Genomic DNA, 226466 nt, shown 5'->3' with positions numbered 1-226466 from the left:
TAGGGTGGAGGCTTGAGAGCAGTGCCTTTGCTGGAAGGATGCAGAACGAGCTGTAAATTACATACCTAAATGGTTTGCTTTAGAAGATCAAATGCTTCAGAGAAAGTGTCTCTCTGAACAGACGTGACAACCTGCCCTCAAGACTCCTGGTTTACAGTAAAGAATAGCTTCCTGGAATAGTTCAGCCTGTCTACATGGTGCTGGTCATGTTGTTTAGTGTGGCATAGGTAATTTTAAAAAGAGCTAAATAGCTGGTGTGGGATTGGTGCTGTTGCATGGGGCAGAAAGGAAGAGGACTTTAAGTTTGCCCGTGCCATCAGAATTGGGCTCCCCACATACTGCAGACTCTCCAAGCGCCCCCATGTTCCAGGGACAGTCCCGGATTTACAGAAGCCATCCCAGCTTCTGACTGGATCCCGGAATGTCCTGCTTTTCCTTAGGATGACCCTATTTTTTCATTGGATAAATGTTGAGTGGGGGTATGGAGTTATGTGACTCCCGAGCCAAGGAGATAAGTGACTATAACAACCTTTAGAAGACATCTGAAGGCAGTCCTGTATGGGGATGTTTTTTAAAAAATGTTTAATGTTTTATTATGTGTGTGTGTGTGATATATATATATATATATATATATATATATATATATGCTGGAAAGTGCTCAGAGTAGCTGCAGCAAGCCAGTCAGATGGGTGGGGTGTGAATAATAAAATTATCATTATTAATAATATTATGGAATGTTGTTGTTTAGTCGTGTCCAACTCTTCGTGACCACTACCGAGGCCGTCATCCGGGTGCTGCGAGGTCTGTTTGCGACGCATGGGTATCCTGATGTCCTTGTCTCCGACAACGGACCGCAGTTCACGTCAGGCACTTTTGAGCGGTATCTTTTGGGACTGGGCATCCGCCATGCCCTAACGGCACCTTTTCATCCATCCAGCAACGGGCAAGCGGAGAGAATGGTGCGCTCGGCAAAAGAGGCACTGGCGCGACTGGACCGGGGAGACTGGCACGAGCGGGTTGCCGAATACTTGTTCGTGCAACACATCACCCCTCATGCGGCCACAGGGCGGAGTCCTCCTGAACTGCTTATGGGCCGCCGCCTCAGGTCACCGCTCGACCAGCTGCACCCGGACTTTGCCATGGCCGAACCCCCAGGCTGTGCCAACGCCAGGAAACCAGGTCTTTGCCCGAAACTATGTGGGGGACATTCCTTGGGTGCCAGCCACAGTAGTGAGAGTCACCGGACCTCGCTCGTACCAGGTGGCATTCGAAGACGGACACTTGTGGCGCCGGCACATAGACCAGCTCAGGCGCAGGGTTGGGGACTTGGACACTACCGTGGTGCCCCCAACTGCGCTTGTGGCTCCAGAAGAGACACTTACAACTCCCTCGCAAACTGCCAGCGTGGAGCCGAACCAAGCCGCTTCAGAGGGTCTGCCAGACTTACCACAGACTCAGACCACTCCACTTGCGGAGGCTCCACCCACAGCAGCGGATCCAGGGGATTTGGTTTCAACGCCACCTAGGGTCGCACCACAGCCTCAGCAAGAATTGTGTGGCCCCCCGGACTTGGCTACCAGTCCCCGGCGGTCTGGCAGAATTTCCAAGCGCCCAACTTATTTAAAGGACTATGTTGTTGGACATGTATCACTGTTGGTCTAAGTATGGGAAATGTAACCGATATGCTTTTGTGCCTAATTGAACCATTACGTGTAGTGCTGTATATAAGGAAACCATTACGATTGTAACTAACGCCTTATCTCGGTGGGGAGGGGTGTTATGTACAGAAGTTCTCACCCTGGGCCAGCAGGGGGATACTGTAGATAGTTTTCACTCAGGTCCACGTCAGTTATTTTAGGCGGGAAACCCTGGGTTGTTGTTGCTACAATGTTGACAGCTAGCTGCCTATAAAAGCAGGCCAGCTGAGCTGTTTGCTGTTCAGTTTCTGTTCCAGCTTACAAAATAAAGAGCTGCTTTGGAGAAATCGCTGTGTCGTCTGCCATGTCTACCCACTATTCAACACTAGGCTCTGCAGTTTAACCCACAGCGCCACCCCTGTAGTTGGCCATAATCCATAGACTTCTTGAGAAATACTCCTTTTTGATGGGTTTTCTCTCAAATCAGCTTCCATCCCATTTGAAAACAGAAGGCCACAGTTAAAGTGAGGTGTGAACAGTTCAGGCGGCCAATGTGCATGCACAAATGGTGGGCACACATTGGAGTTTGGGGCTGGAGATTCAAGTCCAGGGAAACAAATAGATACGGCTTAAACATCATTAATAAAATATACATTCGTGCACGGAAGAAAATTGCTTATCAGGTGCTGGCAGTACTGCAAATAGCAAGCTTTATTCTTTACAGGGAACCGATTAGGTTCACTTTTGTCCTTTGCAATCTGTGCTTCTCCCAGCCTGTCTACTTTTGCTAATGCTGTTACTCACATATGTTGAGTAACAGTGGCTGGATTCCAACAAGCTGCTCAGAGAAGATCCCCATGGAGCCTTTTTCTTCTTCTTTTTTGCGGGGAGGGGAATCTGGGACACTTTGACATGCTGTGAGATTTTACTTTAGGAGTGGAGCATAAAATGTTGAATGAACATCCTCCTCAGCCTTCAATGAAATCTCACTAGCTTTATCAAAGTCTCTCACTCCCCCCCCCCATTGAAATTCTTCGGATATTTCCTGCAAATGTCACTTTTGCTTAATTGCAGAGGGACATCCTAGGCACCTCCAGATCCTTGCTGTTCAAGCACATATCAAATTTTAGTGACTTGCCCACATTAATCTGCATTTTTGTGATTTGGCTTAAACCAGAAGAGTCCATACCCGCACATAATTGTATTTGTATGTGAGGAGCATCTTTGGTCTTTCTCATTCATACCAGTGGACTTTACTTTTGGTGTTATTCCCTTCCTTCTAATTTTCTAATTTTATTAAGCCTATATAGTACTGACAGGGCATTGCTGTGCACGTACCTTTAAAATAAAAAATCCCCACACAGGAAACTGGCAAAAATACACAGTCAGGCAATACTAATTACAGTGGTACCTTGGTTTATGAACTTAATCCGCTCCGGAAGTCCATTCTTAAACCAAAGCATTCTCAAACCAAGGCGTGCTTTCCCATAGCAGCGGGGGAAACTCAATTTACAAAAGGAACACACACGACAGGAAGTGGAACATGTTCTGCTTCCAAGGCAAAGTTCACAAGCCAAAACACCTACTTCCGGGTTTGCAGCGTTCTTAATCCAAGTTGTTCATAAACTAAGCTATTCTGAAACCAAGGTACCATTGTACTCAGCACAGGATTTTTTTTAATGTGGTTTGCTTGTGCAGTTTTCAGATTTTGTGCAAATCTGAAGGATCAGAAGAAACATACAGTGGCACCTCAGTTTTTGAACATAATCCATTCTGGAAGACCGTTTGAGTTCTGAAACATTCGAAAACTGAGACGCAAAAGGCGGTCTGCAAATTTAATAGAGAAAATTGAGAAAAATGCAGTGGTACCTCAGTGGAAGCCATTTGACTTCCGAGGTGCATTAAAAAATGGAAGCATTTACCAGTGGCGTAGCGTGGGGGGTGCCAGGGGTGCCGGCCGCACCGGGCGCAACATCTGGGGGGGCGCAAGTCCAGAGGGAAGGGACAAGTTCCTTCCTCCCTGCTCCTTCCCGGCGCAGCGCAGGTGGGGACTGGTAGGCAAGGACTCGAAGTGGCTCCCCGGCGCTGCCTGCCTAGCCTATATAGGCGGCGGCCAATCAGTGGAGACCGCCGTCACGCCGCCCCTCCGGGCGCGCCTCGGCGTGCGCGCTGCTTACTTTCAAGCCGCCCGCGACTGTTGGGAGCAGCGGCCAGTTGGTGCTGGCACCGCGCTCGCCCGCAGGCGGCAGGCTGCTCCCGTGGCAACCGGAGATCTGGCGGGCGAGAGGAGGAAGCCGGATCTCTCTCTCCCCGTCCGTTTTCCTGCCTTTGCCTTGGTGCGCCGCGGAGGTCAATGCCGGATTTATGTATAAGCTTAACAAGCTATAGCTTAGGGCCCCATTCTCTTGAGGCCCCCCCCCCAAAAAAAATTAAAGGGGAAAAAAACTGGATGTACATTTCCAAAAATACCTATTTTGTTATGTGTAAATGGCTTCAGATACCTGTTAGGTCCATAGATTAGCATATATTCAACACAAAAAAAGCAACAATTTGTTGTTGACAAAAGCTGGACATATAAAGGGCCCCATTACTTTCAGTAGCTTAGGGCCTCATCAAACCTAAATCTGGCCCTGGTCAGGCCAGGTACACAGTCTTGCGCTTTAAAATGAAAAGCACTGTTGCTTTTCAGCACCTCTCGGGTTGTGTGGTTAATACCCAATCATTCCTATATAATGTGCAAGGCGAAACATTTTAGAGATTCTACCCATCCATGATAAAGGACTGCAACTTGACAGGGTTGCATGCTACTTGTAGCTGTTCTGTTGCTGATAGAAGGCACCTTATTTAAGAAGATCCCAGCAATGTGAGCATTTCCCTGTAACTCCCTGTAATTCTGAGGTCAGGTATTGAGTGCCAACAGAAACGGGAAGCAGCCCAACTGGAAAGCTTGGGTAACCCCGGGGGGTTTGCAAAACCACCAAATAAATAAATAAAAATGCACACACAGACTGCAAAACAACAGAATGTTTGTAAATATTAACTTGCTCATTCCTCTCTTCCTATCACTCTTATAAGAAAACTGCTAAAGATCCTCAAGAGGCTTTGTAGCAAATATTTCAAACTGTGACTTGATGCCAGATGTAAATCTGAGAGCAGTACTGCTTTGCCATTTATCTGTTAGTTAAAGGAAAAAACGAATAAAGCCAAGTCTTGAGGATCTAATTATTCTCCTTCCTTGGTTTCCCTCTGTGTGTTTGAGAGGCTGTTCAAGACTCCCTGCTTGAGATCATCAGGGCTGCTCTTCGTAATTAATGTTTTGTGCCAGTCTTTTGTGGTTTGAAGGATGGAGAGCTGCAATAACAGCAGATGTGTAGTGCCAAACTCAGTCTATGAGATTCCTTCGAAAAACTGGGGGAGGGAGGGATACTTTTTAGAGTAAAAGAAATCCAGGTATCTCATCTGAGCTACAGATACTTATGTTTCTCTTCCTGTTCAGGATTTTTCTGAGTTGTTTCCATTTTAGGGAAGCACATAATGCAACCTCAGGAGATGCTTTGTACCATTGACACTCCTATCTCCAGAGACCTTGGTATAAGCACCTGTGTTTGTTTGCTTCTGCAGTAATAATACTGCTAAGCTTTCATTTGATTCTATGTTTAAAATGATTTCTACTTTGCCTTTTGGCTGCCAAGGAGGACTTGCAAGTGCTTTATGTGTTCAAAACGCTTTGCAGTCATTATCTCAGAAATTGCTACAACAAGCCTGAAAGGTAGGACTGTTGTATTATCCCTATGCTATTGGTATCACTTTCATATTTCACTCCCTCCGAGGAGCTGGGGGGGGGAGGGACGATAACACACTGTGACTTACAGCACAACCTTGTGCATGCCTACTTAGAAGTAAGCCTCATTGAATTCACTGGGACTTGCTCCCAAGTAAGTGTGTAGTGGAAATGCAACCCCAGAGAGGGGAGTTTCTGAGTGAGGCAGGATTTTAGCTGGGATTTCTTCACTCATCTGCCAAATAGATTTCACACAAGCTTCAGCAAGATTGATATTTGTATCATACAGAGTTCTACTGTCCTTAATGAGGCTTACTCCCATGTAAGTATGCATAAGATTGCAGCCATACTGCCCAATTCTATAGGTTTACTCAGGTGCCAGTCTTATTTATATTCAGCGGGATGTGTTCTCAGGCAGGTTCAGTCATGCTTCTTCACGTAGGATTTTGGCATTGGTGTGATCCTGGCTTTCTGCCATTTCCCATTGCTGGTGGCTGTTGGGAGTACGGTACAGTGGCACTCGGGTTAAGAACTTAATTTGTTCTGGAAGTCCGTTCTTAACCTGAAACTGCTTTTAACCTGAGGTACCACTTTAGCTAATGGGGCCTCCTGCCACTGCTGCACGATTTCTGTTCTCATCCTGAAGCAAAGTTCTTAACCCGAGGTACTATTTCTGGGTTAGTGGAGTCTGTAACCTGAAGCATCTGTAATTCGAGGTACCACTGTACATGTGGATGTGGAAGCAGAATAGAGAGAGAAACAGTGACACATCTCAGTAGATGTAAACAGAGTGGAAGTGCTCCTTCAAACACAACTTGGCCCAAGAGCCATTTCTCCAAAGACCCACCTGGGTGGAATCTATACACATTTTTTTACAAAAAGTTCTGAAAATGCTTTTTTAAAAAAGTGTTTTTTAAAATACATTGAATTTCCCATAAGGCCAGTGGCGTAGCATGGGGGGTGCAGGGGGGGCCGGCCGCACCAGGTGCAACATCTGGGGGTTAGGGTTAGGGGGCGCAAATCCACGGGTTAGGGGGCGCAAATTACTTGCCTTGCCCCGGGTGCTGACAACCCACGCTACGCCACTGGCATTTACTTCTGGGTTTACGGCGTTCGAGTTCTGAAATGTTTGTCAACAGAGACGTTTGAAAACTGAGGTATCACCGTATATGGAAATGGATGCTAGATTTCCATTTCTCAGTCTCGGATATGCTTCCAGAAGTATACAGATGGTAGAATGCTCTGATGAAGAGCTGCCACATAAAAATCATGCCCCGCAATCCCAGATGGGAGGCTAGTCCTCAAGCAATGAGTGTCTGAATTTGGGCCTCTGCATTTCTACACTTCTAATTGCTATTGGGATTATGTCAATGTAAATTTCATGGCTCTTACTCCAAAGAATCCTGGAAACTGTAGTTTAGTAAGAATGCTGGCAATTCTCTGTTAGAAATCCTCGTCCTTCCCCTCAGTACCTACAGGAAAATACTATTTTTTTAATAATAATTTTTATTAGTTTTCAATTACAGTCCAATAATAGCCTCATTATAACAATACCAATTTATAATACAATTATTAATACCAATCGTTCAAATACCGAATTACATAATTTAGATAAAGTGCCCCCCCCCGCATGCTAGATTTGGTGATTTGATTATTTTCTTTATTTCTGCGTTCCAAAATCTTATTAATTTCCATTACATTCAGATCATAAAAATAATCCCTTATACAACAATTGCAATATGAATAACTTATATTCATGTTGACACATTAAATGATTTATAAAACTACAAGTGAGGAACTCAAACTATATCCTTGTTCTTCCTGTGTGTGGCAATTATTCTGTCCGTGGTGGAAATTACTATTAAACCAGTGTAAGTTTTTGGTCCTCTGTCAACCAATTCGGAGTAAGTCTTATTGAACTTAATGGGAAATATTTCTGAGCAGACATGTTAGGGCTGTACTATAATTGCTTGGAAGATTTTTTTTTTTAAGTCGTTATCTCTCTATCTATATCATGAAATAAATAAATCTGTTGCACAGATAAATTGTAGAGTACCCTTCCAAACTTACGTTTACTGTCTGAACACATCCTGAACCATCAAAAGGCTTGAATACATATGGAACACTGCTTTGAGATCTTTGAGAAACAGCACATTTTTGAAGGTTTTTTTGAAACCCAGCAACTTAGATGCTCAGAATTTGGTTGTAGTTTCTAAATGCAAGTGTGGGAAGGACACTCTGCATCTCTCTTGGAGTGTTCTCTGCTTTATTACTACTGATGTTTCTTGTCTGAGAACTTGCATTAAGGTTGACAGCCCTTCTTCAGATTGAGACCTAGCTGTATGCTTCAGAAGTTCTCCACTTTCCATTATTGGATAAATAACCAACAGACAGATAGCTGGAAGTCCCTTTTTATCTACAGGTATTTCCTTCTTTTCTATCTCTCCTTCTTTTGGTAGTCTATTATTATTACTTTTATCATTCTCTCTTATTGTATTTGGGTAAGAACTGCATGCAGGTGAAGGTGAATGATACTTTGAAGGGCCCTTTGTGAGAGGAGGGGGAGAGGGGATTTCACAGGCTATGAGAAGAGAGGGATGCTTACAGGTGAGAGCCGGGAAGGCTCACCTTTTTCTGTATGGGATAAAAGTTAAGATATAGCGGGGGGAGAGGATTTTGTAGTTTTCTATTTCTTTTCATCACTTCTAGTTTCTCTCTTGTTAGTATTCTCTGTAGATTAGCTCTTTCTTCCTGTTGTATCATTAAAAAATTCAATAAAACTTTTCGGGGGAAAGAAGTTCTCCATCTTGCAAAACAATGTACAATTAACAGCATGATATTGTCGCCCGTGTATTGCCTCAAATCTGACAAGGTCATCTTTTTCTCCCAGGAGATGTGAGAACCTGCTTATCTCACATGCCAATCTCTGCAGACAATCAGCTGTCTGATAGGATGCCAGGATTGAATTGATTCCTGGGATAACGTAGGAAAACGCTGATTCCGGCAGACGAGGAACAAGAAGATCCTTATTTGTGGTAGCCTTTTCCCATAGTTTGACAACGGCAATTAAATTAAAACATTTTACTGCTCTCAAACCAGCCTCCTGTCTGGGGCAGTTGGTTTTGATGTGGGTATGATTTTTCACAAGGTAGCACATTCCAGCTAGCGCCTCCTTATCTGCAGAGTGAAGTGCTACAGTCCCATGAGAGGACTCTACCACCTAAAACAGTGGCCATCTCCCAACAGCTCGTAATCAGGGAATTATGCCCTCTGTACACTTGTGAAAAGTGCATTATTTTTCTCGATTTGTAAGCCACCCTCAGAGCTTTTGCAGCTGATTAGCAGAGTATAAACACTTCAAATGACTGTTCATATTGCTGAAGGTTCAGTATAACCTTAGCATTATGCCAGCTCCTTCGGATATATAACAACCAGGAACCAGGTGCAAAGTAAGACTGAAGATGACAGTATCTCTGTGTCTGTTAAGAATGCTCTTCTCTCACCACAGGCCCACACATTTGGGTTTAAAGCGAAGGGCTTTCAGGACTCATAATTTGTCAAAGTGACCTCCCCAACATAGTAATCTCCCCAACATAGTAAACATGGATTCTGAATCCATGTTTAAAATAACTACCTAGACTTCTGCATGGGGGCATGCGCTAATCCAGTGGAATCTTCATGGGGGGGGTGGTGGAAAATGGCACGATCAAGTTTTTCAGAAGATAAGAGCCAAAGCAGTAAAAAAACTTAAGATTTAGAAGCAAAGGGCTTGCTCCTGAATGGTGGGAGTTTGTGGGGACTTTCTGCATTGGTGCAATAAGAGTGTATTAGTGGTGCATTTACACAGGACTGCCCACACAAGAATCCACTTCATTAGTTGTCCTCCAATGCCTCCCCTGTTGCACTATTTCCACTTAGGGAAGTTTTTAATGTTTGATGTTTTATTGTGTTTTTAATATTCTATTGGGAGCCGCCCAGAGTGGCTGGGGAAACCCAGCCAGATGGGCGGGGTATGTATAAATAAATAAATTATTATTGTTATTAGAAAGGGTCTTTTGCACTACAGTGTAACAAAAAGTAGGCAAAAAAACAAACTGGAGCATTTGTGGTATCAAAAAGAATAGGATTTGAGCAAGAAATTATGGGCAATGTCTTCTCCGCTGAAATAAGAGAGGCCCCATCAGTGTTGGCATTCCGCCGGCTCCTAAAGACACACCTGTTTCTCTGACCAGTTTCATCTGATTTTATTGTCTCAGCTCTTTTTAAACTGATTTAATTGTCGTGCTTTTTAAATTGCTCATTAAATTGTATTTTTTAATTAAGGATGTTTTAAGGTCACAATGGAACGGTTATTGTGTATTTTATTTACATTATGCATTGACTGTAAACTGCTTCAAAGCAATTTTGGCATTAAAAAGCGGTATATAAGCAAATAAATAAACAATTCTCTCCAGGCTCCCAGGGAGAGGCCTTTTCCCATAGTCTGTTACCTGGTCCTTTCAGTGGGAGATTCCAGGAACTGAACTTGGGACGTTTTGTGTGTGAAACACATTTTCTGCCGTTCAGCTGTGGTCTCTCCCCAAATTTATCTACTTTGCTGGCACAATGCATTTCTGAAATGGTGAATAATAAGATCTAGGCAATGAGCTAATTTAATACAGTAATCCCAGTTTCCTGGAAAACAGGTGTGCCTCTCCATGATGCGTAGGAGGTAAACACCAATGATTTTATTTTGCTAGTTGGAATTACGCTATTGAAACCTACCGATCTTTTTTGAACAATGGAAAGAGCCTATCTAACACAGAGAACATTATTGTTTCTTTTGCGTTCGTAAGTAGAGGTACCACTGTACACAGAATGCAATTGCTTTCTATCTTTCTATTTCTTTATGCTGCACTCCCATCATGCATGTAGAGCTAATGACTCCCCCTTCCTCCTCCCCCCCCCCGCCCAAATCCTGGGAACTGTAGTTTGTTAAGGGGGCTTGGAATTGTACCTCTGTGTAGGGCATGGGTAGGCAAACTAAGGCCCTGGGGCTGGATCCGGCCCAATTGCCTTCTAGACTGGTGACTGGGGGCGGCCGCCGAGACCACATAACACCGGTCTTGAAAGACCTACATTGGCTCCCAGTACGTTTCCGAGCACAATTCAAAGTGTTGGTGCTGACCTTTAAAGCCCTAAACGGCTTCGGTCCAGTATACCTGAAGGAGCGTCTCCACCCCCATCGTTCTGCCTGGACACTGAGGTCCAGCGCCGAGGGCCTTCTGGCGGTTCCCTCATTGCGAGAAGCAAAGCTACAGGGAACCAGGCAGAGGGCCTTCTCGGTAGTGGCGCCCGCCCTGTGGAACGCCCTCCCAACAGATGTCAAAGTGATAAACAACTACCTGACATTCAGAAGACATCTTAAGGCAGCCCTGTTCAGGGAAGTTTTTGTGTCATATTTTAGTGTATTTTGGTTTCTGTGGAAGCCGCCAGAATGGCTGGGGAAACCCAGCCAGATGGGCAGGGTACAAATAATAAATTATTATTATTATTATTATTATTATTATTATTATTATTATTATTAAATCCAGCTCGTGGACGGTCCGGGAATCAGCATGTTTTTACATGAGTAGAATGTGTCCTTTTATTTAAAATGCATCTCTGGGTTATTTGTGGGGCATAGGAATTCGTTCATTCCCCCCCAAAAAAATATAGTCCAGCCCCCCACAAGGTCTGAGGGACAGTGGACCGGCCCCTGCTGAAAAGGTTTGCTGACCCCTGGTGTAGGGCTTCTCTGCCTTTGCTGCATGACAAACAGAAATTGAAAGTTACAGGTAGGTAGCCGTGTTGGTCTGCCGTAGTCAAAACAAAATAAAAAATATCCTTCCAGTATGTTATGTACTGAGTTGAACTAAGTTTGTTATTGGTATGAGCTTTCGTGTGCATGCACACTTCTTCAGATTGAAGGGTTATGTGATGGTGGAAGCTGGGCCCTGAGGATGAGTTGCTGTGTGAGGCAGCTCTTAAAGGCACAGGAACCTTCCAGAATAAAGGAGGCACCCACACCCTTTGTTGAATGCGTAACAGGGCAAATGTGCTCGCGCAAAGTAGGCACCTATAGTCCACTGAGATCTTAGCCAACTTTGCAAGAAATGGTTGGGTCTCTTTTGAGGAAGCCAACATTTTCTCTGTCTCACTTCCTCTAAGCATGGAAACACCCATACCCATGTTACGTGAGGACAAATAAAAAGCTGGCGGTGATACACTTTGCATATTAAAAGACATTATGGAACTGGTTATTGCTATTTAACATCCATATTGTGCCAGCTGTGGGTACAGGCACAGGGAAGTGAGGAAGTCCTTGCTCAATGGGTTGCAACCTACATTAGTGCCAAGAGGCAAATTCCTCAATGATTGCCCAAGGTTATTCACCAGAAGCAGTCAAAAAAGAAGAAGAGTTTGAACTTGATATCCTGCTGTATCACTACCCTGAGGAGTCTCAAAGCGGCTAACAATCTCCTTTCCCTTCCTCCCCCACAACAAACACTCTATGAGGTGAGTGAGACTGAGAGACTTCAAAGAAGTGTGACTAGCCCAAGGTCACCCAGCAGCTGCATGTGGAGGAGCAGGGAATCGAACCCGGTTCACCAGATTACAAGTCCACCGCTCTTAACCACTACACCACGCTGGCTGCCTTTTACTGAGTCAGATCATGGGGTGTCTCCAGCTCAGTATTCCATACTCTGATGGGCAGTGACTCTCAAGGATCTCAGACAGGAGTTTCTCCCAGGTCTACCAAGTGACACGAGGGATTGGACCTGGGATTTTCTGCATGAAAAGGATGCAGTCAACAACAGAGATGAGGTCTATCCTAAAGACTGCTTGTGGATGCCGTGCTGAAATTTTAAGTATGGGGGCTTTGACGACTTCCTGAGGGTGCCAGGAAGTGGTTCCTCAACTGGCCTCTGAATAAGAGCCAGTTCACACCGGTTCACACTGGAACAATTCTGAACTAGGAGGGACATTAATTACATATCAGTACACTAAGGTAAGGGACGCGGGTGGCACTGTGGTCTAAACCACAGAGCCTAGGGCTTGCCGATCAGAAGGTTGGCGGTTCGAATCCCCGTGACGAGGTGAGCTCCTGTTGCTCGGTCCCTTCTCCTCCCAACCTAGCAGTTCGAAAGCACGTCAAAGTGCAAGTAGATAAATAAGTACCACTGCAGCGGGAAGGTAAATGGTGTTTCCGTGCGCCGCTCTGGTTCGCCAGAAGCGGCTTAGTCATGCTGGCCACATGACCCGGAAGCTGTACGCCAGTTTCCTCAGCCAATAAAGTGAGATGAGCGCCGCAACGCCAGAGTCGTTCGCAACTGGACCAAACGGTCAGGGGTCCCTTTACCTTTACACTAAGGTGAGGTAAAAGGTAAAGGACCCCGGGTAGTTAAGTCCAGTCAAAGGCAACTATGGGGTTGCAGCACTCATCTCGCTTTCAGGCTGAGGGAGCTGGCGCTTGTCCACAGACAGCTTTCTGGGTCATGTGGCCAGCATGACTAAACCGCTTCTGGGGCAACAGAACACCATGACGGAATCCAGAGCGCAAGGAATTGCTGTTTACCTTCCCGTCGCAGCAGTACCTATTTATCTACTTGCACTGGTGTGCTTTTGAACTGCTGCGTTGGCAGGAGCTGGGACGGAGCAACGGGAGCTCACCCTGTTGCGGGGGTACGAACCACCTACTTTCTGATGGGCAAGCCCAAGAGGGACTTAGATCTAAGTGACTTAGATCACAGCGCCACCCACATTCCTATATCAGTACACTAGCCACATTTGGATAGTTGTTCTGCCTAATAACCATCAGTAGATCTTTCTGTCCAGTTAATGCTGGGAATTTGTTCTTGGAATGCTTCTTCATTCTCTGTAGGAAACCACCTCTGCAGTGTTCCTTCATTAAATATCTGCACATTCTCAGTCTGAGGGATTCCTCATTGCTTGATTTGGAGATCAGAAACACTCAAACCCTCTCAGCAATAAGAGTTATCCAATGTTCCTTGTGTACTGCATATACCTTGGGTAGTCTGTGACCTTAGTTTACTTATAAGTAAGGGATGTCCCTTAGTTTAGACACCGCACTTGCCATGACTTTTGATGCCAACGCCTTCCTGTTGAAACAACTCCCCTTGGTTAATTCACCTGCAACCACAATGCCATAGGTTTTGTTGCTTCTCAGTTGATGGGAAGTTACCACACAGGGAAAAATGAGGCTTATGCGTAGGGCTACCACCCAGCCTTAATTTTACCAGCCTGTGCAGAATTGGATCGTCTTGGCCAGGTGCCCAAATTGGAAGATGCAATGCAAGCCAGGGGGAAAAAGTATCAGCTGAATCATTTTTGCAATTTCCCCCCAGGAAAACCAGCTCTTTGCCACTGAATCGGAGCAAACATCAATCAGTTTTTCAGCAGATGTTGGCTCTGATTCAGTGCTAGCAAGTAGGTTTACTAGGGGACAGCGGCATGGCGAACAGAAAACCACACAGACATCTGCCTAAAATGCACAGGACAAGTGGAAATCTGCTCGGATCTGTGCTTTCAAGGCTTGGGGCAAGCAGAAGAGTTAATGCCCATAGTCTAACCACCCTGTAAGATTTCTACAAGCAAATCAGGATGAGGGCCAAAGAAACAGGTCTTCTGGGGGAGCCTGGAAACTGGAAGCAAAGAAGCCAAGGACTAGAGGAGGAGCTCCAATGGGCTGGATCTTTCTGAGCTTAGGAGAACTCTAAAGCAAAACCCAGAATCATGCAAGTTTCTTCCAATAACACTTGCAAAGACTGAACCTTTTGCAGGGGGTTCCAGTCATGGCCGCTCATCGATAACCTATAGAAAGGCGAGGAAGTATTACCTTTGCAAAGAAAAGTCATTTTATGTATTTTTGCTTAGGATTTTTTTTAAAAAAAGCAATAAGTGGCTTAAATATCAGATGCGGCTGTCACCTAACTCTTCAACATTTTCATTGGAAGTAACTCCTATTCATTTTGTGGCGGGGAGGTTAATGTGCTTAGGGTTGGTTTGTATGTCAGTGGTTCCACTAAAAATATCCATTAGGGGACATGTGACTTAACTCTGAACTTCCCTTTGATTTAATTATTGTCCCCCAGCAGTACCCATAGACATTGTTTCCAACACCCATTACTGTTTATCTGCAAAGCACTTTCCAGACACAGTGCTCTGTTTGCAAATTACCAAGTTAGTCTAGATGTCATCTGAGGAGGTCTCTTACAGCACTGCGATTCTTAGTTGCAAGACAGAGATTTGGAGAAGGTTAAATGGAACCAACGACTGCCTTGGTTTTCTTAAGGCATGTCATTTGATTGATGGACTGTATGGGAAGTAGAGAGCCATTTGGGAATCAGGGTCTGATTCCCAGCCTCCACTGGGTGGAGATGACATCACAGGCTGCGTACAGACTATCCCAGACCTTCCAAGTGTGCCAATTTTCCAGGGACAGTCCTGGATTTACAAAAGCCATCCTGGTTTCTGATTTGATCCCACAATGTCCCACTTTTCCTAAGACATCCCTATTTTCATCGGGAATCTGCTGAAGGGTATGCTTTCCCTTTAAAGCACACCCTTCCCCCAAGAATCCTAGGAACTGCAGATTGTTAAGAGTGCTGAGAATTATTGCTTGTGAGTTGTAAACTACAGTTCCCAGGAATCTTTGGGGGTTTTTTTGGAGGGGGTGTGTTTTAAATGTATCATTTGTACACAGACATGTCTCTGTGTGAAACCGATCACATATCCACGTCATACATTTAAAGTGCATTTAACACACTTAAATCCTGGGAACTGTACTCTGTCAAGGATGCTGAGAATCGTATCTCTGTGAGGGGTCAACTACAGCTCCCAGCATCCTTTGGGGGAAGTCTTGTGCTTTAAATGTATGGTGTAGATGCTCTATCTGAAAGAGACCCAGAAGCCTGACTTGCTCTCTGTTAAGAAAGCTCCCCTAGAAATGTGACATGGAGCAATATCTGCTGGAGTTGATTCTGAGAACCCCCATCTTACGTTCAGCTGGTATATATGCATAAATAAAACTGTACATCACACAAATGCCGCAAGTCTCAAGTGACCCTATTCAAAAGAAACCAAGCCTGGGATACGTGCAGGAACCCCTGCAAGTTCTCTTACAGATTTGGGTGTGTGTAACATTATTATGCTAAATTATAATTGAATGTGCTCTTTGGAGATCAAAATGTGTGTGTGTTTTCATCCAACGGGCGTTTAGCTTTATATTAACAGCAACAATCACCTTAGCCAGCACATTTAGCCTGGCATAAACAATCTGCCATAAAAAAATTGTTTCAAGTACAATACTGCAAGACACTTTGTTGTTTTTGCTGCAACATGGCTCTTTCTCAGGGAATTTTTTTATATTGGCAAACTCGCTGGTTTTGGCAGCACTGATTCCCACAGCTTCATAGAGGGGAACCCCGGTCACCACCACGGAGCTCTCCCAAGTCCTTACAGTATAGGACAAGCCTCGTGCCTAAGACCTGCTTCTCGGTATCCTGTAATAGACAAACAATGAGTTTCATTATTATGAAAACAAGTGTTGTCTAATAGGGGTAATTAGAGACTTCAAGCCAGGACTCCAAAAGCTGCTAGTTCTCTGTGTGGCCATAGGCAATGCGCTTACGTCCCAGTGCCTCAGTAGGCTCACCTGTAAAATGGGGATATTAACACTGTGCACCTTGTAAATAACATGAGATCATCACGATCAAAGGCTTTTAACGAGCGCAAAGTATCGTTATTAATACTGAAGCTGCCCTGCCTACTTGGACTCACAGACATGCTCTGCATATTAATTTAGCTTTACAATATTTAGAGTGTGCTGCCTGAAAGAGTCCACAGGACCTATTCAAATGCCGCTTAGATTAGAAGGAAGTTCTTTGAATATGCAAAGCGGCCACTCCAGAAACATTCCCCAGTACGTGCTCAACATTTTTTAATTTTTTTATTGTTAGCTTCTTACAAAGCATCTTGCCCTGCCTGCAGGTTTTTAAAGAGATTTGTTTTAATGCATCAGAGTCATGTAACCTCTCCTGCGTGATTGAAATAATTTACATCTTGTCTCGCAAGGCTTCTTCCTCCATGAATAAACATATGAGAAATTTACAATTTTTTTTAAAAAAGTTCATATTTTATATTGTAACTTTGGTTGCTTCTGGAAGGGTAGAGTGCCTGGCTCTATCCAATCATTGATCTTCCATGGCAAGATTATTGCAGCAGACCTTCACTGTGAATTTTATGGCTGTGTACACACTATAGCTTTAAACCACATCTGAAGCATATTTCCCCCCTCAAAGAATTATGGGCACTGTAGTTTGTGAAGGGCTGCTAGGAATTGTAACTCTGAGGGGTAAACTACAGTGCCCAGGATTCTCTGAGGAAAACGAATGTGCTCTGAATGTGCTTTCAAGGTGTGGTTTGCTTTCAAGGTGTCCTGTTCGCTGGGAGGCCGCTGTAGAAGCAAGAGGGAGGTCTGGCCTCCAAGAAGTGTGCACTGCAGCCATTGCTGTCACCATGGCAGTAGCAGCAGCAGACGATGCATTTATTGGAGGCCAGATCTGCTGCCCTTGTGGATGCTGCCACCCGAGGCAATTGCCTCAGCTTACCTCATGGGTGGGCCGGCCCTTAATGAAATCGAATCTCACTGAAGCCTGTTGGGACTGATGGACATACAGCTACCAAGAGCACAATCTACCCTGTCCCACAGATGTGCAAGAGTTTCAGTACGACTCACTTGCCAACTGCTAAACCCTAAACCTAACTGCATTATGTGAAGCGGGAGGTTGGGGCAAGGGTTTGGGACAATAAACTTACTATGTACCTTTCTGATTCCATTGCCTTTCCCGTCGCTTTTCTCTCTCTTAGAGATGCTAAGGGTTGAATCTCAAGACTTCTGCGTACATGCATTGAGCTGTGATATCTGCCTTCTTCACAAGTAGGCCTTTGCTTGTGACCAGATTTGTATGTATAACTAAAGTGTTATGTATGATGGAAGATAGAACATGGAAGATGGAGCAAACTTGTTTTCTCTTGCTCAGGAAGGTAGGACTCAAACCAATGGCTTCAAGTTACAATAAAGGACATTCCGATTGAACATCAGGAAGAAATTTCTGTTAGTAGGAGCTGTTCGACAGAGGAATGGACTCCCTCTGTAGGTTGTGGACTCTTCTTCCTTGGAGGTTTTTAAGCAGAGCTTGGATGGCCATCTGCCAGGGATGCTTTAGCCAAGATTCCTGCATTGCAGGAGGTTGGACTAGATGACTCTTGAGGTCCCTTCCAACTCTACAATTCTATATCAGGTTTGGGACAGGTGGGCATGGTTTGAGGGAAATGGCTTCATGGGGTGAAATGAAATCCATTTGGCCTGAGGACCAAATGCGTATCTCCGCGCCCCCCCTCGATATAGAAGAACACATCTTTTGCATAGAAGAGCTTCTTCAACCATAGTTGTACTTGGCCAGAAGTGGCTAAAAACATTTTGGCACCTGATGGAGAAAATTTCAGCCTCTGGCAAAAGAAAAAACCACCTGGCCTTTCAGAACAGTAGTAATGCCTACAAATCCATGTTTCATAACCCAATATTAATATATCACACACACAATATTATTTATCACACGATCAACCCATTCCTTTTTTCCAAGACAGGCATCTGTAAGAACATTGACACCTGTCAGGTTTCTCACTCCTAACTCTGCATAGAATAGGGCTGGTACATTTTAAAAAAAGAAAAAGAAAACCTTCATAAATTAATAAAAAATAATTTGCTTCCCCAAATCTACCTTCAGGGAACTGCTCACATAATAGGGCCAGCCCTGCACGTAGCATTTTTATTTGCAAAGCATGTCAGCACTAATTGTTTTAAATTTTCTCTAGTAGTGGGTGGGTGTGATCCAAATGTAACAAGCAGATCCTGGGAAGATTAAGAACCAGGCCCAGGGGAGGAAATCCAGCCCAAATCCACCCATCTTTTCTGGCATGAAGTTCATGCATATAGGAAAGGCACAAAACATTCAGCTCAAAGAAGCAGACAATGAACAGTGAGATCGTCACCTTAGGAACCATCGCCATAAGCATCTGAGAGAGATGATTTAGTGTTGTAGTTGCAAATGACAACATCCTTATATAAAGAGGTGGTATGAAATCACTGAATCTTGCATATTTAAGTAATTTTCCTTTTCTTTTGCAAAGGCCATAAAAGGGAACCCTCAACACTAGCTGAGAAAGGGTTCTGCACAGAATAACCCTTTGTGTATTTTCAGTTATTTGCACTTGCCCTAAATGACTAGAAACTTTAAATTATCTCAGCTAATTTGCCTGCATAAACTGGACCAGTTAGCAATCATATCTGAGCTCCAGATGCTGCAACCGTTCCTCACAGGGTGCTGCCCCATCCCCTTGATCATTTTTGTTGCCTTTTTCTGAACCTTTTCCAACTCTATACTATCCTTTTCGAGGTAAGGCTGCCAGAACCCTCCAACATTTATCCGATGAAAAGTGGGACATCCCGGAATCAAATCAGAAGCTTCTGTAAATCTAGGATTGTCCCTGGAACACAGGGATGCTTGGAGGGTCTGCATTTTCAGTCCCTCTCCTCTTCTTCCATAGAATTCACCTTTTTCACAGCTGCCACAAATGAGGTGGACATCTTCATTTACCCATCCACTATGACCCCAAAGTCTCATTTCTGGCCAGTCACCAGGGACACTTGGTGTGTGTGCAAGAATGCTATTTTTGTGAGTATAGTAGACTTTTAAAAAAATTCCCCTTTGTATTATTTTCTCTTCAAAAATGTGCTTATGCTCTAAAGTCACTTCTAAATGTGCTAGAAGCTTCATGCTGCCAGACCCTTTCTGCATTTACTCAGGAATCCCACTGAAATCTCCGTCAAAGAGGATCGCAGTCAAAATCTACGCACGGCACTTTTTGAATGTAACTTTTGCTTAGTAAACAACCAGATGCAGATTTGGGGCATTGCATCTGTAAAGCCTTTTTAGTATAAGTTGCTATTTGCATGCTTGGTGCATACAGTGTGTGTGTATATACATATATATATATATATATATATATATATATATATATATATAAATAAAAATAAAATCAGTACAACATCCTGAAGGAGACATCCTGTCTCTATTAAGAAATACTCTATGCTTCCCACAGTTTGAGTTATGATTTAATTCAGTAGTTATGCCTTTTTATTAAAGTGTTATTTAAATCACAACTTCATTCATGATTGTATCACATTCTTTTCAGGTCAATGAGTCTATTTTTCCTGTGTTTACAATGCATTTCACTTGTCACTCCTTGGCTCCAGGAAGTTTTGTGTGTGTGTGTGTGTGTGTGTGTGTGTGTGTGTGTGTGTGTACATGTGTTTGTATTCCCTAGATTTTCTTGGAAATAAGCCTAGGGAAAACAGTAGCAGTTCACCTGGGGGATAAAGACAATCAATCTGTCATAGTGGCAATGTGAATTTCAACAGTATAAGTATTATAAGCCAATATTTCAGGTAATGCAGGTTCAAAGAATAGGAACAAGGAGAACAATGATGTGATTACATGTGTGTGAATGTGATGTAGCAAGAGCAGACCCTCCAAGTTTCCCTATTTTCCAGGGACAGTCCTGGATTTACAGAAGCCGTCCTAGTTTCCGATTCGATATCAGAATGTCCTGCTTTTCCTTAGGACGCCATTTTCACCGGAGAAATGTTGGAGGATGTGCAAGTGATCCCTCACTGCTAGCTCCAGATTTGAGCAAGCCTTGGGCAAAATGACCAGTGCTGCCACAGGAGGATAAGGGGCAGGCAAGACGTATGCTGCTGGACTGGTGCAAATTTAGTCAGAGGATTTTGCTGTTGTTTAGTCATCGGGGCCACGTTTTCCTGGCTGCAGCAAAAAATAATGTGCCGTTTCTCCTCATTCCATGTAGTACGGATTGGTGATGGGCTGTTGTGCTACACATGATGTAGCAAGCCAGGTTGTGAGGCCCAGGAAAGGCTGTGTGCCCATTACAAAAGGGGTGTGTGTGCGTTGAGGAGCTCAGGAGGGAAAGGTACCTCCTGTGGTAGTTAATTCATTCTTTAGCATTTGTTTTTATTTATTCAGACAACTTATGTATATACCACTTACATTTTTATCAGTTTTGAATTTTGCAATCTGGAATTTTGAATTTTGAAATCTGTTGCTTTAAATTGCGCAAGTTTTATGTGTAATTCTTATAAATATTAGTATGTGTGAGAGAGCTGCTTTACATACACAGAAGGAAATGTAGACACCTCAAGGAATTGACCATTTAATATTTTTAATTAAATACTTAGCACGAATTTAGAACCTATCATGTCTACATGATACGTAGACACCTGCCCTGATACGTAGACACCTGTAGGTGTCTACATAATACGTAGACACCTGCCTTGGTGCTAAGTAGCACCAGTAGCACTTTTAAGATTCAGGCAGTGTGACGGTGCTGTATGGCAAATAAAAAACAGGTCTTGCACTCCTACTTGCCCGAATCTATGCTCAGGTTTTTCAAGTTCATCAACTTTTGTAATCCACCAAAATGCAAAACTACCGTGAGGAAAGAACTTTACAACTACATAAGTATAAAAGGAAAATAACTGAAAATGAAAATATTATACATTTCCTCTTTTATGAAGATACTTCCAGTAAAACAAGCAGTAAATTCAACTGCAGCAGCAGATCACAGGAAAGGACACTGATCATTTGTTGCCTGAAATTACTGACTCTTCTGTCTATTCGCTGTAAGTACACTTTTCCAGACAGCCCAGTAACTTTTAATTAAAGGTAAGGTAACTCAAGTGTCCTTGTAGTTTGCTGGGACCCTAGACAGACCAATTGTTCCCCTGCTTTTATAGATTTGGGTGGGGGGGATGTGTCTCCATGCTTTGCGTATCCACTGAACTAAACATGTCTATAATTACTGGTAAATGCCGGCTGAGTTCTGGCAGTGTAGATTTAGCTCTAAACACTCCTTTACTTCCAGTCTCAAGAGCCAATGCAAAAGTGTAGTAAGGAACACTTTTAGTCCTACAGTCCAGTGTTCTGTCTAAACACTGCCAAAAAAGAGGAAATGCTTCCCCCCCCACACAAAAAAAGGACACTTAGCATGTGCTAATTTATATGTGTAGAGGCAAATTCAGAAACCCATTACTGTCATTTAAACAGAAACACAACACAGCTCACTTCATTGGGGAAGTATGCGACCACATAACTGGCTCAATCCGCTATTCTGGTTCTGTTTATGGAAAACATCAAGCCCCCAGCTCTTCTTTCTTATGATTCCTTGTCATTGTCCCCGGCTTCGGCTGGGGAGGGCGGGATATAAATAAAAATAATTATTATTATTATTATTATTATTATTATTATTATTATTATTATTATTATTAAATTGGACTAGGGCTGGACAGCTCTTCAAATCGATAGCACTTTCAAATAAAGGGCTGTCTTCTGTAAAGTTCAGAGCACATATTCTGGTGTTGATCTCTGTTCAGCCTGTGTCACATCACTAACCCAAAATTGCTTGAAGTTTGTTGAGGGGTACTTGTATCAGGTAACAATACTAATTAATTACTGAATTGTTAAATAATGTGTATTATATGGCACCCTAGGAGTGTATTTTTTATTTATTTCTTAAGTGCACATTATTGCAAGTTTAATGAGGTGGGGTGGGCCAGATAGCAACTTGACGGGCCCCTGGCGGACTCAGAGATGAATGGGTAGAAAACTGTGGTCTTCATTGATTTTAATGAGACTTGAATGTGTGGAACTGTGCACACACATTAGAGTTGATGCCCGCTTCTAAATATATTATCATCAATTGTTGGGTAAAATGTCCCCATGCTAGGATTTTGTCCCAACAGGAATAATGGAATTTCACCCTAATTGCCACTTTAACAACATATTTTAAATGTTGTGAGGGGTTTTTTTTTGGAGGGGGGATAGGTTGTTTGCCTGAGTCCCTTCTAACTCCCAGATCCAGCAAGGATTTCAATTATTGAAGGCTTCCTCAACTTCGGCCCTCCAGATGTTTAGAGACTACAATTACCATCATCCCCGACTACTGGTCCTGCTAGCTAGGGATCATGGTAGTTGTAGGCCAAAAACATCTGGAGGGCCAAGGTTGAGGAAGCCTGAATTATTGGAATAACCAGACCAGCTTCTTGGTAACAGCATAAGCTTGGGTCCTTAAGGGAACAAAAGGTAGTGGCTCCATGCCAAAGGGCTCCCTCAACTGGTTGGTAGCTAGAAGGACAAAAATCAGAGTGAGTTGTGTAAGTGAGCAGAGGGCTGAAGCCTCTGATGGACATAGAATCATAGAATTGTTGAGTTGGAAGGGACACCAAGGGTCATCTAGCCGAACGCAGAATGCAGAAATTTCAACTTAAAACATCCATGATTTCTGCTGGAATCTAAGGCTGTGCCTATGAAAGAAGCAAGACCTTCTTGGGGTGTTCATGGTGTGAGGCTCTCCCATTGTAAGCTCAGGTTACATAAATGTGAAAATAAACCATACATCCCCAAGATACGTTCTGCATCTTTTCTATCTCTAAGGATTCCCCTCGGCGTCATTTTGCGCATGCGCAAAGTGTCTTCCACGCCTAACTCGTCGGCAGACGGGCGAGGCTTGACGGCTCTGAGCATGCGCTTAGTGACCTCGACCCTCCTCTTACTTCCTCACAGCCCTGAAAGTTTTAAATGTAACGATTTCGGAACGTTGAGGTAAAGCACACACAGTCCTCCTGATAATCTCCCATTTTAGTCACGCTCCCTCACGAAAAAACAACTTTGCCTCAGCCTTCGCGTAATGCGCAGGCGCAGAATTCGCCCCCGCCTCGCTCTCCTGTTATAGCCGAGATGAGGGCGTCCCGAGGGGGCGGGAGTCGCGCGCGTAGAACGCCGTGCCTCAGGTACGTTAAAAATTCGAAAATAGATGCGGCGGTTGCCCGCTTGCGCACGCGCACTCACGCGAGCCTGTCGCGGGGTGAGCCCGGAAGAGGAAGTGGAAGAGCGGGGTGAAAGGTCAGTGGCTGCGGGAGACAGCATGGCCGGCATCCCGGGGAAAGGAAAGAAGCGGCAGAAGGAGCAGCACGATGCTGAGAGAACGAGCGAAGGGCTTGGCCCTGAGGGGGGACAAGGCAGCGCCCCCGAGCAGGGCCAGGTCCTGTTCCCGCCGTCTTTCAGCGTCTCGGAAATCAAGAACAAGCAGCGGCGCCATTTCATGTTTCTGCGCTGGAAGCAGCAGCAAAGGAAGGTGCGAGTTGTGAGAGGGAGGGAGGTTGGGAAGAGTGGCCGCTGGCAGATGATACGTCGCAGCTGTCCGGAACTTGGGGAGCCTGAAATGAGGAGGAGGGAGAGGGATGGTTGGAAGCTGTTGGGGCGTTTAAAGGCGCACACGTGGGGGTGTGTGTGAAGTATTAACAAAATAGCGAGACTGGGACAGGGAGATGCTTCGTCTTTCGGATCGTAAGAGGGGCCACGAGGTACTGTAGGCATTTTCGTTTGATTCCGGCTGGTCAGACCCTATTTCATGTGCCCACTCAGAGGCAAAAACTGAAATTGATGGGCTGGACAAGTCAGTTCCCTCAGATTGAGCCACAGGGTGACTGGGGGGAAGAAAATGGGGTAACACTACTGTGCACATCTTGGAAGAGAGGTAGGGAAGAAATGTGGCACGTTCTTCTGCCTTTAAAACTTAATGTTGAGAGCAGTGTATTGAGTTTTTATCTCATCTATGTGATCAGTACCTGAATTTCTATATATACTAGCTTTGCTATCCGTGAGAAGGCTGTGCCTGTTCGTTCGTTCATTCTTAGTGGCCAAGTTTATCAAAACGTTTTGTTTTCTTTCCTTCCTCCCTGCATGGTCCAGGAGAAATTAGCCATTAAGAAAAAGAGAAAAAAGGAGCGAGAAGCACTTGGAGACAAGGTAAAGGGGAAGAAGTAGGAATTTAATATGTCCTAATATGTAAAGGGACCCCTGATCATTAGGTCCAGTCGTGACCAACTCTGGGGTTGCGGTGCTCATCTGCCTTTATTGGCCGAGGGAGCCGGCGTACAGCTTCCGGGTCATGTGGCCAGCATGATTAAGCCACTTCTGGCGAACCAGAGCAGCGCACAGTGCAAGCACCCACAATTTGACCACAAAGCCCTGGCATAGTGTTGCTCCTGGGTGTTGTGGGGAATTGAAAATGGTTGACAGCAGTTGTCTCCTGCTAGATAAAAACTGAATTGGGAAATGTGGGTGTGGGTCGAAGACCAAAAGCATGAGAGCCTTCAACCCTGGTAGACCCATGGCAACTGAAAGTAAAAGACACTGACAGTGGGTTTGAATACTGATCTGCAACTGCAGGACTTTGAAAAGATGCAATGTGATAACCAAATACTAATGGTGTTGCCATTTTGGTAGCCTTTTCATTCATTACAGAAGTATTAGTGAATTTTATTCTATTGTAAGAAAAACAGTTTTGGAGTACAACCACTGCTTGCTTGTATGCAAATGTAATACATTTTAGTAACTGCAGAATTTTGATAATTTCTGTAGTTATAATTCTGTTTAGAACCTTTAAACATTCAGAAGTTATTAAAATTGATTACACTTGATGCGAGCACATTGTTTTGAGTAGTTAATAGAAACTTAGCTACTTTACGGTACAGTTTTAGAAGACAGTTACTTTTTGGTGTAAGTACATTTTGGCTAGAGGAGGTCCTAGTAACTTTCTTTCTACCGCCAGACTTAATCAACACACTTAACACAGCCTGTGTAATGCTCTTCCCAGGGAGCTTCATTATACATCTTTAGGAGCCATGCACGAAGTTCCTTTTTAACCAGGCCTTTGGTTGATTTGATTGACATCCTATGTCCTTTTAAAATGTGGGGGGTTTTGGGGGGGAGGGGTTATTGGGGTTTTTTTATTATATATTTTTTTGTTTTATATTTTGATTTTGTTCTATTAACCGCCCTGAGACCTCCGGGTATAGGGCAGTATATACATTCAATAAATAATTTTATTTTTTAAAAGTACTGGAACAGTTGTTGGAAAAAGAGATGACATGAATATTTATTATTTTATATTTTATTTCTTACAGGCACCACCAAAGCCGGTACCAAAGACAATTGAAAACCAGCGTGTATATGATGAAACCACAGTTGATCCAAACGATGAAGAGGTAGCACTATTTGAGAAAACAAGTTTCCCTTAAAATGTGCCAATGTTGAATAACATTTCTCTTTTGTATATTCTGAATAGTTTTTGCATGGTTACATTTAATAACCAAAGTAGACTGATGTGGATAAAAGTATTTAATTCCTGTTTTCTTTTTTGTAATAGGCCATTAATAGCCTTAGGTTACTGATCAAATGTTAAATTTTCAAGCTGGTAGAGCCTGTTTCTCAATAAAATATTAAACATAGGGTTTTTATTTTGCAAGATAAAGCAAGTTTCCCTAAGATTTTTCTCAGAAGGTCCCAGGTTCAATCCCTGAAATCTAAAGTGATCAGATAGCAGAAGGTGTGAAAGATTGGAGAGCTGCTGCAAGTTAGATAAGATAATACTGATTTAGATGGGCACACACAGTCTGACCTGGCTTAAGGCAGCCTTTTATGGTCCTGTCTTGAAAAATATACCTGAAGTATCTGCCTGATGGTAGATAAAAAGAAGTGCCTCTGATCCTTATGTTACAATCTTATTTTAAAGGGCCTCATATGTGTTGCTTACTATTTAAAGATTGTTATCCAAATGTCTACAAGAATATGTATGGTTCTGGTATGAAGTGATTACTGGCTGTTAACTCTCCCAAAATGAAGGTTTTGATTTTTAGCATGATCATCAACAACAAAAATACTCTTGTGTGATTTCATGCAATATTTATCATTTTATATTTTCAGGTTACTTTGGATGAAGCTACAGATGAATTTGCACCCTATTTCAACAGGCAGACGGTTCCAAAGATTCTTATCACGACATCTGACAGACCCCGTGGGGTAAAAAAAATACTTTTAAATAAAATAAAAAGAAAGATGGTAAAAGCTTGTTACACCTAGCTTATATGTAAGGTCAGGAGGCATAACATTGCGGGATTGTTTATTTGCTCCAGATTTCTTATCTGTTTGTAAATTATAATGTGTATGATCTACTGCCAGTTTCTTCTTTTTTTAAAAGAATGACGCACAATACTCTACAGCATCCGATCACTGTTTTCTTGAACATTTATTCACGCTAGCCACATTCAGTTCAAATGTTTGGTCAGACATGCAGAGAAAATGGAGTGGCATTCTTCTGGCACATCAGAATTCCCCAGTTGGCTCCAAGAGCCTTCCTTCATATTTTGTAGAGAGTGCATGCTGGAATTTAATGTGGCCACAGTGCATAAATTTAAGAATTGATTCAGGACAACCATGATTTTTAATGTTTAATTATACAGATTTTCATATAACCTTAAAAATTGAAGTGCAATGACCCATTCACAAAAATCATGTTTGAAGAAAAACTCTTAAAATATTTGGTGGCTATAATGGAAGAATAACTTGATACATATATTTTTTTAGCCAATATATCAGAATTAATTGGTTATCTGCTATATTTTCCCCAGAATAATCTCACCCAACCAAGTCTTTTTCTTAAACTTCTTTTTTTTTTTTTGCAGAGAACTGTGAGATTCTGTGAACAGTTATCAACTTGTATTCCGAATTCACATGTTTACTATCGAAGAGGACTGGCTCTAAAAAGAATTATTCCACAGTGTATCTCAAGGGACTTCACAGATCTGATTGTTATTAATGAAGATCGTAAAGTACCAAGTATCCTTCACATATGAGACTCTCTTTTATACAGTAGTTATTAATGTTACTGTAGATAATTGCTGTCCTTGGCTCTTGGGGGGGGGGGCAAGATAGACAATTAATAAATAATGATAGCACAATTAGATTATCAGCAAAAACAGCATTTTGGTGGTACTTAAGGATGTGCGTGTATGATATGTAATGTGGAAACTGCAGTTTTGCATAAAGTATAGAATGGTAAGTGCAATAATTATTACTCTTGCACTGGATAGTCTGTCACTATTTTAAGTTTCTACAGAAGCTGCCTTTGCACCGAGTGCTTTTATGTGAAAATTGTTTAATTGTGTTTGTCTTAACTCTGTTGGAATAGATGGGCTTGTGTTAAGTCACTTGCCTGAAGGTCCAACTGCTCATTTTAGGATGAGTAGTGTTCATCTACGTAAAGAAATAAAGGTGAGTTTATTTTCACAAGCAGAGCCTTCCAACTTGTGTGACTGTGTGCTCAGTGTAATACTCTGTTATTTGTTCTAGCGAAAAGGAAAAGCTCCCTCAGAACATCAGCCTGAAATAATCCTGAACAACTTTACAACACGATTGGGCCATTCCATTGGGCGGATGCTTGCTTCTTTATTCCCTCACGATCCTCAGTTTGTCGGTAGACAAGTAGCTACATTTCACAATCAGCGTGACTATATATTTTTCAGATTCCATAGGTGAGTGGAAACTTCTGTTGCAAGGTATGAGAACTCGCTGCGCCTGACATTTTTGCTAATGTTTCCTATCATCTTTTAAAGATACATCTTCAAAAATGAGAAAAGGGTGGCAATTCAAGAACTGGGCCCACGTTTTACCCTGAAACTAAGGTCTCTTCAAAAGGGAACGTTTGATTCTAAATTTGGCGAATATGAATGGATTCACAAGGTATTATATTTCAACCATCTCTTAGCAATGAAGAATTCTGTATATGTAAGAAATGTCAAGAGGCTAGACAACATTTACAGGGTGCAAGTAGTAGTGCACTTAATTGGGTATGCGACATCTTTCTTCTACAAAATATTTAAAAATTGCCTTGAAATTGCAATTCCCATATTGGTTTTCCTGAATATGGAGTGACAGAGTTTTATATATTTAGCTTGGACAGCAGCCAGAATGCAAAGAGCCATACATCTAGTTCATGTGTACTCTTTGTTCCATGGGAAAACCATATTTTTGGGTAGTTTCAAGGTTGCTGTTTTTTAAGGCATTGGATCAGCTGTTGAGATAACTCCATCTTCCTCTGTGCAGTTCCTAAAGTCAAGCATCTAAAGATTTGGGCTGGCTTTCATTACCAAGCCAGAAGTTTGCCTGTGAGGGCCTTATCCCCATCATTCACTGTACTTGCCAGCACCTTGTCCATTTGAGGCAATCCTGTTTTCAGTTATGCTTGTTCCTAGGTACATCTATTTATTTTAATGTATTAATGGGCTTGTCTACAACAAAGCTACCAGGGCAATTTGCCACGCAAAAATAAATTTACCTGGGAGTAAGGTCCATTGAACACGGCAAGCATGCACAGGTTCAGGCTGTTGGTCCCTAGTCCTGTGCCTTTTCTATTACTGTGGTTGTGGACAATCCCAGCTTTCTTTCTGTAGTTCCATGTTTAGAGCTGAAGGGGCAAGCAGGCAGTTCCTGCAGTTGCATTTCATATTAGGTGGTCACAGAAGCCCAGTACAATTGTAGGGATTGTCCCTTCCACTTTCCAGTGCCAAACCAGGAGCAGGGACTCATTTGGGCATGTGCCAAAACGAGTCCCTTTTTTGCCTACCAGTGTCAAAGTATGATTTAGCTGCCAGCCCAAGTGGCATCATCTTGCCATCTGCCTCAGGCAGCGAAAGTCTTGGGCTAGCCCAGCCAGGAAGCACAAGCCAAATTATTTGATGACCTAAAGTGAGGCTGACTTTTTTAACTTTTGAAGTGCTTATCCCCTACCTAAACCCCTTGTGTGAAACCATGCCTGGTATTTAGCATTCCTAACATGCAAAAAAACCCTATTAAAATTGTTTAATATTTAATAATTTGTCTCTTACTCATGACTGCTTTATCTTTTAGCGCCGTGAAATGGACACAAGTCGAAGAAAATTCCACCTATAACACACTAAAAATGCGAAACTGCTGTTTCATTTGCCACTGAGCTTTCAGGAACACAGGGATTGCTAAGGAGTTGCTTCAAGTCTATTCTTGGTCTACACGGAAAACCCCCAAATGACTATTTACACCAGACTTTACATAAGCATCAGTCAAACTACCCATCTTCTTCAGTGCCTTGAGTACGTTCCTCACATCACTGCTACTTTGAAGTGGAAGATTTCATGTTACAATAGCATGAAAATGAATCATCTGCCGATCACTTGTATTTAAGATATGAACTCTCTTAATCCTGTTCTTTGCAGAGGGTGTTTTGTTTCTAAAGTCGGCTCTGTTTTAGGAGTAGAATCCTGATACTCGGATAATAGCACACATGCTAATTCAGTTGTTTATCAAGATTAGTTGTCAAAAGTAAAGATTGTCAAACACCATTTTCAATAATTTGCAAGGGTTGTCTTGTATCTTAAATTACTGCGGCTGTTAACTTGTATGGTCACATATTCAGTGATGATTAAGGTATGGAAATACAAGTCAAGTATTGCATAAATCTGTAAGACTGAAGGGGGGTGGGAATCCAAGTCTATTTAACTCTGAAAATACAAGAGACAGTGACTAGCACTGCATTCTGGCTTCATGGAAGGCAGTTTACCCCAAATTTCTCCCTTCTTCACACAGAAAAATCTTCAGTAAGGGTTAAATTCATATAAAAAAGGTTTCATTAAAAACCCAGTCTTCATATATTGATTTAAATAAAAATACAAGAAAAAAACCTTGCTAATGTTAAATCTGAGTATTACCTTGCAGTTATTATTGTTTATATGCAAAGCAGCTCATTTAAGTCCTGGTTTAATGGTTGTTAAATGTATGGCCTACCTCCCATGCACAGCCACAAGGACAAAGGAATTTGTTGTTTTCAATTAGCTGTGGCTTGTTTGTCTTAACTGCCAGAAACTGGTGAGTTTAAACTGTTTGGTCAACATAAACTTTAAAACGGAGGTAATAACCCTGAGCAGCTTCCGTCTCAGAATAATGCCCAACTGGTTGCTGTCCTCAGTTGTAGAATCCTTTAACCCCAAGGTACTTGATGCGGTCCCCTCTAAATATTGAGTACAACTCACATCAGCCTGATAATTAACTGTACCAGCAGGGGCTGATGGGAAGTTGGGAGCCCAACATCTGTGGGGCAACAAGTTGACAACCCTTGCTCTAGCCATTGTAATAAGAAAAAGAAGTGGCAGGCTGCTGCTGCAAGCAGTTTGATGGTGTCTTGCTTGTGCCATTTTAGAAAGCTATGTTTTGACAATGCCCTGTGTTTATCTAATGTGTAAAGCATTATACCAGCAAAGTTATTAAATCAACTCTTTATTGCTTGAATATAAAATTGATTCCATCATGATAACAGAAGTTATTGCAACTAGCATACAAGTTTAGAGAGGTAGATTGTAAGAAGTTTGACAACAGTAGCAGTATTACTAGTTCTAAGTTGGCACATTTAACACAAAGTTTCTGTACAGGTTCCAGGTCACTCTCTTGCACTTCCATATTCACCAGACTAGATCTAGATTAGATCTGAAAAACACAAAAGAAAAACTCATTGCAGGAAAACTATTTGCTGATATGTGTGAATTCTGAAAACTACTAACTCCTTCAACTCAGCTCTTCTGTCTGCAATTCCAAATACATAGAGCTAAACAAAATTGCTAAGATGCAAAAAACAACAAAAAAAGCAGTTTTCCTCCCATGTGGCCACTAAATGTTTTTTAAGTTACAAAGTAAGTTTCCTAAAGGTAAAGGTACCCCTGCCCGTACGGGCCAGTCTTGACAGACTCGGGGGTTGTGTGCCCATCTCACTTAAGAGGCCAGGGGCCAGCGCTGTCCGGAGACACTTCCGGGTCACATGGCCAGCGTGACGAAGCTGCATCTGGCGAGCCAGTGCAGCACACGGAAACGCCGTTTACCTTCCCGCCAGTAAGCGGCCCCTATTTATCTACTTGCACCTGGGGGTGCTTTCGAACTGCTAGGTTGGCAGGCGCTGGGACTGAGCAACGGGAGCACACCCCGCCGCGGGGATTCGAACCGCCGACCTTTCGATCGGCAAGCCCTAGGCGCTGAGGCTTTTACCCACAGCGCCACCCGCGTCCCATAAGTTTCCTAGTCAGGCTTATTTTACTTAGGAGTTGCAGGGAGATGGGTGCTCTAGGAAGGCTGAAGGCTAGCTAGCCCTCATATGTCTATCAGTGGCTGAGAGAACATGCAACATGTTTTTCCCCAAAGATCATATGGCACATGGGATTATCTGCTCATTCATATATCCTACATAGACCAGCTTCTCCAACTGGTGCCTTCCAGCTGTTTTGGCCTACATTTCCCATCACGTTGGCTGAGGTCAATAGGCGTTGGACTGCAGCACACGGTTAGGAAAGGATGACTGCCCCAGCCCACAGGCAGCCAAGAGATTTAACATTAGTTCTATCAAAAGTCAGAAGTTTTTAATGTGAAACGGTAAACAGAGCCCTGTATCTCCACAAAATTTAATTATTTTAAAATTACAGTATGTTAGTAGATATGCACAATCAGTTCTCATTTATGATTCACAATAACAAGTTCTTAGCCTAGAAACTGGTGAAACTTAAGCTGCACTACTATACACTTGCCTAGGAGAAAGTCCTATAGAACACAGTGGGACTTGCTTTCTAGAAAGCATATCTAGCATTCAACTCAAGTGGGTAAGTGTTACGTTTAACTCTATGTAGCGTAAGGAATGGAACCATAATTTGGGTAGAGTGAGGAATATGTTCCTGGGCTACAACTTCCAGCATCCCTAACCCTTGGGACATGCTAGCTGGAGATGATGGGAGCTGAAGTCCAACAGCATCTAGAGGGCTATAGACTCCCCATTCTTTTTATAAAGACACCAAAGCCATACAATTCACTTAAAAACTTACCACTAAAAGAGTCCACGTAGGTCACACAAGTTAGAGAAATGAACACACTTTCTGCGGCCTAAATGGATTTGTACTTGAAGAAACTCCTGTTAGTAGGGGGTCATGATGTGCATTCTGCAGGCAAAACTGCTTCAAGTCAGCTGCAGCTTGTGAAACCTAGAACAAATCCACATGATTCAGTAATATACTTAATAGGATGTTAGTATGCATATACTAATCAGAAATCAAAATGGATTCCTCACCCCACCCCCCAAGGTACCAGTTGGACTGATCTGGCCCAAGCCTAATTGTTTTCCTTCACTGGCAGCAGATCTCCAAGAAGCAGCACAGCTAGGTAATTTTTGATCCTAGACCTCATGGACGAACGTTCTGACAGCTGCGTGTATCATTTGAGTCATCAAGTACACAGTATTTCTTCACCCACTCTACATGCTTTAGAAGAAAAGCTAACAAAGAACATCAAATCAGAGCCCCCCATCATGCAATCTTGGGAGTAAGCATAATTTGGTATACAAATACTGTACATTTAGGGACGCGGGTGGCACTGTGGGTTAAACCACAGAGCCTAGGACTTGCCGATCAGAAGGTCCGCGGTTCAAATCCCCGTGACGGGGTGAGCTCCCATTGCTCGGTCCCTGCTCCTGCCAACCTATCAGTTCGAAAGCACGTCAAAATGCAAGTAGATAAATAGGTACCGCTCTGGCGGGAAGGTAAACAGTGTTTCCGTGCACTGCTCTGGCTTACCAGAAGCGGCTTAGTCATGCTGGCCACATGACCCGGAAGCTGTACGCAGGCTCCCTCGGCCAGTAAAGCGAGATGAGCGCCGCAACCCCAGAGTCGGCCGCGACTGGACCTAATGGTCAAGGGTCCCTTTACCTTACTATACATTTGGTAAAGCAAAATTAATAAAGTGAGCACCTGTATTTGTGTACACACTCAGTTTACTATACTACTTTTTAAAACCAGGAAGGATGCAATGATCTGCATCAGCCCCCCATGAGGCCACACATCAGTCCTACTTAGCCCCACTGCCTTTAAGACCAGCCATCTGAACTCTTATTAATGGGAAATGTTACAGAATGAATCTGGCACATCTGGCACTAAACCTCTAACTTGGGGGGGGGGAGATCTGTGGCTCCCCATGATGCCCTCCACCTCTCATCAATCCCAGCCAGTACAACCAATTGGCAACCGTGGTGGGAGCTGAAAAGTCCAACAAGATCTGGAAGGCCACAGGTTGCCCCCCCTCCACTGCAGAACTGTAAGGTAATATAAGCTGTCTAGATGTGGATATCCTGGGGGCTGAGTCTCTTGCTCTGAAAGAGCCACGTTTCCCTAAGGAGACATGGTGACACCAGAGGAATAATATTTGTGGGATCCTTGCTTTCACAACAGATTGCCCCTGCTGGAACGGAAGGCGAAAACGCAACAAGTGTATTAACAGTTAACGAATCAGTCACCAAACGAAGCGACAACATAAGGTTGCCAGGTCCTCACTTCAAGAAGCAAGCATTCTCAAAAGATCTTACTCGTGGGTCCTGTATGCTTTGAGCGCGTGAGCATACTAAGTTTGAGCGACCAAACTTCGCCATTCTTAAGTTGGCCTGGATTGCTCGGAACGCCCGAGGCCAAAGGCTCAAAAGTGCTTGTTTTTAAAGCCGGGGATTCCCCCGCCCCGCCGCGATCTTCCTTCCTCCGCCTGCCCGGGGCCTCGCACACTTCCCCATTTTGCGGCTTGGGCGGACTCGGGCTCAGCTCGCCAGATCGCTCGTTGCGCCTCCCCTTCCTTCCTTCCCTCCCTCCGAGGAACAAAAAGGCTTCCAAGGGAGAGAAAGCCGAGATGACAAAGCACCCGCTTCACGATTTCTGAAGCGCTCCCAAGCCAACTCCTCCTCCTCCAACTGATCCCAGGAAAGACAACAGATCCCAGGGAAAAATGGGGGAATAACGAGATCCAAGTATGGGTGGGGACTGGGCGGCGGAGACCAGCCGCTTTTCCGGGAACAAGCGCTTAACGGGCCAAGCTAGAGAGAGATCAAGCCAGTTTTAACCTGGGAAGGTCGGGTTGGGGTGTCTCCCGCGCCCCGCTTTTGGCGAGTGCGTTGGATTTTACGCACAGGCTTTTTACGCGCGCTCTGCCATTGCTGAGGCGCTGCGCACCAACCTTTCTTATGCCTAGCGAAGGGAAGTGCAAACGAAATATTGGAAGCAGTTGTGTGAGCGGGAGTAATAGCTCCCCTGTCTCAGATTAACGCCCCGGGGAGCAGCCATGAGTAGGCGCTCCCCCGAGGCGCAGTAATGGCGGCAGTGGTAATGGCACCCTCTCCACCCGCAGCTTCCCCCCGGCTCTCACCTTCACGCGGCTCACGCTGGCCTCGAGGCGCAGCTGCTGCACGACCTTCTTCATGGCCGCCACGTTGGAGGAGCCGGACATGGTCCCCTCGCTCGAGGATCCCGCTCGTTTTATGGGGCAAGCCGAGCCGAAGAGGCACCTTCGCAACTTTCCCAACTAAGTTTCCGGCGCTCGGCAAACTCTCCCGCCCGCAGACTCGCGGCGGCTTGCAGACTCACGCGCAGCGCTCGCTGCCGGGCTCCTTTTTGGAAGGAGAAAAAAAGACTGCCTCCCGGATCTCACCCCACCCCACCGCCCCAAGGGGCGGAAGAGGGAGCTGCCCAGAGGGAAATGAAGGGAAGCGTCTTAAAAGGGAAGAAACGAGATTTTAAAGTTCTTCCCAACCTCGTGTGGTGGCGTGGCGAGGTTTAGAAACACTTAAGAAACGCGGTGCATTGTATTGCAAGGGGTTTTGGCTACACGACCCTGGGAAATCCCTTCCAACTCTACTGTTCTACGCTGGTGACACCCACATTTTGCATCGTAAATGTTAGGAAGACTCTGACAGTAAGACCTGTTCCACTCCCATGAGAGAGTCCTTCCTTGGAGTTTTTTAAGCAAAGATTGGATGGCCGTCTGTCACTCTTACCTGGGGATAGTTCTGAGTAAAGGTGGGATAGCCGTGTCACAGTTTTAGCCGTGGAAGGTTCGTAATCAGCCTCCACCCATCATCCACTTGCAATATGTAGTGGGAATAAATAAGGATGGGTAGGTTATCTACATCTGCAGGGTAATTTTTTAAGGATTAGGGGTAATGCTTGGATTTGCTTCTGGGCACTTGATTACAGTTACATGCAGTTCCTATTATTATTATTATTATTATTATTATTATTATTATTATTATTAGCAGCAGCAGCAGCAGCAGCAGCAGCAGCATCCATGTGTTAATACCCTGCCTTTCTCCCTGACAGGGACTCAAGGCGGCTTACAGATAAAAACAAAGCTGGGTGGGGAGGCAATAATTTAACAAACACATTTAAACATTAGCATAATTAAAAATGTATAAACTTCTACAATATGTTATGTTATTGTAGAATTGTTGAGTTGGAAGGGACAGCAAGGGTCATCGAGCCCAACCTGGAATGAAGGAATCTTTTGCCCAACGTGGGGCTCGAACCCATGATTCTCCCTGGAGGGGGGTCCAGAAAAAGCCTCAGCCACCGAAAGGGAGAATGGCCATTGGGCAGAACTCCAACCCTGACAAGCCTTTGGTGATTGTGGATGCCACCCTGACCAATTCCATTGATGGGAAGAAAATGCCTCACCCGTTGCTGTGTCAGCAGACACACTTGCTTCCTGTGTGACTTCCACAGCTAGTGGAGCAGAACTGACATCTGTCCCCCAAGGCATCCAAACGTGCTAAAGTTAAATCAACAGCACCCTGGTTAGACTTTTTCTTTTTGTTGCTGCTGCCAGGCACTTCCCACTGCAGTTGCTGAACTGGAAGACGCAGCTGAGGCAGGGGCTGATTTCTGCCCCTCCAAGGCCTCAAGGCTTGTCAATCCTCTGGGGTGCAGGTGGCACCGTTCCTTTACCCATAGGGCCTCCCCTGCCTCCCCTTGCCTTCACCTGGAGCCAACCACTAAATGAGACTCGGCATGAACTTGCAGTTGAAGGGGGATTTTTAAACCTGATCTCTCTCAGCTCCTTGGGCTTAGTGCGCTAACCACTATACAGCACTACCTACCGAGAAAATAACAAGGCCACAGCAAATGAGTACCAAGCTCTGGAAGAAACTCCCTTCACCCTTCCCTATACGACTGCTCAAGCCCAGGCCTCACAACAGCAAGGGCAATATTCTAACCCCAGCCGCTGCTAACTGCCTAAATCCCCCTGGGGGGATTTTCCCACAAAGGAGGCTCCCCACCCCCCAAAAAAGGGCTGGCTGTAATGCTGTCCCCCTGCTCTCACCCCCCAGGTTTATTTTATTATTATTTTTCAAAAAAAATTTTATTGGTTTTCCAAATTTATAACAAACAAATAAAACAAGAACATCACAAACAAACAAACAAACAAACAAAAACCTTTATCTTAACTATAATAATTCCACTTTTGTTAACATTGTTAAGTGACTTCCTTGAATCCCCCTGGCTGAGTTTCCATATCAATCATTGTAGCAGTTTTCCAAAAGTAATTTCACATAAAATTTACATAGTCCTATTAACATCTTTCTTTCTTTTCATATTGACTTTTATCCATGATGTTCTACAACATCACATGTTTAGATCCCAGGCCTATATGGTACTCGCAAATAATTCCATTTATCTTAACATATTTAACTAAATATTCTTTTAAATTTCACCCATTCTTTTTGGTGCTCCCCCACCTTCTGGTCGCGGACTCTTCCGGGCAGGTCGGCTAGCTCACCCCCCAGGTTTAGTAGGTCTCCTTGGAGGGCCCTCCTGCAACCAGTACTGCAGTCCATGTTTTGCTCAGCCGGCAAGGCCTTCAGCAACTGCCAAGTCCTCTGCAGCCAGCAGGCTCCAGCCTATAGGTTGCTCAGGATCCTCCTCCAGAAGCCACTGGGTCCGGCCTCGCCAACTGGCCTTCCTGTGAGTAAGGGAGCGGGTAAGGAGAACCAACTCTCCTCTCTAGGCTCACGCCTACCCTTCCCCGTTCCACTGTGTTCAGGCCGAGGTGCCGGCCTGAGCCCAGATTGGGGCCTCCGCCTGGCGCTGCTGCTGCAAATGGAGAGGCTGGAAGGGAAGTCAGCTCATTTCCCTTAGATTGGCATCAAGCCCTGCACCACCCCCTCCTATGGGTGCCAAGGATTTCTTCCACTCTGCCTCTCTTTGACAATGCGCCCAGCCTTCAGGGCACCATCTAGGCCAGGGGTCAGCAAACCTTTTCAGCAGGGGGCCGGTCCCCTGTCCCTCAAACCTTGTGGTGGGCCAGACTATATTTTTGGAGGGGAAATGAACAAATTCCTATGCCCCACAAATAACCTAGAGATGCATTTTAAATAAAAGCACACATTCTACTCATGTAAAAATACCAGGCAGGGCCCACAAATAACCCAGAGATTAGCACACATTCTACTCAATGCTGATTCGCGGGCCGGATTTAGAAGGCGATTGGGCTGGATCCGGCCTTAGTTTGCCTACCCATGGTCTAGGTCTTTTGGCTGAACGTTCTCTGTTTCGCCCTGGGGAAACCGAGGGAGCGGGACCGCTTCTAAACACTCCCGTCCAGCCTTGTATATAAGTTTGGGGGTAGAGTTTAGTCCCTACAGAGAAGGCTGATGCCATGCGCAGGCCTCTCTCCTCCTTAGACCTTCATGCCTAGCTGCCATTTCTCCCCTCTGCTGCCAGTAAGGGGGCGAGGGGGACACAGCAGAAATGAGAATTTTGCCCTATTTGTGCACCGACTAACCAGAGGAGCAAACAGGACTCTGCCCTAGCAAGTGAAATGGCCTGCAGTTTTATTTATATTTATATATATAAAGTAAAACACACCCAACCACCCTTTCCTTGCCTAGTGAGCTCTCTCCTTTGTTTTTGTTATTCTTCAAGGGTTTAACTTCTGAACTCATTTTATAGCTACACCAGGAGAAAAGTAACAAATGCGAGATGATTGCCCGGGCCAGGCTTTTTTTTAAAAATAAAAATAAATAAATCAATCACAGTTAATTTCATTTTGGTTTTGTTTGTTTAACTCTGTGTGCTTATTTGGAAGTAAATTCCACTTATTTCAGTGGGGTTTGCTCTCCAGCTCAGTGTGCATTCTTCATCTTGCATTTTCCTTACATACAGGGTTGCTGTCTTTCGTAGGTTTGCCCTCCACCCTTAAAATAAAAACAACAAACAACAACAGGTTGAATCAAGACTGAATCATTAATTTCTGAATCAATACAGGGATCAAGCAATCCAAATCATTTACCCCTGCCAGGTAAAACTATAGTCTTCTATATTTTCAAGTGAGAAGGCTGTTAAAACGCACAGGAGCATGTCCAGGAAAACACAACCGGTGGCAAATGGCCTACATCTGGAAAGTATTGGCATGATTTTTCTCAACAGAACTTCATGTCATTAGATAATATCCTTTGATGTAGTATGCTGAGTAAATGCGTGGAGAGGGAGGGACGGGTGCGGCAGGATGATAAAAATGCCCGGTTCAGAAATTAGTGAGTGTTGCTAGGCGTACAATTGCAACAGTGGAAATTCCCCAATCTGTTTACTTGTTTGTCTTTTGAGGGAAGATGCCCACAAGGGCAGCAGGGCAGCAACCAGGAGGAAGACATCATAAAATACCTGTTTTATGACCTAACCACAACTCGCAAGTTTTGTGATCTAACCGAGGTAGCAAAGGTTCATCTTTAATGAAATACAGACTCACTCTCACAAGATAGGATCGGGAAACCAAACTTAATAAAGGCAACTCAGAAACTTCAACTGGTCCAAAAAGCAGCAGCCAGATGACAGGTTGTGGTTCCTTTTAGAGCTCATGTAACCCCTGTTTTCAGTTTGTTTCCAGGCCTGATTCAAAGGCGCTCACACTAGTGTTTAAAGCCCTAGACAACTTAGTTGCCAAGTATTCCCTACAAACTTTCTTCTTCCCTATAGAGCCTCTTGGGTGTTAAGATTGACCAGAGTAGTAGTGGGTAGTTTCATCACCCTCAGAGGTTCTGGAGATGGTAGCCTGGGCAATTATATTCTCTGGCAGCTCCTAGGTTGTAGAATTCCCACAGAGTTGCATCGGACACCTTCATTACATAGTTTTTGGTGTATTCTGAAGACTCACATCTTTACTCTAACCTTTACCCTAACACCTGAGATAAATGTTTTCAGAACCCATCCTGTTCCCGCGACGCTCATTTGCTTTAATTGTTTTTAATATGGGATTTTAAATTATTATAAGCTGCCTTGGGACTTGCTGGTGAAGGGCGGGTAATAAATTGAATAATAATAAAATAATTATAATAATAATATAGGGGTTGTCCCTTGCAAGGCTGGCCTTCATTTACTGGGTTGCCTGCAGGACATGCACTGAGCACCACGACAATGTCTTTCTTATGATCCTCATGCTCTGTTTGACATGCATAATCCTTCAACTCCCAAAAGGGGTCTGAATATCACAGATCAACCGGCTTCGAGTGCTCATCATTTGTATGATCCTCAGGCTCAGCCCTAGTTCCCCAAAGATCATAAAACTACACATCTTGACAATATGATCTACAAAACACCTAAGCCAATATCAGTGGTGCATACTGTGTTTCCCAAGCTCTGTTTATGTGTGAGTGTTGCTCATTCCTTCTAGTTATGCATGTTTTTAGACATAAGTTCCATTTTGGTTACTGCCAAGTATAGGATAATTGTGTTGTTGTTATGAGTGAAAGGAGCAAGCAGATTCCGGTACTAATTCTTCATATTTCTGAGTGTAGAGTTACAGTTAGGATTATCTGGCCAGTGCCTTTTTACAGCATAAACTGCATTGTCCAACCAATGGCATTCATGTTATTGTTTTTATTCTACATGGCAATTATCCCCATGTAAGCAATGTGCGTAGAGCAGACCTTTGATTACTGAAATAAATCTCAGTTACATGGCCCTGGTTGTGCAATTCACTGGGTTACTAAGGTGATATTTACTTGTATAGAAGGAGTGTTCACATCAAAGCGTGATGTTAGCCAACGTTTGAATCCTTTCATTTTGTTTTCAGATTAGCTAGAAACAAAATCTTCTGTCCTCCCAAGTAGTCTCATTTTTAAACGCAGCAATGTTTTTGACATGGAAATGCATATGAAATGAGTTGAATGTTACCTCCGAGAGACCAATATCCTCTGTTAAATTATATTTGTGCGATTTTTTAAAAAAAATGATCCGGAATTCGCTGTGAACGAGGCTAAACAGGAACTATGCCATCCAGCCATATCAGACCTCCCACATCAGAGGTGAGAAATAATGGATCTTAGAAAGCGTGTCTATCCGATCTTAAATGTACATAATCTTGCAACATTTTCTGCTGTAGATTGATGAGGTAAGAGCAACGTATATAAATTGCTTTTTCCTATAAACAAAGCACATTATTATCTTCATTTTTTGTGCGACCAAATCTCACCGCCTGTGAAAGGTGTTTACAAGTAGGCTGGTTTTAAACATTACCCAAATAATGTTTTAAATTTGCTTTATGGGGATTAAATACATATAGGCATTGGGTGTGATTTAGTAAAGGTTTTCCTTTGTTGCCAGTGGGAGTTCATCTCCGGTGGTAACTGAAGTCTCCTCAGCATTCTCTCTTGTCTGTTACACTTTTTATCTTTAAGTTCGGGGTCATATTACCCTATGTGGTGCTTCAGTTTAGAAGGTTGCGACAGCTGCTAGTTACGCACATGAGTGCTCAGTGTTCATGTTCTGTGACTAATAGACCTGAAATGCTATTAGCAACAGTTGATACTTTTTTTAAATAAGAAGTTCAAAGCAAAGGAGTGTTAGGCTACCTTAATACAGCGAAGGGAGCACCTCCTCCCTGCTATCATGTCGCTAATAGCTTAACTGTACAGATCTAATGGAGGGAGGAGCAGGGGTAACAAAGCCCTGTTTCGCTAATTACTCTGTTTTCCTAATTTCTAATTAAAACCAACCTCCCCGCAAATCCACCTAGTTGTGAAAATAAAATCTAGACTGACCAGATCGAAAGCCGGTTCTGGCTTAATCAGTTTAACCTAGAAAAGAAATGACACATTTTGAAAGGATTGCATGAATGGAGATATAGGGTTTTCGTCAACGCCCCCCCCCCCCGCCATGTCATCTTTTGAGCATCTGCAAAAGCTTTTAATTTATTGTCTCTGCGCCATCCTTATTCCTTTAATTTCTTGATTACATCTTTTTATTTGCACCAAAACTTCTAAAACTGTTATAAACAATAAATTTGACAGTGGGCAGCCTTGTCTGGTTCCTTTAGTTATTTTACAATTCTCAGTCAGTATTTACTTGCAATTTTGCTGATTGATCAATATATAATGCCTTAACTCCTTTTATAAAAATGTCTCCACAACCCATATATTCCAGAATGCTCAAACAGTATTTTAAACTGGTAATGTAGTTATCCCATGGCACTTTTAGATTATATCAGACACAGCTCTCCATTCAGCTTCCATAAATTTAAATGGCTGTGTTGCCATTTTTACCCAATGATCTGCCACAGTTCTTTTATGTTCCGAGCAGTGTTAGAAACTGAGATATGAAAGCTGGGAGCTAAACAACACATTAAACCTAGGTTATGGGTGCAACATCTGAATGTCTCTAGGCACACTTTTTTATAACAAGAATACAAAGCTGAAAATAAATGAACTGTGGCTAAAATATTATATTCATTTTTCACATGGTCTAGTCCTTCCCCTGCTCACCCCCCCTAATATTCTTAAGAGGATCTCTTCTCCAGTCTTTGAAGAGTAGCTTGAAGTGGGGAGGCAGAGAAAGGTCCTCCTTCTACTCCACAGTTTTAATCTGAAATCTTAGGCTGCACCCAGAGCTCAGAAACTGCTCGCACTAATGAAATTCCCTGTCGCAAAATGTGCCTAGAACAACGGGAGTTTCCAACACTGGTTCCAAGGTGACATTACTTTTCTTTTTTGAGTGCTGTTACTTAGTAGGCAAGGGACGCGGGTGGCGCTGTGGGTTAAACCACAGAGCCTAGTGCTTGCCAATCAGAAGGTCGGCGGTTCGAATCCCCACGACAGGGTGAGCTCCCGTTGCTCGGTCCCTGCTCCTGCCAACCTAGCAGTTTGAAAGCACAAAGTGCAAGTAGATAAATAGGTACCGCTCCAGCGGGAAGGTAAACAGCATTTCTATGTGCTTCTCTGGTTTGCCAGAAGCAGCTTAGTCATGCTGGCCACATGACCCGGAAGCTGTACGCTGGCTCCCTCAGCCAATAAAGCAAGATGAACGCCGTAGCCCCAGAGTCGTCTGCAACTGGACCTAATGGTCAGGGGTCCCTTTACCTTTACTTAGTAGTCAGTCAAACATGGATAACAGTGCTAGATATTGGGGAAGGGGAAGCTCTTGTCTCAGTTCAAGAGCGAAACTAGCACATCCTACCAGAAACTGCTTCATCCTACCAGAAGGCACTTTTGATCACCACAATGTGTTAAGCTTGCCGCATTTCCCTGAGCAGTGTGGAAGCGTACAGCATACATGTGGAAGCATGCAGCTTAAACATACCAACAGCACATTCCACTGCCGCAACAACCTTAGTTAAGCATTAAGTGCCAAGCAGGCCAGTTACAGAAATCTGATAGCCAAACCTTTAACAATAGTATTCAGTTTCATTGTGTCTTGCTACCATGTCAGAGTTTCTATCATCCCAGCAGATATAGTGTTTGACTAAACAAACAAACAAACAAACAAACACCATTAATAGTTCCCTCCTGTTACAGGACTTGTGTGTATAAGAAATCAAAGATATCTCATTTGACATCAATCCAAACCTCCACCCCATCTAAAGCCCCTCCAGAATTGTGGATTGTGGGTTTGGGTTGCTCCTTTGCATATTTATTTTATCCATACTAATTGCTTATAAGATTTTTAAAAAATAAATATTTATTTTAATGCATTTAGCTTTTAGAGCTTCACGTTTTTTACGTTCCGGAAGATGTGTGGAATTTCAAGTTGAATACAGTTCCTGTAGATGTTGCCAGCAAATTTTTTTCGGCAGGATTTATAAGGTGAGTTGGAATAATAAACGTCGGGTCTGCCTTTGAGTGTAGCAGTTCTAGTAGCAATTTATCCATTATATAAGCTGTATAGTTTTCTAAAAGCTAAATGTCGTATGTTGGGAAGCTTCCATGATTCTGCCATCAATTCTTTCGTAAAATGGAAAGCAGCCAAATTACTCAAGGGGAGGGGAGGGGTTTTCAATCAGTTGTCCTCTCAAAACCACCCTCAAGCTGCTTTTCACTCTGAAGGGAAAAGATTCGGGTTTTTTGTATCTTATCTCTCATCAATGAGAAATGAGCTTCTGGGAAGACGGGGTTTGGACTGGACAAGTAACAGGAAGGGACAGAGTCCCTTCAGCCTGGTCCTTTGCTCCTGATTTCAGCATGCCACATAGGATATTATGATAAAATGTGTGTTATATTCCTTGTATTGGAAAGGTTTTAGAAACTAGAGTTCAGGTTCAAACAAGAGGAGCAACTTGCCCCAACCATTTAAGTCAGACAGTATTTTAAAATAAATGCATTTGCTTATAGATAGATAAACTATATTTGCATTAGCCAACAGCCATAGCAACATAAAACAAGCAATATGTACAATTAAAAAACAAGAACAATGGATAAAAAGGACCATCAAACGACCAAGACCATCGTTCAAATAGTGGCCCTTAATCTCATTGACACCTGTTTATAGCACACATGTCAATTTATATCATGTTAATTCTCAGGCTCCTGCCGCCAAGAATCCTGAGAATTTCAGTTTATGAGGTTCTGCTTATTTTCTGTTAGTGATCGCTACTTTCCCTTTTCTCAGCAACCTACAATCAGGGATGCAAAGATCTCAGTTTTGGTTCTCTCGGTTTCTCATTTTCCCAGTCTGAAATTCAGTTCTCCACATTTTTCAGCAATTTGTTATTGTTTTTTAAAAGTCCTCATGAAAATTCACCAGCATTTTAGTGTTAATTTCTCCTAATAAACACCTTTTTACATGCAGTTTATACACATTTTTGCAAGTATTTCCCTAAATAGAATGCGTTTCTGAATGCTATTTTCACTAATTACATTTTTATGCACACTTTCCCTATATATATATACATTTTTGTAAACACTGATTGAAGAACTGGATTGCAATATTCAGATAAGTATGAATTTTGAAGGACAGTTGTGTTTTGGTTTGCATTGTTTCAGAAAGAGCCAATTTGATAGATTTGGCTTTAAATGAGTACCGAGTCAGATTTCTCTTCCATCCCTGATTACAATTCCTAGATTTTACTGGACATAAGTAATGGTTGTTCAGGTCTATTGTTCAGAAGTGTTTAGTGTTCTTCTGTGTAAAGTGCACTCCTTCAATACCAGACATATTGGTGGGAAAGGATGTTGGCAATCACTGTAGAAAATGTTAACAACTCTAAATTAGGCAAGAGTCTTATTATCTTCAGGTTAATCACCTTACTAAGTTCAGAAACTTGTACCCACCTAGTTACATTTCCAAGATCATAGGGAATTTTAATAGTTACTTATCTATAGATCACAGAAACTATTAATGTCCTATTAGTGTTATTCATTCCTAGCATTATGAATTACAATACAATGCTATCTTATAATGAAGAAAATTCCTGCCTTAATTATCTGAGAAACTGCTTAGAACATCGGTCTTGCTAACTAAGATCTTACGCATGAAATTAGAAGTTTCGGCTACGGTGTTAAGAGCTTGACATGGATGAATCACGCGAATAAAGAGATTTCTGGCACCTTGGAGATTCTATTTGTTATCACAAAATAAATGTTTCATTGTTTGTGCACAAGAAAACCCACCTTGGCACCAGAGGGCTCTAAAAGTTCATGTTCAAGGATTAAGCCATCAGTGTGAGCTTTCGGAGGTAAAATTAGATCTTTGTGGCATGTAATTAATGTACATTGCCTTTATACACCCACTTCCAAAACAAATATATCAATCATGTCACTGCAGTAATGTAATCTGGTATTCTAGGGTATCACCTTATATGACATTGAGAACATTAAGAGAGCAGCTTGGAGACTACCTGGGTGAAGATGCAGTTGTGGATAAGTATATCTTCCTAAAATGTATAGGGAAGAAACTTGCAGTGGTAAGTTCCTTCTGTGTTTCTGTGAGTGGGTTATCGAGAAGAGCTGTATGCTTATTTTCAAATGTTCCCATTTAACATTTCATGTTCATGTAGTGGCGGTCGGGGGGAAAATGTGATTTTTTTTCCTCCCTGGCAGCTACCGTTTCAAAATAAATAGTTATAAAACCAAGATTATTTTTTTAAAATTATGCATTTTTTGGTCACAGTCCAGTAGGCTTCTTTGCTCATGGGCTGTAGATGCCAAAAGGAGTTTTGGCTTTATCTTTCTGCATGGCTGCCCTTACACTATACACCACAAGTTGAATCTGAAGTCATGAGGAGGTGAATATTTGGGGAAATCCACATTATATGGGTCTCTCCTGTCACATGCAATTTTGATCATGGCTTGCATTTCTAAAATTCTGTAACTGCCATAACTGCCATAACTGCCATAACTCACGAGCAGGGAGCTTGGAAGAATATGAACCATTGAGTTGGATGGGACCATAAGGAACATCTAGTCCAGGGATCGGCAACCTAAGGCCCATGGGCTGGTAGTGGCCCACGAGACTTGTCTAACCGGCCCATGGTGACCCCTGTCGCCCCTCGCTGCCCGCTCTTACCGGCGCGGCACAGGGACCGACTGGGTTGATGGCACCTGTGCACATGCGCACGGGTGCTCCTCCGAACCAGATGTGCACTGGAAATAGCATGTGTGCATGCATGCGGGGCGGAGAAGCGCCCATGCGCATGCACACACACTATTTCTGGTACACTTCCGGGTTGAAGGAGCGCCGGAAATAGCGTGTGCTCATGTGCACAGGTGCTCCTCCAACCCGGAAGAGCACCTGTCTGCACACACTCCGGCCCATCCTCCAACAGACAGAGTGTCGACCGGCCCATCCTCGGATAAGGTTGCCTACCTCTGATTCTAGTCCAACCAATGCAGAAATATTTTGCTGAACATGGAGCTTGAACCCACAACCTTAAATATAACAGTAGTGGGGTTGTTGTTGTTGTTGTTGTTTAGTCGTGTCTGACTCTTCGTGACCCCATGGACCAGAGCACGCCAGGCACTCCTGTCTTCCAGTGCCTCCCGCAGTTTGGTCAAACTCATGCTGGTAGCTTCGAGAACACTATCCAACCATCTCGTCCTCTGTCATCCCCTTCTCCTTGTGCCCTCCATCTTTCCCAACACCAGGGTCTTTTCCAGGGAGTCTTCTCTTCTCATGAGGTGGCCAAAGTATTGGAGCCTCAGCTTCAGGATCTGTCCTTCCAGTGAGCACTCAGGGCTGATTTCCTTCAGAATGGATAGGTTTGATCTAGTGGGGTAGGAGAGCTTAAAAAAAAAATCAATCTGGCAACCAATGCGCCCCTTTGGTTTCAGATAATACATGGGTAGATGGATCCAAAAAGCCTGGGACACAAATTTTCATGGCCTTCTAGCAGCGATAGTGGCTCATTTACCAGAAGTAATGTATTTAGCGTTAACCCTGAAAGTGAGTACTCGATTCTGACCAAACTAAGCCCCCTAGACATCAGGTTATGCAGTTAGAGCCAATTTGGAGCTCTTGCAAAGCAAACCTGCTTCCCCAAAACTTTATTTCTTTTTGTGATAAAGAAATAATAGGAAAATGCACCGGAAAGTGTGAGATAACGCTTGGTTGATGCAACACCTGTGTAATCTCCCCAAGAGCAAATCAAGACGAACACTCATAAAGTAGCTGGTGACATCTGCAATCAAATCCAAATGACTGCTTATTAAATAGGTTGTATTGCAGCACCCTGAGTGTAACTTAGTTGAGTGGAACCTTACGGGTGTTAGGTTCTTTAAGAGAGTCCTGCTGTTAACTGGCCTGCAAAGCAAACTTTGAACCAATGTTGTTCACCATGTTTGTTCTCTGCAAAAATGCCTCTCGCTTTCACTTTCATTTCACCTTTAACAACGTAAATTCCCACGAATGCAATGAGATAGACCTCCCATGTAAAAACACTCGGCAATTTTAAAAGCACTCTTAATGTTTTGATCTTAATAGCTGACATAGCGGAGAGTAGTAATTCCGAGGAAAATTAATGGTCTAATTGCAAGTTTTAATCATTTATTTCCCTTTGAGCTGCTGGAAGCCTTTCTGACAAAGAGGTTTGGAATTTGTTTTGCTTTCCCTTTTTTTTTTACTGCCCCAATTCTTTTCCGAGCCAAGACTCATAAAAGACGCAACCATGAAGAAAATGAGATGGTTCTTTCAAGTGCACTATCTGCCTGTGTGCAGAGTGCGTAGCTTGGAAAGCTACTCTAGATAGTTGTCACAGACTCCCTGGGAAGAGCTGACAAGCTCTTCTCTTATCCAAACATATTTCTCTCTACTGCAAATCTCTCAGTTGTATTTACAGAATCAAATCAAGTTTTAACTGCTCTGCTAAGGACAAAGAAAAGCTTAGTGCCATAATATTTAAACAACTACAGAAGTTACCCACACAGTCATTGGTACAGTGGTACCTCGGGTTAACTACTTAATTCATTCCGGAGGTCCGTTCTTAACCTGAAACTGTTCTTAACCTGAAGCACCACTTTAGCTAATGGGGCCTCCTGCTGCCGCCGCGCCGCCGGAGCCCGATTTCTGTTCTTATCCTGAAGCAAAGTTCTTAACCTGAAGCACTATTTCTGGGTTAGCGGAGTGTGTAACCTGAAGCGTATGTAACCTGAAGCGTATGTAACCCGAGGCAGCACTGTATTCCCAACAAACGTGATGAAGGCACTAGGTTTTATCAAGAGAAAGCGATTCATACGGTGTCCAAGTGAAATAGCTGGAATATAAGCTAGTCATGACCTACTTGTCCCATTGATTTCCGTAAGAAATGTGACCCATTTTCTTTGGATACGGGTCACTGTATTCCTGAAAACTATGGTTTGCTGACTGGGAGCCAGCCTCAGGAACATGTACTTCCTTCCCTTCCTCCTGACCCCTTCAGTGCAGGTCCTCCTTCACTTGCCAGCTGTCTTTTCATATTGTAGTGCCACATCTGCTGTGATGTTAACCAAGGCTAACACTATTCTGGTTCCATCTTAACCAAGATTTCCAAAGCTGCTTCAACCCTTGCTTTCAAATCCAGATCAGTATCGGAATTGGTTAGTTTCACTGCAGGTAGTATAATCAAACCATGATTAAGACCAACCAGAACATGCAGTGGGGGATTCTGGCAAGGTGTGGGGAGGAATAAGGGAGCAGGGAGTGCATATTCTCAAGCCCTGCTCCCAATTTACAAACTATAGTTTATAAGGAGCCCATGCTATATCTTTAGCAAATCACTATGTATATGGTTTTGGTCTTTCCCCACTTTTTTGTACGTTTCAAAAAGCCCTTGTACAAATGATATAAAACACCCTTTTGATTTACTTGATAGGAAAGGCTGAAGTTGTTTTATAATATTTGAGCGGTCAGAGCAATTATATGTAATTATACGCATGTGAACAAACATTTGCTGAATTTCCCAGTTCTACCGTTGCCCAACAGCGCCTTAATCTCTTCCCAGAGATACTTCTTTCTAATAAGAGAAGAGATACTTGAACTCTGTAAAGACATGTTGCTTTTATTTTAGGGGAATCAGCAGCCTTATTTTTTTGTAGCCATTAAAGTTAAGTGACATTCAAATTAAGCAACATGCTTTTATTTTAATGAACTGCAACCCTTCACAGTAAAAATCTGGTGTGGTTTTAAACAAGCATCTTTTTATATTGTTATGTACTTCCAACTCCCCTGTGAGAAGTCCAGAGGTAGCACAAGAATGAGAGATTTTATAACAGTTTATTATTTATAAGGAGAAAGTAATAAAGACAGACTTCTAAAGCAAAACCACCAATTAGCTCTCAAAAGAAAAATTGCACCCCAAATATACTTCTGTTTTAGTCAGCTTATCTATAAACTCCAAGTGCTCTTGGCGCTCTTTCCCTTTTTCTATCCAGATTCAAAACTGCCAAAACTTGCTTCTAAAACTCTTTTTGTGCCTCCGCATTAACACTGATGAGTGTGACTTTCTGAAGGCTGGAATCATTATGGACCATTTAGTACTTTTGATAAACCTCTGATCATATAAATTCAGAATAATAATAAGGGCAGCCAGATTTATAGCAGCATTTTCTATGTTACTTCTAAGGCTTTCACACAACTGAAGAAACCTTAGGTGATTAATGAGATTTAATTAATTGATTTATCGGTTGATTAATGGAGCAATCCTAAGGGAGCAGTGATCTAAGATGGTTCAGACACCTCTGCTGAATCGCATTCCCTGCCAGAAATGGAACGAGCCGTTTGCAGAAGGGCATCTCTGAATCTAACACTTAAAAAAAATAATTAGAAATTAGCTAAAAACAGACAGATGCAATAAAACAATAAAAATAAAACTGCCGAAGTGAAAAAGAATTTATAAGCCTTTGTAAATAAAAAATGGCATAACTATAGCAGAATTCCCAAGATAAATATTCTGTGTTTTCCATTATTCACAAAAGTATAGCATTTTAGAAAATGTTATATTCTGGTTTTCAGGAATGTAAGATGCTATACAAATTGAGTGGTATGGCACTATCCTGTTTTGATAACTTTGTTTCTGTTGTTACCTTCCAAGGTGAAAGCAAAGCAAGAAACAGAACTGAAGCTCAAATCGTTTGCTCCTCCCTATGTACGTATATTGTTACATCCATTTTTGTGTAAAAGCAAAGCTATGTTATTTAAAAATTTATTATTTATTTCAGATTAACTTGCTGTACATTTCAGGCATTTCATCCAGAACTTTATTTGTTGCCTGGAGTAGAAAGTATTTATTCATCTTCATCGTCAACTCCAGAAAGACATCACAGTAATGCAGACTATATACGTGCATATACATCATATCATAGACCACCTGACGTATCAGCTCCAGATCATGAAGCTGGTCAGAACCCCAATGTTTTGGAGAGTTCCTTGAAACATCATCTCAGCCCAACTCAGGATAAAAATAATTTAATAGGATGGGACGAAACTGAAAAAGGAAGTGCTCAAGATCGCCCGGCAGCACAGATCTCTAAGCAAGAACAGAACGAAAGGATTAAAGAGAAATATAATTCACAAAGAAGGGAAGGTGAGATATATCAAAGCTGCTTAATTGCTATAACAACCAAGTGCAGGTCAAATTGCAAGGACAGCACAAATATTTCTTTTCCTCTGATTTTTAAAAAAATAGTTTTCAGTTATTTCTCCTCCAGCAAGAGCTGCACTTCATATTAAGATCAGACAAGTTATACCTTGTTTGAAACCATGAGGAGTTTTTGACATGAGGAGGAAAGCATAGTTTTAATTTCTTTCTCCACAATCGAGGCTTGGGGCCTGTTGTGTCAGGAGAGGGCAAATGATCTCTCCCCCTGCCCCACCATACCTTATTTGAGAGGGAGATTAAGCATCTTTAACCTGGCCATTATTTCATTGTCTGTATTGATGATGCTAGCAGTAGGATTCCCATCTACTAATCTGGTTTTGTGCCTTTTTGGTGTTAACAGTTTTGCTAGAGTTTGGGTCCCATCAGGTTTTTCTTCCCTGAAACTTCATTTGCCACATTGCCATTCCCTTGTTCAAGTAATCATATGTCCGGACTGGTTTCGTTCAAAATTAAGGTTTCAGGGATGGGGAGGAAATCAAATCAGAATGACTTGTTTGCAATACGAGTTCCTGATCTTTAATTGTATTTTGGTCCTACCTAGACTGTGGCATATGTAACATTTGCTTTTTTTAATTTAACAAAGGTTCCAACAATATCACTTGTTACCAAAAAAAAACCCTTAACTTTTATTTACTTGGGTATATATTTCTTTAAAAATTTATACCCAGCCTTCTTAGAAATAAAATAAACTTAAAGTGGCTTACCAAAAAAAAGTTCAAAATGTGCATAAAGCAGTTCATGTTACTTGCGTTAACATGACTATTAAATATGATTATTTATAATAATATATGATAAATCTACAACTTAACACAACTCTCATAAGTATATATAGCCTAATATATAATTATGTACTGCCTCCAGGAGAAATTAGTTGTAACAGAGAGCTAAATGAATCCATTAAATCTCCCTATACATTCCAAGATAAAATTTCTGCGAGACAAAACCCCGTAAGGAAATCCACATCAGTGAAAATTCCTCAGCGAAAGTCTTTCAGCCAAGCTCAAGAACGACAGCAAAATACTCCTAGAAAGGTCAAGAAACACAAAGATTCTGTTGCACCTTTGCGTATGAATCAGAACCGCGAGCAAGAGGGAAACAACCAGATTCAAGTCAATCACATCACACAGAAGATAAAAGGTATGCATTGCTCCACTAAGCACTCCATTTAAAGTTTATTTGTATTTTGCATTAGCATTGTAAAAAAAAAAATCTATCTGAAAAAGCTGCTCTGGAGATTCGGGGAGCTACCTGGAAAAGTATGAGCAGCACCTTGCAGGATTCCAGGGGGCAGAGGAATAAGCAAAGATTGCCTCCCACCTTCCTCTACTTGGGGAACTACCACAGGATCTGAGAGCTTTCCATCAACAGAAGGAGGCCTTCCATTTACAGAATAGCCAATCTGAATCCCAACCCTTTGGTTTGCATGAAAGCATTTAAGAAATAATGCACTTAACCATATTTTTACGTGTATAAAACGAGGTTTTTTAATTAGAAAATAATGTCGAACATTTGGGGTCATCTTATCCACGGATAGTGCAGAGGGGGGAGGGGCAATTGGTAGCAGCTGCGAGCAGGCGATTGTCAGCGGCAGTTGGGTGTAAGATTGGTGGCTGCAGCAAGGGCTGTTATTGATTGGCTGCTGCTATGGCAATTGGGCGGGTGATAAGTGGCAAGCAGGCAGACGATTGGTGGCTCTGGCAATGTGTGGGACTGGCAGTGTCAATCAGGCAGCTGAGCAATATTTGGCACACACACCCCAAAGTAAACCTTAACAACTCTTGGCAATCTCCCCCCATTTTCTGAATTTGGAGTCCCAAAAACAGGGGCGTCTTATACACGGGGGGGGTGTTATACACGGAAAAATACAGTATTTTGCATTAAACTATTTAATAAAGCTCAGTGATCTGTGGAACTGGTCCAGAAGCCACACAAGGACAGCTTTTTGGTAGTAAACATTGGTGGTTCTTTAGGTGATAAGATCCGCTTGCTTGCATCAGGCCTAATTAGAAGCCAGGAGTGACACCAATCCTAACCTAGATGAAAAAAATAGAAACTTGAAATGGTTGGACATTGCAAACTACAGCAGTTTAAGAAAGGGGAAATGTATTCTGCCTGTCGGTTGATACGCACTTTTGTCCAGATTGCCTCCCATTTTCTACATTTTACAATCTCCTGTGTGATAGGGCTGGACACGTTTTTATTAAAAAACACTGGCAGTTGCCCTTAGATTTTTCTTTCATCTCAGGGTCTTCCTTCTACATCCTGCCTGTGAGCCAACTGGCATTCTTGACTTTGCGTTGATAATTTCCATTTTTGCTTCAGGCGGATATGCCCATTTTTTCGCCAAGCCATTGCTTCTGGCGGTGGATGGCAGAAGTAAAAACATGTATATAGAAACAGAAATATTATTTAATATTAGGTATTATTTATTATCCGCCCTACACCCTAACATCCCAGGGCAGGTTACAGCATTAAAACACACCATTGAAAACAGCTAAACATTATTATTTTTTTGGCCTCTGATGTAGAAGAAGCTCCTATTGCGCTGGATGCAAATACAGAAAACGAAGGTAACCTGACAGGAATTGGAATGGGAAGACACACCACAGGGGATTCTGGAATCCCAGAATCTTTGGAGGAGAGAGACATGGACTATTCACACAGAATGAGGAGGTAACGAAACGGAGAAATTTCTTTATATATCTTTGTGATAAAGGCTAAAAACACTTGAAATAAACAAGCCGTCATGCTGACAGTATTAGCTGCCCTTCATTAAAGTTGCATTAAGGGCTCCCAACATGTTGGATAATGGGGAAAAAAGCAAACACTTTAATTAGTTTTCAGACAAATATAATTAAACCTGTGAACCTGTTCTCTTCAGCTCATTTCCTGTGTGTGAGGTTAGCGCTTCCATGGAATGTTTGCTACCGGTCCAGTTGGCTACCAGCAAGCTGCCGCACCCTAATTTCAGCACCCCGTTTTCAGATTGGTAATCTGCCACCCCAGCACTCTATATTTGTTAGATCCCACCAGCCTTTTAAACAAATTTAATTAAGGTGGTTTGTTTCTAATGTAATTACTACACTGCACTTGGATTTCATCTTTAGCCAACAGCATCCTAGAATTATTTATTGTTTCTAATGTAATTGCACTGTGCTTTAATTTCATTTTTAGCCAGCAGCACCCTGGAATTGCCAAGTCTGTTGCTGACACTGGTAGCGTGCAAGATAGCCAGGTATGTTTCCAAACGTCTAGCAAAATAAATAAATTAGGTAGTTGAAATTGGTTGCAATCGTTTCAGTAACTTGAGCTCGTTTTTCTTTTCTTTTGGATTGTTGCTTGCAATAAGATTTCGTTGTTGAAGCAGAATAACTTTTACCCACTCTTGGACAAATGCTCATGAAACAAGTGCTTCTGCCATACATTTGAAGTAGCACATATGCTACAAGCAATTGGAGATGCACGTGGGTTTATAATGCTTGCGTATGTATGTATATGTACACATACACAGAGATATATTCAGTACCAAAGTACCATGGAGTAGACCAAGTCTATGCATATTTAGTTGGAAACAGGAACGAAAGGCTATGTAAATTTTGGTTCTCTCAGTTTTTCATTTTTTAAAATATTAAATTCAGTTTTCCACGTTTCTGCAGCAATTCACATTTTTTGAGACATAAATCCTCATGAAAATCCTTAAACATATCCTGTTTTGGCTAATGTACATATTTTTGCATATAATCTACCCCAATATAATGCATTTTTGGGTTGCATTTTAAAAAATAATCCCAGGAGGTTTAGTTTGGTTAGTATACACTTCCAGGTAAAGGTAACACTAAATGTATTAGTCCTGGTAACTGAGCCACCATAGCTGCTAGAGGGCCGTGAAACTTTGTGGCCCTGGCTTTTAGACTTGTGTACGCATGTGCTATCTGAAACCAAAGCAGCTCATGGATTGGCAGATGTGAAATATATTGGCATTATTTTCGGCTCTCCTACCCCACTATCTGGGGCCATGCTGAAGTTCAGCTTGCTTGTCCATCAGAACACATGGGCCAGATGTGTGCCATGAAATATGCCCTTGATACTCTGCAATGTTCAGAGGTCTGTGGCAGAGGCATATAGATTCCTAGCCAGACAGGTTGCGGACAGGGTTCCCTGAAGGTAACTATTGTTTTCCACTAAAAGGGCACTTGAGTTAGCCTTCCCTTTAAGACTGATATAAATAGAATCTCCAGTTTCATGTACTGTAGGGAAAGCAGCAAACGCTGACATGCTTTTTCATTTGGTCCCTAGACTGATGAAAATAACCTAAATGACTTTGCACATCTGAGCCAGTATATTTCGCCTCCTACTCCACCTCTTCTGGCTCTGTCTGTAAACAGAGCTGAAGTTCCCAGCAGAATCTTTCCAACAGACGGTGAGCAAATCGTTCTAAGAGATCTTATGGGGTTAAAGTCTTCCCCCACAATGCCTGACTGTGAAAGGGAACAAAGATTGACAGCAAGAGACATCCACACCGTACATTGAAAGCACACCTTTCCCCGAAGGTTCCTGGGCACCATAGTTAATGGTAGGGATGTCAAAGAATTTTGCTGGAAATGTAAACAACAGCAGAAGTCACTCCTAATTCACAGGTTCATCTGAGATCAGGCACAGAAATCTCACCAGCGAATGCGAGCAGTTTTCGCTGCTGCTTTTCAGTCTATAAACATCACATAAATAATTACACTGTTTTCCGCATTGTTTTTGCTGTTTCTCTTGCACTGAAATGTACTGGAATTGATTTTGTAATTAGTTTCAGTCATAGTGGATAGCGAGATGAACAAATGTTGGTTTTAGCAGAAGCCAAACTGCAGCAGAATGGAAACAGATTGCGACAAAGCTAGGTCAGGACTGAAATCACTGTCTTACATTCATAGTTAAGAGTGCTGGGAACTAAAGCTCTGTGAGGGGTAAACTATGTTTCCCAGCATTCTTTGGGGGGAAGCCATGTTCAGGTGTGAATATGACTTGACAGAAATCAAAGCCTCTGGAAACCTAATGGGAAAAGCAGGAAAAGCCTTGAATCTCATGCTCTGCTTGTACGTGTGTAGATAAACCTTATAACATACACACAAAAACGACAATTCTCTAGGGACCTTCATTCCAAGGAAACCAAGTACAAAGTATGTGCTAGAACCCCTCTCACCACTCTCATTTTTTGAGGGTGTGCAACAACTTGGTACAGTAGTTAAAAATGGTATAACTTAACAGCAGCAGGCTTTTCCTGGCTCTCTTACGAAGTAGGAGGCAGAGTTTGCTTAAACGTTAAGTGACCCCAGTGCATGCATTGTCTAAGCAAACACCATTGTCGGGGAGCCTCTAAGGAGTCACTTGTCATGTTCCAAAAGACACTAATCCCAACCTCAGTGCTTGCCTTTCCTTTGACCGAGTGCCCCTGAGGGAGGATAATTTGGCTTAATTCAGTTTTTACATCATTAAAATTAATCCAGCTGTCTGTGTCACATCACAGACTAAGTGTTTTGTTATACAATTAGCACAATCCCCATAGAACTTATATTTGTTATTTCACATACGGTATATATACTGTACTTTTCCATGTATAAGACTAGGGTTTTTTATTTTAAAATTATGTTCAGAATTGTGGGTCGTCTTATACACAGATACAATCTCCCCGCTCCCCCATTTTCTCAAGTTGGAGTCCCCAAAAACAAGGGGTGTCTTATACATGGGGGTATGTTATAAACGGAAAAATATGGTATATAGAGCACCATTTGTCCAAGGAGCTCAACCATGTCAATACATGGTTCTCCCCTTCCTCATTTCAACCTCCCAACAATCCTCTGAGGTAGGTAGGTTACCCTGAGAGGTCATGATTGGCCCAAGGCCACCTAGTAAACTTTGTGGCTGAGAGGTGATTTGAACCCAGGTCTCCCTGGTCCTAGTCCAACTCTAGCCACAGCACCTCTCTGGAGTAGTGCAGACTTTTTGTAATTGCTCATATGTTGCACGGTTTCTGCTTTTGATAGGAGCTATGCAGTGGCAGGTTCCCAGTAGACATGCCTGGTCTCATTAATCTCTAGGCGTTTAGGCATCGTTTTGTTTATTTAAAAGCATTTCTAAAATGCTGAATATTCAAAATCTCTATGCAAAACTACAAGCATTAAAACATTACCGTCCTGGCGGAAATGTATTGATCGGGGAAAGCCTGGGCAACACAATATGTGTTTGCAAGTTTTAAAATTCCCTTCCCACCCCTCAAGAGGAATTGTTGCAGTGACACCTTCAGATGGTATGTCTGAGGTACGTGAAGGGAAAAGTCACAGAGAAAGATTTGTTTCATACGGTGTGGAGTTTTGTGCACTAGCATCTCGTACAGGACAGATACAGGCAGAATGTTAGTGTGGGCTGTGTGCCTGGATCTTGGGAGGCAGGCGGGGGGATCTGATGCTCCAAATTGCCACACCAAAGACCCCTAAAATACTGCAGATCTTTCTGTAGACCCGGGCTTCTTTTCTTCTCGGAGGCACTCCTGTCTCAGATTTATTTATCCTGGGCTTTCCGCATTTTTTAACCAGCACAAGTATACTAATCTTGAGGTTTCTTTTCCTCAGGTAGTGAGTTGATCAGACAGCTGCAACACATCAAGGCAGAACGAAAGCACCTGGAGAGGGCTAGAGAAGAGCTGGTTAAAAAAGTGAGGAGCTTACTGGAACAGAACAAACTCAGGAGATACCAGGGTATGTGTTATTAGGCTGAGATATCTGGTGAGGTGGTTATCGACACACCCACACCCACCTCCTTAGTTTTAGTTTTAGTTTTTGTTTTGTTTTAGGCCAGTTGCCAGAAAAAAACCGAACGGCGAAGTCTCCCCCCTCCACCCCACCTTCTGCTTTTTAAAAGTTGTACTTAGGTGAACAGGCAGCTTTTGCATTGGCCTCTATTGTCTCAGGAGTCACCAAAGCAATGTCTTGGAAAAAGGGAAGTCCAAGCGATACATTGACAAAGCATAGCTGCTTTATGTATATAAAAACCAAGGTAGCTTTTGGCTGGTCGCGGGTGTGGTTTAGTGGGTTTTGACAGGTCAAGGGACAGAGCCCAGGGAATAAAGAAGGTGAAGGAAGAATAACTTTATTTCTGCTTGAGTGGAGGTGGTGGAGGACTGAGGAGCTAGCAAAGCTAGAAGATAGCATCATTGTTGGAGGTGGGTTTGCTTTTGCTTCCCCCTCCATGGTAGTGTGTCATCTAGCACCCTGGTTTCCATCAGAATTGGACCATTTCTTAGATGTCTCTCAGTTTATACCCCTTCTTTACCTTTGTTAAAGCGAAGCCTCATACCTGCCTGCAAACCACACATTCGAGAGTTTGGGTTTCCACATGCTAGAGTCCAGCTATTCTTTTTTAAGTACTGTATGAAAGCCGTGGCACTTGACCTAGCATGTTAAAATTTATACAATGTTTTCAGCTCTTAATATTTTTGGTTTATGTTTGAACAGAGCAATATTGCTTACTATTCTGATTCTTAAGTTACAATCCTGTATTTTCCTAGGACGAAGCCTCACTGAACTGAACAGGGTCTGAAAACCTGAATAGACTTGCGCCATTGAGAATATCATTTTGATCTGTGCTCTGGTTTCCCCGTACAGCTCGTGATTCCTGGAAAAAGAAATATTTTGAGGCTAAAAAAGTCACAGCTTCCTTGGAGGAAGTTTCAAATAAACTGCGGGAAGATTTAGAACTTCACTACCAGAAATTGTTGATGCAGCTAGAAGCTAGGGATATAAGGAAAAAACGAAATAATTTGACACAAGTTGCTAATTCAAAGGTAATGCTGTTTGTTCAGTCTTTAGCTCCCCTTTCCATAAAATCTAAGCTCCTTCATACCATTTAGACAGATAAGTATTCTTCAGATTTTATAATAACCCTAGAAGAGAGTTTAATAATTTCCTTCACTAATCTGACATAATCCCTGCCTGTATAATTTAAATTGAGCTACTTTTTATATCTCAAAGGCTCAATTCCGTAACTGAACATGCTCATCAGGAATATTTGTATCAGACTGTTTTTCTTTTGCACAGGAAAATGATATCCATGCAGATTAACTTTCAAGCCATGATCCTAAACATACACTTACCTGGGTAGTCAGTTCCTTTACTTCAGGGATGGGCAAGCTGTGGATTTTCAGATGTTGTCGTACTACAGCTCTCTGCCTTCATCCTTGACCATTGACCATGCCAGCTGGGGTTGATGGAAGTCCAACAACTTCAGAAGGACCACAGGTTGCCCATGCAAGCTCTTCTGTAGCAAGGCATTGTGTTTAGAATGTGAAAATAATGGAAATTGATAGTGACCTGCACTAGAAGACAAATACTATAATGGCAATAGAGAAAGAGAGAGAAAATTCCCCCAAACTAAATGAAATGTAAATTAATACATAGCATTGTAACAACGTGGCCTTGCCAAAAACCATAGCTTTACAAACAGGAAAGATGGAAATTTCTCTGCAGGCTCTTTCCCCCTCAATTTGAATTGGCATAACACACTGCTTGCCTGATTCAACTCCGATATGTAATTAAATTGTTTTGTGTGTGTAAAATAGCTTTCTCACTGGCTCGACAATGAAACTCGTGAGAATACAGTTTTAAGTTAATTAAATCCTTCCCATATGAATCATGCCCTTGAGATATCAACACAGTTCTGCTAATTACTCTGAGAACCAAAGGATTTGCTTGTGTCTCAGCCTTTTCTCATGTAGCAAACTTCCTCCTGTTTACATCTTTCAAGTTATCTTCCTGTTAAACCAATATTTATCCCAGTTATATATCCCAGTTATAAGGCATGAATGATTCCGCCCCCCATTCAGATTACCTTCTGTTTACAGCAGTGACAGGGTGCCTTTGGTCCTACCAGCCTCGGCCATCATTGCCAGTAGTCAGGGATGATGGGAATCGGAATACAACATCTGGAATGCCACAGGTTCTCCATTCCTGGTTCGATCATGCGTTAAGACAACATCTTTGTCAGCTCTGTTCATTCCCACAACTGAGTTCTGCATTTGCACGGAGCAACTCTGGAACTTTCTAGAATGTTAATCGTGGAGCTGGTGTTCTTTCCTGCTCGTTCTGGTAGAGAAAGATGTGATTATTTGAGCATACTCTGAGTGGGTAAAGGAAAGACATTCTTGACCATTTTCGCTACTGCACGGATGGTAGCACCAGGAACTTCCTCATTTAGTTTCTCACAGCTTTCTGTCTTCATTTTCAACCATTTCAGCGACCACTTGTTGTGTTAGTTTTCCTTTGTGGCAATGGCGCTGCCATTTTCTTTTACAAAGTGCAGTAGCTGTGAGCCCAGGTGACATCTATGACTGTTGTCCCTTCTATTTGGGTGAAGGAAAGCCATCCAATAGATAGATAGATGCAATCATTGCCCGAAATAATAGCTGTAAGGAGAAATTAATACTCAATTTCATTATATAGTCACACATTCAAACTCAAAACTATGTGATATCAAAAGGGGAGATGAGAGAGTCTAAAACTGGCAGTACAATCAAAATACAAACCACAAGATTCCTTGCCCATTTTCCTTCATTTGCCGGAGAAATATTAGACAAAACTGGATCCCTTGACTCCAGAAAATAGCCTCTTGTCTACCCCAATCCCCAAAATGGAGTCCAGCACATGCCCTCTCACAACAAAGAGGTGTGGAGAGACAGGAAGATAACTCACGTTGAAAGCACCCATATCTGCACATGAACTCTCTCTCTCTCTGAAATTCACTTGTGCCTTTTAATAGATAGAAGTCTCATGGGGAGAAGGGAAGGACAAATTTACAGTATTTTGGGCATGGGTCAGTCTAGGGTAGCTATAGCAAGGTCTACCAGGTGTGTACCAACTAAGCATGGAAGTAAATTCACATGCAGAACTGCATTATTTTATGTTAATACAGTGAGGCCATGGCCTCATCTGCCATGTGACCAATCAGTCCACCATTTGAGTAACTGTATGAGACATAGCCCTGATGTTCTGCACTATGTATGTTTCTGGGAGGAAGGTGATACAACAGGAGCTGAGGGACTAAATCATAAAATTTTAAGGAGAGATACAGATTTGGACGATTTGCACAGACAGTGATATTAATAAGTGCAGGATGTATGTTAACTCTGATCTATATGATGTTTCTTCTAGAATAATACAATAATCCAGATCACCACTCTGCAGCATGAAATTGAACAACTAAGGAGAAAGGTTGATAATGCAAAAATGAAGCTTGTCATAGAAATTAAGGTATTACACACTAACTTGCCTAATTTGTTTTATATCCAAGTGAAGAATGTAAACATTATATTTAGATTTTTATCTCAAGCATACCTTTTAGTGTTTTTCTTTTTTTTAAAAAAAAACATTTAAGTCACACTTTTGCTTCCAGGAGTTTAAAGTGGCATACATCCCAATCCCCCATTTTATCCTCAGAATAACTCTAACAAAGCTTAGGCTGAGAAAAAGTAACAATGGGATAGCTTCATAGCTTCTTGAGAGCTTCATAGCTAAGTGAGGAATCAAACCTGGACCTCCCCAGTCATAGTCAAACACATCACCCACTACACCACACTTGGCTGTTCAGTAGCTTAAGACTGGAGAGCTGGAGGTCAAGGGAAATAACTTATCTTGCTTTTCAATTGCTTTTGTTCTGTAGGCATATTCTGAGTTCATTGCACTATGGAGCTGAGGACTAAAGGGTGTTCACCCTGGAGTTAAGCACATGGTCATATTTGAGATCTGGTTCACCAAAACATTGAACTTTAACTTTGCTTCCATAGCAGCGGTGTTTCTGTAAGCAGCCACTACTCCACTAAGGAGGAAGGAGAGGCTATTTTTCAAAAAGCAAATACGCAACCCTTGTTCTTTGAATAGGAACCTGAAAGTTTGTGATGCTGTACCAGGGAATGTCCTACACCACATAGAAAAGCAATATAGCTTTTTACTTGTTCGTCCCATGTCTGGAACCAGCAAATACAACTGGGGTCCACTGTGGTGGTTGCTGTTTTCAGTTGGCAAAGGGCACATAACTGATTAGCAAACCACTCATCTTGCCTTTCATTTGCACTGAAATGATGGGTGGAATAGCATATCGGCAGCGTAATTGCATAGGATACACAAATAATTTTGCCACAGCGGACATCAAGACGAACAGCGTAGATTTCAGCAGAAGATGAATTGCAGTGGAACAGAAAACAGTGCTGCATGCAAATGACACAGGGTGGGAGAGAACATGATGTTTTCTCACATCCACTGTGCCTGTACCACTTTTTCAAAATTCAAAATGTGCCTGGGATCCAAACATGTTTAGTATCTCTGCTTTAAACATTGTACCTGCCAACATGGAGTACCAAGATGGTGTGTGCTTTTCAGTAGTCTAAATGTAGCTCAGGGACCTCTTTTGCTAATACTACCCTCTAAAATGTGTTGTACATTTATGGTATTGTACTAATAATACTACAACAACAATTGGCAATTTGTGGTCAGAAAAATCACAGGAACAGAAACATACCACTTTGAGATCTGCAGTACAATCTGTGGTATTTCTTCACCTCATTTCCCACTCTCATTAATGGGAATATGATGTAATTTGTACACTAGGGTTTGCCATTACTAGTGACCTTAATATGCCAGAAACAAACCAAAATGGTTCATCCTTTAACTCATTGGGCTTGAAAGATGAAAGAACAAGGAAATGGTTATTAATCCACATAAAGGTTGAACTGTATCTATAAAATAATACGAAGGTTCTAATTTCATTCTTCCTTTTGCAACCTTGGAATCTTTTCTTCTAGATGAGGAAGCAGGCAGCTTCTGATTTGCGAGCACTGAAGGCAGAACTGGCACACAAGAAAGTTCAGTCTTCTTTAAGACTCCACCCTGAAGGACAAGTCTATTAGCTGGCTCCCGTTCATGAGATTCTTATTTGCATATTTGTATAGCTACTCCCAGAACCTATTTCTTCCAGCTTTAAATTTGTTCAGCTATAGGAGAGATGTTGTATGTGTTGAAAATGAATGTTGAACAACAGTAATTCATCACGACACCGATATGTAATAATTCTACTGCTGGCGTTAAATGGCATTATCACCTCATTCCAGTAACGGATATCCATGTGCAGGGGGAAAATGTCAGTTGGAAGGGGCAACATAGGAAGAGCCTGCTGGATCAGGGCTATGACCCATCTTCACAGCAGAAAGACCACACACCTGTTTTCCAGGTGGTGGTAGCAATAGCAGCCTGGTCGCTAGATAGCTGGGGTAGGTGGGTGAGGTGGACCTGCCCTCACAACCAGCTGATGCCACAGCCAGCCTCAGCCAGCCGCAGGAGCTAGTGAGATTGCCTGCCGGAAATGGAAATTTAAAACAGGTCAGTCATGGCTCTAGTTGGCCAGCGGTTGCTTCAGCAAAGGACCTGACAGAGCCAGTGTTCAGTCGGGTCCACCACCAGAGATAAAAGCTGGCTGCATTGCAAGCAGGAAGTTCAGTCAGGAATTGGCCCATAGCCATCATGGCTAGTAGCTGTTGATTTGTTGAACCATGAATTTATCTCGTCCTCTTTTAAAGCCATCTGAGAGCAAGCTCCATAGTTCAAACATGCAGTTGCTTGAAGAAGTACCTCCATATCACCTCAGTCTTCCCACATCCAGCTTCATTGATGTCCATGAATTCTTGTGTTATGAGAAAGTGGGGGGAAGCTTTCCTCTATCCATTTTCTCCATTCCACGCATAATTTTATAAACGTCTGTCATTTCACCTCTTACTTGCTTTTACTCTAAACTGAAAAGTCCCCAATGCTGGAACCTTTCCTCATAGGGGGAGGTGGAAAATCCTTCTGGTGTGTATTGCAATGGCACCCTTCAGAGACAGAGGAAGCCTGACTCCAAAACCATTGCAGCTCCGGTAGTTGCCTTCTTCTTAATGGCGAAGAGCCACCTGGGTTGACTCCCGAGTTCTTCCCACCATCCTCTGGTGATTAGGATGCTGTCTGAAGCTTCGCCCGGACGCTGCACGTTGCCTGTTAAGCAGGGCTGGTTCTGCATGTGCCACCATGTGTGTGGACAGTTATCTGCTACAGAATGAGGGAAACCAACATTTATAAGAAATCTAAATACAAAAGACAAAAAAAACCCTATGAGTAAGCTTCTCCACTTTTTGTATTTATTTCAGATCTAAGTGTTTTGAAAATCAAAAACTGGTTATAAACTTAAACACAACCTTAAACACACTTGTAAGTTGCATCTAAATAGGGCTGTAGACACGCTACACTTTAAGCCACATCCTTTTTTTCAAAGAATTCTGAGTACTGTAGTTTGTTAATGGGTTTTTTTGGGGGGGGGGTTGAAACTGTGAAGGGTAAAACTACAGTATCCAGAATTCTTTGAAGGAAGGAACGGGCTTCAAATATATAGCAATTACACAGCCCTAGTCTTGTTTCCATGTAGAGTGAGATAGGAGGAAGTAACCAGCATCTAGTATTATTGCTATATTCATTCTCATTTATGGAAGCCACATTTGACTCCTTTTTCCTCTTCTGCAGTTGCAATTCTGGTGTAAAAGAAAGACATCTGCTTCTGAGTAAGCTGCTACGTTCCTTCTTGCTTTCCACTCTCAAGCCCCAAGGTTTTAATTGTTAGCAAGATCGACAATGTAGTAGAGGAAGACTGCTATTGGGTTTACATTTGCTTGTGGCTAGTTGAAGTCCCTTGGCAGCTTAGTGGGGAGCTGAGATGGGTGAACGATGCAAAAAGCAGATAATGGAGATCTATCTAAACCTTACGCCTTAGGCCCCACATTGGTGTTGGTTCATCTTGTAAACAAGCTTCCGTTCTTTCTGTAGAAGTTGAGAAACAACTTGCCCTTCACAAGATCACAATGCATCTAAATAATGGCAGCTGATGGATTTACTTTTAACAAAAATTGATTTGGTTAAAAAAGGTAAACGCATCGAAGTAAATCCATCAGCCACCATATTCCGATCAGATCTTAGACCTGTTATCATCCTCAGAGAATGAGTTTCTGGAACGTAAATGCCTCATCTGTGGTAAATTTCGGCAAGCCCAGCCCGCGAGCTCTTCCTGTCTGAAAACCATGTCATACGTCTAGTCAAGGAGCCAAATAGGAGGCATTAACATGGTAACAGCTGGAAAGCTGACAAGGAAGTGCTAATTACTATGAGTAATAGATGATATGAAATATGAAAGAGGATATTAAAATCCTGCAATGCTTTTGGGAAGAGGAACTCTGCATACATTGAGCAATCCCTAGTGCTAGTATTATTCAGAAAAACCTTTATCAGGGTGCCCAAACCTTTATCAAAGAGGGCCAGATTTGATGAAGTGAACATGTGTGAGTACCAACCAAAATTGTTGCTTTTTTGGGGATTGAAGTTGCTGAGCTTTTCTGGACCTTTTACCCAAGGACATGAAACGGACTTTAGACATGCCTGCTTTAAATCCTTTTTAGGATGGATAGGGACTCACTCTATTTCGCTTCGTGTTTATGTTTGCTTTTAATTAAGAAAACAGAAGTTGCCAATTCATTAAGTCATTGTGAAAGACTTAAAATTAAGGGCTGGTTCAAATCAGTGCTATTTTTCTAGAAAAAAAGGTGCCGGAACTCACCACGAACCTCTCCCTTGTTCTCTTAGAATGGCAATGGCGCCCACCTGAGAGGTGCCACAACAGAGTTCCAGCGAGTTCTGGCGGAAAAAAAGCCCTGGTTCAAATGTGTTTTGAAGCCTTGGGGACATCAGCTTTATTTACAAGGAGGGAGCAATATTCCTGCAGGAGGCAAAGGTTCATGCCTCCCTGTTTAAACAGGGGAGATCTGTTGTCCGTCACTGGGCAGAAAAAAATGCACCGTTTTCAAATCTTTTAGCAAAGCGGGGGGGGGGGTCTACGAAAGATTTTAAAAAAACAAGTGATGCAGAACAATGCAAAATAAAGCTGCTAAACGCCAAAAATGGCACACAGGTCTTACTAGCCATCAGAGATTTACCTAAGAAACCAGAGTTATTGGAGTGAGATCACCGCGCCCAAAATGGCTGCCATGCTCTCGCACGAAGAATGGGATGAAGAGGTATGCCATTGCTTGTTAGCAATGTACATATCTGTTCTGGGGTTGGGTCTGTTTGACAAAGTTTGGAGGATTTTCAATTATTTTAACTATTTCTTTATTGAGTTAATATTCCTTGTAAACCACTTACAAATTTTATTACAATCTCTCTCTCTCTCTGTGTGTGTGTGTGTACTATGCAAGTTAAACATCTGTGTATGTTGTGATCTGTGCACAAATATTCTAAATAAATGGGTGGCATCGTCACTTTTGACAGCCAGTCAACTTCGAAGGGACGGCAAAGAATAAAAGTCTCAGTGCAGACCATCTGACTTTCTCACTTCCTTGACCAGGTGTTTGATTAAAGTAGATTAGTGCCAGGACTGAGCAAGCTATTTAGGCTTGCGCAAGAGGCTTGCGCTAGCCCAATGGAAAAATTTGCTTCCCATTTCACCAACCCAGGGCACTTCTGAACAGACTCACAAATGCCACTTTGGCTACAGTCCTGGACTATAGATGGCATCTTTCACTGCAGATAATAGCAAAGTGTGTGTGTGTGTGTGTGTGTGTGTGTGTGTGTGTGTGTGTGTGTGACATATATTTAGGGATCAACAGGCTTCCTCTTTCAATATTAAAATGTTGCATGACTAAAATTGTGTTATGTCATATGAATGGTTTTAAAGATAATTTGAAATGAATATATGAAATTATTTTTTGGAAAGAAGTTTAGAACTTTTTTTAAAAAGTAACTCTTCAACTGATCTGATAAAAACAAGCCTAAATGTAATACAACTATTAACAATATTTTGTTATATAGTTTTTTAAAGTGAAGGCCTGAAGATACAACCAAGCAGTCCTACTGAATTACTCATCTTGAACTAGGCTATGGAAACCACAAATAATTCAGCAGTGCAATATTTCTTACTTCCTATCCAAATGATGGATTTTTCATTTTCCAGTTTGTGTATGAGAAATTGTGCATGGCTTTCATTTGCGCAGCGTGATGCTTGTTTTAATTGCAGCAGCATATCCCCAAATACTGCCTAACGTTCATAGCATGCATGCTTTAAGTCAAGTAATGAGATCCAACGGCAGCTATAGAAGGTTTTCGATTGGTGACTCATTTATTACATTTTTATGTTGCCTTTCTTCCAGGGAACTCAAGGTAACATACACAGGGTCATTGCTGTAACATCCCCCCCCTTCTTATACAGAAATAAATAAATGACAGTAAGAATCCATTGGTACAATAGTACACAGTATGCCTTTTTACTATAGTGAGGGAAAGGTGAGGTACATTTCAAAGGATTCTCCCCTCTTGGCAGTCTATGCCCATGAAGGAAATTAGCCATTCACAGCTGTCCAAATTTTAACCCACATTTTCATAAAGTCACTTTGGTTTCAAGGCCTCCCACATTGCTGCTGTCTGCCCTTGTGCTGCCAAGTCTCCGGAGTAGCTGAGACAATCCGCATGCCACATGCCAATGCCTCGTAAGCCGCGTTTTTTCACGTAGGCTGCCTTCAGAGAAATGCTCCTGGGATCGTCAAACCACACTTGGTGGAAAGCTCCCTGTGGGTCCTGCAAAAGTCAAACAGAGAAAAGATGTTAGCATGCTGTCCCTGTGTTCTTTCCAAACCCAGCCTTGCAGCTTTAGGTGTTCATGAGCATAGGAGAAATCCAAGGAACTAGGGCAGGCTTCCTCAGCCTCGGCCCTCCAGATGCTTTTGGCCTACAATGCCCATGATCCCTAGCTAGCAGGACCAGTGGTCAGGGATGCTGGGAATTGTAGTCTCAAAACATCTGGAGGGCCAAGGTTGAGGAAGCCTGAACTAGGACTATACACACACTGGCCAGTTAAATAGATCTGGTATCTTCTGCAAATTATTCTGCAGAAAGCTGATGGGAAAGAGTAGGCAAGTTTTCTTCTGTCGTTACAATTTTCGGCTCCTTGCCAGATGTATGGGGCTCTGAAAGCCTCCTCTGAGGGCCTTCTGGCGGTTCCCTCACTGTGAGAAGTGATGTTACAGGGAACCAGGCAGAAGGTCTTCTCAGCAGTGGCGCCCGCCCTGTGGAACGCCCTTCTTTCAGATGTCAAGGAGATAAAGTATCACACAACTTTTAGAAGACATCTGAAGGCAGCCCTGTATTGGGAGGTTTCAAATGCTTGATATGTGTTCTTTATTATGTTTTTTAGATATGCTGCACTCCGCCTGGGGAAACCCAGCCAGACGGGCGGGGTATAAATAATAACATTATTATAATTAAACTTGCTTGATAGTAAAAGTAAAATCAATATGGTGCTACTGGGAAGCTAATCCCCTTCAATACAGACTTGGTTACAGGGACTGATGCAACTAGCTAAAAGAGAAATTTTTAAGAAATAATTGCTGAAAATTGGAAAAAAGAAACTGCCAACAAAAAAGAAATGGCAAGATAAACCATTAGAGTATATTGAACTGGCTAGATTAGCAGAGGCAATTAGAGATCACACTAGACAAGAGTTTCAAAAAGCATGGGGGAAATGCAGAGAATACTTCACAAAACAGTGCCCTAAAATACATACCTGGATTTGTTTCTATTAATGTCTTCAGGAGACTTTGTGGATATTTATATAATTAGGAAAATCTTAATAATTATTCATGAAGGAAACAGTTTATAAGAAGTAAATAAAGAGGCCAGATACAGGATAAAGGAAGTTTTTATTTGGTTCTTTGTATTGTTGAATGTTATGTTCACTGTATGTTAAGTTCATGTTTAATGAGGGTGGATTTGTGTATTGGGGGTTTGTGTTATGTTGTAAATAAAATTCCAAAAAAATTAAATAAAAAAATAAACAGATTACTTTCCATCCACCTTTCCTCCTCCTTTGGTTAAATTATTGCTGTTGTGCATTTATCATTTTCTCTCTTCTCCAATTATTACAGAAAGCTGATAGACCACCATGAGATTACCGGAATTTTGTGTATTGGAACTAGGAATGTACGAGGTGGCTTCTTGCCAGGAGGGATTAAATCCTGAATGAACAGATGCACTGCTGTAACTTTCTTTTTTATATATAGAATAATAAATGGTTTTAAAAAAACAACATATAAAGGAATTTTATACAACTTGCCTTGTATTCCACATATGGAGCTTTCTGTTCCTTATCCCACAGGATCCCAGAAAGTGATCTGGGAACTATCTGCTTCATTACTGCTTTGTAGGGCACTTGGTGTCCCGCAGGATCACTGCATGGAGCCCCCCGGAAGGGGATTTTTGCAACGGAACAAACATGGTCCTGAAGAAACACAATTTGTGTCATGCAAATGTACTAAAGCACAAGAAGCGCTATGTAGATCATGTGCATATATATTTAATTCCTCGTCCACACCAGAGTCTACTACCCCATTAAAATCTCTCAGAAATAAGATATCTCCTGTTTAACAAGCTCTCCATTTTCTTAACAAAATTCTGCTTAAGTTCACCACGCACCAACCACGGTGTGCAAATTTATAGAATTGGGCGGAGGTAAAACGCAGGCTGTTACAACTGTTTTGAATCAGTGTAGAATCCGTGCCCATAAAAACAAACTTTATAAACCACAGTGAGCAAAACGTAGTTAGAAATTAGCAGTCTTTCTCTTACCTTAGATAAACCTCGGCAGGTATAATCATAGCCATACCATGGAACACCCATCACAAGCTTTTTGGGATTAATGCCGATGCGAATATAATTGTCATAGCCTAATTTAATATAAAATTTAACATTTACCTGCCTGCTTTTTTTATTCTTACTTCCACGCCTGCAGCTACGTTTGTAGCATTAACAAATCAAAAGCTGTTGAGAAACATATTCAAGATACGACTAGCCCTCCAAGTCTTTTTCACATGCAGCCAGCTACCTTTGAAGAGTGCTGTGTGATTCCATTTTCCACGTGATTTATGTCTTACTCTTATCAAGAAGGCACCTTAATATGAGAACAGATGTTGACAGATTTTAAGGTGGCTACATTTCCTTTAGAACCAAGATCCACAAGTGGGATTTCTACTACTGTAGCTGCTTAAAGATGTGCATTGCAACTCTCTCAGACATGGTTTTAATGTATCGCTTTCAAGCAATATACAGATTTATTCAAAGTTCCACAATTTACATAATTTATTCTAATTAAGGTTCGTAGGGTTGCTAAGCCTACTACCAATGTCCAGTAGATTTTCATAGTCCGTAAACTGAGGCTAACTCTTACCAGCTAAGGTTTGATTGTATGGAGCGTTAGCTCCTAGTATGCAGTGTGACCACATCTGACTCTGTTCATCATAAGACATCACAAACACGAAATCACAGGAATTAGCTATCCCAGTATAGTTATATACTCTTTTGTATATGCATTCTGGACACCAGGGTACATCAAAAGTTACCTGCGGAGGAAAGAGAACTGCACATTTGTCACAAAACAGGCATTATTTGTAGAAACAATTGTTAATGTTATTGCAGCAACAACACACACACAAGCACACCCTATAACATGGGTAGGCAAACTAAGGCCCGGGGGCCAGATCCGGCCCAATCGCTTTCTAAATCCGGCCTGCAGACAGTCCGGGAATCAGTGTGTTTTTACATGAGTAGAATGTGTCCTTTTATTTAAAATGCATCTCTGGGTTATTTGTGGGGCACAGGAATCCGTTCATCCCCCCGCCCCCCAAAAATATAGTCTGTCCCCCCACAAGGTCTGAGGGACAGTGGACCGGCCCCCTGCTCAAAAAGTTTGCTGACCCCTGCCCACTAACATTGCATTAAAAATTACAATAAAAAAAAATATTTCCACCTCAACTGCAGCATTATCAGAACCATCCATATATATATATATATATATCTATGTGGGACAATCTCTATGTGGGACAAGAAGCTACAGTTAGAACTGGATATGGAACAACTGATTGGTTCAAAATTGGGAAAGGAGTACGACAAGGCTGTATTTTGTCTCCCTGCTTATTTAATTTATATGCAGAATACATCATGCGAAAGGCTGGGCTGGATGAATCCCAAGCTGGAATTAAGATTGCCGGAAGAAATATCAACAACCTCAGATATGCAGATGACACAACCTTGATGGCAGAAAGTGAGGAGGAATTAAAGAACCTTTTAATGAGGGTGAAAGAGGAGAGCGCAAAATATGGTCTGAAGCTCAACATCAAAAAAACGAAGATCATGGCCACTGGTCCCATCACCTCCTGGCAAATAGAAGGGGAAGAAATGGAGGTAGTGAGAGATTTTACTTTCTTCGGCTCCATGATCACTGCAGATGGTGACAGCAGCCACGAAATTAAAAGATGCCTGCTTCTTGGGAGAAGGGCAATGACAGGCCTAGACAGCATCTTGAGAAGTAGAGACGTCACCTTGCCAACAAAGGTCCGTATAGTTAAAGCCATGGTTTTCCCAGTAGTGATGTATGGAAGTGAGAGCTGGACCATAAAGAAGGCTGATCGCCGAAGAATTGATGCTTTTGAATTATGGTGCTGGAGAGGACTCTTGAGAGTCCCATGGTTTCTTAAGGAAATCAGCCCTGAGTGCTCACTGGAAGGACAGATCGTGAAGCTGAGGCTCCAGTACTTTGGCCACCTCATGAGAAGAGAAGACTCCCTGGAGAAGACACTGATGCTGGGAAAGATGGAGGGCACAAGGAGAAGGGGGCAACAGAGGACGAGATGGTTGGATAGTGTTTTCGAGGTTACCAGCATGAGTTTGACCAAACTGCGGGAGGTAGTGGAGGACAGAGGTGCCTGGCGTGCTCTGGTCCATGGGGTCACGAAGAGTCGGACACTACTAAACAACAACAACATATATATATTATATACATATATATATATATATGCCCATTATTTTTTTCCAAATTATAACAAGGGAGTGTCATTAGAGCTGAATTCTATGCATGTTTCCTCAGGTGTATGTCCTACTGTATTCAATGGGGCACACACCCAGATAAGTGTGGGATTCCAGGCTAAATTTAAAGACTAGCTTGCCAATTTTCTCCATTAGTGCAGCCACCCACAATTTGAGCAGCCAGCTCTTCACACTTTGCATATATTTTGGTTTTCCCACAGCCTAGCTGAACACATATATGTTGTGAATTCAGTGCTTTTTTTCTGGGGGGGGTACGCAGGGGTACGCATACTCCTAAACATTTTGTGAATCTAAGTTTGGCCTCACTGAGGGGCAATATTTCAATATGAGTAGGAAAATGAGAGTACCCCTAAGCAATTTTTTTTTAAGGAAAAAAAGCACTGGCTATCCGTTACAGAATAGGTGTTCACAGAAGGCCAGAAAGCTGGCACAGATACTCTAAAAGGACGCAACAGTGCTCTCAGATGGGATTGTGGCTTAAGTGGATAAAGGGTTGGTTAGTTGGTTTTAGGTTACAGTGGTACCTCGGGTTAAGAACTTAATTCATTCTAGAGGTCCATTCTTAACCTGAAACTGTTCTTAACCTGAGGTACCACTTTAGCTAATGGGGCCTCCCGCTGCCACTGTGCGATTTCTGTTCTCATCCTGAAGCAAAGTTCTCAACCCGAGGTACTATTTCTGGGTTAGCGGAGTCTGTAACCTGAAGTGTCTGTAACCTGAAGCGTCTGTAACCTGAGGTACCACTGTATTTGTTTTTGACAAACAGTGAACCTGTGGGGGGAAACGTATTTTTAGGACCCAGACTATTCTTGGGACTGTAATTAGTTTTAAATTGTTTTTACTATTATTAAGATCCCAGGATGGGTTACAACAATTTAGAATACCTTATAGTGAAGAAGTGTGAGTAATAAACAGAAATGCCAAGCATCATAATCATCTGCTACTATAGGAACATAAGAAGAGACTATGAAGGACTTGCTCACAAATTTATTGGCAGCTGCACAAACTATAGCTAGGAAGTGGAAGGGGCAAGCAGAATATAAAATGGAAGAATGGTATAAAGAGGTGTGGGATATAGGTGTTAATGATAAATTAACATGTAAGATGGGGAATATGCAGGAGAAATGACTTTGAGGAGATATGGAAGGTGTTTGTAGAATTTGTACTGTAGAATTTTACAGTTCTTCATAGTTTTAGAGTTCTACACCTATATTCAGGACCAAAATTTGTGCTCACAATGGGAAATGCCAGCAGGAGCCTTGAATCCCATCCACTGGAGTGACACACTTCATCATGTGATATGTAAACAATGTGTAAGAGGAATCTGCTTTATTTTTACCTGTGATCCTGGAATTTCTTTGTGAAATGCTTCTGTCATTTCTTCAACCAAAGCTGTCAATGCATAATATTTGGCCGAATACTTTTTAACCTGTTGCTCAATGTCTATATTGATTCCATCCATGTACTGTCTTTTGGCCAGGGCCACCTGATGGTTTATCCAGGCTGTCCTGGCAGCAGGGTTAACAATTTTCTTCAGAGGTATGTCTCCTAAAGAACAAATGGCAATTAGTTGTCAAAGTTTTGCATCACTAGATGATATATATATATATTTGGCCTATTGTTTTTATTGATTTTTCAATTTTTTAAAAAAGCAAATTTTCACCAAATTAATACAAATGTAAATACAAATTTCACTAGATGAGATGTTTATATAAACAGTTGCATTCTGGGTCATTGCACACATCAGCAGGACACGAACTCCCGTTACACCATCTTCCAGGTCTAAAAATGGCGCATGGTTGCATGTGCTTTGAACACATGCGAAATGGTTGTTCCCTGTATATAAAAATACCACTGGCATCTTAAATATGTTTACTCAGAAGTCTACCCCATGACTTTAGGATTAGAGTTTGAACCACTTATTTCATTACTGTCTATATCTATAGACTTTGAATCTCCTTTTGGGGGCGGAGAGATAAGATTTTAAAAATGGTTGGAAATAAAGTAAACACATTGGTCTTGTTATAGCTCTAATGAAGGGCAGTTAGTCAGTCGTAATAATTAGTGGCCCCAAATGGGGATGCAGAGGCCACAGCTGCATACAGCTAACTCAATAAAGTCAATTTGTGATACAGATGCAGATGGATTGCCAGGTGTGTATTATTATTTTTTTACAATAATTTTTGTTAGTTTTCAATTACAGCTATGCAATGATAGTCTCATTATAACAATGCCAAATTATAATACAATTACTAATCCCAATCATTATATAATTTAGGTGGCCTCCTGCATGCTAGAATTGATGGTTTGATGACTTACTTTGTTTCTGTGTTCCAAAATCTTATTCATCTCAATTACCTTTCAGTCAAAAAAAATCCCTTATACAACAACTGCAATATTAATGATATCCATTCGTCTTCACACATTTAAAGGGTTTATAAAACTATAGGTGAAGCATTCAAACTACATCCTTATTCCTCCTGTGTATGACAATTATTCTGTCCGTGGTGTCCTTCCTGTCCTTGTAAAATGTTATGTTTATCTTTTTCCAGCCATTGCTGCTCTCCATCATGCCTTGGGCGAAGCTAATGCCAGATGTGTATCTGCTGCTACAGTGGCTGAATACACAAGCTGATTTTGTTGAATCAGGGAGAGGATGTTTTGCCATATGCCTTTGGGGATTTCCACACCAAGATGGGTGGCGGCAGTTGAACAGCATTCCTGGGAAAGGCTACCTGAAGAACGTCTATGAAATCAGTGGAACTTGTTTAGGTGGGTGAGCAAAGAACGCAGCAGATTCTACATGCATCTAAAGCTGTGAACCTTCAAAAGAGAGATTCCCCAAAAGCAATGCAATGCAGACTATTTTCTTTCTTTTATAGCAGAGGCATCTTAACGTAGACTGGAGATTATTAGCCAGTTCTAGGCCTCTCAGGTAGTACCAGCTGGTGGAACAACTCACTTTCACACACTACAGAGAAACTGTGATGAGAATCACAGTTGTTATGTGATTCTCATATAGGGTCATATTAAGGTCTGCCGTCATACGTGCACTTAATGGATGTAAACTTCATTGACCTACAAGGGACATATACTTCAGAAAGCATCCATTCCGAGTTTGCGCAAAAATGTTCTTATTACCCTGCTCAGAAGATACCTTTTAAAACTACTCTGGATCCTTTTGAATGAGCGTAGCACATGAGCTCAGGGTCATATTTTCCAAAAGCCGCCACTGTCGTAATTTGCGACCAGTCATAGAACTTCCAAGTCTTCCCGCCGACATCAAATACAAAGACCTGCAGAGGCACAGCAAAGTAGATAGCTCTTTCTCTCTCCTTCAACAGCTGGAGATGTTAACTCTCTTCATCAGCTCTATTATTTGTTTAATGTCTCAAATGCTAAGCACACTCTCGCAGTTGACCAATAAAGTGTTGTGTTGCAAATTCAAAAAAAGTAGGATGCCCAACAGATCGTGGATCCAGCAGTACACTGCCGCCCAAAAATATATGTTCAATTTGTCTCCTTTGGTCGCTACTCTGCACCCACGTCTTCTACTAAAAGGCAACTCTTTGTCTAGTGTTTTGATACAGAATGCACTGTCACCCAGTTTTGTACAAGGGGAAACTCCGACTTACACATAAGCCCTCCTGAGTCCTAGAGGATGTCACTCGACATCCCAGGAAAGGATTTCTATGTTTGTGCTTCTGTGTCTTTGTTACATGTTGGGGGGGGGGGGATAACAGAGGAAGCTTCTCCTGATATGGAGGTGCGAAAGTTGGTATTTACCACGATAAGTTCCTTCTCTGTAGGGAGGAAGGGGAGTCTGTGTGGGATGTTACCCCTCCCCATTGGCAGGGAGTGAAAATTTTTAGAGGGTACATCTGGTGGGCAGGGCACGCCCCACACCAGTTCAATTTGTGCTTAAGCAAGTAAGTAAAAAAATAAACAACAGAACAGGAAGGGAAAAACATAACATGTTAAGGGAAAGTAACTCAAGAGATCCCCAGTGTCTCCCTTCTCCTCTTCCCCTTCCACCTCATCTGAGGAAAGCTTGCCTTCTTTCCTTTCTGAACAGATGGAGGCATTGGTGTGGTGTGGGAGGCGGCCACAGTGGGAGTTGAAAATGGCTTCTCCGTGCTCTGTTAAAAATGGCTTCTCCATGCGAACCAGGGAGTGACCTCTCCAGACAACAGAACAACTCCTCTTTCTCTGGCGGCTGCAATCTCCTGGGTGACGTGGACACCGTGAGGCCATTGAATGTGTGCATGCGTACTCCAACCGTTTCCCTCCCTCCCATGCGGGCCCCATGCACTGGCAACCCACGATACACCACTGGATGGAGGAAGTGGGTGCAGGCCTGGAAATCGAGAATGGAGTGGTGGTGACAGCTTAAGGCACTCTCTGAGCTGGCTGCCTTCAGAGGGGAGAGTGTCCTATATTCCCTGGAAGCCCCTCTGCCAGAGCTCCTTCCTCCCCTGCTCAATAAAACCAGAGCTACCCTTTGAGGAAGAAAACATAGCAGGCCGAGTAGGAGGGGAGCCAGGGCAGGAGGTGACTTTGCAACCGTCTGTTAGATTTCTCCATTTCGTTGTTAGGTATTGGCTGGTCCACATGATGTGCCCTTTAATCCTATTCATTGCAAAATAACAATAATAATAAATTTTACCCCTACATGGTTCCCATAAGGGACCTTGTTCCTGCGCACCTCAAACTCTCTGCTTTCAGAGATAGGATTGCAGAGCACGGGGTTTTCGCAGGGGCACGTGCCTGAGCCCAACCACAGGCGAAGGAGAAGGGCGGCCAGCAGGTGTGTGTCTCTACCGCCTAGCAACCTCCCCATGCCACAATCTCACTTCCACAACCCCTCCCCCCACCGGAATCAAGATTCTTTGTTGGTGTGTACAGAACTCCCCTCCCCCCTCCTCATGGGACAAGTCAAATCATTCTGTCTCAGGTGCCAGAGTCAACGTAGACTTCCAAAGGATGAGAGTGATAATTCCATAGTCCTTTAGACAATATTTCCCATCATATTTATTTAAATAATTTAAAAAACAACCACCATTTTAAGGCTCCGATCCTCTGCATACTATATTCAGCTGAACTAATAGGGACTTATTTCTATTTTCAAAGGATCAGGCTGAAAGAGAATTTGGGGCTGTTAACCGTTTTTTGCAAGGGAGTTTGAGTTTTCATCTGCAGCACACATTTAAAACACTTAAATAGTCATGAAGTGGTTTGGGGGGGGGAGGGGAGGGGGTTTCATTGGTACCTATAGACTATGCCTGCAATATCCACCCAACCCCTCTATAAAGGAACAGGGTCAAAGAAGCACGTAAAACCAACAAGGACCCACACGGCCACCTAGTACCCACCGCTTCCCTAGTCAGCAGGTCCCTTTATTATAAGGGAAAGGTGGCAACCCTAGACTAGCCATCCTTGTGGTCTGGTAAACGCTGCTTGAAAATGCAGCAGTTGAAATGCACCAACTGGTCACTTTCAGTCTGCAGCTGGTTTGAATGGGATTTCAGCAAAAGAAGCACCCCACAGAAAACACGCTGTGTGGCTCAGTCCTAGAAAACAGCACTATGTTCCGTGAGTTAAGCCGGCCCAGGACTGCAGCCTAAATTTTCAGCAACAGTAAATTTAGTAACATTGCTCCGCTGGTTCCTTTTCTAACCCAAAGCCCAACCCTATGGAATCAAGACACTACATGCTGTTGCCCTTGACCCTCAGAAGAAAATTCCTGGTCCAACTGGGGACTAGGCCTTGCACATGGCTATCGGATCTGTCGCTGTGGGAACACTTCCTCGGCTGATTCTTAACAAGGAAGGAAGTTCTAGGCCAAGGGGTGTCCAGAAAAAGGGGTGTGAATGCTGGGGTTACTCAGTGGTGGCCACCTTAAGTCTGTGGGCTCCCCCTAGTGCCAGTCAGTGCCTCAGACCGGGTTTGTAGATAGAGTTGGTCACCATTTCCCTCAGTCAGCTGCCCCTGCCAGTGTTTGCAGACTGAGGGGGATGTTGGCAGAAGGAGGAAGGCAGCATTTCACAGTATTAGTGAAGGGGGGACTATTTCAACAAAGAGGATGCAGCCTAATTTTGCAAGCTTTGAGAGAGCTGCACCTCCTAGCCCTCTGTATTTGGTATCCCTAAATACATCAACCAACAGAACCCCCCCCATCCATTTCCTTTTTACCTTTCGTTAAGGAAGCGTTTCCGTGTGCTGCGCTGGTGCTGGCTCGCCAGAGCAGCTTCGTCACGCTGGCCACGTGACCCGGAAGTGTCTTCGGACAGCGCTGGCTCCCGGCCTCTTAAGTGAGATGAGCACACAACCCTAGAGTCGGACACGACTGGCCCGTACGGGCCGGGGTACCTTTACCTTTACCTTTAAGGAAGCATTTGACATCTAAGATTGAAAGTGAGACTCAAGTCCTTAATTTTGCAGCCGCAAAGCATCAATTCTGCCTGCTCCTTGGCGTGCAAGTTTGAAGAGCCAGCTCTATCCCAAAAAAATTATTTTTAAAAACAGATCTGCCTCCACTGTGGAAATGTAATATACTATTTCATAAAACAAAATACAAAATAAGGTGTGGCTATGTTGCAGTCAATCTGTTCTTGAAATATAGCGTTTTATTAAATGTCTCAATGGGTAGAAAATTATTGTTATTAAGGAGAACTGTGTGACAAAGGCCCCCTTGGGCTCATGTAACTTGTTTCATGGTTCTTAAGACCCTTGGCCCATATTTTGTTCCGTTCAGTAGAGTATCTTACTCTCAAACATTTTTTTCCTCTGGACAGATGGCCTTTTCCACTGTTGATGATAGCAAAGCTGAGATATATATCTACCTTATCAACAGGTTATAAAGTTACATGTAGCTAGGGAGTGACATCCCGTCTGTTCATATTATGAAGTCCCAAGGGGAACTAGATAAGCCTGGAGGGCTGTATTTTGACCCTGGGCCAGAGGTCCCCTCACCACTGCTTTAAGGTATCATAAGACTTTTCATTGTTTTTGCTACAGTAGGCTAATAGGCTACCCCCTCTGGCAAGATGTAAATATCCCTTGGGAAGGGCTGTTCATTCTGTAGTACACTGGCCTTGCATCAAAGGGTCCCAGGTGCGATCCTATCTCCAGGATTGGGAAATGCTTCTCTCTAAAAATCTGGAGGGCTATTGCTAGATGGAGCAATGGTCCGAGTGACTCGGTGTAATACACCCAGTGCCGGATTTACGTATAAGCTAAACAAGCTATAGCTTAGGGCCCCACTCTCTTGGGGGCCCCCAAAAAAATTAAAGGGGAAAAAAAACCTGGATGTGCATTTCCAAAATATAAGATAAAAAAATAAAAATAAAGCCTACATAAAGCAACAGTGTTTTGTGTTGTGTAGGCTCCTATGATGTAAGTAATGCTAGCTTGCTCCCTAAAATATCACTGGTTTGCTCATTTCTATATCAATTACTTTGATAAAATACATATTTTGTTATGTGCAAATGGCTTTTGATACCTCTTAGGTCCATAAATTACCATACTGTATAGCATATATTCAACACAAAAAACAGCGACAATTTGTTGTTGACAAAGGACAGCTGGACATATAAAGGGCCCCATTACCTTCAGTAGCTTAGGGCCTCATCAAACCTAAATCTGGCCCTGAATACACCACCTTATCTTCCTAAGCAATTCCTTGATTTGTTCTTCAGCTTAGCTCATAAAAAGAAACTGAAAGGTTACACAAAAGGTAAAATAAAACTTGGCTGATTTTCCAGAGTTAATATAATTTGTATAGGTAAAGGCCTTACATATATAAGGCCAGTCCCCATGTGATGAAAAAAGCTAAGCGTTATCAGCTATGCACCTTGACCTAAGCTGTGAACATGGGTAGTCAATTATTAACCAGAACAGTCTCTTGCCCCTCTCCCATGTCAAAACATTGATCTAACAGTTCTCTCGATGTTGGCAGCACAGGATATGGCTCATGGTTTTATGTGCATCTTCCCCTTGCATTTTATTTACACTGACCAACAGTTTTCTGTCCTTTGCTTTCTTAGGGTACGTCTTTTCAAAAGAGAGAAGTTTTTCCTGCAGCTATGAAAAGGAACAGCAGTCAGAATACTTTAGTCAGAGTTGATTGTGCACAGTATATTCTCTTGAGTAAAAATGGTACATTGAGAAAAAGGCACAGTGTACTTTGCTACGTCCCAATCTGTTTGTACGTTCAGATAGTTCTGTGTATGCCTATAAAGAAAACGGGTAACTTAACCCCATAGGAGTCGTGTTTCCAACTGTCCCCCACTTGTCCTTGGAAGCCTTGCAGGACCATGAGCAACTTCATGTAAAGGGTGTTTCTAGGACCAAGGTGAAATTATAAAGCGCCTTTATTTTTGTTATTGGATGCTGGAATAATTGTTTATGTAATCTTGTTATATTTAGAGTTCTGAAATGCTTTTTTGTTGTTGTTTCTTATATTTGCTATTGTGTTGCTTTGCTGCATTACTAGGAAATGCTTTTTGTATTGTTTGGTGTTGAAATGTATTGTTTCTCTTTGCCCTTAGCCACTTAGCAGGCTTATTTTTGTGGGAAAGCGGCATACAAATAGAACGAATGCACGAGCTGCCGCATGATCGCCAGGATTATAGGATTCTTTGGACTTCCATCTTTGCTTGGGGGAGCGAAGTTTTCGAGATCTAACTGAAAAAGAAAGTAGAGCAGAAACAGCACATCTCCTTGAAGAGCGACTTTAATGTCATGCTATCCTACTTCTTGAGACAGCTGTTGGAAGGAGGAGCTGGTGGTGGCATGTTGAGCCCATGTAGAAACTGCACCCCCAGGGTGCTTTCTGAAGTGGCTGGTCCTGGTTCTGAAGAGGTTGTCCTGAGGACAGCTTGTGTATTGTGTCACAAGAGGGTGCTTTGCCTTTTGACCTTGTCTAGGTCATCTCTAGGGACACGGGCGACGCTGTGGGTTAAACCACAGAGCCTAGGCCTTGCCAATCAGAAGGTCGGCGGTTCGAATCCCTGCAACGGGGTGAGCTCCCGTTGCTCGGTCCCTGCTCCTGCCAACATAGCAGTTTGAAAGCACGTCAAAGTGCAAGTAGATAAATAGGTACCGCTCTGGCGGGAAGGTAAACGGCGTTTCTGTGCACTGCTGTGGTTCGCCAGAAGTGGCTTAGTCATGCTGGCCACATGACCCGGAAGCTGTATGCCGGCTCCCTCAGCCTATAGAGCGAGATGAGCGCCGCAACCCCAGAGTCGGTCACGACTGGACCTAATGGTCAGGGGTCCCTTTACCTTTACCTAGGTTATCTCTTAGTGGTGAAATCAGGCCAGGCAGTTGGAGGGTTGGTGAGCAGAGGAAATTTGTGTGATTTTTTTTTCTTGTATTGATTTTTTTTTCTGCCATGGGCTCAGGTTGGCTCTTGTTATAGGGCACTGCTGGCCCCCTGTTGTAGTCAGAAAGGGATGGGTACATTGGAATTAGATTATGTGTTTGCATAGGCCAGAGGTGTCATGAGAATTAGAAATGCTATCGTGAGGGTGGAGAACAGAGGAACACATGATGGGTTGAAAAGGATGGGCCTTTACAGGGGAAGGGAGGTTAGAAATGCTTTCTGCTTCTTCCCCCATTCTATGGGCTCTTCTAGCGCCCATGGTACTATCGAAAGGTTTTGCTAAATAATCAATCAGTTACAGGATAAAAGAAACACATGTGATATAAGGTACTTAAAACATTATTTATTAATGCTGAACAAAATATAAAGCAGGTATTTAATTTTATTTGTTGATAAAGATGTATTAGAATTGAAAAAAATAAAAACCAGATAATTAAAACTAATTATATCTGTATGTAAAAATGCATTAAAATTGAAAATAATCACAGCTAACAGGCAAACTAAACACTCTCCTTAAGTCACTTTGGTATCAAGGCTGCCCACATTGCTGCTGTTTGCTCTTGTGCTAAGGAGCCACCGGAGTAATTAAGGCAATCCGCGTTCCACATGCCAATACCCCTTAAGCCAAGTTTTTTCACATAGGCTGCCTTCAGAGAAATGCTCCTGGGATTGTCAAACCACACTTGATGAAAAACGCCATGTTCGTCCTACAAAACAGTGGAACAAAGAGAATGTGTTAATATGCCTCCTGCAAAGTAAGCTTGATGATGAGAGGTTTTTGCACTTGGATCCAAGAGAGCCAAACTCAAGTCTCTGCCAAATGTTCCTTTGCATATACTCAGACAAAACAACTTCTCTCGGCCTTTGAAAAATGGAGCTAATGGGCACATGCCTCAAAGTGTTACCGTGAAGCAAAGCAAGAGGAAGCCCGTTGCAAATTTTAAATGCTATATAAAATGATTGGTTATTGACTGCATGTTACACAGAGCACTGGTTAATAATATGCCTGCTTACTGTTTTATGTTTCCAATAATTATTTGCAAATTCTGCAAGTATGCTTTTCCCATATATGAAGCCTTCAGCCAAGACATGACAGATACCCATTTCATCAGGAATATCCATGCTTGATTAACGCAACACGTTATAGCTTCTGCTTTTGGAAAAAATTCAGAAACCAGTTGGTGCAGAATACAGCAGCTAGGTTGTTGAGAGATGCTGGCTGGTATTAGCATTTTCACCCCTATACTTAAAGAGCTTCACTAGATCCAAGTTTGCTTCTGGGCACAATTTTAAAAAGTCATAAATGGTCTGGGATCAGGGTCCTTGAAAGATTGCATCGTTCCAACAGTGTTTGCCCAGCAGCTGAAATCATCATTAGAGGCAACTGATTTCACTTGCAAAATTTAGATGGGTGGTGACCAATTAGAGGAACATTTCTCTAGTTATGCTTCAATTATAAAACTCCCTCCAACAGAGATCCACTTGGTGCCTCCCCTGTTATCTTTTGTTTTCTAGGCAACATATGTCCTGTTGTTGGTTTTTTTTACTATATGGGGTCCGCCCTTATCTTTAGAAGATGAAAACCATGATAAGTTTGCCCAAGTTTCGTTTTGTATATCCATGCACATCCAAGTGGAGAGTTTGTGGGGTGAAGCGGCCAGGGAGAGGAATTTTTTTTAAAGCATCTTGTAATTTGTCTTGCATTCAGATGTGGCTATTCCGGGTATGTCTGCATGATGCCTCCTGCTCTCTCCATCTTAATCATAGATATGAGGGACAAAACAACCATCACCTACTTTTTCTCTTTCTCCAACTCACTCCCACTCCATCTTTTAATTTGTTCAGCACGTTGCTCCCTGAAGAGTTCCGGCAAACTCAAAAGCATGTTCATCACTTTGTGATGCTGGGGTTTTTTCCCTTAATGGATCAACACGGCTACTATCTGATTCTGGTGTACTTGTACAACTTATAGTCTTCTAAAGGAAATACATTTCAGAAAGCAAGTCTTTTAACAACTCACCTTGTATTCTAAATATGGGGCTTCCTGTTCCTCATCCCACAGGATCCCGGAAATAGAACTGTTTACCAGATCCATGATTACTTTATACGGGCGCTGACGTCCTGCTGCGTCACTGCATGGAGCCCCTCGGAAAGGAACTTTTGCGATTGAACAAACATGGGCCTAAAGAAAAGCAACTTCTGTTACACATGTGTTAAATCTCAAAAAAAGGGAACAGTCTATAATCCATGCCATGAATTAAACTTCAGAGACAACAGTGAACAAAACATAGATGTTAGCTACTACCTTATTGTCTACTTTACTGTAAAAAATAAGTATTGCAAAAGCTTAGACAAAGAGCACTGCATCTCCAGTCTCAAAATGGGTTTGAAAATATTTGGGACATTGTAACATTATCAGAACTTGTATTAGAAGAGAAAATAACATGCAAATAAGCAGGTTTTTATAAAGAACATTTGGCATTGCTATAGTTTTGAATAATGATTCTAAGGAAAACATATATCCGTATAATTTATTTATGTTATTGTAATATGAAAGTTATAATGTTATATATTATGTATCTCTGTGAGCATTTTAAATAATAAATAGAAGTTGTTTTAAATAATAAATATAATAAAGCAGCTATCTTTCTCTTACCTTAATTAAGCCTAGACAGGTATAATCATAGCCGTACCATGGAACGCCCATCACAATCTTCTTTGGATTAATGCCCATGTGAATGTATTTTTCGTATTCTAATTAAATAACAAAAAAAATAATATTATATCCAACCATCTGAAATTCAACTGGAACAATCATATATCAAATGTTACAATTCTTAAATCCTCTCGCCTTCCTCAGATCTCCATTATTCAACCCCCTCTCCCCCCAATTTTTTTTTTACTTGTTTTCTTCCCTGGGGGGGGGGGGAGTGGGAACAAATTTCCATGGCTTCAACGTTTTTGGAAATATTATATATTTGGTTCTTACCCATTATGGTGTGGTTATATGGAGCATTGGCTCTGGCTATGCATTCTGACCACACCTGACTCTGTTCATCGTAAGACATAACAAATACGAAATCACAAGACTCTGCAATCCCGGTGTAGTTGTAACATCGTTTGTCTATGCAATCTGGAGACCAGGCTACATCAAAAGTCACCTGTGGGGGGAAATAAAAGCACATATCTATCTCTGAATGGATATTCTTAGTACATTATACACAATTTGCAATTCATTTCAACGCTGCATATAGTGTGTTCTTCAACTTCGCTTTACTCAGGGTGAACCTATTAAAATTAAGGCCCTAACTGACTCATGTTTATTAATTTCACAGGGTCTACTCTAAGTAAAACTCAGCTGAATACTATCCATTCCTGTTAATTGATTGGAATGTTTGGGGACACAACCGCAGCAGCATCTGTGTATACTTGGCAACAAGGTATAAGATTCTAAATTTGCTTATTTAAAAGCTATTGTGACGTTTTATATTGGATCAGATTGTTATCATTAATGTTTCATGTTTTATTATGTTTTTATGTGTTGGAAGCTGTCCAGAGTGGCGCGGGCAACCCAGCCAGATGGGCGGGGTATAAATAATATTATCATTATTATTATTATTCCTGGCCTATTAGTTTTTTTTGTTGTTGCTGGGCTGACACTTAATGGAATAGCTGTGCCTGCTATCAATATCCAGTACCAAAATTTGTGCTCACAATAGTAAATGGTGTCAAAAAAAGAGTGTTTAATGTCATGCACTGAGATGAATCAATGGAATTTGGCTGATGTGGAATTGAATTCATATTTGTGTAAGAGTAATCTCTGCTTTATTTTTTTACCTGTGATCCTGGAATTTCTCTGTGAAAAGCTTCTGTTGTTTCTTTAACCAAATCTGTTAACGCATAGTATTCAGGTGAAGACTTTGCAACCTCCTGTTCAATGTCTATATTGATTCCATCCAGATGCTGTCTTTTGGCCAGATCCACTTTTTCTTTTATCCAGGCTGCTCTGACAGCAGGGTCAACAATTGACTTCACAGATATGTCTCCTAAATAAGAAAATGTGATTAAGTGCCAGTCTTGAATTGCTAGAAGGGACAAGAAACATTTTAGACTGCCGTGATATTAAATATCACTCAATATATAGCAGTATATTCCACTTAACTCAAGGGGGCTTACTTTGTGATAGGCTTTGTTTAGGATTGGAGCCCTAATCCCTTACTTCATAACTATCCGAATCTATCCACCCAGAGCTCTTTGTACACATCCTGGGGCAAAAAGCCTTCATCAGCAGATCAGGGTTTGTGTGAACATCTGCTGAAGTGGATTATGTGATTAGCAGTGGGCTATGGATATTAGCAAGAAGAGAGGGCCTGAACACCAATGTTCATAAAGGAAAGGAGAAAGTGAAACAAGAAATTAAAAAAAGCATTTAGAAACTACTTCAGAAGTTGCTTAAGAACTAAATCTAGTCACAAGATATATTGCTGAACTTTTGTGAACGCACGTATATTGTTGTGCTAAACTTATTATACTGTTGCTGACACCACTGGATTGGTTTGTTGATTTACTGCTGAATAAAACTGAGTTGTATCCTCCTTTTGTGATCCAGATTCTTGTCCCCAATTACTTGATCTAGTTAACCCCAATGTGTGCCAGAGCTTACACTAACAATTTACACTATGTAATGGGGCCCAAGGAATAAGCTACATGTTACATAAACTACATGTTACATCCAGCACACTTTTTTTGAAAAAGTGTGCTTAATGCTACCACTTTTATTTTGAAGGAAAAGCACTTGTATGGGTCCCTAGTCTCCTGGCTGGCATGTGCCTCTGAAGATGCTATTTGCAGTAAACAGCACCTCTTGTGCTGGCGACAAATAGCAGCCACAGGAGATTTCTTGGCAGGAGATCTGTATGGGACCCTCATCTAGACTGGGAGTACGCTACAAGTTTGAAGATATGCAAGTTTGCTTCTTTCTCAGAATAAATGCAACACTGTTTTTTGGTGTGTGTGTGTTTAAAAAAAGCACGTTCAATGCAAATGGAAACACCATAGCTTCCAGACTTTACATCCAGACCATGGTTTTCTGGAGTGACACATTTGTGTTCTGGCCTGGCAGCATGTGCTCAAGCAGTTACATCCCCTATTATCCTTGGCTGTCCACAGTATGACAACAGTACAGGATATTACATGAAGTCTCATGATCAATTACACAACCATTTAACAGAGCTTACATAGAAGTTCTCCTGAAACAATCAGAACTTTATCTTCTGTGTAAATGAGTCTAGAACTAGGGATGATGGGAGGAGAATCATGCATGCTTTACACTTCTTAGTATGCATGAATCTAAAGCCAGCAAATTTCAAAAGAGAGCTCCCCCAAAGACAAACTGATCGGTCCATCATCCCTTTGTGCTTGAAGCAGCTTAACATAACGGAGATTGCTAGTGTGTCCTGAGACTGGTGGTACAAGTTGACAGTGCAAGCTTACTTTCACACAATCACAATATTCTCATATAATTATTAAGGTTGCACTCCTGTGCACACTTAACAGGAGTAACTCAGTGGGAATTACTTATGAGAAAACGCATACAAGATGCTGACGATACACCAAAATGTTCTCTGCAGAACGTACCTTTTAAAACAACTCTGGCTCCTCTTGAATGGGCGTAACACATAAGCTCAGGGTCGTATTTTCCGAAAATCGCCACTGTAGTAATATGTGACCAGTCATAAAATTTCCAGGCCTGCCCACCAATGTCAAATATAAAGACCTGCAGAGGCATAGCAAAAATTAAAAGAAAAAATAGTAAAAGTCTCTCTCTCCCCCTACAACAGCCAGATGTGCTAACTCTTGTTATTGGTGTCATTTAAATGGTTTATTTCTTCATTTGGTTATTACTTATTCAATATAGTTCTATCAATTGTTCAACAGAAATCCTCAAGGTGGCTTACAAAACTATAAGCACAAAAATATCTGTATTTAAGCCCACCAACACTTAAGTTACATGATAATCAAAAATTAAAAGCCAGTGGCAACAGCAGCGACACAACTCAGCTAAACCTACTGAACACCATTAAATGTACAAGTAAATAAAATAGTTTGCACCCAGTGCCTGAAAACTCTAAAGGCAGGTGCAACACAAAGAGATAAGGACCAGAAAAAGGACCCTCATAGGTAATCAGTGTAGCTCCTACAATAGGCTCTCATAGTCGAATGCTAGTAGTGTTCCTAATTCATGAAGTAGATTGTCAAAAAACGATGGCTCTAAAGAGTCTTAATCTTTGTATGGATCAAATAAGATAGTTCGCTAAATTATGGGATCTCATGATAAACTTTTATCCTTTCAAATAAGTATTATCTTTAAAGAGATTAGCTAAAATTCAAGGTTTACTGACTAATGTGAAGCACAAAGATGGGTATCGTTAATTAAACCACTTCTAGGCAGCAACCCACAGAACACCTTGTAATATAAGTTGGTGAGGATTTTCCAGGGCTCAACCAATTATCCCTGGGAAGCAGGAGACAATACATTTGGGAGTTAACTTTCAGATAAGTAGGTGAGATGCACTTCCCATCTAATTTGAGCATTTTAACAATTAGAAGCATGCCTGAAGGGGCAGCGCACATTGGTTTCATTTCCTCAGATACGTATCTGCCTCAGACAAATTTTCTCAGTAAAAGGGACTATTACGGTTCAGCAGTGTTGTGGTAAAAACAGAGGATGTTCAAATGAAAAATAAATAAAACAGTACTGTATACATTTCAACGGAGCACAAGATACACCCAAGCCCCTTGAAATCTATGCATCCAAACATGTTAAATTATGCAAAGGATTGCAATCTATGCACCACTCTGCGCAGCATTGCAACTTGGGACTCAGCTTATACAGCTGAAAATAAAATGTTTTAAATGTGTTGTAAAGTGCAATATATAGATGTGACACTAGGTGGTGACAGTGAGCTATGCCAAATCCAATGTATTTTTCAAAACTTTTTAAAAAAAAGCATTTTCAGAGCATTTTTTAAATATGTGTGTAGATTCCACCTTGGACACCTTAAAATAGGAGATGAGACAAATTCATGAAGGATAAGACTATCCATTGCCACTAGCCATGATGGCTATATATTATGCACAGCAGAGATAAGGAACCTTAGGCCCAGGAGCTAAATGTGACCCTCAATATCTTTCTATCTGGCCCTCAGTCCTCTGCCCAGGCCAGGCATATATATTCTCTCGTCGCTAGACCTACTGCTGCTTTAGCATAGGTGGAATGTGTCCTTGAGCTCTGATAATGCCTCCTGCTTACCTGCATAAAGAAATTGTGTGTAGGAAGCTCTTGACTTTCACATGGCCAGAACCACAACAGGAAACTGTTGTTTCCTTCGCTTCTCTTTTCCCACTGCATAGCCTCCGTTTTAACTCATTCTCCTAATGTTTTGGCCACAGAGGGCAGTGCCAATCAGTTTTCAACAAGGGGAAACCCGGAGTTACATATAAGCCCCCAAAGAATATTCAGGTTTTGTGCCTTCCTTGAGAGGACACCAGTGCCTTTAGCACTACATGAAAGGCAGAAATCCAACAGGTGAAGCTTTCCCTGTGGTGCAGAAAACTTGCAGTTGCTGAATCTCTGCCTATGGAGAGGGCATGGTGGACTTAGCAAGCATTGCAGGATATGTATGGAAGCTTCAGCCTTCCAGATCAGTGTGTCTCGAAGTTGCGTCTCCAGCTGTTTTTTGGGACTACAACTCCCATCAACCCTAGCTAGCAGGACCATTGGTCAGGGATGATGGTAACTGTAGTCCAAAACCAGCTGGGGACCCAAGTTCGGGGAAACCCTGGTCCAGGTGTTGCTGAACAACCATCTCCCTGTCGTCCCTAGCCATTGGCTATGCTTGCTGGGGATGGGATGGGAGTTTGTAGTTCAGCAACGTCTGAAGAGCCTTCCTCACCACCCCTGACAGGAACAACCTTCCAAGTTACCACCACCTCCCGATCTCTCTCCCCACCCTCACCAACACCGTCGAGGATTGGCTGAGAGGAGTGTCACGTGCTCTCACCAAGCAACCGCGCCCTCCTCTCCTCTCCCCCTCCCCGACGCCTAAGAAGCTGTTTGGCGCCTGCGCACCTCGAAGTCCCTGGCTCCGGAGATGGGGTTGCAGAGCGCGGGGTCCTCGCACGGGCACGCGCCGGAGCTCAGCCGCAGGTGGGAGATGAGGAGGAGGAGGAGCGCGGCCGGGAGGCGCGCGCAGGCGCCGCTTAGCAACCCCTCCATGTCTTCGTATCAGGTGCTTAAGCTGGGCGTGCTGCGTGCGTGAGTGCGTGCGCGCCGCGGCTGCTGCTCCTTTTCGTCTCTGCCTCTTCGAGAATATATAATCCCTGGTTGAGGGCTGGCGTGGGGGAAGGTGGGAAGCTGACTCCGCCCATAAATGGAAGGGGAGACGCTGAGGGAACGGTTCCATGAGCGCCCCTTAGCGTCACCCGCCATATTTCACCCTCAGGGTTTGGCTGTGCTTTAACAGTTCAGAGACAAAACTCAAGTGGAACAATAATACAAATAATAAAATAATAAATCCCTCAGGAGCTGCCTAATTTGGACACTTTAAAGACAGCAGTACCTGATCCTTTGCGCTCTGTATTCACTGTGTAAACTTTCCCAAACTTTGAGGGGGGTGGTCGCACCACAACTCCTTGGCTCCATAAAAATAATATTTATTGCATTTATATACCGACCTATACCCAGAGGTCTCATGGGCGGTTCACAGAACAAAATAAATAAACAAAACCACAATTTATCGATGGATTGAATTTATATACTATCTTATACCCGGGGGTCTCAGGGTGGTTCACAGAATAAAATCAAGATGTAAAGCCACAAAGATAGCTAATAAAAAATAAAAACAACAACCCAATAGCCCCCCCCTCCACAGAAAAAAAACACATTTTAAAAGGGCATAGGATGTAAATCAGATCAACCAATGGTCTGGTTAAAAAGGAACGTTTTTGCCTGGCACCCAAAGGTGCACAATGAAGGCGCCAGGTGAACTTCCCTGGGGAGATGTGGAGCCACTGCAGATACTCATGTTGCCACCCTCTGGGTTTCCCCAGCCAATTGGGGTGGCTTCCAACCCATATAAAAACATAATAAAACGTCAAACATAGACTCATCCCTGGTACCCACCAACCCTATAAAAACTGTTATTCGGAATGGCAGGTTGCACAACCTGCTAAGGAAGATAGCAGCACCATAACATTTGAGGCAGTAACGATTGCTTACGTTTATTGAGAATTCGATTTAAACTGTTCAGTTTGAATAATTGAAATTGCTGAGGATGATCCAGTGATAGCAGCTTTTCAAAGTTTGGTCGCCATTTACACCTCCGGCAGCCCCCTAGGTAATCCCATCGGCCCCCAAGGGGGGGGTACCACCCACTTTGGGAACCACTGTCATAGAGATCCCAGGGCTTTGGTTGTTTTTTTTTTTTAAGCATCATTTGGATGCCTAAAAGCCAAGTCACCTTGCTCCCAATTCTGAAATTGCTCTGCAATAACGCCTGGCTGCTTATTTCTGGTATCGGTTGCAAGAGCCAATACTGAGGGTGTGTTTTGTGAATGTGTGTCATGGAATCTGGACTCGATGCAACATGGTATTTCAAAAGACACAGAACAAGTGCAGCTGTGCTCTTTGAATCATGATGTTTTATTAAATGATTTAACACAAATAGATTTTTTAAAAATTATTATTGAAAATTACTGATAGTATTATGGTAGAAATGCATTGTTCTTCAAAGGAGAAAGTGATGCTACTTTTCCTGTTTGAAATAATTCCATTGCTCTGTCCATTAAATATATTGGCCTTGGAATGGAAACCAATTGAAACTCTAATCTTCTGCCAAATAACATCAAGCTGTGCATTGCAGGTATTCACAGGAACATGCTGCCTGAATCTCAGTTACAATTTTGATATCCTTGAGCTTCTGATCAATGCCTATTTGCTCTTCCCCGTGGAATGGTAGCAGATTCTGGAACAAAAATGGGATGTGATACAGTTTTGCTATTTGAATTTCAATTTCACCATGTGACTGTTTAAAAAGACTATGCATTTAGAATTCTACTTATTGAGCAGAACACTGATAAAGATTTCTCTCAAAGATTTATTACTGGATCGACAACAAACTGGAGTACAATGGACATAGCTTGCAGCCAAAGTAATGAACGATAAATTTCTGGGCAGGATTTCAAGAGCAAAGTAACTTCAGTGAGACTTCACTTGATCAACCCCAGTGGATTGCATTCTGTACTATAATACATAGCTCTCTGTTTTAATATGCTTTAGTGTGAGAGGGTGGTTTTTATTTACTTATTTATTTCAGCTTTCAAACCCACATATATATTCATTTAACTGGGAAGAAAAAAATGGTTCTTGAAGAAATCTATCCTGTCATCCTTAGTCCTGACCCAGGTGCCTCTTCCTATTTCCTTAGTCCTCTGATGTAAGGGAAATGAGGAGCTTACCTGCCCAGGACTAATCAACAGTAGCTATAGACTTTTACCTATCCCCTCCAAATATCTGGAATAGGAAAGGGTGCAACCTGTTTCTGAGACTCCCAGGAATAGAATCATGTCAGTCCCCACAGGCTCATCAAATAAGGTAGTCAAACTAAAGCCCAAGCAAACTGTATCTTAAAGACGACATATTCTGGATAATATTGATGGATACTATTTCTCCCTCCCTTCCCATGGAATAAGGATTAAAATACTGCTTCGCATACTTATGCTGTGTCAAGGGGTCATGTTCAGCTGCAAGTTGCTTTCTCATATCTTGAAACATTTGTACATGAACATTTAGGCAAGCCACACTGAGAAAATACATGGAGTTTAAACTATATCTAAATTATAGCCTGGACTGTTTTCAGAAACCTGATTTTTGCTAAAGCTTCCAAACTGCAGCTGGAAATCTCACATTACAAAATAAATTATGAAAACATGGGAAATTGATAACTTGCCTGTGTGGGTGGGTTATTCTGTTTTGTTTGTGCAAAATGTGTTACAGCCTGACATGAAGACAGAATAGGGAAAGGTGTCTGCTTAAATTGAGCAGGGATTATGAGCTATACTAGAGAGTGGGACTCAAGCAGTGTTCGGCAATGGGAAGCACAACTACCTGACTACATCAATGCAATGCATGAGAGAATGCCATAATGTGTGAAGTATACAATTGTGTTTTAGAAGACACATACTTCCCAGAGCTGAAGGTGGTTCATATTTTTCTGCTGCTACTATATATCTTTAAAAGCACATGTTGGCTTTGGTGATTAGTAAAGTGGTCATCCCGAGTTCCTAAAAATTTAGTGAAGGGGTGGATGGAACCATGATTTGGAAATTAGTCACAGTTATGGAAATTTCTGGTTCCCTTTTTGGTGTCGTTCTCCCCCCCCCCCCCCGAACTGTTAAAAGGTTGTGAAGAAGAAAATATGTGCATCACTCCCCAGATATTCACATATTAATAGATAATTGCCTAACCTTTGGTACAGGATTCTGATGGAAGAATCCAAGACTGAGCAAAGCTCACAGCATTTTTGGCTTCATATCCACTGGGCATCTTATATTCCTGTTCATATTCAGCATCGTATCTTCCACACATTCCACAGGTTTTCCCAATCATTGATAAAGGTACTTGAATCTGCACAGGAACGTGGTAAAAGTCAATGCACTTCTGGCTGCATATGTGTTTGTAAAAATCCAAGACATTGGTAGGATAACAAATAAAAGTATACCATAAGCGTGCGTCCATCATAGAAGAGATTTTCAATGCCAACTTCTGGAGCTTTTAGTGATAAGCCATTCTTCTCACGAGTGATAAGGGTATCACCTGTAACCAGAAAACAGAATTACTTCCCCCTAAAAACTCTGGTGTCACATCTCAGTGCAGATTGTCACCATTACTGATTTCTCTCTGTTTCAATTAAAGCATCAGATATGTGGAGCTGAAATCTTGCTGCTGCTTATGTGAAAGCTGCCCAGCAAGTAAGAATTACTCTATACTGTGTTTGCAATATAAAAGGTTCCCGGAATAAATAAAATGTTTGAATAATGTTTAGGCCTAATTCCACGATCAACTGGTCCCAAAGGAAAAATCAGATATATACCAGACCATAGATATTGGAGATCAACACCTGCCAAAGTAGGGGCCCAGTCTGGCTCCTTGAGAGAAACCATCTGCTATCCTCCAAGTTGCCAATGGGAGGGACAGATGAAAAATTTGTGCCGGATTGTGTGGGGATGTGACATTTTAGCTGTCGTAAGCCCTAGTACATGACTCTAAGGTCATCCTTTCAGTTGCTAACCACTGGCATACATAAGCCCCTTTACAATTTGCTATAGATAGTTCAAGTGAGTCAGACAATTCAGGAGAAGTCAGAAAAGGTATGCTACCTTTGGAATTGGAAGTGAATGGGAGATTCTCTGGTGGAAATTCAGTACCGTTAATCTTCAGCTTTGCAAGTCCATTTGAAGAATACATGTCAACCTCCCTTCAAACAGAAAAAATCTGGTTTAATTAAGGCAATGATACATTTATGTCATACATACCAAGTGCATACCTTTTTGACAACTTATTCACATTGGACTAATGAACATTCTACCTTGTTATCAATCACTGGTGGTTAAGAATATTTTGTATGACAAATTCAAATATTTGTTGGGGAAAGTGTATCAATCTAGTGTGATTACCAGTATAACTAGTCTTTCTACTAGTCATATTACCAATATTCATTAACTATTTGGCTTCTCATATTTTGATCAGGTTGACTTTTGTAGGGCAGCCATACGTTTGGAAAATCCTGGACATCGCCAGGATTTTGATCCCTAAATTGGTGTCCGGGCGGAATTTGTTATGCCCATTCTAAATGTCCAGGGAAACCTGGACGCAAGGCAATCCATGTTGTAAGTGGGACTTCTTGCCTATTTTCTTATAAGTAGACGACAAACTTATTTTTTTTCTGGTGGTTTTACAAAAAGAAAAAGAAAAGCTAAACAACCTTCCCCCCTAAAATAAATAGGTCAACAAATTTTTTGTCCAGATTTTCACTTTCTGAAATATGGCAACCCTAACTTACAATGCTTTACTTACAGATTGGCAAAGTCGATACGGGTCATTATCAGATCAGTTGACTGTTCTGCTTTCATTACCCTCACCAGGAATTTCAGTTTCGGGCTACAGTCATGGACCAAGACATGGTAGCAGTTTGTAGGCATTATATAGCGAAAGCTAACATTGTTGAAAGTTGTGATAGTATCTTGTGATACTGAACAACGACCTAAAAAGCAAACGCTATTAGTAAGCATCTTCAAATGGTTAGAAATAATATTCTGATAAGAGATATTCTTCTGGCATATTTTATTATTGAGTTTTCAACCCAGAAAGTGATTCAGTAACTGGCATGGAGTTTGGAAGGTGTGCTGAGGACCAACTGAGATCTCTCAACCACCTGATGAGATGATTCCAGGATTTGTGGTTTGTAGCCCTGGTGTAAACCAACTTTTGCTGGAACCAGGAGAGCAAAACGACACTGGCTAACCTACTAACCTTTCAGATTTTCCACAAATGAGGATGGCAGATTAGAAATGAAATTCCAGGCGTGGGGCTGCATTGCTAAATCTTCTGCATGTTGGGCTACAGGGAGTGGAAGTGGTAGCCAGATGTTTGTGTCATAAAGTGTGACCTAATAAAAAGGTAAGATAATATCAGTGCTATTTTTCTAGAAAAAGAGGTGCCGGAACCCACCACCAACGCCTCCCTTGTTGTCTTATAATGGCGATGGCGCCAACCTGAAAATTGCCGGAACTCAGTTCTCCTGATTTCTAGCTGAAAGGCCCTGCATAATATTTCTATTGCAAGGGGAAGCAACACAGGTGGTAGAAATGGTTAGAAAGTCATACTGAAGAAGAAGAGGAGGAGGAGGAGGAGGAGGTGGTGGAGGAGGAGTAGTAGTTTGGATCTGATATCCCGCTTTATCACTACCCAAAGGAGTCTCTAAGCGGCTAACATTCTCTTTTCCCTTCCTCCCCCACAACAAACACTCTGTGAGGTTAGTGGGGCTGAGAGACTTCAGAGAAGTGTGACTAGCCCAAGGTCACCCAGCAGCTGCATATGGAGGAGCAGAGACGTGAACCTGGTTCACCAGATTACGAGTCCACCGCTCTTACAATTGCACTCAGTTAATGGGCAGTGTCTGTTCCAGGTTTGAGAGACCTCTGGGCTATCTGCTCTCTGGAAGGTCCTCTCCTGCTGGTGCTTCATGGTGGCTCTGTCTGGTGACAGGGGTCGGCGGCAGCACTCTGAGCAGTGCAAGGTAGTTGGATCCAGCCACCATTTAAATTTCCCAGAATGCCACAACACTCCAGGGCATGGTGAGAAATTTAAATAGCAGCTAGACCCAGCTGCCTGGTGGTGGCTAAAGTGCGAGCTGGAAATGGATTTTGTTTTTTAAGGGCTCCAAGGCAGATGTCTATGGTGAGTTGTTTCAGTGTGTTGGTTCCCCAGCAGCTGCCCAAGAACACCAGGCACTAAGACCAGGTGCAGCAATGGGGAATGTTTCACCTGTTAAATTCCTGCATCCTATATATATCTTAAAGGCACTGTTAGAGAACTAGGGCTGAACAAAAATGACATTTCGTTGGTGAAAGATGATACTTTTCACCCTGCCTGAAGGTGCCAGAGATTGAAATTGGAGCCTTCTGAATGCAAAGCCGATGCTCTACCATTGAGACACTGGCTAATGAAAGTCACCTCCTACTTGGTTTCGGCTCAGCCCTAGTGCCAAGCATATAGCCCAATCCTAGGTATGTCTTGTTAGGTTCAAGGGGACTTTCTCCCAAGTAAGCAAGTATAGGATTTTAGCCTTCTTCTGTATTTGCTTTCCTCTTTTCATTTGCTTAGTTCTTGACAAAGCCTTACACGCTCTTTGGAAAATGGAACAGATTAACGGAAAATAAACACATTTGCTTCATTTACACAGTCTTATCGCAATAGCTCTTTCTTTCCTATGGTACAATATGAACGGTTGGCACACGCAGCCTTCTTTCCATCTGCAGATTTGTGGAGGAATTTATCTTGAGAGCAGCATGATTTCATAACTCTCTCTGTGGGAAGCTTGGTTTTATTTGCTGATCTGTCATTTATTAATTGGAGCGATATAAATGACTATTTAAACAATTGTTTTAGGGTGGTGGGATTCAGAACAGCAAAGATTTGCCAGGAACAACGATACAAAAGCCACGCCTCACCTCCTGCCCTGGCCATTGTGAGCTCACAGGGTTCTGGATGTCGTGGCGATTCCACGACAGATATTCTCTCCCTTCCCCCCATCCCCACATGTACACTTTGGATTGCTGCGCTAAGATTATTAAGGAATGTGAAAACCCCAAAGCAAATAATTTACATTATGTAGCTTCAGAACAAGAGCACAGCTTCTCGGAGATGTGAGAGCCACGACTACAGAAGTCTGCTGTGAAGGATTCTTCTGTTCTCTTTGGGACAATCCAAGCCTACAGGCCATATCAGGAACAAATGTGGATAGCCTAAAGGGAAAAGGAGTGAAAGGATTAAATCTCCACATTTGGTAGAATGCCTTAAAATTCTGTCCGTTTCAGACCAGAAACAACCTTGCGCATCTTCTCTGGAAGGAGAAGAGGAAGAGTACTAATGTTTTAATCCAACTCATTTTGTTGGGGCAAGAAACACACACATAATGGCATCCCTTGCTGGTAGTTCTCTGCAGATGTAGCTCAGCTCGATTTCCACATATAAATCTAAACATATTTTTGAAGTTCTGAATTACTTAATACTCACCCACTTGCAGCCGCTTCTAGTCTTGAAGGAACTCTGAGCCAGTCCACCTTGATTTGCATAGCTGGATAACCAGCAAACCATCCATATTCAACCTTCGTTGCAATATTGTAGTCTCGACAATCCCAGCCCCATTTTAGATAACCCTGAGAAGAAACAGGTAGTGGATTTTATGCCTCTGATATAAAAATCAAAGTAGCTACATCGCTGCAGTTACTACACTGATTTTTCAGATCATTGCACTCTTCTATTTCCTTAACCATTACTGGGAAATTGAGTTCTAGGTTACAGTCTTTTTTTTTTTGGTCTTTTTTTTTAAAGCATCTTAACCAAATACCATAATGGCCTCTGAAAGTCAAGTAGCGCTTTCCATCCATTGCAGCCCAAGGTCACAACTGAGATGGCATTTCTGCCACCATTTGCAATGAATCTTTTCAGGCAGAACTTCCAAACATCTGCCTGAAATAAAAGCGACCAGCAAAATGGCAACCCAAGAAAAAGTGTTAAGAAGCAGGCCACAACTGAAATAAACTTCTTTCTTGCTTTGACTCCTTTACACCTGTGGCAGCCCTGTTTAGGGAAGTTTTTAATGTTTGATCTTTTATCACTTTATCATATTATTATTATTATTATTATTATTATTATTATTATTATTATTCTGCTGGGATCTGCCCAGAGTGGCTGGGGAAATCCAGCCAGATGGGTGGGGTATAAATTATAAATTATTAATAATAATTACTACTACTACGACTACTACATCCCGTGGCCCTGACTTTGCCACCACCTCTCCCCAGCCCTGTCCACATAAGCAGCAGATACACTGGTGCCAGGAGTAAGGTGGTTCTGCAGATCTGCCCCACTACTACTGATAAATATTGTAATGGTTGCTGAATGACTTGGTTAGGGAAATACAGTATTTTTGGTCATATAGTTGTTTCTTACCTCAGCCTTCTGAGGATCAAGAATGGAAATACCAGCACAGAGCTTGGGTCTTTTGGATTCTTTTAAGTCTGACACAAAGACTTGTACTGTAGGCCTGGAAGTGTGTAACTCATTGTGGAGCTCAAGGTGAAATATGGTGACCTTCTTCTCATTCTGGATAGCACGGAGATCAGCAACCAGCACCGATGATTTATTGTCTCTCAAGAATTTGGGCTAAAGTCAGAAGTAAATTGGGGGGGGGGGACTTCCTTCAGAAACATTACCACAAACATTATCACACCGTTCGAGCAAAACTGAACAGCACACTGGAATTTAAATGCATCTTCCTGGTATAATATGCCATTTTACAAAACATTTCCAATGAAATTCTATTGTGCGAGATCAGATATTTAATGAGGTTATATCATTTAAAATGTCCTAATTTTATCAGCACAAGGGCTGCAAAAACAAAGCAGTATTAAGTAGTAGGCTGGATATTAGTTAATAAGCCAAAAACATTTTGAAATAGGTTCATAATCTATGAAAGCTTTAGTACACTAACTAGTAAGTGTATTTAATAATGCAGCGATTTTAACTTTCATATATATGAACTATATAGCCTAACTACAACTGAGCAGACTACAGGGTAGGTGCTGAAAAAGTTTCCCCATTCACTGTGATAGCCCATTTTCACATGCAAGTTATGAATATGGATGAGTGGCCCAGCACTTAGTTGTAAGACTGGGTGCTTTCCCTCTGAGAGTCTCACCCACCCACCTCTTTTTCATTCATTCCCTCTCTCCTCCACACGCCTTGGTTTCATTTTCATTTCAAGCCATACAAACCGGTTCGGTTCCTTTACTCTTCATGGTTTTAGCGTCCTCTTTCTTCACTTTAGTCTTCCACTTCTTTCTCTTAGCCTTTTGGTCTTCATAAGAAGACGATTCATTATCTGCATTATCTTCATCTTCCTCGGTGTGCCTCAGGTGGATTGTGTTTGAATGCGATTTAGAGTCTGCTTGAACCTCCAGCTGTATTTTGGTTCTAGCCGCTTCTGTCGAAAAAACCCGTGCATGAGTTAGAACAATAACTATTGAAAGGTAGACAACCATCAGTTGTGGGGAGCATCAGGTAGGGTGTCAAGCGCTGACATTACTGGCCCACAACTGTGCAGGGTGCCGGGGGGTGGGGACGACTGCTGCCCTCCAGAGCTTCCAGGCCTTACTCCTCCTCCTAACATGCAGCTGCTGCTTGCTCCTCCCTCCAGACATGCAAACAATGACCAGAGTCAATAGATTCTCCCCTTCTTCTGAATAACTGCACTGGGCCCAGAGAAGGAGGGCAAGCAAATGGATAGCAGTGATGGAGATGGGTCCATTCGTGGAGAGAAGGACCAATGGAGAGCATCTTGCCCAAGGGCTCTTCAAAGTTGACACTAGTGAGCATTGTGGGTGTAAGGTAAAGGTACCCCTGCCTGTACAGGCCAGTCGTGACCGACTCTGGGGTTGCGTGCTCATCTCGCTTAAGAGGCCGGGAGCCAACACTGTCCGAAGACACTTCCGGGTCACGTGGCCAGCGTGACGAAGCTGCTCTGGTGAGCCAGCACCAGCGCAGCGCACGGAAACGCTGTTTACCTTCCCGCTATAAAGCGGTACCTATTTATCTACTTGCACTTAGGGGTGCTTTCGAACTGCTAGGTGGGCAGGAGCTGGGACCGAACGACGGAAGCTCACCCTGCCACAGGGATTCGAACCGCCGACCATATGATTGGCAAGTCCTAGGCACTGAGGTTTTACCCACAGTGCCACCCGCGTCCTATTGTGGGTGTAGATTACTGTTAATGAACCCATTGACCTACCGCATGGAAACTGCAGTGAAACCTTTCTCCAGACCTAAACACATTTGCCTGGAAATATTTCCCATTGATTCATAGGGTGCACACTGCCCAAACAAATCAAAGCTGGTGAGATTTCCCCCTTTTAGTGGGGCTTCTTGTTCACTTTTAAGATGACAGATAATTCCTCAGCACTTTATTCATCAATGATGAGAAACTGCATTTATGAAAGTATTTTTCTAATCAAATGTTTGATGCTCTCCTTTTTGCAAAGAATTGACTGCCATGAGGTGATGGGATGGGGCTTATGCAGAGTATGGAGGGAGACCCCCAAGAAAGGCAAAGTATTATTGTATAGGAATTGTTTACAATTCAGTATAAGGGTTGAGAACCACAAAATTAGTGTGCGTATTCAAGTTTGATTAGTAATGATAAATTTCTAATAGAAACTGTACCTGGTTTCACAGCTAGTTTGAGTTCGCATTGCCCAAAATACTTGTGTAGGTATGCATCTTTGAAGAATGCAGTGCTGCACTCTTTCATGGTGAGACATGTTTGATACCCTAAGCTAGATAGTTTGATATATGAGCTGGGTGAACACATTGCGTTTCTTTGACTGTGGTGAAACTCTTCTTTCAAGCCATAAATGAAGGCCCGTGATGCAATATCAAAGACACTTCTTTGCTGCGTTAAAAAGAACAACAACCGATAAAACATTGGACAGGAAAAAAGTAGTAAATAAATTCTGAGGCAATTCCCCCCCCCCCCTTATATGAAACTGGATTTACCTCACCAGATTAGTTAAAGCTTAGGCCTGGATATGCGTAGATAGGTAAACTGGGTGCCCCAACGCGTTTCCACAAAGTAATAGATTCGGTGACGTTTTCTTATATAGATAGGCTACAATTGTGAATTACTGAAATGGTATATTTTTACTTCACAATATTTCAGTGGATAAACAAATATTTTGATTCTTTAATTGAGCATATTGGATAAGTATGGAAATTTATAAACAAACTGGAATCAGCAGCAGGACCTGGATCATCTGCTGTGTGTATATTTACAATGTACTATCCATTACCCTTTTGGTCCTAACTTTTGATGATCCAAAGCATTGTTCTAGAACATCAAATCCAATCAGGTCTGGCGGAACCGGGGTCATCAAAGGTGAATTTGGTTCATCCGCATTCCTTGACACAGCATAAAATTTAGTCCTGAAAGCACAGGTGTAAAACACTCAATATGTAAGTGGAATAAGCCAAATATACATAATATAAGGTCGCTGTAATTTTCAGTCCAGTCATTCTCATGTTTGTCATGACTTGAATGAATGACAGAGGTGATACTGAGAACAACTGAGACACAAATGAGGCGTGTGATTCAGGAATCTGCGGGTGGAGAGAGTTGGCCAACCTTTCCAAAGCACACTCCAGACATCGTTGTGTCGCACATCCTTTGTTGCTCTTGGAATTCCACTGTAGTGAGAATTGCATTTTGATCTGTAGTAGCCACTTTAGTGTCTATTGAGGCTGACCCTGAAGTCCTTACTTAGGCAAAATTTTCATCTACTTTATTGCCATGGTAAGGACTGCAAGATCAGGGCCACCAAATACCGGTAATAGAAATTGCCTGTAAAGGTAAATAGATGTTTAGAAATCACCAAGAACATGACAAATTAAAAAGAAAAGGCAACCCTGTATACTTCCAGAAGTATTACTGCATTAAGAAACCAACATATATTTATAATTTTTGCAACAGCACAATTCACTGCTATTTGCCACAATTAAGTTATAGCTACTGTACCTCACAGCCAATAATTCTGTTTGCTGCTGGACTGGGGTCATTTCAAACTTAAATATTTCCTCTTTCATGTCTATCTTGGCATCACATTTAACCGGCATGCTTGCATGGAATTTAGCGTGGAATTCAAGACCAGATTGGAAATGTGGTGTGTTGATTGCCATCACTCCTACCAGATGCGTTGATACACTGAAAAAAGATGGAAATACCAACTTAGATAATAATGTAAACTATTCCCTCACACTCACTGTACACACATTTAGAATCTCATTTAATATGCAACATACAGAATGAGAATCTGTCAGTAAATATAACCACAAGGGACTATTAGTGATTCAAACATAGGAGCCGTGTCAATATTTTTGTTAGATCATGCAGATTATGAATTTTAGTGGTAGGGGACTTTCTTTCTTGGTGGAGTGGACTTGTATAGTTACAAATAAACTCAGATATTAAAGAATTTTTAAAAAGTCTTTTGTCACCTTTCCTTTGAATGGAAACCAAGCCGGGTTAAGCACTGCCTCTGTAATTTCTCACAGACTGAGGTAATGGAAGCACAAAGCAATATTCTTCTTTGATATAGGTATAGTGCTGTCAGCTACACCTGCAATCTGACATTCCCAGGTGCCAGGTGGCCCCACTTGAAAAACTTGCAATAGTGTGACTCATGTCTCCCATCTTTGGAACAGAAGACAGAAGGCCAATGCTAGTCAGTTGGGCACCACCAAACCCCAGTTTGGACTATGTAAACAATTCCTTCCTAATTTCGCCATTCATCAGAAAATTAAGCAATCCTAATTTCATATCAGCAATCATGCCTACCTTGAGTTAACGTCAGCACTAAGAAGCAGGCTGGCTTTAAGCAACTGTTCTGGTCCAGAGTCATTAGTCAAAGAAGGAAATATCTTCCCATCGACTGTAGGAAGTAAAAAAAGAGTGATTAAATGTCAAAAGCATGAAGCGAAAAAGGAACTCAAAACATGGATTTACTGTTATCAGCTAGCATATTTTCATTTTCACAAATGTATAAGCAATTCACTAAGTTCTAGGGATGGGTGAATCTGTCAATATTGGTTTCTCTGAAGTTTCTAATTTTCCAGCAGCTCACTATGTTTTTGCATCAGTTTGCATGAGTATGAGTGTGTGTGTGTGTGTGTGTTTGTGTGTGTGTAATCACAAAAAGTTGTTGGTATTTTAGTGCATATTTTCCCAGGATCTGCATTTCTGCAAGCAATTTCCCATATACATATTTTGCTAACATAGCATTTTGCATGTTATTTTCATGAATATGTGCATTTTAGGCACACTTTCCTCTAATATGCACATCTGTGTGCACATTTTCTGGATGGGGAACTACACTACAAAATCAGGAGAAGTGCAGTTTTTTTGAAGGATAGCTGTTTTTTGCTTCACATACTGTTTCCGAGAGTGAAAATTCGTGCAAGCTGAACTGAATCTCTCCACCATCCCCAATGATCACTAACAAAGCTAAGGTGGTATGGGGCTGTACCAGTGCTCACCTTTTGCTGAAACATCTGCCACACTGGCGCCGTATAAGCCAAGTTCCAGTGGGAGACCTACACAGGTAGGTACAATGTGTCGAAGTTCTCCTGCCAGTATGGGCTGGGTCCACCTGCCTGTTATGCCATTTTGGAACAGGGGGGTCAGCATCTCTGCTGGTTGGGTCATGAGCTAAGCAAAAGTAAAGATGCAAGTGTGTTTAATCAGCAATCGGAGATGGAGAGAGAGTATTTCCACACCCTTCCAGAATGACAAAAGTTGACGTACCTTCACAGCCTTTCCAATGAGTTCTTTGTCAACCAGAACAAAGGCAATATCGTGACTAAATAATTTCAGAGAGCTGAACAGCTGAGGCTTTTCTGAAGGGAGTTCCTTCCATCCCTTTAGCTGGCAAGAGAGAAATGATTGGTTTTTTTGAGGTTGCTTATAGTCATGTCGGGTTTCACATAGTGTCAGTTTACCTTTAATTATTGCAGAAATTATATAGTTGCTAATTGAAACATACCCATTTGGTTTTCTTTGGACAAGGGGTGGACAACTCAAGCCTAGGGGCCTCTGGGCATCTCTATATCTGGTCTTTGGGACTCTCTCCAGGCCATAACCCTTCTTTGATCCATACCCCTCACTGCCCCTGCTCCACACCCTCCTTTATTTATTTTGCCTGGCAGGAATTTATCATTGACCTATAATGCCTTCTGCGTACCTAGATGCAACAATGTATTTATAGACACCTCCAACTTTGGGGTGACTGAACCAAACCGCTCTGTGAAGCACCTGTCCCCCTCCATTAAACAGCTTGCCTAGCCACTTGCCACCCATGCTGCTCGCTCGTCTCCCTATCTGCTATCACACCAAAATTGGCGTAGTCTCCAATAGATGGTCACACGAATCACAGCGTGACGACACCCTTGCATTTTATTTATATAGGAGGAGATCTACAGATTGTGTGTGCATGCACATGGTTGTCACTGATTGACTGATTGATTGATTAACTGACTCTCATTGTTAAGATGTACTGTAAACCCACCATGGGAAAGTCTGAAAATGTGTTGTTTGCAACTCCTCTAAAATGGGAGACTTGAATTGTACTCTTCACAGGGGGATAGTTAAATGGTGGGATTCCCTCCCAGAAGCGTCTTTACAAGAGGATTAGACGAATTCACAGAGGAAAAAGTTATCCATGGTTACTAGTCACGATGACTATGTTCTGTCTTCACTGGCTGAGGCAGTATGCCTCTATATATACCATTTGCTGGGGAAAATGCTGTGAGGAGCATGCTTTTGTACTCAGGTCCTGCTCACAGGTTTGCCATAGGCATTTGGTTGGCCACTGTGTTAACAGAATGCAGGACTTGGTGGAACTTTGGGCTGAGCCAACAGTGCTCTTTTTATGTTCCTATGCTAGCTAAACACCTATTATTTGCTACAAATGTTCTCTGAAACTTCTTGAAACAAACAACCGAAAAGGATGATAAATGGGACGTTTTGGCAACAAATGGTGAGAACATGGGGTAGTGGAGATCAAGCCAAGATACACATGGTATGCAGTGTTTGGCTCTGGGAATAAGCTTTTGACTTCTCTTAGGAGGGTTCAGGCTAGATGGGGGATTGTTGTCCTTTCAGCTACTTATCAGGTGTGGTCGGAGGAAGAGTGGTTTGCGGCAACATCCAGAAACATGTATATTCATGCATGCAAAATGCAGCGGCTACTAGCCACAATGGCTATGTTCTATGGCCACTGTCAAAGGCAGTACGGCTCTGGATACCAGTTGCCAGGGAATTGCAAGTAGACAGGGTGCTGTTGTGCTCAGGTCCAGTTTATGGGTTTCCCACTGGCATCTGGATGACAAGTGTGACAACAGGATGCTAGAATGGATGGACCATTGGCCTGATCCATTGGGGCAGTAGTAACCCCCTTCAGCAGGAATGAAGTTAGGCTAAAAAAGCAAACGAAGTGGCAGGCCACATTTCCAATTAAAAATGTACTGCGATTCAAACTAACAACAACAAAAAGGCACACACATACCAGTTTCCCAAGCGCCCTAATTTTTTTGTACATTGAAGATTCAGCAAATGGAATATCTTGTGTTTTGAAGATATCAGCGAGGCCTTCCAGGTCGAAACGAACCTATGTAAAACAAATAAGCTTTATATGCACAAAAATATGAAGTGCAGAATCTCTGAAGAAAAGAAAATGAAGAAAGGTTGTTTAGTTAATCTTTGTAAAGAAAAGGCCTGGAGGAAACTAAACAGAGCAGAGAAGATATTGGAGGAATTCCATTGACAGTACAATTTCATCTCAGGTAACTTCTTTTCAATACCTTCCCTACAATGAAGCATCGAAACACAAACTGAAATGATTATTTGGAATAAGAGGAAGTCCAGATAGGAAGACACCAGTGGTGTTGGAACCTTCAAATGAGGGGGGGAGGAAAAATTCGATTCAGTTCATATTTAAAGCTGAATCTATCAAATTTGCACTTTTCAAAACAAATGAGAACCGAAACACAGCTATCTTTGGAAATTCATTCAGATCTGAATTTTGCAGTGCAGTTTTCCAACCTAAGAAGGGACGCGGGTGGCGCTGTGGGTAAAACCTCAGTGCCTAGGACTTGCTGATCGTAAGGTCGGCAGTTCGAATCCCCGCGGCGGGGTGAGCTCCCGTCGTTCGGTCCCAGCTCCTGCCCACCTAGCAGTTCGAAAGCACCCTTAAGTGCAAGTAGATAAATAGGTACCACTTTATAGCGGGAAGGTAAATGGCGTTTCCGTGTGCTGCGCTGGTGCTGGCTCGCCAGAGCAGCTTCGTCATGCTGGCCACATGACCCAGAAGTGTTTCCGGACAGCGCTGGCCCCCGGCCTCTTAAGTGAGATGGGCGCACAACCCTAGAGTCGGACACGACTGGCCTTCCGGCAGGGGTACCTTTACCTTTACCTTTCCAACCTAACAATGCTTACAGAAATGCATATGTTAGTGGAAAGTATGGATAAAAATTGAGATACCAGTGAACATAACACAAAAATGCATTGTATTTGGGGAAATTATTCCAAAAATGTGTACACTGCATACAAAAAGCTGTTTGTTAGGAGAAATTCACACTAAAATGCTGGTGAATTTCCATAAGGTTTTTAAAAAAACAATAATCTGCAAATTGCTGCTAAATGTGGAAAACTGAATATAACATTTAAAAAATTCAGATACTGAGAGAACTGGAATTGATAAATCTTTCCCTCCCTACTTCACACACAGTATTTTTCTCGGCAGTGTTCCTTTGTTTATGATAAACTACCATTCTTGCCCCTGGCAAGCAACATGGCAGGTTGCTAGGGACAGGAGGAATATTAGCATGCAATGGAAACAAAGCATATTTGGCCCTGAGCATTATAGCTTAGATCGCTCCTGATGTAGCTGGACTACCATCACATCTGTACCATACATTTAAGGTACTCTTACACCACTTTGGCAGTCATGGCTCCCTCCCCCTATCCTGGGAACTGTAGTTTGTTAAGGGTGCTGAGTGTGGTTGGAAAATCCCTTGGAGAGCTCCAATTCCCAGCACCACTGACAAAACAGAGCCCTTAATTTTAAGCTCCATGCCTTCAAATAATAATAATAATAATAATGTTGGATCTAATGAAAAAGCTAATATTTTCCTCTAAAATCGTAGCTTTAGAAGAAGGAATTACATACCATTTCCCATTGATATGTACTTACCTCTGCAATATCCATTGCTGAAGTGGCGTAGTAGCCTCTCATCTTTGCAAGGACTGATGGAAACAGAGTCTTTGGACTATTCATTAGGTAGACTCTTCCAATTGCACCAGCTCTGTAATTTCCTATGATAGGAATTTACAAAATAAATAAAAACTGTTTGCTGCTCGTTGTAGGATTTGTTCCACACAGACAATTAGATGTGATTCGATATACTCGCAAATTACACAGCAAGTGGAATCATAGCGGGACAGCCTATTGGTCCATTTAGCTTAGTAGTGTCTACACTGATTGGCAGCAGCTCTCCAGGGTTGCAGGCAGGGGTCTCTCCCAGTACGTATGGTGCTCTCAGCAGTGCCTCATCCAAGAAGTGCAGTTCCCAAGCAGGGATATAGGGAGCCAAGTGATCCCTTACACATCCTGATCCCAAGTTGTTTAGGGCTTTAGATGTGAAGACGTTTTGCCCTGCCGCATCCCAAGCATACTCGCCCCTTTTGAGGATAGCTGCAGAATTTTGTGGGGGCTTAGCTCCCTTCTTGAAAATGGCCCCCATGGCCCCACATAGATGGTGCCCCTGGTACGGGGAGATATATTGCATGACAAGGCCCTGGGCCCTCCCCCACCTCTTGGAAAATAAAACACACGGACACCAATATGTTGGGTTAATGGGATAATTAAGGCCACAAATTTATTGGTTACAGATGTGAGCAGTACTGGCTTAGGCATTGGAACTGAACTGACTATATCTGACTCCTGCCCACCATGCAGATAGTCTCATAAGGGTTAACCACCAGTAGGGGGAGCCCTGTTGATGTACATCAAGTGTGAGCTCCCCCAGGGTCACCAATGGGATCGTGGCATGGCCCTAGCCCATACCTGGGCTTCGGACAGGATCCACATTCCTGGATCCCTTTAATGGAATACCCTTCAAGAGGAGGGGCAGGTGAAGGCCACTACCTCCCCTCCCATAAACCAGGTTTTACCAATGCCTAACCGCCAAACCTTACAAAGTTGTGACAATTGCTACGAGGCAGGTGAAAACCACATGGCTGGTGCCAATTTGCCAAGTGGGAAAATTCCTACCTGGCCCCCTAAACAGGTGACCAACCGTGGTCCATAGCGAGGTCAAAGGCAAACGTATGAAACTAGGGCGGGAGTTCAGACACAGGAGGAGGCAAGAAGGAAGAGCCCCCCGGCCATGCGGCAGTTTAAATAGCGTAAGCCATGCCCCCTGGTTGACCAGATAGGTTGGCCAGGGACTGTGATGCAGCTGGGTTCCCCAGTGACGCGGGAGGCTAGGCTAGGTAAAGATAAGAAGTTTGTGCTGGATTTGACAATGGGAAGGAAACCTGTTTGAGGAACGAGTGCTGGTGTGAAGTCAAAAGATCCCTCACCACTTCACCATCTATAGTCCGTGACATTGACATGGGAACTTGGAGCATGAGTCTCCCTTCATCATAAGTTCCTCGTTTAATATATTACCAAACCACAGCATGGGATGATGCAGCCATAATCTTTTGAAATATAAAGATGGAGCTTCGTACAGCAGCAACATCTTGCAGGACAAGTAATCCAGTTTAGAAAGAAAAAAAGAAATCACGCAGCCGAACCAGTTACTTACGGTAGAAGCCATCGATGTGGATGACGCTGCTGTAGCGAATGCTCAACTTCTCTAGTCTGGGAGAGAGCAGCATGATGGCAACTCTGCAAGCTGCAGACCTAAGGGACAGCAGTGGAACAATATCATAATCCTATTTAAGCAGTGCTTTTTTTCTTTAAAAATGTTTAGGGGTACTCTCATTTTCCTACTCATATTGAAATATTGCCCTTCAATGAGGCCAAACTTAGATTCACAAAATGTCTAGGGGTATGCGTACCCCTGCATACCCCCCAGAAAAAAGCACTGTATTTAAGGCACTGCAATAGACTTAGCTCCTCGTGGGACATGGGTGGCGCTGTGGGTTAAACCACAGAGCCTAGGACTTGTTGATCAGAAGGTCAGCGGTTCAAATCCCCGTGACGGGGTGAGCTCCCATTGCTCGGTCCCTGCTCCTGCCAACCTAGCAGTTCGAAAGCAAGTCAAAGTGCAAGTAGATAAATAGGTACCGCTCCGGACTTCCGGGTTAGCGCCATCGACTAATGGCGGATTCCCTCTGAGCTCCGGAGGGAATCGGCTCTGCAGGATCGGGTCTTGCCGCTGCGGCGATGCGGGGGCCCATAAAAATCACAGGCGGTGAAGCCTGTGAACCTGGTGACTCGGCGGGCACCATTTGCGCCCCCCCGACCTGCGAAGGAGCCTTTTTAAAGGCTTCGGAACGGGGGACGGGGTGAGCGGCGCGGTGCGGAGAGTCGACTGCTTCTCCTGCAGAGTGAAGCCGCATTGCCATGGTCGGAGAGCGCTGACTTCTTCTTTTGAACAATTGGACTCTAAAAGTAACAACCCGTGAGTACTACGGAAATTGGTACTGTAAAGAAAATTTTGCTTTTAAGAATTAGGCACGATCGGGGAAGGTGTAAAAAGGAAGTCTGCCTCCCCGTCTTGTAAACAAGTTAAAGCAAAGACCTGCTAACTAAGGTCGAGAGAACCTTTTCTTCTTTCCTTCTTTGGTAAAAGACTTTAATTTCACGATTTGGCAGTATAAGAAATTTTGCTGGAGGATAAAGAGCTAATTTTGGGAACCGAAGTGCCACCCTCCCGGACCCGGGAGTGTTCCGTGAGAGAGCCTGTCGATGAGGTACTAAAGAGTTTGACAGCTGTCAAAGTAGCTGCAAAACGGAAAAAGAGAACTTTGTTTCTGTTGCTTCTGCTGGTTATATATGTTACAATTTTTGTTACAATTTGTTGAAAACAAGGAAGAACTGATACAAACTAGCTGGATTTTTGGACTTGGATTTGAATGAACACTAAGAAACCAAAATCCCTCTAGAGGGGGATTTGGGACATTACAAGAATGGCTGGAGAAGGGAGAATTCAGGCTGAATTGGACAGTCTTTGTTCTCTTGGGAAAGTTGCAAGGCCAAATTGATGTTTTGGCTATAAATGTTACAACTCTGGACTCAACTGTAAACAATATCATTGAAACTGATAAGGAGTTGAATCTGGAAGTTTATTCAACTGAACAGAAAGAGAAACTTGACAACTTTGAGAATTTGGAGAAGGAGACATATGTTGTCCCTGAAGAGCTGCAGATGATGAAGGAGGACTTGAGGCCTGACATGATGGTAATGAAGGAAAATAAGAATTTGATGTGGAAAATCTGGCCTGAATTGGAGATTGAAGAAAGGAAAGATCTCCTTATGTGGAGATCCAAAGACCTAAGGATTATAAATTTGCTCAAGGTGGAGGTTGGAGCCTTGGGGACATTTGGACTTGAAAGGAGTAAGAAACAAGACTTGGGTTCCACCTTTAAGTATGGAGGACTGGTTGAAAGAAACATGGATCCTGAAGGGCCAGAGCTTCTCCGAGAGTTGGTGTTTAACTTTAAGGACTATCAAAAAAACCAGCAGAGAGGAATTGAGAGAGAATTAAGAGCCTCGGATGTGAGATCTCCAGGCTAAATATTAGATTAAGACTGATGGACATTTGTTGGGGACTGGAACCGGGAAAGGGGGGGGGGTTGGGAATCCAAAGGGTACATAAGTATAATGTGTTTTGCTTTTATTTTTGTTTTTGTAATGTTTATGAAATTTGGGAAATTCGTGGAAGGGAATTTGGGTCGACTTTAGAAAGAATGTTTTAAGAATATGTATTGATGTATAAGTATTGATGTTTAAGTTTGGATAAGGTAAAATTTGTTTTTTTTTTAAAAAATGAACTAAATTAAAGGAAAATAAGGTTAGCAAAAATAAATTGAGGAAATGGATGAAAGAGTAAAAGTAAAATAATAACATGTTAATTTATTAGGTTAAGAATTATGGTTAAGGATTTGCTGAATCAATAATTTGAATTGGAATACAAAAAGGGGAGGTATGAGGAGGTCGAGAAAATATGTCAATGAAAGTAAATTTTGGTGAGCTTAATGTGTTTTTAATTTTTATGTATCTTTTTTTCTGTTTTTTCGTATTTTTTGTTCCTTTTTCTTTTTGACTTTTTATATTCTTACTGTATTAATTTTGAAAATTTTAATAAATATCTTTTTTTTAAAAAAAAAGGTACCACTCCGGCGAGAAGGTAAATGGCGTTTCCGTGTGCTGCTCTGGTTCGCCAGAAGCGGCTTAGTCCTGCTGGCCACATGACCCGGAAGCTGTACGCCGGCTCCCTCGGCCAGTAAAGCAAGATGAGCGTCACAACACAAGTCGGTCACAACTGGACCTAATGGTCAGGGTTCCCTTTCCCTTTACCTTTAATAGACTTAGCAACTTTCAGGAAGATGTTTACTTATAATGAAGAGGGGAATCAAAACCTTCCACGTTGTTGTTTTGTGTTTGTTTTTAAAGACCCTAGTGGAGTTTAAAGGTTCTCCCAGTCACATGGGGCCTGCTCAGGAGTGGACCTTGGTCACATGCCGCCCTGTGCAAAGCCACATGACTCCCTCCCCCCAGACCTTGTGGCGCTGGCCTAAGCCAGGCTTTGGGAAGGACGTGTGAGGTTCTGGCAGGGTCCTAGAGCACTCTCACTTCTTTCCCAAAGGCCAGTAAGTGTTTGCCCATCTTTGGGAAGGAGGAAGGAGGGCTCTAGGGCCCTGTCTGAGCCCTCATGCCTCCTTCCCAAAGCTGGGCAAGTGCTCACCAGACTTTGAGAAGGTGCCTTTCTTGGCTATGCGTCCAGTGCGACTCCCTGGCCTACTTTTTCGTGAGAGGATGCTGTGCAGGTGGGAAATCAATTCAGGATCCAACCACATAGGGTGGGCTGACTGTGTCGATTAAGGATATAGAACCTTATTTCTGTTGAAGGCCGCTTTCCCTTGGGGGGTAACATTTGGGGGGCTGCATGCTGGTGGTGGGACCAGAGTAAAAAAAAAGTGAATGACCACCAATCGTCTCTCTCCAACCCTATTTCTCTTTCTCTTTCTGAAAGAGCCTTCCCTTCCAAACAGCCAGAGGTGTGAACCAATTGCTTGCACGGGGCTTTTGCAACCAGGCCAATGGAGCTCCAGTAAACTCTTGGTGCTGTGCTGGTTTACTAGGCTCCCTTGTTTGTAGTTCTCCTTCTACTTACAGGTCATAGAGCTGTGGAATCTTGCCCATGGCCAAGACCTTCATGTGCGAATAGGCAAAGCTGGCAACCTGCAGATTTCTCTCCCTTTGCACGACATTGGCCAAAGCTGTCACTAGAGGGACAGCAGGTTTGGTTTCAAAGAAAACAACACAGGCCACCATCCGGACTTTAGAAGGAAGAGAGTTGTTTGCAAAGATCTGAAAAAGAATTTCCCGCACCTGGAGAGAAAAAGGACAATGCCACAAGTTAAACGATAATTTATGTACCAGTATAGAAAGCTGCCTTATGACTAGAAATGGGCGAATTTGTCAATTTCACGTTTTTCCAATCTCCACAATTTCCACATCATGTTGTGAAAATCCACCAGCATTTTAGTGCAAATTTCTCCTAATATGCATGTTTGTGTGGCATTTTGCCTAATATACAAGTTTTGCAGAGCAATTTTCCCTAAAAGAATGCATTTTTGCATGTGATTTTCATGAATTTATGCATTTTTATGCACACTTTATCCCCAGAATAAACATTTTTGTACACATGACTTGGCTGGAGAACTGCTTTGCAAACTTTGGAGAATAGACACACATATATCTAGCGGGTTTCTTCCTGGGGGAACACAGGGGGACGCATACCCCTAAACATTTTGTGAATCTTTGTACTTTTGTCCATTTACTGTATTTTTTCCCCTGATTTGAACTATAAAACAATGCTTTTCTTGAGTCAAAATGAGAATATCCCTAAACATTTTTTTTAGAAAAAAACACTGCATATATCTATAATAGTCAGTTATAGGACCCTCCTACATCTGAGCTGCAGTGTTTTGCAGAAATTGGTACTGTGGTAGCAGGCCATGATTTGACACTTCGGATGCAATTCAGAGATTAAAAGTTCACCTGTGACACAAGCAGTTAAATGCCTTTTTGCAAGGCACTGCACTTCCTGCTTGCCGCCATGTTACCTTTCTGTGAGAGAGGGTAGGAAAGGGTCTCTCAGAAGGCCACGTAACCATCCCAGTGAACGCCTCTCATGTGCCCTTGAGAGGATCCTTTGCTAAGCAAATACACTTTTAGCAAAATAATTTGCAGTGCACGGCATCCATTTGCTGATAACCCAGGTTCAGTGCCCTACATTAATGTGCATGCTTCCTGGCCCCTATCTTAAATTACACCTGACATTTGCTCTGCGTCCCATTTATTTGGTTAAGAATGACTTTGCTTACTTCTGGGGCTTGCTTCCTTGCTATTTTCCTCAAGGCTAGTACTGCCTCAGTCTGGACATTCTCTGGCAAAGCATCAGCAGTAGATGAAAACCCTGGCAAGAACTTCTTGATGTAATTAATGCTGGCTGGTTCTCCTGCATTGCCCATGGCCTTCAAGGCCAGCACCATGTCTTCCTCATGTCCTTCGCTGACTGCACCAGCTGCAAGATCATGGAGAGGCTGGAAACAGAACAAGGGTCTTGTGTTAATCGTTCAGTTGCTGATCTTTCCTACGAAGCTCAGGGGTGATGTTTGCCTATGTGGAATGCACAGGAACTCAAGAACAGCAAAACAACTAGCAGTTCATCCACACAAAACTCACAACTTGAATCCCTATTAGAAAATACATATATTTTTAAACACATTTTCTCTCAGAATGCATATGTGCATTTGTAGATGAGAGCTGCTTTGGGACGTTTAGGATGTGCGAAAGTCAGGGAATAACTGAGTCCCAATCAAATTCCCACAACCCAAGGCGCCAATCTGCAGGCAGGTTTTTGCACACTTTTAGGCAATGTGAACACTGATTTGTTACCTGAAGAATTTCAGCAGGGCAGGGGCGGAAGTCAGTGCAGTGCCTGTTTACCATGGCGCCGTATCCTAAGTCAACGATGATGCGAAGCGCTGAGGATTTCTGAACTCCAGGAGAGGTAATCAGATCCTGCAGAAGCCAAAACAAAGACAATGTAATGTGGATATTTGCTGGAACCATTGGTTTGTTTGAAATATATCTGAGCCACTTTTCCCAGAGCTCAAGGAGGCTTACATAAATTATTACACTAATAACTCTGGTACAGAGAACTACAGCTTGAAACCAAAAATAATGACCCACTATAAAGATTTTTCAGCCCTTCCTACAATTTTCTCAGACCCCCAAATCACCTGAAGCACCACCTCCTTCCCTACAGATGCCCTGCTGTAAGTAGTTCTACAGCCCTCAGTAGCTTAGATAGTGGTGACCTGGGAGAGGACATTTTCTGTGGCAGCTCCTAAGTTTTGAAATTCTCTCTCCATAGAGGTGCAACCAGGAAATGTTTTTGGCTAATGCTGAAGACACACCTCCTTTACCCTGGCCATTGACACCTCAGATGTGTGTTTTCAGAACCACCTTATTTCTTCTGATTGCTTTTTTTTTTTTTGTAATTGTAAGCTTCTAAAATAATTTTTAATTTAGTTTTTTTAATTGTTGTAACTTTGACTGAAGGATGAAGGACAGGTAATGATGATGATGATGATAAAACCAATCATCTTGCTATCTATAAGCCTTACTACACAGACGGGCCTTGTGCAATAGTTTAAATCTCAACTTCTGGTCCCATTACATATTTATTCCTGAGAATGTCAAAAGCACACCCTATTCTGACACCCAACGAAAACATATATTGCTTTGACGCTGTCCATTTCAGCACCACTTTACATCTTCTGCTTGCCTTCACTGATTTGCTCTTGTTTCCCTATGCAACTTGAAGCAAGATCACATGGGGCGTAACAACCAATGACGTCACACCACCATGATGACATCATGGACCCCATAAACAAAATCATCTGGGTCAACGCCACTACCAATTGTATCAAATGGTAGTGTCAGCAAATAAGGACAGCAAGTGCAAAAAAACAAGCTAGAAAATGATACTGTGAAGAAACACTAGCTATATGGGAACAAAAGGATTACACACAGCATTGAAACAATGTCATTATTTTCAGTAATTTGTTTAGGGCTGCTGAGCATATTAATTCTGAGGTAAATCTCAATATCTGAGGCTCAAGATTATTCAAACGCTTTAACCACCTCGAAAAAGTGGAGAGATTACAAACTGATTAAAACTGATTGCATATAATTTATTTAAAAGAAAAGGAAGCTTTGTACTCTTGTGATCTTTTCCACTGAAGGCAGAAGAAAAACTGAGACTAAAATGCTGCTCTGAAGCTCCCTACTGCTTAGGGAAGTGGGTAACATTAAACAGTATACTTACTGCTGCCGCTTGTAAGGTAAGGCTACTGGTTTTTGTTAAATGGAAGGCCAAAGTAAGAGTGAGAGCAGACTCCAAGGAATTGAGAGACTCTTCTTGAATTCTTTGCTTCAGGAACGTAAACGTATTGGTGGTTCCTGCTACAGCAAGTGCACTCAAGAGCCAGCGCCTGTAAAGCAAGGTGAGAGATCGTCATCTTCTGTTTCCCCTTACTGGTAGGACCAGCATAATCACCTGGCATCCTTGGACAACTTCCAGTGCCCCACGGAGCCCACTTTTGATGGCTGCCTTGGTCCCCTCTTTTTTCAGCACTCTGCTGACTAGTAAGCCACCATTTCAGTTGCTTCAAATTGCAGAGAGCACCCTTGATGACCTCCAACCACCCATTCGAGTCAAGTAAGAAGTACCAGTGCACAGAGGAAGGGACCCACTAGAGGGCACTACACTGAGGCCCCACTCACACCTAGAGCTGGCCGTGCCAACTAAAAACACGGGTTGCACATTAACAGCATCAAATACCTATATAGCTGTCTATCTGCAAATTGTTTCCAGAGAGATTCAAGATCTTCAGAGGTGGCTGCTCGGGAAAGTTCAATAAGTTCTAAGAACTTGGCTGGCGTTTCTGGATGGAGTTGTAGCTGGCTCTCCTGAATTAGCCACTCCAGCATTTTCACCATCTATAAGGTAAACAGAGGGCGAAAGGAACTGGTTATATTCCCTTCTTGACTATTTAGAATCATTTTCTAGGCCTTCCGTTCATTTTCTGTTGCGAAACGTCTCACCCGTGGCTCAGGGTTATCGGTCTTTATTAGGTGCAGAGCCATCTGGGGAAGGTCTTCTGGAAACTGATAATGGATATTTCCGTAGTTTTGCAGCAAGTTCCCTGGCATTTTGTCTTGGTTGGTTGTCGTTTCAATCAAAGTCAAGTTTTGTCTGGATGGGGTAAGAAATAAATTCATGTATTAACGCTGAGAAGAAGGATTAAGGTTGAAGTCTATAGATTCTGACAGAAAGGAAATGCATTCACTTTGACTGAGAGAAGCCCATGTTCAGCATCACCATGGTGCCCAGTCTGAGGGCTCAAAGCATTGGTCAGTTTAGGATTCTACAACCTGTACATGCAGCTCAATGGTAGATCTCATGCTTCACATGAAGAAAGTCCTGGGTTCAGACTCTTGTTTCAAACCCTATAAGAGCTGCTTCAAGGCAGCATTCTTCATCCAGCATTGCATCAAACACTGATTATATATATTACTGCCCTTCATCAAAAGATCTCAGGACGGTTCACAGAATAAAATACAAGGTAAAACACAAGTAAATAATTTAACCAAAACAGCAAAACAATAACCCCTCTTTTCCACAAACACAATTAAAAGGATATAAATATTAATCAGCCCAAGGCCTGGTTGAAGAGGAATGTTTTTGCCTGGCACCTAAAAATATATAATAATGGTGAGCAGGCCACAAATGGGGAGCCACTGCAGAAAAGGCCCATTCTCATGCTATCACCCTCTGGACCTCACATGGAGGAGCCACACGCAGAAAGGAATGATAAACTCAGAGTCTGGGACGGTTTATATGGAGAGAGGCAGTCCTTGACCCTGAGAGTTCTCTCACTTCAAGAGAAAATCAGCTAACCATTTGGAGAGCTGCCATATCTTTAATGTTGTCGTCACTTGTTGACCACAGAATGAAGTGATATTTTCATGTGATACTGCAGCCACCACAGATCAAACACTCCAAACACTTGCATCTCCCCTGACATCACCTTAGACACAACGCTTTTGAAGCGTTTCCCATTCTCAGCTACCAGTCAGCAAGCACAGCCTAATCATCTGCCAATAGAGTGATGTGCATGCATGTGCAAACCAATCCACAATTCTGGTGACATGCTTGTCCCTTGCTCTGATTGTACCACCATGTCAGACATACCTTGCGTCCATAACAGCAGTACTACCAACTTCATTGAATGGGGAGATAGTATACACCTGCCGGGAGTCAACGTGTGTGATCAGGGCTCCGGTATCCATGTATTTTAGTTGGTAGTTGAAGGCCACAGCCCCTCTTGTGTTTGTGATGTTCTAAGAAGGACAAATAAACTGCTTATATCAAGTTCTTTTAAAATTAACTTGGTTTATACTATTTGAAGCAACCTCCGTTGTGAATATTTACATCAATGGCTGCTGTTAAGGCTCCTTACCAAAGGACATGTAGGACAAGGCCGGACATAGGCCATTCCAATGTTCTTCACAACTTTGTTTGTGCAGTTGCTGAGGTCTTTGGTTCGGGAAATGGTGCTTACATTATTGGCCTTGTCCTCCTGGACAATGTACTTGGTGAGGCAAGTTCCTCCAACTCCATCCTGCAAAGAGCAATGGACAACAATGAAATCACAAAATCTTAGGTCCTAGGAAGATCAGAAAGTCTTGTGCACCATAGCAATGCAGTGCCCTACATAACCATCTCCCTCACTTCCTATTAACCCACATAATTCAGGTTACAGTTTGTTAAAAGGAGAAATCAGGAATGAACAAGGCACACTAAGCTCATCAGAGTGAAGTGAGTAAAGTCATATGTTTTCAGGATGGGAATAGGTAAGCATGGGCAATGCAGGGCAATAGATATTTAGATAGGCTGAGTGGGAAGGAATTTATTTCGTTTTTGATGTTCTTCTTCATCCATGGTTCTCTTGAGGTACCAGAGATGGGTGCAACTTGGGGAAAGTGATATTGATCTCAATCTGGAGAAAGTTTTCATTTGAAATCAATTTATCTGCAATGAGATCATTGTGGACAAGGCATAATTTATGCGACAAACCTACCGGTATGTTGAATTCTCCCCCACCTCCAGATGTAACTCACTAGGAAGATTTTGCTTTCATTTTCAAGGTCTGAAAGTTCATTGGTCAATGTGAAAGCCACTCATCATATGTGATCACTACATATATGTTTATTTCACTGCTTCTATATAGCTGGAATCCCTTCATGGATCACTGCCTTGTCGTGGTGAAGGGGCTTGGATATCTCCAAGAAGCTATGAGCTATGCCGTGCAGGGCCACCCAAGACAGACAGGTCATAGCCAAGAGTTTAGACTAAATGTGATCCACCTGGAGAAGGAACTGGCAAACCACTCCAGTATTTTGCCAAGAAAACTCCATGGACATGAAAAAGGAGAAGCTTTGAGAAGTGAGAGTTTCCAAGGCACACTCTGGTTCATGAGGTCATGGAGAGTCGAACACGACTAAGACAACTAAACAACATATAGCTAGAAACCTGAGGTGTGTAGTAGCTTCTTGATCAAACTTGCATGTAATGCAATAATCTCACATCATAAGCTACACAGATGTTTTGCACTACTCAGACAATGAAGTTCCTTGATTTAGAAAATGTGTGGAGTAGCACATTACTTTTGGCACTCTCTAATTTAGTTGGCACGGCAGATTGCAAAAGGGATGTTGGTTAAGGACATTGTCTGGGACAGTCTTCCCCAACCTGGTGCCCTCCGGATATTTTGGACTACAACTCCCATCATCCCTGATCACTGGCCATGCTGGTTGCAGCTAACGGCAGTTCTCCCAAACACCTGAATTATACCAGACAAAGGAAGGCTGGCCTAGGAAGTTTGGCAGGATGTCCTTTACATCTCTTCCAACCCTATAGTTCTGCATTCTGATTCATGTTCATCACTAGATCATTACAGCATCACATTTAATGTATTAATAAGCCACGATAAATCAAACACGACAGAAAGAGCTTTTGCAGCACCACTCATAATTTCGGACACAATGCTCATAATGGAGTTAGCCCACTTCTGTTCAGATGCAAGTCATTAATTGCTAAGTACCGTATTTTTCGCCCTATAGGACGCGCTTTTCCCTCTCCAAAAATGAAGGGGAAATGTGTGTGGGTCCTATGGGGCGAATGCAGGCTTTCGCTGCACACCGACCCCCCTTGCTCTCCAGGCTTCAGGAAGCTATCCGCTAGCCATGGGAGACCCAGCTCTCCCACGGCTAGTGGAGACCTTGCCGGCAGCCAGAAGCTTGGGGCACACTGAGCTCCGCACGCCCCAAGCTTCGGGATTAGCGCAGCGCTCTGCTAGCTGTGGGAGAGCCACACGGCTCTCCCACAGCTAGCGGAGACCTTGCCGGCACCCAGAAGCTTGGGGCGCGCTGAGCTCCGCACGCCCCAAGCTTTGGGATTGGCGCAGCACTCTGCTAGCCGTGGGAGACCCAGCTCTCCCACGGCTAGCAGAGACCTTGCCGGCACCCAGAAGCTTGGGGCGCACTGAGCTCTGCATGCCCCAAGCTTCGGGATTAGCGCAGCGCACCTGGGGGGGGGAAATAAAAAAAATTCCTTTATTCCCCCCCAAAAAAACTAGGTGCGTCCTATGGGCCGGTGCGTCCTATGGGGTGAAAAATACGGTAATCAAGTGATTAGAAAGCAATTAAGTGGTTCACAGGAACAAGCCCTGGGGGACACTTTCAGAAAGTTCCCATGTAAAAACAACAACACATGATTCTAATACTCTAATGTTTGTTCTTAAAATGAGTCATTTTAGAATCTGAAAAGACCAAAAAAATAAATCCCATACCTCTTGCAACTCGTACACACTCTCCATCTCATTTACAGATATCTGCAGCAAGTTCAGGATGCCCCTTATTATATTTATGCACTCGATTGAGACATTTTGAAGGGCATAAATATTTCCGATGCAACCTCTTCTGTATTCAAACTTAAATGGTTCAGGAAAACATAGATCCAGCTTCTGAGTGAGAGTGGGTGTTTTGAAGGTTGGATCTCTGGGCCATATTCCATTGTATTCTTCCACCTGTGGAGAAAGGACCTAGGAGCAAAAGCAGCAGAAGAGTGAAGATTTGAGCCAAATTAAAATATTTACATGCAAGCAACCGAAGAGTCATATAAGGAGGAGAGAAAGATTTACCTAAATTTGAATGTGGCACCAAAACTGAGAACATGTATCTCCTGAGTGGGCCCTCACTCTCAAGTAACTATGTATTAAGTAGTTATTACATATTACATATTAACTATGTAATAAGTAACCTTATTTCTTCCTTCTAGTTGGGATCAGAATAGTATGCTGAGTAGGGTTCATCATGACCTCAGCGCTGTTCCTTGTGTTATGACACAATGCTGGAAATTGTTGTATGCTGGCAAACACTTCATTGTGTTCTGGTACAAGAGTCCTCCATTTTGGTTAACCTTGCAACTTATTCTCTTCTGCTGCCTTTCATACACCGTCTCCCTTATCTGTTTCTGGTTGCTCATTCCACCCCCTCTCTTAATGGAGGCTTACCCTCACAAGCTCTGTTCAATTTTACAAGGCAAACAGAATGACAAACAGCTCCTACATTTCTAAAGCATTTGATGAGGTTATTGTCATGTCCACTCCCCCCCCCTTTTATCAGTTTCCCAGACGTACAACTCAACTGTCCACCCCAGTATAAAAAATTGTGTTAAGCTACCAAACTTCTGTATTTGTCTTCAAGTTTGCCATCTAATTCTTTAGGAGGTGCCGACATTGGTAGGCTGGTCCACATCTTTTTCACTAGCTTAGCAGAAATCTCCTAGAAGATCCCACGTAGCTACACTGATGCTTACGTCTTTCTGAGCTATTCTGAATAAACGGACCTCATTAGTCTAGCCATGTTTTGTTTCTGTGTGAGTTGTAATAAGCCATTCTCCTTCAGTTCCCTCATGGATGAAAATGTATTGATAACATCTGTATATTTTGGCTGAAAAAGTTAACCAAAAAGTATTGGGTGATATCTAATGTTAGTCATCTTCAGAGTGGAACCACTGAAATCAATAGCCTTAAGTGTTGATATCACTTTACATACCAATACGCATAACAAAAGCATCAATGGCATTTTTGTTCTAAAGAAAAGAGCTTTGGATGGGGGCCCTTCAACCTGTTTCCACCTGCTTCTCATGGGATTCTAGACACTTGCTTCCATGCTTCAGCTGCCCATACCTTCTCCACTTAAAATGGTCCCCTATCAAACCAGCTATCTAAAAAACCAGTCTCTCCTGTATTGGTTTCTACAGCCACAGCAGGCTCTGTAACCCTCCAATGGTTTTACTTCACCCCTGAAAGCACACTCCCCGAGACAGATGGATGCCAGCCAACCAAAGCCACACGATTCCAGGTGAAGAAAGAAAGAGAGCCTGGCAGGTAAGTTTAGTCACTAAAATTAAAAATTGATATCATAATCTACCTTAAGAATGTGGTCTTCCTGGGATACTCTGCTGATCTTTACTTGGCAAGACAGTTTTAAGACAGATTTTTCTAAATCCCCATCTTCCAATCCAATCTGAATGAGTCCGGTATAGTTGTAAAGGTAGGATTTGAGATTGCTAAAACCAGGTTCTGTTAAAAAGGAGGGGGAGAGATAATTCTGAGTACCCATAGCACCCTACACAAATAAGAACACAACAGTAACAGTAGTATCTGTGGTGCTTGGGAATTGAGCACATTCCCAAAGTACTATAAATTATACAAAATAAACTATGCAAAATATGTGAATGAATTATAATATTTCTAGTATATGTCAGGATGCTGAATTCAGCTTGAAACCAACAGGTTAATTGTCTCTCAAAAGCAGATTTACATGTAAATAACAATTTCTGTGATTCCTAAACACAGCTGAATGCAAAAACAATCCTTGCACAATTCAGTCCTATATATGTTTACCTGGAAGTGTGTCCTACTGAGTTCAATAGGCTTACAAAATAGTAACTAATAGGCTATACAGTTGGACATACAGTATCCAAGAGCAGGCCTATAACTCTTGCTGTGAATCTTGACCCTCCCATAAATTTATCCTTCTCACTCCCCCTCCACGCCACAAAAATGAAAACAACCCTTACATGGTCCCTTGTGGTGTGTTGTGCCCTTTGAGGGGGGGGGAATGGCAAAATGTAAATTACTGTAACACAAATCCACAGAGAACCTTTCTACACTTTAGCCAGTAACTACCAAAAAGATAGCATGTTAATAATGAGAACTTGACTTACCGATACCATTTTTCTGGCTCCCTGTGTGGGGAAGAAATACATTTGTAAGTGGAAAGAATTGTAATTTAATATGATAGATAATCTATGATAGACAGATGATAGACAGAGATTTCACTTGGGAGAGGGTGAGGTGTGACTTCCAATTCAACCTTGCCCCCCCCCCCCAGAGATCACCGTCCCTACCGAGTGGCAGAGGGAGTAGGGAGCTTACCCACAAGAGTGATGAGCAGCACAAAAACGACCCCCCTCATGTTCAAGGTGAATGAAAATGTCAGGGAACAACACCAGCTTTTATACACAAAGAATGATTAACAGGCATCTGGTGCTGGGGGAGGAGTTATTGAGTTATCAACTTGGTTACTCAAGTTCCTCAAACATTCTGTTGGCAACCATATTGGCTTTTTTTGCTTTATAAAGAGAACAAAAAATATTGATGTGCCCCCTCAAACGATTCACTGCTGCGATGCAAGCGCAGGGTGGAGGAGGGCAGGAAACAGGAGCAACTTCAACAAAATTGTGAAGTGCTGCTGCTCACAATCTGAGCAAGCCAGCAAGCTATGGTTGCTTTTGGCATACTAAAGGTTGTTCTCCCATTCATTCCACCAGTAAGGCAGGGCAGATCTTTCAATTTTGGTGCTGTTGGTTTCTCGTTTTTCCAGACTTAAATTCAGTCCTCCACATTTCTGCAACATTTTCTACCTTCATGAAAAAATCAGCATTTTGGTGCAAATTTCTCATAGTAAACATTTTTGTACCCATTTATTGCAAGCAGATCCCCTTCATGGTGTGTGTGTGTGTGTGTGTGTGTGTGTGTGTGTGTAAAATCTCACTAATATATAGATTTTTATGCTCACATTCCCCCTTATATGAATTTTAGTACTCATTACTGGGTTGGTGAAGTGCAGTACAAAATTTGGAGAATTCTCACTGGGATATTTTGGGATGTTCCCTCCTCCTTGCCCCTTAGGCCTTTTCTGTCTTTCCTAAATATGTTTTTATCTTTACTTCTGCAAACTTTGGGACCAGCCCTTCCTCCCACACATTGATACCTTCTCTTATTTCTCAATTTTAGCTACATCGCTGTCTTGGCTCAGCTTCCTGAATTTGCTAAGAGTATATATGATGGAGATTTAATTTCTTTTTTTAAAAATGGCAAACTTAGGATACATGATTATTTAAGAATATATATATATAGAAATGTTTACTCCAGAAGGAGAATTGTGGATGGCCATGATGAGCTGGAAGGTTTCGAAACATTTGTATTTAGACATAAGATTGGCAAGGTCATTTTGACCTGACACACATGGCCCAAGCTCTTATCTGTGTTCTTTCACTGCAGGACAGAGACATCAGCAATCATATAAAACTATCTGAAAGACAGCCTGGTTTACGTGCATGGCTTCATTGATATATGTAAACTGCCTCATAAAACTGAAGAGTTGGAACGGACCCCGAGTGTCATCTTTTCCATTGCCTTGCAATGCAGGAATATCAACTAAAGCCATCCAAGCTCTGCTTAAAAACCTCTAATGAAGGAGAATCCACAACCTCCACTGTGGAACTGCTCTTACCCTCAGAAAGTTCTTTCTGATGTTTAGTCAGAATCAATATTCTTGTAACTTGAATCCATTGGTTTGGGTCCTAGCCTCCAGAGCAGGAGTAAACATGCTCTGTGCATACTCTAGTTATCTCCTGCTTGGACTACTGCAATGCGCTCTACATGGGGCTATCTTTGAAGGTGACCCGGGAACTACAACTAATCCAGAATGCGGCAGCTAGACTAGTGACTGGGAGCGGCCACCGAGACCACATAACACCGGTCTTGAAAGACTTACACTGGCTCCCAGTATGTTTCCAAGCACAATTCAAAGTGTTGGTGCTGACCTTTAAAGCCCTAAATGGCCTCGGTCCAGTATAACTGAAGGAACGTCTCCACCCCCATCGTTCTACCTGGACACTGAGGTCCAGCGCCGAGGGCCTTCTGGCAGTTCCCTCACTGCGAGAAGCCAAGTTACAGGGAACCAGGCAGAAGGCCTTCTCGGTAGTGGCGACCGCCCTGTGGAACGCCCTCCCATCAGACGTCAAAGAGAACAACAACTACCAAGCTTTTAGAAGACATCTGAAGGCAGCCCTGTTTAGGAAAGCTTTTAATATTTGATGTATTACTGTATTTTAATATTCGGTTGGAAGCTGCCCAGAGTGGCTGGGGAAGCCCAGCCAGATGGGCGGGGGTATAAATAAATTATTATTATTATTATTATTATTATTATTATTATTATTATTATTATTTGTTGTTGTTGTTGTTGTTGTTGTTGTTGTTGTTATAATAAACAAGCTTGCTCCATCCTCCATGTGACAGCCTTTTAGATATTTGAAGATGGCTGTCATATCTCCTCTCAGTCTCCTCTTCTCCAGGCTAAAAATACCTAACTCCCTCAACTGTTCCTCATAGGTCATGGTTTCCAGACCCTTGATAATCTTGGTCGCCCTCCTCTGCACATGTTCCAACTTGTCAGGATCCTTCACATCCTGCTACGTTGCAGTAGCAACATCAGCAACAGCTAAGCTTGGAGGGTCTTCTTTCCCATCCATTCCTGTAGCTTCTTTGGAAGTAGGGGACCTTTTTTGGCCTGAAGGCCACATTCCCTCAGGGGCATCCTTCCAGGGGCCACTGCTGCCCATGATGGGCATGGCCAGGGGCAAAAGGAGGCAGACTAGCTGATAAGCCTCTTATCTACATTCCAGCCATGCAAAAGTTCAAAGTTTCTCACACCGCACACCCTTCTCTTCCTCTCTCTTGTTAGGCATGCAAAAGGACTTATTATACTTCATGAACACGTTCCAGCCAAGTAAAAGAACTCAAGGTAGGTACAGAGCAGGAACTGTGAAGGTGTGGTCTGGGGAAATGAGTGTGGCTTGAGGGGGATCCCATGGGTTGGGCTGAGAGGCCAGGAGGACTACTGTTGGCCACCAGGCCTGAGGTCCCCCAGCCCTGGTACAGCTGTTGGAGCCTTGTTGAAAAGTCCCCCAAGATTCTGTTGCGTTGCCACTGTAGGTGTGGTTGTCTCTTTCTGTCTTATGAACCCCTCACCCTGTCTCCTTCTTTTTTTATATAAGATGTAGCAGCCACCTGGGTGAGAGAGGCATCCAAATCAGGGCCACAGTTCTGAAAGAGTCCTGAGGTTCACAACATACCCCCCCCAACATGCCTCAGAGGAAAGCTGGGGTGCATGGTTTGGGGGCCGCACTCTTGAGCGAGCCAGGTGACTTGTGAGAGAGTGTGCCCCCCCAAAGGGGCATCATTTGCGGCCATGCTCTTGCAGGAGCCAAAATGGGCCAACATCCCAGGAGCCAATCAGAAGCCGGGATAGCTTCTATAATTCCAGCTCAAATCAGGACAGATTAGGGGTATGTCATAACCTATCATATAGCCATGCCTTCCAATAGTTCTTGTCAGAGGCTCAGGAGCAGAAGAGCAGGGGAGAGAGCAGATAGAGAGCGGAGGAGAGGAATCAGAGGGGAGCGTAGGGGAATATGACAGTGGACCGAGAGATTCCATGAGCTTCTCCAGCGAATCAGAAGATTCCCAGGAGAGGGCGCCTATGGTAAGGGCGAGGCGAATCCCAGAGGGGACGATCCATAAACAAGGAACCAGAGGGGAGTCCCAAAGGAGTAGCGGAGGAGTAGGGCCAGTTTCCCCACCAGAGCACAGTGGGGGGGAAGAGTCACGTGAGTCAGGACCATCTTCTCCTCCATCGGGGAGTGGGGAGAAGGAGGGAAGGCCAGGTCCAGCTAGCCTCCCCGAAAGGGGGAGCAGTGACACAAGTGTAACGGTCAGAAGGAAAGTGGGAGGCTGCGCGCGCGCGCCAAGTTCAAATGTGGAGGAGCGCGGGACAGCAGAAAACCCGGATTGGGAGCCAGGTCCTAAAGCCCGAAAGGGGGGGGGGAGGAGTCGGGAGAATCAGCGTCAGAAGAATCTCGGAGGGCAGAGACTCCGACTAGCAGAAGGACCCAGAGAAAGAAGGAACAGAGGAAAAGGTGGAGTAAAGCTAGAATCTTAAGCTGGTGTCAGGGGGGCGGAGATTCAGATGGGACTTCTACGGTCTGACGGATAGATGTAGCGTTGCGCGCTGCACGTCTGGAAATGAGACTGAACTTCAATAAAGACTTTTAAACTTGAGCAAGAAGCAGCGTTGGTCTTGTGTGAGCTGGGACCTTGGGCAGCGCTGACAGTAAGTCCCATCTCCTAAAAACTCTGCAAGCTCACGAAGATAGGCAAAGATGACTACAGAGGAAAAAATCAAGCAATTGCAGGAAGCGGTGTCAACGCTCTACGCAGAATTGGCTGCGTCTAAGAAAAAAGAAGGAGAAACAGCTGCGCTCTGCCAGGATCTGCAAGCCAGGTGGGACAAATGGGGAAAGGAGGGGCAGCTGGGAGCCAAGCCGGAGGGAGTTGCCCTCGGGAAAAGGGGGGCAAGCCTGGTGACCCATTTTGACGGGAACCTGCAGCAGTACCCTAACTTCAGAGCAGAAGTAGTTTTCGCGCTCAATTTGCTTCGGAAAGATTTTAGAGATGAGGAGGAGAAAGTGGGTTTCATAATCACTCATCTGCATGGGGAAGCTAAGTCGTGGCTGCGAACCTTGTTACGCGAAAATGACCCCGCCCTCAAAGATTCAAGCGCCTTTATTGGAGCCATGGACGCTTGCTTTAAATCAATGGTGGATGTGGATGTCGCTAGAAGGGAAATGCATGGATTGCGGCAAGGAAAAGCGACAGTGCGCCAGTATCATTCCCGCTTTTTTGGGTTAGTAAATGTGCTGGGCTGGCAGAAGGACTCAGCTGCCGTCAGGGATCTGTTCTGGGAGGGGCTGAATGGAGCCGTGAAAGATGAGCTGGCGAGGGGAGAGAGACCCCAAAATACAACAGAAGTTGTCCAAAGGGCGCTCGCAATTGGGGTGCGCCTGGAAGAACGCCCGTGGAGCAGGGAGCAGGGGGGAAGAGCAAACACGTCAGTTAGAACGACTCCCTTCCTACCCAGAGAGACAGAGCGCGCTCAGTCCACGCCTGCTCTGATGAGGGGGGAGGAGCCAATGGAAATCGGAGGTGCAAGGGCTCAGACAGCAAGCAGAGCCCAAACACCAGGAGCAGTCAAGGCGAAGGCTCCTAGAGGGAGCAGGAAGTGTTACATCTGCGACAGTGCACTGCACATGGCCAAAGAGTGTCCCCAGAGGCTCCAGAAGCACACTGCAGCCTCAGCAACTGTTAAAGGAGCAATTCAGCAGGAGGAGCAGCCCCAGGGAAACGGAGGAGCCTGGTTGGAGACAGAGGCACTGGGGCTCAACCAGGCGAGTCAGTGAAGCAGTCCCCAGAGATTTTGCAGCCCACGGACCCCCTCCCACCCAAACCAGTGGTGCAACTCACTGCATCGCTCCAGCTGCCCGATGGGCTCACCCTGGAGGTCCCTATTACCATTGACTCTGGTAGCAACGCAGACTTTGTAGGGTTGGACTTCGTCAAGCAGCATCGCATAGCACTCCTGCCAGCCACGACGCCCCTAAATGTTGTCACAGTAGATGGCAGGAAGATACTGGGAGGAGAGGTGGTACAGCAGACACCGCCTCTGGTGATGCAAATTGGGAACCACCGTGAAGTCATCAGTTTCAACGTCACTCACCTGTCGGACACGCCCATAGTGTTGGGCATGAGTTGGCTGGATAGGCACAGCCCGGCATTAGCGTGGTACCAGCGGCAATTGACCTTCTGCTCTTCCTACTGCGCAGCGCATTGCATCCAGACCTGCCAGGAAGAGGAGGGGCAAGAGGATGCACCGCAGCTACACCTAGGCATGGTGCAAGCAGTGCCCAACAAGTACAAGGCCTTTTTGGAAGTCTTCTGCGAGAAGGAAGCAGACAAGCTGCCTCCCCACAGACCCTACGACTGCAAGATTGACCTCCTGCCAGGGGCGACGCTGCCGACTGGGAAACTGTACTCCATGTCTGAAGACGAAATGCAAGAACTCAGGGAGTTCATAGATCGCAATTTGAAGCGGGGATTCATCCGGGAATCCAAAGCAGTGGGGGGCAGTCCCGTGTTTTTCGTGAAGAAGAGAGACACGCCCGAACGGAGGCTCATAGTGGATTATAGAATCATCAATTCCAGGACAAAGCCCACAGCATTCCCCATGCCCAAAATTGACGACCTGCTCGCCACGGTGAGGAAGGGGCGGATCTTCACCAAGTTGGATCTACGAGGGGCCTACAACCTTATACGCATGCGGGAGGGCGACGAGTGGAAGACAGCCATGTTTACGCCTTTAGGAACCTATGAATACAGAGTCATGCCGTTTGGTCTCCAAAATGGCTCCCATTGTTTCCAAGCTTTCATGCACCACGTGCTAGCGGGACTCCTCTACAAGAAGTGCGCCTGCTTCTTAGATGATATCCTGATCTTTTCGGACTCGCAGGAGGCGCACGAGGAGGACGTCAAGGAGGTCCTGCAAAGACTACGGGAGCACAGACTTTACGCCAAACTGGAGAAGTGCCAGTTCGACACGACAGAGGTGGATTTCCTGGGCTACAAGCTGTCCGACAAGGGACTTGCCATGGACAGCGCCAAGGTCCGCTCAGTGTTGGACTGGAAGAGCCCGCGCAACCGGAAGGAGGTCCAGAAGTTCGTCGGTTTCGCCAACTTTTATCGCAAGTTCATCAAGGGGTTCGCGAAGGAGACAGCAGCCATCACGGACACCCTCAGCTCCAAGAAGAAGAAGTTCACCTGGACGGACCAGGCGGAGCAGTCCTTTCGGAGGCTCAAGCGTCTCTTCGCGTCCGAAGAACAGCTGCTACACGTAAACCCCAGCAAACCGATGAGGGTTGAAACGGACGCCTCGGACAGAGCGGTGGGGGCGGTCCTGTTGCAGCAAGATCCGCAAGGGGACTGGAGACCGTGCGCATTCTACTCCAGGAAGCTCAGCACGTCGGAGCAGAACTACACCATCTGGGACAGGGAGTTGCTGGCCATTCATGCTGCTTTCAAGGCGTGGCGGCACTTCCTCGTCGGAGCCAGACACACAGTGCAGGTTCGCACGGACCACAAGAACCTGGAGTACTGGCGCACGGCGAAGTTCCTGAACCAGAGACACATCCGCTGGGCGGAGTTCTTTGCAGATTTCGATTTCCGGATAGAATACATCCCGGGAGACAACAATGTCATGGCGGATGCGCTATCCAGGAAGCCGCAGTATCTCGAGGAAGCGGCACCGGCAGCGGCCAAACACATTTTCGCACCAGAGGTGTGGGCGTGCGCTTCAGCCGCAGTGGACCTGGACGCAGTCCGTCGTGCGCTACAGGCGGATTCGTTTGCGCAATCCAAGATGGAGGAGGTGCGAAACGGCACAGCGAGGGACGACGAGTTCCAGATACGCGACGGACTACTCCTCCGCAAAGGGGCTCTCTACGTACCGGGAGACGACCTTCGCGCGAGAGTCTTGCAGCAGCTGCACGACGCGCCCAGCGCTGGGCACTTCGGCAAGGACAAGACGGCGGAATTAGTCACCAGGGACTTTTGGTGGCCCAAGGTGCGGGGAGAAGTTGCGGATTACGTTTCCAGGTGTGACACCTGCCAAAGGGCCAAGCCAGTACACAGGAAGCCGGCGGGTCTGCTGGAACCGCTGCAGACGCCGCTCGAACCATGGGAGAAAGTGGCCCTGGACTTTGTTACAGATCTGCCCAGTTCGCGCGGCAAAACAGCGGTACTCGTGGTCGTAGACCTCTTCACCAAGATGGCGCATTTCATTCCGTGCGCGAAGGTGGCCACAGCGGAACAGACCGCCAAGCTGTTCATAGACCACGTTTTCAAAGCTCACGGCCTGCCGCGGTCCATCCTGTCCGACCGGGGTCGCCAATTCATCTCGAACTTTTGGCAGAAGCTGCTGGGCATCCTGAACGTCAAGATCAACTTAGCGTCGGCACGACACCCGCAGACCAACGGACAAGCGGAGAGGGTCAACGCCATCATGCAGCAGTACCTGCGATGCTACGCCAATCAACAGCCCTCGACCTGGGTGGACTACCTACCGCTAGCCGAGTTTGCCTACAACAACACGAAGCACGGGTCTACAGGGGTGACACCGTTCTTCGCCAACAATGGGCGCCACCCCAGAACCTTCCCGGGGTTGGAGACCGAGGCAGAGGGGGAGCCACGGGGGGCAGAGCACTTAGCCACAGAGTTACAGGAGGTCCATGAGCAACTCCGAAGGCACTTGGAACTCGCGAAACACGCCTACAAGATGCAGGCAGACAGGCACAGGAGGGTTGGGGAAGACATACAGGTAGGGGACTGGGTCTGGTTAGCAGCTCAGGCAGTGCCGGCCAGAACGCTAGCTAAGAGGAAGCTAGGACACAAGCAGCTGGGACCTTACCAGGTCGCGGCACAAATCAATCCAGTGGCCTACCGGTTGACACTCCCGGAGGGCTCCAGAATGCACCCAGTCTTTCACAGGTCAGTGCTCACGCCTTACAAGGCGCCCCACAGGTTTCAGGCGCCAGGGAACGCACCAGCTCCACGTAGCCCATCGCCAACAGGGGAGGGACCACAGAGGGCGACGCCACTCAACGAGGTCACAGAGATTTTGGACTCCAGATGGGGGGAAGAGGGAGTTGAATATCTCCTCGCCAGGGAGGGTACTCCGGCCAGCGCCAACGAGTGGGTGCCTTGCTACGCCGTGGAGGAGCACTATCTCAAAGACGAGTTCCATTCGATCTTCCCACACAGACCCATGCCGGCGGAGTATTTCGACGACTGGCTTTTCACACCCACACTGTCAGCCAGCACGTTCCAAGGTTTCTCCTCAGATGAGGAGCCGACGCCGGGGATGAGCTCCCCGGAGGGGTCGCTCTCGGGGTTTGCCACGGACCGCTCCTATTGGTGGGACACTCAACCAGAAGTGGGGTGGAGCAGGGAACTGCTGAGGGGGCCCTTGCACACAGCCTCACCCGAGGGACCGGGTGGAGAGGAGGACATGGACGTGTGGGGGGAGGATCTTGGTTTTGAGCACGACAGCAGAGAAATGGAAGCAGGGGAAGTCGACGTCGACGAACCCATCGTGGGGGGGCCTGATCCCGCGGGCCGGTTGCACACCAGGGGGAGAGAACAGAAGCCAGCACTCACACCCCCAGCGCTGGAGCACCTGGAACCCACACCCGAAGAGGGGGAGGGGGGAAGGGGGGGCTTCGAGGGGGGGATGGATGTCAGAGGCTCAGGAGCAGAAGAGCAGGGGAGAGAGCAGATAGAGAGCGGAGGAGAGGAATCAGAGGGGAGCGTAGGGGAATATGACAGTGGACCGAGAGATTCCATGAGCTTCTCCAGCGAATCAGAAGATTCCCAGGAGAGGGCGCCTATGGTAAGGGCGAGGCGAATCCCAGAGGGGACGATCCATAAACAAGGAACCAGAGGGGAGTCCCAAAGGAGTAGCGGAGGAGTAGGGCCAGTTTCCCCACCAGAGCACAGTGGGGGGGAAGAGTCACGTGAGTCAGGACCATCTTCTCCTCCATCGGGGAGTGGGGAGAAGGAGGGAAGGCCAGGTCCAGCTAGCCTCCCCGAAAGGGGGAGCAGTGACACAAGTGTAACGGTCAGAAGGAAAGTGGGAGGCTGCGCGCGCGCGCCAAGTTCAAATGTGGAGGAGCGCGGGACAGCAGAAAACCCGGATTGGGAGCCAGGTCCTAAAGCCCGAAAGAGGGGGGGGGGAGTCGGGAGAATCAGCGTCAGAAGAATCTCGGAGGGCAGAGACTCCGACTAGCAGAAGGACCCAGAGAAAGAAGGAACAGAGGAAAAGGTGGAGTAAAGCTAGAATCTTAAGCTGGTGTCAGGGGGGCGGAGATTCAGATGGGACTTCTACGGTCTGACGGATAGATGTAGCGTTGCGCGCTGCACGTCTGGAAATGAGACTGAACTTCAATAAAGACTTAAACTTGAGCAAGAAGCAGCGTTGGTCTTGTGTGAGCTGGGACCTTGGGCAGCGCTGACAGTTCTAAATAAAATACTGTTTTTAAAGGCCTTTTTGTGAACATGCTTAAGCAGGGGTTGCACATCTGCAGCTCAGTCAATGTCATTGGACTTCAGTTCCCCTCAGTCTCAGCCATCACAGCCACAGGTAAGGAATGAATGTCCAAGACCACCTGGAGGTTTGCAGGTTTCCCACCCAGGATGTACACAACACACATTGCCCTTTCTCAAGACAGAGCAACGGAGTGAACAGTAGGGGTAGGAAAGCTGCATATTGAGACGTGGCTGTCCTGGGACAATTTTGTCTCACAGCCGAAGTGCGCTCCTTTTTAGTTTAACTCGTCGTACTGTCGTTGGGTGCCTGATCTGGCCCAGCAGTGTTCTTACAAACTCCCCTTCTGTCCTAGCAGGACTGCAGATAATGTTGTGCTATGTAAAGTCCCTTCAGTCATGGGGAATGTGTGGACTGCAGCCTAAAACATATGTGAAGATCACTTGTGGAGCAACGAATCATTTCGCCCATACCTGCAATTCAGTTAGGGATGAGGGAGATTTATTTATTTATACATACATACATACATACATACATACATACATGCATACATACCCCGCCCATCTGGCTGGGTTTCCCCAGCCACTCTTGGCGGCTTCAAACAAAAGATTAAAAATACATTAAAACGTCATTAAAAACTTCCCTAAACAGGGCTGCCTTCAGATGTCTTCTAAACATCAGATAGCCAATTCCATCCCCACAGAAAGGTGGATTACCTAATTCACACTCTGCAAAACAATATGCAAACTGAAACACAACTATCCTTTGAAATCCTGCATTCCCCTATCAGTTTCAGTTTTCCTCAATTTCTCATTTTCTCTCTTTTTAAAAAATAATTGTTATTAACAGGCCAATCACATCACATTAATTCCAAATCACAATAATTCCAAATTACACAGCCAAATTTTTTAAATTTTTGTTGGGGGTACCCATGCTTCGAGCTCCGAAAGGGATCCGATCATCTCTCTTGCTGCTGCTTTAATTACACAGTTCTGTCAAAATAATATTCACAGTTCTGTTCAATCTTCTCTTTGTTGTTTTCCTCATCTTCTTGTTGTTATCTCCTTTCTTTGTGATCTCTGATAATCTCCACAAGCGGGTTGAAGACAAACGTTGTTATATCCTGTGTGGATTTTACACTCATCCAAGAGCCATAAAAGTAGACAGACGCCATTTCAACACCTCCGTACAAAACATTCCCACAGTCTGTCCTGATCTCCCCAGGCCCACCGCTCCCTCATAAATTTTCTCAGGGGGCCCTGCTAGGCCAAACCCACACTCCAACATAGTAACAGCCATAGTCCTCCTCCCCCTGAATTCCTGCGGGCCGGCCTGCCATGATAAATCTCTTTTTATGACTGCGTCACAAAGGACTTACTTTCCCGATGCTCCCATAAGCCACATCCTTGCATAGTAATTAATTTCCACACAGTTCTTATTCCTCCTGCTTGTGATCAGTAATTGCAACGATTCTTTTTTGGGGAGGGGGATTATTGGGTACTCACATAAGACAAAAAAAGGAAAGTTTTTCTCCCCACCCCCTTTTCAGTCTCGCTCCGACATACCAATCCTTTGATGAATCTTCTTCTTGATTTATTCTTCTTCTTGATTTATTGTTAAGTCCAGCCCATCGCTCCTCTTCCCAGAGATCCCTTTAGTTAGCAGTCCTTACTCCCAATCATCGCTTGAAGTATGTGCGTTTGCTTCTGTTCTGATTGTTTATTTTGAGCTCTCGCAACTAGCTGCGCAGATCAGAAACAGCGTTCAGGAGAGCCGACCCACACGAGGGCTTTTGTGCCTAGTGCCCTCACCCCCTTTCGAATCTGGGGGTGAATTATGGGCACAGCAGGCAAGGCAGCGTTCCCCATTCCTTGGGGTAACGAGGGAGGCTGCATACTCCCATAACAGCCTCTTAATTACCTTGTGTGAGCCGGAGAGATGGTATTGTCGGCCATCTTCCGATGCACCCCCTAGCGGCCTCCCGATTTCTCATTTTCTCAATCTTAAATTCAGTTCTCCACATTTTCACACCAATTGGTGATTTTATAAAAGCATCATCAAAGTTTACCAGCATTTTAGTGTCCATTTCTACACATGTTTTTATGAGATTTTGCCTTAAATACTTCTCCCTTTTTTTACAGAGCAGTTTCCCCTAATATAATGCAATTTTGTATGCAATTTTTCACTAATATATGCATTTTTATGCACACATTACCCTAATATATGTGTTTTTGTTGACATGACTTGGCTGAAAAAACAGCAAAGCAAAATTCAGAGAATTGCAGACATCAAAGGGTGGATGTGTTCATTGGGGATCTGAGGTGAGAGACCCACGCAGTGGAATTGTCTCTAGTTCCAGTCACCACACAAGGGCAGCTTAAGATCCAAAATAGTTTACTACTGTAGAATATTAGGCTTCAGTAATACAGTTCCGGATGCTGATATACACATACAGCTGGTAGACTTTGCAGATATACATACAGATATATACAAACAAAAAGTATCTCTGTTGTTCCAGCAATTCTAGATGTTACACAGACTCCAACTCACTACTCAAGACTGACCCCAGCACACAGACAGACTCACTGACTGACTAATGAGCTGACATGTCTCAGTTACTTAGATAGATGGCACTGGGCCATTGTCATAGCAGCTGTCTTGGCTGACCTTTGGCCTGTTGGCTTATCTCATACATGGGATGATTTACACTCATGAAGGAAATTAATCTCTTCCTTCTTGTCCATTTCCTCCAACAGTGTTTTGGTCCTTGTACAGTGGTACCTCGGGTTACAGACGCTTCAGGTTACCAATGCTTCAGGTTACAGACTCCGCTAACCCAGAAATAGTACCTCAGGTTAAGAACTTTGCTTCAGGATGAGAACAGAAATCGTGCTCCTGCGGCGCAGTGGCAGCGGGAGGCCCCATTAGCTAAAGTGGTGCTTCAGGTTAAGAACAGTTTCAGGTTAAGAATGGACCTCCAGAACGAATTAAGTTCTTAACCCAAGGTACCACTGTATTGTTATGGAAAGTGCAAATTAGGCAGGTTCACCTTTCAATGTGAACTGGATCGAATATTCTGATACGTCAACGTTCCCTTGTGTGCATGCATCCTTATTTGGTGTGTTGATTTTATACCCCCATTCTGACATTTCACAGAAGTATTGGTAGCTTTATGACCTTCCCAAATAATACAACATTAGAAACCAGTGTAGACAGTAGTAAGCTGGATGGACCCATGGTCTGACTTGGTACAAAGCAGCTTCCCATGCGAAACACAAACTGTTTCTGTCATCCACCAGGGGGAGCACCACTGGTGGCAGAAGAACGCTTCCTAATGTGAAACAGGCAGCAGTTGGGGGTGGAGGTGCGCTGAGGCAACAACTTTGATGTGTGCTTTTTTGACACACACACATACACACAATTTGGACCCAAAGTTCTCCACAAAGAACTTTCAGTTTAGCCTTCAATCTGTTTACTTTGGCCATTTCCCAGGATTCTGTCATGTACTGGGGCTGCCTCATATATTCTTGCTTATTGCTTTGTGCTGGCAGTTTCGTGTGGTGTCTTGCTGGTTTGAATGACCACCACAGATCAACTGAAATCATAGAACTGTAGAGTTGGAAGGGACCGCGAGTGTCATCTAGTCCAGCTCCCTGCGATGCAGGAATCTTTTGCCCAACATGGGGCTTGAACTCATAACCTTGAGATTAAGAGTCTCATGCTCTACTGACTGAGCTATCCCAGCTGTATGTTCATGTCACATCAAACACACTGCTGTTCCAGCAGTCGGTTCACATGTTCAGAGGCCGGTCATTTAATTTGTATCCTGCTTTTCCACCCAAAAAGAAATTGTGCTCAAAGCACCTCATAATACTTTTTTAAAAGTTACCAATGAAGGGGGGGGAGAGATGTTTTACTGGACTGCTGCTATCAAGCTGCTACTTGTGTTGCTGAGGAAACCCAACACCCTGCCATATCATTGGCTCATCCATGACAGCAGGACCTTTGTTACTTAACTGTCATGGTCTGACAGAGTAGGGTTGGGAGGTACCAGCTGGGGAATCTGCCCCCCCCCAAGCGAAGAAGACTCAGAGCCAGGGGACTGGTGGTGGGATGACCATGAATGGTCAGAGAGAGAAGAGGGAGCAGACTGGGAGGAGGAGGCATTGGAAGCTGAAGTGGTTATAGGACTTTAGTGAGCAGGAAGAGGCAGAAGTAGAGGCTGGAGAGGAGCGAAGAGGCAGAGATTAGGCAGGCTGGAGAGATAGCCAAGAGGTCCCTCTGACGGCTGCGACCAGCTCCCCTCTCCTCCGGTCTCCCGGAACCAGAAAAGGTATGAAAAGGGCAGAGCAAAAACAGGCAAAATGATGGCGCCTCAGATTGCTTGGGAAGGAACCGGAGGAGGAGACTTAGGGAGCTGTGGGAAAGTGGCGATCCTCAGTCTCCACAACTTCCTCAAGAGTTAGCTATATTCTCTAGCCTTTATGCTGGAGAGGATGTAAGCTTAAAGGCACAGTCCTCCATGTGTGGTGTGACTGTCATCTGCCATAATGGGACAACGTCTTGTACCTGATTCCATGTAAGTCCTTTTGTCCTACTGTCAATGGAAAATGATATCAATCCAAAGGTCAAGCATAAAAAATTGGTCTTCTTTCTTATGACAGTAGTGAGACAAATAGTTGCTTCCAATTGGGGGAAAAGCCCTCCCACCACAGAAACATAGGTCCAATATGTATGGACTTTAAAAATATAATGATAATAATAATATTTAATATTTGTACCCCACTCATCTGACTGGGTTGCCCTAGCCACTTTGGGTGGCTTCCAAAAAACATAAAAGCATAATAAAAACATCAAACATTAAAAACTTGATGTGGCGTTTGCCCGCTCATTTGAAAATGTTTGTACAGGGGGAGAGAAAGGGTTAAAATATATACCAATAGGAAGGGAGAGGGGAGCAACATTGTAATCAGAAAGAAGTGAATCTAGCCCCTTCATTAACCCAGTCACAGCGGGAGGAGGTAGGAAGTACCTTACAAAAATACAAAGTCGTCTTTAATGTTCCAGGAATAGCAAAGGGAGTGGTCCATCGCATAGACACTGGGGGTGATAAACCCATTGCAGTGACCCCTTATTGGATAACTGGGACATACATGGATAAAGTCCGCAATGAGGTGCAGGAGATGCTGAAGGCAGGGATCATAACCCCCTCAGAGAGTCTCTGGGTAGCACCGGTAGTGCTGGTAGACAAACCTGATGGCTCTATAAGATTTTGTGTTGACTATTGAAAGTTAAATCACGTCACTAAGGCAGATACCTATCCAATGCCCCGCTTAGATGACCTAATTGAGACCATAGTCAGGTGCCATTTCATTACCTGTCTAGACTTGACAAAAGGCTATTATCAAGTAAAAATGTATCCTGGGGGAAAACTGCCTTTAGAAGTCCCCTAGGATTATATGAGTTTAAAGTGATGGCCTTTGGGCTAAAAAATGCACCAGCAACCTTTCAAAGGCTAGTGGATAAGATCCTGCATGGATTAAGAGTGTTTACACTAGCTTACCTGGATGATATTGCAATTTTTAGTCAAACCTGGTCCAAACACATAGAGCATCTAGAGTTAGTGCTACAAAGAATTAAAGAGGCGGGCTTGACCATTAAGGCTAGTAAATGTCAGGTTGGGGACTCAGAAATCAAGTACAGTGGTACCTCTGGATGCGAATGGGATCCGTTCCGGAGCCCCGTTCGCATCCTGAGTAGAACGTCTGCACGTGTGCGGGTCTCATTTTGCCGCTTCTGCACATGCACGTGATGTCATTTTGAGCATCTGTGCATGTGCAAGCGGCAAAACCCGGAAGTAACACGCTCCGTTACTTCCAGGTCACCGTGGAGCGTAACTTGAAAACGCTCAACCTGAAGCACATTTAACCCGATGTATGACTGTACCTTGGACATATGGTGGGTGGAGGAATAATAAAGCCTTTAGAGACCAAGGTGGAGGCAGTTACGAACTGGCCTACTCCTATGTCAAAAAAGAAAGTGAGAGCATTCTTAGGTTTGGCAGGGTATTATTGAAGATTTATCCCTAAGTTCAGTGAACTAGCTGCACCACTGACCGACTTGACTCATAAGAAAGAACTGGAGAGTGTGGAGTGGACATCAGCATGCCAGCAGTCATTTGATGCGCTAAAGAATGCCTTGACTACCAGACCAGTCCTCGTCACACCAAACTACGACCTAGAGTTCAGCATCTTTACAGATGCGTCGAATGCTGGGATCGGAGCCGTGCTGTGTCAACTGGGAGAGGAAGACAACCTGCATCCGATCACGTATGTCAGCAAGAAATTGCTACCCAGAGAGAAATACCTTTCCATGATAGAAAAAGAATGTTTTGCTATCATCTGGTCCCTACAGAAGTTAAAACCTTACATCTGGGGCCGGAAATTTATACTGTGCACCGATCATTCACCCTTGCTTTGGCTAAGGACGATGAGAACTAATAGCAAACTGCTGAGGTGGGCCCTGTTGCTGCAGGACTTCAATTTCACCATAAGAAGCATGAAAGGGTTCCTGAACATTGTGGCCAATGCTTTATCAAGAAGACCCGATGATGAAGGTTAACCATGGACAGTTAATAATATTTCCTGTAGATAACTGAGTTGCTTTAAATGTTTAATGCAGTGTGATCAGGAGCGTAACTCTGTTCAGTTATCTCTCCTGATCAAACTTCTTTAAGGGGGGAGGGATGTGGCATTTGCCCGTTCATTTGAAAATGTTTGTACAGGGGGAGAGAAAGGGTTAAAATATATACTAATAGGAAAGCCGGAGGCGGAGCCTAACTAAGGGCTTAGCTCGAGGTTTGAGTTAGTTGTTGGTGGGTAGTTGGTTGGGTTTTTTTAAGGGACACGGGTGGTGCTGTGGGTAAAACCTCAGTGCCTAGGACTTGCTGATCGCATGGTCGGCGGTTCGAATCCCCGCGGCGGGGTGAGCTCCCGTCGTTCGGTCCCAGCTCCTGCCCACCTAGCAGTTCGAAAGCACCCCCAAGTGCAAGTAGATAAATAGGTACCGCTTTATAGCGGGAAGGTAACGGCGTTTCCTTGCGCTGCGCTGGTGCTGGCTCGCCAGAGCAGCTTCGTCACGCTGGCCATGTGACCCGGAAGTGTCTTCGGACAGCGCTGGCTCCCGGCCTCTTAAGTGAGATGAGCACGCAACCTCAGAGTCAGACACGACTGGCCCGTACGGGCAGGGGTACCTTTACCTTTACCTTTTTAGTTGGTTGGTTTTAGTGGGTTGGTTGGTTGGGAAAGGCAGTTGGAAAAGCAGTTGGTAGGCAGTTGGAAATAGAGAGATAGTTAGTGCAGTGGGTTCTTGTGTGAGGGGAGGTAGAAGAGACAGAAACAGGATAAACTAAGACTAAGAAGGTAAAGAATAACAACATTTGGAATGCAGTTAAAGTTTGTTTGTGTCTGCAATAAACTACACTCTTCTTTGTTAATTTGAGAACCTGACTCAGAGTAAGTGATTTAGCGGGGAGGACCTGGTTGGTGGCAGCGCATTAGTGGTGTATTGGTCAATAGTCTGAGACAACTGGGGGCTCTGTACAAACGCCACATCTCCCTATACAGAGCTGCCTTCAAGCGTCCTTTAAAGTTGCATAGTTATTTATCTCCTTGACATCTGCTGGGAGAGTGTTCCTCAGGGAGAGCGCCACTACCAAGAAGGCCCTCTGTCTGGTTCCCTGGAACTTCACTTCTCACAGTGAGGGAACTGCCAGAAGACCCTCAGAGCAGGACCTCAGTGTCCAGGCTGAATGATGGGGGTAGAGATGCTCTTTCAGGTATAGCACATATGGAGAGCTTATCTCAGCATCAGAGGCTGATAAGAGAAATAACAAAGAAAGGTGTTTTTTACTCCGTACGGTCTTTATTTTCATTGTTTATTAACAATAAACCTGTCTTTCCATCTTTTACACATGATGAATAGGTTTGGCACTTTAATTTGGCCTAGTGGGACTATCCAGTGATGCAGCAATGGAGACATGTGGCCATCCAGATGTTGCTGATTTGCAACTGCCATCATCCCACATCGTTGACCGTTCTGGATGGGGCTGCTGAGAGCTGGAGACCAGCAATACATGGAGGGAAACAGACCCCCCATTTCTACTGTAATGGCTAAAACGGAAATCTATTAAAATTGAACTCTCCTCCCTCAATCATGCACAGAGAGACACCAGCGTAGATGCTTTCACCAGCCTTTGAGAATAATAGTGATGATCAGCCGTGTTACCTTTCCACCTACAGCAACAGCCTAGTGATTTATAAAAACATTTCAGTATAGTTTTCTCATTCATGTGTGTATGTGTAGATGAGATAGATGAAAGATAGATAGATAGATAGATAGATAGATAGATAGATAGATAGATAGACAGACAGATAGACAGATAGATAGATATAGATAGATAGATGATAGATATAGATAGATATAGATAGATGATAGATAGATACCGTATTTTTCGCTCTATAAGACACACTTTTTCCCTCCTAAAAAATAAGGGGAAATGTGTGTGCGTATGGAGCGAATGCAGGCTGCGCAGCTATCCCAGAAGCCAGAACAGCAAGAGGGATTGCTGCGCAGCGATCCGTCTTGCTGTTCTGGCTTCTGGGATTCAGAATATTTTTTTTCTTGTTTTCTTCCTCCAAAAACTAGGTGCATCTTATGGTCTTATAGAGCGAAAAATACGGTAGGAAGGTAGATATTATATAGATAGCTTGTGTGGCAAAGAAGAAGAAAGATAGATAGATAGATAGATAGATAGATAGATAGATAGATGATAGATAGATGCTAGACAGATGCTAGATAGAGATAGATGATAGATAGATAGATAGATAGATAGATAGATAGATAGATGATAGATGATAGATGTAAAAAATTAGGATGCATATGCATCTGTTCTCCCATTAAACAAAGAGCAATAAGCATCAGTACAGCTTGCTCACCTCATTGGAAGGACATCTCACTTCCACTTTCATGATATAGGGACTAGATATTGTGCTATTAAAGATCATTTTGAACTTAGGGAACTATTCCTGCACTTAGGAGTTTCCCATAGGCATCTCTTTGTCCACCATCAGAACAAGATGCTGGGTTGGATATGCCTCTGGTCTGATCCAGCAGGTTTCTTCTGAAGTTCTTATTCATATTTTCACTGAGCATCTGTACAAACCACCACTGATTACGTAGTTCTACCCCTGACGCAGCAGTATTTCTTAGCTGATTACTTGTAGTCCTCCCCCTTTCCTCTCTTTGGAGTCAAGTCCTCATCTCCTTATCCATCCTCTAACCAAGTCTAAGGAAATGATGATCTTCAATGTAGAACGTGTCAGTCAAATCCCCACCCCCAAGCCTGGAAATCTGGGGCTACAGCTTCGGGCACCACTATGCCTGAGTAAATGTGTTTCACAACTGTGCAGCTGTCTGTAGAAGGAGTCTGTGGATTGTGGAGACTGACAATGGGTATGGGTTAGCTTGTGTGGCAAAGAAGAAGAAAAATACAACTCTGCTCCCTCTTCCAGACCACAGACTGGAGAATAATATCTTGGGGACAGCTGAGTATCTCTGAATTAAATATTTGATCTTGGTGGGATCCAGAGTCACCTGTTAAAAATCTAGAATGCAGACCTCACTGTGGTTTTCTGTACTGACTTCAATCAAGCTAACAACTTGTTGACTTGGTTTCTAAACCATCTAATGGATGTCATGCAGCACAGTTCTTATAGATGTGTGTGTAAGTCTCACTGAGGTCAAGTGAACATGTTCCATTCATTCCATTCCATTCTCATTGAGGTCAATGGAACATATTCCATTCATGGAATCATAGAATTGTAGAGTTGGAAGGGAACCTGAGTCCAAACCATGTCAGGATAGGATTGCAGCATTCAGTATCTAGAGATACTTTGAAGCTCACACCTGTGCTTTGTAAATGTGGTGCCAAGTGATGAGGCTTGGTTTAATAATTGCAGTAGTATCACCTGATTTTTCATGTTTAAGAGGTTTTCCACACCCAAAAGGGATGAGTAAATATTACTAAACTCAGCAGAAGGTTTTTTTACTTTTTCATTTTAGATGGTTCAGGGTTGCATGTCAATGCTGTGCTTTAATTTTGGTGGAATTAGGAAAATGTCTTTTACTGTTCATTGTGTGGTCTTAAAAACATAAGAATGCTTCTAGGGTGGGGTTGGCATTGATTTATATTTCTTATGTGAATAAATATACAAAACATGTAATTGCATCATTACACATGCTTACAGGCCCACAGATAATTATGGCACAGACAGTTTTGGGTGCTAATCTTACTTCCAGCAAACAAACTCCCAGGAATTCTGATAAGATAATTTTTCATTCTTGGTTGCATATAATGTTTATAAAAAGGAAAGTTGATGGGACAGAAATTGTTCCTTTTATTTTGATGCATTTAACTCTTTTCCTACCGCGGAAGAAGGGTGGGAAGTCAATTTGATATTAAACTTGATGTTAATTTGTTTTTGTTTTTTTAAATTGAAATTCAATAAAAATTAATTGGAAAAGAATATTTCCTCCTGCCTCTTTACTATTAAAAAATTAAAACACAGTCACAGTACCCAATCATTCATTCATGCATACAAACATATCATGTCACCTTTTTGCATAACTAATGAAAGGAAGAAACCACCACTTTATTTTTCTGAATGCAAGTGTTTATTAGAAACTCATCCATTTCATTCATAATTGCCTTTGCTTCTGCAGGGTTATGACTCAACTTCAGATGGCTCAGCAGTGCTTTTTCAATTAACGTCTGTGTGGCTGCCTAGAATTAACATACTGGCCTCCCACAGTAAACGGTATTAAGGGCTTCTAATCTGTTCAGTAGGAAAGTTATGCTTCACATTGTTCTTCAGCACAACTGCATGTTACGTGGGCTTCGACAGAGGAAACCAGGTCTTCTGATTTTGAAGCGAGGGTAACCAGATCAGTTGGCAAGGTTGCCCCTAGAAGAAACAAAAGGAAATAAGTAAAAAAACATGAAAAGGATTAAACTTTTGCAAAATGAATGGTGCTTCTTATACCTACACCTGAAGGTTTAGCTGGAGCTCCCAGCTACAACTTTCAAAAGAAAAAACCTTCGCTCTAGCATTGCTATTTTCAAAAGGCACTGCCATTGAACCCTTGGGAGGGAAGAGAGCATTATTGTTCCCCTGCATCTCCCATGTATAGTTTCACTCACTAATGTGCTTCATATGGGGCAAATTCATTTCAAATCATGTTTCCAGTACAGGCTACAATGCTAGACATACTCCGTGGGACTTATATCTGAGTAAACTTCCTTAGAGATGCTGTTGATGCACTCTAGAGCAATTTTCATTATTATGACCATAGTGAATAAACTTTTATTAACGCAAGCCCATGTTTAACGAGTTATTAATATAAAAGCATATGTTATACACCAATCTGGCAATCCGTGAAAGGATGAAAAGCAAATTTATTTACAGTGCTTACTGATGCCAGAGAGTTTCAGGTGCTTTAAACACGCTACAAGCAAAAGCCTAATCTTTCATAGAAGCAAAAAACCATGAGCCTAGGCTTGCTGTTATAGCAATCTGAACTCCAATAAAATCAGGCTCCTTGCTGCTTCTTTCTTTGATCCCCCTAAAGGAAAGATGTTTTAAACCCTGGGGACATCCAGAAAGGTAGCAAAATGTCATTCTGCAAAATTAAAGCATGACTAGTGTAATTTTAGTGTGTAGTCCAAACCAGTAGACATTACATGGACTTACCAGCTGAGAGACAGTGGAAGCTAGAAGACACCTGAGTTGTTGTGGTGGGTCTGCACTTCTCCTTACAGCTCAACACGGGCAGAGTAGAAATACATTGCATATCTTCTTCTCCAATCCGGATTGGTTTCTCAAGTCTCCTAGTTGAGTGTTTCAGTTTGCAGGCTGCAACAGATAAAGTACAAACCTTTTAAGACACTGATTTAAAAAAACAAAAACTAAAAAAAGCCAGAGGTTCTACAGCATAATTCCATATTTAACAGTGATAAAGTCCAACAAAACAATGAACTGGGCTTCATAACCCAACAAGAAAAGCAACGTTTATAGAGTCACCATCTTGATGCTTGTCACTTAGCAGGTATATGGATTCGAGCAATTTAATTCAAAGGTTGAAAGTTTCTATTCATTTTCGATGACTATCTGACTGGCAACCTTGGGCAGCTGTGGACTCCCCAACACAGTTGCCTACCTCATTTATTGCTGCTGTTGTTGTTATCCTAGTGCTTTGAGTAATGATGTGCAGCTGGTTTTAGCCGCGTTTAAATTTCCCACATTGTCTCTGATCTGGCATTGCTCTGGGGCATTATGGGAAATTAAAATGGCAGCTAGACCCAACTGCCTGTTGCTGCCCTCCACTGCTGCAGCCAGGTTAAGTCCGCCAAAGCTTACTGATGGAGGAAGGGCTAAATTCTGCATGATCCCTTCAAACCCAGACCTAGCTACCTTAGTCATTATTAAAACAAACTATCAGACTCTACCTACCTCCACCACATTCATCGGGGACCAGCCAGGACTGAGCAAAGCTCTCTGGATCTTTAGCTGAGTAGCCACTTGGTGTTCGTAATTTTTCTGCATTTCCGCCATATACTTCACAAAGACCACAGGTATATCCGATAGTGGGAGTAACGGTCACCTTTATGAAGAGAGGAAAAAAGAGGGGGAAGTAGTTGGGATTGAGTTGACAATAAGAATTTGGCTCATCCTGCCAAAGCAAGCAGTGAAAATATAATATACAGCAAAGAGGAGCATGTTTCAAATTTAAAGTCTACTAGATCTTTACAGCTATGTGCCTCAGTCCAGCACCACACAGGGTCCTAATGGAGATTTCTCTACCCTCTCTGTGTTAATTCCATAACTGCATTAGTGACACATTCAGTAGCGAGAGGGAAATAATTCACTTTAAAGTTTAAAGTTATCTTGGAGACTGGAGAGACTTAAAACTGGCATTGATGATTATAACTTCACACATCTGTTCTTCCAGCCACTGCTTATCAGAAAGGCACTGGGAACATCCCAGTTATGTTTTATTGATTTGAAGAGTAGTGGAGTCTGAGACTGTGAGCATTATCATTATTAGCTGAAGAGGGCAATGTACTTTGATGATCTGATAGGCAAGCACAGGTTTTGTTTTGCTGTTTGCAAATCATTTTAAAACCTTGAAAGCATTAGCTGCAGAAGGAAAATACCTGAACATTACGTCCATTGTAGATCAGCTCGTGAATCCCAAACAATGAAGAAAGTACAATTTCGTTATCTTTGCGGTCTGATTTAATGGTAAACTCTGTAAGTTAAAGAAAAGACAAACTGATGAATCCATTGAGAATTGGGTAAACATATAAAATAAAATATTCTTCGGATTAAACTACTGATCCTGTTCAACTGAAAATTCCTGTTCATCAATGCCTCCGTTATTTATTTCAGTATAGTTTAAAGTGAGAGAGTATACATTATTCTGTTTTTTGTGCATGTTGATCTGTGTAAATACAACATCCTAGCCCTGAATTGCAGGAACAATAAACTCTCATCCAGTATTTATTTCATACTGGTGTTATACTGGTGTTTTATTTCTTTTTTTGCCTGCCACCTTGAGACAACAGATGACTTAACTTCTAAAAATACAATTACATACCTTCATGTCTGACTGGGAGACGTGCCATTGGTATTACAGAACCATCAATTTCTACTATGTTCTTTCCATTGCAATTCTTGAGGGTAATTTCACTTGTTAAAGAAAGGGGGGGCAGAGAAGCAATTAATGAATTCTCTCTCAATGAGTTTCAATTACTTCCAATAAAATAGTTTATATTATGTTTTTCTCTTATCTAAGTACTATTATTAAAGGGACAAAATAATTGAATCCGCTACTGTGCATCCTTTAATGTTTTTTTCTTTCCAGATATTAATTTCACCCAAACCCCAAACCCAATTCTAAGCTCATCAGATTCATTTAAAACTAAAGTTGCATTCTGCTAGCTACTGATTCTTAGTTAGAATATCACTCCCTGTCCTGTCCTGTGATTTGTCATTGTTTTAATTCTTGAAAAGCAAGTAAGCTTATTTGGGAAGCTAGAGAATTGTTTGTTTACAGTGTTAAGAGGAAAACATAGAGAACCAAGGGAGCAATAGATAAAAGGCTTGAACAGACTGCATATATTCCAGAAGTGTTAATACTGCCCAAATTAGCCACTTGGCACCTTCAAGTAAACATGTGAGATTCAGCTTTGGATTCCATCACCAGCTGAAGCACATAAGGAGTGGGATTGGTAATGATACCAGTCTTGTAAAATGCTCTCCCTTTGAAGGCCCACCCAACCCCTACACTGAATGTTTTCAGATGCCCAGTATGATTTAGTTACATGGCTGAAATAAAACAATGTATTATGTATTTGTTTTTGTTTTTTGCTTTAATGTTGATTAATCTTGATGCAAGCTATTCTGGTTTCTTTTGGAAGAAGAGTAGGATTAAAATATTTTACAACAAACCGTTAAACATGCACTTTTTTCTTTTGGAAGCTGAAACTTTTCCTTTCACCCTGTGACTGGATTGGATTAGTGCAAAGATACTGTGGTTAAGAGTACTTACCTGCCAGCGATGGTTATTTTGAGTAGGATGTTGTTTGCATTATTAGATTCATATTTTATCAGCACCATAAACTTCTTGTCACAGGTACAGTCTTGCAACAAAGTCATGAAACAATCTGGAGGCAATCTTTTGTCAAAGTTTTGTCCAGTGAAGGTTGTGATTTTTTGACCATCGATTTTGCAGACACCTGATAACAGAGAAATAAATATGAGTAAGAGAGAGAGAGGGAAAAACATTTTTTTAATATTATGTACATCATGGAAGCAATCAATAACCAACATATTGGCCAAGGAGATAATGAGCTTGGAGAATAGCATGGGCATTTTGTTAGGGTTGCCATATTTCAAAAATTCAGAGCTTTTTTTGGCCAAAGTTGTTCAGCTTTTTTGGCAAAATCACAAAAGAAAATTGATGTTTTTTCAGGAAAATCAGCAAAAACAACACTGCCAACATGGGTGGCCATACGTCCAGATTTTCCCATAAATATTGCTGATTTCTGCCCGGAAACCCTACATTTTGTATATAATTTTAGCAGAAAGATTTTGGTTTTTAATCGTTTGAACATCACCCAGGACAAATCTTGTTAAGTGATAGATTTGAATTAGCTGGCAGTGGACTGGGTTTTAAGTAAAAGGCCTCTGAAATAGGATTTAAAATTATGCAACTATGGTGAATATGCAAGAAGTCTTGGTACATTTTACCCCAGCTAAGAAATAAATACTGAGAAAACTGGATCTTGCAGCTTCCACTGTTTCTTTTCTGCATTCACAATAATCTGAGATAATTGTAAAGAAAAATACTTAGAGGCATTCAAAGAAACTGATTCGCTAAAAAAAAAATTATTATTATTTTGATGCTATGGGAATGGTTTAGCTACTGACCATTCTGACTAGCAAGTATCACTGAAGGAACATCCCAGAGTTTTGAAGGTTGGCTGGAGTCGCCAATGGGCAGTGAAAATGGAATCATGCAGTCTTCAGCATAGATGGTCACCTGGAAAGGAATAGGAAAACAAATTAGAAATTGGCTGTGTTGTCTTTCTCTTTGTTCTTCAAACAGGCACAAGGATGTGTTATTTTATTATTAATATTTATTAAATTGTATACCGCCTCTCATCCGTAAATCTCAGGGCGGTTCACATGTCAAACCCTTACGTTGTTCGCACACAGTTCAGCAACATCCTTATACATGAATTATTTCTCACTTCATCCTCAGGTATTCCTTCCTCTTTGTATGATTGGTCAACTAAGATCATACTGGCCCAATAACTTGTATTGCATTGTATCTCAGAAGTTAATAGCTGAACAACTTTAAATGTACACTTTGGGGACAAATGGATATGTACTAAGTGCACACAGGAAGACTAGTATACAAGGCTTCCTCTTTACACATGACTGTAAAATCAATTCTGGGAACAACAACCAGAGGTCATCTTAAAATGGTCAAGAATTTCACATTATAAATGCCGCCAGCTATCCCTCTTAATCATGGTCCCAGTTCCAAAACACAAAGGGTCATAAAAATGGTGGACATGTACACCCCTGAATTTCATTTGAAATAATACTTTCACACCTGTCACATCTCAAATAATGTCATCTGCAACTCACAGTGGGTGTCCTCATGATCACAGCGTAGCTTCTAGGATCAGTTAGAGCTATAACCAGTGTAACCTCTTGAGAGGGATTTCTTTGAACTTTGTATGAGTAGCCCATCATGTAAGCAGCTCCAGGAATCACTGTAGTTATTCTTTTAAAAAAATAAAAATAGGAAAATCTGTCTTAATTGGCTGTAGTAACATAAAAGGTGTGATTAGCAGTAATACTATGCATGGGGGTACATATATGAAGAAATAATTCACAGTAATAATGGCCGGGCAAAATAAGCAGAAATAAGAATGTAGTGGACATAAAATTTAGGTGTTGTTTAAGAATAAAAAACTGAGAGGTGATGAATCTTGGCCATATAAAACTGTCTTAGATGTGAAAAGAAGCTAAACAACAACAACTATAGCAGTCTCATTCAAACAGCCTTCAGGACTAACATAAAACCATCAGAAATGACACACCACAAGGCAAATTCAGGCTTCAGGGCATGTTGATAAATTTGAAGTTGATTTAGGCAGCAGGGTGGGCAGGCAGGGGTCCTGGAAATTACAAGCCTGATTTACATTTGGTCTGAGGATTGTGTTTTTGTTCTTCAAACGGTGGGGGGGGGGGATTTCCCACAGAAATCTTCCAGAAATGTAGGCTCTGGATTGTGACTGACTTGATAGGCAAGGATGGTTTTATCCCAGATTGCTGCACACCACACTGAACGAAATAAGTGTAAGGCAGGCCAAAGAGGCGAGGGACTGAATCTTTGTCACCCCTTCTCTTTGTTTGCCCTTTGCCAATGTACTCAGAGATAGCTGCCTGTCCTGAGATGGAAACTATGGCAACTACTTGGTTGAGCTTTCCAGGGAATGTCTTCATATCAACAGCAACTAGGAGGCTTGCTGGGGCTAAAAGTCTCCCATTTTTCATCTCCAGAAAGACATAAAGGGATGATAAGTAGCAATTGTCCATAGGCCTGATTTGGCTTCTGCCCCAAAAGTGGCAGTTTGTGAAGAAAAGCTAACAGCTTTTTGAAGGCTGTTCCTCTTCAGCAGGTATTCACACCCCACTTTCTATGTCCCAGGCCTTCAAAAAAAAAAGTATAATAATATTTAAACCCCATCCATCTGGCTGGGTTTTCCCAGCCACTTTGGGCAGCTTCCAGCAACATGTCTGAGATGGGATTTAGATTAAAACTGGACATCTCCTTTTTGGTCACAGTAAACACACCCGTATGCTTGGCTGCAATACACTTAGCAGGGATGTCATAAGTGAATCATTTGAAGATGCGCATCTACTCACTGTTCCACAAAGTTCGTCACTACTGCAGGAAGCCTTTTGTGTTTAGCCTTGAACTGAACTGCTGGCCTTTTAGCAAACCAACCCGTCTCGACTTCTGCAGCGACCTGGTAGTCTTTGCAATCCCAGCCTGCTTCTAGAGTGGTCTATGTGGCAGAGTACAGCACATTTTTTGTTAAAAAGCAGCATTGGCATTTGGATTGAATGCTCTGTGAGGGGTCGACACGCTTTGAAGAGACTCACCCTGAGCTTGTGAGGGGTGACCATTATGCTTTGGAAGCAGACAACTGGCTTGCTTGGCCGTGTGATGTTTCTTATAGTCACTTTCAGCATGGAGGAGCCGTGATAAACGTCGCCGACGATTCCGTATTGTCTCTTATTGCGAGTGAGGCATTTGACAGCAAAGGATGCTACTTTTTCCTGGGACCAAAAAAGGAGGAAAACAAAATTATTTAGATTGTTGGCCTAGTCAAAGAAATTACTCAGACCTATTAGTATCATCTACTAGACAGATGCCAGTGGCTCCAAAACCTCTAGATCGGATTACTGCAAAGGGATAAATGCAGGGTTGCCTCTGAAGAAGGTTCAGAAGCTTCAGGTGGTGCTGAATTCAGTGGCCAGGCTGCTCATTGAGACAAGATGTTTTATTACACCAATTGTGGCCCAACTGCACTGGCTGCCAATTAGCAATTCTGGACCCAATTCAAAATGCTGGTTCTGACCTATAAAGCCTCAAACACCTCAGGACCGCAATACCTCAAGGACTGCCCCTCCCCATATAAACTGTCCCAGACTCTGCATTCATCATCTGAGGCCCTATGTGTCCCTCCTCCACGTAAGGTCTGGGAGGGCCTTCTCTGTAGTGGCTCCCCATTTGTGGAATACTCTTCTCTGAGAGGCTCGCCTGGCACCATTATTACATCCTTAGGCTTTCCTCTTTACCCAGGCCTTTGGCCATTAAATAATATATGGGTTGTTAAAGCTGGGGCGGGCTGTGTGTTATTATGATTATTTTATTATTATACTGTTTATTGAGTTTTTATTATCGTGCCCCGTAAAATGTGTTCTTAATGTTGTACACTGCCGTGCCATCTTTTGATGAAGGATGGTATATAATCGAATAAATAAAATGTTGGGGGGGGGGTCAATTGATTCTCTTCTGAAACCTTTAGAAGAATGATTAAGTTATTTCTTTGGCCCTTTCAGAAATGGCTCATTGAGGCAGCCTCACCATAACAGATTTCTGTTCTGCTCTAGCCTACTCAGTCTAGGTACTAATTTATTACTGGGGTTTTTTTTTGTATTTTAATTTTAATCTAAGACATATTTTATCAAGAACTACTTTGATGTCCCTACTGAGTCAAAAGGCAATGAATACATCAAAAGATAATTAAGTATATAAAAACCCAAATAAGCTATAAGCGATTAATATATTTTCCAATTTATTCCAACTATGCCCAGCTTGTAAATTTCCTTCAGCCTTGCCATTTTACAAAGGGATACTGACCGAAGAGCCTTTTGTGTATTCTTCATTGCTGGAGCTAGAGGAGCTGCTGGAGCTGGAGGAGGAGCTACTTTGCTGTTGTCTTCTCTAAAAAAATGAAAAGAAAAAGCATCGTCAAGATTTAAAGTTAGTCCCAGATTAAACAGTGATGAAGGCAGTTTTCTTTGCAGCGGCAACTGGCAGAGGGAAAGGTGGAGAGGCCAATGATAGGTGGAGACGGACAAGCAGAGCCAACTCATTCTAGTCCCACCCCCATGCTCCCTGCTGTGTCCTAAAAGGGTGACACTGCAACTAAGGAGGATAAAGTTGGCAGTCAGGGCCTCCTCCTGTACTGGATGCAAGTGAGGCAGTGTGGCAGGGCGCCATTCGCCACAATGGACCAGCCTCTACAGTTTCCTTGTGGGTGTTAAAGGCTGTTAAAGTATATAATTGTTATCTCCTTGCCTCCATCACGAAATTGTTTTGGACTATACCACCCTATGCATTTTAACGAAGACAGTGGGAGTGGGAGGGTGGGGGATGAGTATCAGTAATGCTGAAAAAGTCACCAAGCACTCCTTCACCCAGAAGATTACACCATCACCTCACACGGGAAAGGGTGGGATTGCAACTGCAGTGCGATTTTAAAATACTAGTCTTAACAATAATGAGAAATCAGCAATCCAGCAGGCTGAGAATATCATCATCTGGCTTTGCAAGAAAATGGCGTGGACAATTTGGGAGAAATGGTGCAATGGGAGTAGAAAGGTGGTGTTATGAATTGGGGGAAACCCCCCCCCCAAAAAAAACCCCTAGAAATTGTGGTTTTGATTATTTGGAGTATTGAAGGGAAGATTTGAGGTCAGTGGAAAACTACATCCTAATATTTCTTTCCAAGCCAGGGCCTCACCTGGGATAGAGGCATTAACATGACAAAGGAGGTTGATGGCCCATCTGAGAGCCTGGGCTTAGGTTGCCATGGTGATGGGGTATGAGTTTGAGGTGACAGGAAAAGAGAGTCTTGAGCAAGGTATGCCGGGAAATAGAAGGCAGAGAAAAGACATGGCATCCCTGTTGGGCAGGCTGGCTGAAGGCTGGCAGGGAGAGATGCTTTGGGCTCCAGGGCTGCACTGCTGTGGGGGACAAAGCCCCTCTTGAAACGACGATGCTGTAAGATCTGCACTCCCTCCATGCAGACAGGAGATGTAAACAGGTGAATAAACCATGTTTCTTAAAGCTACAACAGTCTCCGCCGTGTCTCAGTTCTCCACAGGAACGCAGACCTGGGTGAGTGCCTGGACCCCCCCCCTTCCAATAATCTTGCTACCACTCAGCAGAAAGTGGGGATGGCACCCAACTTCTGTAACAATATTTTTTTAAAAACTGTATTGCCACTAGTACAAGCACTCTAGTGGTGCATTTCTGACTTCCCTTTCTCTCTGTGTGTGCAATCTGCCTTCTATGTCACCCCATAACTAAAAACAAACAAAAAACCAAAAATCTTACCTGCTGTTTCACTGACAGGAAAGAATATTGAAGAAGTTTGGAATGCCTTCCCTGAGAAAAGAAGAAAGTTTAAGAGTTTCCAAGAAAAGGGATTGCTTTTTTCAGTGGCATCAACACAGAATAACAAAACTTTAAAAAGATAACATGACAGATTTAACCCCATGAACAATGTTGGTTTTTAAAAATTCAGCAGTGGGTGCTTCTGAAGACCAACCTCTCGGAAATATTGTCAGAGAAAGTGGATATTCATTAACATAATTAGCAAAATCCAAGCCTTTTCTGTTGGAATATTAGCTAGAAACAGCCAGCCCAGCTTGTTTTGTCACCCGAAGCAGAGCCTGTCGGCACCTTCACCCCTGTTGCCACCACAGAAAAGTCACCTCAAGCATCATTAAGCTTCACCAAAGTCTCCTTTCAATCTTTGTGACATCTCAGGAGACTTTGGCGGATTTGGGGGTGACTTGGGAACAGTCTATATGAGACCTCTCCCCATGTGGCTCGGCCTCAGAGTAAGAACAGTGGCTGCTTGGTCTGGCGTGCCAGTTGCTGCCTGCCCTAGCCAGACATGCTGGCGCCCATGAAGCAGTGCTGCTTGCTTTCTCTTTCCTTTCAAATGTGGTGGCTACGGCTGTATTCCAACCACACTCATGCATTCGACTGAGAGCAGTGACAAAATAGTTACCTTTTCCCGGGAAATGTCAGAGCTTTCACTGCTGCTGCTGCTACTGCTGTCGCTGCTGTCGCTGCTGCTGTCGCTGCTGTCACTGCTGTCACTGCTGCTGTCACTGCTGTCACTGCTGTCACTGCTGCTGCTGCTGCTGCTGTCACTGCTGCTGTCACTGCTGTCACTGCTGCTGCTGTCACTGCTGTCGCTGCTGCTGCTGCTGCTGTCACTGCTGTCACTGCTGTCACTGCTGCTGCTGCTGCTGCTGCTACTGTCACTGCTGTCACTGCTGCTGCTGTCACTGCTGTCGCTGCTGCTGCTGTCACTGCTGCCACTGCTGCTGCTGCTGCTGGAAGAACTGTCTCTGGACTTTCTCTGCGGAGAATACTTGGTTTTACGGGGATGTTTATCTTTGATGTCACTGTTGCTGCTATCGCTGCTGCTGCTGCTGCTGTCGCTGCTGCTGGTGTCGCTGCTGTCGCTGCTGCTGCTCCCACTGCTGCTGCTATCACTGCTGCTGCTGCTGTCACTGCTGCTGTCACTGCTGCTGCTGCTGCTGCTACTGCTGCTCTTTTTGCTGGGCCATTTTTTAGTAGAACCGGGTGGTGGAGATGGGAAACGATCTGATTTTCTGTAATGCTCATCATCATGGCCTTTGGCATCCCTTGCATCCTTCTGCGTTTTGTCTCCACGCTGCAGCGTGATTCAGAGGAAAGCAAAGAAACACCCCGGTTAAATATATATACATCATGACATCATTCACTTGCTTTCCTTAACAAGGGGCAAATAATAATTGCTGTTCAACTGGCTGTATTTGTTATAACACATGCATAGCTATGTTAGTCGCTGCAGAGAAGAGGAGGTGGGCAAAACAGAGGTGCTCATTTGTTCAGAAATACATTTCATCTCCAGCACCTCCTACCCCATGATTCTTATGTGGACGGCTTCGACCCTTTAAAATGGTGCAGTCCCAATATAGCCCCGCTCTATAGATTGTTCCACAGAAATATTTAGTTTGGATAGTAGAAGTGACACCTTAAGATCAAGTGTCGTTTATGTACCTTTGCTGCTTCAGAAGCTCTCACATCCCTTTTCGTCCTCAGTGCTCCAGAGCCTAGTTGGAACTCGCCTTGAATCTTCTCCAGAGGAACAACTGTATAGATTAGAAAGCATGCATAAACGTTAGAAGCGGAAGGCAACCTTGTGGGTACTTACAAACAGAATGTCTTGGTCATATGATAATACCTTGTACATAGAGAAGCTCCACTTGATGTTCTTCACACAGGTAGTGCAACCAAGAAGTCACTTTGGGCATGTCTTTTGTTTTCTTGATGGTCTTCAAACACAACTGAGTCATGCACCAAGGCACCCATATGCAAGTGGGCTTATATTTGTAGGAATCGCTTGATTGCTGAATTGAACAGAGGCTTGTCAGTATTTAGAAATATATCCCAGCACATACTCCAAAACCAGAAATGGGCACCATACAATAATAATTTTTAAAAACCCAACTCTGTGGAATCTGAGGTGTGTGTGTGTGTGTGTGTGTGTGTTCTAGGAGGGCTCTGGAAACATTTTATTATTATTATATTATTATTATTATTATTATTATTATTATTATTATTATTATTCCTATAAGCCCATCTCATGAGTGTGGGTAGTACCTTTTATAAAATATCACCTGTGGATATAAATTATGGGAAAGAAAAGCATTTCTTCTTCTTCAGAACTATGGCTTTGATCCATAATTAAATTGATTAATTAATGAGTTAAAACTCATACGATGACTCAAGATTTCTCTGCTGAGGTGACACCTTTAGCCTTTAGCTAATAATTTACATCTTTACCATGGCACGTTAACTTTTGCAAAAGGCATGTCTGTATTAGTTGTAAACTTATCATGGAGCCACCATCATTTGACTTTTACCTGTGAATATCCACAGTGTCCAAGCACTTTCAAGAAAGAATCTAATTTCGCTAAATACACAAGGACAATTTCCCCCAGATTTCTAAACAATACTAACTAAATAAAAGGAGAGTTATAGAAGAAGAAAAAGACGACATATCTGAACCACAATCAGCTAAATACAAGGACAGGGTATAATAGCATTTACCACAGAACACATCTGCGTGCACACGCGCGCGCGCACACACACACACACACACACACACAATTTACCTTAATGTTGCCTTTTTCTGAGTCGAAATCTCCATCCAAAATATCGATTTCAGGTCTTTCTGGAAGTACTGAAGCCTTCTTCTCAGAATGTAAGTATCTTGCAACAGTATGTGCCTCGTGGCTGTGTGGATATGCAATGAAAACTATTCAACATGCAAATATGAAGCTGGGCATATCGAAAAAGAACTCATTTGTGCTATGAACACAGCAGGAGGAGAGAGACCAGAGCTGAGAAGTAAGAGGCTGACTCTGAAGATACAGGATGCTGGGGCTCAATTTTGGATTCTTGACATTGTTAAAAGATGGTTTGGGCTGCACGACTGGGGCACATCTCTTTCTGAAACCTTGAATTGCTAGTCATAGGAAATGACACTGGGCAAGTTAAGCTTATGGCCTGACTCAATTTAGGGCAACTTCATATATTCATACTAATCCTCCCTCAAAATGGAGAATTATATCGCAAAACAGGATTTTGGGGAAGCCAATAACAGAGAAGGATATAAGCCTTGATTTTGCGTCTGGCTCTTACCTAAAAATCCCCTATGGTCAAGTTGTATGTATCCTTACTTATGAAGAAAAACCTTTATGGGCAGTAGCTAACAAGAAAAATGATAAAATAGCCACTCTACCTTGCCATTGCCAACTCAAACTGATCATCACGGGGTGGGGCGATGTCAAATTTGAAGTTCTTGTTTCTGATGTCCACTGTGGCATTCATGTTGAATACGCCTTGTGTACGGATCTGGGCTCTCATTTCCAAACCATGTTGCATGTCATATGTGTTCACTCCCCAGAAAATCATTCCGTAGCCCTGGAGGCTAAAAGGCAATGAGAATGAGAACATTTTAGTAGGCTGCAATAATCTGTCTGTTTCGTTTCTCTTGTTTCCTTATTTTTCCAATCTAACAATGTTCATTTACTTACGCAAGTTTGCTGTCAACTTGAACGTGGATATTGGCTTCTCTGAGATCACCATGAGATAACTCTGTCCTTGCTAGAGAGACAAAAGGAAGACAAAAATGCTCAAAAGGAAGACAAAAAATGCTCAAAACAAAGACAAACATCTATGAAGTTTCTCTTAACCATTTAGTAGTGAACCATTTACATTAGTAAATATAGGGCTTTTAAAGATATTTGCTAATGATTTGGTATATCAAAGAAATAGGCCATTAACTGATGAAACATTGTAGAGTGCTCTTCTGCTTACAACTCAGGCAGGGATGTAAGTGTGGTGCTATTAACTAAGTTGTCATGAGCATGACAGATGATGCTTCGATGCAGCAAAAGACAGACCTTTGTTGTGCTCTCATTACACCTTAGTAAATAGGAAGTAACTTCATTGAAATTAGGCTAGTGTGAAATGCAGTAGATCACATCCACACACCTTAGATTTAAAGCACTTTATACCAGTTCAACAGCCATGGTTTTCCCCAAAGGATCCCAGGAACTGCAATTTGCCCCTCACAGAGGCACAATTCCCAGAACCCTTCTGAAATGACACTTCCGATTATTTTCTGGGGGAAGCAAAGTGATTAAGCCTGCTCCCTAAAACCTGGGTCTCAAATCTGTCATGCTCTGTGATTTTCTCCAACGTATGTGATTTCCAACAAACCATTGTGAAATTTGATTATCTCCAAGCTTACCCTTTAATAAACCGTGTGCCATGATGATGCTATTGGCTCTTGCTTGGAATGGCAGACCGATAACTGTTGGAACCACGTACTGAACATCTAGCATCACAGCTTTCATAATATGTTGGTTGATGTTTTTAAGGCCTTCGATAACCTTATGCAGCATGGGGAGCTGATCTTGTCTTTGCTGCTGCATGTTCTATAGGGCAAAGATGCAATAGGTTAAAAGACAAGGAGACAAAACTGATAAATATGTTGGGGGGGGGGGACACACAAACTTCCATACCTTCATAAATGCCTGCATTTCATCAGTGGTGATAAAGATCATTTCTTGGCCAAACATTTTGACAGAGGCAGATATCACAGGAATCTCACGAGGGAACTCCTTGAATCCCGGCAGCTGAAAATCAAGCCCATGAGGGTTATTCAATACTGGGATTATTCAAGTAAATTTAAGGAAATAAAGAGCAACAGAAATGGTTTTGTTATATAATTCTGCAGCCCTCGGTACATTCCCATTGCAAATGCTCACAGCTTTCCTTGATTTCACAATGCCCTCAGAAACAGCTCAATTTATTTAGCTGTGAATGCGTTATCAGGTTATTCACTGCAGCTTTTGCCACGCTGTGGATTTCCATTTGAAATGGAGAAATGTGGCACCAAATCCAGAGGTTCACTAGTGTAACCACCCTGACAAGGACTCCCTCCATCATTCCCCTATGGCGAATACACTGAGAATCTGGAAATATGCATACTTTTGCTTCAGTGTCCTTTATCTTCTGATATGCAGGGTATTTGTCGAATTGGTGTGTGTTCCTCCAGAGAAGTTCCTTGAGGCCCTGAGTTCTCACTCTAACCTTTAAAAAAAACAAAAAATAGAGGAAAAGTTTTGAGAGCAGTTTGCTAACGTTCAGCACCTATGGAGCAACATGGTATGATAGCAAAACAAACCTCTCAAGCATCCCCACCTCCCAGCCCTTAGAAATGATCTGAATAAAATGTAACACAAACCTCTAGAGGCTGAATAGTTGAACCTGCAAAGTTTACTTCTGTTTTCCAGATTATAGTCGAAGGGAGCATTGTTTGGGGGCTTTCGATCATAAACCATTTCATGAGGAATCCTGCTCTGTGTTTGCCTGTGGTGGAAAAAGCGACAACAATGAGCCATTGCTGTGTTATTAATCCTTGTGAATCAAAATGGGATCCCTTGGCTACTACTGCTTAGAAAGATTTTCCCTGGCAGAAACTTGCGACCATCCATGGGTATTTTGTTTGTGAAATTCAACAGGATGTTACTGCTGCCAACACAACAGAATATTTGAAATTTCAGTTTCAAATATTCAGTTTATTTCTACTTTTTATTTTTATTTATTTGCTTGATTTTTTTGGGGGGGGGGAGGAACCTTCCACCCCCTGCTACGCCCATTTCCAACATAGTATGTTAAAGGGTCTTTAAAATCATTGAGCCCTTTGGAATAAATGCTTTCAGTTCCAAAGTGCTAAGGAGTGGATTGTGATATCCAAAAGATGGTGGCTAGTTTGGATAAAAGCTGGGAAATGAACAGTTGTCTGCTACTTACTGCTGAAGCCACTGACAAATAAAACCTTGCTCTGGTGGAGGGGTCTGGGGTTCAGAAGTTTAAGAGCCATACTGCATGCAGAAGACCTAAATAAAACAGGTTTGAAATTAGCAGCAGGTAACAGCAAAAGTCTCTACATGCATGTTTGCTTGTCTACTTAATGCATTCATGTTCTGCCCTTTGCGCAACAAATCCCAAGATGGTCTTCAATGAGAATTTGATAATTAAAATACTACGAAAACACATATAAAAATGAAAGCACTTCCCAAATTTGGCAGAACAAACAGCTCAATTACAATGCATTGGATCCAGATTTAGTTATACTTAGAGCAAACCTGCTGCAATAAATCTTACTAACTTGAGTCCCACTGAAATGTTACCAGTTTAGCAGTAGGACCAGAACCAACTATTAACGAATAGCAGCAACAGATTTATTGCATGAAAGGTGATCTGATTGTAGATCGACTTACAGGCTGTAGTACAGTGGGATCCTGACATTTGACCAAGCTTTCATGTGAGAGTAGGCGAAATTGACCAGTTGCAAATTGTTCTCTTTGAGCAATACGTTGGCAATAGCTGTCACTGTTGGGATGGCAGGGTTGGTTTCGAAGAGGCCAATGCAAGCCATCATTCGGATGGTCACATTATATGAAGGGTCCGCAAAGATCTGGAGGAGAATGCCTTGGACCTACAGAAAGAGAAACAGACCATGTGGGGGATCAACTAATAGTATTTACCTGGCAGCTCAGATTTAAATGGATCTGCCTTGGGGATCAACTCACAGACAGGAAAACAATGTATGGGAGAGTTTTAAATAGCTTTGAGAAAGGGGTTGCTGCTGTTGTTTTAAAAAGATCTTTATCAGATGTGACTGTGTAAGTTTGCAGTCCATTGACAGCAGTAAATCTCAGCCGCTTCATAATGCCAAATACTTTGCACTCAATATATCGAGGTGACTTTGCTCTTCTTACCTTTGTAGGTTCCTGTTTGCCAATTCGCGCCATAGTCTGAACAGCAGCTGCTTGAATGTATTCTGAATATCTGTTAGAATCAATCACGGTTTTCACTAGCTTCAGGCTGGCTGGCTGAGCTGCATTGCCGATGGCTTTCAGAGCCAGAGTAATTTTGTTTTCATTGTGTTCCCTTGTTGCATCAGTTAGGAAGTCGTGCAGAGGCTGCAGACAAATGAGATGAACACTTTTAAATTCCATTCAGAACTCCATAAATGTTGTACATGTCACTATCCTCGCTCAATGAGGAAAAGATGAAGAGTGAGATTGAGAGGGACCATAGATTACTGGAACCGCCTATAAGTGTCTCTATGGTTTCAGAATATGTTAAGTGCTGATTGCAAAAGTATAGGAACGTGGCACTGATGGCCATAGGCGCCGACTCCATGGGGCTTGAGGGGGCCCGAGCCCCCTCAAAAATTCGTTTGGGGGGGCTCTGCCCCCCCAATAATCTCCGGCGCCCCTCCAGCAGAGCGCCATCGCCGCCCCTCCCCCAGCCCAAAATGCACAGGGGGGGCGGGCTGCATGCCTCCTGCCCTCCCTCCCGAGCAAAAGCTCCACCCAATTTCCTTTGGAGCTGATTAATAGGCGCAGCACGCTCTCCCCTATTCGCTCACGAGGAGGCGGCGCCACTTTATTTGCATATTCATGAGCTTATTTATTATTCATGAGCTTTCCCGGGCCCCCCCAATATTTTTTATAAGTCCGCGTCGCTGCTGATGGCACTGAAAAGACTTTAGGGGCCCAACAGTCCATTCACACAAAGAAAACTAAAAAAAAAGGCAAGAACTATTTGTTGACAAGCTAACCCAAGATCCCAAATGTTTCACAAGCACACAACTGGCCTTCTTGAAAGGCACAGGGCGAAATTCACTCAAGGAAAACTATACATCTTTGTGTGGGAAGCTAAACAAGTCCCTGTGCGGAGCAGGTATGTTTTGGCTATGGTGGGATTTCAAAATTAATAGTTTAAGGTGTGTAATTCTCCCTTCTCTCTGGGAAAGGCATTCTTCTTTTTATTGGGGGGGGGGGATAACTTGGAACAAGGACCATATACCTCAAGCAATTTGCTGGAGCAGGAGCGAGAATGAACACATTGTTTGTAGACGGTGGTACCATATCCCAGGTAGAAAATCTTCACAAGCCAAACTGATCCGGTATTCTTTATTTTGGGGAGCATTTTCTGTGGGTGAAAGATTTCCAATGAACAGAATTTGAAGGAAGCTTCTTGTTACTTTGTGATAATTTTTTCTCCTGTAGATTTTATAGCTAATGTGATTTCCTATGTAACACATTTTTCATTCTGATACACTCAATTATAATTTTACATGTACTTACGATTAGCACGTCAGCAATTTCTTCAGCTTTATCTACGTTAGGCTTGACAGAGTGTAAGGCTAGGGAAATTGTCCAGTACAATTCCAAATCGTGCAGTTCATCTTTGACAACTTTTTCTTTGAGGAATGTCAGTGATTCTATAGTGCCAACAGAAGCGACTCCAATGAGGAAGGCATTCCTGCAGTGAGCAGAAAAAGAACATTCTGAAAATTTCATTCTTCATTCTTCACTACGGAGCAAACACTGACTGGTTCAGAGTCCATCCACCCTTGTGGACAACAGGATCTAGAATCAATCTAGATTGAAAGAAGCATGCTGATGATGAGCATGAACGATTCAGGATAGGGGATGGGGGAAACCTACGTTTTGGTGCTAGTGTGTTTGCAGCCTATGATGCTGCTGTGTCTTATGTGCTAGTCAGCCAACGTACCTGGCGTTAGGTTTATTCGAAAACTTATTGTAGAGAAGGTGCAAATTTTCCAGATTCAAATAACGGAGCAGCTGGCTAAGCTGTAAGTACTTGTGGGCATTGTCTCCACGGATGTCTTGTGGGAAGCGGTCAAGCTCAACCAATAGCTCTTCAATCTGTAACAAGAAGGAAACAGTAACTAGAATATATTCACTGTGATGGAGAAAAGCACACTGCTCTCTTATCGGCTTTATGAACCGTAGAACTATTCCATCCGCCAACACATTCCCTACCTGTTGCTTAACGTCTCCGGTTCTGACAAGCATTTGGGGAAGAACCTCTGGGAACTCGTAATGAATGTTTACATTCCGAAGCTGAACCTGCGGCAGTTGGACATGTTCGTTTGTCACCTCAGTCAGTGTGAGCCTTTGCCTGGAAGGGAAGAGAAAACCACAGGTACCATTCAGTGATTTGTGCTGTTGCTCATCCAGGCAGTTTCTAGATCAGCCCAGGAAAAATTAGAAGGACAACTGGGAGATATGGAGAAGCTGATGGAAATGTAGCCAAGACTGAGTCAGAATTGTATCTCTAGTGGATGATGGGGAAATATTTGATTGGGTTGTTTCTGCTTGCAGACCTGACTTCCATTCCATGTGCTCATACAACAAACTTCTGCTGTTAATTTACACTCTGTGCAATGCCTCATTTACTCCTGAACGAAAGTCTGATGTATTAAAGTCTGTGGGGATACTGAAATCAAGAGAACGTAGACCACACAAATGACACCTGTCCCCATGTAATGGCAAGCATTTGATTTCGCAAACCTTTTTTTGTTTTTTCCCTTTGCCATTTGTAGTTTGCAAAATACTCAACAGCCTTAATTTGTCTCTTTCCTCCAATGAATGGCAGGAAACGCGTCATGCTATGTTAAATGTTTCACCAGCTTCATCATTTCAGATGGAATTATCTCTCCCTCTCCTCTCCTGCTCAATGTTCTGGGGATACCCTGATACAGGAGAGCATGGGAAGGGCATGGGGTGAGGAACAGAGGTAGGGGAAAACCCATTGCCTAGGTGGAAGTCCTTTCACAGGGCTTATGCTGTCAGGACTCATTAGGTTAATTCTGCCCATTGTCTCCAGGTCCAGAACTTTAAAACTAATATTTCATTGGTGTAAAGCAGTTAAGTGAATATGAACAGCCTTTACCTACAGACAGATAACAGCAGCTATTATTTGGGAGGATTTATTTTATTTTATTTTTATTTTGCAATGCTGCAAATGCTACTAAGACCAACTCTTGCATAGCCTAGCTGGAACCATGGCTCACTTGCAGACTCTTTTAAAAGTTATTATTTAAGCTGTGGCTACTTACGTAGCTTTCATAACTCCGGCACCCTCAGCTCCACTGAATGGAGAAAGCTGGTAGACTTGTTCGGCATCGACTTGCATGATCTGAGCATCAGCTCCAGAGGGATTATATTTCAGTTTGAAGGTGAAAGCTTCAGTCCCTTGAATCATCCTGTTTTGCTATAGAACAGAAGGAAGCGCCTCTAGTTAGCATGACTTTCAGGCGGATGTTACCCTCGCTTGTAAGCAAATCACGTTCCAACATTCTTACCAGCAGGCAGTTGGGGTTACGGTGGATGAAGAACGTTCCAATACTGCGCTCCATTTTGTTCCTGCAGTTGTTTGAGTCTTTGGTCCTAGAAACGAGGACTGTGCTGCTCCTCCTGTCATCTCGGATGACGTATCTTGTGTGGCACTCACCTCCAATTCCATCCTGCAAGGATAGATTTAGTCACTCTGTAGAATGGCACATGATAAACTTTAGGGGGTTTTATTGTTTTTATTTTTTAAATGAGAGGAAGAAGGCATACAAAGGAATTTGTGGAGTGTGTCCCAGGACACTGGAACTAATGTTAGGCATGTACAATTTCCACAGCTGAGTGTTTCATAGAATCATAGAATTGTAGAGTTTAAAGGGACCACAAGGGTCCTTTGGTCCAAATTCCTGCAATACAGGAATCTCAGCTAAAGCATCCATGACAGATAATGAGCCATGAATGGCAGGATGCACATCCATGACAGCATTCATTTAGTGGCTTCTTAAGGGGCTGGACTTGAGGGCAGAGATCCAGGGCCCCACTCAATGGAATAATCAGGAAGGCTGGCTTACCACATTATGAAATAAGTGAATTAATACACTTTACCATCTAAGTAGACCCCCTGCCCTGGTTAGACTATTAAGTGTCCAGAGCATAAGATTACCTAACTGCATGACTTATCTCATTTATTCTGTTTTTTAACCCCACATGTTATTTATTGATTGATATTTTAGACAGCCAGATAGAAGTAGGCCTTGCTGTTATTTGAGTAAGCCCCAAACACTGACATAGGCCTGTGGATTTCATGGTGAAGGAAACCCAAACTGTGGGAGTCAAACCCTACCACCTGAAATCCCTGGGAATTTGCTGAAACTCAGTTCCGGCACCTCTCAGGTGGGCGCCATTGCCATTACAAGAGAACAAGGGAGGTGTTCGTGCTGAGTTCTGGCACCTCTTTTTCTAGAAAAATAGCACTGTCCAGGAAATCTCAATTGCAAATTCAGTTACTCAATGAGAAAGTATCTAACTGAATAGCATTTCTAATTATCTAGGTGGAAATGGGAAATTTGGTGGCTTGGAGTGAGATGGGAAAGGGCTGGCATCACACATTTTGCTTCCTGAGGTGAACAAAACGTTGCCTCCCTCCTCCTACAATATATAGGTGCTGATCAGGTTGGCTTGTTTCAGCACTGGTGACAAGAGGACGAGTGTCCACCTGAGGCCTGCAGGCTAACTTAAGGGGCAGAGGGCAGGCCATGTGATCCACACAGCTCCACCCTCCGAGGCCTTGCTACTGCTCCCCACCCGCAGCAACTGTTGCCTGAGGCAGCTGCCTCACTCTGCCAAATGGTAGGGCCAGACATAAAAGCAGAAAACTGCATTCAGGGGAAAAGAAAACAGTGGGGAAAGTAAAAAAAAGTGAGATAGTTCAGTACTGAGGTAAACTAAAGCTGCTCGAAAAGACGAGTCCAAATGCATATTAAATGTACATGGAGGAAACGAACCTCTTGAAGCTCATACTCTTTCTGGTTTTTAATTGACATGGAAAATCCGTTCAGGAAGCCTCTGACAAGATTCACACAAGGCAGAGGTGGGTCTCTTGGCACACGGATGTTCTGAACCTTGCCATTGACGTAGCCAAACAGGAAAGAATATTTGGTGCAAGCAATAAGTGATTCAGGTTGCCTCGAGGGTGCTGCAAATGGAGGCTCTCCCGGAAAGATTCCGACAGCATCTTCAACTTTCAGAGATACAATCTGAGGACAAAGATGAGAGAGTAAACAAATTGCTTTTCATTTTGTTTCTGAAACGAAGAACAGTGTCTCAATCCAACTGAAGCGAAGCACCTGTAAATCCAACTGACTTCAGCGGGAGAGATAAACAGTGCCATCTAATACACGTCTACTCAGAAGTAAGCTCTACTGAAGTGTGTGCAGATTCTGTGAAAAGTTCGCAACTATTTTTTTAAAACAGTTGTGTTGTCAAAGAGTGAAATGAAAGCCAACTTAGCTTTCCCCTTTGCAATCCATGGGTGATTTTAGTCCCATGTGAACATTTAGTCAATATGATTTGCTGCCCTTTCATGACACCCCAAAGCAGCTGCCTCTCTCTCTTCTGCCCAATACGAGGGCTGGTCTAGTTGTCTTCATTTCACCTCTCCTCATTCCTCTGATCGCTGCCTTCTCTGGGCCACCACAATAGAAATTTGAGGAAATCCAAGTTTGAAAAAAAATTAAAATGTTGTTGTTGGTAAACAGCTGCTTCACTTTTTCATGTTTAATCTTTAACTTAAGGTTAATTTAAAGTTCAGCATACATTTACTTTAAGGTTCATCAAGAACATCACCTACCCTCTCCCCTCCCACCGATTCTATTTTGGATACACATTTGATTTTAGGATTGCATGATGGGTGAAGAGCACTGGAGTTTACAGTGAAAGCTAGATGGCACCTCCTTGCTTGCAATGCATCAGGAATTCTAGAAGGGATGCTCTGTAGTCTGATGGCTATTTAAAGGGACTGCATAATGATGATGCTTACCTTGAGAATATTCTCCTGATCGCCTCCATAGATATCTAGCCCTCCAGTCAGTCTCACAACAGATCTTCCCATCTCATATCCTTGCACTGTGGTGACAACGTCGGCGACATACTTGTAGCGGTAGCGTTTCCCATGTTCAAAGCGTGGCTCTAGAAAAAATAAGAGAGAGAACAATTTACACCTGCTGTATTCCATATATGCACACCCAGTAGGGTGTCAAGATTTAATCAGCTTAATCTATGTTGTGATTAATTTAACACTTTAATGGATTAATTGCAGGGTGATGTTTCGCTCTCAGGGCTGCAATTTAAAATTTTGCCCTGCAATAGGAAACAGGCAAGAAAACGTTTCGTTTAAGCATGAGTGCTGCTTTCGCTTACTACTGTTGCTTTATACTTCCTTCAGCATCTTGAAAATGTCTCCAATCCTGAGCTTTGGGTGAGATGTGGATGCATTTAAATGTCATTAAATGATTAATCTAAAATGTTCAACGTTTAGATAGGACTTGAGCGTTCAAAGCGCTTTAGGTCGTTTATTTTGTAATACTGATTTGGTCAGTATTATTATCCCCATATTGCAGATAGATTCATGGCTGAGGAGCAAATAGGGTGGTGCGCCTAAGGATATACACTGGGAATTTTCAAATTTGTAGCTCAGCTGCACAGTGCAATCCTATGGCTATCCACTCAGAAATACGTAAAATCTCTTGAGTGCAATGGAGCTTACTTCCATTGGTAGGTGTGTATAATAGCAGGGGTGATGCTGGGCTTCAATACACATCAATGGTCAATGGGCAAGATAATGAGCCTGTGGTCTAAGAAGATCTGTAGGGCCACAGTTTCCCCACCTATAGGACTGAAACTGTTGGCAATATACCAGCTCAACTAATTCCCCCCTCGGGTAGTCAACTGCCCTAAAAGTCATGTTAATCAGTGTTATGACATGTTATAGATAGACTTACTGATTTCGGCAGTCTCAGGCCCTGGGAAAAGAAATTGGATAGGTTACAAATTGTGTATAACAGTAGACCATAACCACTTCACTGTGAAATATACAAGTGGGTCCTAAAAGAAAATGTTTTGGTGTATCCTCATGTTCTAATAGAAGTGTTCCTGTCTAAGATTCTCGTCAGCCAGCCATGCCCTTCTTTGCCTCACTCCATTCCATTCCCTATGTAGTTTCCCCACCACCACCTCAAATGGCAGCCAACATTCCATAGCTATTCCAAGCCTCATGGGGCTGCTTTAAGGCATGTGTTTTTGTTTGTTTTAAAGAATTTGTACTTCTGGGAACCTCAGGGGTTCACCAAACACACTGAATACCACCCTCTTGTTTCTCTGTTGCCCCATTTTGGTTCCTATTCTGTCACCACACTGGCTGCAGTAATTGATTATCAGTTAAAGAAATTCATGAATTAAAAACATTTAGCATTGTGAATCAATAGTGCGGAGCACTTTATAGTGTTCAGAGCAGTTCACATAAATGATCTTCCTGCAATCCTTACAACAACCATCTAAGGCTGGCCTGCACAATAGTCCCTATATTCCAGATGGAGACACACCCGGGTGGGAATTAAACTGGAGATTTTCAGTTGATTTAAATTCCTCTCAGACTTACCAGGTTCTTGCGTCTGGCCCTCTGAGGGAAAGAAATCGGATAGGTTAATGTGAGTATAACTGCACAAACATACAAGAACAAGAAGAGTCTGATGGATTAGGGCATTGTCCCATCTACTCCAGCATCCTGTTCTCACAGTAGCCAACCAAATGCCTGTGGGAAACTTGCAAGCAAAACCCAAGCAGAAGAGCAGCACTCTTGTCTCCTCTGATTTCCAGCAACTGGTATTCAGAAGCATACAACTGCAAATCGTGGGGGCAGAGCATAGCCATTATGGCTAGCAGTTGCCAATAACCCTCTCCTCCATGAAAGTTTTAAATCCTGTTTTAAAGCCATCGTCACCTCCAGTGGGAGTGAGTTCCAGAGGTTAACTATGTGCTGTGTGAATAATTACTTTCTTCTACTCTGTCTTGAATCTTCCAGCATTCAGTTTCAGTAAAGTACAACATTTTAATCTATCTATCTTTCTGTCTGTCTATCTATCTATCTATCTATCATCTATCTATCTATCGATCGATCGATCTATCATCTATCTATCTATCTATCTATCTATCTATCTATCTATCTATCTATCTATCATCTATCTATCTATGCAGTTTATTATCAGAACTCCTGAAGTCCTGTTCAGGATTCCAGCCAACCAGCTATGCACTTTTTCAGGTTGCTGCAGTCCATATCCCCTCCCTCCTGGTATTCCAGGTTTATTTTCCAACCGACAATATTCTCTGGCATCTGAGCATGCAGTTTGGAGATTTCTTCCTCCCTACCCCCCACTTTAAAACACACTTTAAAATACCTCTGGGTTTTCCTGAGCATGCTGATAACACTCTCACACACACCGCTTTCCCTGAGCATTGCCCTTTTTCAGCTCCATTTCTTTTGGCACCTACCATCTGAGTTTGCTATTAGAGTGGCTTAGCTAAAGTGTATGCTGGAAAATGGATTCATTACTGGAAAAGCTTTCTGCTGCTCAAATCTATACCCACAAAGATATATCCACAAAGGTTCATTTACGCCCATTGTGTTTCATAAATGTATTGCCACTAGAACTGCATGCAACAATCAGATTAATTACTCAGTGATGATCACACTAAAACTTCACTTGATTAATAAGGAGAGAAGTTTTAATTAGCAGAGCTGTGATTTATGTATTTGTCAGCCTCTTTGGGCTTTAGTATAACATTGCAATAGGAAACGAAATTTCCTTTGAACAGTGAGTTGTTGCTTCTGCTTATTAATTCGTAAATTACTTCATACTTCCTTCAGTATCTTTAAAATGTACTCATATTGAGCTTTGGGTGAGATGTAAGTGCATTTAAAAATCATTAATGAATGAATTAATAAAGCTTAGAATTTAGACAGCCCTCTATAATTTTCAAGCTCTTCTCATAATTTAATTTTGTAATTCTTACAACAAGCCTGCAAGGTAGGTCATAATTATTGTTCCCCATATTTCAGGGCTGAGGCTCAGAAAGATTTAAGCATTTTGGGTCACTTAACAATACTTAAACAAGGAACTTCCAGATTTTTCAGTTCAGACACTACACTCAACTAATCTCTTCCCACCCTACCCTAAGTGGTTGACTATCATGCAACTTCAACAAAGGTACTATGATGATTTTAAAATAAGGTTAGATTACTGATGAACTTACTGTATGGAATCTTCTGGCACGCTAGAAGAGAGAAATTGAATAAGTCACAATGTGAGTACTGACAACAGAAAATAACCTTCTTCTTTTTTTGCTAAACTCTACAGAGTTCTGCAAAAGGATAATAGTAAAAGCAATTGCCGACTTACCCACAAGGGCGAACAGGAGGGCTAGGACTATTCCCCTCATGGTGAAGGCGAATGATAGCCCTCAGCCACAGTGGGCATTTTATAGGGAGATCAGCAGCATCACATGATCCATACTGATCAAGATTTTGCTGAGCGTGCAGATGTTTATCTCTCTCAGCAAACTTTTCTTTTGGCAATCGCTGATTTTTTTAAAAAAAAATAATTTTGGGGGTGTAGATTTCCTCATGTCCAGCAGTCATCTTAGGCATCACTTTGACCTGGTCATTCTAACCTAACATATGATGCAATGGTTTACCTACTGACAAATACGGATAAGTTATTTTGAACCTTGCACCTACCATTGTATAGTCAAACATCTGGTTAACCACTGTGAGAGCAGAATGCCATACTTTCCAACATTTCTCTGATGAAAATAGGGACATCCTATTATTATTATTATTATTATTATTATTATTATTATTATTATTATTATATTTATACCCCACCCATCTGATTGGGCGGCTTCCACCATATATAAAAGCAGAATAAAACATTAAAAATTAAAAATTTCCCTATAAAGGGCAACTTTCAGATGGCTCAGGGGTCAGATAACTTCATACCCTTCAACATTTATCTGATGAAAATAGGGATATCCTAAGGAGAAGCCAGACGTTCTGGGATCAAATCAGAAATTGGGATGGCTTCTGTAAATCCGGGACTGTCCCTGGAAAATAGGGACACTTGGAAGGTCTGGGATGCTGGATTAGATGGGCCTTTGGCCTAATCTAGCAGGACTCTTACTCTCTTATAATAATAATGTTATTATTTATACCTCACCCATCTGGCTGGGTTTCCCCAGCCACTCTGGGCAGCTTACATCATATTAGTATGTCCCTCTCACTCCACTGCAGCCAGAGCTGGGCCAAGACATTTTGGCGCCTTAGGAGAACCCACTCTGCCAGAGAAGAAGGAGCGAGCGATGATCTACACTGAGAACAAGGGTAGGGGAAGACCAGCAGCACCTCCTCTTTGCCCAGAGGCAACATTGTGGAGGCGGCTGCTGGGGTGGCAGCAGATGTGGCCTCCAAGGAATGCACCACAGCTGAGATTGCCACTGCAGCAGCAACAGGGGGCAATACATTCCTTAGGGGATGGATCTTCTGCCCCTGAGGCAGTCACCTCACCTTGCCTCATGGTAAGAGGTAGCCTCCTTATGGAGAAGGTGCAGAGCTGTTTGATGGAGCAAGACCCTTTTCTTAACATGTTGAAAGTGGAGGGACTGAGAAATACCGAAATATAAGAACTGAAAGGTGTGGCACAAATAGATGGACAAGACCATGGAGGGCTTTGAAGGAGCCTGTGAAAGATCTGGGAGATGGCAAGAAACCTGTGCTGGGAGCTTCCTGGGACATCCTGTAGTCTAGACCATCTCCTGTCTGAGGCAAAGGTCAAGATGGTGCTCTATCCACTCCTTGTTCAGAAGCCGGCTAGATTAGCAGTTGGTTCTTACTTGAATATCTGGAGTCTCTTCCACCACTACTGAAGACAGCAGGTTAGGTTAGGGGGAGCAGGTCAGGCACACAGCTCTGTCCTCTGTCCTCCATTGCTTCCCGCCTCATTGCACCCACCGCCTGAGGCAGCTGCTTGACTCTGCCTGATGGTAAGACTGGCCCTGATCAGCGCAACACAATAATTATTTTGGCTTACGTTCTGGACAGAGGCAAGAAGACTGAGGTGAGCTAATGGATTAACAGAGAGGAGGAGGAGGTTGCAGGAGTCAAGGGTGAGGAATGAACAGGAGATGTCAGCTTGAATGGTTGGTTTTCTTTAGAGGGGTGCTAAGGGAACAGGTGGCGGGGCATATTTTGCTATGTTTTAAGGAGAGAAGTGACAAAACTTGTTACAAGGAAATAGTGGCATTAGACATAGAGAAAGCCAAGTCAATGGTGTCATTCTCAAAAAGGATGGAGAGACGAGTGGAAGCCTTGTGCGTAAAAAGGAACGTTGTAGTTTGGGACATAATGAGTCCATACTCTCCAACATTTCTCTGATAAAAATAGAGACGTCCTATTCCATAATAATAATAATAATAATAATAATAATAATAATAATAATTTTATTATTTCTACAATGCCTACCTGATTTGGTTGCCTCAGCCACACTGGGCGGCTTCCAACATATATAAAAAAACATAATAAAACTATACAGGACTGCATTCAGATGTCTCCTAAGTGTTGTAGTCACTTAACTGCTTGGCTCAGGGGTCACATAACTCCATACCCTCCAACATTTCTCTGAGTAAAATAGGGGCATCTTATCATACCCTCCAACATTTCTCGGATGAAAGTAGGGACGTCCTAAGGAAAAGCAGGAGATTTCAGGTTCAGGTCAGAAACCGGGATGGCTTATGTAAATCCAGGACTGTCACTGTAAAATGGGGACACTTGGAGGGTTTGTGAGTCTGAGGCAGGCAGTGGACACACATTCAAGGTCCATGTTAAATGATGGCAACTGCCCAGACCCACAGTCCAAGAATGTCCACCACTGACCATTAGCCATCCTGGCTGGAGCTGATGGGTATTGGGAATTCATCAATATCTTAAAGGAAGATTTGCGCATTAACTTGTTGTTGTTGTTTTTCTAAAGAATGTACTTTAGATCTTCTACAGCATTCCCACCCCCTACCCCCCAAAAAAGATCCATCAATAGTACTATTGCAAAAATATGAAGATATAGGCAAGGGAAAGGGAGTGAACAGATATTTACATGATTTTAAAATTTGATATTTAAATTCATAATCTGCCTCTCAGGGTTATTTTCCTCTTCAGCAACATTGCTGCAATTTGCAGTGTGTCCTTTTATCACCGGTCACAGTGACCAAGGGATTACTTTTTTGTCTACAAAAATATTGACAGTGATGAGCAAATATTGTATCTTCCATGAATGCCAAGTTATGTAGGTTTCCAGAAGAAAGGGGTATTGGGGCAATAGCAGGTCAGTGAAAGCTTTCTCTGTCCCCCCCAAAGGCAGGTCATTCCAGGGAAGCAAAGAGCCAAGACAAACCAGAGTCGTTTGTCCATCCAGCTTCATTGCAGCTGAATATAATTGCTTGCGGATTATTCAGTGTTAATAGTATGGCTAAATTAAAATTCCATCCCAATATACAGGACTCCTGTTAGAAATATTCAACCTTTAAAATGAATGTTTTAACTGGTTGAATTGGCATCAAGTGGGTTCCTTTATTAGATAGGAACATGTTGAGCAGCAATTCCTGAAGGATCATTAAGCTATTGCATGGGTAGGCAAACTAAGGCCCAGGGGCCGGATCTGGCCCAATCGCCTTCTAAATCTGGTCCGCAGACAGTCCGGGAATCAGCATGTTTTTACATGAGTAGAATGTGTCCTTTTATTTAAAATGCATCTCTGGGTTAGTTGTGGGGCATAGGAATTTGTTCCTTTTCTTTTTTTCAAAATATAGTCCAGCCCCCCACAAGGTCTGAGGGACAGTGGACCGGCCTCCTGCTGAAAAAGTTTGCTGACCCCTGAGCTACTGTTTCCGAGCACTGAAGGTGAAAGGAAGGTGTTGATGTCTTGTGCTTAAAATTTACTTCTTGGCATTGATATTGGCTCTGAAGAGGGCCTGAAAGGGATGTAAGAGTCCAACTGGAATATTTTGATCGAAGACCATTGTTAGAATTCTATGTGGTTAAATTTCTCATTTAAATTGATATAATCTAGTTTGTGGGAACAAGCATTAAAAATAGAGGTCATATATCATTTTTGCACTGTGAGACAGCTTCCACTGACTATCTCTAATTCAAGGTTGTGTAAGAAACCAGGGTCATTTCAGCGTATGTGGTGGACTTTAAAAAGTAAGAAATGTTGCAGTTTTGTACTGGGGTCTTTGCAGAAATTACTAAAATGCCTGGACAGCAACTACTGAAATCTCTGGAACTGGTGGAGTTAAAGATTTTTTTCAAAACAACATGGATTGTCATTTCAAACCTCTAATGGGCTGTCTTCTTGTAGCTACCTAGCTGGTTGTTGCTCAATACTGGAATATTGGAAGGTGCCACATTAGCTAATGGTTATAAAATGGCTTGGCAAGTTGCTCTGGTGGGAGAAGTAACAAACATGTCTGGTTAAAGGAGCGAAATATAAATATACTTTTGTGACGAACTGGAACTCTTTTATTGTTTATACAAGCAAAGATGAGATACAAAGACTTTCTGGCTGGTGTGAACATTCTGTACTTGAATTTTAGTCCTTCCTGATGGGCTGTATTGACAGATTAATGGCCAGGGGTAATGGACCTGTAGCCCACATCTGCAGTCATACATCCTCTACCTCTGGACTAAAGTGTGACTAATTTACAGCGACATCCTACACGTCGATTCAGAAGCAGGCCCCATTCAGTTCATTGGGGTTTACTCCCAGGTTAACTAGATATAGGAGTGCAATCTCAGACTGTAATTCTTAGTGGGGTGGACTGTTGTTGTTGTCAATTACATTTATATACTGCCCTTCATCCGTAGATCTCAGGGAGGTTCAAAATGTAAAATTACAATATAAAAACCACCAAATACATAATAAAAATAAGAACAAAGGGAAAACAGTAATCCCTCTGCACTCCCACAAACAGATTTGAAAGGCCATAGGAGATTAATCAGCCAAAGGCCTGGTTCAAGAGGAACATTTTTGCCTGGTGCCTAAAGGTGTATTATGAAGGTGCTACTCAGGCCTCCTTGGGGAGAACATTCCACAAGTGGGAAGCCACTGCAGAAAAGACCCATTCTCATGTTGCTACCCTCTGGATTTTTTGTGGATGAGGCTCATGAAGAAGGGCCTCAGATGCTGAACGTAGGGCCTGGGTAGGTTCAAATGGAGAGGCGTTATTGCGGTCCTGAGCCATTGAAGGTTTTATAGGCCCTTTGAATTGGGCTCTGAAACTAATTGGCTGCCAGTGCAGCTGGACCGGGATTGACATTATATGCTCTGTCTTGCTCCTGTAAGCAACCAGGCTGCTGAATTCTGCACCAGCAGGTTTCCAAGCTGTCTTCAGAGGCAGCCTTATGTATACACGTTGCAGGATTCTAACCTTGAGGTGTGTGGAGCAATGGATTGGCAACTGTATCTGAAGTCCTACCAGCACTTGCTGTCTAAGTTAGATGTGATGGGGGGGGTTGAGGTGTCTTCACTCACCATGTTTCCATTTACCTTTTGGGTTTATCAAGTTTGCAGATTATCTGAGAATGACCTAAACTGAAAGCTTGACTGATGTCAGTGCTGTGTTGGCAAGTTGGGGTGCTGACAGGTCAAGAGTGTCAGTTGACCAGTCAACAGATTGCCCGTTGTTTGATCACTGTCAAATATTCTCAAGCATTCCATGAAGCCAAGAATGTCACTGTGCCAAAAGCAGGCAATGTGCTTTTTTTATTTAATGTTCTGAATAAGGAGCTTCCCTGAGCACGATGATGGGTGATGTAGCTGCCTTTCCCCCATGAGGCATGTCCACAACACTCTGCTGCCTTGTCTCTTGTGGTGCTCTTTCAAGATGTGGGTGTTATTTTGTCTTACAAGTCACACCCTCACAACTGCTATTCCAAATGTGGTCATTGGCCCAATACAATGAGTGACCTCTGCAGTAGGTATATGCCTGCATGCACACCATTAAAAAAGTATATCGGGTCTTCTCTCATGCAGAAAAAATAATTTTGTGTGAATTGGCTCTAAGTCTTTTTTTTTAAAAAAAAAAATTTTTTTATTAACAGGCCAATCACATCATATTGTTCAAATCACATTAGTTCCAAATTATACAGCCAAATTTTAAATTTTTTGGCGGGTACCCATATATCAAGCTCCACACGAGTCCAAAATTCCGGCTAAGTCCAGACTTCACTTATTTTACTGCATTAATTAATCAGTCCTATCCAGTTCAGTCCAGATAGTTCTTTATATATTTTCTTCATCTTGTTGTTGTCGTACATTCCTTTCTTTGCGATCTCTGATGATTCTCATAAGCAGACTGAAAACTGGTTTCTCTGTGTGGGATTAGTCCAGGACAGCCCTGTTCAACACCTCCGTAAACAAAATTAATCTTCATTGTCTTTTATTTTTCCAGGCTAGCCGAATAAATCAAATAGATCAAGGGGCTCTGTCAGATCAAACTTCAGCTTCATACTCCTTCTCTTTCCAGCATTCCTGATTCTCCTCCCCCATCTCTCTTTTCCTTTCCCCGGCAGCCTGTCATGGCGAGACACCATTTTTTTACTGCGTTGATATATGTGCTTCAGCTTCATTTCCAATCATCTGTTTCCAATTATAATTCCGGGCTGAAGCAACCAGCACGCGCTAATCGGAATCGGCGTCAGGAAGAGCTGACCTCACCGAGGGCTCGTGCCAAGTGTTCTGCACCCCCATCTCTCGGATCAGGGGGTGCATTGTGAACACCGCTGGCCAGGCAGCACCCCACCACATCCTGGTGGGGAGGGAAGGCTGCCTACTTCCCATAGCAGCCCCTAAACTACCTCATGTGGGTCAGAGAGATGTTATTGTCGGCCATCTTCCAACGCGCCCCCTGGTGGGCCCCCGAATTGGCTCCAAGTCTTACATTTTAGAAACCCTGGAAACTTGCAAAAAGAATCGCGTAGTTCTTGTTTGTTTTGCTAAAATGCATTACATAATGCAAACTGTGTAGCAGGGAGATACCGCAACGCCTTTTCACGGAAAGAATCAATTCTAAAAATTATCTTGCATACAAATAAACACAACTTTGATTCTTCAAGCATAGATTCATGAGCTGATGAAACACTTAACGCTTAGCTGTTAGAATTCAGAGGCCAGATGGAAAACCTTGGCAAGCCAGAGGGGGGTCCATCGTAACCTACCTCCGATTTGGTACAGTGCTTCCAATTGATAAATAAAACACCAGAATCCATTCATCTGTATTTTGCAGAATACACTTATTACATTTATTTTGCAGATGCGTTATAAGGTTCTTTTTCTCTGAGCATTAAAAAAAAATCCCCCATCTGTAAACATAGTATCACAATTTTTTAAAAAAACACCTCTGTGACAATTGGCATGTAAAATACTATGATTTTTTGGGACCTGTGAATTTAATTTCATGGCAATGACACGTTATAATGTGTGTGTGTGTGTGTGTATCCATCTATGTGCAAGCTAATACCTTGCTTTTTAATTTATGAAAAGAGGTAATCCCAAAGTCACACAATAAATATAGAGCCTGCCGTGTTAATCACCTGCAATATGCTGTACATTCAAGTTGGGGGGGGGGGAAGAGTTTCAATGCCAGTTACACTTGAGACACAAGTGAATATTCCCCCATACTAGTGCTAAAAGCACTACTAGTACCTGAAGTAAAAAATACAATTTCACTATCAGAAGATTCAAACATTCCTTCCGTCCAAGAACGTCTTCTGTTCTAAGAATATAATCTGTTTCAAGACATATATTTTTAAACAGCCTTCCAAAGGGTACAGACAGGAAAGGTCCGAAGTGAGGGCTGGGATGGAGGGGGGGAATCCTTAAAAAGCCACACATACAGCACAACCGCTATCAATGTCCGCTGATTGATTCCATGAAAAACAAACACCCTGTTTCGCCAAACGAAAGTTTATGGACACATCCAGTTAAGCAAAGAGAGAGAGCGAGAGAGAGCGAGAGAGAGAGAGAGAGAGCGAGAGAGAGAGAGAGAGAGAGAGAGAGAGAGAGAGGGGGGTCCAAGAATCTAAGGCAAGTTATCTATGTGCTCTGTGCATAAGTTTGCTGGCAGTGGCATGTGCAAGCTGTCCACATCGTCTTGCGCAACGGGACTGGCATCAGTAGTCTGCATCTTTCTCAACTGTTCCTTTCTAAGCTGGCTTGGCTTTCGGTCATCGGACGTTTTATCCGGAGGAGCGCTTGAGGTGAAGGAGAAACAGAAACAAGAAGAGAGGGTCAAGCACATTAATTTGGAGGAGCAGCCCTGGCTCACGCCATTTATGACACAAACCCCAAGCCAGGCACTGTTTACCAATTATATACGGCAATTATATATGGCGATGTACCATTGGGTTCTTCGTTTTCTACCTCCATGGTGCAAGGAATGGCCCATGCCAAGCAAAACGCAGGCCTGGTGGGATACAATCGGCTTGGTCTACGTTGTGTAGACTTGCCCTGCCCTGAACAATTCCAACGACAGCTCTATGGCCAGGTGTGCGACAAAAAACTTAAGGGACAACAAACTCGAGGGCCACTGATGGGAGTTTCTGGCCGAAAACGTGTGACACCATTGTTAAAACAGCTGCACTGACTGCCCATTTACCACCAAGCCAGGTTCAAGGTTCTTGTATTGATTTACAAGTCCCTGAACAACTTAGGTCCACTCCAAGGCAACTCAGGGAACACCCTGAACCCTTATATCTCAGCTCAGTCACTGAGACCCTATGCAGGAGCATTGCTGACCGTTCCCCAAGTTGGTGAGGTTCATGTGACAACAAGAAACTGAGCCATGAGTGTCATCAGCCCAGTCTTGCGGAATACTCTGTCAATAGAGATTCATCAGGCGCCTTCTGTGCCAACTTTTAAATGCCTGCTGAAAACTTTTTTAGTTTGCCAGGCCTCCTGTGCAGGCAATTAAGAGTACTCCCCCCCACACAATGGTTTGTTGCTGCTTGTTTTAAACTCTTTTTAAATTTTATATCTTTTTAATGTTGTAAAACCACTTTCATGTGATTTAGTGGTATTTAAATACTTTTATAAGTAAATACAGTCATACCGCAGAAGTCAAATGCCTTGCGAGTTGAACATTTTGGCTCCCAAACGCCGCAAACCCGGAAGTGAGTGTTCCGGTTTTCAAAGGTTCTTTGGATCCCAAACGTCTGAAACGGGTTCCGATGGGCTGCAGGAGCTTCCTGCAGCCCATCAGAAGCCACGCCTTGGTTTCCAAAAGTTTTGGAAGTCGAACGGACTTCCGGAATGGATTTCGTTCGACTTCCAAGGTACGACTGTAATAAAAAATAAGCTTATGTTGGAATGCCCCAATTCATTGCAGAATTAACCCATCTCCCCGTCAGACTTCTTGCAAGACCTTGTGAGACTGGAAAACTGTTAGGGAGGGGCTGTATTATATTTACTATTATATTCATGCCCCACCTTTCCTGAAACGAGTTCAGAGTGGCAAACGTGGGTCACCCACCTTCCCGTTTTAGCCTCACAACAACCCCCCACTTGGGCTGAGAGAAGGCAGCTGCCTCAAGACCATCCAGTGAGCCTCATGGCTGAGTGAGAATTTGAACCCAGATCTCTCAGACCTTAACCCAACTGTCTAACCATTATACTTGTTGAAACCAGGAAACAGCTAAGAACAGATTACATAAGAGAAATAACAAGGGTGCCAACTTGAATAAAATATTGTGGGGGCCCAGGGAAGCCCTGTCCTGCATAACCAATCACATGACACAGTGCACACACCCCATTTGGAAATGCCCATCAATTTTATCGGGGGCCCCACCCCCTCAAATATTTTGTGGGGGCCAAAGCCCCCAGGGCCCCTAGGAATTGGCTCCTATGCAACAGAGCAATTATTACACAGAGTCAAGTGATTCTAACATCTCTTGGAACAAACATCTAATCCAAAAACTTCTGAGGTTCGTGAATATTTCTATCTCACAGCCTGTTAACTTTTTAATGCTGTAGGGAAGGGGAGGCAAAAGTGATAAACGCGGGTACCTGTTCTCAAGGATATGCAGAGCTGCCTGACAAACATCTGAGAATTTGGAGGCATTGGTCATGTGGTTCAGTTTCTTTTGGCGATACCTGAAATTTGCTAATGGATAATCTGAGTTGGTACCTGCAAAACAAATGTTGCTTCTTAGGAAACAATAATGCCAAATGCTGTCAGAGCCGGGAAGCTACTAGAGGTTTGGTGGTGCAGCGAGCAGTTCATTAAAAAGCAAAATAAAATCGTTGCAGTACACCGCATTGTCCTTTATCATGTCCTTTACTTACGCTAAGTGTATACAACAGAAATCCAGTGAACAATATTGCACTTATCACCACAAATTTAGTCGTAGAGACTTACAGCTAAAGGTAGGCATTTCTGCTGTTAAAGGGAGAATGAGTTTGTGAAGAGTTTTTTTTAGAAAAGTCTTACTTCCCCAGAAGGCACTTTGAGGTTTCGCGTGGTCGCATTTATTTTGGTCAGGAGTCATGCTCAAGAACTGTTGCTTCAGCCAAGTCCCGCGATCCTCCTCAAATGCCTTCCTCTACACCAAGAGAAAACCCAAAATCACCACAACAAATCAACATACATCCTGGCACTATACTTAATAAATTAACTGAACGCAGGCTGTTAAAGAAGATCATAACATTGGCCTTCACCTGGAGGTCCCCTTCTGCTTTGGTTAGTGGAGGTATCAAACGTAGGTTATCTCCCACTCACACAGGAAAGCATGGACCATGCAACTTCAGGCCCTGAACCTAAGCTCTCCCCACCCCACCCCCCATAAGTTTCACATCATGGCCAAGTCTGCAGCAGAAAAAGCAATTTAATAACGCACATAATGACCTGGCTAGGAGACCATGAAAGAGCCTCCTGCACAATTTGACAGCCAATTTAAGCTTAATACATCTGCACCCCAATCAGAAATGAACTTCCCCTGCAAGTACCAACATTCCATTCTCTGTTTGGTGAAGGAGTTCTCTCTCCCAAGATGGAATACGTAACAGGCTCTATTAAATACTGGGTGGGCAAGTGGCTATTTACAAAGGGAGGACAACTCTGGGCTGAAAACACTGCCTATGGCAGCGGTTCTCAACCTGTGGGTCCCCAAATGTTGTGGGACTACAACTCCCATCATCCCCGACCACTGATCATGCTGGTTAGGAATGATGGGAGTTGTAGTCCCACAACATCTGGGGACCCACTCAACACTGGCCAGTGGGGAGATGCCTTAGTCCTGATTGTAGCATCTTGTGAAGGTGCTTATCCTAGGACCAAATTGCTGCCTGGCAGCTTTCCGAGATGACAGAGGACAGTGAGGTGGCAGCCACACTGGTGGAATGTGCTCCTATGTTCAGAGGTGTTGGGATGTGCTGTGCTTCATAGGCCAAAACTAAGTAGGCTTTGGTCCACCTGGCAATTGCAGGGCTGGTCACCTTTTCCCCCAAAGAGGTGAGATGGAAGGAAACAAAGAGATTGTCTCTTGGAATGATGTGTAATTTGTGCCAGGTTTTGCTCAGCAGCCAGAGAACATTTGGGGCAACGGAAAAGGTTCAGGACATGAGGGAGTCAGAGCAAGCTCCTTTGAAAAATGTCCTGTGAAATATGGTGTCGACTTCCAAGACGAAAGAAGGATCTGACCTAAGGACTATTCTGCTCTTATGAAAAACACATGAGTTGATCATAGTCTTCTAACTTGAAGGACGCAGAAGCTTTAACATCACGGATTTTCATAGGTTCAAAGGATTATAAGGCAAAAGGAAAGAAGAAATGAAAGGTGGAGAGGATGCCTGAGAACAAGCAGCAAAGAGAGAATTTGGATCCACTCTGAGCAAGCGCAGGAAAGAGTGAGAAAGGAGCTTCTAAGAGATGCTTCTAAGAGATGCTTAATGAAGAAGAAGAAAAAGAAGGAGGAGGAGGAGTTTGGATTTGCTATCCCACTTTATCACTACCCAAAGGAGTCTCAAAGCAGCTAAGATTCTCCTTTCCCTTCCTCCCCCACAACAAACACTCTGTGAGGTGAGTAGGGCAGAGAGACTTCAGGGAAGTGTGACTGGCCCAAGGTCACCCAGCAGCTGCATGTAGAGGAGCGGGGAATCAAACCCGGTTCACCAGATTACGAGTCCACCGCTCTTAACCACTACACCACACTGGCTCACTGGATCTAAACTCACACAATCTCTGCTTTCCTGTAGAAAGAGGAATTTAAAAATCTGCTTGCATACCTCCCACACTAAACAGAGAAGGAATGCTATCACAAAGTTTTAGAGCTTTTGCAGAGCTTGGCCTGGAACTATGGTGCTGCTGAGCACGAACTGTAAGCATTTAAGAGCATCCGAGGTAGATCAGGTAGGTCAATGGCTCTTCTAGCTCAACATCCTCTAGGCCAACCGAGGGGAACCCACAAGCTGTAATACTTGGATTGTCGGAATTAGAACCAAAGGCTGATCAGACATCATACAGCAGGCATGTTTTAGTGGGGGGTGCAGATCTATAAATACAAATAGATAAATGCAAAGAAGCTGTAGCTATCCGCAGCTCCCCTAAACATGCCCTGCCTGCTTTTGCTTTCAAACATTTGAGTGTTCATTGTGTGGTAAACAGTGGACACAATATGAACAAGGCCTGCTACACAGATCAGCTCTAGTTCCCGGTAATTTGATTTACCTGAGAAGCACAGAAAAAGACCGATCTCTAGCCTTAGAAAGCACACAATCATTTTGAGTACCTCAAGTCCTAGCCTGATAGCAGCCTCTGTAAAACTTTTACGCTCTCTCTCAAAGTTCTTCTTCTGTTCCCGGAATAGTTTCCACTCCTCCTTCAGCCTCTCCTTTTCTTCCAGCAAGTAACAGTCCTTTAGCAACATATTGGTGTCATCATCACATGGAGAAGTTAGCTGCTGCTGCACATAAGCAGGGGGGGGGGGGGAATGAGAAGTGATTATTTGGAAGCTACTACCTGGGCCAAAATAAAGTTATTTTTAGTTACCAGAAAAAGTCAAAATAAACTTGACAATTAACTAGGTGTTCCACTAGGCCCCAAAGTCAGAAAAACATGTGTTGGTGGAAAGGAGGAATCTATAAACTGAACTACTGAGCATGAGAAAAAGATTCCATTTCAATTCAGCTGCTCTATACTTGGAACATTATGTAACCTGCAGCATGCATGAAAAGTTCTAAAACTAGTCAATTCAAAGTGCAAGGAAGCAGAGCAACTAGAGTTTTGTTTTCCTTGCCCTCCTTCCTAAAATTAGTTCTGAGGCACACCAGGATACAAAAGCCTGCATAATCCCCTTCAGGAATTTGTGACCTTGTTCTTTTCCATTTGTGCCAGAATCTAACAATGCACAGGCAAGGCAGACTTCTTAAAATCATGTTAAAATGTGTACTTTTTAAAACTGTTTGTAGATCTGAATCATTATTATTATTTAATTACTACAGATCTAAAAGAACATGAGGAAATTGTTAAGTGGAAAGCTAAGACTGAACTACTTGATACCTCTTACACACTTCATCTAAGACCATGTATCTGATAAGATGCTTACCTGTAAGAGCTGCTGCTGAGTTTTTACCATCTCTTTGCACTGCTGAATTTCCAACTGCAGCCTTTCGACTTCTAGCTCATGGCTCTCTCTTGAGATTGTATCTTTCTCGTTCGGTGACCCAGAATGCACATGCGATACTGCAAGTTTGAAAAGTGCCTTCTGTTAATTTCTGCCTTTTTATTAAGAAATAGTTACTAAATTTGTTCTAGAGGAGAAAAATCTACAAACAATCGACCACAGAAGTCAATAAATTCTGGAGGTGTTGCAGCACAGATCATACTCGCCAGTCCTCTGTATAATGAAAATGGAGAAAACCAACACTCAATTGTCTGTTAAATTGCTCAGGTTCTCTGGGGCTACATGGGCTCTCTTAGTCATTAGATAAATGGCCAGCATTTCTTTCAAATCAATTATGCCAAAAGTCCAATGAAGGCATTAGCAAGGCTCCAAAAGACTTGAATGGAATCAGAATGTGATTGTTTACTTAATGTACAAAGGAAAAATAATAAAAAAGATGGGCAGTGGACATTACTGAGTTTGTTAGGGGCTGTAATATATAGAAGGAGAAAACTTGAGAGATGGAAAGCAGAAGAACCCAAAATGCCTGAAAATACAGGATAACAGAAGTGCTATTCTGAAAACCTCTATAACTGAAAGAACTGAGATAAAATGTTTGAGGAAAAAGGGAGACCAAGAATTTTCCATTAAAGTCAAACCTGCTAATAATGCTTGTGTGATTATGAATTAAGTGATTTGTAAATAGACAATGGTGTAAGTTTTCCCCCCCAATTCCTGAAGGGCATTTTCTGTCTTAAATAAAATGATTGTATTAAATGCAACTTTCTTCTAGCTGTTCCCCTGTAGTAAGGAAAATCCAGTTTCTATTGCTTGAGATGTTCTGTAGTGAGTGATCACAGCACCACTAGAAAACTGTATTAAATAGCTATTTCCATAGCAAGTGCTCAACCAACATTACAGAAGGATTAAAGATGTCACAAGTATGATGCAGATCTTTACTTTTACCTTGGTTGTCCAGGTTTTCCACATGATTTTTCAGCATTCTCCACTGTTTCCGAATGCTGTTAGCAAGCTGTTCACGCACCGTTTCACAAGAAAGTTCCCACACATTCTCTTTATTTGCTTCTCCAGAGTCCTCCTCCATGTCTGAGAGAACCTGAAAGTTAATGCCTGGGTAAGAAGATATCCATGAAGCAGCAGTGGTTTCCAAAAGTGTATGAGCTAATTGTGGGATTGTTTGGTTCATGTTATCCTGCTTTTAATACTGTCGATTTAGTTTGTGTTTTAAAGTAGATAGTTGACTGTAAATATTTGGCTTTTAGTGCTCCTGTCTATTTTGATAACTTTTTTTGAGTTGAAAAACAAAGATAAATCTTCAAACAAATATACCTAAGTTTATTTCTTGCAGAAATCTCTCTTACGGTTACAACATTATGCTTTCCAGCATAGGCTATTCATCTACACAGCTATTTATATGCACAATGTGTACACCTCCTCTAGAAAACCGCTTAAATAAAAGGATATTTCCATAGCCTTTAACCAGCATCTCCTACCAGTTAAGGCAGCTCAGAATTCTAAAATCCTGTTTTTCTGGACATGATGCACTCAGAACTGGTTGTGAAATTGCATTGGCTCCAAAACCTTTTTTAAAAAAAACATGTTTATGTCAAATATACTGCAAATGCAGTTGAAAAGGCAGCATAGAACATTTCAGGAAAATAGTACCTTGACCATATTTTTTTTTAAAAAACACACACACAAAAAAATTATAATTCTTCAAAGAAGACACATGAATTCAGTCCCCAAGAATCTCCCAATTTGCTTTAAGCCTGCTACCCTAAGTCACCAGTTCCAATCCTATAAACCAGGGTGTTTCTCGTGGCAAAATAAAGCAATAACTCCATCTACTGAAAGTAAAAAAGAATGACACGATGTGTTCAAATGTTATAGTGTTAAATGTTATGAAGACTGTCAAGTGACGCTTTAATAACTATGGAAGCAGTGAAAGTAACTGGCAGATACAAACACACAGAGTAGATAGAATAAGGGGAGCCAAATACCGGGGCAGTTTAGCTGGAGTTAATCTGTTTTGCAAATCTAATCTAGCTCTGAAGTTTGTGTAATAATGGGAAATATAAAAAAAATGAAATGCTGCTGGCAGAAATTTAATTTCTGGTTTAAGAGCAAAAAATTCCAACATGCCCAAGTTAATGAAAACACACCCGTATATATAAACTATGCTCTCCCCCAAGGAACAGAAATCTGCTATTCCTGTCTTCCAGAAAATAAAACATGTGGAGTTAGAGCCTGACTATGGCACATTTTGAAGTCAACAGGAGAAGTTAGGTTACTTGTGACTAATTCCCATTGACTGTATGGTTATCTTAGTTCAGAACTACAGTGGTATCTCAGGTTAAGTACTTAATTCGTTCCGGAGGTCTGTACTTAACCTGAAACTGTTCTTAACCTGAAGCACCACTTTAGCTAATGGGGCCTCCCACTGCCGCCGCAGCATGATTTCTGTTCTCAACCTGAAGCAAAGTTGTTAACCTGAAGCACTATTTCTGGGTTAGCAGAGTCTGTAACCTGAAGCATATGTAACCCGAGGTACCACTGTACTCAAGTAGCACCTGGTGGAAGATGCAAGTCTAACCATTTAAAAGATGAATCACAGAAGACAAAAGTGAAAAACAATTCATACGATCTCATGGTACAACACCTTATGGTGCAATTTTGTTTTTGCTCTGTGTGACGTGTGTGTGTGTATGTTTTAAAACTTACAGTTCCATTGCCATCTTCAGACTTCTCCTTGGGTTTCTGCTTCTGTGATGGAAGGAGAGAGATTATCTCCTTCTTCATTTGCTGAAGCAGCTTTTTGAGCTCAGCATTTTCTATCAGAAGCTGTTTCTGACGCTGTTCGTACTCGTTTAAGAGAGCTTTGAACATCTCCTCTTCGTTTCTGAAAGCAGAACACGCACAGTAACTAAGCATGAAAAATACAAAAATAAAACTGTGTTGTGAGCAAAAATAAAGCAGTAATAGCTCTTTATCATTAGATGGTGACCAGCTCACCTCGCTTCTGTTTTCCCAGTTCTCCATGCTCCTCTCTTGCCATCAACTCTACCTACATAGTTTAGAACATCCATGGCTGCAAGAAGGAGAAAATAAAAACACATTTCAGACACCCTAGAAGATGACAATTGACCATACATTTTGTATTGCATTACGCTGTGTGAAGTACAGAAGCCCAAGTGAGTGAGACTGTGTCATTACACTGTCCACTTTCAGCCTCGTGCAGATGGACATTGGCAAGTTGGCACTGGTTGTCGTCCTTGCTATGTCCGAACCTAAACATACCAGAAACATCCCGTGCCATCTACCTGCCAACCCCGAGTTAGGCTTCATATCAAGTTAGGTTCTGAGAAAAGCAATATACAGTCGTACCCTGGATCCCAAACACCTTGGTACTCGGATGTTTTGGCTCCCCAGCTCCGCAAACCCGGAAGTGATTGTTCCGGTTTGTGAACATTCTTTGGAATCCAAACATCCGATGGGGCTTCCGCAGCTTTCGATTGGCTGCAGGAGCTTCCTGCAGCCAATCAGAAGCTGCACTTTGGTTTCCAAACGTTTTGGAAGTCGAACGGATTTCAAAGGTACAACTGTACTGTGTTTCTTCAAAGGTACCACTTTTCCTGCACTATACATCATGATGTTTGGACAATGCAACCTGAGGAACAGTCTTCCCTAAACTGCCAGGATTTACCAAAATTTAGGAGTTTCCATGCCTATCAGTTTGGAAACAAAAAAGGGAATGACTGATAAATTAAAACTAGAATGGGGAACAAAACTGACCAGCCCCACCCCTAGAAAAAGATTTAGAAGACATACTCATTTTTTTATCTTTCTTGTTCATAAGAAGTTGATGAAAGCGCTCCTTCAGTTTGTTGTATTCTCTTTCTTTTCTCTTCATATCATGATTGTACTGGGTGGCTCGACTTGCAACGATGTTCTGTAGTTTCTGTACCTACACAATGCATATTTTTAAAGAAAAGATTACTCTTGATTTTGAATTAAAATTCCTGCCTAATATGAAACTGCTTAGATCAGTAATTCTGCTATTGATGCAGCCAGAAATTCCAATTATTGGTTTGGATGCAATTGTGCCACTGATTCTGGAAAGCTCTTTGATACAGTGGAAGCTTCCTTGTGCCAAATAAAAGGGGAGGGGTGACCCACATATTCTCTTTTGCCTACACAACCTTCCCTACTGTTCCAAGGGGTCCTTCAAAGTAAAGTTACCAGACTTTTTTTCAATGAATCTGGGGACACTTCTCAACTTCAATGGATTTTTGTATGGGGACTGATTTGTAAATCCGGGAACTGTCCCCAGGAAACTGGAACATCTGGTAACCTTACTTCAAAGCTCTTGAGCAGATTTAGAATGAGAAACTAAGATGCTAATAACCTTGAATCACCTCCATTTCATTTCAGAGTTAATAATCGTGAAAACAACTTGATTACCTGTAGTGTGAGACTGAAGATGCAGTGCAGAGTTTCCTAGAAATGTGTTTATTTAACACAAAATAGGTGGGCTGCTGGGTTGAGTAAAGGTAAAAGGTAAAGGACCCCTGGACAGTTAAGTCCAGTCAAAGGCGAGTATGGGGTGTGGCGCTCATCTTGCTTTCAGGCCAAGGGAGCCGGCGTTTGTCCATAGACAGTTTTCCAGATCATGCGGCCAGCATGACTAAACCACTTCTGGCACAATGGAACACCGTGACAGAAACCAGAGCACACGGAAACACCCTTTACCTTCCCACCACAGCAGTATCTATTTATCTACTTGCACTGGCGTGCTTTCAAACTGCTAGGTTGGCAGGAGCTGGAACAGAGCAAGGGAGCTCACCCCGTCGCGGGGATTCGAACCGCCAACCTTCTGACCGGCAAGCCCAACAGGCTCAGTGGTTTAGACCACAATGCCACCTGCGCTGAGTATGCCAGCTCTAGCCCCTGGCCACATCACCTTCCAAATTGCGGAAGGCAACCATGTGTACTTGTGTGGGAAGCTTTCGCATTTTAGAACCCCAGAAAATCAGCAGCCAGTGCTGGTCAGTGAGGGCTACAGCTTCCACACTGTCAATTACACAAGCCTGCTGCAAACACAGGTTTCAACAACTCCACACCTAGTGAATTTCCTTTTAAATGAAAGGCTGGCAATATTCTTTAAAAGTTCACTCAGTCTAGCAAAAATTATCAATGCCACTGGCCATCAACGTACAGGATGACTAACCTCATCTTTTTCCGTTTTTAGCAACTGGTGTAGATTCCTGTTTTTGCATTGCAATTGCCTGTCCCTTTCTTGAAGTCCAACTATTTCTCTTCTAGATGTTTCCAGCTGCTCCTGTTTAAAAAAAAAAAAGAGGGAGAGAGGAGGTGACCCACAATTCACTCTCACAAGTTTACCTGAAACACAACTGGCTGCTGCCAAACTACTGAGATTGTAGTGTTCGGTCACAGAAACAAACACTTAGTATTAAGCGATTGGCTTCTATTAGTCTGAACCCCAGGGCATTAGCACAACAGCTTACCATCACGGAATGCATTGAAATCAAGTTCTATGTTCTTCTGGATTTTAATGAAGTTGTTCAATTTGCCTCCAACCTGCAGACCTGGAATAAGGAGGGACTAATCCTAGTTGCGACCCTGCGCGTTGCACAGCACACTCTGCCTTCTGGAATTAGTTCATTAACACAAGGCTAGAAGTGGTAAGGCTGAGAGTCATTTATACTGCATGCAAACTGTGCTGTGTTAACCATGATGTTAAAGAGAGAACCACCAGGATATCCACCATAGCAAGTGGTTTTTTAAAAAAGAGAGATGACCATATAGCGATAAAAGTGTCATGAGTGCCTGCATAAAATGGCTGGCAAAGGCAGCAATATATATAAATGTTCCAGTACTCCATACCCATGAATATTGTTGCAAAAAGGCCCTGGCTGTAGCGCTGCTCTGAAATTAATAAAGTGCAGTGCTATGAAGACCCAAGCAAAAGGATATGGCAGTAAAAGGCCCCCTGGTGTGAAATGCAACTTCAAGAATTTGCTCTAATCGCTATGAGTTTTTCATCCGATATACACTAAAAAAATCCCTATCTTGTGGCACACAGGGAAGCTAAATGTTGCGTCCATGACAAGGCTGAAGCGAGTTCCTTTACAAAATACTGAGGGCATTCTAAGTAAGTCAGTTGACATAAAAGCGCACATTTTAAATATTCTATTTACCTGCAATAATAAATCCAAATTCTACTTTAGAAGATAAATAGAAATCAGACCAGGTGATCAGCTCAGTATCTCAGAATAAACTTCGCCTATTGTATGCTACCAAGCCCAATTCAAGGAGTTAGCATTAAAAGCAAAATGACTCGGGGCACAAATATTTGAAAGAGCCACCTCTTCTTATTTGTGCCCCTTGCGCTAAGGTTATCAGGAAAGGCCCCTCTTGCTGTTCATTTCTTAAGGAGCAATCACTGCACAATGGCATGAGAAATCACCTTCTCTAAGATGGCACCCTGTTTATGGAACTCCCTTCTCCTTGGAAAACAGTTTGCACCATCATTAATCTTTTGGTGCCAGTTAAACACTGAGTTGCCTGGGCTTTAAGAGGGGGTTGATCCGAGGTGGACAGTGGTAAATGGTTGGTTGTCCGCTTGGACTACTGCAATGCGCTCTACATGGGGCTACCTTTGAAGATGATCCGGAAACTGCAATTAATCCAGAATGCGGCAGCTAGACTGGTGACTGGGGGCGGCCGCCAGGACCACATAACACCGGTCCTGAGAGATCTGCATTGGCTCCCAGTACGTTTCCGAGCACAATTCAAAGTGTTGGTGCTGACCTTTAAAGCCCTAAACAGCCTCGGTCCTGTATACCTGAAGGAGCGTCTCCACCCCCATCGTTCACTGAGATCCAGCCCCGAGGGCCTTCTGGCAGTTCCCTCATTGCGAGAAGTGAGGTTACAGGGAACCAGACAGAGGGCCTTCTCAGTAGTGGTGCCCACCCTGTGGAACACCCTCCCTTCAGATGTGAAGGAAATAAGCAGCTATCCTATCTTTAAAAGACATCTGAAGGCAGCCCTGTTCAGGGAAGTTTTTAATATTTAATGCTGTACTGTTTTTAACATTTGAATGGGAGCTGCCCAGAGTGGCTGGGGAAACTCAGCCAGATGGGTGGGGTATAAATAATATTATTATTATTATTATTATTATTATTATTATTATTATTATTATTATTATCTGCTGTCATGCTGCATTTTGATATGTTGGTGGTGTTTCAATAAATTTTATGGCTGTAACCTGCCATGGAATCAAGAGCAAACGAGCAATCCAAATAAAATAAAACAATTAATAATAAAATGTTGCACCTTTAACTTAGTATAGCTGTTCTGCAGGTGGTCCATGTCGCTACCCAGTTTTAGATGCTGGGTTTCTGTTTCTTCCTGAGCTCGTAGAGTCTTGCGCTGAAGCAGCAGCATGTCATTCACACAGTTTAAAACCGATACCACGTTTAACTCTTTGCCTCTGGAGTCTGCATAAAGCGAAGGGAAGCCCAGCGTGGTCAGCTCCTAGCGCAACAGAACAAATTCCTTTTAAACCAATCTCTGGCAACATTCAGGTCTTTATCAAACAGAGTACTATTTCTGCCATAAGGAGCAAATGGTGGGTGGGTGGGTGGGAGTGGCACATTCATTCCTCAAAGAGCATGCTTATATTTGCTACACAATTAAGTCAATTTACCCTGTTAAGATAGGAGAGGCTCTGTTCAACATTCTCTTCTGTGCAGAAGGCACTGAAAAAGCTGTGCGCACTTTTGGACAAAGGCAGTGGTGAGCAATGCGCTTGCTGTGCACTTAAGCTTGAGGGGGACATGTTTCTGCCTGAGGTATACCAAGTGATATTATCTGGAGAGGAAAAAGCAAAATGTTACAAAAATATTACCAATCGTTTTTGTTTTACTCAAACATGTATACCCATCATCAGAGACCATTCAATTGGTTTCAAGACAAGTGTAATTCCTGCGTAACAAAAATAAACAATACACAATTGAAGAATTTGGATGACTAACCAATAGCAGCTAAACGTTGGAAACCGAGAGCTATGACATCCAGCAAGCTAATTATAAGAACAATTCCAAAAGATTTGTGGCAATATCTCTCACTGTGAAGCTTTGCATCTGATTAAATAACGAATGTGCTTTCCTTCTTTCTTATGTATAATCAATACGAGTGACCTTGTAGATACAGTATCTTATACCTTAACTTTCCTCAACAAAGCTTACTACGTTAGCCACAACACTCTGAACATACAAGACATTACAATAGATTTACTGTTGATTGTTAGATGGAAATACTTAGCTACCTCTCTCTCTCTCTCTCGATATATATATATATATATATATATATATATATATATATATCTCACAATTCTGCAAAAACCAACTTTCTTCAGCAAAACCTATTAGAAGCAGTTACATAGTTATGCATTTCCATTTTAAAGATTAATTTAACTATTTTGTATACAGACGGTCAGTCTCGACTATCAACTGCTAAGATCTTTTAATAATTATAATCAACCCTTCCTGCATTAAGACATCCAAAATTTAACTTATGACTTCAATAATTCACCTGGCGACAGTGCTGGCACTGTAACAGTGTTCCAATCTCCCATAGCAACCAACGCATCCAGAGAAACAGATCAACTGCTTCAGCAGAGAAGCATTATGAGCCACTGTGGGTTAAATCTCCTACGTAAGCATCTCCTAAAATAGCAAGAACGTTTTAGATTAACGTGAGTATTTAAATCAAATGAGAGGCTAAAGCAGGCACAGAAGGCATTCTATGTATGTTAGAAGCCACACTCTTTGATTTTCAGATCCATGGGCCTGGCTAACTGTTCATAAATGTATCACCATGCAGAGGTTTGCGATAGTTAGGTAAACCTCAAGTTACAAATCAATACTTAATCATCCATGTGAAAAAAAGGAAAAGTAACAGGGTTGCGTTAGACAAATTGCCTTATCAACCGTGTATGGCAAATGGGCTCTTATAAGCAATGAAAGCGTTTTATACATTGGAAGTTTATCAATATGCAATCACATCAACTCGGTATTCTTCACAGAGGGGGGGAAATAGAAGCATTCAGGAATCGGTGTTAATTCCTCCCAAAAAAAGTGTGCTGCACAAAGAGGGAAGAGAAATTACTGACAATATTTCCATGATTTTCAAAACTGGGAAGAAAATCTGATTCACTCGAGGTCAGAATATGACATCAGAATTGAACAAAATTGTTAGACGATTTACCTCTATTCTTTTTTTTTATGCTACCAAGCCAATTTTGCGTGGTGATTACTTCATCACTCCATGTAGCAATAAGTATTGACGGCGTCAGGGTATAAACTTCAGAACTAGCTCCCTGAAGTGGAGAAAAACATCAGCTTAAGCCACATTCATAGGAAAGAGCAAAACCGTCTTAAGGAAAATAACCCCGTGGTGACTTTATAATATGCTAAAAGTGAAAATGGAAATCATGAGCCAATCCGCTCACAAATAAAAGTTTATAGGGTCCAAAGTCTCCTCTACCCAGCTACCTCACCTCTGGTTGTAGCAAACTCTCTCATTTACGCATCCATGCTCAAAAGATGCATAGTGGCTACCTATATTTTATGTAAGAGAAATGCTTTCTTGACATTGACATGCCAGTAGCTATTACATTTTTAGGCTCACTTCCTCCAAAGAGATCAAATTATGGGCGAAGAGGCAACCACTGACCCATGGTGACCCAGCAAGTTTTGTGGCCATATAGTGATTTGAACCCAAACACTACACCACACTGGCTTTCAATAGCCCTAGAATGAATTTATAATTTTGGGTAGTACAAAATTCAACCCAATTCAACAGTCACCAGCACTAGATGTTACTTAACTACATCTGTGTTGTACTGCCCATCTATGTTTCCTGTCACTCTATATAACATACAACAATTGATTGGTTTGCTTCAGTGTGGATTTTCGATTTGTGCCTTAGGATTCCCTCCCCAGGAATAAATATTTTCACAGAACAGAGTGAACACAGGTAAACACAAGGTTGAATTCAGACTATGAGAGTTGCAAATTTTAACTGTAGTTTTAAAAACAAATTCATTTTGACAGCTTTACTGCTAGCCTTTCCATGCAGAACAGCTTGATTATAAGCTCATATGGTGCTGTAAATTATTTAGACTTGATAAATAGGTTTAAAGTGAGATTTTAGAACCCCGGCTAGTTCAGAATTAAGTGACAGAAGATAAATAGGTTCCTACAGCACTACAGTGCAATCACATTACACCATCTGCCTTTTCAATACCACATGCTGTGTCATCCAAAAAGAAAAGAGGCTTGTTCCAAGTTCTTAAAAACACAACCCCCTTTCCACAGCAGCATATGTACCTCCCCTAACAGGGTTCAGATTATTTTGCAAATGTTGAGACAAAGCATCCATAAAAGAGTTGACATCACGTAACTTTATTTCAAATCTCGTTCACAGCTACTCATGGCTTCAGATATTAACCATGGGGTAAGGATGTATGCTAAGTCATTACAGGACAGTCCTGCACACCATAACTAGAAACAGCACATGGAGAACTGTGTTCTAAGATTAGATTGCAAAGAGAGTTTATAAAAGCTTAAGCCTTTCATTTGGCAAGTAATCTCCTTAATAGACAGCTCTGTTATCCGGATGAAACAAAACCAATTTTGCAAAGGATAATTTAAGGGGCCACAGAAATGATGCAATTATACAACTCTATAACTAACCTTAAAATTTTCTAACAAGCTCTTTGTTTGTCTCTCGTATGTATTATACTAGATGTCTGGGGAAGCATTAGTACTAAGCGTAAGGTAGCAAGAGGAGGGGACAATAAACAGCTTTTCTGGAACTGATGGACAATGTCTTTGCGTTATAACAAGAATCAGCATGCAATCTCCGGAAAGATCTGGGGAAACTGGACTGCATAAAGGCTATACAACCACACTTTTAAAAAAGCCTGGTGGATAAAAATAAGTTTAGTTAAGTACAACACTATCATTTCCATTTGTCCTTCTAATACTAGATGATGTTGTTATTTTTTCTTTTCACCAGAGCTAAGAAAACGCACAAGAACCACACTTCGTAGCTCAAGCACAATATGAACTGGAAAACAACCAGGTGTAATCCCTGTGACATATACCAAACTAGCAGACAACCTTGACTGTCCCAAGCAATGATTAACCAGATCCACAAACAGCTCGCATCAACTTAAGAGGGGGGCTGGACTTAAATCTCCAAAAGCTCGGGGGGGGGGAGGAGAGGCAGGGAATCCAGTTTGGCTACTTACAAGCAGACAAGAGATCAGAACTGGACGAGATAGACAGAGAGAGAAAACAACACGTCACCACAGGGGATTTAGGGATTAACGCTGTAGGCGGAGCCCCATCCCAACCCGTGGGCGGCGTAAGCGCACGTGGGCGCTTGAGACCCCTGTCCCCAAAGTCTTAACCCCAGGGTCGTGAGGGCCCTGCATTGCACTGCAAAGAGAGTCCTGCATTGCAGAACGGGGTTGGACTAGATGACCCTCGTGCTCCCTTCCAAAATCTACAATGCAGTTGCAGCTCGAGCTAGCACCCCCCCCCCCGCAAGGCCCGCTTCCACGTGTGCACCGCCTCCCTATGAATCTGTCCCCCCCACCCACCCCTTGGTATTATTTCCTATTCTCCTTCCCTCCCCCCAAGCCAAACCTGCTCCTGGGGCAACTCCGCCCCCCCCCCCCGCGCTGGTCTGAGTGGCAGCTGCCCTCCCCTCACCTGCCAGGTACCTGGCGCTGCCCACCTGCTGCTGCGAGAGAGAGGACAGGGGGCGGGGCAAGCTGCGACCTCGGCTGCTTCTACCTCCTTCGCCGCCGCCGCCGCCTCCGGCACTAACCGACCTGGCCCCGCCCACGCGCGGGCTAACTGCGCGGGCCCCGCCTCCCCCTTCCCCACGCGGCGCCCCATTGGCCGGGAGGTTGCTAGGAGACCTTTCAACAAGAGGCCCTGGGAGGCTCTGCAGCTGCTGCTGAGGCCGCCGCCGCCACCTCCCACCCTGCGCGCCAGAAGCGCCTTTCTCACCTGTTGCAGCGTTCCTCTGAGAAAAGGGGCCACTTTGCATTGGGAGGCTAAGGCTATATAGAGTTTCCCAGGCTGCAGTCAGAAGAGATGAGTGTTCTGGGAGGACTTAGGGGGGTTTTTTGGGGGGGGGGAAACACAGGATTCAAGTGATGGGGGGAGTGTATTTTTATTTATTTTATTGAATTTATATACCGGCCTATACCGCTCAGGGCGGTTCACAAAATAAAATCAAGATGTAAAACCACAAAACACATAATAATAATAAAAAAACAAGCCAACAGCCCTCACCCCACAAAAAAGGAATTTTAAAAGGGCATAGGATGTGTATGTGATGTGCTCGCAGTTTTATCATGATTAAAAGCTCTCCAGGGAGAAAGGAGAGAGGTGGTGACTGATTTCTGTAACCGAAACTCCTCCCCTCTGAGAAAATTTCTAATAATTTTTGTTTCGCTTCCCAATCTAAGTACAGTGGTACCTCGGGTTAAGTACTTAATTCATTCTGGAGGTCCATTCTTAACCTGAAACTGTTCTTAACCTGAAGCACCACTTTAGCTAATGGGGCCTCCCGCTGCCGCCGGAGCACAATTTCTGTTCTCATCCTGAAGCAAAGTTCTTAACCTGAAGCACTATTTCTGGGTTAGCAGAGTCTGTAACCTGAAGTGTATGTAACCTGAGGTACCACTGTACAGCCGTTACCTTGAATTTTATTTTATTTATTATTATTATTATTGCATTTAATGATAAACTTGTAGAGTTGGACAGGAACCCCCAGGGTCATCTAGTCTAACCCCCTGCAATGCAGGAATCTCACCTAAAGCATCTGTGGCAGGTGGCCATCAACCTTCTTGCTTAAAAACCTGAAGAGAGTCCACAACTCAGCCACCCAGTTCACTCTTTCACACAGTTTTAGTACTGGAGCATTGCAGCAAGAGCAAAATGCTAGCCAGGTTGCCGACTGTTGCCACTGTGGTTGCTTGCAGTGTAGCAAAAGCAAACACCACTAGCCTGGTGGGGCATTTCTGTGGAATTACTGCTGTGTTACCTGGGCAGGTGGAAAAAGTCAGTGCAGTGCAGGCACACTTGTCAGGACCACCAGATTTGTCTCCAGCAGTGTGTTCCCTCCATCCTGACCTTCCCCTGCGCACCTGGTCTCTCAGCATCCAGGTAAGTGGCAGCCACAGCCTTGGCAGCTGCTCCTACATTGGGGGGGGGGGAGAAGTTATGCCAGTCACACTGCTTAACAGTGAGCCCTTTCTCCAAATAACAGTTTGGCAAAACTCCCCCAAATTTCACCGCCCATAAAAAAAATGCAGAGAATTTCAGAAGGTTATTTTTTGCTCTGTTCTAAACTGAGATCCAGTTTCTGAAGATCAGGACCACGTCCTACTTTTGACCTGGCAACTGAGTTTAGTGTAAGGTAACCAGATTTCCCCCCCCAATGAATCCGGGGACACTTTTCAACTTCAATGGATTTTGTATGGGGACTGATTTGTAAATCCGGGGACTGTCCCTGGGAAACAGGGACGTCTGGTAACCTTAGTGAGAATGACTTCCAAGTAAAGCTGCAATCCTATGCAGTGTTGGGCATGCTGTGGGCTCTGAGATGCATCTGAGATGCACATGTCCATAGGAATGCAATATGGGTGCCAGCAGTTTTTTTAAAAAAACAACCCATAGCTTTCTTTTGCATAGTGCTTGATCTGCAGCCATTAGCAGGTGGTCTTGTTTGTCTCTATGCCATGGCAACTTGACTTGCTAATCTCTGTATATCAAACCCCCTTTAAGTGGGCAATGCTATTGTTTTCTTTGTTTTGTCTGGCAGCTCTATATATGAGTCACCCATTACTTTCCGGAAGAGTGAATAACTAAGGTGTGATCCCTGTTTTCCTTAAGGAACTTTTATTTCTAGAATAAAGGAGAATGCTTTAATGTTCTTCACCCTGAGAGCCACCTTCAAGGTTAGCCAACCCTGTGAGAGCTGATGTATGTGTACACACTACATATAGGTTAAAAAAAAGGTAAAGGACCCCTGGACAGTTAAGTCCAGTCTATGGGGTCTATGGGGTGAGGCGCTCATTTCAATTCAGGCCGAGTTAGCTGTTGTTTGTCTGCAGACAGCTTTCCGGATTAAATCGCTTCTGGTGCAACTTCCTGCTGCAGCGGTACCTATTTATCTACTTGCACTGGTGTGCTTTCGAACCCCGTTGTGTGGACTCAAACCACCAACCTTCCAATTGGCAAGCCCAAGAGGCTCAGTAGTTTAGACCACAGCGCCACCCGCTCCCCTTACACACTACATATGCACACCACACATATGACACACACACACCCTATAGCTGGTACTTTTTCAGGGTTTAAAAAATTGTAAGTAACAGTACTTCTCTTGCCACATGTCTGCGTGGCATTTAATAGAGTAGAAAAGTGTAGGAGAAACAGCATATTACTTCAGTAAGAAAGGGTACCAGAGAAGGCACTGGCAGGCAAGCAGAGGTCCCTCTGACATTCAAGCAACCTTGTACTCTGCAGATAAAAACTAATTTGTTTGAAACACTAGTTGCAGAATCCCAGCCAATGTTACAGCACTGAGCCTCTGTTATCTTTAGGGTCATGGCTGCTTGTTCTTACAACACATAAGGGAGTTTACTTTTCCAGAACTTTTTTTTTTAAAAAAAACCTCATATAACACTTAATTAATTAATGGATTGCAGACCATACAATTAATCAACTAAGATTTCTTTAACTGGATAATAGTCTTATACTTTGTACATAGCAAATTTCTGCATCACCCCATGGCAGCTGCTTTGTGGCATGTTGCAAGTTCCATCTTGTACCCTATGCTATTTAAAAATCTGCATGAAATCACTGGGTGAGGTAGTCCGGAATTTGGGGGTAAGGTATCATCAGCACGCTGCTGTTACAAAGCTCAGCTTCTTCCTTGGTCTCATGAGACCATCTCGGTTCTGAGTCAGGTTAGGGGTGGGCTAGATGAGGTGGAACGGAGTGAAACATAATCCAGAAAAGATGGGTGCTGATGGTGGGAGTTGCCTTGTTCTAGAATTGCATTTGCCTTAAGGAGCAAGTCCACAGTTTGAGAATGTCTGGATCTGGCATTGCTTATGAATAGCTCACATGGCAATTAGGGCTAGGAACACTTTTCACCATCTTTGTTTGGTATCTGCTGCTGAGAAACAACGGCCCTCTAATGTCACACATGGCCTTGATATTCTTCACATTAGACTATCGTAATGTGCATATACACACACACACACACACACATATACATATATATATATATATATATATATATATATATATATATATATATATATATAATATACATATATTCATATATATACACACACATATATATACACGCATATATATATAGATATACACGCATATATATATATATATATAGATATATTTACACACACACACACATATATATATATATATATACACATACACACACACACACACACACATACATATATGGATATGGTTGCAGTTGGTCCAAAATGGGTAAGACATAACAGAATAATATTCAGTAGCCTTCCTTCTACATACGTAACACCTGTGTCTGAATATTTGCACTGGCTCTGAATTAGTTGCAATCAGTGCTTTTTTCTTTTAAAAAAATGTTTAGGGGTACTCTCATTTTGACTCAAGAAAATCACCATTTTATAGTTTAAATCGGGAAAAATAAACACAGTAAATGGACAAAAGTACAAAAGATTCACAAAATGTTTAGGGGTATGCCTACCCCTGTGTGTCCCCCAGGGAAAAAAGCACTGGTTTCAATGCACAACAAACATAGAAGAAGCTGATAAAAGGGAAGAGGACAACTATGTGAACACAATGTGAAATTTAATCTGTCTCTTGTTCCACACTAGGACTATTAGTTTCTGTTTCTTAATTTTTTTAAAAAACAACAGAAAATTTGTCAGCATGTTAGTGCATCTCCCACCCCCCACCCCATACATACATTTATGTATGTGATTCTGAGTAATATACACATTTCAGCAAGCAATTTTCACTAATAACATGCATTATTATATGTTATTTTCATTAATATCTGCATTTTGTGGGCATGCACACTAACTAATACATGCTTTTTTGGTAAACGTTATTTGGCTGAAGAGATGCAATCTGGAGAAGAGCAAATTTCAAAGGATAATTGTGTTTTACTTTACCTAATTCCCACTTCTCCAACCAATATGCAGTTGTTATTAAAATTCCAACCAAATCTAACTTCTTTATGATCACTACTTTCTGCTAATAAAAAGCCTCCACAGAATACAACTCTGTGGTTATAAAGAAATCCCAGGCTTCCAGGTTCAAGTCAGGATTAGAAATTCAGACTGTGAAGGGTTTGTATTTCACAATCGCTGTCGTAATCTGAGTGTGCATGTTTTATGGTTACAGTTTAACTCTACCAAAACTACCAAGGATTTCGTGCCCCTTGCTGAGACTGTGATATTAGTGATGAGAGTAATTTTGCAGAGGACAAAAATTATTGTCCAAAAGGCCAGTTGAATAATTATTCCTAACAGAATAGCATGAGCAAGATACACTTGAAATAGCAGATTCAGTGAAATGTAATCAGTGCTGGCAAAACAGACTTCAAAAATAAGAGGCATGTGGCACAGAGAACAATTATTAACTGTTCTAAGTTTTCTCTTGCAGAGGCTGAGGTCCTAAACATGGGCACTCAACCATTGAGAAACTAATAGAAGGCTTTTGCATTTAAATTGAAGAAAGGAATCCATATAATCCTGCGAAAAGAATGCACTTTCAGAAAGTGCTCTGCTCTGTGATCAGGGGGTCAGTATCGTTTATAAATGCTTTTGCAGTAATCTAGAAGGCTATGTTCATTTTACAACCCTAGAGATTAAATATATGGCCTCATGGTCTTGCAAATGGAAAATCCATACAGTATTTTGATAGGATTTTTAATACTGCAGAAATACTAATCTCCTGGAATGGTCATTGGATATTAAATGCTTTGCTATCTGAACTTACTCCCTGAGCTACACAACATTATAGCTATTCTTGCACGAGAGGCAAGAATTTATGCCCCAACAGTTTGGACCAGCTGGCCTAGTATATTTCTATGAAGTAGGGTATCATAACCTGATTCCTTCCAAAGAAATTTGCGAAAGCCTTGCAGTTCATTGTGCTAGTTGTGTGATCCATAGAAACATTCCTTTCTAACCACTGTTATCAGCTTACACTGAAGTGTAAGATTTGATTACCCTTGTGCTACAACTGTATGGGAAGCCAGTGAGTTAATACAGTACAATGTGGGAGTGCAATGGGGCATGTGGACAAATGGTATAGCACAGCTATAAAGTCCAGCTCTGTGTGTTTGTGTGTTTGTGTAACATTGCATTTTCCCGCAAAGTATTTTGCAAGTCCCTTGTGTCTTCCGCCTGTGTTCTGTCACACCATAATTATTTCAAATCATACTTATACTTTCTTGTTTTCTACTTCGCACAAAGCCGTTTCAAATGTTTCCTTAACTTTACTGTGTGACAAGGTTTTGTTATTTAAAATAAACTCTTTATAACAGCCGTTGAAAGAGCTCTTAGGTACATAGGTACACTTGATCTGTTGAATGTGGCTGTAGGTGTCTGTCCATGATCACAGCACTGTACTCTGTTTGAAGGCTGCCAACCCAGATGGATGGTTGGTGAAGGAACAGCGGGGGGGGGGGGAGGAGTGGGAAAGATGTAGTGAGGGGGTAACTGTGCCTTAGGGTAGAGTTCTATACCCATTTACCTGGAAGTAACGGACCTTAAGTGTTCCTATTTTCCAGGGACACTCCCGGATTTACAGAAGCCATCCTAGTTTCTGATTTGATCCTGGAATGTCCTGCTTTTCCTTAAAGGTAAAGGGACCCCTGACCGTTAGGTCCAGTTGTGGACAACTCTGAGGTTGCGGCGCTCATCTCGCTTTATTGGCCGAGGGAGCCGGCGTACAGCTTCCAGGTCATGTGGCCAACATGACTAAGCAGCTTCTGGCAAACCAGAGCAGCGCACGCCATTTACCGCCATTTACCTTCCCGTCGGAGCGGTACCTATTTGTCTACTTGCACTTTGATGTGCTTTCGAACTGCTAGGTTGGCAGGAGCAGGGACCGAGCAACGGGAGCTCACCCCGTCGCAGGGATTCGAACCGCCAACCTTCTGGTCAGTAAGCCCTAGGCTCTGTGGTTCATCAGATAATCCTTCCGCCACCCGTGTCCCTTCCTTAGGACATCCCTATTTTCATCTGAGAAATGTTGGAGGGTATGGAGTTATATGTGTCTCCCCCCAGAGCCAAGGAGATAAGTAATTATACAACCGTCAGAAGACATCTGAAGGCAGCCCTGTATAGGGAAGTTTTTAAAAAATGTTTAATGTTTTATTATGTTTTTTAATATGTTGGAAGCAGCCCAGAGTGACTGGGGAAATCCAGTCAGATTGGTGGCATATAAATAATAAAAATTATGATGATGATGATAGAATAGGACGTCCCTATTTTCATTGGAGAAATGTTGGAGGGCATGAAGTAAGCCCTACTGAAAAGGATAGGAATTATTTCTGAGCAGGCTTGGATAGGACTGCACTATTAGGAGACAATTCTATACCTATTTACTTGGGACTAAGCCGCCTTCACTTCTGGAATTTCTTCTGAGGGGATGAGTTAATGAATAGGTTGCTTTCTTCCAAGTTTGGCGTATACTGATGATTTATTTGTATTTTTTTAAGGGAATAAAGTATGGTGCGTTGTGTGCAATACTCAGCAATATAATAATTAGCAAATAATCTGTAGAGTTTGAGATGGACCAATTTAGCAAAGAAAGGAAAGATCTAGCAAATTAGTAAAAGAGAAAATTTAGAGGATTCGGGAATGACTCGCTGGGGTCACAGACAAGTTATTTGTACAATTCACCATACCTGTAACCCACATTGTGTACAGTACTCTGGAATCATTTTAAGGTCATTAACACCATTGTCAATGGGGTGGATTAGGCCAAAATGAGCTGCCCTAAACAAAATTGTTTTGGGAAAAGGTGGCATTTCCTGTTTTCCATTAGCTTCTAATATGAAAAGCAAATTAAGATGCCATTTGTATTTTGTCTTCAAAGCTTGGGCTGTTAAACATTTCTAAATCAGCTTAAATTATTGTTGCATAGAGGAAGTACAGTGCCATTTCTCACAAATAGCATGTATTGTTTAATGTCTCTTGGCACTAAAATATTATCTCTCCCCCCCCCTCCTGCACACACATATTTTTGACTAGAACATGAGAGGTATTAGTAACAATTCCATACTTCCTAAGACTTGGCAGGAGTTTGCTAAAAGCATTAGAACGAGAGCCAAAGGCCTGCCTAACATAGGGATAGGTACCATCTGTGGTGCCAGGGAACCCACAAATTTTCAGTGAAGGGGGCTGCCCCCCCCAATTCTACTTCAGAAAGAGCTAGTTCTTTCCTGCCACTCCCCAGTTAGTGCATGTGGATCAAATGACACAGCATTGTCATTAAATCAAGGTTTGCAGGATTATCTGATGAAGAATGAAGTGTGGTTATGGCCCAATTTAATCATGCAGAAAAGCCCTACGGGTGAACAGCTTCCTAACAAAGATGTGAAACACGGACATGTGAATCCAAGTAGCTACATATAAATGAACTAAAATCACCTCAGACATGGTGCCCAGTTATTTATTTGTTTGCGGAACTGGAAAAGGGGCACCTTCTCTAGAGCAGCACGCAGCTAAGCCTTACCGGGCTGTAGTGTAGGCAGAGGAGGTCCCCATGCAGAAATCCCTTAGGTTACGCAGTAATTAAACAATGAACCCAAATTCTGGAATGTTTGTTGACACAACCTTCCAGATCTTTAGTCACATCCTTAATTGAAGCAGCATAATATACTGCAGATGTCACGTTGTAATTCCAAAACTAAAATATGAAAGATCCACAATATCATAAAATATATTTAATTAAGATACCATGGGTATCTCATACTTTAGTCCTTGGTTTAAGAAAACAAATCAGTGTAGAAAATGGGGGAAACTAAGGAATTTCATACAGAGGCCCAATAACAAGCTGCCAAGGAAACCTTCGTTATAAGCTCCCTGGGGCTACAAAGAAACACTCCACAAATAGTTCGTTACCAATTATGCTTTGTGGAAAGAATACATTGTTCAAAAATATACCTCCACCACTAATCCAGTTAACAGAACAGTCATTCCTTTGCGAACTTGGCTTCTTACAGCATTTCCTATTGTTCAATTAGAAGTTGCAATAGACACATTCCTCAAATATCTAAAGGTCTGCCACATGGAAGATGGAGCAAGCTTGTTTTCTCCTTCTGGGAGCCAGTGGATTCCAGTTACAAGAAAAGAAATCCTGACTAAACTTGTGGGAAAACTTTCTGACGGGAAGAGCTGTTCAACAGTGGAACAGTCTCCCTTGGGAGGTTGTGGACTCTCCTTCCTTGGAGGTTTTTAAGCAGAGGTTGGATGGCCACCTGTCATGGATGCTTTTGTTGAGATTCCTGCATTGCGGGGGGTTGCACTAGATGACTCTTGGGGTCCCTTCCAACTCTACAATTCTATGATTCTACATAATGCAGTATTAAACTATTTGGGGGGGTGGGGTAGGTGACAGTGCAAATCTACAATGGGATTTCTCTCCCCACATGCAACCTGTTTTGTTCCACAATCTGCTCCCAGGGCAGGTGGAGAAGAAGGGGAGTAAGTTTGCTTCACACATATAAATCTGTGTTCTGAGGGAACATTTGCCTGAGTGGCACATTGGATACACACCATACTCACAAAATTACACAGTCAGATTGCAAACCAGCTTTGCACTTGGAATTTTCATGGAAGTGCAAGACTGAAGACTGGACGTTCCTAACAATCCTGGCAGCCCTGCCATTATTTAATACCTCAGGGCAAAATTTTGTTATGAGTTTTGGGGGAGGGGGAGTAGGCTACATGTGAGACCCTTCCAAGCCCTGGATCCAGCAAGTGTTGAAATATAAGCCAGGCTAGCTTCCTTTGTTGAGGTGATCGCCTGGGTGATGGGCCATTAAGGGGAACAAGGGAAAGGGGCTCTCTGCAAGGCAGCAAATGGGTGGTTAGTTAGAAGACAAAACCAGGGTTTAGAGTTGAGTTGCAGTGATGTGACTTAGAAGAAAAGCAGCAAACTGGAGAGAGAATCTGAGCAATGTTTGAGAGCAATGCTTAATTTCTGTTTGAATCCAAGGCTGTGGCTATGGGAGAAACAAGACTTTCTTGTGGTGTTCATGCTGCGAACCCCTCCATCGTAGGCTCAGGTTGTATATCTGTGTAAATAAACCATATATCACAAAGACACCACAGTCCCTACTGTGCCTTAGCCCAAAGGAGGTTCAAGGGATGAATTCCTCCCTTCAGGCATTCCTATTTCCAACCTTCCCTCAGTGGTTGCTAATTAGATTTCTTTTTTAAAAAAAGGTGTTAATTGCATTCCCACAACTAATGCTACGTTTATTTTGGTCCTTGGTTGAGGAATGAGCAATCAATAATATATGTGTAGCTTTGGCTCTGACGTGACAGAACTTGCCGGTAAAAGGTGTAAAAAGTTCTGCAAACAATTAGATCTTTACACTTACACTTGGCAATGAAATGTTTTCGGAAGTGAGAAAAGATGCTTTTGTGCATCTTGTTAGATTTGGCATATTTTATCATCTGTTTGTCATGCAGATTTAGAGCAGCAAAATCAAAGCATTGGAGAAAACAGACAATTATTATTCTTATTTTTAAAAAGACCTAACTCCTAGAACAACTAAAATGGTGCTATTAATAAATTTGTACATTGGAAAGGTATTATAACCTAAAACGTGTACAAATCAAACATATCTAACAACTGACCTTTGAGCCTATGACATGTCCCATCATAGTACACATGACATAATTTTGGTTAGTACTGGAAGATAAAAATACTGTGTAAACAGAATACTCAGGGCAATTTAACTTGGGACAAAGACAAACTTTTGGATACCTCTGGATACATTCCATCAAGTTCATTCCACCAATTTGATTGGCAATTGGTGCAATTGCACTTCATATCCATGACTAAAAAAACAGGAATATGTGGAAGGAAATATGCCAAATTTGTGGGTCTAGTTTTCGCATGAAAAAGGCCATTTTCCACAGTCTGACTTGGGTTCCACTATTGAACAGGGTGTTTAAGATATGCCTGAAGGAATAAGAATACATGGAGTTTAGGAAGGGGCCAGGTGTGTGTTCAGCTTCCATCGCCTGCATGTCTCTTTCTCCAGAGTAAAGATGCCCAACCCCTTCCATTTCCTCCCCATTAGACTTGGTCTCCAAGTCCCTCATCATATTTGTCTCCCTCTTCTGGACATGCTCCAGTTTGTCACTATCCATCTTAAACTGCAGTGCCCTGAAATGGAAACAATGCTATAATTTGGACAAGGTCTGAACAAAGCAGAATTGAAGGACCTTTTTATTTGGGTATCTTTTCCTCACATTCAAATAGCAACTTACCGCAGTTGGGAAAGTGTTGCTTCTCACCTGAAATTGCACATCCGTTGCAATCATAATACTGCATTGACTGAAGCTGACCTGTTGACGAGCGCCTGTGATAGCATCAGTGATCAGAAGGACACTTATTTCGCTACCACCAGGCGTAACTTCCCCCTGCTACCCTCCAAATATTTGGTTGCATATTTCCAGCAGCAGAGATGGTGACTGGCACCCAGATTCCATCCAACCAAATGCATAACGATGCGGTGAGACGTTGCCTATTCACTTTTTGGGATAAATACAGTGACAAAATGAATCTCTCGCAGCACACATATTCGCTTCTGCATCTGCAGACGTGGGCAAGCTCAGGAAAATAACCTGTACAACTCATCTATTTTTACTGGAGCAACAGTGGCCTCCTGTGGCCAGCAAGCATCAATGAGGCTGTCCCTTCCCCCTAGGGATTGAAGGAAATTCAGAGCCTTAGTCATCATTGCTTCATGGTTTATGGAACCCTGCATACCTCAGCCTCTGCTTTTTAAAATAAGGGGAACAGACTTTAGACAGGAATGAAAAGGAAGTGATACTTTATTGAGAACGGCAGTCCAATAGAGGTTATCATTGGAAGAATTGAACATTTGTAAAGGGGACTGTTTCTCAGTTGTGTACTGTTGGCTTCCACTAAGATTAGGTGGAACAAATTTCAGACTGCCAGAAGCAGAGATGAGGGAGAAATTTGATTCTGTTTGCATTTTAATGAGAAACTATTTAGTTCACACTTTTTAAACTGACGTGGGAACCAAATCACAATTATCCTTTGAATTCTCTAAATTTTGAAGTGCAGTTTTTCAACCAAACAATGTTTCCAACCAAAAATACACATACTAGGGAGAAATGTTCATTAAAAATTGGACATGAGTGAAAATAGCATACAGATAATCATTACCTTGAGGGGGGCCTGCTTGGAAAATGTGTATATGGTCAAAACAGCATGCAAAAAATGTGTATATTGGGATAAATCCACACGAAAATGCTAGTGAGGGTTAATTTACATGTGAATTACTGCAGAAATGGAGTGAAAGAAACCATGATCCTTGTCAGTTGGACGTAACACTGAGGAATGCTTGCACAATGGGTGGAGCAAAGGCAGAAGCAATTTTTGTGATTGGAATACAGTGGTACCTTGGTTGTCAAACTTAATCTGTTCCAGTAGTCCATTCAACTCCTGAAACTGTTCGAAAACCAAGGTGTGGCTTCCGATTGGCTGCAGGAGCTTCCTGCACTCAAGCGGAAGCAGCGTCAGACGTTCGGCTTCTGAAAAACATTCACAAACTGAAACAGGGTTTGCAGCATTCGGGAGCCGATTTGTTTGGGAGCCAAGCTGTTCGAGTACCAAGGTACCACTGTAAACCATAATCTGTGGTTTTCTGTGGCATGTGAACTGGGCCAAAACAAAGAAAAATCTGATTCCTAAGTCTACTACTAGGGGCCTTTGCTTCAAAGCGTTGACATGATGCAGATTCCTTGGAGTGTTTGCACAAATCTCTTCCTCAAAAGTTTTCATTAAGCAACTGTCATATATAGTAAAGGGGTAAAGGGACCCCTGACAATTAGGTCCAGTCATGGCCTACTCTGGGGTTGCGGCGCTCATCTCGGTTTACTGGCCGAGGGAGCCGGTGTACAGCTTCCAGGTCATGTGGCCAGCATGACTAAGCCGCTTCTGGTGAACCAGAGCAGCGCATGGAAACGCTGTTTACCTTCCCACCGGAGCAGTACCTATTTATCTACTTGCACTTTGATGTGCTTTGGAACTGCTAGGTTGGCAGGAGCAGGGACCAAGCAACGGGAGCTCACCCTGTTGCGGGGATTCGAACCACCGACCTTCTGATCGGCAAGTCCTAGGCTCTGTGGTTTAACCCACGGCGCCACCCGTGTCGCTGTCATATATACTAAAAGGCTAAACAGGCTGATCTGAATGTGCATCCTCTTCCTAATGTAATCAATCGTCTTATGCCCAAATCTGTTTTTCAGCAGGGAAGGAATGCCATTATTGCTTGCTACACCCTCGTATTAGTAACTCTCCCTGAAATGAAAAACAGAGTGAAGAACAGCATGTACTCCCTTCTGCTGAGTTAAAATGAAAATAAAATCGGATCATTTGCATCCATCCGTCACAGTTAACATTTGTGAGACTCAACTAAGGCAGCGATCCGAATCTTATTTTGATATCGAATAAAGCAGCAGACATGGCAATCTCCTTGCCGCACAGAGTAAGGAAAATTGATCTGACTACACATCAGGATCAGAGGCTAGACAAGAAAATCATTTTACACAACTTTGAGGGTGTGTGGGAGAGAAGATAGTACAGGCATAATATATGTAATAGTTCTTGTCATACTTTGTGTAAAAAAACCCCCAACAACCTCCAAAATGATTTCCCTGGAGTTGTGGAGCTGATCTTTCTGAATCAGAGTGACAATTATCCATTGCTCTTATTACGTAAAGAATCAGAGTTTATATTACTTCCCTATGACTGTAAAACTGAGTTGAGGTATGGCAATATTCCTTATTTATTTTTAGAGCCCATAAGTATGAACTAATCCAGGACATGTTGGCACTGCTGCAGATAGTACCACAATAAAATAGCCAAAAATATAGCAAATTCTTTGACTTCCTCCCACCCCAATGTGGACTTTAGTATTTGTAAATGATCATGACCCATATGTATGTCTTGCCCGGAAAGTGCTGTTTATACCTGTTGTCTGTATTATGCCCTCAGATATAAGACAATTCCTCTGTTCAAAAGAAATATCTTCCCAACTCCTGTCATTTTGTTGTTTTTATCAGTTTTAACCTGTTTGTGTTAAGGGCTAGTGTTTAAACAGTCTCGGTCCAGTACACCTGAAGGAGCGTCTCCACCCCTATCGTTCAGCCCGGACTCCGAGGTCCAGTGCTGAGGGCCTTCTGGCGGCTCTCTCACTGCGAGAAGCAAAGTTACAGGGAACCAGGCAGAGGGCCTTCTTGGTAGTGGCACCCACCTTGTGGAACGCCCTCCCATGAGATGTCAAGGAAATAAACAACTACCTGACTTTTAGAAGGCATCTGAAAGCAGCATTGTTTAGGGAAGCTTTTACTGTTTGATCTTTTATTGTGTTTTTAATATTCTGGTGAGAGCCGCCCAGAGTGACTGGGGAAACTCAGCCAGATGGGCAGGGTTTAAATAAATAAATGATGATGATGATGATGATGATTCCCCAAACTTTGCATACTTAAAAAAACACACGATTCTTGCGTAATATTTGAATTTTACTTAACTAAAAAAATCAAATCAATATAAAAATTGTATTTATTGAGATGCCAGGTAAACTGTGGAAGTGTCGTTGGCATGCGTCTGTCTTGAGAGACAGTGGAGTGCTCCTCCGAGGGTGAAGTCAAACTGCTGCGTTAACAGCACCAAAGCAACCACTTGGGGGCGCAAGCCTGGCCAGTGTGATTGGAGGTCCTAGGCTTCCCAGATAACAAGACCCCACTCCTGGCCTCACTGATGTGGTCCAAAGGTAAGCAGAGCCATATGTTTGGCACCAGCTTGGCTGCAGGAGTTGCCAGAAGGAGGTGTACAAGACGTCATCCAAGTGTGTTAGGGACTTTACTCTGGTAGGGGTTGCTCCTTAGGCTTAGCCTGTTCTTCTCCTGAAGATATCCCTCAAGGCAGTGGAGGTTTAGGGTCAGAGTTAAACCTTCTCAATTTGATGGGCCCCATCTGCCCATCACTTCCCTCTACAGCGCATGCAGAAAATGCCATCTTGACCATTGGACCCACTACTGATCTCATCTACTCAATCCGCCAGAGCCTGTCTTCGCATGCAGGGGAAATCCTTAACTCAACGAGGGTTCAAGACCCATCAGGTACCTTCACCTGGTTTTGCTGGCCAGTTCCTGGGGTATGGCTGCTGCTGCTGTTGCATGATGACAGCTTCTAGAAGCCATAGGTGAGAATTGAGTGCAGCTTGAGGACCAAAGATGGACAAACTACCCCACCAGAGGTACTACCCCTCCCCTAACACCCCATACACCCTGTGGAAGTTGTTGCATATATTCCCCACTTTTCCAAATCAGCGAGATGTTCCAACAGAGTCACTACTGTGGAGTTTAATTTCCCAGTGAGTTCAATGCTGATTCTAAAATTATACTGTTTCCCAAGAATCTGCACAAAACACCCACATACCTAGAAATTAAGGACCCGGGCTAAGGCAATATACACGAAAGGGGGGGTATAAATATCACAGTATATTTATTAGTAACATAATAGAGAGTGGAAATACTGTAGCTTCTAAATTTAGACTGGATGAAGAGTGGGAAATAATTCTCTCTAGAAAAAGGCAACATGAACATGCTTTTTAAAGAAATTACGGTAAGCTTAATTCAAGGAAATGTTTATTTGGATCCATGCACTTTGGAAATTATTTCATTTTAGCTAACTGGGAGGGGACGGGCTGTGCCTTCTCCTTGCCCAAGCACTGCAGAAACTAAGCTTTCAGTCCTCTGTGGTGCCATGGTGATGTTCAACATATGCATTCAAATAGATTAAATTAGGCAGATAAGTCATATTCAGAGGAGGAAAATGAAATGTGAGGTTAAAAATAGCAACGTAACATGAGTTACAGGAACATAACACTACAGATCTATTTATTACCTGCCTTGGTTTCGTGTTTTTTAAAGAATATTCTAAAAATGTGCTATTGCCAATCTCTATGGCAACAAGAAGCAATAGCTCTCAGCAAACTTTTCACAATGCCCTTTAGATTCCTTTGGGGTGGCAGGTCTGTTGGTGGCATCCGAACAGCAGCAGCCCAGGCAATTATGGGGTTAATCTCCAGTACAAAGGCTTTTGGCTCAATACAGAACCTCCAAGTGTCCCTATTTTGCAGGGACAGTCCCAGATTTATAGAAGCCGTCCCAGTTTCTTATTTGATCCCAGAATGTCCCACTTTTCCTTAGGATGTACTTATTTTCATCAGAGAAATGTTGGAGGGTATGGAGTTCTACAACCCCCTAGCCAAGGAAATAAATAACTATGCAACCTTTAGAAGACATCTGAAAGCAGCCCTGTATTGGGAAGTTTTAAAAAAATGTTTAATGTTTTTATATATGTTGGAAGCTTTGCAGAGTAGCTGGGGCAACCCAGTCAGATGGGCATGGTATTAATAGTAGTAGTAGTAGTAGTAGTGTTGAATGGTTTATTTAAATGTAAAGGTTCATCATTGTTGCACCCAATGTGTATGTCTTTAAGGGGCCAGAGCAAGGGCCAGAGTAAGATAACGAGACCCAGCTTTACAGCTGTGAAGCATAGCAGGTGCTGCTGAGTTGTATTTGATTAAGGTGTGTCAGCATTTGGGTGTAGTATATAAGGAGCAGCACCTAGCTCTCCCATTACCCTGGGGGATGGGTTGGTGGTTGGGTCTGGTTTGGTTGTTAATGTATTTAGTGTAAAAGGAGTTTTTCTTTTTCTTATTAAAACCTTGTTTAAGTTATTTTTGAGTCCTTTCTTTTTAATGCATGGTCTCCCCAGCAAGCTCTCTGCGCTACTAAACTGCAAATAGCCAACATCTTTGGTTATGGGCCCAGCTGCTGAGTGGATGACTGCATATTTTTGGACTCTGAGAAAGGTTTGAAAACTCCTTCTCCTGTTAGCGTAGTTCTGTGGGTCTGGAAGAGTTCCAGAATGGTTGACCGGGTTCCTGAAGCTGAGAAGGCTCTGGTCTTCCCACAGCTGACAGATGAGAACTATAGTTTATGGTCTTTTCGGGTGGAGGCGCTTTTGACCTCTAGAGAAGTATGGACCTATGTAACTGATGACCCTCCTGACCCTGTGACTAATGCTTGGTCGAAAGGAGATGCAAAAGCCAGGGCGATAATTAATTTGGCAGTCAGCGACCAGCAAGTAGTCAATATAAGAAATAAGAAAACTGCCAAAGAAATGTGGGACAGTCTTGCAGCAGTGCATGTTAGAAAAGAGTCAGCATCTGCATTGACGTTTTTCAAGCAGTTGTACCAGACGAAGTTGCAGCCTGGTGGTGATTTGGCAGCACACTTGAGACGTCTGGAGGCAATACGCGGCGAATTAATTCGAAGGGACATGGACATACCTGATATTCAGTATGTTTTTATCATTCTTTGTTCCCTTAATGAGGACTTTGATGGTATAGCTAGCCAGATATCTGCTGTTCCACCAGCACAATTAACTGTGGAAGGGGTGACGGCAAGATTAATGGGCGAGTTGGACAGAAGGGAGGCTTGTGCCATAAGCACTCCTATTTCCAGAAGTAATGAGGAACGCCATATGCAAACCTGTGGTGATACAACTGCATTTAAAGCTGCAAAGCGTTGTTGGTTCTGCAATAAGCAAGGACATTTTGCAAAGGACTGCAGATCCAAAAGAAAGCAAAGTACTCCCAAGCCTGTTTCTGTTCGTCAGTCACGGTTGTCAGCCCAGCAGCCGACATCGTATAGTAGAGACAGAAACGAGCCGCGAGTTTTCCATGCTAGGACAACAGATCGTAAAAGACTTAAACGTGCCAAGTGGAAGTCTTTTGTTGTGGACTCAGGAGCATCTCAGCATATTTGCAACGATCGAAGCTTGTTTATTTCTTTCGAAGAGGAAACTGGTAATGTACATTTAGCCAATTCACAAGTCTTGCAGTCGCTTGGCAGGGGTACTGTTAAACTTGACTCTTTAAACATTACGATAGCGAACTGCATTTACTGCCCGTCAGTGGACAATTTATTGTCAGTAAGGTGCTTTGCTCGTCAAGGCATAACTGTGCGTTTCTTAAAGTCAATGTGTGAGTTTTTCGATGGGAACAAACGTCTATTATATGCCCGGGAATCTGATGGTTTATATAGACTGTATTTTCGCACCTACTCCCAATCACCTATAAATTGCAGAGCAGCACAGTCAAGCCAGGGGTTGAGGAATGTAAGGCCACATTCCGGGTGTGTCCATGAGGCACACAGAATTCTGGGACACCTGAATTTTGCTGATGTAATTAAGACAAAGAATATTGTTAATGGCCTCAACTTAAAACCATGTAAATTCTTTATGCAATGTCTATCCTGTTGCAAGAATAAGATTAAGGTTGCACGCAAGGGTAGGTGCTCAGATAGGAAAGTAACTGAGCCATTTGAGCGTGTACATTGTGATTTAGTTGGGCCACTCCCACCATCATTAGGAGGTTCTAAGTACTGGCTTACTCTGATAGACCAGTATAGTAGATATTGTTGGACTTATGCAATAGCTGAGAAGTCCCAAGCATTTGAGAAGTACAAAGTTTTTTGCAACTGGGTAAAAACGCACTTTAACAAACCAATTAAGAACCTGTTTTCTGACCGGGGCGGGGAATTTGTTTCTGAGGATTTTGAGAAATTCCTGGAAGCGCAGGGGACTACTCATGAGTTATCTTGCCCCCGAAGTCCCTGGCAAAATGGGCTTGTTGAAGTTGTGCAGCGTGACCTACAGGCAGGGGTTAAAACGTATCTGCACGATGCTAATCTGCCCAAAGACTTTTGGGCTGAAGCGCTTAATGCGTTTTGTTATGTTAAAAATCACAGTTATCATTCTGGTTTAGATGTCACCCCCTATGAGAAGCTGTTTAAAAAACGCCCTAATCTGAAATACCTACGCATTTGGGGTTCAGATGTAATAATGCATTATCCCGCTAAGCAGAAATTGGGTGAACGTAGTGTCCAGGGAAAATTAATGGGCTACCAGCAGGGGGCGTACAGAATTTACATACCAGCAACTGGCAAATTTCATATTACCAGAAGCATGATACAAACTGTAAATTGGAATGGCGTTGCTGTTTTCCAAGATACTAACGGTATAGATAATATTGAGGAAGAAGAGGAAGCAGCAGCAGCAGCAGGAAATGGTGCTTCTGAATTAATGGAAAAAGACAAAAAGTCTGTTGAATCTGATTTGTTTGATGATTTAAAGTCACAGGCACCCGAGGGGAGGTTGGATTCTCTTGAGTTTTCTGATCGTGAGCTTAGCCTACAGGCATCTCTTCAATCTGACAATGATTTACAACCTGAAACTAGTGGTTCACTTAGTCCCATTAAGTCTGAGGAGTCTGACTCTCCTTCCGGACTGAGACGTTCAGATAGAAAGAGACAGAAGCCACAACGTTTTGCAGATGAACATTTTAATACTGTGTATGCCAATAAGGCAGTTTTTGAGCCAAAAAGCTACAATGATGTTCAGAAATTACCTTAAACACACCAAACATTATAAGTTGCAGTTTACAACATGTATTGACAAAGGTTTTGAAATTTTCTGCGATGCATCTCATGCAGTGGAACAAAATAATTGCAGGGGTGTGTCTGGTATGGTGTTTTGTTATAACGGTTGTCCATTTGAATGGAAGTCCCAGACACAAACCATTATTTGTCTCTCCACAACAGAGAGTGAATTATGTGCATGCGTTCAGGCCACTCGTGATGTAGAATGGTATCTGCAAGTATTTGCAGACCTACAGATGCAAGTAACACTACCAGTAAAAGTTTACCTTGATTCCCAGAGCGGACTTGCTATCCTGTGTTCAGAGACCAATACGCAGCGCACTAGAGTCTTAAGGTTACGTTTACAGTTTGTAAAGAAACTAATTGCTGATGAAATGATTGTATTTGAATATGTTCCAGGTGACAATCAAATTGCGGACATTTTTACTAAAGCACTTCCAAAGGTTACACATGAAAGACATGTACAAAATATGCTTTATGTTTTTGTTCCACAATGATGAACCGCAGGGGAAATGTTGAATGGTTTATTTAAATGTAAAGGTTCATCATTGTTGCACCCAATGTGTATGTCTTTAAGGGGCCAGAGCAAGGGCCAGAGTAAGATAACGAGACCCAGCTTTACAGCTGTGAAGCATAGCAGGTGCTGCTGAGTTGTATTTGATTAAGGTGTGTCAGCATTTGGGTGTAGTATATAAGGAGCAGCACCTAGCTCTCCCATTACCCTGGGGGATGGGTTGGTGGTTGGGTCTGGTTTGGTTGTTAATGTATTTAGTGTAAAAGGAGTTTTTCTTTTTCTTATTAAAACCTTGTTTAAGTTATTTTTGAGTCCTTTCTTTTTAATGCATGGTCTCCCCAGCAAGCTCTCTGCGCTACTAAACTGCAAATAGCCAACAAGTAGTAGTAGTAGTAGTAGTAATATTAACAATAATAATAGGCCATATTTGTTTTTTGGGGGGTTATAGAATATTGCGTTAAGCAAATGCTCTCCCCACTTCCAAATGTATTTCCCCACCACTTCTGACAAAAGTCCAATTTTAGGGAGAAGATGGTTTATTCCACAAGAGCACCAAATCATTTTCAAGTGTGCAACCTGAATTTACCAGTTTGTGGTGGAATCTCACTGAAAATAGTGGCAGTCTGGAAGTGCCCCAACTTTTCAGTATAAAACATTTAGCACCCCCAGAAAGAGCATAGGGTTTCTGTCAAATATTGGTTTGCACTGTTTGCACTGTTAGATTATTGTCTTAGCACATATTGTTTTTTCAAAAAAACCAGCCTCTTATTTTGAACACTCACAGCATTTGGAAAATAAAGATTTAACCTTTTAGAGATGCCAGGTATGCGTAATTTTAGTGGAAGTCAATGATAGTTGTTAAGTACCTATTTGCGTGTTCAGACCCAGAAACCTCCCCCCTAAATAAATTCACACTTGACTCAAAATTTTGGTTTTGGTTTTTGGCAGAATTTAGGCCACAACTTTATTGATTACAGAAAGTGATTGGTTGCATAGGCTCTGGTTTGACTAGCTCCCTGCCATGCAGGTAGCGCTGACCCAGGGTTCCAGAATAGGTCAGCCTAGGGTGAATACCTGGATAAGCAGAAAGCCGGGAACGGGCTAACTCCACCACCCAAATGTCCCCCTGGGTTCAGGCACAGGCACAACCCCCTCACAAGGGTTGACCAAACCATTGAGTCCCTGGATTCCTTTAAAGGAATACCCTTCACATAGGGATGGCAAGAGCGTTCTCCCATCCCTGTCACCTGAACCAGAGCCTATCTGCAACCTTACAAGTTCTGATGATTTGCTACGCGGCAGGTGAAACCCAAATGGCACCAGCCAGTCAGCCAAGTGGGGAAAATTCCTGCCGTGCCCCTGTCCCAATGACAGATGACACACGACAGCATAGCAAGGTCAAGCGCAAAGCCCTAAAAGTAGGGAGAGGTGGGTGGGTGTTCCGAATGCACACACCGAAAGAGGAAGCTCTGGGTCACACGCATGGGCATAAATAGGTCCCTCAAACCGTTTGGACTGTGTCCCATTGGCCAGATTGCACCCAGCTTCAAGGGACCTACCAATCGGGTGTTGTGGCTGACCAATTGTACCCACCCACAACACAGGGTGTCGGTTTTCCAGGTCTCACCACAATTCGTGCCCTCTTTAAGGGAGGACCCAATTAATCCCTTCAGATAATTTATGAACCAGAGATTAGCATGAAAAGAGAAGGCAGAGAATACCACATGGAAATTGCCAACAATGTAAGCTTCTCTTGGAAGTGAATAGCTTCATAATGTCATTTAGAGAACACCAAGAAGTTAACAGATGTGTGAAAAGCTGCCAGGCCAAAGTTTATATTTCTATCCCGTCTTTTTAATGTGATACATTACTCAGTGCAGCATATAGCAAATAAAAATATCACTGTTCTTCATAAAGCTACAGTACAAACCACAAGAAATTACTATAAAATAAAGAAAGGCTCGGGACGCGGGTGGCTGTGGGTTAAACCATAGAGCCTAGGGCTTGCCAATCAGAAGGTCGGTGGTTTGAATCCCCGTGATGGGGTGAGCTCCTGTTGCTCGGTCCCAGCTCCTGCCAACCTAGCAGTTCGAAAGCACATCAAAGGGCAAGTAGATAAATAGGTACCGCTCCGGTGGGAAGGTAAACGGTGTTTCCGTGAGCTGCTGTTGTTCGCCAGAAGCAGCTTAGTCATGCTGGTCACATGACTGGAAGCTGTCTGTGGACAAACGCCGGCTCCCTCGGCCAGTAAAGCAAGATGAGTGCCGCAACCCCAGAGTCGTCCGCAACTGGACCCAATGGTCAGGGGTCCCTTTACTAGAGAAAGGCTCAGCAACTTAAAAGCAGTATTTATAATCTAAAAGGTTTAAACCAAGAATAGTTTAAATGTAGGTATTGCTGGACTACAATTCCAGTGGGATGATGGGAGTTGTAGTCTGCCCAAAAGTATCTGGAAGACCACAGGTTCCCAACCCTGGTTTAGACACTAAGAAGACACTTCTTAATGAAGACACTTTGGAGGATGACCAAAAAGGGTTAAGTTCATTACACAGCCTTTCCCAACCTAGGGTTCTCCAGATGTTCTGGACCACAACTCCCATCAGTCCCATCCACCATGGCCGATGATCAAGGATGTTGGGAGTTGTAGTCCAAAATGGTGGTGGAGGAGAAGCTGCCTTCATGTATATATGCATTCATCTACAAAGGACCATGCCAACCACAAGGAAGGAAGTTTAGGAAGTGCACCCACCTTTTCCATAAATGCATTATCCCAAAGTCCTCACAAAGCCAATAAGCCTGTTCTTCCTTCAAGATGTGGTGAAGAACACCTTGTGCTAGGCTGGCAGGACAACCAGGCCTTTGTTCCTTCTCGAATCCATCATTCTGAAAGGCAAAAGTAAACAATTACACCCACTCTCCTTTCCCTGGCAATTTCATGCCCGCCGCCAGGAAGTTAATCAGAAAGTTACATAGCGGCTGAATGGCCTTTTGCTTTGCATGTGCAGCTCCCACCATGCGAATCTGTCAAGGCTGCGTTCTCGTTCCTGACATATGAGCTTTCCATTCTTTCTGCAGAGCAGCCACCGTCACTGAAACTCCTAAAGTTTCAGAGCTTCCGTCGGGCAAATTCACAATGGAAAAACACATGCACACAGAGAGAAAGAAACACACACATTGTCCCCCATCAGTATAGTCCTGTTTTAACAATCTCATGCTTAATCAAGTCATTTTTATAAATATTGAACTGGCCATCCTCACTGATGCAGAATGACAGGATCATTCCTTTCTACTTGCATCCCTCGGTTTTAGGTTCCAGCGATGCAAATGTTTATAACGGGTGTAAGTTTTAGGCTCCTCATAACCACAAACTGCAACTGATGTAAGCAAGGTAGCATTTACTCAAAACATTCTTTGTTGTTTTCAGTTTTATTTATTTATACTTATTCAAAGGTATTCAAAAACACAGACCCATTGCAAAGTATCTTTTCCAATTTACTGAGATAAAACAGTACTTAATCCAAAGAGAGAGAGCAAAGTCAGAAGGAATAAAATACAAGAAAAAGAGAAATCCAAAGAAAAGAGGAGAACAAAAGCTGCTGTGTCAAAGCTGCTGATTAAAATAATTTAAAATATATTAAAATTGTCCCAAAAAACCTTCTGCAGAGACATGGAAGCATGCAGGGTGACCCCCCCCCATGTTCTTTTAGGGTTATGTATGTGGGCAGGTGGGAGAAATAGGTATAAGTGCAGCAACTACATGATTAGGAAATATGATAAGGTTTGCCTGATATCTGTGGAGCATCAAATTCATGTTCTCGACAGGAAGAAACTACAAAAGTCTCATGACAGAAATGACCATATGTTGCAGCATTTATTCAAAACAACAAAGAGACAGTTCACAGTATGAATATCTGCAATGAGGTGAAAGCTGGAAGATACTACCGTCCAAAACATCACCGGGTACCAGTGATCTCTGTGTGATTACTTTCCAACAGATGTCGATGAATGATTATGCCCTTCCGCCCATGATGTTTATACGAAAAAGAAATGTCAAGCAAACATCCTTTTAGAAGTGGGAAAATTCAGCCTCACCATATTTTCCACCCTCTCCTAGATCTGCCTTCCTCACTTGAGTGTCATCGGGATTGACCTTCATCTTGCATTATGTCTCATCCATGAGTCATTCTCCTATAAACACTGGGCTACATAATGACTAGATGCTGACAAGAGGTTGTAACGCGAAGGTCGTCAACAGCTTTTGAAATATTGTCAGACAAATGGCCTCAGGTTAACTCGCAGGGCCAAGGCACTTTGGCACCTGAGGCAGGAAATTAAGTATCTACTGCCATTTAATCCTGGCTTCCCCAATGTGGTGCCCCCTCTGGATTTTGTTGGACTGCAAGTTCCATCAACCCCAGCTAGCATCGGGTGCCAAATTTAGGGCAGTGCGGGCGGTTCCCTCTCACAGGGTGCTGAGCTGAGGTGGCGCAAAATTGAGAAGATCCATAACTGAGAAGATCCATTTGGGGACACCAAATTTTGGCCTCATACAGGGGACCATGCTATGAAAGATTACCAGTGTCCACTCAATGTGTTCTGTGTCCTGAAAAAGGGGCTTACATTTCTGAGGAGTGGACCTGAGTGAAACCTGCCAATTCAGCTCCACCCCTCCAAGGATGCTTGCCCCTAAGCCTGCCTGCCATTGGCCAATTCAGCAGGCAAGCTAAATTCAAGCTTCCTGGCTGCTGGAGAACCAGATTGGCCAGGATCCCCCTGACTGAGACAGCCCTCCATTGGGATGCTTCAGGTGAGGTAGTGCCAGCCCGCAACACTGCCCCACCTTGCAGGAGGGAAACGGATTTACTTTAAAAATAATTCTGTTCCACTTTTCCTCCCAAAGGAACCCAGGATGGCAGAGTCTGCCCATTAAGTGTTTGTACACCACCATCTACAAAGCACCTTGCAGCTATGAAAACCTGTCAAGAAAGTATTAATACAATCTTAAAATAATTGAACTGGGGACATGGGTAGCACTGTGGGTTAAACCACAGAGCCTAGGACTTGCCGATCAGAAGGTCAGCGGTTCGAATCCCCGCGACGGGGTGAGCTTCCGTCGTTCGGTCCCAGCTCCTGCCAACCTAGCAGTTCGAAAGCATGTCAAAGTACAAGTAGATAAATAGGTACTGCTCTGGCAGGAAGGTTAACGGCATTTCCGTGCGCTGCTCTGGTTCGCCAGAAGCGGCTGAGTCATGCTGGCCACATGACCCGGAAGCTGTACGCCGGCTCCCTCGGCCAATAAAGCGAGATGAGCGCCGCAACCCCAGAGTCGGTCACGACTGGACCTAATGGTCAGGGGTCCCTTTACCTTTACCTAAAATAACTGAACACAGAAAAGCAGCAGTAATAAACAAACGCAGTAAAACAGAAGCAAAACCCACGACTCAGCTTGCATCATATGAACCAGGGATTCCTGTTCCTGTTCCTTTCCTATTCCTGTTCCTTTCTTAAACCAGGTTTATATCTGGCCATTCTGAATGATAGCCTTTTGTCATGTTGCTATTTGGAACTGCCAAGGCTGCCAAAACCTCCTCTGGTGGATCAGCTGTCAGGCAATCATTCTTAGAGCTAATGCCTTTCCCAACAGCTCGTTGTTTAGGGGCCTCTAATAGGCCTAATGAACCGAGTCTCCCAAGAGAGCTCCATTTACACAGCCACTGAAAACTAAACAGCACCGAGAAAACGTATTACAGGGAGCCATCCATTGCGGGAGGTGAAAAGGAATGGTGAAGAGAAAAGGGTTATTATTCACTTTGATTTCTAATGCTTGCAGTCTTTATGTTCCTGTTGGCTACGTCCAACCTCCAGGTTCAGATTGAAGCAGCATACAGATGAATATAGGGACGCGGGTGGCGCTGTGGGTTAAACCACAGAGCCTAGGACTTGCCAATCAGAAGGTCGGCGGTTCGAATCCCCGCGACAGGGTGAGCTCCCGTTGCTCAGTCCCTGCTCCTGCCAACCTAGCAGTTCAAAAGCACATCAAAGTGCAAGTAGATAAATAGGTACCACTCTGGCGGGAAGGTAAACGGCATTTCCATGTGCTGCTCTGGTTTGCCAGAAGAAGCTTAGCCACATGACCCGGAAGCTGTACGCCAGCTCCCTCAGCCAATAAAGCGAGATGAGCGCCGCAACCCCAGAATCATCCGCGACTGGACCTAATGGTCAGGTGTCCCTTTACCTTTACCTTTACAGCTGAATATCAGCTGCCAGGGAGCAATTGCACGAGAGAGCCTTCTGCCTTCATATCCTATTTTTGTGGGTTCCACCAAAGTCACCCATTCAACTATTTCAACATCTTCCACATGGTGCTTCTCACCTCCCTGATTTGTTTGCAAAGGAAACCATACCAAAACCATTTTGAAACCATTACAGTACAAGCCTGCAGGCTGGGACTGTCTTCTTTCAGTTAATTACCTGGAAGCCACTCTGGGGGTCTTTGGGCCTGAATTGCGGGGTACAAAAGCTCTAAATAAATAAATAAATATAGGCAAGAGCATCATTCCAAGCTCTTAGAGATAGTAGCCTGCCAACAACAGGCGAATGGCTGTTGCTCATTGGGAAAGGATCTGCCTTGCATGCAGATGGTCCCAGCAGTGGTGTTGCATGGGTTTCCGCTGCCCAAGGTGAGGCAAGCGTTGCACCCCCTAGTGGACGGGGCAGCTGGGGTGGAGGCACGCACTGGGGTGTCTGTGTGCAGAGCCCGCAAGGCACGTAGCTGCCACTGCTGATGGCACCTTCTCAGCTTGGCGACCCCGGCTCAGCCATCCCAGGAGTGGGGTGTGCTGATGTCCCTTCATTGGTCAAGAGGAGAAGGAAGTGGCGCCCCAAACCCGAAGGCCCAGACTGGGTTCAGCTTGCCTTCCTTTGGCTCCGGAAGGCGGCAGGAGCTAGGCCATGTGGCCTTGATGAGGGGTGCCTGGATTGCGCCCCTCTCAGAATTTTGTGTCTGGGGTCACCACCCTGCCGCTGCCTAGCTGCATCACACCTGATGTCCACCAAGGACAGAAAGTCCCCTGAGCATGCAGAGTGGGTGGGTGGGTTTTGGAAGTAAGCACCCATTACGATGTGCATGTCTGCTTCTGGTGTCCCACCAGGCACAAAGAGTGGCTCTCTAGCGGCTATGCAAAGGAACCCAGCGTTCCTTTGTAGTCATTGAACAAAAACATGCAGTGGTAGACTTTGCACACTAACTGAACACTCCTGAGTTGAGAAGTAGGAACGTGGCAAGGCGTGAGTGCAGCAGTGTCCCTACACCCTGCAAAGGTTATGTGTGAACTGACCCACAACTTGTGATCCATTTTTATTTCCATTAATCCGTAAGTATTCTAAAATCTGTTTTGCAGGACCAGAAACTCTAACGTGGATATGGTTTCTCCAGGTCTTGCTCAAGCTTACAGAGACATCTTGTGGCTAAGGCTGGAACAAATTAGAAAGACAAAAGATTGTTAGTAAGTCAATAGGTTCAACCCTTATGGTGGAATGTTATGGCCCTTTGATTTTTTCAAGAGTTAAAAACTGGATATACAATTAAGATGGCAGTTTTGAAATAGAAGCGAATGAGCAAAGTTTCCACCTCTCTTGTTTCCTTGAACATATGTATATTAAGTACAATCTACTAGGAAGATATGGGATGCGGGTGGCGCTGTGGGTTAAACCACTGTGCCGCTTGGGCTTGCTGATCGAAAGGTCGTCGGTTCGAATCCCCGTGACGGGGTGAGCTCCCGTTGCTCGGTCCCAGCTCCTGTCAACCTAGCAGTTCGAAAGCACATCAAAGTGCAAGTAGATAAATAGGTACCGCTCCGGCGGGAAGGTAAACGGCATTTCCGTGTTCTGCTCTGGTTTGCCAGAAGCGGCTTAGTCATGCTGGCCGCATGACCTGGAAGCTGCGGACAAACGCCGGCTCCTCAGCCTACAGAGCGAGATAAGCGCTGCAACCCCAGAGTCATCCGTGACTAGACCTAATGGTGAGGGGTGACTTTACCTTTACTAGGAAGATATGCACATACAAATGAATTTAGTTAGACTGTTCGACGGCTAGGATGAATGGTAGAGAATCAGAGAGTGACCTCAATTAATTTCAATAGGAGCTCTCCAACCCATTATCTGTTCCTATATATTATTTTATTGTTTTATTTTAAGGACAAACCCAGCTCTATGAGTTATAATATACAGGATCTGAGTGTTTCCAGCAAAAGTTTGATTGTCAAGAATTGGCAGATCATCATAAACACACAGGGATTTGATCATAGAAAGAATAAAATAATAAGATCGTGCATCACAGCGACAAACAACAACAACATTTGACATCTCCAAGAAGGTAAATGCTTTGTGTACTTGATAGCAGAGCTCGTTTTGAAATTTCAAGTTGTAGCTAAGAGGATAACGTGCTTTCCACGTAAACAGTTTGGGAGCCAAGAGTCTTAAAGATGCCCCTCTGTTTGTTCTCCTGTAAACAAAGAGGACCACACTCAGCTTTGCTAAATTGAAGAGTAGAAGGCGGACTCTCATAGAACCATCGTCCACATTTAGACATGCCGAAAAGTGTCCGTGGAACTTAAGGAGGAAATGTGTTTATGACTGTTTGATATTGTGCCGTGACCTCGAATGAACATCTTTATAAACATGCATACATCAATAAATTATCTCTCTCGTGTGTGCTTGCACAAAGATGCGAGTAACCAGAGGGAAAAAAATCCCATCCCTCCTCAGCAAATTATGTAGGAACAGGCATATGGAAATTGTATAAGGTTTTCTCTACCATCTCTGGTATGGCCTCCTTTAAGGGAATATCCACAAACCAATAATAATAATAAATAATAAATAAATTATTATTTATATGCTGCCCATCTGACTGGGTTGCGCCATCCATTCTGAGCGGCTCCCAGCAAATTAAAACACAATACATCATCAAACATTAAAACTTCCCTGAACAGGGCTGCCTTCAGATGTCTTCTAAAAGTCAGATAGCTGTTCATTTCCTTGACATCTGATGGGAGGGTGTTCCACAGGGTGGGCGCCACTACCGAGAAGGCCCTCTGCCTGGTTCCCTGTAACCTCACTTCTCACAGTGAGAGAACCATCAGAAGACCCTCAGAGCAGGACCTCAGTGTCCAGACTGAATAAATAATTCTAGTCAGCCTACTAAGTCTCCGCTCCTGTGGCAACAGGGTGTGTGGGGTTGAAGGTGGTTGAACCACCCCATCTAATGCTCTGCTAGGCTCTTCCCAACAAAGTGAAAGTGTGGGTGGAGAAGAAATGCTTCCCCCCCCTTTCTCGTTTTGCTATTTCATTCTCAGGGTCATAGGACTGCAGCCTAGAGAATTGTTTTTCTGGGCATGTTAAAATTGCCTTGAGTTAAACCTGCTGGAAATATATTCAATATCAAAGCAAAAATAATGGTCTTATTTACTTGAGGGGGGGCTCCAGAGGAATGTTCTTTCTACAAAACCTCTGGAGTCAATTTGGGGAGGGCGTGGGGCACACAGGAGGGAGAAGAACAGTGGAAAGTCGTACAGTGGCACCTCGGGTTAAGAACTTAATTCGTTCTGGAGAAAAAAAATATTCTGAATCTCAGAAGCCAGAACAGCAAGAGGGATCGCTGCGCAGTGAAAGCAATGATCCCTCTTGCTGTTCTGGCTTCTGGGATAGCTACGCAGCCTGCATTCGCTCCATAAGACGCACACACATTTCCCCTTACTTTTTAGGAGGGAAAAAGTGAGTCTTATAGAGCAAAAAATACAGTATACGGATTGTGGGATTATTTATTTATTTATTTACTGAGGCTTATATTGTCCTCTTGGGCATTTTCCTTTTTTAATGGGAAACTCAATTATGAACACAATAAATATAATACAACGGAAATAATTTTGGAGTGGCAGATTTGGAAGGTGCAAATGACAAGAGAAAGATCCTGGGGGGGAAATGAGAGTCATTTGCGCGGGGGTGGGGGGAGCAGAGCACCTAGTCCTGGAAATGGCAAGGCAAGGATGCAAGAAACGCCCAGAATCAGGGTGTACTACAAAGAGTACATTTTGTGACCACTTCCTGGCCAGGACACGAGACACACATCCCTTGAGTGCACACAAATGTCTCCCTGTATCTCACAGTGCAGACCAGAGCTATTTTCTCACATCCGCATAGCACCGCATTCTTATTTTCCAGCAAAGAACAAAGGGTTTTCTCCCCACATCCTCCTGCCTTTGCTAACGGGCTCCCTGGGCTGAGCTACCAGAACGAATGCCGGACCTTGTGTGGCAAACTCCTGGAAAGGGTTGGCTGCTCTGGCAGGCCTCCCGGTTTAAGAAAGAGTAAGCTCAGCAGGCTTCAACGCTCTTTTGGTGTCTCTCCCCCCGCCCCCATTGCTTCAGGGAAAATTATTACACCTTGATTTAGTGAAGCGCTCATGGCCAGAGTGCACATTACTGACTTAAAACACAGCAAGGCTGGTTTTTCTCTCTCTTCTGTGTTTCAAATCACATCTGCATGTGATACCCACACTGGTAGGCAGAGAGCAGGGCCGTCTTAGCATATGCACCGCTGGGGTGCAAAGATCCACCTAAAGAATTTAGGGGGCTACCACAGAGAAGGCCCTATCGTGGGCCGCTTTTGTGATCCTGAAATTCTGAGGACAGCGAAACTACCAAGAGCAGAGGCGCCAGCTTGCAAGGGCGATTAGGGAAGCTAATGTCATACGCGTGACGTCAGGACATTGGGAGGAGTTGAGGGTGGAGTTCAACATGGCGGCCACAAGGTTTCACTGGCCAGTGGCTCCTCCCCCACCTCCTCCTGGTACTACCACTGGCGGTAGGCTGCTTCAACCCTCCTTCCCTTCCACAGAAGGAGAAAGAGGAGAAGGAGCCAGCCACGAGAGTCAGTTCCGTGCTTCACATCTGCCATTTTGGAATATTGAGAGGGGCTGGCCCAAACTCAAAAATATAGGGGGGCCAACCCCCTGGAACTGGTGGCCCTGACCAAGAGGGACCCCTCGGCCACTCTTTATACCATGAAATAAGGCCACCTCTAATAAATTTGATCATTTAGGCATTGCACCTTAAATTCTGTACATAGCTTATTTAATTTTTTAATTTAGCAAACTAACAAACTGCTTGCTCAAAAAAATATGTCTCTTCAAGTGATGTACTAATCCAGTGCTTATGGTGGAAGAACAATGACAGCATAGCGATCAAAGCTCCCACTCTGTTCGAATGGAAGAATCCCCCACAAATGTATTTGCATGCGATATATATTGTTCCTTATTGTCAGTGAAGCAACAGGGTGATTAAGGCATTATCCCTGCACACAAGTAAAACTGGTCTGGTTGGCGGATTGGATTGCCCTTTTTGGAAGCCTTCTTTTGTTCCATTTTACCTACCTGTAAAATGGCAGAAACTCTGATGGTTCTATTGTGCCCCGTACGTGATTCATAATGTCTGCAAACGTGCAGTCCCAGCAAAAGCAGGCAGTAAGTTCCAAAATAGTGTCTTGACAACAATGATATAAATTGGAGCACGAACTTAATACTGGCTGCTTGCAAAAGCATTAGGTAACCGAACATCAAACTCTTTGCTCTTGGTTATTTATTTTCACTTAATGAAGGCAGGGAGTCCATGCTTAGATTTCCCACAGAGATCTAGCCAATGAATCAGATGGAGAGATGCACAACAATACACAACCTTCGACGTTTTGCATTGTAAGCAGACGCAGGTCCTCGGAAGTGGGGTTTGTTTCTGGAAAGGCATCTTGCAAATTTGCCTGCAGAGGAACAAAAAAGAGGCAGAGTTTCCCAGGAACAAGGATGAATAAAAAATGGTAAATTGATTATACAAATGTGTCTGACAAGGCAGGGAACACACGGCTTCCCTCTTTCTCTGGGTCTGTTTTATTCTTTATGGGGCAACCTACCTTTAGAGGCAATACATGCATTCGGCATTGCGAGCCAGATTTATATAGGGGATATATATTTAGAGCTTCAAGCTAAACAACGGCCACCCCACCGCTTATATTAGGAGTAAGCAAGTAATTCTGTTTACAAATATGGAACAGTTGCTTCTGCAAATGGAAGCCAATGGCCTGCACGATGACTTGCACCCCGCGAAGCATCTTTCCTAACCGCTAAACTTATGTTATTGTTTTGGACAGGAGAGGCAGTTTTCTCCTCACCTTCTTGAGCTGCCCTTTAAAAAGGCATGTCTACGTCAGAGAGGGACATGGGTGGCGCTGTGGGTTAAACCATAGAGCCTAGGACAAGCCGATCAGAAGGTCGGCGGTTCGAAGCCCCGCGACAGGGTGAGCTCCCGTTGCTCGGTCCCTGCTCCTGCCAACCTAGCAGTTCGAAAGCACGTCAAAGTGCAAGTACAGTGGTACCTCTGGTTAAGTACTTAATTCATTCCGGAGGCCTGTTATTAACCTGAAACTGTTCTTAACCTGAAGCACCACTTTAGCTAATGGGGCCTCCTGCTGCCACTGCACCTCCGGAGCATGATTTCTGTTCTCATCCTGAAGCAAAGTTCTTAACCCAAGGTACTATTTCTGGGTTAGCGGAGTCTGTAACCTGAAGCGTATGTAACCCGAGGTACCACTGTAGATAAATAGGTACTGCTCCGGCGGGAAGGTA

The 226466-nt window shown here is 43.0% G+C and overlaps 8 protein-coding genes across 20 annotated transcripts; 2 read left to right on the top strand and 6 right to left on the bottom strand.

Moving 5' to 3' along the window:
- Positions 1 to 23447: 23447 nt before the first annotated feature.
- Positions 23448 to 29822, top strand: RPF1 (ribosome production factor 1 homolog). The gene is made up of 9 exons (XM_053391911.1): positions 23448 to 23730; positions 24348 to 24404; positions 25565 to 25645; positions 26364 to 26459; positions 27122 to 27275; positions 27628 to 27710; positions 27789 to 27970; positions 28052 to 28178; positions 29346 to 29822. The coding sequence occupies exons 1-9, from the start codon at positions 23521 to 23523 to the stop codon at positions 29385 to 29387; spliced, it is 1032 nt and encodes a 343-aa protein (XP_053247886.1). The 5' UTR covers positions 23448 to 23520; the 3' UTR covers positions 29388 to 29822.
- Positions 29823 to 30727: 905 nt separating this feature from the next.
- GNG5 (G protein subunit gamma 5) lies at positions 30728 to 34985 on the bottom strand. Its single transcript, XM_053391910.1, has 3 exons — positions 34680 to 34985; positions 32327 to 32482; positions 30728 to 30950 (listed from the first exon to the last, which is right to left on the bottom strand). The coding sequence occupies exons 1-2, from the start codon at positions 34758 to 34760 to the stop codon at positions 32357 to 32359; spliced, it is 207 nt and encodes a 68-aa protein (XP_053247885.1). The 5' UTR covers positions 34761 to 34985; the 3' UTR covers positions 30728 to 30950; positions 32327 to 32356.
- A 2104-nt stretch (positions 34986 to 37089) lies between these two features.
- On the top strand, positions 37090 to 62717 carry SPATA1 (spermatogenesis associated 1). 3 transcript variants are annotated; one of them, XM_053391905.1, is made up of 15 exons: positions 37090 to 37270; positions 38471 to 38606; positions 40377 to 40608; positions 43274 to 43380; positions 45359 to 45476; positions 50076 to 50129; positions 50225 to 50567; positions 51564 to 51779; positions 53171 to 53315; positions 53817 to 53877; positions 54939 to 55062; positions 57260 to 57385; positions 58292 to 58470; positions 60833 to 60931; positions 62479 to 62717. In XM_053391905.1, exons 3-15 carry the CDS (start codon positions 40573 to 40575, stop codon positions 62581 to 62583), a joined length of 1713 nt encoding a protein of 570 aa, XP_053247880.1. In that variant the 5' UTR covers positions 37090 to 37270; positions 38471 to 38606; positions 40377 to 40572; the 3' UTR covers positions 62584 to 62717. The 3 variants fall into 3 exon arrangements, with proteins under 3 accessions (XP_053247880.1, XP_053247877.1, XP_053247878.1); XM_053391902.1 differs by having other exon boundaries at positions 51504 to 51779; XM_053391903.1 differs by lacking the exons at positions 37090 to 37270; positions 38471 to 38606 and having other exon boundaries at positions 39036 to 40608; positions 51504 to 51779.
- Positions 62718 to 66984: 4267 nt separating this feature from the next.
- Positions 66985 to 77606, bottom strand: LOC128415566 (di-N-acetylchitobiase-like). Of its 4 annotated transcripts, none has more exons than XM_053391909.1 (7): positions 77515 to 77606; positions 74775 to 74913; positions 72957 to 73165; positions 69963 to 70134; positions 69365 to 69462; positions 68853 to 69017; positions 66985 to 67318 (listed from the first exon to the last, which is right to left on the bottom strand). In XM_053391909.1, exons 2-7 carry the CDS (start codon positions 74815 to 74817, stop codon positions 67130 to 67132), a joined length of 876 nt encoding a protein of 291 aa, XP_053247884.1. In that variant the 5' UTR covers positions 74818 to 74913; positions 77515 to 77606; the 3' UTR covers positions 66985 to 67129. The 4 variants fall into 4 exon arrangements, with proteins under 4 accessions (XP_053247884.1, XP_053247881.1, XP_053247882.1 ...); XM_053391906.1 differs by lacking the exon at positions 77515 to 77606 and adding an exon at positions 76284 to 76484; XM_053391907.1 differs by lacking the exon at positions 77515 to 77606 and adding an exon at positions 76308 to 76484.
- A 3724-nt stretch (positions 77607 to 81330) lies between these two features.
- Positions 81331 to 89502, bottom strand: LOC128415564 (di-N-acetylchitobiase-like). Of its 5 annotated transcripts, none has more exons than XM_053391897.1 (7): positions 89066 to 89502; positions 86640 to 86778; positions 84840 to 85048; positions 83992 to 84163; positions 83659 to 83756; positions 83023 to 83184; positions 81331 to 81709 (listed from the first exon to the last, which is right to left on the bottom strand). In XM_053391897.1, exons 1-7 carry the CDS (start codon positions 89465 to 89467, stop codon positions 81521 to 81523), a joined length of 1371 nt encoding a protein of 456 aa, XP_053247872.1. In that variant the 5' UTR covers positions 89468 to 89502; the 3' UTR covers positions 81331 to 81520. The 5 variants fall into 5 exon arrangements, with proteins under 5 accessions (XP_053247872.1, XP_053247874.1, XP_053247876.1 ...); XM_053391899.1 differs by having other exon boundaries at positions 89134 to 89398; XM_053391901.1 differs by having other exon boundaries at positions 89021 to 89097.
- A 1182-nt stretch (positions 89503 to 90684) lies between these two features.
- LOC128415115 (vitellogenin-2-like) lies at positions 90685 to 122067 on the bottom strand. Its single transcript, XM_053390979.1, has 30 exons — positions 122059 to 122067; positions 121260 to 121457; positions 119615 to 119866; positions 117224 to 117385; positions 116956 to 117104; positions 115806 to 115956; positions 115543 to 115700; positions 115027 to 115192; positions 113589 to 113714; positions 113015 to 113233; positions 111799 to 112016; positions 108262 to 108359; positions 106644 to 106765; positions 104958 to 105059; positions 103199 to 103318; positions 102931 to 103102; positions 102233 to 102326; positions 101414 to 101599; positions 100692 to 100824; positions 100066 to 100294; positions 98622 to 98830; positions 97798 to 98010; positions 96859 to 97001; positions 96449 to 96587; positions 94594 to 94729; positions 94138 to 94324; positions 93441 to 93538; positions 92783 to 92877; positions 92529 to 92688; positions 90685 to 91027 (listed from the first exon to the last, which is right to left on the bottom strand). Exons 1-30 carry the CDS (start codon positions 122065 to 122067, stop codon positions 90987 to 90989), a joined length of 4485 nt encoding a protein of 1494 aa, XP_053246954.1. The 3' UTR covers positions 90685 to 90986.
- Positions 122068 to 142848: 20781 nt separating this feature from the next.
- LOC128415114 (vitellogenin-2-like) lies at positions 142849 to 158214 on the bottom strand. Its single transcript, XM_053390978.1, has 23 exons — positions 158146 to 158214; positions 157890 to 157991; positions 157421 to 157534; positions 157147 to 157333; positions 156428 to 156497; positions 156133 to 156321; positions 155504 to 155624; positions 154570 to 154735; positions 154386 to 154477; positions 153747 to 154017; positions 153343 to 153686; positions 152661 to 152711; positions 151179 to 151262; positions 149915 to 150091; positions 149675 to 149817; positions 148388 to 148526; positions 147662 to 147773; positions 146781 to 146967; positions 145827 to 145918; positions 145384 to 145478; positions 144680 to 144830; positions 143921 to 144082; positions 142849 to 143134 (listed from the first exon to the last, which is right to left on the bottom strand). Exons 1-23 carry the CDS (start codon positions 158212 to 158214, stop codon positions 143022 to 143024), a joined length of 3231 nt encoding a protein of 1076 aa, XP_053246953.1. The 3' UTR covers positions 142849 to 143021.
- Positions 158215 to 175951: 17737 nt separating this feature from the next.
- On the bottom strand, positions 175952 to 194301 carry SSX2IP (SSX family member 2 interacting protein). 4 transcript variants are annotated; one of them, XM_053391893.1, is made up of 15 exons: positions 194187 to 194301; positions 191646 to 191757; positions 190971 to 191104; positions 190084 to 190247; positions 189711 to 189911; positions 187582 to 187692; positions 186183 to 186318; positions 185367 to 185442; positions 185076 to 185253; positions 183300 to 183450; positions 182277 to 182413; positions 181461 to 181634; positions 179165 to 179276; positions 178741 to 178861; positions 175952 to 176930 (listed from the first exon to the last, which is right to left on the bottom strand). In XM_053391893.1, the coding sequence occupies exons 3-15, from the start codon at positions 191011 to 191013 to the stop codon at positions 176759 to 176761; spliced, it is 1776 nt and encodes a 591-aa protein (XP_053247868.1). In that variant the 5' UTR covers positions 191014 to 191104; positions 191646 to 191757; positions 194187 to 194301; the 3' UTR covers positions 175952 to 176758. The 4 variants fall into 4 exon arrangements, with proteins under 4 accessions (XP_053247868.1, XP_053247871.1, XP_053247867.1 ...); XM_053391896.1 differs by having other exon boundaries at positions 181461 to 181631; positions 194162 to 194284; XM_053391892.1 differs by having other exon boundaries at positions 194162 to 194283.
- Positions 194302 to 226466: the final 32165 nt, after the last annotated feature.

Source organism: Podarcis raffonei, chromosome 6 (assembly GCF_027172205.1).
Source record: "Podarcis raffonei isolate rPodRaf1 chromosome 6, rPodRaf1.pri, whole genome shotgun sequence".
NCBI classification, from domain to species: domain Eukaryota; kingdom Metazoa; phylum Chordata; class Lepidosauria; order Squamata; family Lacertidae; genus Podarcis; species Podarcis raffonei.
The sequence above is the reverse complement of the archived record's forward strand: the minus strand, read 5'-3'. Positions and strand labels throughout refer to the sequence as shown.

Excerpts from the sequence above, each read along its gene's own strand:
- SSX2IP (XM_053391893.1), bottom strand. The coding sequence starts at position 191,013 with ATGGGAGATTGGAACACTGTTACAGTGCCAGCACTGTCGCCAG. Across the intron at positions 190,248-190,970 it reads AGTGCCAGCACTGTCGCCAG|ATAATATCACTTGGTATACC; the intron begins GTGAATTATTGA and ends TTTCCTCTCCAG. Across the intron at positions 183,451-185,075 it reads CTGAAGATGGCAATGGAACT|GTTCTCTCAGACATGGAGGA; the intron begins GTAAGTTTTAAA and ends ATTAACTTTCAG.
- RPF1 (XM_053391911.1), top strand. The coding sequence starts at position 23,521 with ATGGCCGGCATCCCGGGGAAAGGAAAGAAGCGGCAGAAGGAGCAGCAC. Across the intron at positions 25,646-26,363 it reads TTGATCCAAACGATGAAGAG|GTTACTTTGGATGAAGCTAC; the intron begins GTAGCACTATTT and ends TTATATTTTCAG. Across the intron at positions 27,971-28,051 it reads ATATTTTTCAGATTCCATAG|ATACATCTTCAAAAATGAGA; the intron begins GTGAGTGGAAAC and ends CATCTTTTAAAG.
- GNG5 (XM_053391910.1), bottom strand. The coding sequence starts at position 34,760 with ATGTCCGGCTCCTCCAACGTGGCGGCCATGAAGAAGGTCGTGCAGCAG. Across the intron at positions 32,483-34,679 it reads CCAGCGTGAGCCGCGTGAAG|GTTTCACAAGCTGCAGCTGA; the intron begins GTGAGAGCCGGG and ends GATTTGTTCTAG.
- LOC128415566 (XM_053391906.1), bottom strand. The coding sequence starts at position 76,457 with ATGGGGAGGTTGCTAGGCGGTAGAGACACACACCTGCTGGCCGCCCTT. Across the intron at positions 70,135-72,956 it reads AAGAAATTCCAGGATCACAG|GTAACTTTTGATGTACCCTG; the intron begins GTAAAAATAAAG and ends TTTCCTCCGCAG. Across the intron at positions 69,018-69,364 it reads CCTGCCGAGGTTTATCTAAG|GACCATGTTTGTTCCGTTGC; the intron begins GTAAGAGAAAGA and ends GTGTTTCTTCAG.
- LOC128415115 (XM_053390979.1), bottom strand. Across the intron at positions 103,103-103,198 it reads TCATTGGAAAGGCTGTGAAG|CTCATGACCCAACCAGCAGA; the intron begins GTACGTCAACTT and ends ACTTTTGCTTAG. Across the intron at positions 93,539-94,137 it reads CGTATCGACTTTGCCAATCT|GGAGGTTGACATGTATTCTT; the intron begins GTAAGTAAAGCA and ends TTCTGTTTGAAG.
- SPATA1 (XM_053391902.1), top strand. The coding sequence starts at position 40,573 with ATGCCATCCAGCCATATCAGACCTCCCACATCAGAG. Across the intron at positions 43,381-45,358 it reads TTTTCGGCAGGATTTATAAG|GGTATCACCTTATATGACAT; the intron begins GTGAGTTGGAAT and ends CTGGTATTCTAG. Across the intron at positions 60,932-62,478 it reads AGCTTGTCATAGAAATTAAG|ATGAGGAAGCAGGCAGCTTC; the intron begins GTATTACACACT and ends CTTTTCTTCTAG.
- LOC128415114 (XM_053390978.1), bottom strand. The coding sequence starts at position 158,214 with ATGCTCCCTTCGACTATAATCTGGAAAACAGAAGTAAACTTTGCAGGT. Across the intron at positions 156,498-157,146 it reads GGCACACGGTTTATTAAAGG|CAAGGACAGAGTTATCTCAT; the intron begins GTAAGCTTGGAG and ends TTGTCTCTCTAG. Across the intron at positions 145,919-146,780 it reads AAAATAACCATCGCTGGCAG|TGAAATTACCCTCAAGAATT; the intron begins GTAAGTACTCTT and ends TTCTTTAACAAG.
- LOC128415564 (XM_053391897.1), bottom strand. The coding sequence starts at position 89,467 with ATGGAACCGTTCCCTCAGCGTCTCCCCTTCCATTTATGGGCGGAGTCA. Across the intron at positions 84,164-84,839 it reads GAGAAATTCCAGGATCACAG|GTGACTTTTGATGTAGCCTG; the intron begins GTAAAAAAATAA and ends TTCCCCCCACAG. Across the intron at positions 83,185-83,658 it reads CCTGTCTAGGCTTAATTAAG|GCCCATGTTTGTTCAATCGC; the intron begins GTAAGAGAAAGA and ends GCTTTTCTTTAG.